General features: G+C 47.2%; 4 protein-coding genes across 16 annotated transcripts; 3 read left to right on the top strand and 1 right to left on the bottom strand.

Moving 5' to 3' along the window:
- Window positions 1–7,713: 7,713 nt before the first annotated feature.
- SEC22B (SEC22 homolog B, vesicle trafficking protein) lies at window positions 7,714–15,965 on the bottom strand. Its single transcript, XM_069862434.1, is given in 6 exon segments — window positions 7,714–9,696; window positions 10,082–10,228; window positions 10,519–10,679; window positions 15,280–15,389; window positions 15,800–15,899; window positions 15,901–15,965. Coding segments are annotated over 6 exon segments (723 nt in total). The 5' UTR covers window positions 15,951–15,965; the 3' UTR covers window positions 7,714–9,541.
- A 511-nt stretch (window positions 15,966–16,476) lies between these two features.
- Window positions 16,477–97,028, top strand: PACS2 (phosphofurin acidic cluster sorting protein 2). Of its 11 annotated transcripts, none has more exons than XM_069862436.1 (25): window positions 16,477–16,643; window positions 45,500–45,587; window positions 48,748–48,837; window positions 50,959–51,084; window positions 53,291–53,453; window positions 54,499–54,572; window positions 55,334–55,414; window positions 57,537–57,596; window positions 58,845–59,002; window positions 61,019–61,109; window positions 62,177–62,251; window positions 63,000–63,121; window positions 63,888–64,023; window positions 64,732–64,836; window positions 66,338–66,444; window positions 67,181–67,335; window positions 70,595–70,705; window positions 72,724–72,835; window positions 74,527–74,559; window positions 79,737–79,779; window positions 84,336–84,378; window positions 85,166–85,301; window positions 88,568–88,794; window positions 90,368–90,481; window positions 91,734–97,028. In XM_069862436.1, exons 1-25 carry the CDS (start codon window positions 16,516–16,518, stop codon window positions 91,850–91,852), a joined length of 2,697 nt encoding a protein of 898 aa, XP_069718537.1. In that variant the 5' UTR covers window positions 16,477–16,515; the 3' UTR covers window positions 91,853–97,028. The 11 variants fall into 11 exon arrangements, with proteins under 11 accessions (XP_069718537.1, XP_069718544.1, XP_069718545.1 ...); XM_069862435.1 differs by having other exon boundaries at window positions 16,479–16,643; window positions 62,174–62,251; window positions 72,727–72,835; XM_069862437.1 differs by having other exon boundaries at window positions 16,479–16,643; window positions 62,174–62,251; window positions 63,891–64,023; window positions 72,727–72,835.
- Window positions 97,029–97,680: 652 nt separating this feature from the next.
- MTA1 (metastasis associated 1) lies at window positions 97,681–179,582 on the top strand. 3 transcript variants are annotated; one of them, XM_069862459.1, is made up of 20 exons: window positions 97,681–97,825; window positions 115,645–115,712; window positions 118,120–118,213; window positions 126,049–126,175; window positions 126,347–126,410; window positions 131,550–131,667; window positions 133,163–133,265; window positions 136,011–136,110; window positions 137,347–137,535; window positions 138,648–138,722; window positions 145,825–145,883; window positions 152,879–152,994; window positions 153,814–153,965; window positions 155,604–155,793; window positions 156,175–156,264; window positions 158,090–158,242; window positions 159,265–159,300; window positions 171,089–171,120; window positions 173,410–173,561; window positions 177,890–179,582. In XM_069862459.1, the coding sequence occupies exons 1-20, from the start codon at window positions 97,798–97,800 to the stop codon at window positions 178,026–178,028; spliced, it is 2,085 nt and encodes a 694-aa protein (XP_069718560.1). In that variant the 5' UTR covers window positions 97,681–97,797; the 3' UTR covers window positions 178,029–179,582. The 3 variants fall into 3 exon arrangements, with proteins under 3 accessions (XP_069718560.1, XP_069718562.1, XP_069718561.1); XM_069862460.1 differs by lacking the exon at window positions 97,681–97,825 and adding an exon at window positions 115,512–115,554; XM_069862461.1 differs by lacking the exons at window positions 171,089–171,120; window positions 177,890–179,582.
- A 9,196-nt stretch (window positions 179,583–188,778) lies between these two features.
- CRIP2 (cysteine rich protein 2) lies at window positions 188,779–219,782 on the top strand. Its single transcript, XM_069862244.1, has 13 exons — window positions 188,779–188,898; window positions 198,568–198,662; window positions 200,484–200,541; window positions 201,011–201,151; window positions 201,327–201,395; window positions 201,807–201,901; window positions 202,179–202,236; window positions 202,391–202,451; window positions 215,695–215,900; window positions 218,644–218,738; window positions 218,843–218,900; window positions 219,031–219,078; window positions 219,435–219,782. The coding sequence occupies exons 1-12, from the start codon at window positions 188,856–188,858 to the stop codon at window positions 219,069–219,071; spliced, it is 1,020 nt and encodes a 339-aa protein (XP_069718345.1). The 5' UTR covers window positions 188,779–188,855; the 3' UTR covers window positions 219,072–219,078; window positions 219,435–219,782.
- Window positions 219,783–228,030: the final 8,248 nt, after the last annotated feature.

Consider the following 228,030-nt stretch of genomic DNA (forward strand, 5'->3'; position numbering starts at 1 on the left):
ATCTCATCATATAAATCTGTCTTAGACTAAGAGATAGCCTGTCTTAGGGCTGTGAGAATGTATCAATGTGCTCAGTGGCCTTGTAAGATGCAGCTGTTGTAGGAGATAACCTGAAGGGAGTCTCCGGACATGGCTGGATAATCAAAAAAAAATAATAATAATGAGCATTCTTTGAAGATTCTTTGAGTATAGTTGACAGTGAGGATAGTGCAATGGAGAGCAAGGACAGGAGATGTGGCCCCGTGGGTCGGGGGCCCCGGTGGGGACTGGGCTCAGCCGCCGGGGCAGCACAGAGGGGACGGGAAACTCCAAACGGCATCTGCTGGCAGGGGTTCACCCAGCGGGAAGGGGAACCTCTGGAGCAGTCCCACGGCTACAGGACCCCAGGAGGGGAGCCAAGTTCCCATAGAGTTGATATCAGGAGGGCAGTGGGGCTGGAAAGCTCATGAATTCAACCTGAAGGTCCCTCACAGTGCTCAACCATCATTCAAAGCGTTAAAAATCCTGCCCTGGCCCCAGCTCCCAGCAGACTGAGAGCCCTTTGTGTGCAGTGCTGACACAGCAGCCTGGCCCGAGTTGGGGGGAGAGAGGGGGCAATGAATAAACTTCACAGTTTATACTGCAGAATTCACCAGATCCTGGAGCTCCTCCCAAGCCTGGAGCTGGATGGCCAGTGCCCTGCCACCACACTGATTTTTTTCAGGTATGCCGGTGCAAGCAGTGCTACCTGGATGAAGAATTCCCCACTGTCCCACATAGCTGATGGAGCTTCCCATCGCAGCTCTGACAGCCGCTCACAGGCAGGTGATGGTGGTTTCTAGCTGTGGTGACTGTGCTCTGGCTCTGCTCCTGGCACATCTTCCTTCCCATGACTCCTCGCCTGCCAGGGTGGAGACCAGGCCCCCAGAGTGCCCAAAACTTTACACATATAAAATTATGGTTGGTAGTGACCAACAGTTAAGTTAAAACAATCATAAAGTCATGCTGGGATTTGAGGCAGGTGTTACTGGAACAAGGGGGGCTTGGGGATACTCTCCCTAATTCAGGAGGAATTCTGGTATTTCACCAAAAGCTCTCATTTCCAGCTCCCCACAGCGCTGAGCATTACTTGTTATCCCTGCCCTTGAAGCAGTCAGTCCTCCATTGTCTGCACTTTGCTTGGCCTGAGCACAAGCTACCGACCCTCAGCACAGTGACAGCATCCGGCAGGCACCCCAGCACAGCTCTCAGAATCTGCCATGAGGGCAACCAGTTTCCTGTGCAGAACTGACCAGTGGCCAGCACAGGAACTGGAGGGCTCTGGCAAGGTTTTCCCTCTTTTCCAGCCATTTTCCCTGTGCCTTGTCCCACTTTGCCCATGGTGTATCCTGCCTGGGTGTGGGAGCCTCCGGGGTGGCGAGGGGAGGTAGGCAGGATGACAGGCAGGGTGCCAGTGCCTGGCAAAGGGTTGGGAGTGCTCCGGCATCGGAAGCGATGCCAGATGAGGGATTAGAAGAGTTGAACAGAGTCCATATCCACAGTATCACTAAACAGCCCGGGCAATTAGGGAAATCCTGGCACTTTGGCTGACAAAGGCAGGGAGATCAAGCCTTTACAGCTCCATGTTAGGAGTCTCACCCCACAATGATTTCAGCTGCCTGCTCCACAGAGCACTCATTTCGATCTCTGCATATGCAGACCGTCGTCCAGCCCCAGCACTCATCAGGTTCTCTGATCCTCTGCTTCAAAGCCATCCCTGTCGCTGCTGGGGTCCCACTCCCCCTGTTCAGCAGGGCCACCCCAGGCAATGCTCAGTGGCCAAACTCTGCAGAGAGTGTGGCTGGCTGCAAAAGGGGTTGCTGGTGTCCTGCCTCCTTGTCTGTGCTTGCTCCACTCCAGGAAGAAGCCCACGAGGACAGCAGCTCCCCTCGTCCCATGTGGCTTGTCACTCCACAGCCACGGGGACACTGCTGAGAAGAGGTGCTGGGGTCTCTGTGCTCTCCCCAGCTCACCCTGCAGAAGGCGATGTGTGTTGGAACACTGATATACTTTTTGTGTGTCTGTACATGCTCAGCAAGCAGCATGGTGCTTCTCCTCTGTCCCTCACCTTGGAGGAGTAGAGTTTCACCAGCTTTGCATCAGCTCTTTTGGAATAAATTGTGTTTTCTTGCAATACCTTTTCAGTGATTTTGCTGGTGGTTCAGGCATTCAAACCTCAGCTCAGCCCACACCCAAACACCTGCCTTACATCCCAGCATTTTACACACACAAACAGATGTTGCCTCATTTTTACCTGCTCCTGGTCTGTGGGTCCTTAGGACGTGCTTGACATTTTTCTTTTCAAAACAGAAGAGCTGGAACTCCTCTAAAATGGAAGATGAGGGTACTTCATAGTTGTAAGATGTCAGCAGCCAAGAGGTTTAAGAAAAATGGGAGGGAGAGAGGCTTCCAACAAAATCCCCAGGGCTGGCAGCCTTACATTCAGGCCACAAAGAGCTTGTCCTTTGGCCCATCTGCTAACTCCTAACGTTCACATGACTTGGCTTTCACTGCGATTACCTTACCTGACAGCTAGTATTGTCTTAAAAAGTCCCAGAGAAGTGCAAAGACATTCCTGCCTCAAGCCTCGCAGGAATGCACTGGGATCCCTGAGCCACCTCCGCTGCCTTGCTTAATCGCCCTGGGAATTCATAGCCTCTGCCTTCCCTGTCGCAGCCCTCGTTCTCAGCAGCCCCTGAAGCGTTTACCTTGCAGGCAGCGCTGTGCAGCTTCATGCACACGGCTTTTACCAGTGCTGGCCTGACACATGGGGTAGCTGTCAAAGTCCCAATATGCTCCTGGTTCTGGGCATGGAGCAAGGATTCGCTGGTGTGTGGTTGTCCTCCAGGTAGCAGCCTGTGCTGGAATGACAGTGGTGGAGCACCTGGTGCTTTATGGATGGCTCCCTCCCACAATGTGGAACAACAGATGCAAGCAAAACTGATGAGAAAAAAAGGACTGACAATGAGTGCTCATTGCTCCAATGAGCCCCTGAGACGCAGCACAGCAGTCACCCATCAAGCTGGCTGGCACAGCAGTACTGCTCAGAGCTGTCCTTCGGTTGCTTTTGTTGATCTGTACCCAGGATTGGCTGTGTAGATGGAAGCCTGCAGCTCTCCCACTCAGTCAGCAGCTGCCAGGAAACTAAAGCTCTGATTTGCAGCAGGCAAGCACCCCATTCTGCTCCTTTCCCAGTGCACACATGGACCATGCAGGCCCCCCTTCTGGTCACCTGTCACTGTGGGCTGGCCTCCTGGGCATGGTTCCCACCACCTATGGTCCCTGTGCAGGCAGGGGCAAAGGAATGCAGAACAGAGCCTCCTTCCCACTTTTGTGGGACTCAGAGCCCAGACTCAGTCCTGGCTGTGCTGTTACATCTTTCCTGGCACTGAGTGGGAGCCTCTGCACAGCCTACTCCAGGCCCCTTTTCACCTTGATGGCCCCATCCCCTCTCGAGGATGCTGGGGGCAAGACGCTGTTGCAGCAGTGAGGGGATCATAGCCATACATGGGGGACATACAGCTGCAGGAAAGGTCCCACAGAGCCACGTGTACCCCAGGCTCTGTGAGTTCCAGCACCACATATATGCACCCACACAGGTCCTGGTGCAGAGGACTTCAGGTCCCTGTGACTTCAGCAAGCACATTTATTTCTGCTCTTCTATGCAAATCCTGTGTCTGGTGTCAATTCTGGGGTCTCTGCCAGCAGGTGCACTTTCTGCTCTGGGTGCTGTGCTGGGCCAGGGCCAGGCAGTCCCAGTTCCAGTGAGTGCAGATGGTATGCCAGGGTTGCGGAGGGAGCCAGGGCAGCTGGAGAGCCCCCACCGGGCCGGGGAGCTGCTGGCAAGAAGGGGGAAAAAAAGCAATGACAAAGGAAAGTGTGGCCAGCAGGTCAAGGGAGGTGATTCTTCCCCTCTATTCCTCTCTTGTGAGACCTCATCCGGAGTACTGTGTCCAGTTCTGGAATCCTCAACTTAAGAAGGATATGCAACTGTTGGAACGGGTCCAGGGGAGGGCTACAAAGATCAGAGGGCTGGAGCACCTTCCTTGTGAGGACAGGCTGAGAGAGTTGGGGTTGTTCGGCTTGGAGAAGAGAAGGCTCCAAGGAGATCTTATAGCAACATCCCGGTACCTGAAAGGGGCTGCAAGAAAGCTGGGGAAGGACTGTTAATAGAGGCTTGGAGACACAGGGGTATGGGTATAAACTGAAGAAGGGCAGATTTAGACTAGACATTAGGAAGAATTTCTTCACCCTGAGAGTGGTGAGGCACTGGAACAGGTTGCCCAGGGAAGTTGTGGATGCCCCATCCCTGGAGGTGTTCAAGGCCGGGTTGGATGGGGCTTGGGCAGCCTGAGCTAGTGGGATGTCCCTGCCCATGGCAGAGAGTGGGAACTAGATGATCTTTAAGGTCCCTTCCAACACTAACTATTCTATGATTCTATTGTTCTATGAAATGGGCTTATTATCTCTCTGCAGAGCACCGGGGTGCAGCCACGTGGGGTTTCTGAGCCATGATTCAAAACCACACTGGGACCTGCAGACATGAGCCTAGAGAAAGCCCCATGGTAGGGGCCTGGCAGCCCCATGGGGGTGGGCACAAGGCATGGGGACTCCCCAACTTCTTCTTTATGGGTTTGGTGGGTTTGTGAGCTCAGGACTGACAGCAGCCAGCCAGGAGCAGCCGCATGAGATGGTGCCAGGCTCAGTGCTGTGGGCATGGCTCCTGGCAAACCTTGGGGCACCCCTGCACCCACAGGGGAGCCAAATGGTGCCGAGGCTGGGGAGAAGGGGGGCGGGCTGGGGAAGAGGTGGCACAGCTGCCTCAGGGGAAGTGGAGCCTAGGACACGTGTGGGCACCTGGGTCATAGGCCAAGTAGGAAGCACAGCCAGAGCATCCATGGAGAAGATGTCGTACCCCACTCCTCCTCAGTGCTGGCTGCACGGGCTCAAGAGCAACCAGACCCCCAGGGACTCCCAAAAGGGCTCAGGTCTATGGTATGAGTAGGGATAGAGCAAGGAGGCTGCCAGGGGTCAGGTGGGTACCCAGCATCCTGCCCTGGGGCTTGCCAAGTGCTCGGGGCTAGGGACCAGCCCAGCTACGTCACCCAGACCAGGAGGGACAGGGTGATTCAGGGGTGTGCTGGGACGGGACGCGTTGCTGACCCAGGCGTGGGCAGGAGGGCTGGACCCAGCTGTCACTTGCCCATGGCCAGCTGCGAAACCCAGCTCCCTGACATCTGAAAAATCATAGTTTTCAGGCAGTAGAAAATCAATATTCTCCTTTCTGAAAGGTCATCTCGGCAGCAACACAGCAGAGCAAACCATGAGAGGGCAAATCCTTCCCTGGCTCCCATGAGACTGAGAGCTCCCCAGAGAGACAGAGCTACCACGGCCCCATATCAAAAGACATGGGAGGGAGGACAAGGACTAGGGCGCTCGAAGGCTGAATCCCAGCCCCTGCCACCCTGGCTGTTGCTGCCCAGGCAGTTATTGGGTTCCCTGGGCAGCCATTTGCTCTGCTGCAGGGACGCTGGCACAGCCCTCTGTGCTGCTGGGACGTTCTCTCACAGCAAAGCAGCTGCCAGAAACCACCCCAGGGGTCAAAATCCCCTAGAGCCTCAAAAGGAAGGATGCTGAATGTGTTTTATTTTTCTCAAAACCTGCACAAAAGAGGGGTTTGCATGTCCAAGAAGCTGGTTCAAAGTCGTGGAAGCAGCTGGTACCCATGTAAACATAGAAACCAAAACCCTGTAGCACCGGAGCGGCTGCTCCCCGGAATGGTGAAGTGCAGAGCATTGCCACAGCCCCTGCGAGGTGGGACCTGGCTCATAATTGACACTGCCAGCCTTCACCATCCTGCTGTGCTCTTCTTCTCCACAGTGTCATGCCCCACCCTTGGCAGGTTTGGTAATGCCCAGAAACCAGCTCTGCCTGTCTGCTCTCGCTGCCGTGCTTTTCAGATGCTCAGGGCAAAAAATACCTGCCACCCAGCACAGGCACATGCAGCAGTGTAAGCTACCCAAGTGCAGCCCTGTGACGGGTCAGGGTGGGCCCAGCCACGCATGGTCTCTCTAGCTGGTACCAACCCCACCAACATCACTGGCATCTGGCGTCTGGTGCCCAGACCTGAGCTGAACAGTGGCAGCAGCAAGCGCAGCCAAAATCAACAGCTTTTCTGGAACACCATTCCTGTGATGATGCTTGTCACCTCTATGTTCGTGCAATGAGCAGAGTAGCTCCCGGGGCACCTTACATCTCCTTTTCCTTTCTCTGCTCATACCCCATGTCAAGGATTTCCCAGTGGGAATAAGTATGCTGTGAGGTCAGGGAGAGCCCAGCTCCACCCCGCACACCCTCCAGGATAGGGAGCTCAGGCACTGCAGAGATGCCAGGACTTTGCACTGCTCAACATGTGCCTGGCATGGGAGAGAAACTCTTGGCCTCTTGACCAAGAAACTCTTGACCAAGCACAGGTACTAGGGGGGATGCAAAGGAACCCAGCAGGCAAAGGCTGCTCCAGAGGTACAGAGGGACAGCTCTGGTACAGAAATAAGATGGGTGTTGGGTTGGAGGCAACTCAGGCAAACACCCCGCTGGTAAATGCCAGCACCCAGTTCAGTCGCAGCAGCAGGATGAGGCCAGGCAGCACAGCCTTGCATGACACTGTCTGGCTGCCTTTGTGGGAAGATCCCCAACTTCACGGGGAGGCAGCAAGGCTGTGGGTCTTTGGGGGTGCCATCAGAAGGAGCCCACTCCACCTCCCCAGCTCCGGGCAATGCTCTGCAACGGGCACCAGCTCCAGGTAGGCACTGTCATCTGCAGGCAGTGGCTCTGGGCCAGGTCTAGGCCTCTGTCAGCACCAAGGGTGCAGCGCTGGGACCCTGACCGCTTCCAGCACTGACGCACAAGTCAGCAGCAACCAGCCACTACGATAACCCACACCGAGCAAAGAGGCACTCTGCGCCCACTGCTGGCTGTTGCACACTGGGGCAGAGAGCCAAGGTACAGAGCCTGCGGCTGCTTGCCCAGCCCAGCCTCAAACAAGCCGTCAGCTAACAGAGAGACCTGCCATGGTTTACCATCCCCTCTGCTCCATGCAGCAGGACAGAGCAGCTACCCTGCAGCCAGGCTGCTGAGAAGGTGCAGGCAAAATATCCCCAGCCTACCCTTCCCTTGCAGAGCATGAGTAGTTCCTCTGCTCTGTGCAAGGAAGGAAAAGGGGCTCTGCTTGTAAGGTGGTCCCTGGAGCCCCACAGTGGCCTACAGGAAAGGAGTCTTTCTTGCCTTCCTCTTTAGGCAATGGGATTTGCAGTTTCATGTCCTGTTATTAACATTCCACTCCTAATTTGTAGTACTTCATGTGTGCCCCACGAACAGCATTGCCCCAAAACCATCCCCACATAAATCTGCCCCCACACCTTCTGATATGTGATGAAGGATGCTGCCTGTCTGCATCAAACAGGCAGACACACACACCAGCCAGGAAAGAGAGCCCTGCATGACCAGCCCTGCATCGTCTCTCTGCCAGAAAAGGTCCAAGATCATGTTTTTCTACTAGCTTTGCCTCCAAAAAAAAGGAGATGTTATCCCAGGTGGCTTCAGCTGTGGAGCCTTTACACTCTTGTGTCCCTGGAGTGGAAAAAAGCAGTCTCAGAGATCAGCAAAATGAGACACAGGAAACTCCAGGCTGCAGAGGGGATTTTCCAGAAGCATTTATTTCACTGCTGGAGGCAACTGCTTGCCTAGCTGCCCCTCACTGCAGAAGTGTCAGTCCCCACAGTCCAAACAATCCACCTGTGGTCAGTGTCTGCTCACCTTTCAGCACCTACATCACACAGGCCCACATAACTGGGACATTCACCTGCTAGGGATAACACTTAAAAGGATCAAAAATAATGATAATCATAATGCTAAGGCAATCTACAAAGTAACACTTGGAGGCATCATGCAGACACCAGATGATTTTAGACTACCTGGTAAGTCAGATTTCCCAGGTGTATTGGTGGACGAGTACCTGCTACTTCCCTGCCCATCCAACACTGTGCAAAGCTGGGGGTGTTCCCAGACAGGACAACAGCTCTCTGTTTCCCATACAGTGTTGGGAAACACTTCCAGGTCAGTTTATACTTCCAGAACTACTCAAGGTTATGTGCTTGTAAAAGGTGCTGGGGAGTCCTGAAGCTTCCTTCTGTAACACTGGCTGCTTCCTACCAAGTGGCAGGCACTTGAATGCAGAAGAATGCTTGACCTGTGGGGTTTATTTTTTTCTCTTCTTTTGAATAAAAACAAAAGCTGACTGATAAAATGTTATTCTTAGCACAGGTGGACCAAAAAAAATTAAAATAAAATAATCACATTATAATGGAAATCTATAGATTGGCCCCTGAGAAAGAAGCCATACACTACTGCCCCATGATTCATTTTTCTTCACTTAGTTTCAGCTTCCCCAGTGAGGTAGGGAGAAGGTGACCACGGAAAAAAAGGTAGTGTTTCCAGAGGATATCCCTGCTTTAAAGTTATCCCTTTCAATCCTTCACATAAAGTTAAGGTGTTGTTTAAGGAAACGCTGCCTTTTCTTCACAACAACATTCATTTGGTTTTTTTGGTTACTTTTGGTGGGGGAAAGAGAAAGAAAACAAGCATCCCAGAGATGAAATGCTGGCAGTTTTAACACATTTTGGAAAGCAAGCTCAGTTATAAAAATGAAGGAAATAAAGTAGTGAATCTGCAGATAGAAGGGAAAACCAGAGTGCTGACACAGTTTGCACTGTGCCCGCTCTGACAGCACTTGAATTATCCACCCTGCTCACACAGAAACATACTGAGCCAGTCATACAGAGCTGTCAGGAGAGGGAAAGTGGACGCTTACAAACCTGTAGATCAATTTTGTAGGAATTGGTAACGTAGAAGCCTTTCAATGCCTCTCCTACTTCTAGACAGAATGTATTTTAAGGCATAATTTAACATCCATTTCTTCCTAAAGTAATTTAAAGTGTAACAAGCAAAGATGACAGACACAGAAAACAACAGCTATTCTAACAGAGGTGAAAGCTACTCTATGTACAGTGCAGTATTTGCCTTAAACAGGGGAGTCTTGTCTTTAAAAAAGAAAGAACTGCAGACCCAGATTCTAAAACAGCAGACATGGCCAACACAAGGAATGTTCATTAGAGTCCAGTTCCGACTAGAGCTACTCAACAGGAGGATGTACAAGGTGATTATGCTCAACTGTGACTGTTCCCAGAGTGTGTCCCCAGGAGGGGGGCAGGCCTGTGGGAGCCATACCCTGCAGTACCCTAGTGCAAACTACCTCCAAGGGAAAGCCTGTAGTCATCAAGGCTTCATGCCTATTGTTAGGCTTCACTGAGAGGTGTAGTAGTCAGGTGTCACCTAACAATGTCAGGACACTTCCATCAAGGTGGTGGTCCTGTGTGGATTCTAATGCACATCCCCCGTGAACAGTGTCCTGCACAAATACACCTGCCAGGCTACCGGCTTTCCCTCTTCTGTCACTGCAACTGGCTCACAGCCACCAGAATCTCACATAGACGATCAACATGATAAAGAACACAGCTACGGCTGCAAGTTTGGCATAAGTGGAACGCATGTTCAGATACTTCGCGTCCTGACGATACTTCTTGGACAAACTGGACAAGCTGTTGGCCTTGGAATCAAGAGCTGTTAAAGGGAAAAGGGAGAGAAGTTAATCAACATTACCTCAAATAGAAGTTCCCCAACCATGACATTAACTGCACAAGTTTCTCTGGAGCAGCTGTAAGCGCAGCAGTTTCACACACCCTGTACCTACCTACGGTGCTACAGCGCTGCTCCTGCCGGGATGAGAGCCACCCAAGCTGGTGAGATGCTGGTCTTGCTCAAAAAAAGCACCAGTACCTGCCAGGTGCTGCAGAATGCAACTGATCCAACTCAAACTGAGTCTGTTGTTTTTCTCAGGAAGCTCAGGGATCAACAAGCCTTTCCCTCCAGAATGCTGACCCAGGGACTCACCCAGCTGACTGAGGAGACAAGGAACTGTATGCCAAATATTGGCTATTCCCTCTACCTGAAAGTGCCTCTCCTCGCTGTAAGACTTCCTCGATGTTGGCCACCATGATCCTCTGCACATCTTGCAGCTCTGTGTTGATGGAGCCCAGGTTCCTCCTCGCACGGCTGTCAATGTACAGCTTCTTGGTTTTCTGGATGTAGGTGTCTGGAACAAGAGGGGCTTATCAGAGTGGGAGCACTGCCGAGACAGCCAGCAGACTGCACGCAAACACACACTGGAGAGAGGCCAAGAGACTTCAAGCAGGAAATCTGAATCAAAGAACATGTACCATTTCCCTACCCATCCTCTATTCTCTTGCTCAGAACAAATAGCTTCTCTGGTGCTAAGAAGAGGCTGAACTATCAATTCCAGAGGCTAACCTGGAAAGGATCCCTGTGTTGCTGCTCATCCTCAGCAAGAAGTTTCCTAACTAGCCACAAAGAGAGGGACCTCACCAAATTCAATGAAGGAATAGGGCCTGGAGACCGTTGGCACCTTCTTGCCATGCTGCTCATCAAACTCTGAATGCAAGTCTTCCAGGTATGCAAAAGCCAGCTTCTTGGGGAATGCAGCTTCACACAGGACCAGGTAACACACTCCTTTCTCAATGATGTAGCTGAAAGAACAGCAGAGAGAGGATTAATGAATCAATTTTGTACCTATCCTAGCAAGCACCACCCAGCATACCTTTATTGCTACGAGGCAATGAGAACTGCATACAGGTACTTCCACTTTGCTTTCCCTTGGAGGCAGTTTGCACTAGGGTAATGCAGTTTGTCAGGTGTAAACCTTCCTACAAAGTAATGACTCATTTTTATTTTACCTAAAATACATTTTCTTGTAGTCTCAGACCCTATACCTATGCCAACAGCCCTGAGCTTTAACGTCAATGGAACAAAGTTGGCCTGAGAGTAACATCAACTTAAAATACCAACAACAACATTATGATTTTGGAGTTAAAAAGGGAGGACACATGCCCTTCCTCCAGCAGTCCAAGGGAGAGAAACACAAGTAAGTTTGCCAGCAGACTAGAAGGGGAGGTTGCCAACACAGCTCTAAGACAACACAGCACAGCCAAGTACCTGAGGCCCACAAACGGGAAGCTCTGCCCTGAGATTAGGACACGCACAAGGATTTGGTCTCAGTGTGCTAAAAAGCCACCCAGTGACTGCAAACTTCCACTTTCTGTTTTGGAGGGCTGGGTATCCCCTCCCCTCCAACACCAGCCTGGTGGTGGGATGTTGTTATCCACATGGATGGCATCAAAGACAGCTGGGGTAAAATACTGGCGCAATCTGGGTTCTGGTGACTTTCCCTCCAGGTTTGCCATGGGTGGCCGTGCTACCAGCTGTTTGGCTCTGATGCCAGGAGCTCCAAAACGTGCGTTGAAGCAGGGGCTGCTCTTGTTGCACAGTGCTGCTTGGTCTGTTCCATACCTGAACACGTGGAGAGGTGCTCTCCTCCTCCCACCACCCCATTGCATCCAACTTGTACTGGGGTTCACAGAGGATCAGTGTTGCCCTTGCTCCAGCATGAGCTCCAGTGTGTCTGTCAGCACTGAAAACAGGGGACTTTCACTGTAATTCAGCCAAAAAGCCTACTGAAATAAGGGGTGAGATAGAATCAATCCTGAGATTATTAAGGTTATTTGGCTTTGCTACAACTTCCTGCTGCTGCACATTCCCAACTACTTTTTTCTCCTCATTTAGCCAAGAGAAAAATAAAGGCAACAATATATCCACCAAAACCAAGGGAGCAGAGACAGTAGATAACTCTGCATACACTTTTGAATGTTTATCTGTATTATTCAGGGTGGAAATTAAATGCTGCTTTGACGTTACCTTCCCTTGACTTTCCACATAATGCAATTATGTGGCAGTCTGGTTAGCATAAAGATTAGCAGCATAATAAAGAACTGACCCTGTCACGGGGGCACTGCTGTTAAATAAGTAGCTTAAAATTTGCTAATAGTTGCATCAGGCTCACAAAACAATAGCCCCTTCACACTCTTTTCCCAGACACCCCAGCAGGTCCAAAGCCTTCAAATTAACCACCCGTGGCTTGCTTCTAGGCTCAGGAGTACCCATTTCTCCTGCCTCTATATGGCCTGTGTGTGAAACCTGCCAGCCTTCAAACAACAACTGATACACCTGACTGGAAGCAAGAAACTCCAGTTACTATAATCCATTCTAAAAGTGTATCCCGATGAGACCATGCTTTTATTCCTTTTCATGACCCTCAGCTGGACTGCACTGGTATGTAAGGCTAATCCCAATCATGCCCCTGTTCTTCCTTTACCCTTGGAAACATGCTTGGCAGCTTGGAGTTGCTACAAATCACCCCCAGAGCTTGATTTATCCACTGTCATGGACAGCAATATTTGAAAAAGTCTTTTGAAATAAGCAATCTCCAGATGAGGGCAGTCTGGCCTGAGCAGCTGGTCCTGCCTGAGCTCCTCAGCCACGTTTCTCACTTGCTTTTCCCTTGATGTGGTATTTAATGTGTCAGATTTAGAGCTGATCTGTTAGCACCACAGGGAGCACACTCATCTCGCTGTCCCAGATTCAGGCAGTTCTGTTGACCCCAGCTCGACATCAGAGTATGGCTGGGCTTCTCGGCTTGACTTGTGGTGCACGCTTCCAAGCTTTATTACAGCACCGGATCATGCCGACTGCTCAGCAGCGCATGCGCACCAGGGGAAGGCAGTGCCATTTGCCACCACTGACTTGCATACTCCAGATTTCTGCACAAAGTATAGCCAAGAGGTTTCTTATCGTTCCCTTGGATCAATTTTGAGAGAGAAAAGCTTTATCCTGGTAACAGTGGCAAAGGCCAAGGGTTGTTTTCAACATGACAGGTAAGAGCCACTTCAGTCATTCGCCAGCCAAAGGTCAACTGCTGATGGGTGGCACAGCAGACTCCACTGGTTTCTATACCTGTACAGTCACGCACACCGAGAGCTGTAGCTGAAAGAGTGACACGGCTTTTGGAGCTCAAGTGTAAACATTTAAAATCGTTTCAGCAGTCGCAGTTTAAGCTTCACATTTCAGCAAGACTAGACTCTTCTCTGAATTGATCATGGCAAAAACGTTTAGCACCACCTCAGCAAGTTCAGCAGTATCCTTAGCCATGCTTGTAACCTGCACCACAAAGTGCTCTGTCCTAGTTTATGCTGCCCTCAGCAGCCAGGGCTCGGATTTGGCAGGAAAAAAAGATGTGCTGTATTAACTAACAGCACGGTCATCAATCAGCATCATTTTAGACTATATTTCTAACTCACCTGTTTCTTTTCCTTCCTGTGCGGTTATCACAGGAAGTTTTCTGACCTGAAAGTACCTTTTATATGGGTCCTGCCCTAATGTCCCACCTTAACAGGCAGCACTTGAGCGCTTTGCAGCAGCCAGTCCCCACGGAACTTGTCTAGGGACTAACTCAAGACAGAAGGAGAAACACTCCCTTCCTTGCCTGCCGGCCAGGTAACCTGGCTGTTCCCCTGACACAGGTGTCAAAACATAAGCTTGTCCAAGGCCTCCTGCCTTGTCAGAACCAGTGATATCACAGCCACTGCTAACAGGCTTCCATTTCCCGGGCATTGCAAGCAGCTCAGCCTTCCCAGACATTGCTCCACTTGCATCACAGCAGCAAGACAAGAAGAGATTTACTAGGATCTATCCAGACTCTTTCAGAAGGATTCACTGCCACTCAGAGCTACACTCCTGCAGTGCCAGGGAAATATTTAAAATTAGAGGTTTTGAATTCTAGGAAGTTTCAGCTCCTAGAAAGAGGACGATGCAGAGCAGGATTTTGCAGTTAACCCTGGCAACAACACCCAAACCTGCCAGGCGACAGGGACAGCCTGTCTATTCCAACCAGGGCCATTCTCTAACCATGAAAACTCCTGATCAAAGGCAACCAGAGGTCAACAGAAAAAAAAAGATTAAAAAAATTTTGCCACAGTCATCATGCATAAGCCAGCCACAACAGAAGGTGCTCTCAAAACCGCATGGCTTTTACCAAAGATATCCCTCCCCAAAAACTCCTCTTCCTGTCTTTTTGTGTCACTGAATCTCTGAAGAAAAGAACATGGCAGGAGATCTGCTCAGGGCCCTTGTTATAGAAGCAGAGACCCAAAGCCAGCCTTGCCTGCATTCAAAGGCCATCTCCCCTTCACCCAGCTGTAAACACGTAACCTGCTCACCAGGGCTGGGGAAGCAATAGGGATCCTGCTGCTTGCAACGTGGCACAAACGCTGCCGAGCATGGGAAATCTTGGTGCATTGCTGGTAAGACTTCACAACTCTGTCTTGGTGATCTCATGTGGCACCTGAACTCAGAGACCTCAAACACTTCTGCCAAGTAGCACCATTCTGATTCCCGACAAGATCCCAGGCCTGATTCGGTTCTCCAGCATTACCTGCTAGGTAATTACATGGCATGTAAAGAAGCACTTCCTTTCTCAATGCTTGCCCTCCTGCCCTTTATTGGCTGTCAGCTCTTTTTCCATTTACTTGCCTTTCCAGATCCCTGATGATCAGGGAGTCAGGATGTCTGACCTGCACTCCGCAAGTTTTCATTATTTTAAACTCCAGTTCCCTTGTTAGTGCGCTGCTGGAGAAATCCAAAAGTGCTTTCTAATAGAGAGTGTCCGAACAGTTTGGGAAATGAATTAAACGCTCTGAACACATTTGGCAACCATAAGACTGAATCTACGACGTGAGAGTAAAAAAGTTTGTCAGATATTAAAGAAATAACTAAAGAAGCTCAGAGATGCTCTGTGTGCTTTCTACACACAAAGGTAACACATGAAAAGGTACATTCCTACGGGACACACAGGGAGGAAAATCTTGTGCAAGAGCTGCTGCTTTTACCAAGGACACCTCTTTTTGAAAATGAAAAGGCACAGGAGGCACAGAAGACACACTTAGAGGGTAAGATGCCAATAAGCAGAAAAAGCTTAAAAGGAAGAGAATCCACATTGTTTTCAGCAACAGCAGAACTATGAACTTGGCTGAAACACCGAGTGTCAAGAAGGAACAACTCAGCTGCTCTCCCTGCTGAGCAGCTATTACACTTCAACCAGAAGGGCAAAGAGTGGAACAGCTCACCCTCTCTCAGGCAGCCCAATTTCTAAAAAGTCCTCACCCTGACCCAGAAGCAACTTCCTTTATTTCCATGGCAGCATTTGCCCATTTCCCTATGGCACCTACAGATACTCACTGGAAAGCCATGGCACCTGCTTCGAGAGTGCACCTCGTGGGGGACTGCTCGTTCAGCTTGCGGAAGAGCTGCTTCGCTTGACTCTGGTACTGTTGCAGGTCACGGCCTGACTGTGAAGGGAGGACAGGCTGTTGGGAATAGCTGCTACTGGAAAACACCACCTTCCCGCAATCAGGGGGGCTTAAAGGGGGGGATCCCGGGCTCAGCTCGAGGAGGAGGAGGAGCTCGCTCCTAGCAGCACAGAGACGGCTCTCCAGCCGGAAAGATCTCGCGGAAGAGCCATCTAGTTTATAAGAAGGGCTGACAGAGGCCGAGAGGAGGCTGCAAGGGACTCTCTGGGGCCGCGTGGGGGCTGAGAGGAGTCCCCCGAAGCTGCGAACGCGCTGAGAGGGGGGCGAGAGTGGCCTCGTGGGGCTGCAAGGGGACCCGTAAGGCTGTCAAAGGACTGAGAGTGATCCCGTGGGGCCGAAAAGTGCCGCGCGGCCTCCCCCGCGCCTCGGCCCCGCCCGCGCGGCCCCACCTGCTCGTCCTCCTGCATAGAGGCGGCGAGCGGCAGCCCGTCCGCCACGCGGGCGATCATAGTCAGCAGCACCATCTCCGCTCCCCGTTGCGGCCCGCCCGCCGCCGCCACCGCCTGCCACGGAGCCAGCCGGAAACGGCCTCGACGACATCCGGTGCCACGGCCTCGGCAGCACAGTCACTTCCGGCTCCGCGGATGGGGGCAGGCGGCAGCGCCACCCGGCTCTGGGAGCCGCCCCGCCCGGGACAGACCGCGCCCTCGATGTCACCGCGGCCCGGGCAGGTCAGGCCCCCTCATCACAAACCCCTCAAGGCGAAACACGCCCCGTCTGTCAAACCACACCCCCTCGTCACGAACGCCCTTAGCAGGCCACGCCCCCTCGCAACAACCACGCCCCTCGTGCGGTACCCTCCGGCGTAAGGACACACCCAGAGTACAGCTCCGCCCCCCGCGCGGGCGCGCCCACCCTGGCGCAGGCCGCGCCCATTAGCTGCCACGCCCGACTCAGGACACGTCCCTCGGCGCGGCCCCGCCCCTCAGACCGCGCCCACTCCGGAAGACACGCCCCTTTCAGACCACGCCCCCGCCCCGCGCGCGACGCCGTCCCGGCCTCAGTTAGCCCCGCCCCTTCGCCCCCGCCCCGTCACGTGACCCCCCGGCCGCCGGGGAGGGGCGGTGCGGCGGGTGCCGGTGGGCGCGCGGGAGGGGCGGCAGCGATGGCGGCGGCGGCGGAACGGAGCCGCCTCAGCTTCCCGGGCGGGGCCGGGGCCCTGGGGCGCCCCGTGCCTATGAACCTCTTCGCCACGTGGGAGATCGACGGTTCCAGCCCGAGCTGCGTCCCCAGGTAACGGGCGCACAGTCTCCTCTTCTCCCGAGGCCTCGCGGGTGGGCGAGGAACTCGGACCCGTGGGTCGAGAGTCCTTCGCCCACCCGCGAGGCCTCGGGGGGCTGCTTCCTCTGCTCTCCTTTCCCCTAGCTTTGCCGCCCTTTTCTCCATTTTAGGGTTCCCTCTGTTTTGGGGTGTCCTACCGCAGTGATGGGCAGGGGTCCCCTCCTCTTTCAGTGGATTTTGGGGGTGGGAAGGGGGCTACAGGGATCCTCTGACCCTATAAAGGAGGTGGGAGTGGCTGCTGCCTCTCTGCACCAGGTCTTTGAAGGGCTGCGCTGTGCCCTCCCCCGATGTGTTGGGGTACAGCCACCCCAAAAATCTAGTGTGTTGGTGGTAGGGATTGGGGTGTCTGGCTCCCCGTGCCCCATTGTCCCATGTTCTGTGTTCTGTTAACAGGGCATTAGCCCAGCGAGTGCCTCAGGCTGGGCATCTGTTCCTTTTTTGCTGCTCTTCCACCTGCTCCAGTCCCCAGTCTTTCCTTATCTCTGGTCTGTGTATATATATGCGGGTGTATCCCTGTCTGTGCTTCTTTTAGCCCACATGGGAGGAAAACCTTGTATGAAAGCCGTGCTTTTTAGGTCTGACTTTAGCAGAATGTCTCTGAGGATTTAAATGTGCCAAAGATGGATATTGGAAGCGCTCCTCTTTTTATTTTTTTTAAACGGGGACACAGCAAGTAAGCAAAACGGGAACAGAGTCATCATGCTGACCTCGCAGGAATGTAAAGCTTTGCAAGCTGTACAACCCCCCAAATCCCTCTGTCTTCTGTGCTGTCCAGATAGCAGGTTGGACTCACTGGCACTACCCTTCTCGTAGGGCTAGCTGCTTGCTCATGGGACTGGCAACTATCTTAGCTTAAATGTTAAACACAGTTGTAGTGCTGTGTAGCATTGCGGGCAGGAAGATAGCACAGGGTTGAGGAAAACTTGGGTCCTGCAACTGCAGATGATCTTGGTTTATAACAGCTTATCTGTGCTGACAGCACCTTGCGTTATCTGCCTGGCAGCAACTTTCTCTGCTTGTGTCTCGTTCAGCCTTTCTTATCTGCAGTTGAAGGTCTTGAAGGGGGCAAGCATCAAAGGGAATGTGCCCCTCTTCAAGGAGTCCCTATGCTGTGAAAGGAGATGCCTGTATGGGAGGGGCTGGAAGAGCAATTGGGGCACTTCTGATTTTTGTACTGGATTCCAGTGCAATTCATATTGATCCTGGTGGCCTGCAGAGGATGTGGAGGCCCTCTTGTAACCTGTTTTGAATCCTATTCTCTCCATTGCACCCTCAACTACACAAAGTTGGTTGGGTTTCCATCTCATCCAACCTCTTATCAGGGGCGGTTTAACTGAAATAAAAACCGAACTGTTTGTTGCTATCAAGGACTTTTAGTTCTGCATTATCGTTTATGCTGATAGCTGCAGATCTGAAAATCGGCTCACAACATAGTTTGCTTGTTTGCAAATCCATAGATGACCAGAAAATGCAGTGTAATGACCCTGGCCCTGCCTTGGTGTAGTAGAGGATTAGGGTGAGCCTACACAGAACTTGGCATTTCAGGTGGGTCCTGGGTGCTTGAATTATGTGGGCAACAGCAAATAGCTGGCAGCTGGTGGAAGTGCCTGGAGGAACCTGTGTGATGCATAGGGTGTGAGGGTATCTGGGCAGATGGTGTAGAACTGGGTTTTGATGGAGAAGCTATGGAGTCACTCAAGTAATCTGTGAAAGTGGGGCTGGTGAAAGTGCTCAGATTGTATGCCCTGAGGCCTGAGGCATTGATGGGAGAACTGGGGCAACTTGGGACCTTCTAGGATCATAGCTTTTGTACAAGGAGTTTGTGTGTAGTAGTGGGGCCGTCTGGTTTCAGCCCTGTTGTTTCAAACACCTTTGCTTGTTTTTCCTGAGTATCCTTTTCTCCTGCAGCCCGGGGGTAAGTGGGGATCCAGCTGCCACATCTGCTGCTGCTGGCTGAATGAGTAGGTCTTTCCACAGCCCTACGAAGGCTGTGTACAGGGTGCAGTGTATGGCAGGTCTGCAGCTGTGGGTGTCAAGTGGCTTTTGTTAATCTGAAATAGTCAGGAGCAGTGGAGGTTGCAGCTCCTGCAGCGATGTTAGTCTGATTGCATGGTGAGGTGTATGCTGCACTGCTTGTGCTGAGCAAAGAGTGTATCTGTAGTAGCAGCTGGGGTGCAGCACCTGGGCACTCAATTCTGCTGTTCCTCATCATTTAACATTGTGTCTTGTGATGCTACATAGGGTCCATGCTTTGCATTTCATTAGAGTCTTTGCAGCAAGCTTTTCTGTCAGAGCAGGCGGGAGTTAGTAAACCTTTAAGTTGCACTGCTGCCTCTCTATTTCAAGTTCATATAGTAAAGATTTTTCCTGTGGCACAGCAGCATTTAAAATTCTTTGTGTTAAAGTGAGCGGCTGGGATGAAAACTGTTCTGTGGGGCACGTGATATTCAAAACTAGTTGCTTGGTCAAACAGCTTTCTGTGGGGACCTGAATGGAGGATGCGGAGGAGAGTGGGCCTTAATCTCCTCTGAGATTTCCACCAGTTACAAGTTCCCCTTGGGGTTTCTGTTGACAGGATAGACCTTCCTAGCTAGGAAGAGGCTTGAACTTGGCACAAAGTCAGAGGATTTCTAGAAGAGGGGCATGTGTTTGGGAAGGCAGTGTTGCTTCCCTTCACTTTTAAATTAAATTAAATTTACATTAAATTAAATTTACATTAAATTAATTTACATTAAATCCTACCCCATTTCTAAACTATTTCTCCTACATTAAGTTGGAGCCAGAGGGGCTGGATAGAAGCAGCACCTGGAGTAGGCTGTGCCTGTGTGGTCCTGAGTTGTATGGGTGGACTACAGGGAAGAAGTGAGATTGTGCAGAGAAAAAATCAGGAGGGCTAAAGCTCAACTAGAGCTCAGCTTGGCCAAGTCAGTGAAAGATAACAAAAAATCTTCCTATAAATACATTAACAATAAAAGGAGGACCAGGGAGAATATTCAGTCCCCACTGGATGCAAATGGAACAACTGTGACAGGGGATGAGGACAAGGCTGAGGTACTTTAATGCCTTCTTTGCCTCAGTTTTTAATAGTAAGGAAAGTTGTTCCCTGTGTGCACATATGCAGGAGTTAGAGGAGCAGAACAAAGCTCCCGTAATCCAAGAGGAGGTGGTTAGAGACTTGCTTGCCCAGCTAGACACCCACAAGTCTATGGAGCCAGATGGGGTCCATCCAAGAGTATTGAGGGAGTTGGTCGACATGCTTGTCAAACCCCTTTCCATCATCTTCCAGCAGTTCTGGCTGACTGGGGAAGTTCCACCAGACTGGAGGCTGGCTGACGTTGTGCCCATCTACAAGAAGGGTCGCAGGGAGGATCCAGGGAACTACAGGCCTGTCAGTCTGACCTCAGTGCTGGGAAAAGTCATGGAACAGGTGATCTTGAGTGCTATCATGAAGCACAGGCAAGAGAACCGGGTGATCAGCCCCAGTCAACACGGGTTCATGAAAGGCAGGTCTTGCCAAACTAACCTGATCACCTTCTATGATAAAGTGACTCGGCTGCTGGACAAGGGAAAGGCTGTGGATGTATCTTCCTGGACTTCAGCCTTTGAAACAGTTTCTCGTAGCATTCTGCTTAGGGAACTGTCAGCCTCTGGCCTGGAGAGGCGCACACTCTCCTGGGTGGAAAACTGGTTGGATGGCCGGGCCCAGAGAGTGGTGGGAAATGGAGTTAACTCCAGCTGGAGGCCAGTTACAAGTAGTGTCCCCAGGGCTCAGAGCTGGGTCCAGCCCTGTTCAATGTCTTTATCAATGACCTGGATGGAGGCATTGAGTGCACCCTTAGCAAGTTTGCAGGTGACACTAAGCTGGGTGGAAGTTTTAATCTGCTGGAGGGTAGGGAGGCTCTTCAAAGGGCAGGCTGGACCGCTGGGCGGAGTCCAATGGCACGAGGTTTAACAAGGCCAAATGCCGGCTCCTGCACTTGGGGCACAGTAACGCTGTGCAGCTACAGACTAGGAGAAGTCTGGCTGGAAAGCTGCCTGGAGGAGAAGGACCTGGGGGTGTTGGTTGACAGGGACTGAACATGAGCCAGCAGTGTGCCCAGGTGGCCAAGAAGGCCAATGGCATCTTGGCTTGTATCAGAAATGGCGTGGCCAGCACATCACGGAGGTTGTTCTCCCTCTGTACTTGGCACTGGTGAGACCGCTCCTCGAATCCTGTGTTCGGTTCTGGGCCCCTTGTTACAAGAAGGATGTTGAGGCTCTGGAGCGAGTCCAGAGAAGAGCAACGAAGCCGGTGAAGGGGCTGGAGAACAACCTCCTCTTATGAGGAGCGGCTGAGAGAGCTGGGGTGTTTAGCCTGGAGAAGGGAAGGCTGAAGGGAGACCTTATTGGTCTCTACGAGTACCTGAAAGGAGGTTGTAGAGAGGAGGGAGCTGGCCTCTTCTCCCAAGTGACAGGGGACAGGACAAGAGGAAATGGCCTCGACCTGCTCCAGGGGTTTAAAAGATGGGTGGGTGAGGTGCTGAGGGGCATTTTTTACTGGTTGATAGGAATGATTGGACTCGATGATCCTGTGGGTCTTTTCCAACCTAGTGATTCTGTGCTGAAGTAGAGGACCTCATGTGGATGTGGATCTGCTTCTCAGATGGTGACCAAGAACTGGGCTGTGGGAGGAAGATCTCTAAAGCACTGCTCTCCAATGTGCTCTTTGCTGGGTGATTTACTTGAAAGTCCATTCAGCTGGAAGGCTGCCTTGGTGCATCCGTGGAGTTGCCCTGTGTGAAAGGGCTATGCCTAAACTGGCACCATAGTAGTGTTCTGCAACTTTGTTTTCAGTGAAACACAAGGCTACATGGTGTTTTGCACTTGTACTAGCCTCCCTTTCTCTCCTGCTGTTTGCAGAAATTCCTTCTTCAGCACATGTAGTACCTGGGGTTTTTTACCTTACCGACCATGGTCCTCCTGAAATGCAAGTACTTTCTTTCAGTCATCCCAGAAATGTGACTCAAACTATCTCCCTATCTGGGTGTAGCTGCTGCATACCAGAAGGGAGAGATGCTTACCTTTTTTAATTCTGCTTCTTTCTTCTGTGCATTGAAATATTTTCCTTTGCAGAAGGTTACATCATGTAAAATTCTTCCTGCCACCTGTAAAAACTGAGAGTGGTGGTCCTACTGTGTGACTGTGAGAGAATTGGAGCACTTCCCTTGGTTTCCTCACACTGTAAAGTAAGAATTTTTGGGGGGATGTTGGGTCTTTTCCTTCAGGTTCTTTCTAGTCTCTTGATGTAGCAGTGGGTGTGAATGGCAAAATGTAGTACCATACTATCTTGAAGGAGCCACAGGAGGAGGTGGCAGCCTGAGGAGGTTGTCTAGGGAAGGGTGGTTGTGGAGAGAAGCTTTGCTGGATAGGGGTCTGCTAGGGTAAGATAACTTGAGGGTCAGTGCTCCTGTTCAGAACAGGCTACTGCCTTCATTGTCACCTACTTGAAAGTTCCTGCTAAGCTTTGAATGGCGAAGTGGAGTGTATTGAGACTGAACTGCACATGGAGCAGATATGACCTGGCATCTGTTGGAGGTATGAGGGAAGCTGTGAAAGAAATCTGGGAAAAGATGATGCTGGGGATCAGAAATTGTTTACCAGGCACTGTCCAAGCATTTTTGTGTGCAGGCTCACCTCTGTAGCTTACCTGCTGGGTGAGGAAACAGGAAGGGCATCCACATGCATCCCTTGGACACGAACAGGAGGTTGCTGGTGCAATGATTTTGCTGCTCAGTGTTCTGTGATGGCCTTGCAGCATGTGAACTTTCACATCAACTCTGGTGCAGACATCCCCAGGGGCTATGGAAACTGACTGGGGTGAAGCAAAGGGTTCACAGCAGCTGAGTGGATCCTGACAGTTTACTCACACCTCAGGCTATGTCCTCCTTTCCCTGTGCCAGCTCCCATCTTCTGCTGATCTGTTCCCTGTGTTGGCTTCCTCTGTGTTAATGAGTTGCAGTGTTTGCAGAGGAGTCTATAAGCATGTGAAGGTAACAGCACCGATGTGTGACTGGGAGGGAAGGTGAGGACTGCTGAGCATGGAGCCACTCCAGCATTCTCCATGTTTGCATCTCTGTGTGGGGTTAATTCCTCCTCTCAGACAAGTGCTGAAGGTGTCGTGAACTGCATGAAGTCCATGGCTGGCTGTTAGTTGTGAGGATTTGCTGCAAATGCATTTGGAAGGGAGAGGCTTTGCCTCTTGTTAGGAAGGATAGGTGCCTTTGCTCAGCCAGTGAAAGCATGTTCCAGCCTGGCTTGAGCAAGGGCAGCTCCATGCTGTATGGGCAGAGAAAGATGGACAACTTGCTGGAGTAATAATCATGATCAAATAATGCTGCATGATTAAAAATGCTGATTAATTCAGGTGGGGAGAGATGTTAATTTAAATGTGTCTTGACTTCTTCATGGATTGGTATGTTAGCACTTAGCGGAGAACTGTTGTTTGTTAGGATAATTACTGGCACATTCTTTGGGAGCTGGCTGTAGGTTTTTGGTACGTTTGGAACTAGGAAAATGTCTAATTACTCAGATGACTAGGTAGATTTTACAAGGGCTTATATGGAGGCTTTGTTTTGACTTGGTTTGAATAACAGGGAATGCTTAACATTTTACAACCAAGGAAACTGAATAAATCACTAAGGTGATATTGAATGTTTGAGATACACAAGGAAAACACCCATGACTGGGGAGTGAGGATGAAACACTTAGGGTAAAGTGCAGTGGCCAAAACCAGCCCCTTTATTCTTAGGGACAGGAGATCCTATTTCTCCTCCTTAGTCTTCGTAGAAGAGATCAAGACCAAAATAACATTACTTTGGGCAATATCAAGGGATCGCTTAGTGCTCTCCATGTAAACCCTGTCACAGTGGTTGCCATGTTTGTCACTCTGTACAATACCACTGAGTGTAATTTGGACTTTGTGTTCAGGGGAAACACCATTCTCTGTAGAAGCTGGGTAGTTTGTTGGACCCAAACTTCCATTTAGACCTATTTTGAGTCTGCTTTTAGCTGACATGAGTTGAAGCTTGTGCATGTCAGGAACAGTTTAGAAAAGGTCCTAACATCTCAAAGCTGCTGGTGAAAGGTCTCTGGACAGGGCAGTACACAGATTTTGTCTGGATGCTGTGCACATGTCCAGTACAGAAGGGCATTGGCTGCTCTCTTGTAGGGCCTCTTTCCTTGTCTTCCAAGGGAGCTTTCCCTTCTGTTTCCTGGCCTGTGTTCCTGCAGACCTGTGTGACAGGAGACCCTGCAGCTGTTTGTCCAGGAAATAAAAGCTCTGTCAAATGAAACTGTTGATGCTCCACCTTCCATCAGCGTGCTGTGAGCTCTGTGGCAAGCTTATGGCTGTATCAGATTTGCTATGAAATGATTTGCATAATAGATTAATCAACCAGCAACAAAATGTCCCTTTTCTCTGCCAAGAAAAGAAAAGCAGCAACTCGGCTGTTACAAGAGGCCATTATGTTCCTTGCAACCCTTAATCTTTCTTTTTCCAAGAGCACTCCATGTTTTGGCCTCATGCAGGAAGCTGGCCTGCTCACTGCCTTTCTTTGCATCACATCTTGGTAGTTTTTTCTAATTCTTTTGGGCCAAATTTTGCCACCATTGTGGTGACCTTCTAGGGAGGGTATTTCCAATGGAGTTGGTGGCTGGTTGTCACACAGCTCTATACTGCCAGATCCTGCATTAGCCTTTGCCTTTCCATTGACTTACTAAAGAGAATGGTGACCTGAGCCGCTCATGCTCCTTCAGAGCTGTCCCATTTCCCTGGGAAGTTGGGGAGCAGGAGGACAAGGGGTGCAGGGGAGCCTCAGAGGATTTGTAACTGTGAGCGGGCAGGAACTGATCACTGTATTTTATTTTTCCCATGGTTCTGCCTCCCTGTAAGCCAGCTGTGTGGATTTCCTAACCTGTGGCTCCAGACATGTTGTCTGCGTGTCCCTGCTTGGTTGAAGAATGCCACCTCCCAAACAGTGTGGGGGAAATTCAGTCTGAATGGATCCTAGTGTGAAGTTGATAAGAGGCTTAACTGCCTAATTGAATGTGATAGCGTGAAGCTCCTCTCATGGTGAGGTTTAATTGGATTATGGTACTGTACAGTGATGCAGAGGCTTGCAGGGCATGCATCCAGCCTCACAGGGACAGAATGGATCCTTGCTAATCACTCATTTGTTTAAAACAATAGTTTGCCTAGAGAGCTCTGACAGGCATGATATGCAGCCGGTAGCCCTGGAGGAGGGGTTTCTCAAAAACTGCATGTGTAGACCTGTTCTCAAGTCAGAGCAGCTGTAGTAGGGGCTCTACAAATCTGCCTTAATGAGCCTGAGCTTGGGGAAGGAGGAGGAGATGTTATCTTTGTGTTTGGAGAAGTCAATGCATGGCCTCTTTTGTTGTTTGCCGGAGTTCAGAAATTGTTTCCTCCTCTAGAACACTTCAGCCTTTCCTGCAGTGCTTTGCACGGCTGTTTCTTCCTTCTGAGGTGGCCTGTTTGTTCCTTCGCATCCAGCAGCTGTGAGCCTGTGGGCCAGTCTGGCTTCAAGGACAGTTTCTTGCCAAGCAGTAACTATTTTTGATCAGGAGCTGAAATGCCAGTGCTGGAACTCCCCTGCTCCAGTGGGAAAACAATATAATTTTTAAAGCGTGCAGAAAAGTAGAAATGGGAGCAGCCTGTATGATATGAAGTTTGCTTGGTGGATGCCCTCATGCCTATAAGCTAGAGGTGGGGTCTGCAGGCCAGAAAGTGTGCTGTTGCTTGCCTGGCTCAGGGAGGTGCACAGGGATTGTGGCACCTTTGCAGCTCCTGTGGTTTGGGTGCAGCTCGGGATTTGCTTTTGGAAGCCACCTTCTGCCTGAACTGTAGAGTGGCCATTCTTGGGAGTGTGTTGTTCTGAAAATAAGTGTGTTTGGTTTACTGAGATTTCAAAAGAGCTTGAAATCTGTGTGGCTGCTTGGATGTTATTTCAGCAGGGTTGTCAAGGAGAATAGCATTTGTTCCCTTGTAAGCAGGCAGATTTGCATAAAATATCAACTTTGACACGTACGGTGTGCTCTTCATCCATAGCCTCTGTGCTGGTTTGGAGAGTTAACCATTTCTCTCTTAGACATCCGAATGTGCTGGGAAAGGATGGTGTGTGTCAGTTGGGCAGGGAGCAGCACCAGCACATTGGGAGATTTTGATCAGCTTGCCCCATTTCTTGCAGTGCCTCATCCAAACTGTATTAAAGATAAATAAATAAACATGATTGCTTTGCTGTTGCTGAGAAATGGTAGTTTAGCCACCTTTCCGCTCATGCTCCACAACATGTTGGAGCTCCCCACACCCCAAGTTCTAGTTTGGTCTAAAGAAAAATCAACTCCCTTCTACTGCTTCTTCACTTTTTTGGGCAGTCAGGTGCTCTGGGGGTTGTAGGAGGTGAGTGGAAGATAGTAGGGAGGAGAAAACACTGGTGTTTAACCAAAACCTGCATGGCTTGCTGGTCCTCCTGGGTGTTAGGAAGGTAGTTTCTGTTGTTCAGAAGAGAAAAAAATGAACAAACATGGTGATCCAGGATGTTGCTGGGGGTGGGAAGAGGTAGAGTTTTGAAGGTGTGAGACTCTAAAGACTGATCAAGTGGGTCCCTGTGTGCATGATGAAGGGAAACACCACTCAGCCAAGTACTTTATTTTGCTGTTAAAAATCTTCTGAAGAAAGCCACTGTCTCCTTCCATCAGATCCCTTTGCTATGTTAAGCTTGACTGTTCAAAATTCCTTCCCTCCTCTCTTTGTTTTTCTGGAAAGCCGCTGTAGTCTGAGGGCTTGGAGGTGTTCCTCGCTGCTGGTGAGTAAATGTGATGTGCAGGAGAGAAGTTTCCAAAGGGATCTTTGCTTCTACAAGGAAACGCATGGAAGGCTGCAGACAGAGTAATAGGAAAACCATGGAGCTCATACTTTGGTTCTGGCCTGTGTTTCAAGGGTTCTCATTAATGGCCAAAGTGAGCTGCAGTTTGCACTATGTGCAAACATACCAGCTTCTCTGATACGTTTTCCAGCAGGCATGAGGCCAGATCTGGATACAGAGCAGAGAATAACCCCCATCCAGAGATTCTTAGGAAGCCTTGTCTATATATAGTCTGTATCAGCCTGTATCCCCTTTCTGCTGAGAGGACAGTCTCTGCCTGGGGAATATGGTTAATGCAGATACACCCTAGCTTCTGAGAACCAGCCAAAGGTCCTCAAGTATCACATCTGCCGCATCCTGTGTGAGCCTTCCTCCTGCTGCGGTGTGGTGGAGAAGCCTCTGCCAAGGGCCGTAGCTGCACTGCTCTGTGCTGTGACTGTGCTGTTATAGCAGGCTGGTGACAGGCTCCTGTGGGAGCACAGCAGCTGCCGGTCAGGGCGAACAGCTGCAAAGGCTGAGGCACACTGTCCATGCATAGCAGGTGATGCCCCATCCTGTGGAGCACGTTGGTCTGTTGGGCGCTCTCATTAAAGCGGAGAGATCGTAGCTTACCAATGGCTTGCCATGAAAATGGCTTCTGTAAGATTTTTATGCCAGTGCAATTCCCTTCTTTGATACTTACTAGGGTGTACAATGAGGGGAACCTACACACACACTGCTGCTTCTGGAGTGAGAATGCAGTGCTCAGCCCACCTGCTGCATCCTGATGCAGCAAAGCAAAAGGCTAGCATGTGGCTTAGATCAGAGGTGGGCTCATGCAGCGAGGTGGACAAAGCTGCCCTTTCACTCAGCAGTGTCGTCTGTTACTGTGAGGGTGCAGTTTCACCGTTAGTATGTCTGATGCTATTCCAAGCCACCCTTCCTTTCTGTATAGCAGGTGATTTTTCCAGCTGGTACACCACCAGGTTTTGTAGCTGTCCTGGCAGCTGCTGAGGGCCAGCCATGGAGAAGCACAGCCTCCTGTTTGCTGCCCACCTAGCGTTTTTGTAGTGCATCCTGAAACAGAAGTGACAGTTTGGGGAGCTTTATACCGCCTTGAAGCGTTGATTTGTGAATAGCTCATGAGATTCTGTTGGTCCTGGTGGAGGTACGACTTGCCTTTCAATGCACTTGGCTCTGGGATTGTGGATCTAGGTCTGTCTTTTGAAAAGAACAACCCTGTTTTCTACAATGGAGAGGCTGAATCCTTTCTTGTGTCTTTTAAGGAACTGGACTGTCAGAGTAACTCTTAACCCTGTTCAGGCTGGAAGCTTGACAAGATGCGCTCTGCCTTTCCTAAGCCAATGAAAGTCATCAGGCTGTTGGAGGACATCTCCTCACACACGTTTTTACAAATATAGCAGGATCGTTTGAGGTCACTCAGTCTTGAGTTTCTTTGGGGAGAGCACACTGCAGTTGGCAGCTGTGCCAGAGCTAGATTTGACTGCCTCTGGAGGGGCTGTTCTGAAAACGGGTGTCTGTGTTGGGTTGTCTTGAGATTAGACCTGCGTTAAACTTCCCAGCTCATCAGATACACGTGCAAAGTCTTTATTTCACCTTGTCATCTGTGTCCTGATTTCATTTCTGCCTCAGCCCTGTACCAGCGGAGCAATTGTGGTGTCTGTTATCTGGCTGTGGGAGTTGGCATCAAGGCTCCTTACCTTGTTACTGTTCTGTTGATGCACTGGGTGGTTGTAGGTGTAAGATGTTAAGCATTTACGAGTCCTCTGCCTGTTGCAGCACAGCACCAGTAGCTCTCACTGAAGAGCCCTTTCTCAGATGTGGGTAGAGCTGTGTGTGCTGTCCTGACACCCTGCAGGTAAAGGTTTCTGCTGCCTCTTAGCAGCTCCTCTGAGGCCCATGTTTCTGATGGCTCTTCGTAACCCGCTCGGGCTGCTGCTTGCCAGTACCTTCTGCCTTGTGCCAGTGCGAGCATTTGAGAGTTCACACAGTAAAGCAGGGCCAGGGTAGGATTTGAGGGGTAGATGTGAGGAAGTGGATCAGTTCTCTGCTGTGTGCTACTGTGTGATGATCCAAATGGATGTGCACAGCATGGGGATGCGCACAGAGCTGATAACCCATGTAATCTAGTGCTGCTGCTGGAAAGGCTTCAAGTGGAGGCAGTGGGTTTCTGCATGCTCCCAATATATGCACCGCATTTCTGACTTAGCAGAGCTTCTCTTTAGGCTGGGGAAATGACTTCTAACGAGTGTGGGAGAAGTCCAGCCCCGTGTTCAGAAGTTTGTATTTTAGCTGTGTTCTAAAAACCCTGGGTGGTCCAAAGCCTTGTGTGTGTTCTCCAGCTTGGGGATGCTGTGGGGTGGGTCCAGGGGAAGAAGTGGTTGGGGTGGAGGTGGTCGTTCTTTCTTCTGGGCAGTAAGGGGAGGTCTCTGGTGCAAAGAAGGTTTTTGGGAGTTAGGCTGTTTGGCAGGAGGTTGTCAGGCAGGCACTTTCTAACTTGAATAATTGATGGTGTAACCAAAGCTACTGGAGATTGTTGGGGACGTAACTGAATCTTTCACACCGATTCTTATGCAAATTCAAACATGTGTTCCTGGTTTCTAATGGGACACCTGCAAATACAACTGCCTCCATTCAGAACTGAGCATCCATTTATTGGATCTTTAATTGCTAATGACTTTATATGTAGAGGGTGACTTGCAGAGCTGCTTTTGTAACAGTTTCTCAGTGCTGCTTTCACCTGTATGCATGAAGTTCCCCTGTGGAATTTTTACGCAAGTGAACTGTGGAGGTTCTGGCACGCGGTCTGGTGTGCTTGGTGCTGAAGCTTGTCCATTGCCATCCTGCTCTGGTTCAGTAGCAAAATGAGCTTGAACATTTCAGTGCTGTTTTCTTTGCTGATGTGTTGGGGCTTATTCAAGATTGAATTAAATGACCTTGATTTCTGTAGAAAATGATTTGGTGTATCTAACACTAAGTCCAAATAATCTCAAGTTTCTACCCAGTAAATCTATGACTGTGATTTGATGGCTGCATTTGACAAGTATTATTTTGGGCTCCTGGGGGAGATTGGTGCCTGCAGCTTCCTGGCATAGCTTCAAAATTAGGCTTGTTTTTCATAAATGTGCCACGTGGTAATGGAGTAGTTAGTCAAAGCCATGTGGGCTTAATTTCTTTAAAATATAAACAGCCTAGAAATGTTTGTGTGTGTACAGAACATCTAGCTAGTAACTGTAAGCATTTCCATGTTTCTACAAGAAATGAAGGTAATTATATAATAAAGATTCATGTGGCTTCACATGGTCTTCCATCTGGCTTTAGTTAAATCAGGGTTTTCATCTGCATGACCTCTTTGGGTGGGGAGGGATTATGAAAATGGAAGATATGGCTGAAAAAGACCTTCCTAGGTCATCTTCTAGTCCATGCAAAAGCTGGAGCAGCTCTGCTGAACACTGACACCTGCTTGGGGGAGCGGCTGTCTCCCCTCTGCCATGGCACGTGTTAGTGGGCAGGTACTGTAGGAGTTTTAAACCAGTTGGTTTTAGTTGACCGAGGAGTTGCCAGTTCTGTGTGCAGTCCTTCCTCGTGGTATAAATTTATATTCAGGCTAAGTAGATAAACGAAGAAAGAAGCTCTTCCTGCTGTAGAAGTGAGCTATTGTTGGAGACTCATCTCTAGTACTTCTCATCCCGCTCTCCTCCCGTAGCCCTTCCCACCCTTCCACCTGCCTGCTGACTTACAGTTTGTAGGGTCTGCTCCGAATTTCTTGGGGCTGTCCTGCAGCCTTCCCCTGTGGTCTCTTCCTCTCGGATGGGCAGTTTTCAGTGTCAAAAGGATCATTCCAAAACATTCCCTTTAATGAAAATATACCTGCTTGCTTTCTAACTGGTAGAAAGATGATATGCTGCTTTCCTGATCAAGTTGCACCCACTGCCGTAAAATGAAGGATTTGCAAGGAAAGCTGAGAACTGCAAGAACTGGATCATATATATTTCATGTTGCTAGTGGCTTGCTAGGGGCTGAACTCCCTTTTATTTGCCCTTCTACCTCTTCTCTATGCTGTGCCCGAGAGCATGCCAGAATTTAAGGTGCTCCGATTTCTTTCAGGATGGTGACATCTCTGTCTTCTTTCTGCCAGGATTCTGCTTTATTTTGCTTAATATATTTGAAGACCATTAATTTTGGCTTTGTCCTTGGTTAACAAACAGACTTTTGAGTGTCTCCAGGTACATGATAAGCTTTGCCTGCTTGTGTTCAGTCCCAGTGAAGATCTGAGACAGCTGCTTGCAGATGCCAAGGCAGATCAGAGGTTTTTTTCATCTCAACATGTAGCACTCAGCAGCTCAAGTGTAAAGGTAAAGGATTTAGACTGAAACAGGGGAGATTGAGATGAGATCTTAGGAAGAAATGTTTTCCTATGCACGTGGGGAGACACTGGCACAGGTTGCCCAGTGAAGCGGTGTCTGCCCGATTCCTGGAGGTGTTCAAAGCCGGGTTTGATGGGGCTTTGAGCAGCCTGATCCAGTGGGAGGTGTCCCTGCCCATGGCAGGGGGTTGGAACGGGATGGGCTTTGAATTCCTTCCAATCCAAACCATTCCATGATTCCATGAAAGCTACTCACAGAGACAAAACTCTGGTAGTTCTTTTTCCTTGGTGCATGGGGTTGTGCTTGAGGACCAGAAGCCTGACCAGTGCTTAGTTCAAGCAAGGCACTAGAGCTTTTTTCCCAGGGAGAAGGGATTTCAGAGGTGGATTATCTCAGTTCAGCCTTCAGTCAGCGTACTCCTGTTTTTCTGTCATTTAAATGGTGGGTCCTGCTAGGTGTCCTTAAAAGAACATTTATAATAAGCTTTTGCTGTTCATTCAATTGTTTCCTTGTTCCAAGATTATAACCTCAACATACACGCAGCCTGACAGTGCTTAAGCAGCTCTGTTTGTGTTCCTGCCGCATCTGTGTTCAAGGCCAGCTTTCTAGTGCCAGACCCTTGCCATGCATGTGTTGAGTGCCAAGTGCTCAGTTCTTCTTGAGGACCTGCGCAGATGTTGATGGTACTGTGTTTTGAAGACGTATCTGCCTTGTCTGTGTTTGGATATTTAGGTTTGCTCTCCTGAAGGTTGAGCAGCCTCCTCCTGGTGTTTCTGCCTTTGTACAATGCTAGCATTCAAGGGACTCTCTGGATGAAACGTGTTGCACCCAGGTGTTTGAGTACATGCTCTGGTACATAGCTGGGGTGTGAGCAGGTTTTCTCAATCTCATCAGCATCCCAGCTGTGTGCTGCCTCCTGTGTTCTTGTGGTAATGACTTCTCCTCTGGCTCCTCTCAGTGTTGCCACAGGCCACTGTGTTGTGGTTTTGAACTGTGAAACAGTCCCAGCGGACTCGATATCAGTGCACACTTCCCTGCAGAATGGGAAACAGTTCTTCACAGGGCTTGGGGGCGTGGGGAAAAGGTGTCTTATCTTGTGTGCTTTTAAGTGCTGTGTAAATGACTCTGCTCTGGCAGTAAAGCAAGCAACTGCACAAGAGTCCCGCTTAGCTTTGTGCTGCCTGGCAGCATGTGGGTACTGGGCATGTGTTTGTGAGAGGCTGCCACTGCACTGAGCTCTGAGTTTAGGACAACTGTAACATGATTTCACTCTGCTTTTCTTTGCTTTTAGTAGGTTGTTGTATTTCTCTCTGTTGGTGGTCAGATTTGCTGATGGTTCATATTTGAGCTAGGAAAAATGGCCCTTATTGCAATTCTGGTATGTCTGTATATAATAAAAGATGGAGTGGGCTGGGAATAGCTTCCAGCAAAGTTCTATCAGTTTTTTGGAGCTCTTTTGTTCAATAGAAATGCCGTTCTTTCCTCTCCCCCTTGCCCATCCCCCTGACAGCCCACCTTCTTTCTGCAAGGACATACCGAGGTGCAATTCACAGTCGTGTGACTGAAGTGAAATATGCACAGCTGCAAACACATGTTTTAATTAGACTTCATTGTTAATGCATCTTTCTGAACAGGTTTGCAGTTTCAGTAGCCAAGCATTCAGTGCAGTAACAAAGAGGGTTTTGTTGAAAACACTTGACTTAAGAGTTTTGTCAAACTCTGAGAATGCTCTGACCACTTGCTACTTTTGAGTGTAGACAGGAGTATCTGGAGCATGGTAGGTCCATGGTGGGGGAATACGTTGAATGTGTCCCTGAGAAAGGGGCATCTAGTTGAGTTTTCCTTTGCTCCCCTGCATTGCATTGCAGAAATCATATGACAGCTGGGGTACAATAAAGAACACATTAAGTAAGACTTTTATGGAAGTTAGAAGTATCAGAAATATCCAGCCTTGAATGCTGCAGCTCTCTTCTGCCTTCCCACTGAACGCAGAAGTTGTGCAACTCTTTCCTCTTTGGATCCATTATACCTGATGCTTTTGTTATTTCTTGCTTTTTATGGTGCCTAACAACCCCCAGCAGCTGGAAGCTGCGTTGTGTTGCAGCCTCTATAGCCCAGGGCTGAATGAATCACAGCCATACCAAAAGCCAGTGGCTGTTTACAGGTAACTTGAAATAGATTTATTGATTTACAGGATACCACAAAGCCTTGTAACAGTTTAAAGGCAGAATTTGGTGTAGCGCAGTATAATCAGTTCTCTGGAAATTCAACAGTTGTTCTTGTCTATTGAACAATTCCTGGCTCCTGAACAGTCAGTTCAAGCTGCTTCTTTAGCTTTTTCTTCTGTTTTCTGCCCTCTGCCAGTGGACTACTGCTGCTTCTGCTGACAGTCTCTGGAGCTGTCCTGGTTCCAAAATTATCACCAGGTTTTCCAAGCTGCTATGTGAGTAACTTTGGGGTTTTGTCCTGTGAGTGAATTCACACTCTCCACCGGCCCTCCTACTCTGAGTATAAGCTAATCTCTGTTTGAGACGGTACGCCTGCAAACAGAGAACCCTGCAATCAGTCGCAGGTGACTGACTGTGTCTGTAGGTGTTCTTGCTGATTTAGGTGTGAAAACAGAAATGACTCACTAATTTGTGAATATATGAACATATATATGAGAATTCTTACCATACATATATGTAATATATGAAAATCTCTTAGTGAAACAGTTGTAGTGTGCACTCTTCTTGGCTCCAGTGAGTCCCTTCAGCCAGTTTCAAGGTGGCTGCTGTGAGCTGAAGAGCTGACCTTTGCTTCACAGTGGTGGAAATGAAGGCTCAAAATCAGTACCTGGGTCATGGTAGCAAATCTATTGCCTGTCTGGGGAGCTTGGGCTCACCAGGATTGTGAGAGCCCCCAAAACACTGTTTTTGTTCTCTCTCTCTCTCTCTCTCTCTCTGTAGGGAAATACCGTTTCTTCTGAGACATGGATTTGACTGCCTTGGTGCTGACTATCATGGCAAACCATGGCCTGGGAGACTTCTTTAAAATTGGGTGCAAAATCTTAAAATGGGAGGCATTATTCTACCGATTGTTTGATGTGAAAATGTAGGGATGGACCCTCTCATCGTGGCTTCAGTGTAAGTAACCAGGCTGCAAATAAAGAGAGTGTTGAGGGATAGTGGATTTGTGACAGATAGGCACAGAGAAGCAGGTTTCGTGTTTCAGAGGTACCCCAGCAGAGAATTTTTCGCATCATCCTTTTAAATCTAGGCTCAGCTTGCCAGATGTGGAACATTTAGCAGCTTTAGAAAAATGTGGTGTTCAGTAGATCATTGATGAAAATTCTAAGCAGTCAGAAACATATAATGTACGTAAATGCATTTAATGTATGATGAGCCATAGGCCCTGATGTGAAGTTCGACATGCCTGGTGTTAGCTGTAGTCACATGGTGAGAATTAGAGGTTGGGTGTGGTCCTCTATGTGAAGAAGGCATAAAATTATGGCTATATCCTATCCTGATCATTGAATAGGTGTTGAGGTACTTGTTCCTGTCTCATCCTCAGTGGTGATCCTGAGCTCTTTTTCTGTGACAGAGGTGCTCTTTGGCAGCCTGAGTACATGTACCTGCTTTCAGGATGCTCCTTGCCTCATCCATAAACAGAAGCACTGACCACAAAACGATGCTGATATCTATTCCTTGCTTTTAGCGTCACTGCCACGTGAGTGTTGGCTGATTGCATCAGGCAAATGTAACAGAAGAAAACATTTTCAGGGAGCTGAGGCTTATGTGGCTGTAGAGTTTAGTCACCAGGAGCAATCCATGGTGTGATCCTGTTCACTAGTGGAGTAACTCTCTTAATGCTGGATAGGCTCCTCAGTAATCGTCCCAGCAGTGAACCTTGATAATCCTGCTGAGGGAGAGCTGCCTGGCATACAGCCTCTACTTGTTCATGCCTCATTTCCCCCCACCTGCTTATCCTGTACAGCATCTGCAGTTTATCATGGTAAACCTGGATTTAGTGGGAACTTGTAGGCCTGATGGAAAGGTTGTGGGGACTGAATGGGTTATGATTGTTACAAATCACTGTTTTATTGCTTATATTCGGCATTAAAAATCTTATGCGGTCTAAAATAACAAGATCTGAGCAGTGAAGACTGGCATCTCGGAGTACCTTGTGTCTATCACAGCTTGCTGGTTTGCTCGTTCGCACAGGTCACTCTTTATTTTAATAAATATTCTTTGCAAATTGAAGTAACAAGTTCAGGCATTTGGTTTGCTTTGCTGCTCCCTTATTGCTTTCAGGAATGAAGTATCACCAGCAACAGTGCTGAAAAGGTGCAATAATATTGAACCTCTGCTTGCCAGCTCAACTTTTGAGAGCTGCTGTTTGGAATATTAATCAAATGCAGATGTTTCTCCAGTGTGTATCCCTGCATTCTGTCTGCCACAGCAAGCTTTGGTGGGTCTTCTGAGCTCGTTTAGTAACAGTTTTGATTCCCTTTCCTGCATAAACCTAAAGGTGGTGTAAACTTTCAGAGAAGAGAGTAATCAAAATCTGAGCTGCCATGTTTTCTCCCTTTTCCATGAGAAATGCAGTGAAATCTCAGTCACCAGGGATTTTCACAGAAAAGAAGACAAATAGAAATAAAAAACCCCTTGTGCTATTTCCAAACAGCTGCTTTCTTTTTCAGTAGAGGCTCTTTAAAGTAGAGCATGCAGAGTATATTTAGATGTGAAGAGAAAGATTGCAGAGGGGGAAAGACATTTTTTAAGTATTGTTGAGAGACATTTTGAGATCATTTGGAGTCTGGGAGTTTCCCTAAAGGAAGTTGTTCTCTTTGAGAGGGGATGAGAAGTGCTCCAAAAACCAGAGCTCTTTGCTATCCCACTGCAAGGCCTGGAAAAGCATCTTCCCTGTTCCTCCCGGGCTGTAAGGACAGCCTGAGGATGCAGGTTTCTCCCGTGCAGGTATGTCCTCGGAGTGGCGGGAAGATGCTTGATGCAGTCATTGTCAATGCAAAATCTGTGCTGTAATGTAGCTGCCACAGGCAGCCTTACAGACTGCAAAAGATCCTAGTTTCTGTTCATTAGTGTGCTTTGGGTGGGTTCTGTAGTTTTCAAGGCCTTTGGTGGTGGAGAGCCTGAGTTGTTCCTGACAGCTGCTTGAGCAGCACACCCTCTTCGAGTGTGGCCAGTGCGTCTGGCTTAGGAAGTTAAGATAGAACTTCTGGTTCCTGCTGAAGTGTCTTCCCTGGCCGCACTGGTGGTAGTTCCACTTCAATTGTCTTGTTCTTCCATCAGTCTGTGTAAGGTAGCTAACTACTTGACTTTTAAAGCCCCACCAGATCCCTTTTTCCTGTTCTTAGGCAGTTTCCTTCCCAGGTTATATGTTCTCTGCTTGAGCCCTCCAGCAAGCGGTGTGCAAATGAACAGGTTTTGCCCAGAATGTTTGATGGGAGAAGTGCAAGGGATGGGTGCTGGAGCACAATGCAGCTTCAGCCAAAGTCATCAAGAGGCATTTCTGTCCTTGCAAGGAGTGCTGAATTCTTTTGCCTTTCACCTGTTTTGATCATTGTTATTGCAGAGCTCCTCTCAGTTTGCCCCTTCCTTTCTGGGGAGGCAAATCAGCAAAGGATAATACATTTCAACTGCTTTACCCTCAATATTTTGTTCCAGTTTGAGGAATATTAGCGTTAGTGGCATGATCTGGAATACTTTGTGTATTTTATTTAGTGCTTATGGAAGCTGCTTTGTCAGCTCTGTGTTGTTGCCTTGCAAAAACTGGCACCATTTAAATCTAAATGCCTCTGGGGAAGAGGAATCTTCCTTTTTTGACTATTTTAATGCGTCTGATTTGGAAACGTTCTCTGAGCTGTGGCCAGAGAGTGTGGAGATGAGCCAGTGCTGTGGGGCTCAGGGGCTCAGTGCTTGTGTGCCAGGGTGCCATCAGAGCAAACAGCTGAGGTGTGCTGCCAGCGTTACACAACGTGTTTGGTACAGCTGCAGGAACTGCTCTTCATTGAGCTGGTGATTCTCCTAACCTTCCTTCTGACCTGCTGTTGAGTACAGAGGAGTTTGGTGTTGCAGTTTACACTTTGCTGCTCCTTCCCTGTAAAATTCAGGTTATGAGTACTGTGTTCTTTGAACTTCTGCATACTGGAAAGAAATCATACTTCGGGTGCTAAATAGTTCTTCTGTGTTTGAGACACAGCGAGAATTGTACAAAAAATTATGTTTCTAAATTAGGTGATGAATTCTGATATCTCTTTGAGCGTCACCCTGTTTATCTCCAGAGTAGGGCAGGAGGGAGCCAGCATTAGACGTGAAATAAGTGAAGGAAGAGCATAGATTGGCTGTGAGATACTGGGGTGGCTGGCTGCATGTGTGCCTGTCTGGAAGAAGGCCAGAATGGCAGGCTTGGACTGCCTCGCTGCAATGGGAACAGCATTGGGATCTGTGAAGTGTTAGGAGAAGTCTGAAGACTTCTTCTGAAGACTAGGAGAGTCTGAAAGCCAGCCTGCCAGCGAGATGCTTTGCATATTTGATTGCTGTGCTGGCTGATACCAAATGTACCATCACAAATGTTTTTCACTGCTGTTGGCTGCTCTGCCTTTACCCTTACAGGGCATTTTGAGTTCTCAGTAAAGAAGCAAACAGGCGTTTGAGCTCTACATTACACTGATGTGGTTCTCTCACCTTGTTTATTTCAGGCCATACTGCAAACCTTGCAAACAACCCCCTCGATCATCTGGCACTTGGTGTGACTGGTTTGAATCAAGGTTACAGCATGACATCCTGTTAGGAATGACCTAGCCTGGCTTTACCAGATAGGGCAGCAAGGGAGAAACCACATTAAAAACCAAACAAAAAAAACCATCCCCAAAACCCCTTTAAAAATCTTTGACAACAGTTCTTAGTCTGTTTATTCATGGTGGTGCAATCTGATTGTCTTTCAGAGAAGCACTGAGTTTTAGGACCATCAGGGTCTTGGCTTTGGCTGGGAGGGCCACAGCTTGTGAACAGGACAACTTTCAGGGACAGCTGAGTGAGAAGTGATTTAATCTGACCCTTGGTGTGATCCTGTCTCTGGGGTGATGGGCTGCTCACCACACCTCTGCACGAGAAGGCATCGTTGGAGCAGTTTAAAGTGGAGAGAAATGAGGCAGAGAGGTGGCAAATTGTTCACGCCCTAAGAGCGAGGTCTAATCTGGGGACACCAAGAAGCCATCTGGTTTTCCTTGCCTGCTTTCTTAGCTGGAGGCTTTCTAGTCCTGATTTCTCATGATGAAGAGATCAGAATGACAGGTAACCCGAGCAGAACTGAGCTCTGTTACAAGCTCTGCTGAAATGGGGCCAATGTCAAGGCTCCTGTTGGCTTAGTTTTCCTCTCTTGATTGGGGCCTTTGATGACTGATTTACAGACAAAGGGGAAGATGGAGATGTTTCGGCCTGTCCTCTAATGGTTTGCAGGCCTTAGGACCATTAAGTGCCGTGGATGGGACTGCCATGTCTGCCCAGGTGCCGAGTAGCTAACAGGAGTGTCCAGAGAGCCGATCCCTCACCGTGGGCCGTTCAGCAGTGGGGCCAAAAAGCAGAATAGCACCTGGCATTTGGAAAGCAGTCAGAGACCTGTGTTTCCTATTGTCAAAAAGGAAATACTAAATACTAAACTAGAGTGGCCGGTGTTGGCCCTCCCCCTGAATCTGTCTGCATGCGGATAGATGCATGCTGGCTCCTCGCTGCCAAGGGATGGGACAAGGGAGCTGCTGGAGAAGTAGCTGTTTTTAAACAGAGTTCCTGACACAGTAGTGGAGGATTTGCCATCCAACTGTTCCAGCGGGGAGTGAGGAGGTACAAACAGGCTGTCAGAGGAGCTACTCTCATTCGTTGGGTGGTTGCAGGGGGCTGGTCATGTGCAGCTCTGACATCCCTAGTTGCTGTGGAGACTCAGAGCTCCCAACCTGATGCGGCTGCCACTGTGTTTGAGGCTGAGGCATGGATGTGGTGGAGGAGAGGACAAGGGAGAGAGTAAAGGTTATCGTTGGGGAAAGGCACATGCTGGAGAAAACATGTGCCTTGAGGCATTTTTTTTCAACCCTTTAATCTCACTGACTGGTGCCTGTAACAGCATTAGCTGCCTGTGGCAGCATCCACTGCAAGGATTTTCTCCCTTGGTGCCGTCTTTATTCTTGCAGCCGTTCTTGCAGCCAGCTGCAGCGCTGTCAGCCTCGGGGGGGATGATATGCTGCTCTGTGCTTTGGGGCAAGCTGTGAACAGATCAGGAAGTCTTTAGCTCTGGTCCTTCTCATCTGCTGGCTACTTTGTGCAGCTCCTGCAGGTCTCAGAGTGTTTAGGGGCAGATGGAACGGCTCCTGGCAGGCAGGGAGAGAGCATTCCCATAGCATGCCTGGAACAGCTGATCACAACGTCGAGCCTGCTTTGTGACAAGCATTGCTGTCTGGGCCTGGGGGCCAGTGAGGAGGGGAGAGCGGCGTAAGGGAGGAATGAGCCGGGGAGGGGAGAGCTGCTGAGCTGGTTCCAGCTGAAAGTCTCTCTCCTTCACTCCCTACCCCCAGTTTGGTTTTGCATTCCTATTCCCAGAGAGTCTTCTTTTGGTTTGGGGCGTGAGTCATTTTCTCGTTTGTGTGTATATGCTTTTGCACCAATCTGTAAGGCATGTGGTGGGGAGCTATCCTCCACCCTGGGTTGCTCCCATAAGCTTAGTGGGTTGAGCCTTTGTTTTGTTGCTGGCTAACTGCAAAGTGGAGCCCTATCTACAGAAGTGGCTTGACCGGCCCATCTCCTAAAGGCTCCCTGTGACACGTACTGCTTTGGCTGCAGCACTTGGGTGTCTTGCGCAGGCTTGTTAGACCCACAGCTACCACTGGCTTTTGGTCAGATGGATGTGGCTATGCCTGGTCTGTCTCAGTCTTGCTGCTTGTTCATTGGCAGCGGTGCCTCTAGTTATAACAGTTGCTGCTAAATTAGTGCAACAAATGCCAGATGTGTTTGTGTCATCTGTAATGTAGGAAATGTCATCTTGACAGTCTGTCACAGGAGCACCATGCACCAGCTTTTCACTGTTTGCTGACTTTAGTCTTTAAAGTTAATAAAACACCTTCCTGTTGCCTCAAAAATTCAAAAACATGGGGCAAACCATATCCATCAGTACTGTGGGCTCTTTCACTGATGCTCAGTTTGGTATTGGGATGCTGTACAGTCCTGGTGTTCTGGATGCTGGATTTGAAAGAGGCAAGCCAGGAGAGGTGTATTTAACTAGAGTTGTGTCTGTGCTTGGCTTTGCAGGCAGTGTAGTGTGAACAGGTAGTAAGTTTGTCTCATTCCTTTTTACTCCGTTGACTGCCTCAGAAACAGAACTAATCCCTGCTTTGCTCCTTAGAGTCGTACAGCAATATCTGAAAGGAGAAAACACACTAAAGGAAAGCACATCTCAGCATTTTCCAACTGGTATGTTGGATTAGGCTGTCTAAGCTTGGTTGCACTTTAATCCTTGGTCATATTAACTGCGCAAATGTGCCCATGCAGAATTCTAGAATTTTTCAAAATTATGCAGGTCTGCAAAATTTTTACATTCCCACCCCTTTTGCAGGCTTGGTTTGGAGCAGGTGTGTTTTTAATATATTTTAAGTGAGCAGGACAGTATTTCAGCTGTAGAAGGATGGTGTCTGGCTGTGCATGTGTGTCATTGTGAGGTCCTGGGTAGAGCCTGTTGTATAAGATAAGCTGCAATCCTCTCACTTATCTGAGCAAGACCTGCTTGTTACCATACTTCTATGGATCTTAGGCATAGAATCTTAAGAGCTTAATTCTCTATTTGTGCTGGGAAGAGGATTTCGGGATCCTTGAGAGCAAGGACAATGAAAATACTCACTCTATTATTGTTGCCTAGATTCTTAAGCTTACTTGAATGGGTCTATAGCCAAAACAGCTGATAGAAGTTGTGGTTTAACTCACTGGTGAGTGTGAAGGAATGAGTAAGCAGAGACCAATAGAGGGCCATTATGCTGCTTTGCAAGTTGCTCAGGTTATGTTTCTGGCATGACAGAAATTGCGGTGCCTGACCTCTGGTTCCTCATTGATTGTGTTCCTGCTTTGGAATTTACCTGAGATTAGATAATTTTGAGAGGATTAGCCTCCAAGCTTTGGAAAGTGAAGAAGCACTCTTCTGGTGGCTTCTGCCACTGATACCCTTTGCTGGAGGCCTCACTCTGATCCTTCAGAGATGTTGTAGGATGGCTCTTCTCCTGGTACTAGCTTTCCTAGGCCAGCATGGAGCCCTGCCCTCAGTGTATGAAGTGTATGCAGTGTATACAGAAACAAGTCCATCGTTCCTGGACATGGGCAAAGCAGGCCCAAGAAGGTGCTTGTGCAGTTGGTTGTTTGTGCGCTGCACATATTCATTAAGTAGCTGTCTCTGAAAAATGCTGTACAGGGTTTCTGGTTCCAGCCTCTCCTGCACAGATGTCCCTGTAGCTATGTGCAGATTGGTTCTATTTGCCCAGGCAAGTGTGTGTGTAGGCAGGTGTCTCCCTCCACTTATCCCTTAAGTGGCTTGCAATTTATTTTGGGGCTGACTTGACTGTAAAGTGTCAGCTTGGAGCAAAACATTCAAAGTGTATGTTGGAAGCATTGGGGTAGGAGGCTGCTTGCTGTCCTGAAATGCTGAAGTAACTTGGGTGAGGTGAAACCGTGTATTGGCCGAATGGAGACTAATTCCTTCCTTATAGCCATCGGCTGGTTGAGGCTTATAGAACTTGGAGGAGAGCACTCCTGGCATTGCTTTCTCTAGGAACAATATCTTCACAGTTTTTAATCTGGATGAAGGATAGCTGTGTAGTGAGCTAGAGTCTTCCTGCCTTGGCTGCTGTCTTGCATTTGGAGTCTCTTACAGCTGTGGATGCATCTGTTTTTATTCTCAACTTCTATGAGGCTTAATTAAAATACAGGTCTTCAATCTTTAATTTTTCCTTCCTGTTGATTTGACTGTCTCTGCATGTGCGAGGTCTCGGTGCAATTACTATGTTCCCTGGGGAGACACAGACATTTAATTCAGTGAGGCAGGCTCTTTCTTGGAGGGGGTTTATTTTCCTGATCTTCCTACTCAGAGGTATACAAAGGGAAAATATCCACTGAATATGAATGCGATGCTTTATCTGGTTGTTCAGGGCATGTTTGCTGGATCTTGGTTGCCAAAATGTTATGTTCTTTGCAGATAACTGCCTCCTGGAGCAGAGAGCTCCTGATGAAGCGGCTCTGCACAACTGGCATTAGCAAGAGGAGTTGAAACCATTGGATCAGAGCCAGGTTTCCTCTTTAAAATTGTGTCCTCGCAGCAGTGATGTAAAAAGATGAACAGTTTTATTCTTGTACAACACATTAAGCTATCTTGTGATTTGTTCACCTGTGAATGGGGTCAAGAAAGGGCTTCATGCCTCCTCACTATGAGGGGGACGTGTGGCCGGAGGGGATGCGAGCTCCAAGCAGGCACATCTACTATGAACCTGCAAAAAGATTGGAAATCTCAGCTCTCAGATTTTCCTTGCCCCTAATTAACACTGCTTTGGCTAACTTAGTGCTTCTGCTAGCTGAACACTCCACGTGCAACCATAGATCAGTGCTGAAACAAACATGCGAAGAAGGCGTTTGTCTGCCCCTCCTGTATCACTGTCCCAAGCTTTTGGTAGAGCACTCAAAATAATTCAGGGTCTTTCAGCTCCAGACTTAAGGCTTCCTCATTTCCCCTTGTGTGTCTGTGCTTATGGAGATCAAATGTGTATGTATGTGGAACTGCCTGATTAGCAGGCTCATTGATAGAAATGCTTTGTGAGACCGGTCCCCTTCCTGGTCGCTGAGATTTAGCAGGAGTACAGCCAAACCTAGGCAAAAGGTAAGTGTGTGGAACGAGGCGCTGCCGTTATCTGAGGCAGTGATGGCAGGCAAATCCTTGCTGTACGTGTGGGTGCTTCAGGATTCTTGTGTTGGTGGCAGGGGCACCATGCTGTCTCTGGATGCAGTGACATGCAGAAATATGACTTTTAATGATTATTTTACTAAGGTACATATCCTTTTCACTATGTATTCTGAAGGCTGTTTTGATTTGTAAGCTGCAGGCTTACATAGAAGGCCCAGAACAGTAAATGTATTGAGGGCAAGAGTGATTTGGTGGGATTTGAAGTCTGATTTTTAGCCCTCATTAGCTAAGGGAGAATATAAACATTTCATTGTTGTTTGTGTGAAGTGCCTTTTAGTACCAGCAGCCCAGCAATGGGGCATAAAGAAAGCAGATGCATCTCATGCCTTTTTTAACTGCTTTTGTTTTTCTGATCGCTCTAAAGGAGGCTTTTACTTTTTTAAATTATTTTTTTCCCAAGCAGCAAGTGCTCCACAGGCCTTGATCAAAGCTCACAAATGGGGGATTGAAGGAATGCCTAGTGGAGAACAGAACACCCTCCTTGTGCTCTTCTGTGCATGCTGAGAACACTATTGTTTCTTCCCATACCTTTTTCATCCCTGAGCTCCAGCCTTGAGAGAAAAGGCCTTTGTTCTTTGCCTGTCAGCTGAGACAATGCCAGTGTGTTGTCCTACCTCTGTTCTCAGCACTTGACCACCCGAGCTCTGTGGGTTTTGGCAAGCTGAGTGCAATTGTCCTCCAGCTACAGCATTACAAAGAAAACAAATGGCATCACAGCCTCCTTCCTCCAGATCCAGGCCTGGCTGCTTCACAGTAGGGAATGTGTTTTCCAGTGCTTGCTTTTTGTTTCAGGGTGCAGGGGGGAAGCTGGCAGCCTCTCCTGCACTCCAGGTTGAGGGATGCAGCTTCACCTGACTTCCAGAGCACAGAGACACATGTTTGCACATGAACGCACTGGCCTGTGCTTTCCTGATTCCGCAGGTGCCTGTTTTTCTCCAGGGAAGGCTCTGGCCTCAGTCTCCCCTGCGCCAGCCCAGCTGTTGTGCCTGCTCCTGCCCTCCCTCCACTGGCACTCAGCACATCCAGGTTTGCACGCTCCAGCACGTCTGTGTTGCTGACACTGTGCACGGCTGCTGGTGCTGTGACAGAAGGCAACGGAGGTCCAGGCAGACCCAGCCCTTCCACCTTCTGTGTAATTTCTATAGCATCTCTGTCTGTGCTGCCTTCTAGTGCAAAATCTGCAAAGTAGAGACCTTTTAGTTCTCTCTTTCTTGACTGGTGACAGGAACCAGTGCTCTGCAAATGGACGGGGAGAGCAGATAGCATGGGCTGGAGTGGAAAAGAAGCTGGCAAGGGCTGGTTTGGAGGGATGCTTGAGTGAAGATCATAAGAGCTAAGACTGGCTCTTCCTTGTTCCAAGCCCTGCATGCAAGGGCAGAGTTCAGGCACAGCCACCGGCATTTCTGGATGAGGCAGGCAGTGGTTACTTCAATGTTTGCCGCTGCTTCTGTTGGGAAGTGCCCTTAGTTGCATCCCTTCTGCAGTTTTATACCCAGGCTGATATATTTGCCTTCGGGCATTGCAACAAAGCCATGTTTCAGCTTCGCACTATGGTGAAGAAGATGGTGGAAGTGCAAGTCACCCTTGCAGTGGCGGCCTGTTTCCTGGCACCGGTGTGGAGTCCTGTAGTTCATGTGCAGGCAGTGGCACTTGAGCTACTGCTTGCCAGGGCATGCTCCAAAATCCAGCTTCAGCTCCTTTTCCCTTCCCATCTACTGCTGGTTTTGGCCCCTTCATGAACAGCCCTGATATTACACTTTACCTGGCACAAAAAGCTCTGCAGTGGGTTTCAGAGGAGCCCGTGCTGAGGCTTGCTAACATCTCATGACAGTAACAGCACCAATATTGTGGTCCTGTTACCTCAGAGCCTTAACTCAGCTTCATCTAGTCCAAGCCTTCTGCCCTCTCAAGCTCCCTGTGCTGGAAGGCAGAAGTGCAAACAGCTTTAACCAGAACAATGTAGCGTCGCCTGGGTGAAGAATGTGATTTACTTGCATATGCGTGGCGTGTGAAACCAGGACCAGAGACCAGCACTTGAGTCCTCTCCTTCATACGTTTTGTTGGGATTTTTTCCCCTTTCCTATTAGAGATGCCTGAGACACTTGCTAGCACTTTTGTTTGGGGGTGAGGAGAAGACTGTGTGGGTTGGCAGGAGGAGGTGGCAGTGAGATTTTTTGGGAGCCAGGAGTCTGAAACTGAAAAAGCCCATAATCTAGGAAAACTTTGTAGACTAGTTTAAAATTAGACTGACCCGATGCTTTTATGTTGCTGGAATTTTGCTCCTCTGACCCTAAAACATTTGGTCTGACTCAGAGCAAGAGTTCCCAGGCTGTGGTCAGTGGGATTCTGTGCTGTGAGGTGCTCTCATGTGGCTATGAGTCTGTATCAAAGAGATGTGCCTTATGTCCATGTCCTTGTCCTTGTGAAAGGCTGGAGAAATTCCACCTGAAAAGCCAGGGGAATCTCACAAGTTTCTGTTTTCTGCCACTGTATCAGTGTGTGGCTTGTGTAACTGTTTCTCTTCTGTTCCTGTTTGCAGGTTGTGCAGCTTGACATTAAAGAAACTGGTAGTCTTAAAGGAATTGGATAAGGAGCTTATTTCTGGGGTCATTGCTGTCAAAATGCAGGTAATTGTTGATCAGTTCTAAGAATTAAATGTGTTGTTTGGCTAAAAGTGCTGGCAGTTGCCTAAACTGAGATCACTTCTATGTGAGGGTCTGTTGCAGCAGCCACAGGCTTCTTCCCAAGTGCATAAGGGCACTCTGAATTTGTGGAGAGTCTCCTCTATTCCTTCCCCCATGTTCCTACTGCATTTCACTGTTGTAAGCAAAGAATCTTGTTTGCTGAGAGCTCAGCATGAGCTTGTCTCTGTGGAAATGCTCTTTACAGATCATATGCTCTCGCTTTTTCCTGAGGTGTCACTAAACACAAACCTCGTTCTCTCTTTAACGTGTTTCCGCTCACTGAATGGTGAACACCTTGTGTACTTGGTCCTGGTTTTGTGGAGTCTGGAGTCTGGGCCTTCCCCTGCTAATGGGCAGCTCTGCTGTCCAGTCTAAGTCATTTCTTAGCCATGTGCTTGCCAGTGTATTTGTAGTGTTCCTGTATATTTTAATTTGTTTTCATAAAACACAGCTGTCATCCTAGGTAAGTAACCCACTTCACAGCATATGTTTGTGCCATTTAATTAAGTGCCTACATGTAGGTCACCCTGCCTGGAGGCAGGCTAGGAAGGAAGGGGGCTCAGTTCCACAGTGCGTCATCAGTTCAGTTCACGTGCTCTCACCACTGCAAATGCTGGAATACATAATGAGTAAAAGCCTAGCAGACCTATAAGTAGAAAAATACCATTAACCATACTGAAAAGCAGCTACTTTTCAAATAAAGAACCAGGCAAATGGCTGCAGTGAGGTGATTGTGTCAAAGCACTCAAAACTGAGCTTGGAAGGTGAAAGCATGAGGGCTCTATGGTGCAAGAACATGCAGCTGAGGATTTAAGAGGCATCTCTAATTTCTGTGAGCTGTCCAGCTGGGGTAAACATGTGTCCCCTTTTGTTGGAGGGGGGTTCATGCACCCACGGCAGGGAGTAGCTACACACACCTGGATTCATGGGAACCTGAGAAGCAGCACAGCTGTGGGTGCCCTGGCTGTCAGATACTGCATATGGCTTTCCATATGTTTGCAGTCCTAGATAGTGGGTGCATCACTATAAGAGCCTGAGGCTTGCCAGTGAATGATCTTTGCGCAGAGCGTGTCAGACTTGGATTGTATGGTGCTATAGCTTTTACTTAAGAAAAACCTTTTCCTGACTGCTTACACTTGTTGTGGGTGAAAGCTTGCCACAGACCTGCGAGTCCAAAGAGACCTTCTTGTCTATTATAGGTGCATGTTGTGATCTGCCTTGCTGTGTTAATTCAGATGCTGGAACCTGAGCAGTTCTTCTGCAGAACTTTCTGCACCAGGGCAAATTATTGAAGAACTGTAAGGCAGAAAAACTTGCCCCGTTTGGGGCGCTCATCTGCCAAGTCCCAGGCTGCAACTCACACCGCCAGGCCATGCTTATTTTGCCCTTGATATGTCTATCCAGTTGGCCTAGTGGTGACAGTGGCTGGAATTACCAGTGTCCCAGCAAGCCTCACCTTGGGTGTCCCTCATGCTGGATCAGCACCCATAGTTCCTTGTGATGTGCTATTTGATGGTGGGTCAGTAGCACTGTAGCTGTCTCAGACCCAGTCAGATTTGATGCCCTGTTAATAAGTCCTTTTACAGCTTGCAGGTTATGATGCTGACAAGCTCTTTCAGGGACATTTAATTTGCCAGCATTCAGGTTTCTGATATGGCTGTTGTTTGAGGCGGATGATACTGGATCATCAAATATATGATCTCTGTCAAATGGCTCTGCCTTTGTATTACAAGAGAGATGTCAGACACTGGAGTCCTTCAGAAGGGGGTGACTGAATTCAGACCTAATGAGAGCAGCTTGTCTGCATTTCTCGTGTCTCCTTGCAGCCTCCTGAACAGTGATGTTCAAAGAGTTGTCGACTGTATTTCCTGAGCCATTTCTCTGTTTATCTGCGACAGTCTTTTAAAAGCAGCTATATTTGGTCTTTCATTAGATTTTGAGTTGCATAACAAGTAAAGTGAGATTGCTGCTATTAGGAGCTTTGCACCAGTGGAACAGATGCCGCTGTTGCCAGCAGCAAGGATAGCTGTGCTTTACTTGCACACGTGCTGCTTTTCCCACACTGCTTTGCTGTCTGCCTTCTGATCTGCTGGAGCTTAGGCACCTGGACTTTTCCACAGAACAGCAGGCACTGTGTTGTGCAGAAACTGAGGCACTGCTGCAAATCACAACATTCACTCTAGCTGCCCAAGCAACACATTTTGGGAGGAAGGGGTGCAAACGGATCTCTGCTTCTCTTTTGTCTCAGAATGTTATTTAGGGCTGATGTAGGCAGACCATGTTTTCCTTTGGATTCAGCTAGGAGGTGTTACCCCTTATTTTCTAGATGCTGTTTTTTTTGAGAGCTACAAGTCTGTGTTTCTGGGAGATTGGCCTGTCTGGACAAAGCCAGATCTGCAGCCTCAGCAGAACACTAAATCAGGGACCTCTGAAAGTTGCCACTGTGTTTGAACAGTGCAGAAGGATTTGCTAGGCAGCACTCTGTCATGCTCTCTTGCTAGTTTTCCCTGAAATTAAACGCTCATGCAGTAAATAGCCTGGTAACTCTGTTAGTGTACAGCAGCCCAAACACAATGTAGATTTGGAGTTGCCCTGTAACACTATCAGGCCTCCAGACTCCCCTTTTTTATAACCTCAACTACTTGCAGTTGTTTAAACAGGTTAAAATCCCCCTTTACTCAGGGAGGGTGCATGAACAGAAAGGAAAGACCAGGCAGTCGTGGCTAACGCTGGAGATTTAAGCATGATGCTGCAGCCTCCGGACTTAGGAGGTGGTGAACCTAGTATCTACTGGCTGAAGTGACAATACCAGACTTAAACTTGAGGGGTGGGAGTTGACTCATAGCTATTGAATGCTGGGGTTTAGCAGAACAAAAACCTGCTTTGTTGCAGTTGGGGATAGTGAATATGCCCAAATCTTTATAAGTCAAATATCTCCCTTTCATCTCATTAATATTTCACAGAAATGCAAGGTCAGACTCATCCATTCATGTTCTCTGTGGCAGTCCCTGACAGTGTTTCCTGGTTTCCAGTAAATAGGGCTGGGTGGGATGTAAGGGCTGGCTTCTGAGGAATTCACCCTGTGGATTTTGTTTCTGTACAGGGCTCCAAGCGCATCCTACGCTCTCATGAGATTGTATTGCCCCCGAGTGGACATGTGGAGACGGAGCTTGCACTGACCTTCTCACTGCAGGTAAGGTGGGATGTGGCCCTGGGGCATGTGTATTTGCAGGTGGAGATCCTGATAGGTCTACCAGAGATACTTGTTCTTAAGGCAGTCCCAGCCATTTCTGAGGAGCTGTTGGAATTCTTTTGGCTTGTCCTGTGGGCAGTCAGCTGTGGGGAATTTGAGCAAAAATAGCCCAGATTGTTCCAGGATCTGGAGTGAGGGAAAAATTTTCTTTGTAATGAAAATGGCTTGGCTTTCCTTCTAGACACCTTGGCTTCTAAAAGGAGTTGAGTGGACTGAGTCTATTGGTAACTTTCTTGTATCATCTCTCTGATTGCTCATCAGAGATGGCCAGGCACACACCTTTGAAAACCATAAACTTGCACATGTATGGACTTCAGCCGTCCAGTTTAATCCCTGAAAACTGTGCGTGTTGAAATCAGGCTGGCCTGGGACCAAGCATAACTTTGGACTTCAGCTACCAGCCCTACTTAAGCAGCCCTGGTGTGGCCCAAGTGCCTTGAGCTGTGATCAAGGAGTCTCTCTGCCCTGCTGCTTTTCCAACACATGGAAGGGTCACAGAGACAGGGAGATGGTAGATTTGAGTGCAGAAGGTGTCTCTGGCTTTTTGAGCTCCTCTTATCACTTCTTCCCAATAACTTTCTTCCATCCTTGTTTAGAGATGTTGCAGATCTGTGAAGTCACAGGTTCCATTTGTGTCTAGATGAAGGTGTGTTTTGAGGTTGTCTTTTAATTATGTGGGCTGCCACTCTCTCTTCTGCAGAGCTGTTTCATTGTGCAATCCACAGCAGATTTTGTCATTGCAGAGCAATCAGTTAATTAGTATTCTGCTTGTTTGTGTGGCCACTGCTCCTAGCTCTCTGGGTAGCAGTCAGGCTTGCTCTGGACTGAAAATTAATGTCTTTAGGGTCTCTGATGGTACTCAGCACTTGTTTATCAAATGTCTTGATCGGAAGTAACTTTCACAATGTCCCTAGGGCAGAAAAAAAGCAAAATATAGGTTTTGCCTGCTAAAGAAGCATCCTTTACTCAGGGATTTCCTGTTTGCGATCTCTGCAGTTAGGTTCTCCTGTCTGCAGGTTGCTTAGTGCTATGTATTTTGTCTACTTGGAGCATGTTTCCCATTCACCTCTCTTCTGAGTGTGGACTCACCTACCTGCTCAGGTGGCTGCTGTGTCTTTTCTTTAAGATAGCTCTTCCACTGCACAGCTGCCTCCTCGCACAGCTGTTGGAGCACTAGCAGTAAGTAGGGCCTGACTGCAGTAATGTGCTGCACAGATGAGCGGGGCAGGCTGCGATAGCATGGTCAGCCCCACTCTTTCCCTCATAGCCTCTGCTTGACCTCAGACCCTCTCTGTTCTTGGGAAGTTTTTTGGTAGGGATATAAACAGATCTGTTTTCTTGTATGGAGGAGGATTTATGTCTTTGCATCATAACCTGGCAGTAGGACAGGATTTTTCTTGACTTAACTAATTAAACTACAACCACTTTGAGCAATAGAAGTTTGAGCATGTTAATGCTGGAAGACATTGACAGTTGCAAGAGCTGTGTGCATGAAGGATATGATGTCATCCTGGAGAGAAACACTGCATGGCCGTGTAGGTCTTCGTGCTTTAGTGAAAGAGGCATTAGCATATCCTTGGCCTCTTCATGGCTGTGCCTCTCTCCACTTGCCATTCAGAGCATGATAGGCTCTTAAATGTATGCAGTAGAGGGTCAAACACTGAGAAGTGTCTGTACGCTGGAGGGAAGGCTGTGTCCTGCTGAGTATGAGGGGGTCTATGGCTGCCCTTGCTACTGCCCGCTGGTTGTGCAGGGAAAGTGCTCATCTTTCTGGAACTGGGCTTGGGCTCAATCTTTCCCAAACTGAACAGCTCCTCTGTGCCCCTAGGTTGTGCTTTGTGTGCTTGGCTGTGGAAGTGAAAGCCAAGAGGTGAGATGTTTGGGCAAAGATGAAGGCATCCTTGGGATAGTGAAGGATTGTTCACTGAGTGCAGGTTAGCTGTGAGCACTTGGAAAAGCCCTAGGTTAATCCGTAGGAATGGAGTTTACTTGAGAAGCAAGCAGCTTGGGAGATAATGTTGAGAGATGTAATAAACTTTTCCAATGTGTTTCCAACTGTAGTACCCTCACTTCTTGAAGAGAGAAGGCAACAAGCTTCAGATCATGCTACAGCGGCGGAAGCGGTACAAGAACCGAACCATTTTAGGCTACAAGACTCTGGCTGTGGGGTCTATAAACATGGCAGAGGTGAGCAATGTTTGGCATGATCTCTGTTTACAGAGGTGGACATTTTCCCTTTCCCTTCACTTTAAACCCAACATTTTCACTTTGCTCACTGAGAAGTACCTGGTGGTACTTCATATAGCTGTCTTAATAACTGCAATCAGTATTCACAGGGCAGTATTTTAAACAGATTTTACTACTGAGTAATAATCTTGTACATCTTCTGGATAAGATCTTGGGAGCTAAAGGTTTCATGGGGCTTATTGCCTTATGAGTGTTTTGATTATGTTGTTGGGTGGGTTTTTTTAAGAGTTAGAGGGTCCAGATCATTCACTTAAAAACAGCGCTGTCCCATTTGCCTTCAGGACACTTGAGCATAAGTTTAAAACTAGAATACCTTCTATGATGCCTCCTGAAAGGAACAGTAGAAGTTGCAGTGTGGTAGAACTAATGCATGCGTTCATTTCAGGTCTGTCTTAAATCCAGAATGTTTTGTTATTTCATGTGTACAAAGTTAGCCAGTGTGACTTGGGCAAGCCTTCCAAGCCTAAGAAATGTTCAAGTTAAAGCAAGGTTTACTGTGCTTCTCTGTTGCACTGTATGAGAGTTTAGGTTCAAGTAGTTTCTATCATTTTGCTTGAAATACCCTTTGAAATTCTTATTTCCTGGTTGGTAATTTAGGTGGAATTCTAATCATGAGTCTCAAATGATTAGATTTTGAGATTTATATGTGAAAATTAATGCTAGAATCAAGTACAGATGAATTATTCACTAAGGGTTTCTGAATGGCTTAGCTCCATGCTTCATTATTTCCTGCCCTGTTTAATCTCTGCGGTTTTTGTCTAAGTATTTAGAGATGGATTTAGCAGTAGCAAGTTCAGCTCAACATCAGTATTCTTCAGACTGCATTCTGTCAACAAACTATTTCCATCCAAAATAAGCTAGTGTGATGTGATATTACTGTATTAAATAATTCGTTATAAAGACCACTCCTTTTGTTTGAGTTCAGCTTCCCTTAGACAGGCAGTATATGGTGAACTCCCCATCTGAAATTGCCAGATCTCGATTTGTGGTATTGTGGCTGACATTTTTCCTGTACTGTGTTTGGTTTGCTTAAGAACTAGAAATTAAATAGTGCTGTAAGGCAGAAAATGTGAGCCCATTAATTAGACCCATCAGGGAACTTTTAAGCTTTGGGCATTTGCTGCTGCTGCCTGTGATTTCTCTTGCATCTTGTAATGTCAGCTGACTGAGGTTAGAAGATCAAACGTTCAGAGGTTCGCAGTGTTAGGAAGGAGATTCTCTCCAGCTCATCTGCGATATTTCTGAAATTGAAGACTAGGGAAAAAAAATCTGTACAACTTGCCTCCCTCCTCTTTGCAGTTTTCAGTACAATGACCTGTAAACAGCACTGATGTTTCTTAAAAAACTGTGTTCTCTTGGCTGTTGAAGTGAAGCAATGAATTGGAGCTGAGTCTAAGCAGAGTTAAAGAGCAGGGGGATGTTCCTCATTCAGCTCAGGTAAAGCCTTGTGAAGAGCTCCTGAAGCAGCCTGGTGTGTATAGAAAGCTGAGGTGCAGACATGGGGTGGTGCTTTCTGGATCCTGTGGGGCAAGAGAAGGTAAGTTATGTTCTGGGGAGAGCCCTGTGAGCTGCGAGTGGCAAAAGAAGGTGGAATCCACACCGGCATATCCCTCTGCCTCCACCGTTGTCTTGTTTTCTGTGACCCACAGCTTCATTATCTTGGGATGGCCAGCTTCTCTGAGATTCAGGTCCCAGCTCCCCACAGCAGGGATTTTTGTTTTAGGAAGCTCTTCATGTCTGTATCATACCAAGAATTTTTGCCTTTACTGGCTCTGCTGCTGGCCTGTAACACAAAATTGAGTTCCTGAGATAGGTGTTCAGAAGGTTGGCAATTTGATAATTCAGATCAGTACCATAGAAGCAAACATATAGTAATGAGATAACAAATTGCTGTGCTTCAAGGATGAGCTAATCAACTGTCAAGCTCAGAAGTCTTTCTTCCCTTCCATCCATCAGTTCCATTAGTAATCAAATTCTCAGCGAGTATTGTGTATTGCCTGCAAGTGGCTCCTGCAGGGTGTTGGCTTGCTTCTGTAGTTGGAAATGTGGAGTAACTTTGTGACCATAAATAACTCTTATAGTATGCAAATGTTGCAGGTTTAGATGCATTTAAATGCAAATTTGTACTGCTTAATTTCTGTCCTAGGTCATGCAGCACCCAACAGAAGGTGGCCAGGTCTTGAGCCTTTTCAGCAACATCAAAGAGGCTGCAGTGAAGGTGGCAGAAATCTGGATCTTCTCCTTGTCAAGTCAGCCAATTGACCACGAAGATAGCACTATGCAGGCCAGCCAGAAAATCAAGTCTACAGGTAAGAGTACAACCATGTCCTCTGAGGACCAATGTCTTCCTGAACTAGCTGGAGGGAACTCCCCCGGGCTTAGATACTTTCATGGGAAGAAGGCTAAGAATTGGTTTGCACAAGTTCTGTGTCTATAACTGATTAATGCAAAGAAAACTCACTTTGCAAACCTGTTGCTACACGAGCAGAGAGTGTGACAGGAGTGGAGGATTGAATTGTCAGAACTTCTCCTGCATATAACACCAGGCCTGAGTGAGCCATTCAGCAGGAATTAACTGTCCTCGACAATGCTCTTCCAGCATTGCTAGTGGGTGTGCTGAGAACCTGGAGCTTCTCGCCAGGCTAACAATGTTGTATTCAGGAGATTTGTGTTTAAGCTACTCTTCCAACTTCTTTTTCATTTGAGTATTCTGCAGTAAATCTCGGTAACCTAGACGGGACCTGCAAACCTACAGTATGTGTTGCGGTGGCATGGTTTAATGTTGGTAAATCAATGGAGTTGTGTGCCATATAGGGAAATCATTGAGTTTCTTCTTGTGACAATCTGTTTATGTGGTACCAGCCTTCTGCTCACTGCTAGAAGAGGCAAGTGTTGAAGGTAGTGCACACAGGTGCTTGTGTTGTTGCCTGAGGCCAGGCAGCTCACCTGAACTCATTTCAATAAAGGATTCAGACTCTCCTGTCATGTCTGTCTTGCTCCTTTAAGCCAGTTATGCCCACATTAGGGGAAAAAGTAATTTCCCTTATGGAGAAACCTCTTTACTTGTTTCTGTCTACTAGGTGGCTCCATCCAGGTTAAAAGGGGATGATATTTCAAGGAACCTTACTTGTGTGCCCATCCTTCCTTCTTGTTAGATGTGTTTCTCCTTGTTCCTTGCCTCCAGGCAAGGCTCTAGTTCTAGCACAGACAGGAAATAAACTAGCAGGCATCTCCTTCTATGCCTCTTTTCTGGATTTGTGACTGTTAGTTGGCCTTCTCTGCTCCTGAGATGAGACTTTCCACTCACCTTAAAGGAGTTTCACAGAATCTTTCCCCTCTTTCCTTCCCTTTCAGACAACTATTCCGAGGAAGAGTACGAGAGCTTCTCTTCTGAGCAGGAGGCCAGTGATGATGCCGTACAGGGCCAGGTACTGTTTAGGGCATGGCTTCTCCCTATGAGAGCTTCAGTAGTGCATGTAACACTCAGCTCATGCTTGAAACTGTTTCTTTAGCTGAGCCGTTACAGTGTGAGACTGTCACCAAGTGTTTAGCTGCAGTGGCAGAAGGCCCGCACACTAACCTATTTCTTCCACCATGCTGTGATTTATCTGTTCATGTATTTGAACTTGAGCTCCCTTTAAACGCTAAAACTTTAGCGTCCTTGTTTGTTTCTTTGCTTCGTAGTCAAGGCATCAATTGATTGCTTCTGTAATGCTGATTGGATTCAAAGAGCCCAACTAGATTCCCATATGTAATTAAAGAGCCACTGGGATCTAAGCAGTCTTTAGTCTTCAATACCTTCTGCAAAATAGGTCCTTACAGAGAACCGTGTGTGGCTAGATAGGTGATGCTGTTGAGTTTGGGTCCTGTTTGCCCTCAGATTCTAGCATCACCTGCCTTCCACCTCTTTGAGGGTACTGAGGGAGGAACCCACCAAAATGTGGGGCTGTGACTGTCCTTGTTCCTTGAATGTAGAACTAGGGCTGGTTTGCTTTTCCAGTCTGTTATTCCTGGCTCTCTGCAGACCTGGTTCACTTTCTTTTCCCTATGCTGTCATAATTGCACTTAAGACAAGTGCTGGAAGCCGGGAAGACAGAGCTCAGAGTTCACAGAGGGAACATATTTAGCACTTGAATGCTTACATGTCCCCAAATCACAAAGGTAACACAGGAATCCTCTTTCTGTTCAGGATTTGGATGATGATGAGTACGAGCTGGGGAAGCCCAAGAAGCAGCGGAGATCGATAGTAAGAACGACGTCCATAACCAGGGTCGGTGGAAATCAGTTTTACTAACACTGATGGGGTTTGGCCAGGATGCGCGCGGTGCATGTGGCTTACGGGAGTAGCAGTACTAGACATGCTGGCCCAGCAGAGAGCATGGGGGCATGGTGAGAGCACGTGAAGAGCTAGCAAAAGCAGCCAGTTCAGGGAGCTGTGTGTATGTGCAGTCTTGAGTGTCCTTTGGCTGCAGGGTTAAGGAGCTCTAAAAATCATGTAAGTGTATGAAATTCCACCCCCATGAGGAAGCCAGTGCAGCATCCATGCTCGTGTACATCCTGAAAGTAGTCTTAAGTGAAAGGAAGCTCTTCTGTTTGTTATGTCTGGGAGAGGCTAGTGGGTAGGTTTCAGAATGAAGTTCAGTAGCTTAGTCAGGGGCTGGAGCTTAACAGATAAACCTGAGGTGGTGCACGTGGTGCTGAGGCAAAAGTAGCTGGATATTGAAAGCTATGACAAGTTGCATGCAGCTATCCACTGTCTCACAGTAAGCATGCATATGCCTGCAAAGCTGCATTTCTTGGTGTAGCAGGCTCGTGCCTGACTGCACCATAATGCAGCTTTCTGCTTACGTGTTTGTGCACATCTGTGATGACAGTAACTGGGAATCAGCATGGGCTCTAATCAGCATGTGCTCTTTCTTTTGGGCTCTAAGTTTGGAGATCACTGTACCTCCTGTGAGGCCATTTCTGAAATCCCTGGTTTGATAAGGTCTGAAATAAACCCTACTTTGACCTGAACCTGTCACTAGAAAGATCCTCTCCCTGACACCAGCAGCATGTCAGTTCATATCCTTGGTTACTAAGCAAGCATCCTCCTCATAGTAAGAATGTCTTTCTAGCCCTGACCTCTAAACCGATGCTGAATGCCCAGTGTGTGGGACTGGTACAAAGCTGGGTTTGATACTGTCAGTTGAGTTAACCTCAGCCCAAGTTCAAACCAGGCCTCCTTCTGGCAACAGTTGAAGCATTTCAGCCAGCAGGTAGCTCTTGCCCTGTCACCGTTGCTAGTGCCTGCTGTGTCCTCCCTCCGGAGACTGCTGTGCTGCTTCAGGGTAGTCTGCCTCACAGACAGTCTTCCTTGGCATCCTGAGCCAGAGGACAGCTCTCACTGCTGTGAGAGCATCTCAGCCTCCCAAGTGCATTGGGGACAGAAATAGAGCATTATTTGGGGGGTCTTGTCTGAGCCCTGGTGGCTTTATTTCTCCTAAACTTCAGCTGTCTCAAAAGTGGTGCAGCCACATGATTTAGGTTCAGACGTAAAGGGCTAGATTTGGAGTGTGGGGCAGTGTGAAGTGTCTGAGGCCCGTGTGGGAGCAGGAAGCTGGACTTCTTAAGAGCTCATATGATACACAGGAGAGCCAGCAAATGAGCAACCTCTTCACCTAAGAATGACCTGGTACCAGCCATTTTGTCCTCCCTTTCCTCCTGATACAGGGATGCCACCTTAAATCTTCCTTTTCTTTGTAGTGTGTGTAGTTGGTCAGTGACAGATGGAGAAGGACTGGGCAGTATCACGCATCTCAGCTGTTTGGCCCTGCAAGAGAGAGATGGCTCTTGGAGCAAGTAAACTCATAGGCCAGTGCTAAGGACAAGCCCCATAGCTTTTCTTTAATGCTGCTGGTCAAATAATTGAGCCTTCCAGGATGGACTGCAAGCTCCTGGGAAGAACAGTGCTCTGTTGGTAGAAACCACCTTTGTACTTTGGGTCAGCGGGTAGGTGCCTGTGTGAGCTCACCCTTGTTAAGGACCAGAAAAGTTGCCTGTCAAGTGTTTGCCAGAAATACATCAAATGGGTACCGGAGGAGATCTTGCAGATAATTCAATATCTGCTGTGTGTCCAACCACAAGTGATGTGCCATCCATCAGGGGCAGAAGATCTAAAGTGCTTGGTGGAGTGGGACATCATTTGTTGAATGCAGAGAAGAAAGTATCATCGGTGTGGAAAAGCTAGTTTCAGCATAAGAACAAGAGAGACTTGGTTTGTCGTGCCAGGAGTTGTTTGGTTTGAAGCAGCAGCTAGAGCACCAGTGTCAGACATGTCTGGGCTTCTTGCAGACTGGGAGAAAACAGCTCACTTAATGCTTTACTTACGTAAAAGTGTTTTTGACTTGCAGCAACAAAACTTCAAACAGAAGGTTGTGGCATTGCTGAAGAGGTTTAAAGTGTCTGATGAGGTAAGTAATTCACTCTGTAAGCCTTCTGATCTTGTGCATTTCCCTCTGGAGCATCTCACTTTAGTTTTCAGAAACACTCTGCTGTTTTCCCTAGTTCCTTTAATTTTGTTTTCCAGTCTGCAGTGGCTGTGATTTTTCCTTATGCCCTGGCCTTGCTTGAAGGCTTGAGGGCCAACTTGAAAATCTTATCAGACATTTTCTAGATCGAATTTTATCAAAAGCAGATTTTGGCAACCGTGTGTGTACCTATTAGTTTTGCAGACCGTTTTGAAATTATCTTTGACTCCTTCAAAAGGCAAGTAGTCTACAGGGCATATTGCTTGTGAAGTTAAATCCCAACCTGTCTGATCATCTTATTAGAACAGCCAGGCAAGACGTGAAAAACTTGGATAGGGAACACAGATCCACAGGAGAATCAGCTGTCTGGTCAGAGCTGAAAGTTGAAGAGATCCAGAATCCAAGAAACTTGTGTAACGTTTTAAGTCTAGTATAAAACCAGTTAACATCTCAGTTGACTGAATGGCTGTGTGCTGGTTTTGTGGCTTGTGGGGTGAGTAACTCCTCATGCTGCCTTATGCTTCCAAACAATCCTGCTAGCTTTGCTATTCTTCCCAAGTTAGCTCAGCAGAGTCAGTACCCATAGCTAAGCTCTCAGCCAACTTAGCTGCTGCTTTTCTGCAGCTGCCATTCAAAAAGCAAGCTCTGAACTGCACTAGGCTGCCTGCTGTCTCTGGTGTAGATGTGAAGCAACCCATGGAAATTGTGTGAGAGATACCTGCTGTCTTTGGCTTTGCGTGTGGGTGGCAGCTGATCCTTTCCCAGGTTTCAGGCACCTTCTGTGGACATTTCTGCCTGCTTGGATGTTACTTTGGGAGGTGTCATGGCAACTTTTGTTGTTCTAAGAAAACTGGGACTATACTAGGGGCCTTTTTAAAGCTTTATTTGTAGAATGGGGTTGAGTAATGGACATAATCTGCAGTTAATAGCTTGTTCATGGATGCTTAGTCCAATAGGTAACTCCTGCTAACCTGACACTGAAAAACTTTACCTGAAACAAATACTTATGTGCTTCATGTTTCTGTTGGATATATCCTTGTATCCTTGTTCTGCTGGATATGTATCCTTGCACTAGGAACTGAGTCTTCCTGTGCAAACTCATGTGCTGCAGTCCTCAGGGGACCTCAGGTGGTGTGGGATCACTGTGACTCCTGGCAGAGTCATCAGTGCTGGCTTTTGTCCTGTGTGTAGGTTCTGGATTCAGAGCAGGACCCTGCAGAGCACGTTCCAGAGGTGGAGGAGGACTTGGATCTTCTCTATGACACACTGGATATAGAGAACCCCAGTGACAGTGGGCCAGAAATGGAGGATGATGACAGTGTCCTGAGCACTCCGAAGCCAAAGTTGAAGTAAGTGTGGGGTGGCTATGCTAAGCCAGAGAGACCATGTGCATTATCGCCACAGATTAAATGTTGTTTCTATTACCACCCCTCCATCCTGTTTTTTTCCCCTCTTAACCTGCTGTTGGAGCCCTAGTGCATATTGTTACAAGGTGAATGACTGCTTGTGAACTGGGGATAGTGAGGGGCATGATGTGTCTGATTCTTCTCCAGTCTTGTTTCTTCCTTGTTCCCTTCTCAGATATTCTGCCTGCCCTGCAGGCACAGGAGAACCGGAGTAAGAATGCTGACAGGCAGGCAGTAGAATTGCATTGTACATGGCTGTTTTGAAGAGATGGTAGAAACAGACAGGTAGAAACATCCTGTGCTAAGGCAGGAGATGTACTTGGAAGCTGCAGAAGTAAAGGCAGCGGATGGACAAGGCAGACTGTGTCTTTCTGGAAAAGCTGGTAACACTTTGTGTGGAGAGTCTTTGCAGGGATTAGAGAAGCAGAATTGCAGGTAACAAAGGTGTTGTTCAGGGCCTGAGAGGAGTGACTGCAGCACACATGGATACAAGCCTGTTCTGAACTGGCTCATATGGGCACGGACACATAGGCATTCACAGGGCTGGAGAGGTGAGCTGGGGATTGCTAGCTCAGGCTCTCGAGCAGATGCGGAAGCCTGAACTAACAGAGCTGTCATGTCCCTGCTGAATAATGGCGGAAAACATGAGGCTGTTTGAGCTGCACTCATGCTTCTGACTGGCATGTGGTTGCATGCTCAGGCCTTCAGTTTTGTAACAAGCAAAGTCTACCACTACAGTTGATCATTACAATGTCTGCTAAATGCCAGCAAATTACCAGGTGTAATATCCAAATTAATGTAGAATAACCTAGTTGGGCTAAGAAATTAGATTCTGAGTCTGGAGTGATTTGTTCCCTATCAGTGAGCCAGAAAATGTCAAGGATAGACTGGGGCAGCAGTGGTATGGGATGTGGCTTATAAAGGCATTTGGAGCTTGACCTAATCTATTGCTAGTTGGTAATATATGCCCTACCTTGAAGGGATTTGAAAGAAGATGTGTTGTAGTAAGCAGCTGTTTTGAAACAAGCCAAAATGTTCTACTGTACACACTGAGAGCCAAGGAGGAAACTGTTCTGGGCATTGTGATTGCTGGAATAAGAACTTATTCCAGTTCTGGGGAGACACTGTGTGCTGTGTCCAGTTCTTGTGTCTGAATCTTGAAAAGGATGTGATAAATGCTGATGCTTGTAGGTGGGTTTTTCCCACAACAAAAAACTAAATTCCTTAAATTGTAATTGAGTGTGGTAGCCTGCCTTTTTACGTGGAAACATAATCTGGTTGAATGCGTTACCTTATCTTATTGAGCAAATGTGTAATTGCATCCTAGGGCTGGCAGCCAGATACAGATATGCATGTTGGCACCAGGAATCACTTTCCCATGGGAGCAGAGCATTGATGGGGCCAGTAACTCTACTTGCTGCATTTCAGTCAAGAGCTAGACCCTGTCTGGAATGGCATGTAGCTCAGTCACCATTTGCAAAGCTGAAACAAGAATTGCAGAGTGAAACTTTGCACCTGGTGCTTGGTATAGTGTGGACACAACTGCTTGTGTGTGGTGAATGTGCATTCTGTTCTGCTAGGGGAAAATGCTGGACCCAAGTGTCCACCCTAGATTTTATGGAAACAAAAGCTGCTGTTTGTGTAGCGTGACTCTGTCTAGGCATTCCTAGCAAGGGCTTTATAGATCTAATGTGCTGTGTGACAGATGATTGTTGGATCCATTAGACAGAGGTTGATCACTCATCATCAGGGCTAAACAGGGGCCTCTGGACTTTCTGGCTTCTCTTGCTGTCCTGGCATCCTCCCCCTCCTTTCAAAAGTTGGCTATAGATTTACCAGAACCACTGAGGAGCCGGTAAGACATCCTGGGAACAGTCATGGTGCTTTGCTGTAAACCTGGTGGATTTTCTCCATTAATGTTTTTGATCATAAGAAGCTGTTTTTGCTTTCCTTGTTCAGACCTTATTTTGAAGGACTGTCACACTCCAGCTCTCAGACAGAAATTGGTAGCATCCACAGCATCAGGAGCCAGAGAGAGCCATCAAGTCCTGTAAGTCATGTTTTAAGAAAGTTATCTATCTGCGGGTAACATAGCAGCCTCAAGGTCTCCTCTGCCCATCTACATTCGCTTTGAAATTAAAGCACTTTGGCTATATGGTATTGGCCTGACATGTTTGGCCTTGACACTGCATGGTCTCTTTGTGTGTGTAAAAGTACTGTCTCTGACCTTCTCCAAAGACTTGGATGCAGAGTTATGGTTTTTCTGCTAAGATAACATTTACTAGCTTTTTAGGCAGGGAGAAGAGTGTTTGGTTTTTTTAAAGCAAATATAGGTTTAGCTCCAGGGGACATCTTCAGGCTCTGTACTGCATGCTCGCTAAGAGTGTGAATAGCTCCAATTCCCACGTATTTCCAATGACTTTGGAGAGGAGAGTGCTGGGCTCTTCTCCCAAGTGACAGGGGACAGGACAAGAGGAAATGGCCTCAAGCTCCGCCAGGGGAGGTTTAGGCTGAACATTAGGAAAAAATTTTTCACAGAAAGGGTCATTGGGCACTGGAACAGGCTGCCCAGGGAGGTGGTTGAGTCACCTTCCCTGGAGGTGTTTAAGGGACGGGTGGCTGAGGTGCTGGGGGGCATGGTTTAGTGTTTGATAGGAATGGTTGGACTCGATGATCCGGTGGGTCTCTTGCAACCTGATGATTCTATGACTGCCAGGGTGGGAGGTGTTGCCTGAGAATTTTAGGGGCTCCTTGGCACTGTTCGGTGGAAGCTTTACCTTACTGTTTTCATGGAGGCTGGGAGCGAATGCTTAGGGGCACCTTGCCTCCTTTTCCATCCCCCTGTGGATGGGCACATTAGGCACAGAGAGTATCAGCCCTATCTTGGGGCACTTCATTGCCTCTGCCATGTGTTGTGCATCAGCTGCTGCTTTGCCACATCCTACACTAATGCATTCAGTCCTAGCATGACCAGGAAGCACCTCCTGGTCATCCTGCATAGCTGTGCAATGTTTAAATGAAGAATTGTGTCTTTAGAGTAGCCTGATCCTAGAGACTGTGGCAGCAAACTGTGCTGGTACCATACTTCCTAATGAATTTTTTTTTCCCCTCAAGCAGGTGGAAGTGCCCGAAAAGACAAAGAATCTTGGAACCAAACATGCAGGCGACAGTATTTCTGACACTGTCTCTTACGTAAGTTGAAAATGCACTTGTTAATGTTCCTCCTGGCAGTTTGGGTGTCTACTGTGAACAGTCTTCTGTGGCGTGTGAATATCTGCCCATGTGGAACACAGGTTACATAGGTAATGTCAGTTGCAGTGAAGATACAGCTGAGCTCTCCTGACCTTAGTTGTTGGAGGTTCTTGTCTTTCAGCCTTTGAAATGAAAGGCTTTACGTGGCCTTCTGTTTAAACAGCCTTTCTCTTGGTTTGAGGAAAGCTGGCCGAAAGTGTGCATCTGTGCGCGTGTATCGTCCTGAAAAGTATTCTCAAGGCTGTTCCATTTTATCAGACAGAAGTACTACTTCAAACTGAATTGGCAGAAATCAAGCTGGTCCTTGGGTTAAAATCCCAAATCTGAAGTTGCTCTACACTGGGGGCATGCAGTTTGTAACATTTCTCCCACTTCTCTTTCCACTAGTTCATTTGGTAAGCTGAATGAATCTACATTCAGGAGGAGACATGTCCCTGGCTTTGAGCTGGGAGAGCGCCTGCTCCAAATACATGTCTGAGCACCTTTCCTGCCTCCAGCTCCCTCGTGAGACAGAGCTTGGAACTGGTAGCCCCAGATAGCCAGTGCTGGCAGTGAAAGCATGTCTGGGAGAGTCAGGCTGAATGTGCCTCAGCCAGAGCTGAGCTGGGGCGCCTCCTGCCAGCCCTTGTGGTAGTGAGACAGAGGGGAGGGTTTGTTCATGATGACTCTGTTCTCTGTGGTTTTGCAGGAGTCCACCCAGCAAGCCGAAGTCCCAGAAGCTGAACTTCCCACGCCAGATGTGTTTGTTGAGAAGCTCCCACCCAGTGGAAAGATCACTAAGACAGAGTCTCTCATCATCCCATCCACCAGGTAGAGTGGTGGCACAGCATTGCATCTGCTGTAGGGCTGCTCAGGAAGTCATGGACAGCTTGCTAGCATTTATTTAGGATGGCCTTAAGCCACTGACTCTAAGGAGACCCTCCTTGTGTTTTGACACTAAAGTGATGGGTCTTGAGCACTTGATAAATGCTCTGAACCCTGAAGCATTGCTCTGAGGTTGCTCCTGTCTCCTGTGCTGTACTTGCTCCATGTCCAAGGAAGTTTTTGTAAAACTCTGGAGCTGCTTGCTCAAAGATACTGTTGCGAAGTCAATTCCTCATGCAGATTTTGCCCTTAAGGGTGGTTGTCAAGTCTAACTTCTGTCCTGTTAAACCTTCCCAAACAGGGTAGTGAATGTGGGCTTCGGCAGCCCCACTGTATAGATTTCCGTTCTTTTGCAAGACATATGTGGTTTTTAGAAGAGGTATTTCTGTGCGACTTTTGGATGCATGTCTGCAGTTTACGTGGCTGGATCCTACTATGCTGGTGTAGCAATAGCAGGGTGGTGGTGCGGGTCTTAGCATGGACTGTGGAAGTCTGCCTGGGATTCTGGGGAATGTGCTCTGTAGCTGAACTGTGTGCTCCCTACTACCAGAAGCGTAATTAGCAGGTGAGGCGTCAAGCTCGCTCAGATCTGTGTGCACAGTTCCCTAGTGCCTTCATTCACATTGTCGCGGTTGCCGTATTGGATAATCTGGGATTTGTAGGATTCCTCTCAGATACAAGCCAGCTCTGGAATGCAACTACATCTCTCTAGTAGGTCTGAAGGGAAGCAGACAGGACGTCGGGGAAGGAGCACGTCTCTGAAGGAGAGGCAGCCGGTGAGGCCACAGAACGAGAGAGCCAACAGTCTGGACAACGAACGCTCTCCAGACACAAGGCACCACTTACAGGTGTGAAAAAGATTGCTATTTCTCCAGCTCTCCTAGTGTTTCCTCTTCTCGAACTGTCTTCTGTGGTCCATTTCCTTCTGGTCTAAATGCTATCCCTGCTAGAAAGGAGTTGGGCCCTGTGGCTTCAGGAAGGAGGAGTTTGTCTTGGCTGATATCTTCCATCCAGTCTGCTGGGGTTTGCCAGCTTGTTGCTTTGTCAGCCTGCCATAAGCTGAAAACACTGGAACGGATTGTGATGATGAGAAATGAATAGGAATGTGTTGAGGAATTACTCCTTTGAAATAAGGCAAATGGCTAGGGGTTGCCAAAGGGAACTGCCTATTGCAGAGTGTGTGTGCCAGGCTTTTGTTAGCCATGGAACACACTTGATTCCCTCTTTGAAAGGAGGTTGTTTCTGGCTTTTGCGAATCCAAAATTCCTTGGGCTGCTGTTGGTTGGTATGAAGTGATGTAAGTGAAAGTGCTTGGCAGGAGTAGTGGCTGACAAAACTAAGGTGGCTCATGTGTAAGAGCCTGCAGAATGCTGCAGTATTGAAGAAGCTGGTCCCGGCAGCCAGTGTGGCAGCTAGCACACCTTGGCTGCTGGAGTGACTGAGCACTGGCCAGCCATTCGCAGCCAGCTCTCAAGAACTGCAAGAGCTAAATCTGACGGTTTGACGATTAGAGCTGATATCTCCTCCTGTTCTCTTCTCTGTGTCTTTATTTCCAGATCCCCAGGAAAACGGTGTATGACCAGCTAAATCACATCCTGGTTTCTGATGACCAGCTGCCAGAAAACATTATTCTTGTCAATACTTCTGACTGGCAAGGCCAGGTAAAGGCAGGAAACGTTCCCCGAAGCACAGTTCTCCTTCACTGTTCCTCCTCAGGAATGGACAGGCCCTGAGCTCTACTGGTAACCAAGTAGGTTCTTCTGCTTGGTTGGAAGAACAGTGGTGGTGTGTGGGGGCCTGGCAGTATACTGAGTGTTCAGTGCCTACAAATTGGATTTTGTTTGACCAGGAGATGCTGTGGATCTCATAAAGCTTTGCCACCTGAGTCTTTCCACAGAGGTTTTTTCTCTTCAATGAAATGCCATCCCTTCTGGGTAGCAGCACATTGGGGATGGCTAGAGTCTTGCACTCGAGAGCCTACTTCTCAGCTGTGGTAGGCTGGAACAAAGGAAGCAAGGAGGACTGGCCTGTGGTTTGGGCTGACATTTCTAGGCACGGGTGATAAGCACAGGACAAAATATTTCAGGTCACCTCTGTTGCCTTGCACACATACTTGTGATTCCTTACTTGCAGGTATGTCACCCCATCTTTTCTGAGAGAGTGATAGGTGTGTTAAGGAGGTCACTGAGCAGTGCTTGCTTGTGGTGATGACATGGGGTGCTTTGTTAGGGGTTTGGAACAAATTTTGCTCCTTTGGGAACCTTAGTCTGAGAAAGCCATAAAATATATATGGAAGAGGACGAATGAACGTGCTGGCTGACTGTCACCTGTAGAACAGACTTGTTGTGTTGTCTGGTTTGGCTTTTGGCTTCTGGAAGAGCTAGGGTCTCGATGTCTGAGTGCAAAAATACCAGCTGAGCCACTGGTCCCAGTTTCTCTGTATTTGGAAGATGGAGAAATGCCTTCCAAAGACGGACAGAAAGCATTGTAGATTGTTTTCCAGTAGTTTTATCAGTATCAGAAGACAAAGATAGCACTAGCTGAGGTATATAGATTAGTGGTACAGAGTTTGAAAGTGAGAGGTGATTACTGAATCTCATCAATATTATGTCTGTGTGTACCAGAGGTGTGTGTTGGCTTGTTTCCTGTTAGCTGCATGGAGGGGAAGCAGTCCCTCATGAGGAGCATATGTGTTGGTAGCACCCTTCTCTTTTTTTAATTGCTTGACAGTGGGCAGAATATTGCATTTACTTAAGTCCTTTTGAAATCAGAGAGATGCAACTGCAGTTCCAGAAGCAGACAAGAAGACAGCATCTGCTCTTACCTGGTACTGTCTGCTAGGTGAATTGCGTTCTGCCACTGCCCTGCTTTCTATGGCCATAAAAACCCTGCTGTTCTAGAGCTGTCATTGCCATGTTTTTGCTCTAGTGTTGGTGTTTGTCAAGAAGGTGCAATGTTTCCATTTTTCTAGAAGAAGAGCTTTCCTTTGGCTGATGCACAAGGACAAAGTATTTGTAGAACAGCCATATTGCTTGCAACTCAGACATGCGGAGAATGCCCACGCTTTGTATGAGAATACCTGGGAGTCTGGGGAGGAAGGTTGTCTTCTTGTGACAAAGTGTACCAAAAAGGGGACTATAAAATGTTCTGTTCTCTCCTCAGTACCTGTCGGATGTCTTGCAAAAGCATACCTTGCCAGTGGTTTGCACATGCTCCTCGGCTGATATTCAGGCAGCTTTCAGCACTATTGTCTCCAGGATACAGAGATAGTAAGTTCTTACCTTGCTTGTGTTGTTTGTTGAGTCTCAGCCCTAAAAGCCCCTCAGCTCCTGTGCCCCAGTGCACAGGGAGTTTTCCATCCAATAGCTGAAAAATGCTTGTCCTTCCAATACTGCTCCATGATCTGCTCTCCTGAATTCAGAGAGCGAGTGGCTCTTCAGTACTCGCCAGCCAGGCAAAGTTGCTGCTGTTGCACCACGAAGTGGGGGTGGGGAGTGTTACAGGTCTCCTGTCATTGAGCTCAGTGACTTTAGAAGATTGTGCTTTGAAGGCTGTCTCATGAGTCAGATCTAATACCAAGTAAAGCATGCAAAACTAATAGGTAGGTTTTTAAATAGTTTTTGTTCACCACCCCAGGTAATTCCCAGATTAATTCCTCAGCTGCTCAAGGCATTCCTTTGATATACCTACTGAGGGCTGTGGGTACCTGAGTGTGCTCCCTGACACAGCGGTTAGTTGTAATATGTCCGAACTCCAAAAGTTGAGTCCAGCTGTTTAGATTATCAAAATGTGTGAAAGGAGGAGCAAGGAGACCATTTAAGAAAGTACTAAACAGTGTTGCAATTTATTGATAATATTTTGAGCTGCTGACAATCACTGTGATATTTCCTTGAGTACTGAATGAGCTCTCTTCTGCTGTGGGTGTTATTAACCATTTTTTTCAGTTGTTCTGAAGTAACCCATTGGAACCACAGTTATGAATATGTTTCCTCTTTTCCTGTCTAGCTGTAACTGCAATTCGCAGCCTCCAAACCCAATTAAAATTGCAGTGGCCGGAGCCCAGAATTACCTCAGTGCTGTTTTGAGGCTCTTTGTAGAGCAGCTGTCTCACAAAACCCCAGACTGGCTCGGCTACATGAGATTTTTGATCATCCCTCTAGGTAAATAAGGAACAATTTTTCTTCGTAGAAAAGTGAATGGGTTAAATGGAATGTATTCCCTCAGGGGAGGCCATCCTGGAAGCTTTGGCTGGGTGTATGGACGTTAAATGAGGCAAAGGTCATTCTGTTGTAGTATAGTGCAATGCTTGTGTTGCTGCTCCTGTGTGAATGAATGTTGGCTTTACACTCTTGATGCCAAAGTCTGCTTGTAAAGCTTTCATTTGAAGCGAGGGTTTGAGTACTCCTACCCCATACAGGGAGGCTCTTTAGATTTTTTTTTATTATTTTTTTTTATCATAGTGCAATGAATATATAGAATAATGTTCTGGAACCCTGGCTGAAATCTTAAATTTCCTGGGCACCATGTTTCCCAAAGCAATAACTGTTCTGGCCTTCCTGAGGCTGACACAGATGTTTATGGAGCAGGGGGGGGATTAAAATTTATTAAAGACTCTGAAACTGCTGAGTGTTTTAATTATTCAAATGATGTGTCTTTTTACCTTTCCTCAGTTCTTGTTGGGTCTTTCCCTCAGTTTTCCAGCACCCTATTGCTGCCTTTCCAGCATCTCAACAAGCCTGCCTGGCTGGAAGTTATGCAGCTTGGATGGCTTGTGTTGGGGGAAGTAGAGAGGACTAAGAATGTTGAGGGTGGTGATGTAGTCAGTAACTGGAGGAATGCTATTGCGGAGAAGACTGGGAAGTCCAGCAGTCACTGATGCTTGTTGGCAGGGGAACCTGGGCAATGTTAGTGTTGCAAAGGTGTGATGCCAGGATCCGATCCAGAACAAGTTTTGGCTTGTAGGCAACAGAAAACTACTTCTTGGTATTTGTGTGGTTTTCCAGGTTTGGGACCCACTGATGGCAGTTGCTGTAGGATTCAGAAGCTGCTGCCCAGCTCCATGAATAGTGGGGTGAAGCTGTCAGTTCAGTGATGGGGTTGCAGACTTCCAGTTAAAAAGGTGAAGGAAAAGAGCTGGATTGTCCTGTAAGGAAGGCATTTAGTTTCCAAAGCGGTTAGCAAGAAGAGTAGAGAGAGCCCTTAAGAGGGTAAAACCAAAAAAATTATTTCTTTAAGGTGAAATGTGCTTTGAATCAGAGTCTGTGTGACTGGGACTGGGTCCTCCCGTGCTGTCTCCTGGCCTCAAAAGAAGACTTTTCTGTCCTGCAGTCTTCATGATCTGAAAATATTCTCTCCCTGAAAGTGAAACAAAAGATTTAGCTGTTGTGGTTTTCAGTTGGCTTTTTAATCTTAATTTTTTTAAAAAAAAACCAAAAACACACAACAAAACTCAAACAAACAGTAAAGCACTGTGATAACAGAACTGCTTCAGAGCTGTGTATGCTTTTTTTAAATGTACTTTAAGTATAGAAACTTCTTAACAGGGTCTTTCTCAGAACTCTGCAGTATTTCCTGATCGGATCAAGTGCTTATTTCTGGCCAGCTTTCTGGCAGTTCATTAAAGTGATTGCGGAGCAACTTCTGTTTTCTGACAATAGAAGAAGCAAAGACGGGATAGTGACCGTGCCATAAATGTCTTTAGGGAAAAGACTATCTGCTGTTTGCAGCACCTTTGAAAGAGAAATGATGGAGTTTTTTCTAGGATGGTTTTACCTTAGGCCACAACTTCATACTACATTGACAGAAGAGTCAATGTACTGAGGTTTGAGAGATTCAGTCTTGCTTCATGCTCCTGATTCTATGGCTGAAAGACTACTTTGATGTCCAAACTTGTGTATAAACTGAAAAGGGGCAAATAAAATAGAAGAAAGGTTAGGGTTTATTTTGGCTATATGGAGTTTGTTAGTATTCTATTCGGCTCCTGTGCATAGACCTTCTTGGGAGACTTCACATTTAGTTTCAATTGCATTTGCCACGAGTGATGTGTTTTCACAGCATGCAGGAAGGTTTCTACAGTTCATGGTGCACAGCTGTTCCATGTGCGGTGTTTGAAACTCCACTGCAAAAGAAAAGATGAATCTGAAAGTAGCTGTGATCAGGAGTGTCCAGGAAGGAGGTTAGGCCTCAGTCTTTAATGTCACTGAGGGGAGCTCAGAGAGACCTTCTGCTGGAATTGCTCCTGGAAGTCAGGAAATTAACACTGTTTTGGAAGACTGAGAAAAGGCAGTGGGTTCTTTCCACCATGAGCCTTACTTGGAGTGTGGTGAGTACAGTTAGGCAGCTGGGGGCTTCTTGGAGAGAGTTGTCAGGTCACTGATTACCGGCTGATGACTCAACTGTTGCAGTCTCTGGAAGTGTGGCTTGATGTGAGAATTCGGTATGCAGGAAGAATAAAAATAAGCTGATTAAGAGGAAGTCCGAGGCCACTTCATGGTGAATTATAAATGTACAGGACTCATGCTGAGCATGACTGGCAAGTGTAGTTCTGGCACACCTCTTCTCCTGTTTTGAAAGACTGGAGAGGCAGTTGCAAGAGCAGGTTGTCTGGTTTGAGGACACATGTGGCCTAAAATGAAGCTGCCAAATTTTTGTCACCTCTCAGGACATAGTTTGTCACTTAAATGCCTTCCCTCTCCTGCTCAGTAGAAGTATGAAGTCGTATCTCCATCCAGGGCTGCAAGCTGGAGGCTGGACACACTAACTTCCTGCAAGGACATCTTCCTATCCTCATAAAGGGGCCATAAGGTTTAGCTAGAGGGAGCAGAAACCTGATGCATGTGCCAGCATTCGCTGGGGACTGAAATCCTTGGACTCTGCCTTCTGTCTTTAATTGTAGTCTATCTAGTGAACTTATAGCCTTTCTCCACCAATTCAACAAGCCTCCCTGGGTGTTTTCTCAGTATTACTAAACAGCTGTGGTGTGCAAACTGCATTTGGAGGAAAGGGTCCGGCTGCACAGCGGTGCAGCCTGTGGGCAGGAAGGGCTGCTGGGAAAGCTGCTTGCAAAACTGAGAGACCGAGATGGTGAGCCATAGAGCCTCTGTGTCTTCCAAATCATTTATTTCCTCAGCAGTTTCCTAGTCCTGTTTTCTTTGGCCTTTTAAAATTTCATTTGGCAGGGGACAAGGAGGAGGTGTTACTGAAAGCTATCTGTGGTATTGGAGCAGTCTCTCTGCTGGGAAGTCTATTTGCATGTTCTTGTAGAGATAAGCTGGACTAAATGACTTGGTTATGTTGACGAAATTTATTTTTGAGGTGTCTAGTGCAGTTTTGACTTTGGAATTTAATTCGTTACAGATAAAGGCACATTTGTGTTCAGTGCTTGGAAGAGAAACTATCATGTTTTCCTTTCTTTCTTAGGCTCTCATCCAGTGGCCAAGTATCTGGGATCTGTAGATTATAGATACAACAACTTCTTCCAAGATCTAGCCTGGAGAGATCTGTTCAACAAACTTGAAGCACAGACTGCTGGTAAGACCATGTGTCTGTCTGGCCTGTGTGGAATAAAAGGCTCAAATGAGTAATTTTAGCAAAGGTCAAGTAAATACAAGAGGAAGCAGACAAATGTTTTTGTTCCTCTTTTCCCCTCACTCCACCACATTCCCTTTTCAGATGCTGACCTTTGTATGTCCTCCGTGTGGTGGGTTGCAAACAGTTGTTGGCTCCCAGAGGCACTAGCTGCCTCTGAGTCATGCTGGTTTTACCTAGCACTCAGCTTGTTCCTTGGTGTAGAGGTCTCGCTAACAAGTTCAGTACATGGCTTTCTTTGGCCCTTCAAAAACTGTCCAGCCTAAAAGATTTGGAATGCTGGAAAACCTCAGAAGACTAACGTCTATTAGTTGTGTGTGACAATTACCTTGATGCTTCTGAAATCTGCTGGCAGGATCTTTCTCATTTAAAAAAGGGGTTTTTTCTTCACCAGTGTTGTATCATGTGGGAGCTGCTCCAGGTCAAATCAGCAAGTTCCTGTTCTGATCTAAGCTGGTTCTAGGCCTGGATAAAGCCTTATTGTGTGTTAAATTACTGATTTGCTTAAAATAATGCTTAGAGTTTTTTCCGTCTGTTCCTTCATTAATAGAAAGAAACAGGAGAAAGGAGGATTTGCATCTGACATTCGGGGCTACAGGAAGGCTTGAGACTTGACTGAGGAGTGATGCTTTCATGGCAGCATATTCCATACTGAAATTTCACAAGATGGAAAAAACTTTTGAGCACCATGAGGGTAGGAAGGTTGTAGTGTAGCTCTCCTGTTGGAATTGCAGAGCCTGCGGCTCCCAGCATGCTCCTGGAAGTCCTTTAGCTGTGAATGGAAGGGAGACCAAGCTCTTCACAGGTGATTGTTCAGAGCCTTTTCCAGCAGATAGGTGCTTGGCCTGACAAGGCTCTGGGCAGCCTGTTCTGAAGGTGAAGTTAGCCCTGCTTGGAGCAGGAGGCTGGACTGGAGATCTTCTTGTTTGCCACTCAACCTATGCTTTTCCTTGTTTCTAATCTCATGGAAGAACAAGTGTTTGAAACTGATTTCTTTTAATTTTTTTTGCTGCACTTGAGAATGCAGCCAAATGCCAATACCAACTTGGGTTTTGTGTCTGCATTAGGAATACTTCATTAGCTATAGAAGTCCAGCTCGACAGCCCTATCTGTTCTTTAGTTAGTTGTATGCTGCAGCCCTTATTTATTTGCCTACGTGCTATGAGGAAAATGCAGCCCCATTTTTGTGCAGTCCAGACCTCATAGATTCTCTTGTTTTATCTGGCAAAGGCTCATAGGTCTTCACAATTCACTGTTAAAATACTAAGAGTCAGTGTTAAAATGCCCGTTAGAGTATGGGAGTGCCTGGCAAAAGTCACTTGTGTTCCCTCAGTCTCACAGTTGAGGCTTTTTGCTTGAAACCAAAGAAATCTGGAAGGCATTTTGAACATGTCTTCCTGTCATCTTGAATCAGTGTCACAGATCTGAGGCATACTTGCTGCTACACATGTGATCTTTGTGCTCTTCGTACTCTCGTGTGGCTCTCTGTCTTTTCAGTTAACTCAGCATGGCCATGAGTTCCTTAAGAAATCGGGTAACTCAGATGCTGGTGTGAGCGGAGCAGCTTGCCAAGGCCCTGGAAGAGATGGCTAGGCATGCTCTTCAGCAGATTCCTACAGTCCAGGTGCAGAAAAGTTTAAAGCTGACACGGGGCAAGTTCACTTTTCCAAAGAAAAGCATTTTAACTAATCTAAAATAACTGTACTACTTCAGTCAGTAATGCTGTGTACACCTATCTGGATATCTAGTATGCCTTCCTAATGTTTTTACCTTGATGCTCTCATAGGATGTTTGGTTTTGGTCAAACAGCTTTACAGGGCACTGGAGGAGGCTGCAGAGCTTCCTTTGGAGTTCAAATGCATCTGTCTGGGTGCTGTCAGATGCTTGGCTGAGCAAATGAAGGACTGTGCTGGTGATTGTCTGAGAAGTCACGTAAACTGTTTTCTCTCTTTGTTCTACAGCAGTTCCAGAAGCGCCTGATGTTGTCTCCCGGATAACGCAATATATAGCAGGGGCAAACTGTGCACACCAGTTGCCCATTGCTGAAGCAATGCTGACATACAAGCAGAAGAGGTAAGTACCTAACGTAATACTGGTTTTACAGAGTCAGCATTAGGTTGAAGGCAAAGTACTTTTCTCATATTGTGTGCCAGCACTCTTAAAAATCACTAGGAACTGCAAACATCTTCGGAACCTTACTGTATACTGCCATCCAGTGATGGGTCCCAGTCATAGAATGGTTAATCTGTAACAGTGTGGTTCCTTTAAGGGCAGGGGTTTCTTTGAAGAAAGAAGAAGTAGGGGCTGGACAGATGATATTTGCTTAGATTTTGGAGGTCTCTTACCATGGAGTCTCTCTTTTACCACCGAGACCTTAGGTATGTAAGACTGGACTCCGGCATTCCCCCCACAAAGTATCTTCCATGAGACTTGGACTTTTAGCACCAGAGTTGAGGGAACTGAAACCCATTGGTTTTGGAGTGTAAATAGAAGAGTTTATTGCCTGGAAGTTGCAGCTACCAGAACTGCTGGGGAGGGCCGATATTCACCAGGTTTTATTTCAGCCTCTCTTAAGGGATAAGCAACCTGTAGGAGGCAGGACTGGAGTCCAAAAGCAGGATTCAGAAGTATGTAGAACCTTATGTGGCTGTGGTCTGGGAAGAAGTGTCTGTCAAGGTAGACATATGTTGTTTCTGAGGCACTGAGAACAATGGACTACAACTCTCGCATCCCAGTACTTTCTCAGAGCAGGACAAACACTCACCTCATTATTTTTCTCAGTTAGGGACTAGCAATCTCCTATGAGGCATGGATAATGTTAATTGTTTGTTACTACCCTTCCCACATTATATCCGATCTCTTGTTGGTCCATTAACATCCCTCATAGGTACCTCCCTTTATAAGAACTGGAAGGGATTAAAGTTGTGCGTGGAGTCAGAGTTTTTTTCCCTCTTTTTGGAAATGCTTATTGCGTTGCCTTGCTGTCCCTGTCTGCTCCATGTTACTTTGCAGAAATGAGTCAGTAAAATTTAGCCCATTCTTCATACTCTCCTAGGGAAAATATTTCCAGATAGACTATCCCATTAAAAGAGTGCACTCTCTTCGTGTATTTGTGAACTTCTGTAATGTTGACCTGACAAAGGTGAAGTCTGGAGAGCTGCAGGGTTCTTGACGCTCTTGGCTTCAATCATTTTTGTCATTAACACACATCTAATAATTTTGGGTTTCTAATGTACTCAGGAAAGTCAGTGTGTACTCTGGAAAACATCTGAATGATATTTCAGCAATATGTGTGCTTAGCCCTTCCAGCACTGTGCATGATCACTTTACCAAGCTGATCTGATCCATTTGGGTTTTAGAACCTTTATACTTGGTGGTGCCATGCCTGAGGCTGTTGGAAGTTTAGACTCTGCAGAAGATTACTTGGAAGAGAGATTGCCGAGACTTTTAGTCTGACTCATGGCATAGTCTGTAGTCTCTTTTCTCTGTTGTGTCTGCTTGAAAATAACTTCTACTTTCAGCTAAGTACCCCATGAGCAAACTGGAGAGTGTGTTTGAGGAACAAGCTCTCCTGTGGAGTGATGGGCAGTTACCTTCCCATGTGGCTTTGTTTAGAAATGAAGCACTCTGACACTGGCAGTGACAGGGAGTTGTGAAAAACAACACAGAAATGGTGTTTCTGTTAGCACTATCTAGGTGAATGCATCACTTTGTTGTAAGTATAATAACGTATTTATATTTTTCTTTGGTTGCTTTCTGAAAAGGAAAAAGAGCTTTCATTTTGATTTTGCAATAAGGTATTGGTTCCTTTTAGGTTCCCTCTCTCCATTCTCCTATATCTTTTTCCCTGATGAACTGGTCTTTTGTGCCTTGTTTAACAGTTGCTGCAGGTCTGGGATGCACAGTTTGTTAAATTCTCCTTGCTGCTTTGAAACTATGGCATCTGTAGGCAAAATGTATTGTTAAAAATGACTGCACTGCCTTTGGACCACACATAGGGGTTCCCAGGGTGTAGACTGAGTGGGAATTAAGGAGTTATTCAAAGAGTAGCTTTGAGCAGTAAAACACTGAGAAGGTAGGGTTTTTTCCTTCCCTACTTCCTAGCTTAATCTCTGCTGTTTGCTCACAGACACCAGAGGATATAGTGTAGCTCCAAAAGGATCAGGGTTGAGCAAAGGCATTTCAGTTCCTGTCTGTTGGAAGAAAGGTGCTGTAAATGGCACTTAATGGCTCAGGGTGGGATTTAGCTGTTTAGTGTCCAAGCGCAGACCAGCATATCTTTGTCTGGTTATCAAAAAATTGAGGACTAGTCTTTTACTGGCAGGCTATCCCACATGTCTGGGACCTCTCTGAGCCTAAGAAAGAGGAGACAGATATATGCTAGCAGGGAAGTTGACCTCACAAAGCTGCCTCCAAGACCCCCTTGCTCTGCAGGGTCTCCTGCTTTGAATCATGTGGTTATTGGACATTTTTCATTTTGTCCTTGGTTCACAAAGTTCCTGCAGCTTCACCTCCCTTGATGCCTGTGGTAAATAGCTTCTCCAAGGCAGACTTTTCAAGGCCGTGGTCTGTGTAGAAGCAGCAGCGCTACCCACAAATTCATTGCAAGACAAATCTCCCAGTATCCTAGCATCTGCTCTGTTAAACAAGCCCTAGCAGTCCAAAGAAAGCCAAGCCAGAAAGCCAGACTGTAGGACGTAGCTGTATGCAATAAGCTGCTTTATAACTTTATTGCTAGCTACCCCTGTTTTGACTTACCTCCACTCTCCTCCCTGTCCCCGTGTTCTGTTTGTCATGGCAATAGGTTGGTGCATGTTCTGCCTGTGATGGACTGCAGTGGTGCGAAAGCTTTGTCCCGTTCTTTTGGAGCATCTGCTGACCTTACCTGAAATCTGGGGGCCTGCCAACGAAGAAGGGGTTCAGGAAGGAAATTAATTGCCATTTCAACTCCTCTTCCTTATGCTGGGTGACTGGCTTTGTCTGTGAGCACTAGGGGAATTATGGTTACTGAATTGTCAAGAAACACTGCAGACCAGGCAACATCTGGAGAGCTGAAACCATGGTGGCAGAGGTGGGCCTCTCACTGGGAAGGGTGTGCCATCAATGTTGATACCTCTCTGCATTGCTTTCTTGAACGAAACCCTGCAGTATTTGAGGTCTAGGACTCAACAGACGCTCATTCCCAGTGTAGCAGGATTGCTGATCAGTTCTGTGAACCTGGGTTGGTATCAGATACTGTAATTCAGTGTCCAGCTCATGCCATGTGGCTTCTGGATAGCCCTTGCATGAATCTTGGAAGAAGCTTAACTGTTGGAATTGCTCACTTGTCAGGGCAAGGGTTGGGTAACTTCCTGCCTAAATACCCATTTACCGAAAGCTCTTCACTCTCTTGTGTTGTAGAGCTCTTCCCCAACTCTTGCTCCCTGGAGCACAAATGCCTTGGGTTGGAGGGTGTGAGCCAGTGTGGGTTCTTGGGCAAGAAGAAGCAGGGGTAATGCTATTCTGCCTGCTGCATGTCTGACTCCCTGCAGGGCAGTGGCCTGGTGGAGTCCAGGTCCTTTCTCAGTGCTGCTTCTAAAACACCCTGCAGCAGTTGCTTAACATGAACGCAGCTGGTGAAGATGAACCAGGCCCCTCTTCTGGTTCAGCTGTACTTGTGTCACCTGGCTGGTGGCTGCATGAACCTCCTTGTGAAGCCCGTGGAAATGTGTCAGGAGTTTACTTGCACCCCTCAGGCAGAGGAAAGTCAAGGCTCAAGAACTGTGCCAGATGTCTTGTTGAGTGTGCCCAGCGCACTATAGGAATGTGAAGGGTGCTGGATGAGAGAAGCAGAGAGGCAGCTCATCTAATGTGTTGTGGGGACCTGGAGTTGCTTTATCCATTTGTTTGGCTTGACTGCCAGATGCTTGGTGGAACAGGGATAGTGTTAGCCAGCAGAGAGCTACAGCAGAGAGCTATCCTGCCCAGTGGGAAGGATAGATGCGTCACACCAAAGATGAACCTTAGGGAGTTGCTGGTGGTGCCTGGCCTGAATTCACACAGGGGCCTGCTAGTCCTTCAGCCATAAAAGCTCCCTCTTTCCTGTTTGCCTCCTGCAGGACATGCTTGGAATAAGGGTAGTGCCTGAGAAGTCACAGGTGTATGGCTGCATTGGAATCTGGTTTAGGTTGCTTAAATTGTAAAAGAAATCTTATTAAAAGGCTAATAACCAGCATAACTTCTCCAAGTGATTACTCGTTCCCTGTTACTGTAATATCCAAGTGCTTTGCACCTTAGCTTGTTTTTTAACTTGGAAGTGAAAGAGATTATTTCTTACTTTTGTCAGCTGAGTGACTCCTAGTGATGTAGCTTCTTCACGTTTTCTAAGGGTTCTAAAGCATATAAATTTGGCTATATGACTTTGTTCCTTTGGACTTAATTTCTTGGGGTAGGGAGGGAGCCTACAATCTATTTCTGAACAGTTTGACTTGGAAGGACTGATTGCAGGTGGATGGATTTTGCCCATGCAAAAATAGTAAGTAGACAACTCCCTATTCCAGATGAAGTTTTCCTCTCTATGTAGTCTCTCTGCAGAAGTCTAGGGTTTGTGGTTCTTTGTTGGGTGTCCCAACCTCCCCAGAATTACAGAGGTGAAGTATCAGTAACGCTGTTAAAAATCACAAATGAGGATCAGGTCTGACTCTAAATTATAGCTGAGATAGCAGGGCTTTCAGAAGCCCTGTCAGTTAAAACCAGTGCCTTGGACATTGCTACAGGGGTAAAACCTCTGCAGCCTGGGAATTTGTGTAGCCCAGGTAATAAGCAGGAGCTGCCTTTCCCGGGACAAGTTATGTGGTAGTTGCAGAGCTTTGCACAGGAGTAGAAGAGGCCTTTGCCAAGGTGAGAGGATTTTGGATGAATAGGACCCAAGGGACAAGAATTAAGAGCGTGAAAGAGGGAGTGGAGAACAAGCACAGTCGTCTTATCACTCCTTCCATCCATGTGAAGAACAGCTGTTCTGATAAGCTGCATTTTTGGAGGCACACATGCAAGATTCAAGTTCCCAAGAGGACTTGTGACAAGGCTAGCCTAGCTGAGCTGAAATCTAGCTGGACTGCTTCAGGAATGGCCTGTGCATTCTTGTGAGTTTTGATAAATGGTGACTGAAGCAACTGATTTATTTCGGAACTGCCCCTGAGCTGCTCTCAGTGAAGAATCTGAGCTCCCAGGAGAAACAAGGATGAATTTTGTGCTGTGACTGGGCATGGTTTGTTTTTTGAGAGCTTGGAGCAAAGCCATCCAGTGGCTTCCCTCAGCTAGTCAGCAGGACTTCCTTCTGCCTGCTGAAAGCTGAACCTTTATCCTGTGCTTCTCCCAACAGCAGAGTTTCTTCCTTCCCTTTGCAAAACCAGAGCTGAAAATGTCATTTTTGAAGGAGTTTTATTTGCTGGGGACTGGCAGCCATGGTTGGGAAGATGTGACCTTTCTGGCCTCCAAGATAGAGTCAGGGAATCAGTAATTTTTTTTATGTTCTTTGGGGAAGAATGAAGCTGCAGTGCCTGCTTTGAGGTAGGAAGAAAGTGGAGCCTCTGGTTTTGCCTTAGAGCTGAGTAAGCAGAGCCAATCCTAGGCAAGAGGCTGTTCTTAGAAGCCCACTCTGCGCTGGACCAGGAGGGAACTCTGCCTGAGTCACGTTCACTGCAGCTCTGTGCCATTTCCAGAGGGCCCGTGCTAATCACACAGTCGTTGGCAGCCTTTATGCATCTGGTGCATTTCTGATCTGTGCTGAAAACAGCACAGACTACCTGCTTTCTGAAGTATTTGGGCTGTATCCACCTATACTCTGAATGAAGGCAATGCTGGATGTTTTTTTCTGAATACTGCAGTACTCTGAGTGCTGATGGATAGACAAAAAGAGAAACATGAGAATTCTCAGTGTTTGTCTGCTTCCTAGCTGGTTCCCATGCTTGGCCACTGAGAAACATATGCATTACCCGTGCAGTCACTTCTGGGAACTGGGATTCTTCTGAACACGTGGATGTGCTCTAGCTGTCCTCCCCTCACTCTGAGGGTCTGTCTTCATCTCCATCCCCCTCGAAGGGAGCAGTGGTTCTGCAGGTCCTCCCAGCCTGCCTTACGCCTCTCAGGCCACATCCCTCTTTTCTTTGTTGAGTCTTTCCCTAATTTCTGCCAGGTTTGACTGTAGCCTCCTTTGCTGCTCGTTCTCCATCCTTTGGCTTCTGAATCCCGGGCAGAGCCAGAGCAGGAGGGGCTGACACCATCCTGCTTTCACGCTGTGTGTAGTACTGTCTTCAGGTGTTTCTGGGATGTGCTGTGCTTTTTGTTCAGTTTGGCTTAGCAGTTTGCTGTTCCTGAGTTGGTGTTCTGCTCAACTTGGTGTACGCTGGTGCACAGCCTCTGTAGTGTGCCTGTCCAAGGAACTTGCAGGCTCCCCGTGGCAGGGAAGATGTCTCTGTGTGTGCGAGTGTGTGTGTGCATACTTGCTAGTGCTACACAAGTAATCCCGTGTCACGGCTTGTAACCCCGTGGCAGGCTAACTGCTTTAGCGATGCTGAGATGTGCAAGGTATGGCACATGACTCCAAAGGTGGGACGCGTGAAGGCCGTGTGTGCAGAGCGCTTCAGGGACTAGTAAGTAACGCACAGTTCTCCGTGTTGTTGTGGCACAGATACATTTCCTTGCAGTAGGAGGTCGTGTGTCTGTAATGACTGCCATGCCATTAAAGCATGTTTCTCTGTCAAGCTTGAAAGAAGGTGGAAGAGACCTTTTCCCCCCAAGAGGTGTGCCATAAGCTGTGTGCTCTTCCCCACCCATGCAGATTCTTAGCGTGCTGGCAGAGTGCCTTAAGAGGAGACACTGGACTGGCGCTTGCATACTGTCCGTCCCTGCTGCATGCTTGAATGCAACGTGTAAAGTGAGTATTGTGCCCACTGCAGAAGCAAGCTATTAACAACTCTTTTCTCTTTACCTTTAGCCCTGATGAAGAATCTTCGCAGAAGTTCATTCCCTTTGTTGGGGTGAGTGTTACCTTAGTTCCACTGTCTCCAGACAGCTGGAGTATGTCCACAAGCGTTAATTCAAACTTACCTGTTTTCTGGGGTAGAGCAGGAACCCTGGGTTCTCTAAGGTATAGTGTCAGCATGAGTGTCTGATGGTTGCATGCAACTGTCTGGCATGTAAGCAAACTTCAAAGATCCCTCAACAAACAGTTTGGTGTATTTTACTTTCCGAGCATCTGGCTCTGAACAGCTCCCTGCTGCATGCCTACTGGCACTGGAGCAGGCTCTCTAGACTTGGTTTTGCCTTGTGTTCAGTACAGAGAGCAAAAAACGTGAGGCTGAGGTGCTCTGATCCACAGCCTTTCTTTGCTCAGACCAAAGCACCTAGTTGGTGAAGAATAGTGCAGAGATCTGAGGGTTGCTGTGCCCAACGTTGCCTTGGGTGACTGATTTGGCCAGTGTCAGTCCTCTCTGTGCTTGTCCTGAACAGTCTCCAGTCCTCTTAATATCCTGTCCACTTCTGGGAAGTGGAGAGTACATCCCACCAGTGAGATCATTTATATCACTGTTACATTTGAGTCTGGGGCAGTAGCTATGTAACACATTTTATTATATGAATGTGTATTTGAGATAGTCATCCTTGGCTTTTCCTCCTGTCCTTATCTTTAAATATTCCCAACTTGGGTGGCCAAGAGGAGAGTATCTAGGCAGGGGTGTGTTTGTGCTTCTGTCAGTATCTTTTGTGTACTTTGCCTTTTCTAGCTTCCCTCTCCTCATTTGATTGTGCTGTTCAATTCATTAAGTTTTAAGTATGAAGTCGCTGACCTGTGGCTGAAAGGATACCCCTGACTGCTTTTCAGCTACTGGATGTCCTCTTCATGGGTTTGCTGCTCTCTTGTAGCTTCTCTTCCTTGCATGCTGGCTTCTTGTTCTACCTTCTCTGTGTTAAGCTGCCTTGTGTGCGCTCCCACTTATATCCCTGTCCATGTATGAGAGCTAGTCTGAAATCCCAAGCAAGAGCTTAGCCTCTCTTGCCTTCAGGCTAACCCTGCTTTCACTGTGGTGTCTCTTCAGAGCTGGAGTCTCTCTGCAGTGCTCCTGTTATGACAGTCCACTTCTGTTGAAGGAAAGATGTCTTCTGCTAAAGTGGAGGGATGCATCTTCCCAATTTGTTCCCTGCTGATGAGCTCTGCTGTGATCTTGTCCCTCCCATGAACTGTAATGGCTGGTGAAGAACCATTGTTAGGAAACAGCTGTTTCACATTTCCCAGTAATAGGAAGAGCCCAGAAGGGCTTGGAAGTGTCTAGACTCATCTTACTGAGGCTGCTAGGCTCTGCAAAGCTTTTCTTTGTAGAAGTTCCATCTGCAAGCAAATGGGGCTCAGTGTTTGCCCAGTTGCACTAAAATGATTGTCCTGACATTATCAGTGCTTTTCCAATCTGGATTTGATTGACTGGAAGTGGGAAGAGCAAACAACTCTGTGTGCATAACACTGCCAACCCCAAAAAATCTGCCTTGAAATCACCTCCTATGTCAGCTGGTTGCAAGGAAAAAATCAACGGTGCTCATTCTTGCTTCCGAAGTGTTCCTGACAGTATTTCCCCATAAGACACATCTGAAGAGACTCTGAAAGGCTCATTGCAGATGTCTCACTGTCTGAAACTGAACATGAACATGGAAGCTCTTACCCTCAGCTGCAGCTTTTGCTGTTGGAGCTGCTGGCCAAGGAGGGGAGGGAGCCAGTGATGTTTGAGTTGGCCAGTCCTGGTTGAGCTGGGCTCTTGGCTTTTACAGTGCAAAAACTGATGTCCTGCAGCTGAGTTGTGCACAGTCTTTGACCAGAAGCAAGCAGGGCAGTACCATGCTGCTTAGCTGGCTCTAAGTGATGGGAGCAACACCTTGTGAAGAGCCAGTTGGACATCACTGGCCTGGACAGGTGACCTCTCTTCTGGGTGGAAACCTGGTTCGATGGCTGGGCCCAAAGAGTTGTGGTGAATGGAGTTAACTCCAGTTGGGGACAGGTCACAAATGATGTCCCCCAGGACTTCAGTGCTGGGTCCAGTCCTGTTCAATATCTTTATCAGTAAGCTGGTGAAGGCATTGAATGTACCCTTGGCAAGTTTGCAGACGACACTAAGCTGGGAGGAAATATCAATCTGCTTAAGGGTAGGGAGGCTTTACAGAGGGATCTGAACAGGCTGGACCGCTGGGCTGAGACCAATGGCATGAGGTTTAACAAGGCCAAATGCCGGGTTCTGCACTTGGAGCACAACAACCCTGTGCAGTTACAGACTAGGAGAAGTCCAGCTGGAAAGCAGCCTGGAGGAGGAGGACCTGGGGGTGTTGGTTGACAGGGACTGAACATGAGCCAGCAGTGTGCCCAGGTGGCCAAGAAGGCCAATGATATCTTGGCTTGTATCAGAAATGGCGTGACCAGCAGGTCCAGGGAGGTTACTCTCCCTCTGTACTTGGCACTGGTGAGACCGCTCCTCGAATCCTGTGTTCGGTTCTGGGCCCCTTGTTACAAGAAGGATGTTGAGGCTCTGGAGCGCATCCAAAGAAGAGAAACAAAGCTGGTGAAGGGGCTGGAGAACAAGTCTTATGAAGAGGAGCTGAGGGAACTGGGATTGTTTAGCCTGGAGAAGAGGAGGCTGAGGGGAGACCTCATTGCTGTCTACAAGGACCTGAAAGTAGGTTGTAGAGAGGAGGGTGCTGGCCTCTTCTCCCAAGTGACAGGGGACAGGACAAGAGGGAATAGCTTCAAGCTGCTCCAGGGGAGGTTCAGACTAGATATCAGGAAAAAATTTTTCATGGAAAGGGTTATTGGGCACTGGCAGCAGCTGCCCAGGGAGGTGGTTGAGTCACCTTCCCTGGAGGTGTTTAAAAGATGAGTACATGAGGTGCTCAGGCATATGGTTTAGTGGCAGATAGGAATGGTTGGACTTGATCTAAAAGGTCCTTTCAGCCTAGTGTTTCATATGACGCAAAAGCCAGTGTTGTGTGGTGCGGCTTTGTGGTTGTCTGCCTACATTGTGCTACCAGCTGTTTGCCAGGAGGGTTAACAGGATGTATCTCCTTCCTGAAGGGAGAGGAGGCTGGCTGTTGCAGCATTCCTGGATGGAGGCATTGTTGGGACTTCAGCAGTCTCAGTCACCTCCCTGAGTTGAGGGAAAGGAAATCATTTAACCTTGTTTTCCTCCCATGGGTCTGAGCTTGAGCATCTTCAGTCAGCCAATAATGGGGAAAAGGCTAACAGATTTCCTGTCTGGCTTGCAGATCAGGCTGTGCCTGTAGGCAGCTTTCTGCATTGCTTGTTCTTCCCCTGACTCTTTCGCCTCACGTTCTCTTGCTCACAGCTAGTTACAGTCTGTGAAACATCCTTTTGGCCTTTAACGCATACAGCGCAAATGACTGCTGGGCTCCAGAGCCTGATTTGTTGCTGTTTGGATTAAGAGTGAGCAAACAGAGCTGCAGCCTCCTCTCCCAAGCCAGCACCTCCTTGGCTCCCTTGGGGGGCTTCTGCACACACTGCTGAATTCATGATGGCTTTTCCAAGATTGGAGCTAATGGAGAAGCCAATAGAGCAACAGCTCTCCAAGATCTAGTGTTGAGCATACAACACCCCCACATAAACTGTGCATAGCTTTTAATGATTAGATCCCGTAGCACAGAAATGTGCTTCCTAGAGATGTGATCCATACGTGGTCACGTATGAACTGAAGTCTTTGGTTTTCAAACTAATTAGACTGCATGGCATCACGTCTCATTCTAAAGCAGGTTTTATTGACTTGAGATCCCTTTGCAGCTCTTTTGTCAGTGTTTATATAGGGTAGATATTAGCCTTGGATGCAAGTTTCTTAAGGACCTTAAGAAGCGTCTGCACTCTGCAGTGTCAGGAGTGATAATCCCTGTGCACTGTTACAGAAGGTCACTGCTTTTATATCACCAAGAGTTTTATCTTTCTAGGCATAGTGTGTTCTCAGGAACTTGTGTTTGCAGCATGATCAATTCCCCAAATTATTGCCAGTGGCATTTACCATTAATCTACCTGTACAAGCTGGTGGGTGGCCATACCAGAAAACATTTTGTATCCTTGTTACAGTGTGATTTGGATCATTCTGATCTACCTGTGTGATGGTTTATCTATGTCTGTGCCTACAGGCTTTGCCTAGAAGTGGCTGCACTTGTGTGTGGGAGCAATGTGTCTGTAATTGGCAGGTGCATTGCAGCAATGCCGAAGGGATATTTATGTTCCTTTCTCCTCCTTGCCCTGTTCCCACAGGTTTCACAGACAGGCACTGTAGTTGCCGTAGCTTGGAACTGCCAGTGGGATGTTAGAGCTGTTCAGGTCTGTAACAGCTCGACAGGGTCTGTGCTGTCTTTTGTGTAAGTCAGGGAAGGATTGTGAGCTGGTACTGCTTGGCTCTTGGAAGACTCCATTTTTAAACATGCTTTTGCACTGCTGTGACTGCAGGGAAGTGCTGAGGAGGACATAGAGGTGAGCTTAGTTTGGGGGTTCCTGATGTTCAGGGGTTTCTTGTTTCATAGAGCTTTTCTGCTTTGCCTCCTCTAGGTGGTGAAGGTTGGAATAGTGGAACAATCTTCTGCAACGTCAGGTAACACACATGTGTGCTGTGTCATACAGGTGGTGAGGGCCTGACTTCACAGGCTGAACAGAATTGCTCGTTGCTGATGTCTTGGAAGTTTTGTAAGGTGAAATTGGGTTTTATTAGCTCCTGGTTCTGCTGGGACAGCCACCGGGAGCCACTGTTTGACTCCCAGTGGCTGTCCTCAGAAGAAGCCTCTCTTTGAAGAGACCCTTCTTGTTACTATATAGGGGACTTCAGGCAAGCTGAAATTTGCACACGGTCATCTAGGGAAGCTCCACTCGCATATGTGCAAACACTTGTTTTTCTTACATGTGTTCTCAGTTGGGTGGACTCAGTGCTGTGGTTAATTGAGACTCCTGCTCCAAACTGGAGAAGCATTTCATTGGAAGTCCATGCCTGTCTCCACACACTGGGCTCAGCTGTCTAATAACAGCGATCTCAAACATGTGCCTAATGCTGGGAACTCCAAGATAGGTAATGGGCTTGCCAATCTGTCAACAAATTTAGACCCAGTTGCTTTTAATGGAAGGAATGCAAAGCTGATTTACATGACACTGCCTGATGACACGCATGGACATGGAGTGGTGCTATTCTGTCAATGTGAACTAGTTTTCCTTCATAAGCACTGCTTAAGTGTGGAGGCAGTCAGAACTGATGAACTGACTGATCTCTGGATATAGTCTGAACAAAACCCGTGCAGCAGGAGCATGGGCAGGAGACTGAGCTATCCCAGCATGCATGTGCTGGCCTGTGAAATGAACCCAGACAAACAGTTTGACTTCTTTTTTGCAAGGTGACTCTGATGATGCAGCTCCCTCAAGCTCCAGCGTCCTTTCTTCTACCCCACCTTCTGTGTCTCCTGCTGTGAAGGAAGCCTCCCCCACACCACCTTCGTCACCGTCTGTCACAGGCAGCTTCTCATCCTCAAGGTAGTGTGTTTTGTCTCCTTACAGGTCCCTTGACTGTCTTCTCTGACACATATTTGAGAGAAGAAAACTGTGCTAAAGGGAAACCCATTCCTTTGCTTTCTTTCACCCTAGTGAACACTTGAAGGTATCACCTTTCCCCTTCACCTCTTTTGTCTCAGGAATGACCATGTCCTTGCTGGCCCACGAGGATCTGGGGAAGGCAGAGAGGATCTTCCACCCAGTGGGAGGGCTGCGTTTCTCAAGGTGGTTCAACCTTTGAACTAGAAGAGGTAGCCTAGTTTCAATAGTCTGGCAGAAACCCTGATTCTAATGAGCTGTTGTGGCAGGCTGTTTGGGAAGGTTTGTGTTCTCTATCTGCTGGTATTTTCCCTTTAAGACCGAATTCTCTTTGGGAGATACAAAGAAAATACCCACAGTAATACACGAGTGATAGCCTAATCCCTCATGATTCTTACCTTTTTGAGGACCTGAGCGAGTGTAAGGTCAGAGTGACTGTGTGGACAGAGCAGGCTTTTTCTCTGTGAGGGGAGAGCTGATAGTTGTAAGGTGGCATAGTGGAACCACAGTTCCCATTCATGCGTGTGCCTTAAAGCATATCAGAACAGCAAGGAGACAGCAACTGTGGGCAATGTGAATTTCTGTCTTAGCTGAAATTTTTAGGACTGAAGAGAGGAAAGTGTTAGAAAGCTGCCGCTATACAGTTGCCCTGTCCAGGACTCTAATTTGGTTGCTGTACAGAACATTGATGTACCTGCCTAACGCTTTGTATGTACCTCCCTAACACTTTCTGGTACCCAGAAGCACGTGGTGAAGTTAAAGGCTGAGGAGAGTTAAGAAGATCAAGGGGACAATCTTATGAGGGGAGACTAGAAGCACTTGGACTCTGTGGTTTGGGGGAGATGGGGAAACAGGTAGAAGCCACTCAAGTTTTGCAAAATTGTGGTGGTGGGTTTGTTGAATATTGAACTATTGTTACCAATTCTGTGGTATGAGACCTGGGGGCATGCAGTGGTACCAGCAAAAGGTCAAATAAAAAGGATTTCTGTGCACAGCAGGAATAGGATATTGGGACTATGTCTGCCTCTGTACTTCTGTGGCAGCAGGATCAGCAGATCAGCGAGGGGTTAGGCAAATTCATGGACAGCAGATCCATTAATGGATACTAAAGGATGATTCAGGGACATCTCCTCTAACATGCCTAATCCTGTAGGTTTTCAGTCTGAGGAAGTCAAAGGAAATGCTCTGCAGCTAGAGACTGAGCTCATGTGCTCTCCACAGTGTCTTCTGCTGTCCCTGTTGGAGACAGATGGAGACCTGTTTTCCCACCCCAGGGAGCCCTGTGGGCATTTTTAGCCTCTGATGACCTAAAATGCGTTGAGAGTTCCCTAGCAACAAAAGGAAATGGAGATGTGGAAGTCTCAGTTTATCAGGTGCTGGGCAGTTGGAAGGTGTTAGTGGCAATTAGCCTGTACCAGCAAGGTCCCTATGTCCGAGTCCCTCCTGTTGGTACCAATAGGGTCCTGTGCCCCAGGCCAGTCCTAGCAGCAGCTGCCGGGCAGTGCAGAGAGCTGGGGGCTGCACTCTGCAGAGCAGAGCTGACTTCTCATGTGTGAGCTCTGTGTGGGCTTTCCAAAGGTGAAAGTGGTTTGGGAACCTGTACCCACAAGAGCATAGGCTATTAAAGTTGCGAGTCATGGAAGCAATATATCTGAAGTTGACACCCTAGACTCAGAAATCCAGTCCTTTTTGGTTTCTTGCTGTGTGGCAAAATCATCAAGAAGTGAGGAAGTTTATGTTCAGCGTTGTTCCATCTCCACTGTTCTGTGTGTGACAGCACAGGGAGTGGAGGGTGACCCAGACTGAAAGATTAAGCCACATAGTTTAACTGGGCATGGAACAGAAAATCCTACCTGGTCATAGTGAATGTTAGGATGCTTTGTTGTTACAACTGATACAAGAAATGTGATGTGAAGGAGCCTTGAAATCCAAAGCTACATCTCTAAAAAATTGTCCTTAGAGAATCTCACTTCTGAAATTGCCCTGAGAACCCAAACCCTAACTTTGGTGATTAAAGATGAGCTCTGCTTTGTGGTCTGACTTTCAGCTGAATAAATAGCAAAGATAAGGAAATTATTTGCTGAGAGGACCTTAACAATGGGCTGTCCTTGTTTTATTTTGGTAGTCTTTTATTAGAGAGGCAGTGTGGAGGGAGGCATGTTTCATTCAAGATCACAGATTTATCTTCCTTAACAATTGCCGTTTCTCAGGCAGGGGACACAGACTGGTAGATAAACTAAGTTAGTTTTTCCATCTAGTACTAGCACAATATTCAGCGTTCTGTCATTATGTAGGAAGAAGTACAGGCTGTCAGCTGTAGGTCTGCTGAATTATAAACCCCGGCTCCACTAGGGGTCAGCTGGCAGGAGGCAAGGGCAGGCAAGGGGTAAGATTTCCCAGACTGCTCCATCTTCCCTTTTCTGGCTCAGGAAAGGCCAGCAGTGTGTTTTGGTGATGCACATCTGTTACTGCACAATGTGCAGGAGTTTTCAATTGCAAGTCAAGTTCTGAAATCTGCTGTTGTTTAGCAAACATCACAGGGCTAGCAGAACAATTTCCCGCCACTGAAATTCTCCAGCACACAGCAGGGCTGCAGGCCAAATTGCTCTATGCCAACTCCATTTCGGGGACCTGGGGAGAGCAGAGATCCTGCCTGACCTAGTGAAATATCTGGACAGGAAGGGAAGCATCTGGTGACAGGAAGAGCTTATGAACATAGGAGATGGAAGCAAATCAAGGAGACTCAGAACTGAGTGCCTAATGTCTGAGGGCCCACGAGCTATTTGTTCCCTCCTCCATTCAGAGTTGATTTTGGCAGTGCTGTGCCTGGCTACAGGCATTCATCCATCAGTGCTCAGGAGGCAGCAGCAAGGTGCTTATGGCCTCTCTTCCCCACTCAGACTGGAAGTGATCTGGGCCACTTCAGGGGGCTGCTTTTGCTGGCTGGGTCATGGAACTCGGCACTGAGTTAGGAAACTGCTTGTCTGCTTTCCTTCCTCTTGCTTGTCCCTGTGGCAGCGCTGCAGTTCAGCCCATTGCAGTTCTGTGCTGCGGGTCTCAGTATGAAATGTTGCTGCCTGATCTCCCAAAGAGCCCATTGCTTTTCCTCTGGCTAGCTAGTGAGAAACAGCAGCCACTCTGAAGAACAGCGGATGGAGGGAACTCCACTGAGTGTTGCACAGAAATTACCTTTTTCTCTTCTTTTCCAGCCAGAGCCTTGGTGCTGAGTTGATGGGCCTGCAAGTGGATTACTGGATTGCAGCTCCACCTGTGGACAGAAAGAGAGATCCAGAGAAGAAGGACCCCTCCACTACCAAAAACACACTGAAATGCACTTTCCGGTCCCTCCAGGTCAGCAGGTTACCTGCCAGTGGTGAGATTGCCACCACTCCGACCATGTCCATGACCGTCGTGACAAAAGAGAAGAATAAGAAAGGTAAAGTGGACACACATACTGTTGCCAAAGGCCAGGAAAGCAATGTCACTCTCCCTCTTCTCCAGGGCTGCCTGACTTGTCAGTCCTGCGTTACAGCACCCCAAAATTTTAGTCTGTCTGTAGATGAGGAGTGACTGCCTAAGGTGGTAGAGTTTGAAAGGCTGGTTCCTCTTTTTACTGTAAAAAGGGGACATGCACACCCAGCTCTGAGCTCTGGTCTCTCCTCTGCCACAGGATATAGGTGCAGACAAGAGGCGGGGCACATGTGTTTCCCATCACATTGCAGCATGTGGCAACAGCCCCAGCAGAGACATTTTGCTGGATTTGACGTGGTGTCTTTATGTTTAAGTACCACCATCACAGCCGGACACATGCGCCAGCCAGACCTGGTGTTGCTCAGAGCAGGGTTGCAGCAGTGTAACCTCTTCTGCAGCTCTTGTGTTCTTGTGCAGAGTGTTTTGAGGGACAGAAGGAGGTAAAAAAGATGCTTTCAGTGAAAAGCCTAACTTTTTTCTTATTTAATCTTCTGCTCTTAAACTCATAGTTTTGAGTTTCTTTCTCTTTTAAAAAGGCATTTTAAATGCCACTAAGTGCTGTGGACAGGAGCAAATTATACGAAACACACCAGACAGTGAGAAAAGCTCTGCGGAGAGGTGTTTTCAAAGAAGCAGCAATACAGTTCTGTACTTGCATTTGACTGCCAGTAGCTGTCCTTCACCACATCTGCCTACCCATGGGCCTGGGAGTCATTCCTGGTGGAGGCAGGGGTTCTGGAGGCTCCGAGAAGCCAGCAGAGCCTCCTGGAGCCATGGCTGCAGACGTGGGTGCATAACACTGCAGGTCACTGCTGGGCTAGCACAGCTATAGCACTGCTGATAGCAGAGCTTCCACTACTTTTTAAGTGTTGTGCCTATGGGGGAACTAATCCTGAGACTCAAAATGGTCGTTAGCGGGGTAGTCCAGCTAGTGTTCAACACGTCCAAATTTCATGGAGGCAGTTTGTATGTCTTTGTGCATTTGGACATTTCTTGGGGAACTGGAACCTTTTCAGCTCTTGTAATATCCTCCCTCTGCACCAGCTGCCCACAGCCTGCAGTTCCCCCTGCTCTCTTGGTGTCTGTGCAGCCCAGCTCATGTTGGCTGCTGTTACTGCTGCAAACCGGCCTGTAGCTACAAGGGAGGCTGGAGTGTGATGCTGGCCATCAGCCGTGTGCAGTGTGTAAGGCTCTTCTTAGGTTTATCTGGTGGATCCCATCAGCCCAGCACCGGGTGCAAGCTGGGGACCGCTACAAATGCAGCTAGTGTCCAGGCAGAGCGGCAAGAGTTACCCTAAAGGTGCCTTTTGGGGTCCGATTGTGATCTGGGAACGTTTCATGTACAGACACTTAGGCCTGAAACGTCTGTGTGCATAGGTGTCGGTGCCAAGCACTGACACAGTGAAACTCCAGCTAAACAGGGATAACTTCAGGAGTTAGAATTCTCAGATGTGAATGTTTAAGTGCATAACCTCAAACAGGTCTTGGTGAGGCTCTTGTGAATGGCAGAGGTTCACTGTGTGCTGATTTCCTTCCAGTGATGTTTTTGCCCAAGAAAACAAAAGACAAGGAAGTTGAGTCGAAGAGCCAGTGTATCGAAGGAATCAGCAGGTTGATTTGCACAGCGAAACATCAGCAGAACATGCTGCGTGGTAAGTGCAGCACTTGCATCCTGTTGGGCCCTGGGGTGAGGCTTAGCTGCTAGTGTTGCTCTCCAGGGAACGGGCTGACCTGGTGTCGTGCCCTGTAGCCAGCGTAATGGGAGTGCGGGCTTGGCTGTGTCCAGCATGGGGGAATGCTTTAACAGAATCATAGAACAGTTTGGGTTGGAAAGGGACCTTAAAGCCCATCCAGTTCCAGCCCTCCTGCGATGGGCAGGGACAACTCCTGCTAGGTCAGGCTTCCCAAGGCCCATCCAACCTGGCTTCAAACACTTCCAGGGATGGGGCAGCCACAACTTCCCTTGGCAACCTGTTCCAGTGCCTCACCACCCTCATTGTGAAGGAATTCCTCCTTATGTCTAGTCTAAATCTGCCCCTCTCCAATTTATAGCCATTTCCCCTAGTCCTATCACTACGTGCCCTTGTAAAAAGTCCCTCACTGGTAGGTCTGGGATTGGGAAAATCCTGCCTTACCTAGAAACTTCTCTGAACCCAGAATGAAGATAAGGGCTGGGCTCCATTCCTCTCCCTGTCATTCCAGATTCCCTTGCACATATGGAATGTGTTGGTGGAGAGTGCTGAGAGTGTGGTTGCTTCTCTAGACAGGACCCTGGCACAAAGACGTGGCACAGCAGGAGCTGCATTTTGCAGGCCCTAAAGTGGCTGCCAGCAGAGCTTGCATCTAGTGTCAGAAACAGCTGTGTAGCCTGTTCAGTTGATAATCCCCACCACTGTACACAGAAAGGGATCATCTGCTTCGCTCACCTTCATCCTGGCCCAATCCCTGTGAGACTGGTGGGTGTGAGGGGGGTGGTCCCAGAGTGTCTGTCACCTCCTTAGAAGATGTGGATATCCTGGTTAAGAGCGAGGAGAGTCTGGTGTCCATCTCTAAGGGTGCATTTGTCAAAAAAAGAAAGTGGAATATGTTTAGGAAATTTGAGAAATCTGATCAAGTGAGGCTGAAATCAGCAGTCTGAGGAGCTCCAGTGTCAGTGAGTAATGCTGAAACAACCATCTGAGCTGTTCTTTCTGAACCGGTATGCTCTCGAGCCTTTCCCCTGTGTTTGTAGCTGTTGACCGTGGTGGGGTGGCCAGGCACAGAGTAGCATGTATCCTGAGCGCTGAACATGGCCAGGCCTCCCTCTGCTGAGCTGCAGGGAGGTTTCTAGCAACGCTGTTTTGGTCTGGCCACTTCCACTTGGTATTTTCTAACTCTCCTCTCTTCTTTTGCCCTTCCTTGCAGTCCTGATCGATGGGGTGGAGTGGAATGATGTCAAGTTCTTTCAGCTGGCAGCACAGTGGTCTTCTCATGTCAAGCACTTTCCTATCTGCATATTTGGACACTCCAAATCTAACTTCTAGCCATGCTCGGCAGAGGGACCTTCTGTCCGTCCCGGAGACTGCACACCAGGAGCCAGGAATTGCGTGCCAACTACGACTCGCATTGCTCTGCCCTCTCCTGCAGAATTAATTACAGATGTGCTTGGATTCCTTTTTTCTATTAACTCTTAGGTTTACTACAATGGAAGGAAACCCCTTTAAACAAAGGCAAAAAACCCAGTCTTAAAAATAGATGTGCTGACATGAAGTCTTGGGGGGGTTGGCAGGAGTAGGCAGCCTGCCCAAGAACACCTCCCACTTACGAGCAGATAGCTGAATAACTGCACTGCTTATTAACCTGAGACCTCATTAGTGTGAGTGGGCTGGGGAGCCATCTTGAACAAATTTTGTGGAACAATGTGTGTGTTACAATGCATTTGATCCCCTCCCTCTGTATTTCTAGAGAAGAAAAAGTAGGCCATGCTTTCTTCCTGCTGCCAAAGGATGAGAGATCAGTGAGTCTGGAGGGAGTTAACTGTCTGGTTTGGAAAACAAACCACTTGTGTATCTAGAGGGGTCTGGAGAGGGCCCCCCTTGGAGTGTGGAGTCTGCCATGGTGACAGGCAGGGTTTGTGCTAAAGTGATGCCTGAGGAATGTTGGGCAGGAGTGGAAATGAGGGAAACACTAAGTGTAAGGGAACTCCAGTGTCTCAGGTCTGTGACAATGACCAAACACAGCCAGTCATGATGTCCCTGCAGCGCTGCTGAGGGATGCTGCGTCAGTGGGGTTGCTGCTATTTACATACAGCAGTTATTTACCTATCAATAAAACCTCGTCCGGCCTCCAAAGGGAAAGGATTTTTTTAAAAGCTGCAGATTTTTTTTAATGCTTTCTTAAAAAAAAAAAAAAAAAAAAAAGAAAGAGAGAAAATAAAAAATAAGAGCTAAAGAAAAACTAAGTTGCCAAAAAAACCAACCCAGGGAGCTGAGCCATTGTCTGTGAAGTGATACATCACTGTAGTGGCTGGACTGGGAGACAGCCAGCACTCTGTGTCCAGCTGCCTTCCTGTCCATCTATCAAACCGCACACTGGAGGTCGCGCAGGCTGCTTTATCTGCTTTGCCTTTGTCCTGCCCTGACCGCGATGTGCTCCCCAGAGCCTGCCACAGCCTCTCTCGGGCACCTCCCTGGTCTGGGTGCAGACCACCTGGCCTTGGGGCTGCTGCCAGAATGCACTTTTGCCGTGCGTTGAGCACTCTGGAACCTCTTCTTATAGGGGCTGAGAGGCCACAATAGAAACGAAAGGCACTGGGAGTTGGCAACCTCCTCTGGGCTGCTCTGGCTGTTGTCCTTACCTTCTGCTTTCTGCGTGTTCCTCCCCACAGGCATTTCTCTTGGGCAGTGCATCCCATTCCCAGCAGGATATGCTTTTGTCCTGGCACAGAATTGCCTGCAGGTTAGAGATTTGCTGGGGATTTCAGTGGTGCTGGAACTTGAGAGAGGGTGTTCTCCTGAGGCAGCAAGGTGACCCAGGAGATGGAAGATTTGGAATCTTGAGTATCTCGCACTGCTGGCTTGGCTCTGGCTGTGCTTGTATTGACTTTGAACATCCTGCTGCTGCCAGGGGCACCTGGGCTACCCCAATAAAGAGGATACTTTCCCAAGGAGACAGCCTGGCAAGCTGCAGGTCTGGGCAGCTCCAGGTGTTGCTCTCTGGACTTCGCAGTCTGTGCCCAGGAGGGACAGGGAGCATGTGGTGCAGAGGCTTTGAGGAGCTGGACACGCTTGCTGTGTGGAGGAGCAGATACCTCTGGCATTTCAGGGGACTGAAGTTTTTGGTGGGATCTTTGTGGCCAGGCTCTGTGGGCGTTTCTAGAAGGCACTTTCCAAGGGCAGTGATGCATTTGAAACTTTACTGGTGTCTGCTGGGCAATACTTTTTCCTTTTTTTTCCTATATTTTCTGGTTTGTGTGGGTTTGGTTTTTTTTTTTTTTGTCCAATCGCTTACCTGTGGGTTTTGAAGGCTTGGGGAAGCCACCCTGCCCTGCTTGGCAGGTCCTGCTCTGTGCAGGGACCACCCGGGCTGTCAGCCAGGCAGTGGGATGGGATGTGTTCTCTTAGGCTTGCTGCAGGTTGGGAGTGAGAGGTTGTTGGGCAAGAGCATAGTCCCTGCTGGATCCATTGCCTGTTGCAGCTCACAGCAGGGGCTACATCACCAACTGATTTCGTAAAACCCTTTCCCAGCACAAGTTCAACCTGCTTGGCCAGGGACTGGGTATTCCCTTCAAGCCCCACAAGGGAGGAAGACATGGTCCCATGCCTTGTGGCACACTGCTAGGCAGGCCGTATTGTTATTTCTTCCTGCAGGCAAGTCTGTCGACCGTGGGCTCTTGGCTGTGGCAAAGCTCAGCCCCAGCTTGAACATCATCGTGTCCATCAGTTTGTGTATCTTCGGTTGACCTGAGTTGATGCTCTGGGGCTGTTATCGTGTTGCCTAGCAGCAGTAGCATGGGAGATAGTGTATAAGCACATCACTTTCTTTATTAAGGCTGTTACAAAACAAACAAACAAAAAAAAAATAGTGCTTTTTAAAGGAAATTAGTTGGCGTATGACTTCTTTGAGTCTCACTCTGGTGTGACAGGAGTGCTTGGGCTGGGCTGCAGTGTCAGGAGCCACACACAGCCTGGGCAGCTCTTGGAGCCGGAGTGTTAATGCTGCAGAGGTGGGGGACTGACCGACTGCAATAACTTTGTTTACCGGGGGTGAGGTGGGGGGAACCATCACTGTGCTCCTCTTTGTGTTTCAACTTACTGTAAAGAAACAAACAGTAGCTAGGACAGGTTTTCCAGGGTTGTGCCTATCAAGGGTATGTTGCCCTGCTCTACTCTGTATATGTGTGTGTGTGTATGTGCAAGAGAAACACTTCTGCTCCTTGCTTTTCATGTTGTTTTGTGTTTTGTTCAAACTTTATACGAGTGAATTCTTTGGGAAACTCACTGTGGGCCTGAGACCTGGGGGCATGTGTCTCCCTGGGGTTTCTCCCTGTAAAACGCTGTGATTGGTCTGGAATGCCACTCCTATGCAGGAAACATCCTGGCCTCTCAGCCTCATCCTCCCAGAGTCTGCCAGCGGCAGGCTGGGCCTGCCTGCAGCAGCGCTGCACCAGGGGGGCTGTGGCCTTGAAGACAAGGGCTGGCACGTGATCTTGATGGTGCTGCTCCAGTCAGGGTGTCGTGCCTCTTGTTTTTCTTGTATTGCATGGAGCCACTTCATGCAGTTCTTTGTCCCTGACTGGAGAAGAAACAGCATCCTGTCACTATGGAAAATGAGTGTTGAAGCATTCATGTGGCTCAGGCCAGTTTGGGTATGGGCTTTGCAACTGCTGACACGTACAAGTGACTGATCTCTGGTCTCCCAACCTCCCCAACAGTTTTCCTCTGGCAAGCATGCCCTGCAGGCTGGGGCGATCCCTGCTGTGGAGCCTGGGAGAGCTGCCAGGCAGGGATGGGCTGGTGCTTGTGCCAGCCTAGTGAGGTTGGGTGGTGGTGTTACAGGAGCATGTCTTAGAACAGAGACAGCACTGCTCTGCACTTGGCTCTTGAGGGTTTTGGTGTAGAAGGTCCTACTCAAACAAATGCAGTGGCTTTCTCTCACTCACCTGTATTAGATAGTGTGGCTCCACAGCAAGTCCTATCTGACAGCAAGGGCAGGAACTGGAGGAGACAGCGTCCCAGTTGATCCCTGGCCAGAAAGCGCTTAGAAGGTGGTGCCCCCAGGGCTCCTTGTCCCTTTGTGTCCTATGGCTCGCTCCCTGTGGAGCCCATCTCTCCCACTCCCCTGGCTGTGGTTTGTCAAAGCAGCCAGTTTCTTTTCCAGCCACTCTTGGGCAAAGTGGTCCCTGCCTCACTTGGAGATGAGGTCTCAGGAACGGGCTCGATGATGTGCTGGGCTGTGCAATGCTGACCTAGTTTAGCAGTGCCGATGAGAAGATGAAAGGTGGAAGGGTTTTGTGGTATCGTATTTCTCCTTGAATGCTTCCTGGTCCTTGGGGTTGAGTTTCCTGGAGACAAAAGGCCCAGTGTTAGATCAGCTGCTGGATCTCCTGGGGCGGGGGCCACTTTGCGGGCATCTTGGGCAGCTGTTTTAGCTCAGTGCCACAGTTTTCATCCAGTTCAATTGTTACAATTTACACCTCGGCAGTAACTGCAGAGTACTCCTTAACTGCACATGAGTTTAGGGAGAGCCACTCTCTCTTTGGCTGTGTTTTGCTGCTGTGGCTTTATCCTGCAGAGAGGGCACTGCTAGGTGGCTGGGAGGTTTCTGGGGCTGGAAGAGATGGACGTTTGTTTTCCATCATCAGACTCAGGTGAGAATGACACTGCTCTGCTTAACCTGTGATTGCAGCAAAGGCTCTGTTGTGTTTCTCGCCAGCAGCGCGTGCTGGAGGGAGCACTGGAGAGTCGGGTCAGGGACATCGTGCCTGGCAGCTCCACGCTGAGAAGAAAATACTGGCGAGAGGCAGCAGAGCCGGTGGCCTTCTACTCCTTGATGTGCTGGGGATTGGGAAGACTGGGATTAGGGCAGTACTGTCATTTAGTGGAAGAGAGCTGGGGGCCCTGGAATGCCAAGCTTTTGTCACCTTTGTTCAGGGGTCTTAGTCTTGATGGATAAGCTGTGTGGTGGCATTTAGTGACACTCCCTCTGGGCTTATCTGGCAAGAATACCAGAAATGAGCAGCAGCATTTCCCATATGTTTCCTGGAGCCTCGTCAGTGGGGTTCTTGCAGGAGATGCTCCTGGCAGGGTTGGCTCCTGCAGGGTCCCCTGCCTGCTTTGGGCCAGACTGGGTGAGAAGGGGCTCTGCTGGCTTAGAAAGCAGCAGGTTGCTGGCTTCTTTAACGAAGAACACTGCGCCTTGGCTGAAGAGTTGCTGGAGCGCTGCCTGTGTATGTGCCGAAGCACCTTGTGAGCGTGGGTGCTGCCAGCCTTGTCCAGATCACAGTGCGTGAGGGGACATTACCACTTTGTAGATTCCCAAGTTGCCCTTATGTTTCATTGTTGTATTGTTTGGGTTCTACGTTTTTTTTTTATGAAGACAAATTTAAATGTAAAATAGCCTTTTTTTTTTTTTTTGGAACAAACTGCAATGTGCTTGACCTCGTCAACTATTTTATGGTACTAATGCAACACTAATAAAACTGGACATGATGAAAGCACACACCCATCCCTTGAGTCGTCTCTCAACAGGAGCTGCTTTGGCACGGCTGGGGCGCTCATCTCTGACAGGAGACATTGCGCGCTGGTGCAGAGGGGCCATCACTCACGTTATTTATCCAGCTGCCCAGCAGCACCTGCATGGCAGAGCTTTTGGATCTGTACGTCCTCCCGGCACCGAGCCCTTCTCTGGTTCCTGCAGCCCCGCTCCCCTCTTCCTTGCCCTCATGTCTCCTCTCCTGCAGCCCTCGCTGGCCCCGGCCCCACGCCCCTCGCAGCACTGAGGGGACCAGGCTGGTGCCCGTTTCGGGTCTGGGGGCCGCGTGGGGCAGACAGAGCGGTGTTCGGGGGCCGGGGGGGTACGGCAGGTGAAGAGCCGCGCTGCGGCGTCCTAAAGCCGCGCGTGCTTCTAGAGAGCGGGAGAGGGATGGGGGTGCGGTGTGACGAGCGCTCGGGCTCAGGGCGAGAGGAGGAAGGAGAAGAGCTGAGGCGCTGTCGTGAGGCGCGAAGGCGCTTCAGGCGCGGGGCCCGCGCGGGGCCGGGCTGCGCCGCCTCAGGGCCCGGGCGCGCGCGGAGCCGCCGCGTCTGTCCCGGCGCTGCCCCCGCCGCTGGCGCCGCCCTCTCCGCGCCGCCGGCTCGCGCTCGGTCCCCGCTGCCGGCGCGGCGCCTTTAATTCCGCGCTCCCCTCCCCCGCCGGCCGCTCCAGCCTCCATTTTCCAGCGGCTCCGGCACCCGGAGGCGGCGGCGGGAGCGCCCGCGGGGCCCGGGCGGGCATGGCCGCCAACATGTACCGGGTGGGAGGTGAGCGGGGCCGCGGGGCGGGCGCGGCGGGGCGGGATGGGCCGCGGCGGGGCCGGGGCGATGCGAGCGAGGAGCGCGGGGCCGGGCAGGGGCGGCCGCTGGCGCGGGGGCTGCGGGAGCTCGTCCTGCGCGCCCGGGCCTCCCCGCCGGCCCTCGGGGCTGCGCTCCTGCCCCGCCGTCCTTTGTTGTGACTCACGGGAAGAGAAAGGACAGCCAGCGGGGTTTGGGATTGCACTTTATGGAATACGAACTGAGGGTGGTCTGGCGTGAATTTGTGTTCGGCCATTTTCCTTCATAAAAGCTGTTCTGTGGAGCTTCCTTCTCCCCGAGACCGTAGGACGTGTGGGAAGATGGTTTTTTGGGTGATCCCTGCTTTTCAAAATGACCCGGTGCTTCTGGAGTTCTGAAAAACCAGAGTCAAGTAAACAAGGGAAAAAATACAGCGAAGGTGGCCAAGCCATCCTGCCTGGCTGCTCTCCATCAACAGCTACTTTCTGCTCTTTCTGCTTTTCTGGCCTACCCTTACTTTGTGCTCTAAAACATGTCACTCCTTTTGTCACGTTGTTTCATTTTTTCTGGTGGTACTTGGTTTCATGGGTGGATGAAGTGTGCCTCCTGGCTGTCCCGGCTTTGTTGCTTGGGTTGGTACAAGGTGATAGTTCACATGTGGCATTATGTTGGTTTGGAGACGACAAGAGCAGAAAGATGGAGGGCAAGATGAGTTGTGAAAATACAGAGCTCCGTTCCTCCTGTGATTTGTGAAGGGAGTTCTTTTCTTGAAATTATTCTTTGATATTTAATGTTACAGGTGCCAGTTCTGTATAGAGAGGCATTGCTAGCATTTTGTACAACAGAATCTGTACTGTACACCCTGTGGGTGTGGTGGGAAAAGGCCTCTGGAGACCTGGTAGAGCAGGGTACTCAGGGCTTCATCCAGTCCGGATCTGAGCCACTGTAAGGATGGCAGTGCCACCCTTACTTTGGGCCCTGTGCAGTGTTTGACCATGTATACAGCAAATATTTTTTTCCATGTGCCTGGTTAGATTTTTCTTGTGTTCTAGCTAGTTTCACTTGCCCCTCACCCCTTGTCCTACTCCTGCCTGTCTCTGAGAAGAGCCTGGCCCTGTCTGCACACCACCTCGTACTCAATAGCTCTAGACAGCAGTACTGTCTGCCCTGAGCCTTCTTCCCAGGCTGACGTGACCTGCCTCTCTGGCTTTCTTTGCACATCCCATGCCCCAGCACTGACTACCTTGGTGGTTCCTGCAGGACTCGCTCATGTATGTCCCTTGTGCTAGGGAGCCCACGTTGGCCCCAGTTCTCCAAATGGTCTTAGGAATGCTGAGCAGAGGGGCAGGATCCATCCCCTCACCCTGCCAGTGGCATTCCTGGTGACAGGGATGTTGGCTGCCTTTGTTGGCACTTTGTTGTTTCCCCAAGTGCCTTTCTACAGGGATGCTTGGCCAACAGCCCCTACCACTGTGGGGAGTTATCCTACCCTGGACGTCAGGCTTTACTATAGATGTAGTTGAACTTCTCAAGGTTCTTGTCAACCCATTTCCCAGCTTGTTGAAGTCCCTCTGAGTAGCAAGGTTGTCCTCTACCCCAGACTTCTAGAGACTGTACTTTAGTCTCTATCCAGGTTATTGTGACACTTATAAGCAGAGCTGGCCCCAGTGTTGATCCTCAAGGGATGCTGTTAGTAGCAGGCACCCAGGTGAAGGTTGTACTTCTGATCGCAGTCCTTTGAGCCTGGTGTTCCAGCCAGATTTCTCCTGCCTTTCTTGTCTGGTTATCCAGACAAGTTTAAAGGATGCTGTGGGAGACATAGTGTGGCCTTGGACGTGAAGTCAAGTTGTCTAGCACCCACCATTGCTCTCAACCTCAGCACCAGTCTTTTCATCCCAAAGGGGAGTCATGTTAGTCTGGCATCTTTTGTCTTTTATATATTCATTTTGGATGGTCTCAGTCGCCATCTTGCCTTTCCTGTACTTGGAAGTAGTGTCCTGTACTTGCTTTGTAACCTTTGTGGGCAGAGGGCAATGCGACTGGCTGATAGCCAAGGTTACAGTGCTCTGTTGTTGTCCATGTAGATGAAGTCTTGATTTGACGTACTACCAAGATCAACATGTGGATGGATGCAGCTGTTTCTGTACGAGTGCTCTATTCAGCCTAAGCTGGAGGATTTTATGTTACTGAAATGTTCTTGACCTCTGGTGCTGTTATCTCCCATTGATGGTTTTGTGCACTGAAGTTATGTGATGAACTCCAGGGCAGGATTAAATCTTGAATGGGATTTGGGCATAGTCAGTTTGTATACTTCCCATTGGTAGACAAACATTCGACAGGTAATCTGTTTTTATTCTTGTGGCTACCAAATGGGGTTGTGTGAACTCTAGACCTAACAGCTGCCTAAAGCAATTTGTTTTCTATAGATCAATAATGCTCCTTGAAGTGCAGCTTGACTCAGAAAGGGTGGTCATCACTTTTTCCCTTATTGTGAAACATGGTGAATTTTTGCTTTCAGAAACCAAGTGGTTTGCACTTGCTTGATAAAGACTGATTTTAAACACGTGCTTGATATCTCTTCCAGGGAACACGAGGGGTTTTGCTGCTGCTTTTCGGTGTTGATGTGCAGTAGTTCCTTTGCAGGGGAGCTGAGAAGCCTGCACTGTGGAGGCCGAAAGTGGCGTGCAAGTCTTGTCCTTAGTGTTGTGTAGCAGGGTGAACATGCTGAGGGTGCTGAGGTCTGGCACTAGCATGGCTGTAAGACTGAGTAAGCTGACTGGCAATGTGGAGTTGCTTAGAGAAAGAAACTTTCTCCTGGTTCCTGTCGAGTTTCTGCTGGTACATCTCTGATGGAGAGTGGTCAGTTGCCAGTACAAGTGGGACTCTCTTAAGCTGGCATGGTTCATGAGGGTTGTGTAACTTTTTAAATGGATCGGGGAGACACCAGAGTAAAATGAAATCTAGGAACATGCTAGTTGTCCAGAAGAAAATCTTGGAATCGCCTGCCTCCAGTGCAGCAGAAGTGAAAATTTTTCCTAACAGCTGCCAAACTGTTAGTTTAGCCAGGAGAAAGGTTAGCCAGGAGAAGAAGAGGCTGAGGGGAGTCCTTCTTGCTCTCTACAACTACCTGAAAGGAGGTTGTGGAGAGGAGAAAACTGGGCTCTTCTCCCAATTGACAGGGGACAGGACAAGAGGGAATGGCCTCAAGCTCTGCCAGAGGAGGTTCAGGCTGGACATCAGAAAAAAATATTTCACGGAAAGGGTCATTGGGCACTAGAACAGGCTGCCCAGGGAGTGGGTGGAGTCCCCTTCCCTGGAGGTGTTTAAGGGACGGGTGGATGAGGTGCTGAGGGGCATGGGTTAGTGATTGATAGGAATGGTTGGACTCGATGAGCCAGTGGGTCCTTTCCAACCTAGTGATTCTATGATTCTATGATTCAAATGGCCGTGAAGTAAATGGCAGCATGATGAGAGTGGGCTGCTTTTGCTTGGGAGGAATAATGGTGGGCTGGCCTCCCACTTCATGGAGCAGACTGGCAGTCTGCACAGTCACTGACCGTATGGAAATGTTGGATAAACGCAAGGTCTGAGAAGCTTGGGATCTTTGAGTTGGAATCTGGGGCCTCTGATGAAAAAAAATGCATGTGGGAGAGAGATGCTCATTGTTCTAGCTCGTGCCAGGCTCCGCTTTCAAGGAGAGTGCTGTGTCAGCTGCCTGGAAGAGAACAGGTCATCTTGGTATCAAGAGACTTCCCAGCAGCTATTCTGTCTCCACCTTCTCCAGGAAAGCTTGACTGTAGTGCAACAAGTATTTCTTTGGTGGCAGTAATCAATTGAGCCCCACTGCAGGTTTATGCCCTTGTGGTATTGCCTTGGTGCAGCAAAAGAGTGATTTTTGCATTTCTGTCTTGCACTGATTTGAGGAACTTAATTTTTTTCATCTCCTCACCTTTTGTTTTTTCCTGGATTATTTTTAATCTGCATCAGCTACTCGATCTGGTTCACTGTGGGACTGTGTGAACAGCTGAATGGGCTCAGTGGGAGGGCTGGGAACAAGGAGATGGGGAAAGAAAGGAGAAGAAGGATGGAGGAAGAGCTATTTTGCTGAGACAAATGTCAGTTCATGCTTTTAGATGTAAAGCCTTTTATGTTCTTGACTTTTGAGAGTTACCCTCTTGTTCAGGAGTGTACTAGGTGTCAAAATTATCACTGCTTTTGAGTTTGTGGTACATTTATGGTGTTTTTAAATGGCATTGGAAGAGATGATGACAGGTTGGTGCTGGCTGTATCTTCTACATTTGAAGTAAGTGAAATTATGACATTTCCCCAGTGCCTAGCACGGGCACCTAAGATTCCCAGCAGCTTTATTCCAGTGTGCTGGAGACTGAAGCTCCACAATTTACTTGGTGCTGTTTTGTTGCTTTAGATTAGACCTGGTAGTGATGTGCCTGCCCGTTCTGCAGTCTTCTCATTTCAGCATAGCGATCTCCAAATTTTTTAATAATGGCGGCATGACATAATCTCTCTGTTATTGTAAGGTGTTGTTGATGTGTGGCTGGGGACCATGGTTTGACCTGCCCCCATCCTGTTACATACCCCCATTTGGCATCTGGACTTTCTGGTAGTGTACGACTCCTGAGATCCATACTGCTGCTGGAGAGCTGCGAGCAGATGGCTGCATTGGTCCTGGTGACATCACAGTGAAGTCAATAATAATTTTCTATGTTTTTTCTGGTAAAGAGCTGAGAAAAGAGACGAGGTACAGAACTAATACAGAAGCTTGCACAGAAATACACTGAATCTGTACTTGGAGCATGTATTTCAGGTAATTTAACTCCAGGTGCCTGTATAAATCCTCTTGCTGTCTTATTAGTGCATAATCTAGTTTGGGTTGCAGGAGTGGGTACTGTGGGTTGTTTGGGTTTGTGGGGTTTTTTTCTCTTTATTAACTTTTAGCTGAAGAGCAGTGTTTGAAGGTAACTTGAGCTGAGAGTGGGTTTAGTGGACCAAGGTATTAAATAACCAGTAATGATAATAAAAAATAAGAGTTCATTCTTGGAACTTACTAATAGGTTTCTGTGGTCATTGGTCCTAGCTGCTTCTTGCTTATCACCTTCCAACCACAGGCAGGCAGTGGTTTCTTCATCTTTTCCTTTCATTGTTCCTAGTTATACAAGATTATCTTCTTGTGTTTTACAGTCTTCCTTCCTTTCACTCTTTCCCCTGTATCGGACGGCTTTGGTGTTCATCAGCCTTCAGTTCAGGTGTGTTTAGGGGCTGGACCTGTAACAGTTGTGTCCATATGTGCTTCATGGGTTTGTAATAACTGTAAAGCTGTTTACAGCAGACAGAATAGAGCAAAAGCACTAAGCTTGCTTCTGCCAAAGAGGGAGATCTGGCTTCCTCCCTCCTTGTCCTCAGCAAGGCTGTGGTCACCCATAGCCTCGTCTCGTGTTCTGGGTTGGCTTTTTGGCCAGGTTGGTGTGACTGGCCCCTTAGAAACACAGCAAGGGAGATGGTTTTCCGTCAGGTTAGTACGTCTGAACAATTTCTGGGCTGGAGGCTGGTGCCTGCCAGGAGGGCTAGCACCTGCTGGGAGGGCTAGCATGGGTAGAGGGCCCTGGCCTGCCCATGCTTGGGACTGGCAGTGCTGCAGTGGGCAGCCCGCCCATGCCTCTGTAGTACCTGCATGCTCTTTGGCTCCTTGGGAGCCCTCAGAGACCATCGGTCTTGCCTGTTTTGCCTTCAGTGAGGGTGAATGAAAGATGCTCAATAAGAAATTGTGGAAAAGGGACTTTTAAACAATTTAAGCACTTGCTTTTGTTTAACTAGTGAGATTTTGGGGCAGTATAAAAGATTTTCCTTTTATGTGCATCTAGTTTTAGTTTTTCAAGCAACTTTTGATGTTTAAACAAGAATACTTAATCTCTTCCTGGTAGGACAAGAAGAGAATGAGGCAGTTGATGTTACAGTTTTTACTTTGATTTACAAAGTACTCCTCAGCAGTTTTGGGTCACTTCGAAGTGTGGGTATAAAGTGGTGGAGGTCACCTCCTTGTAGTTCTGCACGCTTCTGGCAACAAGTCATCTGTTAGGTCAGTGTTAACTTCTACACCAAGTAAGGAGCTTTTACACTTTATCACTTTGCACGATGGTTATTTTAAATCCCCAAACAGGTAACTGACCGACCGCTTCAGCTGCCTTACCCGAGTTTCTGGAGAAGTTTAGGTAACTAGAACTGTCAGGAAAGGTGCTCTTGTAAGATATTACGGTTCTAGGACTTCATTATCTTGGAGCTTACGGCTGTAGATCCGGTATACAAAGAGGCCCTGCTTCAAACTGTTTCTCAGAGTCTGGTATGATTCTTCCTTTCCTCTTTACTTGTAAAACCAAATTTAGTCTGTTGGACTGTGTTGTTAACAAGGACTAATGAGTTCTGCTATAATTTTTTGATGCGTAAGAAAGCATTTCAGTAGGGAAAGACATTGAGGAATGCTGCACATTAAAATGACACAAATGTCTTTCATAAGGAGCTTCGTTACACCACAGTTCAAAGGGGGTTGAACCTTGGTGCTTAGACAAATAATTAGACTTATTCTTCATTGCAGATGGCAAGCTTCTCATGTCCAGTAGGATATGATATACATCTGTTTCTGGAGGTTAATATGTTGTGAGGTCATCAGATTTGGTGCTGGATATCCAAACATAACAAAATGTAAGCTTTAAATAAAACCTTTTTATATTAATATATTTCACAGATTGTCTTTAAATATTTAAATATACAGTAAACCCTAAGATGAGTTTAAGGAAGAAAGTGTTCTTTTTGGAAGCTTCAGGAAATGCCCTGTCTTGTCCCTTGTCCTGCCGCTGCACTTCTTGCACACCAGTCTTTTTTTGGAAGATTCTGAGTGGATTAAACACTAGCTGATCCCTCAAAACACATGGAAACCGTTCTTATCTCAGGAAAGGATTTGGCCCATAAAGACAGTAGCCTGCATACTTATAATTTACTTGTTTGCTTCACAGAAAAAGCTTGAATTTCAGTTTGACCTGCATGAAAAGTGTTTAGGTTTGCTTATAAGCTCTGATGGTTGGATGAGACCTAGGCCTGCCTGAGTGGAGGATTCCCTTGGGCAAAGCTGTCTCCTGGTGGTCAGTTTGCTGCCAGTGTGGAGACCTGTCCCTTATGTACGTCTCCATTGCCTGGGGAATTTAAGCATGAGTAGTTTCTCTAGTGGAAATGTGAAAACTTCCTCACTTTGTTATTCTTCCCTTGAGCAGTAACTGAGGACTTAGGTCTTGAAGAATGAGATTTTCTTCATTGTATGTTTTGGGTTATGTGTATTGCTGCTATCCAAACCTCAGTTTCTGCTGCCTGAAGCAGATGAGGAAGCAGATGAGTCGCCTTCAGGGGAAGGACTTTGTGAAGCACCTGTGGAGCTTTCAGGCTGTGTAGCTGTGCCCAGAAGCATGCACGGGTACTGTTTTTCCAGCTTTTTGGCTGGATCATCTTTAGAAAGGAGGAGTGTTCTGAGATATTTTTCACTTGATGTTGATCAATGAAGTAAAGCAAAGAAGTTAGTTGGCAGCTTTAAAGTGAGTTTGCAAGAGAAAGAAAAATTATAGGCTTTTCCAGTCTTACATGTGTGTAACTTGCAAGCTGTTTAGTCTTTGTGGTGCCTGGGATTTCACAGCTCTGTTTCCAGTGTGTTGCCAGATCACCAGTCCCGATCAGTGTCTAATGTAACGTTTCTGTTAGGTTGAGCATGATGTGCTGTCGTTCATTCAGAGACTTTATGCTTTTAGACGAAACATAGGAGGACTTGACCAAGCATAAAGTTGGTGTGGTATGAGCATGATTCCTGATTTAGCACTGAGATTGTCCTTACAGACTTAAGTTGTCAATGTCTGAGCAAATTTAGGACAGTTTCAGTGAATATTTCTGCTGGTAGTGCTGTTGATTTAAGCCAGGGCTGCTTGTAGACACTTGTTACTGTCCTCACGTTGCTTCCTTAGCTGGGCTTGCACAGCTCCATGGGGCTGTGCAGTGAATCAGATCAGGGAATTGGTTTGATTGGAGATGTGTTTTTTGTGCCGGGTGAGTTCCTGATCATGTTTACCACGTGGGTGCCTGCCTGCCTCCTCCCATCCGGCTAAAAGCTTGACAACTTCAGGGGGTGGTTTGAGAGGGCGGGGGATGAATCAGCTGCACTGGCACTTCTTGTTTGTAGAAACATCTGCAAAACTATTACAGGAGTTTATAGCTTCATGATGTTTTACATTGTGAAGCCATGATGGTTTTGATCTGGCACTGAAACCCATACTCCTATACTTAATATACTGTCATACCATGGCCTAAGCAGTTAATTCACCTGACTAACAGAAGTCAAACATGGCTGTTGAACAAACCAGTCAAGCCAAAAAAAACCACAACTTTTTTGTTGTTTTTGTTGGTTTCTTGAGGGTGATACCAAATCTGGTGTCTGAGTATTTCAGAGGTTCTTGTTGGATACTTGGAGGGAACATGAAGCTGATTTCTTGTCATCCTCTGTGCTGCCTAAGCATCTTTTGGAAAATAATGTTTTTCTTATCTGTCCTTACCAATGAGAGCTAGAGTGGAACAGGCCATTCTCTTGGCTGGTGAAGAATATATTGTTAGGCTGCAGCCCCATACTCCTAATGATTTATGGAGTTCTTTCTTACTGGCTTCACCATTTGCTCAAGTGTTTCTCTGACACTTCTGTAAACTAGGCCATCCTGGTATTCCCTTACAACCCACCTTTAGGGAAGTTTTTTTTGTTTTTTGAAGCCTGGACTGTTTCCATGAGCTGGTTTGTGGTGTTGCCCCACAGGACTTCCACTGGTGCAGCTGAAACTCCATAGGCTCACAAATTAACTACTGCAGAAAATGTTTGGTATAGCCGCATCCTTGGAACTGAAGTGGCAGAAGAGGTAATACAGAACAGCCTTTGTATCCAGATGACTTTGAATCATGCTTAAATATCTGATGTAAAACAGAAGAAAAAGTGGTTCTCCAGGCACATTTAGTGTATGCTTGTTCTGCAGTAAGCAGGAGGGAGCTGACTTAGTGAACCTGAAGGGTCAGTGGTGCAAGCGAATGTGCCTTGGTTATAGCTAGGATATTGGGAGTGGTTTGATTGAAATAGGTTTCCTTGTACTGCTGTATGATTGATTTCTACAAGCAGAATTGCTTCTTTATCCTCAGTAGTTTGAAAGCTTAGCTTTATTTCCAGGCTTCTCACAGATTTTCTTTTCAAGACTTGTTTGTCTTGCTTGTACACAACCTCCCTACCTTACCTTTAAGCTGGCACCCCTAGCAGCAGGTATTTCAGTGTGACACACTTTTGACCTAAGAAGAGTGACCTGCAAGATACTACTCAGGCCTGTAACCTTTTTCACTAGCACCAGCAGATTGCTTTCGTTTGTTTTTTTCCACAAAAATTCTGCACACTGAAAACGGCCAACAATTCTGTCAGGACTAGAAATAACAACATTGGCTTTATCTAAAATTTGTGCTCTTCCTTCTCGGGGTGGTCCTTCCTCTCTACTCACACTCCTTCGTATTTGCACTTCTGTTGGGAAAGGTACCGCATAAACTCTGTGCCTTGCCTACAGCCATGATCTTGAGTCTCTCATTGTTTCTGGTAAGCAGAATGGCTGCCACCTTCCCCAGTGGAGAGGGTCAGTGTTTGGGAATGCGCGTAGTCATGATGGATCAAATCAGACAGTAATTGAGCCTAGGACCTGCCTGGAGCAGTGGTGGCAGTAGTGGTTCTGGGAGGTGTGTCAGAAAGCAAGCACTTCTCATAATTCCCAAACACAGGAACCTCCAGTGATTTGCTTTAAAATCTCATCTATTAGTTGTTTCTGAAATGGGAACCATTTCATATCTCTGATTGTCTTTCTTTCTCACTTTCTCCTGTTGGTTTAGTATCTCCGTGTTCAAGATAGGGAACAGTGATCAGAACTTAATTATGTTTGAGAATTTTGTCCCTCTGTGAGATGTTTTAAATCAAACAAAGGATTCGGGAGTTAATAGGGAGGAACTAATGTGTGGATAATGGAGTTGCATAAACCTTGTTTCACTAAGAATCAGACAAAAAAATGGTATGAGGTGGCTGGACAGGAGTTTTTCTTCCCCCCTTGGACAGGATAGAAAACAAAGATAGAAGATGTTTGGAAAGTTCCAGGTGGGTCAGATTTCAAACTGGATCAACAACCATCAGTTTTACCAAGCAAGTTGTATGTTATTTATTTCTAGGGGGGCGTTTGGCTTCAAAAAGGTAGAGAATATTTCTTGGCTTGAATAGAGTTGTGTATGGCAGATGAGAGTTTTTATTTGTAACTGTTACAGGTCCTTCAGAGATTTGGCTTTGGGTTGGTTTGTGGTTTTTTTTATTGTAGTATCTCCTACTAAGAGAAGAGCTTGTACTGATTAAAGCTTGTATCAGCTTTTTTATCCATCTCCATAATCCATAGTCTTGTTACATGGACCTTGCCATGAATTGCTTCTATTTAGGGTTACAGTTTAGGAAATATTGAACCTGGATTTTTGGAGGCAAGTTAGGAAAACTAATATGTGGGGTTTAATCTCAAACAAGCCAAGTTATCCTGACTGTCCCTTTCTAGATAAGAGTTCTGCACATTTGGAAGAAAATTTAATGTGGAACAATTTGTTTACCACACAAATGCATAGATAATCCGTGTTTCTTGGGCTTTTTACAGCTTGGCGATTTTTAAGGTGAGGTGATAAAAGCTTGTTCGTTCTTCTTGATGTTCATGGCTTTGATGATCTTCTTCAGGGTAACCCACCTTTAGATATAGGAGTTTAGCCATTAGAAAAAGATGCTAAACAAAAACGACTACCTAACTCTGAGTTAAAGTAACATAAAGTAAGGTATTGATATTTGCACTGATGATAACTTTACTCGTTTTCATGTAGGTGTGTGTTTCATGGGGACTTGGCAAAAAGTATTGCTCGTGGATTCCTCACTTGTGTATCTACAAATTTGTCATTTTTTTCCCCTTCTCTCTTCTGGGGGCTGGAATGGCTTCTTGTTCTGTGTTTTATTGAAAATAAGAGTCGAAGCTGGTATGGAACTGAGAACATAGACTTCTGCCATGCATTTTGAATATGTGAGGCTGAACTTCCTCTAGTACAAAGAAATCTTGAGCAGTGCTTCTGCACGTATATGTGTGCAGATGCATACTTGGAATTTGATTGTCGTTATGGAGGCTTTAGTTGATTAAATGAAACTGAGTCGTCTTTTACTTGTACATATCTAGACTCTTCACAGCATTCTTTTAAGTCACGTTGTTTTTTCTTGGAGAAGGGATGGAAGGGGGAAGTTAAGGTGAACTTACTGCATATCCTTGTATACGTACTTATGTAGCTTCATTTTTTTCAGGTTTTGTGACCTGATGAATCTGGAGAGGGCTATATGCTTGCTCACCACTAAAGTCCTTGGCATATGGGTGTTACGATTATGTATTTGCTGTTCAGTATTTATGCCTTCCTGGTACTTCTCTATAGGCTCAGGATTGCACAGGCACCCTTGTTACACTGTCTACACAACCTCCAGGAGGGTAAAAGTGGTCTCCTAGGAGAAAGAAACATTTTACATAGTTTGCAGTGCTGTCTTGTGATTAATCTTTTGTATGCATCTACTTTCAGTGTGTATTTAACTAGACATAACTACTATGTTGGAGGGAGCGTGCTCATATAACTCCCTGCATAGGCCAGCTCTCAAAGCCTTGTGAACCTGGAGAGCTCTGGGAGCTAGCAGAGGAGTCCTGCTGTAGAAACTCCCAAGTGAAGACTGTTAAGTGCCAAGCTGAAGTGGGAAGTGGTAAAGGGAAGGGTAGGACTGCAGCAGTCCCTTTAGGAGTGTTTTCTGGCTCTAGTCTGAGAAAGCTGCAAGTACATCAGGAGAATATGTCTGTGGATTGCTTTGCTTGTGCATGGAGCCATCCCAGCGCAATGTCTGTAGACTTGATGGTGACCTAAAACACTTGACTGACTGCCAGAGCCTGCTGGGTCCTGTGGCTGGTAGTTCTTGAGAATGGCAGCCTTCCTTGCTGAAGATAACCCTGTCTGTTTTCACCTAACCTGGGACTGCTTTCACTGCATGATTAGCGACAGGATGTTCTGGTTGGTTGTGCACACCAAGTTGACCTGTCGTTGCTAGTTTGTATCTAGGAAGTTTACTGCAGGCTTTGGGCTTAAGGAAGTGTTGCAGTGGTGTGTTAGTCTTGATTCCTTGGTGAAAACCAGGTTTTCTGCTTTAGCAATGGGACCTTGTCACTTAGGTAGTTTTCCCCTGTTTTGTTGCAGCTAAGCATTTTTATTGCGACCAGGCAGCTAATCCTGGGAGTCTGTCATGTGAGCAGTGGATTATTCTCATGAGCATGGTCCCTTTCAAGACACGTATCTTAGTTAAAGATTTGAGTCAAGGGTTACTTAAGATTTGACCTCTGTCCTCATAAGCCTTCTGACTTGGTCACTTTGCTCGGGAGAGCAAGGGTAGCTTGATTTAACTTTGGTGCCTTGACCTAAATTGGGTGATGGTTTGCTGTTAACTGTTTGGAGCAGAGATTTCTGTGGAAGATGGTGCTTTATTTGCATGTCCCATACTAAATGATTATAGGTATTTCAGATGTTTGTGTGCTTGGGTTGTTGCTCCATTTCCACTCCTTTTTGAAGGAGCTGGAGGTAGAAGTGGTGTTGCCCATAGCCTGTATCCTATGTGTGCAGTAGCCACAAATACTGCTGTCCAGTAATTATGAACTGAACTAGTGCTGACAGTATCTCTTTAATACTTTTGTTCTTCTGTGAAAGACATAATTGTAAGTACCTCGTTCGTGTATACTGCAAGGTATACTGCAAGGACCTCAGTTCTTTTCACAACAGAAACAACTGTTTCAGTTTTGCTTTTCTGATGATGAAAATGTTGTGCGTGTAAAGCTGTTTCTGTTGAAACTCTTATCTATTCTGTAACTGAACATTTAATCTGTGACAGCTGCTGTTAGTGATGTTGGTTTTTGAACAGCCGGAAGGCAATGGGACTTGGGCTCTGCCAGGTGAAATTGCTCAACTTGTAGGCTAAAAGCAGCATTAGCTTCTCCAGTCTCCTCTTTCAGGGCAGTGTAGACCAGGAGGGATTGTATTATTCAAAATGCGAAGTGACTGACAGTTTCAGGACCAAGCTGCTGAATAATTTGGAAACTGAAGCTCACTGAAAGAAATTGGCTGCAAATTGGATTGGAAATCCAGAGTCTGAGGTGGCATATATTTATTTCCCTTAAGATAAGTCATAAAGTAAGCAGGTCAGCATAAGTTTATGAACTCACTTGATGCTCATCTTTAATTCAGGGCAGCAGCTTTGTGGATTGGGCAGGAGAAATATTTGCAACTGTGAGGGTACTTCTTTATCAAATGTATGGAAATGCACATTGTACCCAACAGTGGTAATGAATGCAGGAAGAGGAAGGCTTCAGCCTCCCTCATTTCAGTACTCCCTCGTTTCAGTACATCCAGTACATTGCTAAGCTACTGTCCTATGCAGTATGTAAGAATTTCTGGAGGGAGTGTCCCACGAGGTCAATGCTCAGAAAGCACTTGTAGCTTTGAAAGGCAAATGTTAAGCTGGGGAGGATAAAAATACTTCTGAGCATTTTTGCAACTTGATCGCCTAAAAGCTCATAAGGTTGTTAGGTAGCTCAGACATAGCTAATCTGATAAATATATGGCTATAGATAATGTGTGTTCTTTCTTTTGTAGTACCCCCTCCTGGTTTACTTTTCCATGGGCTAATGTACATTTAGTCAACAGCTGACATGGAGAAGGCAGAGGGGGAAACAATTTTGCAAGAAATCTTGAAAGCATGTGAGAGCAAAAAGAAGGTCTGTTATGTTTATTGCTAATTGAAAACAATTATTTTACTGCCTTTGTGGAAAACTTCTGTCTTCTGTGGCCTGTAGGCTGTCAATCTAGTTTTAGCTGCTGTATTGTTGCAGGTATGCTCATCTCCCCGTGTTCTAGCAGTTCAGTACACAGGTAATACAGCATTGCTATCTAGCAAGCTGTGTACTCTCAACTTCAGGAAGAAATCTCATAGAGTAGAAAGGCTTTGGGGTAGATTTACAGATGCGTGTGCTACTGCTCTATAGCAGCGTGGGCAAGAGGAAGAAATAAATGTTGAGTTTGTGTCAGAAGGTGGTGATAATGTGTGATGGTCCTCACTGTCTTGTGGCATTGCCACACTCCTCAGTCCTTATTTTAGTTTCATCACACATAATTCTGTACTATGCATGAGTGATGCTCTTAATTACAATCATGATGTGGATGCATGGCTGATTAATTTGGAGACCACGAGTTTAAGCTGCAAGCTGTTTTGAAGGCATAGGACTGAGTGTCTAAGCTTTGTTCAGGCTGTAGCATGGTAAGGGGTGAGCTTTGTGTGTTTATGGTTGTTTCTGTTTGTAATGCTGTGTGCGGTGCTTATGGGGTGCAGAGTAGATAGGCTAGTCCTTCAGTCTTTCAGTAGGAAAGACAATAAATTAGCAAGGGTAGACAGTCTGTTATACTTGAAGGTCTGATTTGTTTTGCTTGCTATCAGGCTCTGCTTTTTTGTCCCTAGACTGTAATTTTTGTTTTACTGTAATTTCTCCTTCCTGTTCTGCGGTAGGAGCAGAATCTTCCTGTTGTTTAGAGGTTGGTTAATTTTGTTGCTTTCCCCATCCTTTCTTTTGGCTCCAGGCACAGAGGTTCTGGCAGTTGTGCACATACAGAATGTCTCCCATGGACAACCAGCTTGTCAGGAACCTTGTTGGGTTTCTATTATTTGATGTGTGAATGTGAGCGCATAGGTGCAGTTGTAGCTACTGTCCTGAAAGCAAACTGGGAATATTATTAGCTGGGTAGACAGTATGGGAAGGGTGCATGGTGTGGGAGGAACCTGGAGATGAAGGGGTAGTGATGCTGAAAGGGAAGGGAGGCATTTTGGAGTATAGAGGTCATGGAGCACAGCACTGTACCTCATATAAACCTGGTGTGCATGAAACCAGCCTTCACTGGTTTTGCTGTTTAGGGAACAATTTAAGAGGAGTACTCTCACCTGCTCAGGCATCAGTTGGGAGAGGAGTTTGTTGAACTTAAAATTTTCATTGCATGTGTGGAGCAGCGTGAGCATTTCTCTATTCAGGACAGCGTTTTAATTTTAGTTGAAGTATATAAAATCTCTATGAAAAATGCAAATCACTCCCCTCTGATGTGCTCACATTCTGTTTTATGGGATTTCAACATGCTCTGCATTACTTGCAGAGAGAAAGAAACCATTTTCCAGGTAATTTGAGCAGTGGGAAATAGGTCTCCATTAGTTGCATAGCTGCTAGTGAAATGTTTAACACAGTAGTGAGATTATTCTAAAACGAGGGTGAGATATACATTTGTGGCGTGATTAAGTCATCAAGCACTGCTCTTGAGTGCACACCTGCACACTGCCGTGGATCAGCTCTTCAGGAGTCCCACAGGACAGCTTTGGTTCTGCCTGCCTGCAGCATGTAGTTGGCTGTTTTGTGTGAGGTTCATTTGTAGTTACTGATCACGGAGTGTGGGTTTGGGGATGTTCCTGCTGCTGAACCAAATATTTTGGGAGTTTTGTTATTCAAAACTGTTGGATACCACCATGAGCTGTTCTTTGATAAACAATTCGTCTGTGATAAACTTCCTTTAAATCTGTGCCAGATTTTACAGTTAATACCTGCAGTTACAGGACAAATTGAGTTAATGTTCATTTGAGGTAGAAAACATGTTTGTGAGAATATACGCATGTATATATGTGCACAAAAAGCAATTAGAAAAATGATATAAACTAGGGAGATCTTTAACAGTCACCTGAAACCCATGGAATTAAAGACAAAGCTATATTTTCAAGGCAGACATTTCCTTTAGTTTCATTTTTCGTTTTCATTCCTGGTATTCACAAATGTAAGATTTTTGCATTGGCCTTGGCCAAAGTACCTGAAGTGAGGGATAGTTGGTAGTTGGTTGTATTGGGAGTAATGGGAGGGGTGGAAGGAAAGATCTTATCCTTTCTTCAGGTGTTGAAGCCTTTAGGTGAGAAGTGGCCAGTGAGCTTGGAGGCGTCTCGAAGCTTCCCTGTCTCCCACTGCAGCACTCTCGTAGGGCATTATTGGTTCTGCTGTGAGAGGAAGGATTTCTCTTTACTCTGCTTATCTATAAATTGCTTTTACCTGTCATTGTTATTTGGGTCAGCAGTTGTTATTACTGAAGCTGCCAAATATGTTTGATTTTATGACTTTTGATCAATTTGGTCACTGTAATGTTTTGGTGTGCAGCACTGAGCAGGTGATTGGGAGTGGAAGTTTAGGATCTGTTTACTTGGGTGTTTTAACCATTTGTGGAATCTTTGTGTTTCTGCAAACCACATGTCCAATCTGAATGTCTTAGGTGAGACCATTCTTCAATCTGAAACCTGCAGAGAAGTGACGTTTAAGAGGAACCATCTCTTGCAGTCAGGAAGAAACTTATGGAGTCGCTTAGATGCATGTTAGTGTGTGAAGATAGATGATGATAAGCCTGAGTGGTCTGAAGCACAGCATGCACCGTAAGATAAAACACTGGGTGCAGTATTTCTGTGCTCAGTTAGCCCTGGTTACACTGTGTGTGATTAGGTAACCCGGGTTGAGTATCAGCAGCAGAACCTTATCATTCATCTCTTCAAGCACCACCTTGTTGTGACTTGGTTGTCAAGATGTCTTTGTGACTCACAGCATAGGACCCATTTTTGGGGAAGACAGCTTTTTTTTATTATTATTGACAATTTCCACTTGGGATTATAGCCTCTGGGACTCTTGGTCTGTGCCTGCTCTCCTAGGACAGCCCAGCCCTGCTGAAGGGGGACAGGAAGGCACTTGAGCTCCTTGCAGGCAGTGCAGGTCCTTGGTAATGTTTACCCAGCAACTGGCTGGGCCTGTTTGCTCGAGGGAGACCTGTGGATAACTGAGCTGTATGCAGCGCTCTGAGAACATCAGTGCCTGGAGCATACAGGAAAAAGGAATGTTTCAGCTTGGAGCTCACAAATACCACATTATTTACATGTCACTCCTGGATGATGCTTTGATAATTTTTTTTTAAGATGCTACCTTGGGTAAAGGACTCTTTTTCCTGTAACTTAAATGTTTGTCCAGCTTGGAAATACCAGCTTCAATGACTACTTGGCTTATTATATGGAGTTTTGTTGAAGGTATTCTAGGATACTATAGGCTTAAAATACCAGGAAGTAGAGTAAAACATAAGAGAGAAAGAAGACTGGAGCTATTTGTATTCTGAGTAAATGGGTAGTACCTTGAAGCTGAGCTGCAGGGAAAGAGGAAGGATGATGGCCTGTTGGCTGGGAGAAGTGGCTGGATTGTGATAAGAAAGAGGAAGCAAGTAAAGAAACCAATGTGATCAAGTGGAAATAATGTGATCAGAGAGAGAGAAGGATGATAGTATGCTTTGCTTTCCAGGCTGTCACTAGAACTCCATTTTGGGTTTTTTTTGGAAAGTGAGTTTATGACCCCCAGATTGCACCAATAGATGTTCTTTATACTAGCATGGATTTTGCATTTCCTCCCTTAAAATCCTGGCTTTAGTAGGAGCGTTCAAAATGCTGCTTGTGCCAAGAAATGCATTTGGTATGCTGTCTTTGGCAGGTATACCTGTGAGGTTTGGATTCAATTTTTAGCAGTTCATGTTTTAAAGAGTCTTTTTTTTCTTTTTGTCAGATTATGTCTACTTCGAAAATTCTTCAAGTAACCCATATTTGATACGAAGAATAGAAGAGCTCAATAAGGTAAACGAATTTTTCCATCAAGTCTTTGAAGTTAATTGAATTTATGATCTGCTAGATGTGATTAAAATGAAAACAATTCCTTAGCAGTTCTCTGATAGTTAGAAGCGTAAAAATTCTTTTGTTCTGATAATTTTCTGGAATGCTTTGAGAGGGCACGATTGTTCTCCATTGGTATGAAAGGAAGGTGTGTCAGTCCTAGGTCGTTCTCAAGGTGATTATGCCCACCTGTAGAGCAGGGGATTTCTGCAGTTGGCAGTTGGCACTGCATTTCTGCAGTTGCAGTTGGCACCTCATCCTGGCAGGATGAGGTGATCTGGAGATAACAGAGGATGGAGAGCTTTGTAATGTGATCGTTCTGTGGGGGGAACTCCTGCTCAGCCGGAAGGTTTGGAGCTACCGTCTGATCTGCTTTCTCAGACTTTGCCTTTGCTGGTTGTCCTTTGGGCCGGTGTATTGTTTCATCTGCCAGCTTTCCCTCTCATTGGATATGAAAGAGAGGCATGATAGCTTGTATGGGGGAAGCCGGCTGAAGTCCTTGCTGCTGCACTTTTACCCTGGCGGAGAAGGGAAGGCTGTTCTGAAGCTGCCTGGCTGTGTCCTGACCGTGCCATTTCCTCTGATTTAATACCAGGATGTCCATTTTAGCCCATACAGAAGGGATGTAACATTGCTGTTTCAGATTTGAATTTCAATTAATGGCTTATAATGAGGTCTTTTCATCAGTGATGGAATAACACATCTTTCTAAAATAGTTACTTGGAAGAGAAAATTCATCAATATGACAAATAAAAAATCTGGAGGCTAGGACATCCTTGTAACACCTCTTATTAGTGGAGGTGTTTTGCGGAAATACTTTGTCTCTCATCCTTCAAGGAAACAAGAAAGAGTTCTTAAAATACTCCCATGGGGTCCATAACCATGAGGTACAGTAGCTATATTCCATCAGGTACAGGGTGCAGATTTGTCAATTACTTTCTAGGAAAGTCTTGATTTTCCCTCTTCCTTCTCTATTCTTTCCCCCTTTTGGAAAAAGAACTTTCAGCCTGGACCTCTCGTCTTAGTGAACTCTTGCTGGAGCTGTCATTTCTCTGACCTGCTCTGTAAAATGAGTATTTCAGGTTGAGATGAATCATATATCTTGTGTTGTCTTTTTCCACAAGGTGTGAATGAAGCCTGGGCAACTGAATGAGGTAGATGAGTCTACATTGTAGCTGTCTGACTTTTAACAAGATGATTTCTGCGTTTGTATTTTAGTTCCTCAAAATTTAAAAGTTCAGAAAAGGATAGGAATTCTGCAGACTGTGTACAGAAAATTGGAGGCTGTTAGGGGAAATATCCATGCTTGTATGTATTGCCGGAATTTTTTTTTTTCCTCTGTTTTAGGAAGACTGGTATTAGATGAAAATTTTCTTCCACTCGCATCTTAACAACAAGCCTGTATAGCAGTTTATATTTTGTTTCCCTGTGGACAGATTGCTGGTCCACTACCTTTTTTGCAGACTTCCTGGAGGGGAATTTGTATCTTAGTTTTCCATTTTCTGAAACTGTGTGCCATCATTTGGTTTTCAAGTACTCTTCAGTAGCAATACATGACTCCCTTCAGTTACATTTTCATTATTAGTTGAATTATTTCAGAGAGAGCACATTGGCTGGGGCTGTTACAAGGCACTAGGTGTATTTCTTCTAGAGTCTGTCTAAATACAGTTTCATAATTTGGCAGATGGCATCTTAAAAGAGGTTCATCACCACCTCATTTTAAGAGTTTTAAGCAAAAAATCCCAAACCTTTCAAAAATTCACTTTGTTTTATGTTATCCCTGATCTAGCACTTCTTGCCTCATGCAACTTCCTTGGTTCTCCTTTGGAATGATATGCTATGCGTTAGTCATTGTTTAGCTCACCAGTGCTGTCAGAGAAAGAAAACCTATGTGATATCTTTTGTGAAAGTAATAGTAGCTGGATTCTCTCTTGCTTTCCCTGTCCTGCAGAGTTTGGAGAACAGCATAAACCTGAATTATGTTGTTGTATTTTGCAGTTATTTTTATTAGGATTTCAAAGATGGTTTTGAGCTCTACTAAACGTAGGCATTGCATGAGAAGTAGCTGAGTGGCTTTTTAATATGTTGTAAGTGCAGGTGTGTTTTTTCACTCCATCAAATATCTCTAACTGCTGAAAATGGTTATCCTGCAGAAATAATGAGGAGGGAAGGGTTAAACTCTGGTTCCCCACCCTGGAATGGGTGACACCAGATTTTGTGTATAGATTAGGTGTGTGCAGCTGAAGGGTGCTATAAGGTGATACTGTATACGTCTTTTGCAAAATTCAACCTACTTACTAAGTTTTCTGGTTCTGTGCATACAGGTCAGTTCTTGATTTGTGCTCTTATTTTTCTTTTTGTCCTGTTTCAGACTGCCAATGGAAATGTGGAAGCGAAGGTAGTGTGTTTCTACAGAAGAAGAGACATATCGAGTACCCTTATTGTATTGGCAGACAAGCATGCAAGTAGGTTTTTTTGTGTTCAAATTGCTTCTACACAGAATTGCCAAACTTGGATAGAACTTTGATAATGCAGTTACAACTATCAGTATTATTGTTTTTAAATGTCCTTTTCCTGTACTCATCTTTGTCAAAATACATTGCTTGTTTGGCTGACTTTTCTCTCTTTCTTTCTCTTGCTCACCCCTTAAACCTTAAACTTTTGAAACCTCAAATGGCACATGGTTTGATTATCGTGGTAGGGACAGGACAGGATTTTTCAGTTAAGGCTGAACAAAGACATATTATCTGCTACACGGAAGTTAATTTCTTAATTTTTGGGACATGGGGAAGTGTTTCCCCTCTATCAGCTATTACTTCTCAGGAATTATTCTGTTTGGTTAGCAGATTACAAAAAAACCCTCTAACTTTCTTTATGAGTAAATCAAATAGTCTGCTTATAAGAAATTGACTTGAAATGTGGTCAGTTTGAAACCTGGCCAACAGGAATTCTCTTCATGTCTCAGTATTAGTGATATTTTTTTAGTGATGTAGCTTTTGTCTGAACATGCTCAGTAAATACATTATAAAAGCATTGAGATTTAAGACATCCTATTGCTATTTTGAATACTTAATGTCCTTTTGTTAGGAAAAAGTAATGTCCAGACTGAGAGGAGACTTTAAAACTGTAACTTTTCTTTTGAGTACTATGCTTTCCTACTCTAAAAAATATACATGAAGCTAAACTATCATAAAGCTTAGAGGGTTGTTCATGCTACCGTACTTTGTCCTCCTCTGTATGTTTATGTTGCATAACTAATTTCTTGGTTTTTATTATTCTACGAAATGTTGTACGAACTTTTGTTGGCGTGAGCTCCTCTGACAGGAAGGTCAGAGGCATATGAGACCCCTGGCTGAGGGGAGATGGAAGCTTATCTCTAAACAAAAATTTAGTGTTACAATTCTCTTTCAGTTATACGTACAGTTTTAAAATTCTAAAAAGTGTATGCAAAAAGTAGTTATGTGTCGGTATAGATGAGATGTTTCCCTGTATAAATCCATAAGGCAGGGTACTGCAAAAAAAATTGATAGCTTCTAAAAAAAAACAAACCACACAAGATAGCCGACAAGCTACTATAGGTCTGCGCGTTTTGAACTTGGAAAGGGGTGAGCATGGTGCACTGGCTGGTTCTCCAAGAGAGATATAGTGCAGGGTAGTACATGTCATTGGGCCCTTTATCTAGGGTGCTTCCAATCTGTTTGACTCCATTCTGGTTGCCACTAAGGATTGGGTTCAGATTCATTACACCTTCCTCAGCATCCCTCTCACCTCATCCTTGCAAGGTGACGGATGCAGTACTAACAAAGTAGGCCATTACCAAAACAGACACATTGAGAAGGGGATAGAGTAAGCATGTGGAGTTACTAAACTGTTTTTACTTGTAAACAATGTGTGAGATACAGATGTTAAGATTGCTTATAATTTAGCAAAAACCATGGACAGCTGCATCAATTCTTGTAATTTAAGGCTTTCCTGTAGACACATACATAAATAAAAAAGAAGTAGTCAGACCTGGTCATGTTGAAATTATAACTTAGCTGCTGAGCATCGTTGTCTTTTGACATGGTTCTTGGTGTATGTATGCACAGCCTGATGCATGTGTAATACAAATGGATGTAGTTGTACTGCTTGGGCATTGATTAGATCAGATATTCACTTTTAAGTATAAATGTAGTGTCTTGCCATGTTCTCAGTGCTGTGATGCCATTGGGGAAAACACAGAGCAGAACTAGCCCCTTATTGATAAATCTGAATATTTTCTGTTGTAGATTGAAGCCCAAATGAGTCTCTCCTTTGTGACCATACCTTGGAAAAAAAGCGCTGCGACATTGATATGAGGTTGTGGTGTTCTGGCCATTTGCAGAATTGTGGTAGCAGGCAATTCTTTCTTGGTATCTCCTCAGTGCAGCAGTATGCATTTTAGACAAAAATACTGAGGCTTAATAGGAACTTCGCCATAAACAACGTGACTATTGATTCCTTCCTCTGTGTGTCACTTTACTAGTTTTAGCAAAGCCAGGTAGGAATGATCTGAAGGTACATCTCTGGAAGGCTGAAAGTGAAAAATAATTCACCCCATGCAAACGCTCTTTGAAGCTGCAGAAGCGGATTTCTTTTTGGGATAAGACATTTAAGATTTTTTTTTTTCTAGTGCAAACAAATTATTCATTGTTCATTTTCCTGTGCTTAGGAGAAAGGAAACTTCTTCTGTTGGCACAATCCTGTTAACAGAGCCACCTGAGACAACTGAGGCTGTCTCATGGTGTAAATTTCATCGGTAGCTAACATCTCTTCCAGTTTATTTCTTTCTGGTGCGAAATAAAATTGCTGCTAAACGACTTTGATTTATTTAGATAGTTTGCTGTTGTGTGGCTTCCATTCTTTTTAAGGAGGGAGAAGAGAATAAAATTAAGCTTTTGGACCGTTGTTAGTTCTTTACTGTGGAAACAATATCATCTGCATTCTGCATGTTATAATGGAATTAAATTTAGTGGATTTTAAGATTCTGGTACAGATACACAACATGGTCACTGGCTTTGAGTTCATTTCCATAAAGTCTCTTGTTGCCTCATTTTGAGGTATTTGCAGTAGATGTACATATCTGCATTGTTGATCTTTTAACTGCCTTTGTTCAGCTGATTAATGGAGCTTTCTGACTGCGGACGTTTCTGGATTCACACAGCCTTCTGTTTGAGATGCCTTTATTTTAGACCTACTGTTGGGATCCGTGCAGTGAGAGAACCAAATAATGGGAAGGTATGGCCAGAATGTGAATAGAAGACACATAGCTATATCTTGTGATATTTTTTCTCTTCCAATAAAGGAAGGAAAATACGTGTTTGTGAAATGAATGTTGCAAAGGGTTGGTTTTTTTTAAAAAAAAGTGCTTATGATTTAGTTTATATAATCCATCAGCTAATCCGTCAGCTATCTGAAACTGGCAGGTCTGAGATATGTTGTCTTTTTTCATAACCCTGTATAAAGAAAAATGAGTTGGAAGCAACTTGTTGTGTAGTTGGTGACTGTAAATTAGCACCTGATGTATGCAGACTGATTCTTGGATTTGGTCTGTGATCTAGCTGTTTTTATCATATGACATAAAGCTTGCCTGGGCTGTCCTATAACTCTTTCAACCTTATAATGGTTTCTATACATTGTTAGCATTTCTTATGCATGAGCCTCTTTAATCATCTCACAAATTATTAAAGGGAATTTCTCCACCTGTTTCTGAAATGAACCTGATTTGCTAGTAGAAGAGTATATAGTGTTCTTGCCCAGAGACTTTGTAGTGGGTTAAGGTAGAATATTGTATGCAAACAAGTTTGCAGACAGAACTTGATGGAAGAGAGCAAGAAGGTTAATTTACTCCTCAAGTTGCTGTTGGATGCCATGACCATTTTCTACCAATATAGTTTCTATTTAATGTCTTGTATAGTTTCTTCTGCAATTAAGTAAATATTTCCAACAGCAGGGATACAACCTCCAGTTCCCCCTTCTGACTACCCACTTCAGCCACCTCTGGTTATTTGTGGTCTATCTTATGACCTCGGTTTTTGCTTCCTTAAAAACATTTACCTTGATTTGTAAGGCAAAGTGTGACTGTTGGTAGTGGCTGGAGAACTGTGCAGTTAGTGCTGGCCTGTTTGGCTGGCTTATGGTTAACTTTCAGCAGCAGATATTTGGTAAACATGGCAGCATAGTTTTGCAAGTGTCAAGGTTTCTAAGAATAAATATCTTGCAGCAGTGTGATGCCGTTACTCCGTTAGTCCATGAGTTGCACGAGACCTGTGTGCCTGAACAGGTAGGGGGACTATTAAGCTTGGGGTTTTTTAAATATTAGGTTAACACTAGGCTAAATGTAGTCTGACAATAGGTTCACAAATTAGTTCTTTTTGTTTTTATTTCTTTCTTCCATTTTATTCCCTTTCTCTTCCATTCTCTCTCAACACCACACATGCAGGTTCAAGAGGAGTCAAATTAATTAATCCACTAATGACACTTATGGTTCTATTGTTAACTGAGAGGAGGAAACTGATTTTTTTTTTTTCTTCTCTTCTGAGGGTGTTGCAGAGAGGAAAGATAAATGTCCAAAATAGTGGCTGTCTGCTACCTATAATAGTGGCCATGGCTGAAAAAGATGATCACAAGTTTTGGAAGGGATCCTAGTGGAATGTTGTGATAACATGGCAAACTCCTCCTCAAGTGTCAAGATATAAGGATTTCTATTTGTTAAAAATGTCACCATATTGTCTACAGCTATGAATCAAGATCTAGGTTTGGGTAGAGAGAAAATTAAGAAGGCTGAGGCTTAATACACGCCATTTGAAAGTAGACCAGGGAGAAGAAATGTGGTCATTTGTTCAGATGCAAGAATTCAGTGATGTCCTTCAAGGCTGCTTAATCAAGCTGTTAAGTACCAAGAGTTTAAGCTTCCTTTACTGCCGAAGGAGCTGTTGTGCAGGTCAGCATCAGTGGCTTTACTGTGTTTCTCAGTGTTTTGACCCCATCTTTTCCTACATTTTATTGTTAGTGATCAGTGCTACCTGATTCTTCTGCTTCCGCAGACTGTCACCCAAGCTGGACGCCCTCAGGTGCTCTCTAGACCTCATTTCTGCATCTTGTTTGCCTTTGGGCATTTTGTGATTCTCCCATGTAGCTCCTTGTATGGCACACAGAATGCAGAGGGAGGGCTGGTGCTTTCTGCCTCTGACGTTGTAGAGACCCCAATCTGATTTATATCAAATTACTATTCTTTCTAGTGTCTAGCAAATATTGATGTTTAATTTTGCATCTCACAAACCTCTACTTCATTAATTACAATTACTGCCTCTTGGGCTTCTCCTGCCAACTCAAAGTTTACTCTTTTTAATTATTTTTCCGCACATGTGTTAGCTTTCACATGGGTTTATGGTTTGTATCCAACCTGCCTGTCTCTTGTTTCCTATATAAGTTGTCTTCAGGCCCTGTTAGTGGTATTAATGACTGTCATCAAATATCAAATGATACTTAATCTAATACACTTCTTGCAGCATTCCACTGGCTACTTCTGCATAGCTGATGTATGACTGTATTAAGGCTAAATGTTTAGTTTTAGCTCTGCATGAGCACATCTGTCAAGCTGAGAGATTAGTTTTAAAGTAAGGCTTTATGAGAGCACTGCAGTCCTAATACACTGCACCTCCTGTGTTCCCACACCACTTACTCTGCAGTACTGTGAAAAATGCAGGCAAGTCTTTCTGAAAAGGTTTCTTATATAATTACATATTTTTAAAACTCTGGACCTTATTTCTCAGGGGGTAACATTCTTGAGGATGGAGTGTGCCTTGCTTAGAGACTGAGTGCTTGAGCTGGATGAGGGTGCAGCGCAGATGTCAGGCAGGCTTGTCCTGGAAGCAGAGGCTGGGCCAGCTCTGGTTGTGGTTTATTGTCTGGGTTAAGCCTTTGCCTTCTGCACAGAGATGGTGTGGTGGGATTAGTTACCGGTGTTGTCAAAGCCACATTTGCATGACTTCAGGGATCCGGAGAGGTTCTTGTGCTGTGTTCTGTCATCCTTCTCTTGGTTCAGAAAGCCTTTGTCAGGTTCATTCTCTCCAGTGCTAAGTCATGGTTGTGGAGCAGGAGGGAAGATGCTTCTTTAGATTTGTCTGTTTGTTATTTCTTGGAATATTCTTACCTCTGTCTTCAGAAAGTATGACGGTTTTGTGGGGGAGTTGTTTGTTACCTGTAGAAATGTCTTTTTGAAAAAAACTCATTAGTTCTTACTTTGAAAGGGTGTGCATTGCAACGCTGATGTAAGATGAAAATATGTGCTTCCCACCTTCCTTGTTTTATTACAAAAGCATATAAAACACTAGCTTGCAAGATGAGCCTGGCTGAAGGGATGCGGTTCCCGAGATTAGCTTGGTTGTGCTGAGTGGCTTCATGATTTTTGTAGGTTTGCTTGGCACATAGTGGTTAATATATATATATTTTTAAGTTTTTTAAAGTGCCAGGCTATTAAATACACTTAAGATATTAAGTATTTTAGCTTGCTTCTTTTAGGATTTTCCCTACATTACACAGGGCTTTGTGCTTAGTCTCCAAAACCTGTCATAAGTGCAGGCACTAACGCCTTCTCATTTGCGCATCCTTTGGTTTCTAGGCAAGCTGGCTTGGAACTTACTGGCTTGTTTGTGGATTGCTGTTGGTGTATTTGTAGTGTAGATCAACAGACACAATATTAATTTTCAATTAAATCAGAATCCACTTCAGCGAATAAACTGCAGAACTATGAAACTGTGTCACAAATGTAAATTTGGAGTTGTAGTTCCTAGGACAATACTACAATGTCAATGCATGCTTCTACGTGCTGAACTGCTCATGTGGCATAAGAGCTGTTGGATGGTACAGTCTGCTTAAATTACACTGCTGTTTTTTGACTGCCCTGCTGGAGCAGCTTACCTGAGGGGCATGTAAACCACAAGAGTTTTTCCAGGACAGTAGAGCAGTGACAGATTTTGGGGAACCTGAAGGGTACATGATTTTTCTGTCATCCCCTTTGGCATAATGGTGGCCTATTTAAAACAAAATGCAGTTTCAGTGTTTTATAAAATGGAGATCCTTCCTATGTGTTGGCTTTCATTTGAGATAACTGTGAGGATTATAGTTAAGTAATCTTGAGGGGATATCAATCATAACTGTGCTTGTGTGTGTTTCCGACTAGAATTGTTTCTTGGCAACAGCAGTTGAATTAAGCTGCAGGCATAAAGCTGCTTAAAAGAGTATTGCTGCTGTAAAATTAGAGTTTTGCTGTTCATGTGTGAGGCTTTAGAGCTCATTCTTATATAGTCTGGGAAACCTGTCTTGTGCTTTCAGAAAATACAGTAACTGCCTTAATTTCATAGGGAAGGAAAGAGTGTGATGTTTTCTTTGTGGTCATTCATCATGGAGAAGCTTTGCAGCTTTCTTGGAGTATTTTTCTTTCTAGAGGTTTATCTTGCATAACGGACAGAATGCTTGCTAATGAGCACAAAACATACTAATAATGTATTTCGTACAAGAAAGATGGCTAGAAATGTTTTGGGTCAGTTGTGCGTTGGTGTGGTTATGATTTCTTGTATTTACTTTGACATTCAGCTCAAAACTGGATGAATGGAGATGGGTTGGCTCAAAGCCAGAGATGATGGGTCCTGACTGCAGGAGCACCAGCAGTATTGCTGACAGTCAAATGTGTTTGGTGTGGTAAGGTAGGGCTGGTTAGAAGACAGGCCTTAGGCATTCTGTTACGTTCCAGTTAATCTTGTGACTGTGATCTATTGGCCGTGGTCAGGGTGAAGAGAATGAATAAATTTACACTTTCAGTGGGCATTTCCTGCAGAAGCTGTTGAAGTCGGGATTGCCTGGAAGATGAGTAGGGTCCAAGATAGCTGATGGCTTGTGAAGAGGAGACTTTGCTTTTATAGCCTCACGCTTCTTCCCAATGAAGCTAATGGTGCAGTGATGGTCTGCAAGGGCAGCTCTCTCCATGGCTTCTCTGTTGGTAGCAGATTTGTGTGACTCAGCTTGGTGATCCAGCATGACCTGTGTGTACTTGGCATGCTTTGATTCCAGCAGTGAATAAATAACAGTTCTTTACAGGCAGCATTTAAAGGATCTAAACTAATTATCTAATTGCTCAGTTGGCTGAAATGTGAGGATTCAGATGAAGTTAGATTTAATCTAAATAATGTGTATTATTTAGCAAAGATTTTAGAGCGGCTTATCCTTATAGGCCCAGAGTCAATACTTGCACTGCTCTTGATGATGACTTTTGTCTCTTTAGGAGAAATGGAAGAGGAAATGGAAAATCCCGAAATGGTTGATTTACCAGAAAAACAGAAGCATCAGCTACGGCATCGTGAGTTGTTTCTCTCACGACAGCTGGAATCTCTGCCAGCCACACACATTAGGTAATGACTCTTTTCTTGCAGGGCTTTTTGTTCAAAATCCAAATGGCATTGTTTTTATTCTCATGTTCTTCAACGTAAGATTAAATTCCACGTACAACCTCAGTAATTCCATCTTGTGAGCCACGTGAGCGTTTAGAGTGTTTTTTCATAAAATGTGCTTCTCTTTTTCAGAGGCAAATGCAGCGTTACTCTCTTAAATGAGACAGAATCCCTTAAATCATATCTGGAACGGGAGGTATGAACCCATTTTGTGAATTGTGAAGCTTGAACACTTTATTTTGGTACAATTTAGGACTGGTGGCTTTTTACAAGCTCTCTAAAAAGAGGGTGGTTCTTTCGTTTCTGCAAGTACTGTGTGGGCATTGACAGTGAGGAACTTCAGGTTCTGTACAGTTTTCATTCTCATGTAAAACCTCATGGATCCAGAGGCCAGAGCTGCTGCTTACATCCTTGTGACAGTGAGCTGCCTCTGCCTTAGTAAAGAAAGCCCTTCTTGCTCATCAGCCTGGCAGTCTGAAAGTTCAGACCTGAAGGCTCATGCCCTGGGCAAGTCAGTGTGGAGAGGGAGGAAGCCAGCAACCTGTATTTCTGTGTATTTGCTTCGTCCTGAAATCTTACAGATTTATGTTGATATGGTATAGGCTTGATATCACCTCAGGTCTCTGAGGAGCTTAGTTCCTTGTTTATTGAGTTTACTGTTGTTTACCTGTAGTCTTCATATGCCCCCATGGATACTTACCTCCTTGCAAAACTGCTTGTCAGTTAACTTCCGAGTCCTGCAGAGGTTTTCACAATCAGGCTATTTAAAGGTACCTCAGAATGAACATTTGAAATGTTGTATTGCACAACTAATCACTTCAGAATATAAAGCTTGGGGCTTACTTTTTCAGGTATCTGTGAATCACAATTGTAGTTCTTTTAGATGTATTTATGTGCCTTTAATTGTGGCTAGACCTGTGGCTGCCAGCAAGGTTAGTCAGTCTTGGAAGCTGACAGTGTGGGAGTTTTACTTGGGGAGATTGGCTAACAATTTCAGTGTATTATTATTTTAATACTTTCAAATGCAAATGTAATGCTTGCAGATGTATTCAAGTGTTATATGAGAGGAAATCTTGTATTTAAACGTAGTAGGGTAATGGTCATTCCTGATCTTTCAGAAGCAAGGAGAAAACAGGTAATGTCTTGCAAGGAGCATACAATGTCTGTCTCATAGTTGTGCCTTCTTTTAACAATGCTTTTTTAAACTTTTTTTTAGTGTTTATTTAAGCATAAGATTAATTTTAATCTGATAGTCTAGTTTAAGAGAATTTTAAACAAAGCACAGGGATTAAATAGTTGGGTTTCTCTTTGGAATGTGAAACTAAAAGCACGTCAAGTCTGATCAGAGCTGCCAAATGGCAACACATCAAACAAGGGCTGTTGTGTTCAGAAATACTTGTTACCAGCTCACAGCCTAGGGTATGCCAGCTTGAAAGCAAAAGTTAAACTGAAAGTAGTTTTGATTTAGTAGTAGCCAACTTTTTAGTAGTATTTGTTCCTGATTGCTCCCAATATGTTTATTATCACTGGCATTACATGTAGGTACACAGAGATAGAGCAGGGAACTTGGAGATTTCCCTGAATGTATCCTGTCACTCAGCACGGTATTTTGCTGTGTTGCAAACTAACTCGGGCAGATGGTAAAGAAATTAAAACCTCAGGAACACAAATGTGCTTGGGTGGAGGGTAAAGAGATAAAGGGAAGGAGATAGTTTTTCCTGGGGAATTCATAGCACTGAATGGTATTGTTTTGAACTCTTTTGTCTTCCCCCACCCCACCCCTGTTCTTAATCTGCTCTTTGATTTCAAAATGTTATGTTTTGTTTTGTTTTAACATGGCTTCTGTCAGTAAAGCCTAAGCAGTTCTAGGGATTCTGTCATTTCATTTTTTTGTGTTCTTATAACCACTACAAGTAGTTTTTTTTAGCCCAACACTGTCTGCCTCAAAGCAGGTCAGAAATTTTTAGGGAGATTGTAAACAGAGCAAGATTACATTTCTGTTATCTCTGTTTTCCTCCTTTCACTGTCTCACTGTCATTGTCCACAGGAAGACAGCTCTGTTCTTCTTGAAGAGGGAGCTGAATCAGACCAGCAGTGACTTTTTTACTGTGTCTGCAAAACTGAGTTTGTAGCAGGAACAAGGAATAGGAGGAAAATAAAAATAAGCTAATTTCCTGTACGTTCTAAGTTCCCAGGGAGATCAAGAGAAGGGCATAGCCAGATATGGCAAAAACATTAGATATCCAAAGCCTCGTGTCAATTTTGCCTGCTGGGTAGATGTCTTGCATTTTGGTACCTTTTGGTACCCTTTTAAAAGTAAAATACTATATAGTTAAAATATATTCCACTCCTTGATCTGAGCTGAGATCATGAAAGTAAGTTTGCAAGTTGTAATGAACTAACCACTGTTTCTGACCTGTACTTTTGCTTTGAGCCTGTTTTCTTTTTCCAGTTCTTCTGCAGTTTCTTAATGGATTTGGTTCTTGGCTGTAGCTCTGGACAGCTGAGGGGCTTGGGCAGGGCAGCTCTCAGCATGTACGTCTGTATAACATTTTGGAGACCCAGCAAGTCATGCTAATTTTAACTCTTGGGAGGTCATTTTAATTTCCAAACACATTGGGTGTTTTCTGGGATCTGAAATTGAAAGAGAAAACCCATTTTCTTCTCTGCTGCTAACTCCATGTACAGAGTTTTGACAGCTAAAAAGAGCTTGGAGGATTTTGAAGAGCTGTATTATTTTGTTGTGAATACCAGTCTTGTGAAACCCTTCTGAAAAATCATTATCACCTAGTGGTGATCAAGAATTCCCAGGCACTTTGGAGTATTGTGGGAGCTACTATATGCCTTAGACTGTAGTTTGCATTGGCAGTAAACTGGCATTTATTAGTGTTTTCAGAAACCTCACCCAGTTTGCACGAGATTAATTTCATGTTTCTATGGACAAAGGTGGTAGTGGTATCACATTATATCGGGATTACAGTCTATGTTGTATCTTCCATTGAAGCTGCTTGATCTCAGCCAAAATTGGACAAGATGTAAAAAGCTGGCCTGAGAGTGGCAAAGAAGGATGTAGTTTACATTGTAGAGACAATTCATAGCGTTTATCTGTAAAAGAGAAGCAACAGAGCATCTAACAATCAAATACTATGGGAGAAAATCCTTCCACACTCAGCGACTTTCCCTGGCCAAGAAAGACTGTGTTAAGAAATCACCTGTAAAACTTACCTTCCTTGGGCCTGCCGTGTTAGTGTGCTACGGAGTTTGCTTTGCCTGTTTGCTGGGCAATGTGCTTGATAAGCATTAATGTTCCACTGTGTATGCTTTGTCTTACAGTTAGGTGTTTTGGAGCTGGAACAAATAAAATGCTATATTTACGACACAGAAGCATGCAAGACGAATGTTTATCCTATGTTTTATTTATGCAACAATACATCCTCAAAATATTGTGATGTCTCGAACTTTGTGTATGTCAGGGAGCAAGAGATGCAGGTATCTTTACACAGCTATAATACAAACGAGCTTTCATATGCTCTGAAGCTCCCTTCTGTTGATGGCTTGATGCAAATGACCCTGGTGCCCATGGGAGTAGGAGTCAATTCTATCAAATGTCATTCAGTGAGGATGCAACCAAATCCTCCCACCCCAAACCCACCCACAGACAGCCTTTGCAGCTGACTTACCTGGGTGCTGGAGCAGCATCTTGCCAAGTGCTAGCTATGACTTTTATCCTGTTATCGTGACATACCATGAGATTGTTCCTGCCTGCGGGGTTCATGCTTTCACAGCAGGGAAATGGCATGTCTTCCGCTGGAGGAGAGCGGTGTGAGTCCTGTCTTGTCTCTTATGCTTTCCTATACAGGTGATGCCTTTTTGTGCAGTAGCTTTCTTGGGTAGCAAAGCAGGTTTGGCTGACTTGTTTGTCTGTTTTCTGGCTTTTTTTCCTCCCTTTTGTAGATGTTGATATCTTCCCAGAAAAATGCTATTCTTTATTAAAACTGGAGTAGAAAATGTAGAGTTACCAAGTTCAACACACTTAAATTCTGTAATTGGATGCTGAATGTGTTACACGTGTAAATAAAACGTGCGAGTCCATAACTCTGGCATCAGTGTATGTGTAATGCTCAGGGCTGGGGAACAGAACTGATACATACTGTTGAAGCCCTGGCACACTGAGTTTCTGCCATGTTAATGGGGAAACTTACAGCGATTCTTCGATTTTGGGGCTTTGTATGACAGATGAGGAGACTTTTTTTTCCCTTGCTGCCTCTTCATGAGGATGAACAGGGTTTGAAACTGATGCTGGTTTTGTCCTAATTTTTGTTGCGTTTTGTTGCTAAATAAGGTTAGCATGAAGTGAGACGTATTTAAACAGAGTGTTTGCTGTTGACACTGAAATATTGTGAAAGGGAGAATGAGCCAGAAACGTTAGATGTCAAAAATGACGCATCACACATCCTGTGTTTCTGTTCAGAAACTGTTCTGTGTCTTAGTGGCAGAAGTGCTGTGGACAGAGGTTACTAAAGATCTGTTCTTTCATGCCCTAGCAGAACTCTTGCCCCATAGCCCACATTCTGCTTTGGAGCATACCTAGTCAGTGAAGTGTCAGTCAGTAGCTACAGCCAAGTTCTTAGCTATGGAAAAAAGTTTGATTATATTGGGCAGTTTTGAGTAGCTAAAATTGTGGCTATTTTCTTTCTCCACACTGGTAGGACATGCTAATTCTGGTAGGAATTTTACGAATTCTTGCTTTACTTTTAAATCCGCTCAGCGGATCATTGGTAAGACCACTTCCTAAGTGCTGTGTCCATGTTTGGGCCTCCCAGCGTGAGGGGCACATTGATGTACTGGAGTGCAGCAAGCCTGGTGGAGACCACAGAGGTTGCTCGTTATGGGGTGTTTTGTTGGCGGAGCTGTAATGCACTGAAGTTATGCTTTAATTTGTACCAGTATTTTTGTGCTGACAAGTCACTAGCATCTAGTTACTGCTCTTTGGGTGTATGGGAAAGTGCAATTTATGTTCTGAAATGGCTGAACTGAGAATTATCTCTTGGCCCATCCGAGCCCTATTTCTGTAACGGAAACTGTTCCCTTAAGCTGCAAAGACTGCGTATCCAGGGAATGGATGATTTTAAGGAGAGCCCTTACACATACAGAAGAAAGTGGCATTATTTAGCATAGCGGTTTAAAACTGGTGGTTCGTGTTTATTTGTTCACCCGATTTTAAAATCTATATATGCGTAGTAAACCAAAACTTAAAATGTGAAAGCTTGCTAGTACGTATGCAAAGCTGAAAGTGAAATCTAATAAATACTGCTTGCTCTTGTTTTATTTCTAGGATTTCTTCTTTTATTCGCTAGTATACGATCCTCAACAAAAGACTCTACTTGCTGATAAAGGAGAGATTCGAGTTGGAAACAGATACCAGGCAGATATAACAGACTTATTAAAAGAGGGTAATTTCCATAATTTGTTTAAATTGCCAAAAGGTAATGTCAAATGTGGCCACCTTTAAGTGCAAGGCCTAACAGGTGTGGGATATGGAGGTTTCTGCTGACGGGTCATGCATACAATGATTGCCTGGTTTGTTGGTAGCCAAAGCTGTTGCTCACTGAACACTGCTAGTCGTGTCTCAAAGCAGTCTTTAAATGGGCATTTCTCCAAATCATAAAAGTTGTTGAAACAAATTGAATTAATTGGCTCTCTTGGAGCTTGCACTCTTTTTACGAAGACATTTCAGCATTTCCACAGGAAACAAATTTCCATCGTGTCTGTAAAGCCCTTTGTGTTTTTAATCAAACCTCACTTCCCTAGAAGAACCCCTCCCGAATTACTGCCAATTAGATGCTGTCTCCCCTCATCAATTTGCCCATTATTGCCGGGTGCCATTTTGTCGGAGCCCTCTCCCTGTCCGAATTGCTGTCTGCAGACTGGACCGCTCACCTGCAGAACATGTTGTGAGACCTCATCCTGCCCCCACTGTGTCACTGAGCACTAGGACCTGGAGGACCCTGACGCAAAGGAAAAGGGAGGAGCTGCAGTAACCAGTGCTAGTTACTAAATAACAGCTAACTTTAGATGTGCTTTGCACTGTCCTGCAAATCCTGAAGTGGGTGGAAAAACTAAGAGGGATGGGAACCGTGGAATCCAATTGCTCCTTTCCAAGACCCATGAAATAAACAGGGGAAGATCTGTCGCTCCTCCTGGGAGAGTGGGGTTTGTGACTCATGTTGGAGGCGTTTTCACCAGATTGCATGGGCAGACGTTTGAGAGCAGTGAGGTGATTCTGTCTTTGCCAAGAGCTTTGCTGATACTGTGAGTCTGTCAGGCAGACAAATTGTTTAGGACCTTTGTTTAGTTCATCTGTGAAACTGGTAACTTCATCAGCTGGGCAAGCCTCCTAAGTGAGGATTAACTACTTTCCTCAGCAGGCCAATGCTGGGCTTCAGAGAAGGATGTTTTCTAGGTGTTTTACAGGGAGCAGAAAAAAATTAAAAAAAAACCCAAAGATTTTTCAGTAGGTCCTGTATTTTGGGTTGCGTTGGATGCCATGATTTCCCCCTTAGAAAGCAACTGATGCAAGTCAAACCAGCTGCTCTTTGCTTGGTCAGAGCAGCTGGGAGTGTGTCTGTTTTCCTCAAGTGCTGCAAGTTAAAGGAGAGAGAAGGGCAAGGTGGGGATAGGGTCTGAAGAGAGAGACCGTGTAGCTGTGAGAGGCTGTTTCCCATTGAAACCAGTTCTTCCAAACCTAATTGCCCAGTTTGGACGTGCTGCGTTGCCTTGTGTGTCAAGCTGGAATTGTCACAGGCATATGGTTGAATTACATTTTCACAGTGGCCTGCTAGAGTAACTGAGATGTTTAGCAGTTAAATTATGGTGGGATAAAATAAAAAATCTGGAATGGTCTTTTATTTAAAAATGCCCATACTGAACATGACTAATTTTTTTCAGGTGAGGATGATGGGAGAGATCAGTCAAAACTTGAAACAAAAGTTTGGGAAGCCTTTAACCCACTAGTCGACAAGCAGATAGACCAGTTCCTGGTGGTAGCACGGTAAGAGCTGTTTACCTCTCCTTTGAATAAATAAATATTAATGATTCTGCCAAGCACTTTCGGTGTTCTTTTTCCTTACTAGTATGGATGCTGGTTTTGTTTGCCTGAAACATTTGCTCAATTTGGAAATGATGGACATTTTCGTGCCTTCCTGGGCAGTGCGTGACTTTTGTGAATTCAAGTAGCTGTTCCTACTTACAGTTAAGCACTTTCATAAAGGAGAAGCAAATGCCATGTAAAAACTATCCTGTAGTTCACGAGGCTTTTCAGATACTTTGGCTAGCATTTGGGAGGCTTGGTGAGCTAAACTCTTGACAGTTCAATATTCTGTCTGTTTTCTCCCTATTTCAAATCCAGTGATATTTTAACACCTGGTTGGTAGTTTGCTAAGAAGTCTGGTAAAGGGTTTTGATGGAGCAGGATAAGCATGATGAAGTAAAATCCTGCAAATCTGTACAAATGGTGCTGTGCTTTTGTTTAAGCCCAAAGCAATCTTTGATCAACTTTTGCTTTTTAATATATTGAAGTTTTTCACTGATACACATTTCTATGAACAGAAGCTTGTACCCAGTGTTAGGCTGTCATAGTAACTGGTGACTGAGTATTCTAAAAAAAAAATAAAGGAAAAAAGCAGTACTTTCCCAATGCTGTGTCTTTCAGGTAAGTTTGTATGAAAGCGTGGAAGGAAGGTGATGTGAGTAAAGGGACAGTTGGACCAGTTGATGTTTTTAGTCAGTAGAGGAAGTTATCATTTGATATGGGTGGGGAGGGAGTGTGATTTATGACCTGCTAATAGTATTAGGTTTGATAACCTTGAGAGTTCTGCACATTGGCCATGGAACTTCATAGACATGGCCTCTGACTTGCCGGGCAGCCTGCTTCAGCTGAAGCAGACCTAGAAAACCGAGTTAGGCCTACGTTTCAGATAGTCTGTTAAATTGGGTCCTGGTTCTTGTTTTTTCCCCTCTTGAGTTACTATGCTTTGAATTCCCTCCTGAACTTTCCCAAGTATACCAGTGCTGTTCCTCTTATGAGGTAAGTTCACAGGATGCTCTCCAGAGAGGCAGCGCTAGAGCTTGGGTGTAGGAACCTGCACAGACAGGGCCCTCCAGTTCTGATTGAGGATGGATCCCTTCTGATCATCTGGATGATGCTATGAAGGTCTGGTTTTATGAAACAGCGGTAAATATGTTCTGTGTTGAATGATAGAAGCTCAGGGAAATACAAGGTGGGGAGCAGGGAGTGATAAAAGAATTTAGGTAAATGAAGGAGATGGTGAGATGTAGCACTGTAAATATTCAGTATGAGAAGTGTGCATATTTAGAAATACATATCCAAGTTGATTTTTCTATGTATTTTGAAGATAAAACTCTATTATGAACTTTGGCTAAAATTTTTTAAATGGCTAATCTGCACTGCAGCCTTTAGAAGCCTCTGTGTGGCTATTGCTGGACTTGCCCACAAGGCCCAAACAGGGAGCTAGAAGTGAAACTAGGTTGGTTAAGATTAAAAATTATAACTGCAATCCAGATTGAAGAAAATCTTGCAGTTCAGAATCCATTAATACATTTTTGTCTTTGGTTAAACTATGCATTTCGTGGTACAGACTTCTTTAAAGTTCATGAAACTCGTAGTGTTCTGGCTACACTGAGGGATTCCCATAAGTTGTAGGCTCTTCACAGCACTGCTTATGCAATGTATTGCTGTTTCCTTTGACTGGTGCCGAAAGTGAATCAAACTGGCTGAATTAAGTGACTTATGTGCAACAGATTAATTCTACTTGATGGGATGGACATAGAGGAATGGCTGAAACTGGGGAGCGTGCTGTCTCCACCAGTGATGTAGAACAAACAGATGAAGGAGTGGTGGGGAGAGCTAGGATATCTGCAGCAAAGGGTATTCCTGCTTCTTAAGAGACCCTTCTTGACAAGGCTGTGGTTTCACATTTGTTTCTAATGAAGTGAAGTACAGCACACCTTTGAAAAACTAAGAACTTCGTTTTCTGGGTTAGTTTTCAGCAGAGCGGATTCACATGGCCAGCCAACCACACAATGCTCTGGTGTCAGCATCATGAAGAAGCAGCAGGAAGGGAGTGGGTAGAAGTGCCCTGTCAGACGGGGTTTGCATGAGGTTGACTTAGAGTGACTGTAGAACTGCATTTTGATGGCAGTTTCTACCTTTTGTAGGCTTTTGGTGGCAAAGCTGGTTTTAGTAATGCTTTCTGGCAGTTCAGTGCTGCCCACTAGTTTTGCTGATACAGCTGCTCAAAGGTATATGCTGTAATGAGAATCACTGAAAAGATCTATGTAAAAATCATTTCTGTCTGGAGTTGGCAAAGCGATCCAGTTTAGAATTGGATACCACACACGCAAGTATCAGTTCAGCTAAAACTGGGGACGGGGGTGTTGTGGAGCTGGGATGAAGCAATGACTGGGAAACTGAGCAATGTGTGAATTGCCACAGAAACCTGGGTGCAGGAGGCTGGTTTGGACTTATGCCAAAATTAGGTATTTGATGACAGCTGATGCTTAAGCATTTACCTTTCCTGCTCCTGCGCTGCTTGGCACTATTTTTTTTTCTGTGCGGCCAACTAGTTTGGGGCAGTGATCTGAGTGGAGGAAAAAAGCCATCTGATCTGATCTTGGTACTGAGAAATAGTCTGCTGGTATCAAAATGTGTTGGTCAGATGTTTATATTTATGCTTATTTTGCATGCAAAGTCAATGCTCTGTTTAATTTTTTTCAGGTCTGTTGGTACATTTGCCCGAGCACTAGACTGCAGTAGTTCTGTCAGACAGCCAAGTTTGCACATGAGTGCTGCGGCAGCCTCGAGGGACATCACGCTGGTAAGTATTTTAAGAGGACTTTTTGAGTAAGTTTTTGAGAGATGCAAAATATTCACCTTGGCACTAACAGTTGGCAGAGAGAGGGGCAGATGAGTTGTAATTGTGGCTTGCTGTGAAGGAGATCCTGCCTTTGTGAAGGATCCCTTTATTTACATATGATGTGAAGTTTTCTGACCTTGTGCCTCCTGCAATCCGTCATGGATAACTCTGATATATTTTTTATTTCGTATTATTAAAATGTTTTGATCACTTCCTTCAGCAGCCCAGTAGCTATCTAAAAGACTGCAAATGATTACCTGCCTGTCTGCAGTGTTCTAATGGCCGAATGCCACTCTTCATCACTTCCCCAACACCAGGCTGTCGCTGGTGTCCTTCAGCAAGGTTGTCTGGGGGAAAAGCTTGTGGTCAAATAAGAAATTTCAGTTGATCCAGTTCTTCTCTTTGAGAAGGTTCTTTTTAGAGTACCTGTGGAGTAGTGATGCCATTAGTAATCATAAATGATTCTGAGGAGACAGAGGAAAGAGAAACCTTGAACTTCTATGTTCACATATTTTAATGAAAATTGGAATAAAATCTATGAAATCTCCAGAGAACGGTTATCAGTGCCTCACCTCTTACTGGAATTATGTGATGTCATATATAGAACAAATTCTAGTACTGGACACTGTGGCTTAATTATGCAGGTGCACAAAACTGGTATGATGAAAGGCAAATAACATCCTGATCAAAAGTACAGAAGCCAAGAAATAAACCCAAGCTTTAATTTAGTAACACCAATTCCTCCCTCATGACGTGTTCTCAGCTCTGGTAAATCACAAGTTGCAGACGCTCGTAGCTCAGCTTTCTGAGGATAATTGCTCTTGGGAGTAATTCCTTTTTCCTGCTCAGCTATGATATGTGACTTGACTTGGAACTCTTTGGGATTTGTGGACTTGAGAGGGATTCTGTGTGTGTGTTGCTGCTCTTAAATATTTTTCTTATGTGCTATTTCTGTGGGTTATTTTACAAAGCAAGTGCATGGCTAAGTTTGTTGGAAAATGTGCCCTCGTGCCTTTGCCTTCATGCCCCACCTGTGAATGGTACCTAACAGGACTGCTCAGTCCTGGGGTGGATGGGGCTCTATCATGTGAATTTTCTTAACTGTAGTGCTACCCTACTGGTGCTGCTGAGTAGATTAAGTTTTGTACCCCTTGTTGTTTGTCCTGACATGTATCTTTCTCTTTTGCAACCATGTAGTTCCATGCTATGGACACTTTGCACAAAAATGTCTATGACATTTCCAAGGCAATCTCTGCGCTTGTGCCGCAAGGAGGGCCAGTCCTGTGCAGAGATGAGATGGAGGAGTGGTCTGCTTCAGAGGCAAACCTCTTCGAGGAAGCACTAGAAAAATATGGAAAAGATTTCACTGACATTCAGCAAGATTTTGTAAGTATATAAATGAGGGCCCACACGGTGACCAGTTCCTATCAGTGACAGAGCTTGTTTACAGCTTGTCTGTAGCGTAGTGTTTTATTTTTTATTTAGACGAGGGCTTTGAACTGGAGCACATTTCTTGCTGTAAACTGGGGAAGGGCAGACCTCGTACTGATGACAGCCTGCTGTACAGTCAGAATTTCAAATCACAGATGATATTTTCCTTTAGAGATGTTAATTTAAAATCATTTCCTTCACTACAGCTGAGGGAGGATTTAGGAGGGCACTGTGGCAGCCTGGCTGCCATAGTTTGTGTTAGAAGAAGTAGTACTGGGCCTTCTGACATATGAAGATGTGGTCACTTTTATAATGGTGTTTCAGAAAGAGTCCTTTAGAAGATTTAAAAAGGCATCTTGGGTATGCAAAGGAAGTGTCCTGTAGTCTGGCCAAAGCTCCACTCTGGGTGCTGAGCCTGCAGATTGAATGGAGCACTTTATGGAGAGCCAAGTTTCACTCTGTTGCTGTTCGAGTCCTCTGGAACAAAACAAGTAGTTTCGGTGTTGCTTGTCCTTTGGTCTGATTTTTTTAGACAGAAGGACTTAGAAACAGCACCATGCTGTCTGTGGTCAGGAGGGCATTAAAGGTCCTACTGGAATCCTTGTGCTTCTTGCACAGAGAAGGTTGCTGGCATGGCACATTTCTGTTAGTAGTTACTACTATTTTGTTTTTCCTGGGCCAGCTCTGTAGAAGCTGAGCAAATCAGAACTGTGGTGCCATAATTGTAGCCCTTGCTTGAAGCTTTGCTGCTCAAGCAGAGAGAGGCTGAGCCGGTGGGCTTCCTTCCACATTGCACTTCTCTTGAGTGGCTTACTGTGGAGCCAGTGTGGTATAAAGATTTACCTGTAGCCTGCTCTGCTTCTACCCTGAATGCATTTTTGTAAGGGTTTTCAATTTAACATGGGTCCCATATGCAACGAACACCCTTAGGAGATTCAGACACGGACTGTCTTTTTTTGTTAGGCGGGTTAGCAGTTGCAAGACTCCACTATGAACTGTCAAAGGGATCCAGTGATTTCAGTTCCACCAGCTCCCTGCAATGATTGTTGCTTATTCTTTGTCCCTAGCTCCCGTGGAAGTCCTTAACAAGCATCATAGAATATTACTATATGTGGAAAACTACAGACAGATATGTTCAGCAGGTAAGAGTCATAATCACCTCTTTCATTCTAACAGAAGATGGTCTTGACTTTGAAACCAAGTATTGCTGCTTTAGTCTCCCTCTTGGGGTTCAGCCTTTCTAGTAGGTGGGTTCCGTAATATGAAGCAATGAACAATCTCATCACTGTACTCATCAGCCATTCCATAGATACAAGCATGTATCATTGGTATTTGTGCTTTCTTCTCATATTTGCTGCTACTTTATTTGTTTGGAGCTTTCAAATGTCTCTTTTGGAAGTCAGCAGTTTGAGAAAAGGAATGCAGTTAATTTCTGCCTGTGGAGTTCAAGGTCAGCAGTCACTTCGGTGGTAATGGTTCCTGGCAAGTAGGTAGTTGCTGTACAACAGGTGCCTGTGCTAACTCTCCACCTCTGCCTGCCCTTGGGTTTGACTGCAGATGCATGGAATCTGCCCCGTGTAAGTCCTGCCAGTAACACATGCGTTTGGGAAGTGCTGATGGCTCACATTCTCAGACTCGTTATACTTGAGGATCAACTTTGAGTAATGTTTGCAATCATTTCTGTCTCTCACTTCTTGAGTAACAAAGGCTGCTTGGTCCCTTAAATAAAGGGAGTATAATGCGAGCAGAATTCAGAATGTTGCAGAGAATCAGATGCTGAAAACTACTTGTAATATTTAATGGGAAGATGATTTAAAAGAAGAGAGATCTATATAACGGATTTTTCCTTATAATTACGGTTTAGTGGTTGATAGGAATGATTGGACTCAATGATCCTGGAGGTCTTTTCCAACCTAGTGATTCTGTGATTATCAGTATTATGTTTAGCCATCTATTTAAAGTATTAGAAAGATTAGAGTTATAAAGATGTCCTGCCTTAACTTGCTCCGTTGGGAATTCAGCCTGGGACAAAGCTTGATGCCTGAGACAGTGACCAATATTTGGCATGTGCTATATTTGGGCACCTTGGTTTATAGTATGATTTTTACTATTTTCCACTGTTTAAATTACAGAGGGATCCTGAGGGCAAATGAGAGCTCTATTGTGCATCAGTTCTGTTTACTTTTTTAAAAATACTGACTGTGTCCTCATGCTACTATTTCTGCATGTTTATTCTTTGATTGAAACTTTTCCTTCTAGTAAGAAATGAGTAGTAGGAAGGTGGGGTGGTGGTGGGTAGAAGCTGGTAGGATGGGGAAAAATGGTGCTGGAGAAATGAGGTTGTGGTAACTTCTTCACCCACTGGACCGTCTCTGTCATTGATACTGTGAGTGCTGTATAGTGACTTACAGCTATTCAGGAGACGATAGCTGAGTGTACTCAGCTTGTACTGTGCTCAATAATTCCACTTAGAAGTATCCATTTATCTTCTCCCCTGCATCTTCCTTTAGTGGTAAAAATCCGTCTAGCAATATGGTAGGTATTAGAAAAAGTGAGGAAGGTTATTTTATCAGTCAGGGAAAATTAGAATCTTAGGCTGCTGCTTGAAAATATCACACCTGTGCAGTCAGAACAGCAAACGAGTAGGAGTTCTTGGGAGAGATTAGAACAAAAAGGATCTCTCTGTTGCTCAGGATGCCCACGTTACAATTGCAGTAGTGAAGCTCTGTTTCTGCCCACTTTAAGGTGTGTGGTGATGGTGGGAGTATGGGGTATGCAGCAGTTTCTTTGGTATTCAGTCTTGGATACCGTAGGAGGCAGGCATGTACTTCCAGGCCTGTGTGCTGGGAAGGAAAAACAACTGGAAAAAGTGTGCCTTGATTAGGAAGCGGTTAAATTCTTTTGCTTTTTCCACTTTCTTGAACTTTCTTATTGTGTAGACAAAATCACAGATGGGAGAGTTGCATGGAAGACTTTAATTATTTGTTCTTACAGCAATTGAAACTCCAATAAACCTGCAGTTCTCATAGTGTTTTGCTGTGTTCCCATGCAGTGGGGTTTTGTCATGATTATGCTGTACTTTATCTGTGCTGCCCAGCAGTGTTTCAGGGATTGGGATCTGGGGAAGATTTCCAATTATAGGTTCTGCACAGTGTGAGTGTAAACTGAGCAGGTAGAAAATGCAGTACAGAGTTATCACATTGGTTAAGTCTGAACTGAGCTGAAGAGCTCTTCTCTAATTCCCAGCTTGTACAGGCAAATAATACTATTAAACATTAATAAAAAGCCTGGGAGAGCTATCTATATATAACCACAAAGAAAGCGTAGGAGGTTGCATTTGAAATAATGATGTATTATATTTATATTTTACTTGATGTGTGCAAAAGTATTTTGACAAAGCACATCCCTCACCACTTTTCCCATCTGTTTCTTCACAGTACTTTATCTGTGTTGATTCTTTAGTCTAATTCCACGAAATGGTCATGGGGTTAACAACGTTTCTGTACATGAGATACTGAAAATGACCTAAGTAAGGCTATGACAAGTGCGTATCCTGAGTTGCTTCACTGTCATTTGTTTGCCTCCTAGGAAGACAAGTACATTATAACCCAAGGCTGTATGTTGTTGTCTTTGAAAAAAGTTGTCTTTAAAAAAAGACTCATTCTTGTAGAGTCTCTGGCTCAATGAGCTTAAAACAATCTGTTTAAATGGTCCATTCCTGTGAGTTAGAAAACATAGTAAAGAATTTCGTGGTCATCAGCCAATTGCCTGTTTCGGTGAAAACCAGTTAGTGGAGAATCGTTTGCCTCCTCTATTTCCTTAAAGATTTTCTTGAGCAAGAAAGCACTGTCATAGTCCTGAAGCAGAATCTTTCTTTTTCTTGCCATTGAGGAAGCGAAATTTTGAATTGACTTCAGGAGAAGACCGTTTCTCAGAGCTGAAGATCACCAGAAGCACTGAGTTCTACGTAAACTTAAAACTACAGCTGCAGTAGTCAGAAAATTCTGCAAATAAGTAGCACAAGGTGTTCCTTTTGAAAGCGTGTGAGGGAAGGACATAATGCATGATACGCCTAGGACTGGAAGGCTGAACACAGCACTTCCTTGTCTTGTGAGTAGGATGGTGACCGAGATACAGGCAAATGGACTTGTTTTGGAGCATACACTTGGATTTTTTATCCAGTAATTTTTATTTGGCTTCAGCTGTACCACATTGTTGAAGGTTACCAGCATAATTCGGAGTTCAATCATTACAATAGAATGATTGAGCCTACAGGAACAGAACCGCTAGAAGAAGTAATTCTCCTGCTGCAACATTGACACAGAATTTGTGGTCTGACATAGGCTTCTCAATGTCTGTCTAAAGCAATCCCAAGAGTTGTCCTGTCAAAGGCACCCTTTCAGAGTTGTCCTGAAGAAAATGGAGATGCATTCCAAATTGAGTATCCCAATGTCTCCTTTGGATACTTTCTCTTTTTTGAGACAGATTTCCCATCAGTTCGCAAGAACATCTGTTTCAGATTCAGAAAGGTTTGAAATGGTGTCCACTAAGTAGCTGCTGTTGGGTCCGGCTTCCCCTGGTGACTGGAAAGCTCATCAGGTGTTTCAGGAGTTGATATGATGTTTCAATATGCCTACATTTTCATTCAAAGTGAAGGTTGAATTCTTATGTGGTTGTGAATTCTAGGATGCTTTGTTTAGCTCTTTAAATGCTTCTGCTGTTTTGCATATCACGAGGGGAAGTCTTGAAAGCTTTTAACTATTAAGACTTTCCAACTGCTGAGGTGCAGTTGAGAAGAGTTCAGGACATGGCAGTGGCAGATGACTGATTTAGTCACATTTTCTGAAAATTTAAGTTTTCAATTTACTTTTTGCATTGCAACTTCAAAAGGAAGATCAAATGAAATCTACTGTTCCTGTTTGTTCTGTGGAAGTGCCATTACAGAAGTGTAGGAGGAAGAGAAAGAGCAAATCGGTTCTAACATATGCATAGTGTTGAGAAGATAGAGAGAAGGTGGCAGTGCCGCTATATTTGACTGTATGAGGTAGGGAGCATAAAGGAGGGAGCTCTGGATAAATTTTTATGTAGATAAAACTGCATCTTTATTAAGAAAAGCAAACCTCCTTTGTGCCTAGCCAAGAGCTGAGTGATGTTTTAATGTACTAGACTTCATAAAGTACTGTGTGCTAGCAAAGCAGAAATAACATCAAAGAAATGTTTTCCCGCATATATAGGATGTTTTATCCCGGAACGCCTCCTGTTTTGCCTCTGGTAACATGATCTATGGCAGCTTTGGCAAGCAAGTGACAGAGACTGTAGGTACCTCACATCAGTGCTGCGGTGTGTTACTGGAGCACTAGCAGCTGGAAGCACTTCTTCAAATGCACCATGAACTGGTTGCCTTTTCTGCCCCATCTCCCTGCCTCTGAGCAGCACTTGTGTGTTCAGAGGCTTAGTGGACAGAATGAAAGATGTTAAATCTAGGGAGAGGATATATAAAGGACAGATGTTTGCACCAACTCAAATGTACAGTGCTTAGTATTTTAATCCCTTTCTCCCTCTGGGACAGAAAGTTGGTAATATCTCCCTTTTATAGATTGGGAAATGTGATGAGCTAAATAAGAGGCTGTACTCAAGATGTGCATGTACAGATAACTCTAAGGCTAAAGACTGCATTTAGGCCAAACTGCTAGGAAAAGTTAAAAAAGTTCAAGGAGTTTTGTGGATGAGGACATTTGTAACTAAATCAGACAACATTAAGAATTTATGGCATATATATGCTTCAAGCACAGATCAACTAATAACTGGCAAAAGCCCTAGCAAAGCGCTTACTCTGTGGCAACATCATTCTGAAATTGTGCATGGCTGCATTTCAAGCACCTTTCTTTTGTACCTTCTAGTATCGGGCACTGTCAGAGAATAGGAACCTCATCATATCTGATCTCTTGATTGTCCACAGCCACAAGTACTTAGTGCAAAACCAGCCTTTCTCTTATTCTACATTACGGTACCTTCTGAAACTGTAACTTACAACAGGTGCTAGCTCAGAGCTTGCACCATTGTCATCAGTCACAGGGAAACCCCGTGGTGCAAGATTAATATTCATCATCCATTTTTTAAAATGTTGTTTAAGACTCTTTTTCCAAGGCAAATAACTTTACATTGTGGATAGCATAACGTTTCAGCTGCTGGTAATACTTCGTGCTTGCATGAAGCTTTTCCGTTCAAACATTTCCAAACCTGTCATAATACAATGACTCCAGATAGTCCCCTTGGGAGCTTTTGTCAAGAAAACTGCAGCTTCCCCCCCCAGCAAGTCTAGAAATCTAGCGGAAATTAATAAAAAAACCAGTTCTCTACCAGCAGAAGTTCCCTGAATTTACTGCTTTGGTTTCAAGGAAATAAGATTCTTGTACAAGCTTCACCAAGCAGTATTTTAAGCAGTATCTGGTGTTGGAACTGTAATTCCTGGGGTGGGGGGAGTATGACCTCTGTGAGTGTCCATCTGCTAACACACCTGCCCGTGGTACTCTGCCTGGAGAAAGATGATCTGTTTTCAGTCTAGGCTGTGGGTGGAACAGCCTCCAGTTCATGAGCAAAAATGCACCTGAGAGTGTGTGTTTCAAAGGATGTTTTTTTGGTGTAGCCTCTCTCTGGAGTGTAGAGGAGTACATTCAGATGGAGAACCTCTTAGTTCCATCACTGACTGCCAGTACAATGCGTGTTATTGATTCTTCCAAGTGTATGGGATTGATAAGATTGTCTCCACAAAGTCTTCATTTCTTCATTGGGGTTTTCTTGAGGACACTTTTCAGGTAGCTGCCCTTGTTTGTCCTAGGTGAGATTTAACAGAAGCAGTATGGGGAACTTGCCTACAGCAGCAGAAAGGAGTTGGTCTCTGGATGCAGCTTTCTGATAGAGAGTCTCTGGATAACTTTGAGAAGTTCCATTTCTGTTCTTGGTCCTTGTTCTCTTGTCTGTCAGCGTCATTCTTTGATTTCTACGATAGTTTGTCTTTTATTTGCAGGAAAAGGGAAGAGGGGAGCTCTTTAGGAGACTAGAGAGGTTTGTTGAGAAGCTGTCAGACTGTCAAATGGAAGGCTGCTGCTTCTTAAGACTTTCCCTTTGATCAAAACAAGCTTTGTGCTTATGGGAAACTTTTACTTCATTGTTTCTGTGTGTCTCCATCCTTTCCCTGTAAAAGTGGTTTTTATGTTCATCCACTTCCTCAGTGGCACACTTTTCAATTTTTTGGGCCTCCCTGTGCCTATGGAGATACTGATCTAGCTTTACAATTATTTTCCTAGGCCGTGCCCTGAGGCTACTGCAGAGAAAATGTTAAGCTAATCTGTTTGTCTAAAATATCACCGTTTTGCTAGTTTGTCTGGAAAACTTTGTCATGGCTTTGTGCAGCTTGCTGTTACTGGCATGGATGTTGGCATGTGCCCAGCTTTGAGCAGCAGGTTGGACGAGAGACTCTGGAGGTTCACCCTAAATTAATTTAGCCTATGTAATAAAGTGAAAACTTAAACCTCAGAATGTCCTTTGCCTTTGAAATAGTGTAAAGGTTTGCATTATAAAAGGGATTCTTGGCCCCTTAGGAAAGGAATTGCAAATGTTACAGGATGCTCATGGTTGATGCTTAGTCAGAAGTGTTGACATTCCATAATTAAAGTCTGGTGGATAATTTTTCATCAGCTTTGAGTGGAGCTCTTGGCCTTTGTAACTTTTAAAGAAAATCTCTTGTGTCAATCTTCAAAAGTGAAGACTCAACAAAAAAAGTCTTCGTTCAAAACCTTGGAATTGGTGCAGCTGTTGAGGAAATATAGAGGAGAGGGTGCATTCCCTTACTTGTTCTTCTGCAGTTGGTGGATGTTATCATGGAGAACAAACACAGACTGATATGCAATATCTTCCTCTGAAGGAAAGAAAAAAGGGCTGTGGGAGCAGCAGTGCACAAATTTGTACTGAAGTGAATGGGAATGAAAAGTTTGTCCTTATAAAGGGCAGCTTGTCCTCTTTTTGACGCTTGTCAAAAGCCGTGTACATGGTCATCTGGTGCCCGCAATTGTTTTCAGTGGATGTTTTCCTGTTGGAAAAGGTTTTTGTGGTAAATGCTCAGTGATAGAGAAATGTTGTTGTTAATTAATAGTGCTGAACTTTTTACAGGTGTGTTACTTGACTCCCAGGTAAGATAGTTCTTGGGGGTTTTTTATTCTAACTTTCTTTTTTTTCTTTCTAAAGAAAAGATTGAAAGCGGCAGAAGCAGAGAGCAAGCTAAAACAAGTGTATATACCCAACTAGTAAGTATCTTTTTGTATTGTTTTGTTTTCTGTTCATTGTAGAGGGTCTGGTGTAGCAGTTTCCATGGCCTGCCAGCGTTACATGTTTGCTTAAATTACATAATGAGAGACATAGCTGAACGAACACATCAGAGAACTATGAAATTAGGTTGCCAGTATAATGAACCTTCTGCTGATGCTTCAGTAGGCTGGAATTCCTTTTTATTTTAGCTGAGTTAATGCTACCCACCCTGATGCAGGCAAACAACTAGCTACCCTGTGGAAGGAAACATGATAGCTTAGGTATTTCTGAGCTGGCTAGAAGAAAGCAGCACTCCTCCCAGTGTGCTTATGCTGCTGCTTATGAGTGTGTAAGAGACAAAGCTTCTCCCAGATGCTGGAGACAAGGAACAGGGCATATTTCCTCTGTGGGCAGCTGAGGACTTTTCCTTTGGGACTTTCCTCATTAGGATGCTATTCTGTCATGTTGTTCGTTTCCTTCATCCTGTACAACATTCCCATCCTGGAGTTGACCATTGTTTATCTTCTCCTTTTTATTTTTGTGTGAGCTAGCAGCTGGGTACTTCCTAGCAGGTCAGCATGGTTGTGAACAAAAGAGCGGCTAATTAACTGCTCGATAATATATATGCTTTTCTTAATTTTTGGGTTACTGGTGCATGTTTGTTTCCTAATGTAATTTACATGTATGAAAAGTTATATATACAAATGTATTACAATTATTATATAATGATATATAAACATATATATATATAAATTCTTAGTAAAATGAGTTTCTTGCATTCCTTCTGCATAACCCAGTCAACTATTATTATTTGTGGGACTTGATATCTCCCTTGTTCTTTCTTTTTTCAGCTTTCACTCCCAGATACATCCCCATGTGTATTCTCCCCAATAACTGCTTTACTTTTATGCTATTTTCTTTCAAATATTTCTGAACTTCTACCAAGTGTTGTGTTACTTAAGGCAAAACTAAGTTTTAGGTATTCAGCACACATGAGAGTCCCTTGTTGTGAAAATAGAGAATCCTTGGTTTCTTTTTTTGCTTTGAAATATGTTGATACTTCTCAGGTGAATTTACTAAAAATTAGGCTTAATATTCAAAGTGAAGCCAAACAGATTCCTTGTCATGCAGTTTTTCAGCAGTATTGGTCTTGTGAATTGTGTTACTTTCCAGGGAGATGCTAGACATCGAATTAGATATGAGTTCACAATGTGATAAGCTTGTAAAGCAAAAGCCAATGTAATTTAGGCTGCAGAGGTAAAAGGGTATTGCAGATAAGAGAGCCTGGCAGTCTTGCTGTAGCTTTTCAATCATAACATTTGCTGGTAGGTCTGTGTATTTGAGAGGTTATAGAGCTCATTTGATAACAGCTGTCTGGAGTGGTATCTTATTCCTCAGCATTGTATCTTGGCAAGATAATTCTTTTTTCTGTCTAGAGAATATAATCAAATCAGCAGCTTACCTCTGCTTCAGGAAAAGCCTGCTGTGCCTACACATGTGGGTGCTATTTCTGTCTCTGGCTTTCATTTCCAGTCATGGTTGATTTTGTGAGTGTTACACCTTAACTTACATATTGTTTAATTGATAAAACGGGTGTCAAATTTTCTTCCTCCTTCAGTATCCTTTCACGTCTATCAGGAAAAGCAGCAATTGCGTTCATTACTTCTTTAATCCCACGTGAATGCTTCTGCTGCGTTTTTGCTATTAATACCTTCCAGTGCAGCAACAACTACATATTTCTAAGGGTTTTGGATTGTTTCTACTGGAGTTTCAGTAGAAGGTCTGACACACAGGGAATGCATTACCTCTACATTATCTTGCGACCTAGAAGATGATTATATTCTTGGCTTGTAATAGCAATACACGGTGCAGGGATCTCAATACCAGTCTTATTGATTTTGTCCTTATCGTGTCACTGAGCCCATTCCTGTTTTCAGGCTGGAACCATAGTGATGCGCTTGTCAACTTAAAAATAAATTTCCTGATGTAGGATGTCACAAGACCTATGCAGAAATGTATGGACTGGTTGGGTGAAACTGATTTTAACAATAACTAGTGTCAGCTTGTTTGCAGACACAGGAGGGTATCTGACTCAAAGAGATTCTTTTTTTCGTTCCACTGATGGGACTCTTCTTTGTTCCTGTGGTGTTGGTAGGAAAATCATGGGAGAGGGGAGGAAAATAATAAGGAAAACAATAGAAGCAGTCGTCAAAGATTATAAATCATGTCACATACATATTTTACGATGAGAACCAGCAGCTCTTTGTGTAGATTTATAGTTGATGTTTTTTTAACCTGAGAGTGTGCCCCAGATTTATATAGTGGGGAGCTGAAGCATGGAGAGACTAGTTACTCCATGCGGGGTCATGTGGGTAATTGATGTGAAGTTATGAGGTCCTAAACCAGCATCCTAGATACTGGAAAAACATTTCTGTCCTAGATATTGGATGGACATTTCTGTGCTTCTTCCAAGAAGAAACCCTGGTTTTGAGCCAGACATCTGTAGTTGATGTGATTGAACCCAGTATTCGTAGGCATGGCTTTGTAATGCATCCTCTAGGTTGAAAGGCATGGATGTGCTTTCCTGTTGAAAGGAGGGAGTATAAAAGCAGTTGAATTCTTTATTCAGGAAATGTAGAAAAATGTCTTTTAGTTGTTCTCTGTAGCAATTCTCTGTCAGGGGGATCAGTGTTTAATAAAGCAGCAGCAGAGTCCCGAATGCACAGAGCAATTCCATGTTCTTACATGCTTCAGCCTGGCATCCACCAGCGTGAATGTGGTTCTTGCAGACCTTTCCTGTTACAGATGTAGACTGAGTCTCTGTCCGGTGGGTACCCAAACATTTTCTGCAACAACCTGAAGAGTTTTTGTTCCAGTTTTGCTGATCTCACGGGCATCGTATGTACTAGTTAGCTCCTTCTTTTTGAGGGAGGAGGTCTGGTTGTGTAGCTGGTGCTTTTTGGGACTGGGACATCTGCAAGTCACAAAGGCTGAGACATAGAATACTTTGTGGCTTTTCTCTCTTTTGCTTTAATCTAAGTGATATCAGAAAGGGAAAGAACAGAAAGGGAAGAATGAAGTGCTCTGTACAATTCCCAGTGTTCACAATGTTTTGATGTAAAATGTAGATTTTGAATTTACATCTGTGAGTGTGAATTAATACGTTCTGCTTAAAAGTGTCTTATCTGAGAGTCTCAAAGCACTTTGACAGCCTGCAAACATGGCCTTCACACACTTGTGAAGGAGGGAGGTATTATTCTCCCCACTCTGCCTCTTTTCTTTAAGCTAATAGGGAAACAAGGAATAGATCAAAGCTTTAGATGACTAAAAGAGGCAACTGCTTAACAAGCTGAAGATAGTTCCTTTATCTGTTTCCTGATTGTCTTCTGCCTGAGGAGCAAGGCTTTTTCCCTTCCCTGTTGAACTGTGCAGAGATCAATTTCAGCCTTGTGTAATGCAGTTCTCTCTTTTGTAGCTGTGCTACTTAACATGGCCATCTTCAACTTTTTGTTGGGGAAAGCTTCTCCTTTTCAAAAGCATTGTTTAGCTATCATGACCTGTTTTCAGAGGTGGATGTTTACAGTAGTCTGGAGAGTTGTGATTTGAGCTCACTTCTTTCTTGTCTGGATAAGGAATCCAGACACCTGAGTTAGATGCCTCCAGGAAGGTGGCAGAAATGTTCCTTTCAAAGGATTAAAAATTGTTCTTGCTGCTGAAGCTTTATTTCTTAATTGCGCTGTTGGATCTGGCACCGTCATGGTTTCCTGAATAACAGGAAACATAAGAGATTTTGGCGTTCTGCGGGCTCAAGGTTATCTTCAGGCTGTGTTTTTTGGGGCAGGGGCTTCACTGCCTGTTGACTGGCTTCCAGTGCCACCTTTCTGCATGTGCTTTATCACCTTATTCGCTTCAGCTGGGGTGGATCTCTGGCAGAATATAGCCCAGAAATTCACACTTCCTGTCCCCTGTGCTATTGTAACTGACTACTCCAGTGCAATGGAAACCCATTTAAAAGACTTACATTCCTGGTGTGATAACTGGAAACGATAATTTACCACACCATCAGTATTCTCACTACGTTATTTGCATCTTTGACTTCAGCTTCATTAATTGCCTAATGATTCATCCAATTATTCATCTAATTCTCTTGTTAATAGCTGTAGCAGGCTTTGGTGATATCAAACAAATTTAATTAACATATCATCAACAATTAAGAGCTTTTTGCTTCTTGTATGATGAAGACATTAGCTGCCTCAGTTGTGTTGTTATCGCCCTACTGGAAGGACACCTTGCCTCTGGAGCAGCATGCTCACTGATCCTGTGTTGATGGTAGTTTCACAATCCTGAAGTCAAGTTGTTACTGTAACCACACTGTGACAGTTCTGTGCTCAGTGTGATTTGGTGATCTGCGCTCACCAATGTGTCCATTTCACTTGTGTTTGAAATACAAGTTTGGTAAGGCTTGTAGAGAGGACAGTGGAGTCAGGCTGTTACCCTCCTTTCTGCACACGATCTTGATACTTGGGTTGTGCATGCCAGTGTGTGCAGGCTTGTTCTTAACCAGCTGTTCACAAACAGACAGATCAGGGCTCTCCAGCATGCTGCTCAAAACCCATAAACCTTTGTGTGCTTTACTGATGAGTTTTGGACTCTTTACGGCCTTTTCCAGAGGATAAAACAAGGCCTTGAAGGGAAGTAATACACTTGAAGTGGATCTGTAAGACCTGGAGCGGAGGTGTGCTTTCCTTACTTCAGTGTTTTTCTCCAGCTCTTGAGCCGTGCTGCTGTTGGGCTATGAGGGCTGTTTGTTTTACAGCATCTTGGTAATGTTTGCTCATGGAGTTACTAGTGAATCATTGGCAAAAGTTCTTTAGCAGCAGGTTACTATAGTGACGTCCCAGAGCAAAATGCTGGGTAGCATGAATGCACCCTCTTTCAGCTTACCCTTTGTTAAATGTGTCTGCAGATCTCCTGCCATCTGTGGTGTCAGAACTTTGTGCTGTTCTGATAAACACCCTGAAATGCTTTAGTCCTTGTAAGAACTTAGCAAATTAATAAGCAGAAGGGGAAGAAAATCTGATCAGGCTTGTTAATCTCAATGCCTTTATTTTTTTCTCTCCTTTGCTTCTTTTGGGCTCTGTACAGGCTGCTCACTGTACTGATGGAACAAATGATTCACAGCATTTCTGTGCTACATAGTTTCCTAAGCTTTGTCTTCTGCAGCAAGGTCCAGAACTTTGCAGTGAGGGACACCATCAAGAGTGCTGTCTGAAGTTTTTCTGAGACTGAGCACATGCTCTCTTACCTCCTTATGCAACATGTTTGTGGTCCTTGTATGTTGTTCACAGCCAAATATATTTTGTCTCTATAGAAGTGGAGCTTTAGTGAGCTCTGTATCTCCTGATAAGATATTTTCAGATGAGAAGGATGACCTTCTGGCTTCCAGGGTAGTGTAAGCTTTCCAGTGGTGTTTGGGTTCGTTCTGGAGCTGGGAGGGACAGTTGTCTTCAGAGTTCAGTCACTTGTAACTCCTTTCTTTCAGGGCTCATTGCTGATACTGTGAAACCTAATATTTATGCTCCATTAGAAAGAAATTATTTTGGATGTGTTCCCACAATGCTGGTTTTGTAGCAGTAGCCAGGGTGAAAAGTATTAAGAATTCTGGGTTACTGAAATCACTGTGACTCCTGTGTCAGTGGTCAGTTAATGTGTAAGAAAATGTGTTTTCAGAAAATCATTTTAAGATCTTTCTGATTGAATAAGTGTATTCCAAATCATGGGTTTATTAGTTAGCAATACAAGGGATATGCCCACTCCCTTCAGCCTTTAGGTAACAGAATATGAAGGAAATGTGACCAGCACTGTAATTCAGAACTTGTGTTTAGAAGCTGGCACCAAAGGCTGCCTGCTTTCTGTTGCTTCTATAAGCTGAGCTCCCAGCAGCACCTGGGAGTCCTTTCCTGCTTTATAAGCTCCCTGTGTATTCTTGTCTGAAACTTCTTGTGTGCCTTCTCCCACCTTCCTCTGTTCCCTAGAAGTCCTGTCCCTGTAATATCAATTCTCTGTCCTTCTTATTCCCTCCCATGCCAAGGATTTTTTGAATGCTTTGTTTTCTCTTCAGACACTCTACCTCTGCAGAGGTTTTGTACTGTTACATGCTCTGCCAAGGTTTTGTTTGCTGTTCCATTCTTACCTCCTGCCAGTAACCTTTCTTTTGTCCTTCCTAGGAGAGTCTAGTGCTGAGCTGAGGTGATTGAGGTGGTGTTAAGTGAGAATGTGTCAGTGACAGCCGTCAATGCATTTCTTACTCTATGGATGTTAGGCTTTCAGAAATTTTCTATTTGGTAGAAACCTGAATGCTTTCTATTAGAAGCCTAGACCATAGCTTAAGATCTGTCAGAAGGCTCATACTCGTGTATGTGTTCTGTCTGAAGACTTTGTCTTGTGCGAATTGTCTTTGGGCTTGTGCGAATTGTGCCTACATGGTGCAACCCTCTGCAGTAAGACAACATGGAAATATTTGTGTCTGCAGTATAGAGTTACTTTTCCGTGAATAAGGCAGGGGTTGCACTTTTTTTGCCTACCTCTCCTGCTGTGACCTTCAGCCTTCATTTTGGAGATTTAAGTAAAATGTCCCTCAGACGTTACCTGAGGGAGATGTCTAGGTAAGATGTTTTTGTCACCTAGTTTGGAACATCTGGGATAGTGAGTAAGTTACCTGGCCTCCCTGCTTTATTGTTTTTAAATGGGTTTGGGCTCTTGAAAATGGCATCAAACTATTATTATAGTTATGTTTATTATAGATGTTATTTACATACTGTTGAAGACAATGTGTTCATGGAAGTTAGATTGCTGGTAAGTACAACTTGTTCTGGTACCTCCACAATGAATAAAATGTAAATCTTCAAAAGTTTTGGGCCATGCTTTTGAAAATCAAACAGGAAACTGCATGCATCAGTTAACCTTTGTCCTCCTTTTTGCTTTGTGTTTTAAGTAACAAGCCAAACCCCAACCAGATCAATGTAAATAATGTCAAACCAGGAGTGGTAAATGGTACTGGAGCGCAGGCACAGAACGCAGGAGCAGGACGGGCCTGTGAAAGCTGTTACAGTAAGTAACATGCTACACACTAGCGTGGCAGTGGCGCACAAGAGAGTGTGGCTGCTGTGTGACAAGCAGTAAGATAAAAGCTGTGTTGTGGTGAAGAGTGGGAGAGAAGGCTTCAGAATGGTGAGCAGACAGAACTAGACACAGCAGCATTTAAGCAAAGTTTTTTTGTGTTGCTGGTGTTACATGTGTACATACAATTATGAAGCACAAAAGAGGGAGTTCGTACATGTCCTGTGTAATTGCAGGTCACCGTTGAGCAAAGACTTAAATCACCTGGAGTGAACATTGTTCAGCAGATCTCTGAAAATGTAATATTGCATTTGGTCTGCTGCCTGATATTGGTATGCTGAATTCTAATGATTGTGCTCCTTCATGGGGTGCCTTTAGAGATGCTGGAATGTAGGACTATATAAGAAGTCAAGTCACAGATTTCTTATGCTCTATAGTGGTAAACCTAATGTCTGGAAATTTCCTGAAGACAATCTCCTGTCTCTTTTCCTGTGCTCTGCAGAAGTTGTTGTCTACCAGTCCTGCAAAATAAGAGCTTTCAGCTTCATCAGCAGGAAATTTTCCTATCCTACTAGTTATTTTTTCTGTTCATGTTTTAAAAGGGATTGATATGTGTGATTAATTCTGCTGAAATCACAAGTATATTTAACAGTGATGATGACAGTGAAGCCACCATCAGGCTTTTAAGGTCTGTTTAAGCCTTGCACTGTATTTGTGGGGGTTTTCTTTTGTGATGGTTCTAAAGAGAATAAGCTCTGAAAAGTGATCCTGTTTAAGGACATATATAATTTCCACCTTTGTTATCTCTAGCCACACAGTCTTACCAGTGGTATTCTTGGGGTCCCCCTAACATGCAGTGTCGCCTGTGTGCATCCTGTTGGACCTACTGGAAGAAATACGGTGGCTTGAAAATGCCAACACGGTTAGATGGGGAGAGACCAGGACCAAACCGCAATAATTTGGTAGGTATCTGCAAAACGGACTAATTGCTGCTCTTGCCTGAGAGCAGTGCCACAATGCCTGACTAATTGTTCACTGTTCTTAAATATTTAACAACAGAAAGAATGCCTTCAGCCTCCATTGTTGTCCTTTTGTTTGGTATGTGTCTTACAAAAGCTGGCACATTTACTTCAGCTCTAACTCATTTGTTGCCAAATACTGCCCTGAGAAAAAACAATCATTAGTTTAGCAAACTAGCCATCAGATGCATTCAGTAGCTTAATGGAAAAGACTGAAGTGCCAGACAGTGCTTCTGGTATTCAGTTTCCATTATTGTTGCTGTTGGGGGAAGAGAACTTTTATTTTTGCATAAAGGAATTTGTTATTTCTTGAAACCTGTTCCCTTTCCCAAGGCACATTCAGTTTACGATGCCCCAAATAGCTGGTGGCATTTTAGAGATCCCTGATCTTGGTTTTCTGCTTCATCCATTTTTTTTTTAATTAATCTTCCTTCATTTTGGATAGGTTTGTGTAAGCACTGTATGAGCTGCTTCTGTTTAGTTTTTCCATTTTTATTTAAAACCCAGAATTCTCAGAATTTTTCTGAATGTGGTGGAAGTTCTGCCTGGAAGCATCATACATTGGGCTGACTGGAAAAATTAGCTGCATTGCATGGGCAGAAGGATAGTGCGTGCTGAGGTCTGGTCTTAGGTTATTTTTTTTCCCCTCTCCTAGTCTTTGCTATCACTCCCGTCGACTTCTCTTGTGTAACCTCTGTCCTTTCCAGGCTTCTGTTTGCCATCTGAAGCTACCTAGTTGCTGAGGTAACTGCCAGGTTTTATCAGCCTTCTACTTCTTCTTTGTTAATTAAAAAGGATGTAAATAGTCAGAGGAGAAAAAACCTCCTTCTCCCCAAACTGACATTTCCCTCTATTTTCCAACCGTAAGCAGGGTTTAGTTAATAAGGTGCAGCTTTCGCTATTTGATTGGTTGATTTAGTTGCTTTTCGTGAAGAAGATACTGCTTTTGTTCTCTGTAGTCGATAAATGCCTTTCAGTGTTATTCTTTATTACATGCAGTGAATATTTGACAACTCTGTAAAACCTACTCAATGAGTTCAGTAAATTTGTGCAACTGTGAGACAAAAACGTTCTTGCATGCTGTAAGTTTGCTCTGTGAAGTGAGTTTGCCATGTATGTTTTAGCCTTACAGCTGTTCCTGTCCCTCTTACAAATGATTTTTAAAGGAGTTTACGTTGTATACCCAGAGTAACTCCAGGCGCCCAAAGTTCGAGAATGCTTCTGTTGGCTCTGTACACACCAAATCATGACACAGCACCAGGTGACTTCTTTAGGTCTGGCTTTTGGATCCCTACTTTAAAACTTGGGAGAGCACAGAAATAAGTATTTCTCTGTGAAGAAAAAAAGTTTGCCTTCATTTTATCCTTTGAGGTGCTTCAGAAGAAAAGTCCCCAGTATTAATGGGTAAGATTTGGGAAATGGGTAATAGCTAGACTGAAAGTACTTTCATTACTGTTTCTGAGTTTTTTATGTCTGTGAATCAGTAGTGGAAAGTGATTTTATATGATATTCTTCCTCCTCTTTGAATACTGTCTAATAATTAGTTTTTAAGAAACCGTATTTATTTTATTTTCTTCCTAGAGTCCTCATGGTGTGCCAGTACGAAACAGCGGGAGTCCCAAGTTTGCTATGAAGACACGACAAGCTTTCTATCTCCACACAACCAAACTTACAAGAATTGCCAGGCGTTTATGTCGAGATATCTTGCGCCCATGGCATGCTGCAAGACATCCCTATCTGCCTATTAACAGTGCAGCAATCAAAGCAGAGTGTGAGTAGTGGTGCATCTGGGACCTACTTTCAGAGGAGCCCTTTGAGATCCCTTTTCTGTAAAGTCTGAGTTGCACCTCGTTGAGATGCTCTCTTGCAAGTGGCTAGTGATTTCAACAAATCTGACTGTACCTGCAGAGCATTCTAACGGATTGTAGGCTAGACAAATAACTTGGAAAATTTATGAGCTGATTGTTTTAAAATATTCATGTTTGCTATTACATTTAGCATTCTGCATTTATGTCCTATGACTAGGACATGCTGGCAACTTGTAGAATTCCTTTTGATTGGAAAGCTCTTTCAGGGCACTTGAGTTAGTCATTTAGTTTTGCTTTACTATCTAGATGTCTTTACCCTCTAATTATGTTTCTTTATTTTACAGGCACAGCACGTTTACCCGAGGCATCAGAAAACCCATTGCTATTAAAACAAGTGGTTCGAAAGCCTTTAGAAGCAGTACTCCGGTATTTAGGTATTAAAAAACCCAAACAACAGCAAACAAAAAACCCCCAATCAAACAACAAACACTACTCACTAATTCTGCTAACCATTTATTTTTCCATTTTATTCTGGATTTAGGTCTTGGTTCTGGATTAAGAAACAAAATGTGAAGACCTTCCCATGAACTTGTCCTTTTTCCCTACTTAGTTTGACAGACCTATTGGCTCAGAGTCCACTCTGGGCTTGCGAGCTGCATCAGAAATTTTTTCAAGTGAAGGGAGGGATGTGTTTGCTGTAGCTTCTGACATGTTGGGGACAAGTTACTGTCTGCTGATGGAGGCATGAGCATAATGGTTTGGGAACAATTGGTTTCCAGTTTTGGGGCTGTCTGGAGACAGTTCCTACGGTTGAGTCTTCCAAGAAGCCTCTAGAGTTTAGGGCAGCACTGTGTCCCACTGCTTGTGGATCAGTTGCTGGCTGTTCTGTGCTGGAGGTAGGCAAGGGGAGTCTTATTTCATTCTTCAGTTTCTTCTCTATTTTTGTTTGTTGGGGGTTTTTTTATATTTTTCTTGGGGTCTTGGGCCTCATCAGCTGACCTGTTGAGGGGCAGAGCAGCTCTGTCCAGCAGCTTGGTGTAAGTTATAGGTGCTGGAAGTATCTAAAATGACACTATGAGACGTGCCAGCTCTGACTACAACTGAATGCAAAATCTTTTTCCGTAGTGTTGCTGTTGCTAGGGATACCCTGAAGACACGTCTAAGGTCATTACAGCAGCCTAACATGATTCTATGATTCTATGAAAACTAGCTTGGATACTGGTACTTCAAAGGCCTCCAGATCAACAAGGAAATCAGTTGCCTTCTTTCTCTGATGAGAAACACCAGAAATGACTTCATATTTCTTTGAACATTTTTGTTGGTGAAATATTGGAAGGCTCAGGGTTCATTAAATATTTACCAGTTCTCTGAGTTTTGTACTTCTTCTATGTACTAATGCGGTACAGATTGAGAAGCCTTTGGATTTATATAGTGCAACCAAAGAAAACCAATAAAGGGAGAAGTTTTAATGTTGGACAAAATCCTACTTTTATCAGTTGTACAGAATGTAGCAGTAGATTTGAGATTTTGTTAGCGCCTTGTTGTGTTCTAATTTGAGCTGGAAGAAGGGAGGGAAGGAAATAGAGTGGGGCTGAGGGACTGGCAAGAACATGTTTTTGGAGGTGTCATGCTCAAGTGTGCTTTACGTTCTGTGTGCTTTGTGTTACTTGGCTGTCAGGGCTGCTACAACTTGATTGTAGCTCCCATTTGCTGTTGCATGTAACTTCCTCAAAATTTTCCTAGTTGAACAGTGTGTGCTTGATCTCTGTGTTGACCAGAAGTTTGAATTCAGACTCCGTGTGGGTTTTTGTGGTCTTTTTTGTGGTGGTGCTTTACATCCTCATTTGTTTGGCCAGTTTGGAAATTGTATTTTTTACAAATCTTGCGAAACTGGCAAAGGTGTGATCTCCACTGAATCTAGGGGTGTTGCCTCACTGCCTAAAGATGGCTTTTAATAGAGAGCATCCCCAAAATGATCCCAAGAGCGTTGGGGAAGAGTGTTCTGGAAATAGGTACAAAGTGCTTTTGTTATCAACTCTTGGTTTAGGATAATATAATGACATTGATTTTAACATTTTCAGGAGAGGGAAATTCCTAAGTGTATTTAAAATGCTTTATATAAATAGCAATTTCCAGTGAAAATTATTGTCTGAGGGAGTTTGTATAAAAGGGAAGGTGTACTTGTCACCTTGAAGTGTGCAGGTTGTTTTCGGATTTATAATTCTTCACTAATAAAAAATCCTTACTGTTTTACCACAGAATCTCATCCATGTCCTCCAAAACCAGATCCTGCAAAGAGCTTGTCCAGTTCTCTCAACAATCTGACTCCTGCTAAGTTTACACCTGTCATTAACAATGGGTCCCCAACAATCCTAGGAAAAAGGAGTTACGAACAACACAATGGAATGGATGGTAAATGTTTTTCTGAAAAATGTATATTGTCTGTGTAGGCTTTTTCTCCGTCCCTTCAGTATACAAGGATATTGTTTGAATTTAGAGAAAGGGCGATAGTTTTAAAGTTTCTTACTCTTGGGGGCGGGTAATTTTTTCACTTGCCCCATTTCTCCTCTGCATGTGACACGTGCGCATGCTGGTGGCGCACACACAGGAAGCTGCTCTGTGAATGGATCTCTGCCTGCCTGTCTCAAGCAACCTTGCAGGTGGATCAGGGAAGGGGAAACTTCCCATCAGTTTTTAAATGAGTAATACGGAGAAAACCTCAGTAGTTTTTCCCAGTGATGTTCTGTTTTGCTGTTGAGTTTTGCAGCTTTTTTAACCTCTAGGTAGCAGTTCTACAGTTCCCAGGTGGCTTTATAATGTGTAGATCACCTGGCTGTCGGCAAAGCTTACAGAGGCTGTGTGCCACTGAGAGAGGCAGGCTGCTGCTTAGCTAGGAGAGGCAGACATGCCAGGTCTGGCGTTGCATAAACCCGGTCCTGCCTTGTGCATAACCAGCATTTGCTTTTGTTGGCCCTGTCACCAAGCTCCACTGTGAGTTGGCTTCATCTCCTCAAGAATGGAAGGCAAAGGGAAGATGTTTGAAGTAGGAGACAGAGACAGGATGCTCCTGGCACAGACACCAGGGCTCTGTTCTGAAGAGTTGCTCTGTCCTGAGATTGCTGGGGAAGAGAAGGTGTAGTCTTTTTCTCACATGAGGATAAAAGGGTCTGTTCGAATGGTCTCAACAGGAGTGAGAACACGAAGGGTAGCTCTCCTTAACAAACGAAAGGAACAGTTGGTTTAAGGGTGACCCTGCACAGGGAACCTCATTTTTTACCTTTAATTTTAACTTTATATGTGGCTTCTCTAAAATACAGTTACAAACATATGGTATCTTATTGTTTGTGTTTTAACATGAAGAACTTTTTAAACTGCTGCTGTTCAGGTTGCTGATGTGATGTTTTTCTCTTTTCTGTTCACTTGTGCTCTGTCAGGCAACATGAAGAAGCGCCTGTTGATGCCTAGCAGGGGTAAGACCTTGAAGCTGTGCTCAGCTTATGCTAGGAGAGTGATTTCTAGCTTCATCTGCTGGCTTGTCTGTGCTTTGTGGCTATGAGTCTGTGTGCACCTTCTATGTTGATGTCTCAGTGTTCCTTGGGTAACCATTTCCACCCATGGTTATGCTGCCCACCTTCCAGGCTTTTCCCACGTGGATGACTACACAGCCATTCTGAAGACATGAGATGCTCATTTCAGGATTGATCACTAATGCCTCAAACTGGCAGAACAGTTTTCTAGCAGTTTTGTGAAACTGCTGAAAGCTGTGGTGGTTGGTTTGGACCTAGATGTTGTTTCAGTGTTTAACTTCTAAGAAATCAAAGTTTCATCCATCCTGAACTACTTCAAATTCACATTGAGCAAAAAAAATAGAAGACAGTATTCATGTCGAGTCCCAAGTTCAAGCCTTTGTATTTTCCACTGTGAGTGGGCATTCTCACCAATGAGAGACTGTCTGCATGTTTTCTGCTTGCAGTAGAAGTGTTTTTTAAAATTTCCACAGGTTAAAAAATTAATCTGTTCTGACTACTGGAGATACCTCAGAAGCTATAGTTTGTGATAATGCAGGAAATGTACACACACTGTCACTTGACCAAATTCAATAGAACAGAGAAGTTTTGAATAGTTAGGATATACTGATGTGATTGTGAGACAGGCAAAACCCAAAGCTTAAGTTTCTGTTTTCCCATGAAATGGCCCAACACTGCATGCCCTGATGTTAAGCTTTGTGTTTGATGGCTGTAACAATGGATGACTTGTCAACCTTGACATGCATGCCTGTGGAAGTGCATGTGGAGAATACAGTGGGGACAGTGGTCTTTCTACTGTCTTACTCTCTTTGGGAATTTATACCTTAGTATTGTCTTGCTGAGGTTTTGATGTGCTTTTAAACTTTTGTGTTTTGGGAAGAATACAAAACTCTGCTGCCTCAGCCAGTTTATCTTCCTTGGAAACGTTGTCTAGTAAGGAGGGATGTAGATGTAGAGTAGCTCACAGAATTTCCCGGCTCTAGTGACTGCTTGCTTATGGGCGTGGGGCTTGCCTGCTGCTCCTGCTAAGTGTCCTCATCAGCAAGGGGACTGCCAAGTCACTCAGCAGATGACACACTCCTGAAGCACTGAGATGTTATGGCCCAAAGGAGGGAAGTGGAAGAACTACTGACCCTCCCCAGAGGCTCCCTCTGCATAGAGCACTGGATTTGATAACCTGAGACCATTTACATACTGGAAATGGAGGATTCCTGTTCTACTGTCTTAAACATCTGTCTGCCGGTACACCTGTTGGGTTGAAGCACTTCAGTCATAACTGTTGCTGCAGCAGTTTGCAAAAAGAAGATTTCAGTGCAATACCTGCTGAGGCTGCTCAGAGGATGTGTTTCTGTGAAGTGTATGTGCATAGTTGTGTGGGGCCAGCTTTCACTAAGCACCTGCTGCTTTATCAGCTCAGTCTGTTCTCAGCCAGCCACCAAAATACTTGTAGCAGTGTTTGTTCCTATAACTGATAAGTAGCGGGGTACAATTCAGTCCCAGAATCTGCTTACCTGCTGGGGTAGTGAGCGTTGACTGGACATTCTTGTATGTGATTCAGCTTAAACTTTTTGGATGGGATTTATTTGTGAATGGAAAATGTTTGTCATGCTGCAATTTTGACAGCTGGCAGATTTTCTGACCCCGAATTGCTGGAAGCTTTGCTAAGACAAGGAAGGAAGGGAATCCCATGCAAGGAAACAACGTTTAAAAAACTTGGATCAGGATCTTCTGGGCACAGGGAAACAGATGATGGAGGTTTGGTGGATCTGTTTCTGGCCTCAAGCCAGTTTATGTGCCACTTAGCACTGGTGCCAATTGCCTTGTGTGTCAGCTGGTAAGCTTTGTCGGCTGTTGGCATGGCTAATGCCCTTTCCTAGTACTGTGCCAGTACTGGGAATGTGGTGCTTGGACATATTGGGTGTGGATGGAGACATACAAGTTTATGATTTTTGGAGGCTGCTAGTGGGAAGGGAAAGGAGTAGGTCAGAGGAGAGGAAGAGCACAAGTTGAAACTGTTGTGAAGAAGTGGTGAAAGGCAATGGAAGTGATGCAGCCTTGTGACTAGAGTTTAGGAGCCCAGTGCATTAATGTAAAAGGACTGAAATAAACCCATCTATCCTGAATGACTGATATTCGAAATATAACTGACATAAATAGAACAAAAAGATTAATGAGAGTAAAACTGAATTTTTATAACCGGTCAGATCCCTCATTTACGTAGCTTCTATGGATACTACAGGAAAGCGGAAGTGTAGGTGTGTGTTTATGTTTTTCCTTCCCCATTAGTGACACAGGGCACAGTGGCTGGTTTAGGTAGAAGTGTACTGCAAAGAAAAGCTGGGGTGAAGGTGACTGCATGGAGGGCCTGAAAATATTTGTGCACAGATTTAAGTGCAGGAAGACGCTTTATCCACCTATGTTGAAGTAGTTTTCAAGGAGATGATGACCTGCTGCAGTGCTGTATGTATTGTTGGAGGCGTTTCTGCTTCCTGCTGATGAGCCGTGTTGGTGGCACCTGGAAGATCTCTTACGGTTTAGACAGGTCGCTGCGTCAAAGTGTCTGGCATATGACAACAGGCAGCTGTTATGGTGGGCTTCAGCTGAAGTCTCTGCTGATAAAAGCTTTTTGGTACTGGGTTGTTCCTTCCAAAGCCATGAGTAAAGGATGTATACTGTAAATTCTGATTGCGTGTGGTAAGTTTGTTACGCTTTCCCCGTGGCCAGATTGTAAAGCAGTGTAAAATCCAGAGGTTGCTTTGCAGGGACTGAGCCAAGTGTGGCTTGCATTTTTGCTTTGTGTAAAGCACTAAGATCCATATTTATGTTGGTGACCAGGTTTCTAAGACATTTAAATTCCCATGGCACCTGCTGCCTTCATTTAGAATTAGGCTGTTCAACATTGCTGAAAGCGGAACTGTTCATGTAGGTTCTGGGGTGTTCCTTCTGGCAACACTGCTGGAAGAATTTCATCTGAAGTTTTACCACCTCTTGGTGTTTAGGACAACGGGTGGTGGGTGGCTGGAATTCAGCCCTCAGAAAGGTTAGGCAGTGAAGTGCCTTGATTAACACTCCTGCGCAAATGGAAACACCATACCTAAATGTGTCTGAACAACGGCTGTGGGTGGAGGGGTTGGATGTGGAATCACAGAATCACCAGGCTGGAAAAGACGTTTGAGATAATCAAGTCCACTCATACCTGTCCACCACCAAATCACATCCCTAAGCACTTCGTCTAACCGTCTTTTAAATATCTCCAGGGATGATGACTTAACCACCTCCCTGGGCAGCCTCTGCCAGTGCCTGATAAGCCTTTCAGTGAACATGTTTTTCACAATGTCCGATCTGAAACCTCCCCTGGCACAGTTTGAGGCCATTCACTCTCATCCTATCACCTATCACTTGGGCGAAGAGACCAACAGTCACCTCTCTACAACCTCATTTCAGGTAGTTGTAGACAGTGATAAAGTCTCCCCTCAGCCTCCTTTTCTCCAGGCTAAACAACCCCAGTTCCCTCAGCCGCTACTCATAAGAGTTGTTCTCCAGCCCCTTCACCAGCTTCATTTCTCTTCTCTGGACTCGCTCCAGGACCTCAACATCTTTTTTGTAGTGAGGGGCCCAAAACTGAACACAGTATTTGGAGTGCGGCCTTACCAGTGCTGAGTACAGGGGCAGAATCACTTCCCTGGTTCTGCTATCCGTGCTGTTTCTGATACAAGCTAAGATGCTATTGGCCTTCTTGGCCACCTGAGCACACTGCTGGCTCTGCTGGTTGGTGTGTGGGTGCGGGCTGGTTAGGTTGAACTTGTTGTAAAGGGAATAAGAGTAAGTGATGAGAGGTCAAAAAGGAAACAAAAAGGAGACTGTTAGTGGGCTGTGGCCAGAACTAATTAAAGCTAGGTATGGAAATGCTGGAAATTGCTGAACTTCAGAGTACTTCAGATTTTTCCTTTGTAATTCTGTTGTTTTTTCTCTTGCTACTCTTAACTTCAGCTAAGTATCTGTAACTTTTGTCTCTCTGACTGATCTCTGCTTTACTCTAGAGACCTGGACTTTTTCAAGCATTGAATAGGATTTGTCTGGCCAGGCATCTGCAGTTTCAGCAGGTGCTTGAATTCTGAGAAAAGGAATTCTTAATGTCATCTCTCTTCACTATCTCCGCTCTATTTCATAAGAAGGGTGTAGTCCTTTCATCTATTTTGGTTTCCTCCTCTTTAAGTTACACCCTTCCAACTCTCCTTCAACATTACATTAACATGGACAAATTGTTGCAGAATCCTGGTTTTGGAGCATGAAAAGTTGATGGAGTCTCGTAAGTCTCAAATACAGTGAGAAGTTAAAAAATTAGTACTTTATTGCTTTTTAATTGATATTTTGGAGCTTGACTAGCAATATCTGCCTTGAAACTTCCTCTAGAGAGATAGAGAGGGTGTTTGATGTTCTGGATCCTGTTTGCTCTTCCCCTTGCAGCTGTGCTGTTTGGCATTCATGTGATACTTGTCCATGCAGATTTCTACTGGGAAAGGGAGGGAGCATCGTTAGATTGCCTGTTAACTTCCATCTAATCAAATTTATTTTCAGGGTCATCACATGCACTCTAAAATTGGCAGAAAGAGTGAGACTAAGAATGAGCAGCTAAAATAATGGGAAGGCTTTTCCCAGCAATAAACTTGCATTGATAAAATGGTAGCAGATCGAATGCTGAAAATTGGAGAGGGTTTATAAAAGAGCCATGAAAAAGGTGAAAGGACTGGAAAACACACTGTATAATGGAAAATGCTTTTATCAAAGTGGAAGTTGTAGATGTTTGTCTCTGCTGACAGAAGCAGCAGAAGTGTAATAATAGAGAGCATTTTAGCGTAGCCAGGAATAGAATAATGAGCTGCAGCAGCCAGAAGGTGCAGTAGAAAAAATTTGGCTGGAAACAAGCTGCAAATTTCTGAGTGAGGTTAATTAACTGTTGGAATACCTTCCTTCTGTTACTGGGGATTTCTAAACCAAAATGGAATGTCAGTCTAATTTCATGTGTTCTGGTTCATTGTTTCTCACCTCCTTCTGGGAAATGTGACTGAACTAGAGCTAGAAGCATTCATCAGCCTAGCATGTCATTAGTTTTTGAAAAGATGAGCATGAAAGTGAAAATACCGTTCTTGATCACAAACAGCTGTTGTGGTGGGAATATAAGGAAGTTCTGTAGCATTACCTATATAGGTAGCCAGACTTAACCTCAAACTATTTTTCAGGCTGACTGAGACCTTTCACAAAATTTGGTCATAATCTGTCTGAGTATGTTTAAGTTGCATTAAAATTCTGCCTTTATCAGCAGTGGCCCTGGCTGCCCTTCCAGAGTTGAGGATAACCAGCCAAAGGAAATCTGCCCATCCAGGACTGACTGTAAACGGCAGGGAGTGTATTGAATGAATAATGGAATGCATAGAGTACTGGGGAAAAGCTTTAGCTGTTGATGTCCAGACCAGAGCGATGCTGACTAGTGTCAAGAGAGCAAATCCTCAGTGCTTCTTAAAAGAATGACTGTTTCTTGCCAGCAGTAGCACAGCTGGGAAGAATGAGAAGTTGACTGAAATGCTTCTTGGAGCCCGCAGGAACTGTGTGCCTATACAACTTTCTTGCTTTAGATAATACGCTAAGAGTACAGAGTGTTTTTGAGAATTGTGCTTAGGGTTTTGTATTCAAATGTTAAGTGAAGCTTTTTTCACTTCCCTTTTAGCTTAGCCATGAGACTGGGATTACTTTATAGAGAAGGATCTGGAAATGAAATCAGAAGATGGACATTTCATTATGCTCTGTGAATCAGCTAGTGAGGCCCTTTTCATTTAGGAGGGATGGTATGGAGTAAGGTGCCAGTTTCGACTGAGAGGAGGGTGCATATCCCAAGGCAGTGGTGGGGAGCAGATGTAATTAATATGAGAGTGAATTAATGTACAGTGATTTAAGGGCAGAATTGCAAATGTCCCTGATAGTGCACAGCCTGAGCTTGTAATTAAGTGGAATCTACGTTTGTGATGTGTATCATATATACATACACACACATGTACATATGCATATGGTGTGTAATAGTCCCAATTCTAAGAACAGTGAATGATTTGATGGTTTCTAGTTTGCATGGCTTGGACCAGCAAATCCTAAGGTAGTGAGGTGCAGGGGTTTGTTGCCTTTTTTTTTAACCACTTAGTATGTTACAGGCAGACCAGAGTATAGTGTATAGTGTGATGCTCTTTTTGGACTGTTGAGTGGATAGCATTGATTGACTTAGCACCAAGATCGTTAACGGCTCTCCACTCTCAATGTACTTGTCCGGGAGTAACTACTGACACTTTGCCCAGAAAGTATTAATTGGGTCCTTGCAGTACTCTTAGCAGAAGGTGCGGCTTTGCATGGACAAACACATCATCTGTGAGGTGCTGGGAAGCAAAGGATGTGAACTGGTAGACCAAGCATTTTAAGGCATACTGTTCAAGCCCAACAAGGTTAATGTGCAGGGGTTGTGGAAGGAGGTGGGTAATGAACCACTATTTGCTCATCCAAAATTAAATCTCGTCGTTGTGGAATCTCTCATTTGGAGTTACTCTTTGTTTCACGTTGTCTTGGGTCTGTCTGTCCAACAGAGAACTGTTATCATTTCTGTATGTCATTACAACCAAAGCAGTCTGTGTTTCTTTGTTGCATGGGGCTGGGCTGCTCTGTCCTGAACTATGTAAATATTTTCCTTTTTTTAACCTTAAGTCTCTTTTTTTCCTTTTCCTTTGCCAATCTTGGTAGGAACTTACTTAGGTAAGTAGATTGCAATTTTAACATCGTTTTTATGTACCACAGAATTTTAAGAAAATATCAGAGTAGGTGGTATTTGGTGCAATTCATACTCTGTTCTGCTTGTTGCACTTATGTTCCTGAAAGTTTATAGCCTTTGACTGTTAAAAGGTGGACACTTAATCTGCTCACAGCAGTATTGCTCTAGGCAGTTTAAGAAAGAGATGGGTGCTAAAGCACTTTGTAAGCCTTCAAAAAGTGTGTGTGTGTGTATGTCAATACGCAGAGTGAAACAGTAACTTGGAAGTTAAATCCTTGTTCAGCAAGCCTCATTCATGCGTGAATTTGGGGTTTTTTTCTAGTTTTCTTACAAGCAGTGTAGCATTGATGTTTTTGTTACTGCTGGGAAGGATGGAATCCCAGGAGGAGGATTACTTCTGGAAAAGGAGAATGCTTATGAGGAGTATATGGATATTTGAAAGCAATGTATTTTAGTAAACTGAACTTGCTTGTTGTGAAAGTTGCTGCTTAATTCTTTGCCTTCATTGTTACTGAAGATGTGCGTATAAATGTTATTGCGTATTGCATGTTCTGCATGATACTTCTCTTTGGTAAACAGAAGTTAAAACCAAAATGCCATCTGTGACTTAATTGCTTGGTGTCCTGATTTGGTTAAAAAAAAAGAAGAAAAGGAAAGATGAATTATGACGTGAAGGACTCATATTTGTTTGTGTGGTGGATATGCTGAAGGTTTGAGTTAGTAAGTGTGAGTAAATACAAATTTAACAGCTCCGGGTTATATCCAGGGGCTGGAAAGCTGGTCTGCTCTTCCTCCTTGGTACCAGGGGCAGCTCTGTACAGACTTCTTGTGCCAAACTATGAAAAGGTCTGTAAACATGCAGACAGCAGTGTGTATGTTCAGGCATGGAAACACACTGCAAGGTTTCTACCCAAGCAAAAAAGTGGCCATGGTTGGTGCTTATTCTGCTGCTCCTTGATGCTTGCTGTACTTACTTTGTGGAAATATCCCTGCACTCCAGTTTGCATTGGGCACCCTGCTGAGGGTTTAGGCTCTCCTGCTGCTCGGAATAGCAGTTGTGTGTTGCGTGGAGCTGGCAAAAAACCAGGCTGAATTTGAGCGGTGGGAGTAAATTTCTGAAAGCTGCTGTTCAGGTGCTGAGGTCCTTGCTGGATTGCAGGGGATAGGACTGAAGCAGCCAAGGGTGTCCATGTCTACTCTCGATTCTTCCAGTGGACCTGATGTGCTGGATTGCTTCCATCAGGAAACTGGATTCCCTCCCTGCACTCTGTTGTCAGGTGCCAGCTATTCCCTACTCCCGCAGCATGCTCTTGGGTGGTGCTCTGGTTGCTGCAAGACATTTGGGTTTCTCTCACTTTAAGTTTAGCAAATCTGAGAACGTTAGATTCAAATGATACGGGATTGTTGGAAAAGGAACAGATTGTTTGACTGAGAGGTGGTTCTCCCATCCCCAAAAGATAAAGCTGCAAAGTAACTGGTGTCACAGAGCTGCATTTGTTGATTGTGATAGTCCTTCCCCACCTGCCCTTCTTTGGGGCCAAAACATATTCATCTGCAGCTTTGGCACTCGACGAATGAGAAGATCATTGGGGCGCAGTAACCTGCCGTGCCTGGTTTGGAGCCAAAATCACCGTGATTGTACCTATGCTTAAGAAAAGTCCCGAGATCTTTGTCAGTCAGTTGTGAGGAGCGGGGACATGCTTTGTGGGTGTCAGTTGATGTACGTGCTGTGGTTAGCTGGTTCGTAGGATTGCCTGTGCTGAAGGATGGCTGTGCTTATCTGCAGATATGCCTTCAGTGCACCTGGTGTACGTTTTGTCCTCTGGGACTACCTCTTTGTTTCAGTGTAGAGAGGAGACTGGCAGGAGGAGTTGAATGGGGAAGATTTTGACAGGCTTTGAGTTTTTCAATGCTATGGAGGAAGACATTTATTCTTGAGTTTTCAGAATATATTTCAACTTCTCTGGATGCAGACAAGTGGAAGATCTGCTCAGATTCATCGTTGTAGACCTTTACACCTTTGTGGTTCTAAAGGTTTGATCAATCATGGAAACACCTTTTTTTGTTTGTTGGCATTTTTTTTCTTTATTTGGAGGAGTTTCTGATGTGGAGCTGTTTAAATCCAGGCAACCGGACCATAGACATTGTTGAAAAGAACATTCACACTTTCTACCCTGTGGCTTTTCATCCCCAATGGTTTCTTTCCTGTAGAGGAGCTGCCAGAACCCTGTTGGATTTTGCTCCTGGTTTGTTTTCATACACTGTCCTACTTTTTTACCCTGCTTGTTGATGCATGTGTGTGAGAAGTCTCTCAAACCTTAATCTGTGAAAATGGAGCAAACGCCTCAGCGAGGATTGTGCTTATGCAGTGATCTACCTGTCTCTGCCACTGCTCATCCAGATCTGTTTAGTTCTTAGAGGTGCTGTCTCACAGACCTAACTTCCAGCACAGAAACCACCAAAGGCTTTGGCGTGAGAATCCATTGTTTTCAGTACAGATGCAGCCTGTTGATTTGAGAGCTGCTCTGCAGTAGGTTACAGATGTTACACTGTCTTTCTGCATCTCTGGTGACCATTGCGGGTACTTAATTTCGTAGCAGTGCCTCGGCTGCATATCCTTCTAGTGTGATTTTTTATTATTGCAAACTGAAGCAGGTCTTTTTACTGTCTGTTTATATATTTATTCTTTCAGATTCCAGTTATTGAAGTGTGACTAAATGAAATATTCACAGATAGCTAACATTAGTGTGCTAATTGATACCTTATCACTGTAATAGCAGGAGTATGAATTGTATTGAAACTGTACCTTTGGTTTGTGTCTTATTTTACTGGAGCAAAAAGTTGTCGTGAGCTGCTTTATCCTAGAAGTTGCAGCTTATGTAGTGAAGTGTCCCTGTTGTAACCACTGTTGCTTTGCTGTTTGAGGGCTCAGAGTAAGTAGTGGTTTTGCTCAACCCTTGCTCAGTTTGTGTCAGTCTTTTGCCGTGGGATATTCTGGGTTAATCCCAGTGCTTAGGAATTGCTGTTTGCTCTGTGTTTTACATCCAGCTACAGTCATCACAGCAGCCACGTTGTCAGCTGCTCCTGTAGGCCAGTCTTGTCTGGCATCAAGGATGCTCTTAGCGCAAGAAAAGAGCTGACATGGAGTGTGGTTAAAAATGAAACATGTAGCTTTCATCCAGGGACTAGCATCACTCAATTTACATCCCTTGGAGCTCCTGTGAATGGAGAAAATGTTATCTTTCACTTATGGAAGGGGGAAGAAAAAACAAGTGCTGGAGCTTAGCTCTGAAGCCAACAGATTCAGATTGCATCCTGCTGGCTGTGCTGTTTCCCAGCATCCGTGGAGCTATTTGTCCATCTCAGACAGCTGCTCACAGCTGTGTTTTGGATGCAGTTGCAGCTCCCGTGTCAAAAGGGGTGATTATCTGGCGCCTACATTGCCATTGTCAGCATCCAAAGTTCGTTGCTGGTCTTGTAGCTTGGTGCCTGGTACAAATGTTCTGCAGAGTCGGTGGAAATCTTTCTGGCAGCTATCTCATCATCTCTGTGGATACTTAAACACAAAAATGCTGCAAAACCTGAAACAGCGTGTCTTTATGTTTGAAGTTGCTGACAAGCATACATCTGCACAGAATGGAAAATACTCTTGGTGTAACTATTGGTTTCAATGTGGTGTTGTGGTAATGCTCAGAAATGTCCCCCGTTCGTTCCGCCTTGTACACTTGCTCTTAGTATATTGCGTTTGGTTTTACCAAGGGCAATCCTAAGGAATCGGTTGCAGTACAGACCATGAGCTGTAAAAGTTCATTTTTGCTGGATTCTTCAAAAAGCTTTGCTGTTTCATCACAGATTAACTTGCTAGCAACGGGAGGTTTCAGAAGCCAAGCTGGGAACCTGAGAAGCTTGCTGTAGACATGAAAGCAGAATTCATACTGTTTACCTCTGCAGCCAGCAACAACATTTTCTAGTGCCTGTCCTGCAGGATCTGTTGGATTTCCTGTACTGATGTTTTGTCTCTCAGCCAGAAGGGGCTGAGAAGGATGGTTTGGTGCACTGATGTTAATGAAATGGTGTCTTCTGGGAGCATGCATCTTAGAAAACTAAACAGTGCTAACAAAATGGTTTTTTCCCAGTCCATTCCATGCCATATATTGCTGCCTTATAGTAACACATGATTCCCTTCTATCCTACAACCCTTGTGTATCCTGCAGGATCTCTTGTACATACTGTTCAGTTAGTAAGCCATGGCAATGTGATAAGATAGTGGATCGCATAGCAAATAAGCTGGTGAAATCACACCATTGTACCCTGTGATTTGTGGTGTTTGTGTTCCTGAGGAAGGGCTTTATGTGATAGCTGGGATTTTGGTGCTCTATGACAGATGGAGCTACACCTGTGGAAGTCCTTGTGGTAGGTTCAGCAGATGCGATCTGTTTGGTAACAATTTGTAGCTAATCTCTGAGCTGAAGTGTTCCCTCGGCATCCAAGGATGATAGGAAAGACTCTTTGTTGCTGTCTTGACAGTGTCTTATACCTTCTGCTTTCTCCTTGTTGGTGTCAGTAAATTCCTCCAAAACTCAAACAGAACACCATATTTTTCCCAAGATCTGAGAAGAACCTCAGATGTGCACGAGGAGGTGGACTTTTAATAGTAGTTTGAAGAAAGGCATGAGTAAATAGGGAAAAGACTGAGCAAATGGAACGTGATTTTAGCCTGGGTGCTCTGCTTTTCAAACCATGCTGTTGAGGAAGTTCTTTTCTCAGTTGCATTTGAAGGAGGGGAGAAGTTAGTTTGGTAGACAACTCCTGTTTTAGCAAAACAACACAGTTGCAATCATAGCTGCGTGTGTTTTGATTTTGTACTTTTTTCTGTCTTGGAAAAGCAATGGTCTTACCAGCTCTATTCTCTTTCCTGTTTGTTAGGTCTGCCTAACCACGGACAAACCAGACAAATGGTAAGAGAATGTTCGTTTAACCAAAACAGGGAAAAGAAGAATTATTAACCCACGCTAGGTAGAACACTCCATTAAACCTCAGTGTTTTGCTTCAGTCTTTGCTGTTTGCAGCTGGTCATACTTCCCAATTAATTGAAAATTTTAAAAAATCATAATTGCTTTGGGGAATATGAAACGTTGAAGTGGTTGAATACAATTTAAACCTCAAATGCATTGATATATAAATGAGATTCTTTTTTGAATGGAACAGTTTGTTTCTGCTCATACAGAAACTGAGTGGCTGTTTATAGCAAAGATCTGAGATGTGTTTCTAGGTGGGATGTGTTTTACTGAAGGAGGAAGGTTTAAATGATGGCAGGGTTTGTTTGGAAAACAATTTTTTTATTTTTTTCTATGAAGTTGGTCCACAAGTTGTCTGCTGAGAATGCTTGGGGTTTATGTTCTTTTTCAGCGGGTGGGTAAAAATGATTCCTAGCCTTTCACCCATTATGCTGAGTTTTATCAAAGGACAGAAGCAAATAGCCAGTCTGATGTGTCTCGGGCAAAGTGCTTTCTCATGAAATTCACCTCGGTGTGAAGGGACCAGCGCTAGGGCTGTACATCAGTTTTCCCCCTTACGCATGTCTTATGGGAAACTCATGGAAGAGAACTCCAAGAATAAATTTCTTTTCCCCAAATATGGTCTTCTGGTGTCGATAGTGGAGCTTGCCTCTTGAGGTGGGCTGCCATGCTGTCTTAGTGTCATCTGAGTCGCTTTGAAATGGATCAGTCGGCAGTGGGTATGACTGATAATCACTGAATGGTGACTATGAGCATTGTTAAATCTAATAATGCTCTTGGATGGCATGCAGAGTTATGAGGGTAGGCGATACCTTAAGCATGGTAGTCTGCTTGTAATAACGAAGCATTCATTTGGTTTGTTACTTGAGCATTTAATATGAAGCAGTAAATTGTATCCCTCCTTGAATGCAGCTTCATTTTTTGTCACTGAGGAGACTGGCTACTTGTTTGTGTCTGTTGTATAAACCAGCTCTGTGCAGTGAGAGAAACCCGTGATGACCTAAGACTCTTCAGGTGTGTTAGGGTGATATCTCCTCAGATAAAAATGAGATAGATGCAGGGCTTTGTTGGGTTTTCTTCTTGGCTGACAGACTTAAGTCTTCACTTTCTAAGTCAAAGTGTTAAAATTTGGTTGAGCTTTTGCCATAATCTGACTCTTAAGGACTTGAGTACCTCGTGTCCCCACCTTTCCTTTTGAGGTGGATCTCCCAGGCCAGATGTACCTCATGTACACACACAGTTTCCCCTTTTGTGGGCAAAAGGGGAAGCCTGGGTGCTTCTGGGGAGATGGTCTGACCTTGGAGGATGGCCTAGGAAATACCAGAACTAAATTTCTGCTGGGGTGTTTGCTGACCAGCTCTAATTTATTCATAGGAAATTTTCTGGGCCCTTAGTTTCAATCTTTCTTGACTTCTCCAGGGGTACTGGCTGCAGTGGAATTTCTCAATGTGTTAATCAGTAGGAAGAGGGACAGCAGAACTGAACTTCAAATTATACAGGACAGCTGCACTTGAGAAGCTTAATCCTTTGCTCCTTTACATCTGCACCTCTCTTAATAACAGCTCATGTTTTCCCAGTTGAGTGAAAAGGGGGCTGCTGTGGGTCTGGAAAATTACACCTGTGTTGATTCACAGAGCAAATGTATTGTATATGGGAAATCGGTGGTGTTAAATGCTAAAAGGGTTTTATGATGAAAGCTGCTAAGCTTTGTAGTTCTAGATTTGTTTTCCACTACTTATTAAATATATCATTGAACATTAACCTTCCCAGAACGAGAAGGATATGGGTAAGTTTGGAAGCTCAGTATAACTGGAAATGTTAGGTTTTGTATTTTATTTGCTCTGTAGCTAGATTTCCTTCCCTGAAATCAGTAGAGTTGCTCTAGATTTATGGCAGTAGCTGAAATCTAAGTCTTATGCTTAATCTTTCAATCTTGATGTCATCTTTCAGACACAAGCAACGGATTATTGTTAGTGCCTTCTGTTTATTATCTGTCCTGTCACTGGAGTGCTGCTCTTCTATTGTATATTGAAGGTGCCTGACTTCTGCTTGTGGGCAGTTGATTTTACATGAATTCTGTGTTCAGCCATGGGCCAGAGCAGATATGTTTACCAGAAACTAGGAACAAATGTTATGAAAACTTTAGTTCTCTCTCCCTTTGAATGTTTATCACGTGCTACCATGGGTTTGTTGCAGTTGATAATTTTACTTTTTTATGTATCACGTTAGGGACCAAGCCGAAACTTGCTGCTCAATGGGAAATCATACCCAACAAAAGTCCGATTAATTCGTGGTGGATCCATGCCTCCAGTGAAAAGGAGGAGGATGAACTGGATTGATGCACCGGACGATGTTTTTTACATGGCCACTGAAGAAACCAGGTAGGAAACTTGGGTCTTTTCAGAGGATTTAAGGGGAGGCCCTTTGGTTTGTGTTCCTTGTGAGTGCTGCAGCCGATTTTGTGGTTAGGCAAGGATCTCTTCAGTGGAACTGTTGCTGCAAACTGAATGCAGGCCCCACTGCTGGTGTTCCAGATGGCTAAAAGCTGTGATATACCTAGTCGTGTCTGATGTGCCTAATCATGCACTTGTATTCCAGAGAAAGCAGATGATTCTTCTTCCAGAGCAGTTCTTGTAAGAGATGGGCAGTAACAGGAAGAGGACTGAAGTGGGGAGTTCACATGGTTCAGACCTGTAAATGCCTTTGGAGACAGCACTGCAGTGGCACATGGGTAATGCCACGTGGAACAGAACATGGAACAGAGGAACAGAACCTCATATACAGAGCACTCTGCATGCCCTCTTGCATGCTGAAGTCTTTTGTGTTGCCTCTCAGAGCATCTCCTCATGTGTCTGAGTATTGAAACCTGCAATTGACACACAAGGTTTCCGTGGCCTGAGTTGCCTCTTTTCTTTGGTGGTTTATATTTAGTACCAGTAGCAGTGAGATATAGCCCTGTAATACCCATCTTCCTCCTTTGGTTGTACTGCTTCTGGTAGTCTTTCTCATTAGTCTGCCCATGGCATAAAAATAGTAAAAGAAATTTTCTTTGCCTGAGTTTCACTTAAAACAGGCTGCTGACAGAGCAATAGAATCTGTGTGGCCTGATAACTAAGGCAGAGCTTTTCTGTCTGTGTTCTTAGCATTGTGTTCCTAGGAAGGAGGATCACTCCTGAGCGTGGTCAGGAAGGTAGAGACATACACTTGTGTGGTTTCCTCTCAACAATGTAGTGCCTCACTCCTGGGTAACTTGAAGAAGGTCAGGGGAAAGCCACAGCCCTGCTTCTAAGCCCTCTCTGCTAGCAGAGGTGTTCCTTGGCTTTTGTCTGTGTCTGAAGCCTTGTTATCAACACTTTCAGTATCAGTGCTCCAACAGGCAGAGGAGCACTTGGCCGTCCCTGCAGTACCTAGCAGAGATGGGCATGGGAATTACTGGATGTCTGAGTCCTTACAAGAGACCAAGGAGGCCAGGAGTTCTAAATACTTTGTTGCTTCTGGTACTACTAAATTCAGTGCTTCTCTGAGTATTCGTTTGTTCAGCAAGAAGTACATGGTCAAGAGTCCTGACGTTCCCAGCCTCCTCAGCCTATAAAGCATTTCAAGTGTCAGGTGACTATTCTGTGGGCCCAGTACCAAAGCTGGGCTTCATAGGCAAGCTGGGACTGGTAACGTTCACATTGCTCACCACTGATCTATTGAATCATCAGATTCCAGTGCAGGAAACCTCCCAGTTAGAACTCAGAAGAAACATGAAATTAATTTCCTTGTCAGACTTGTTCCTATGGACACCTTTACTGCAAATGTGTATTTCACACTGGCATAAGCCAGTCTTTTCCTTGTTATTCCCTTCTCCTTTTACCTTCCTGCGAGATGCTGTGAAAGTAAGCTGTGGGATCCCTCATATAATTTAATCTAAAGTGAGAGAAGTGTTTAGTTTTCAAGAGAAGTGGTAAAGAGGTACTGAGGTCCTGTTACAGACCTTCAGCTCTGGCAGATTCATGGGGGAATGAAGGTATACAGGCTCCAATTCAGCCCTTAGATGCTCAAGGCTTATTTCATAATCCTGCATTTACCAAACACTCAATATCTTTATTGTCCAACCCCCAGAACTACTGCAGATCCCTGGTAGCAATGTCTCAGTGCTGCTACAAGGTCCAATCCTTTGACCCATAGAGAACAGTAAGAATATTTATTCAGTGTGATGTTGTTGGTCGTGAGAACAACTTAGTGTAGGGGCTCAGAATTGTTTGCTCGTACAGAACCAGTGACCAAGCCAGGAGGGATCGGTCCCACAGCAACCAGCACATCTCTAATGCAGAGATCATAGCACAGTGATAGACATCAGCTCAATGAGACCGCATCTCTTCCTCTTTACAAAGAAGAAAGAACAGGCTTCTTTGTCTGACAGCCTTGCTGCTTAGCTGACCGATGAGTGCTGAAAAGAGATGCTTGGCAGCCTGCTGAAAAGCAGGGAAGCCTGAGTGATGTAGCATTGTAAGCGGCACGGGTTTTCTGTCGGGCATTTCACCTCTAACTTCCTCCTGAACCATCTGCTGCATTCCAGTGTTGAGAACGTAAGACTTTTTTGTGAGTTCTGAAACAATTTGTGCTTTGTGTTGGCTGTGTAGCAATCAGTCTAGCAGCAATATCTGCAGATCATCTTCCAGCTGAGGGTTAGGCTGTGTTTTCAGCCACAGAAGGAGGTTTTCCTAAAGTCTTACAGCCCCTCTCCTCCCCCTTTTGTGTGGCACTGTTGAGAACAGTGCTAGAAAACTGGATGTCTTTGAGGGGGCAGTTTGAAAAGTTGATTGATTGAAATGGATAAGTTTCTGAATTCAAGCCCTGCAGTAAGGAACGTGGCATTTATAATTTATGCGAGCAGAGGCAGTGAGTGACCTGATCAGAATCTAGAACTGCCCCAAGATGTGTTCCTGATGACGGCATGTATAACTGAGCATACACTCTGAGCATACTGTAAGAAGCTCTGCTCAACTTCAGTTGAGTGAGTCTTGGAAAAATCATCACCTTAAGATTTTTTTTTCCCCACAACTCTTTTTCACCCTGTTCTTTCCTCTCCCCACCCTGTGCCCTTTAAAAGACACTGGATAAATGAGGACACTGAGTGAACATATTACCTGTCTCTGTGCTTGTGAACTCCATGCAGCAGGCTTGTTCCGCTCAGTGGGCAAAAAAAGCAAGTGAAGAGACAGACAAATCTCACCTGAGCCAATTCAAAATTGGCTGAAGCTGTTGATTTCCCAGTGCTGGGAATAAATTTTAGTGGAGGGAAGTGTGTTGACCAGTTTCTTTAGCAACCAGCACGTCTCAAGTACAGTAAGCATAGCACAGTGATAGCCCTCAGCTCAGTCAAACTCTATCTCTTCCATTTTTTAAAAACGGGGCTTCTATGAATGTGTGGGGGTATTTTTGACTCTTTTTTTTAATGAAAAGTTTGGCCCCAACAGTGCTGAGTAACCAAAACCACAAAGGTTATCTTTGGGGGCTAGACTGTTGAATTGTGTATTGTGAAGCCATGTGGCTACCCTTGCCCTGCTGCAGCATTGAGTCTCTCGTGCTAGGTTAGAAATCGTTAGGGCAGGAGCCTGTCACAGTGGGCAATGCTTCCTTATCAGGCCTGCCATGCTGTTCTGGTTCCTGAGCCAACAGCCTGGTGTAGTGGGTACTGGTGCGCTACTCCTGTGAGTGTTTAACCATTTTCTTTTCTAATCTCTATATGCCTTTGACCGCTGCAACATGTTTTGAAGACAAATACCTCATTTTCATTACATGCCACAATTTTCAGTGTTGTTGGTTTTTGGGGGGTCATTCTTTATTGTCTCTTTCTACCTTTTTTTGCCAATTTTAAGACTTTGGTGTGCCACCTCTCAGTTCTTTCTCTTTTCCTTTCTCCCTGTAAGAAAACTGCTTCTTGCAACTGATAAAACTTGTTACTCGTCTTTTAACATGTAGGGGAGCTTTTAACAACTGCAAGGCATGAATACTACCCGTTTCTAGGTTGGGGGGCACGCAGTATGGAGAAGATAGGAGGAGGAGACACACTGTTGGTATTCCCAGGGCAGGGGAAAAGTTCCAGTACTGGATCACGGGTTGGTGGTTGTCAGGGAGCTCCTTCTGTGGCAGCTCAGCCTTGAGGTGTAGCTCTATGGGAAACCCAGTGTTGGTGGTTTGTGCTGTGATGGATTTCTTGTGAAGAGGCAGCCGAGTGCCTCTCCCTGGAGCCAGGGAGTGTTGGAGCACTCTGTGAGAGAGATGAACAGGGGCAAAGTGACCAGCACTGCCAGAAGAGGTTTGATTGTAATATAGATTGGTAAACTCCCACCAAGCCGCCTGCAGTGGGTCCAAACAGTATGTCTGTGTGCATCAAAATAAATCCGTGTTATAACTGTTTCACGTGTTCTGTTGACAGCAGCAGATCCTGGTTGAATTCAGCTGGACCAGGATGCCTTCTGCTCTGCAGCGGAAGGATTCTGGAACAGAGAATGCAATTTCCCCTTTATTGGTTTGTTTATAAATCGGAAAGCAAAAGTTCCCTGGGGAAGACATTGCTGAAATAAACAGCATCAGCCCATCCCATTGGCGAGTAGCCTCTGCCTGCGCAGGCGTGATTTCACTTGGAGAAATCAAGAAGCTGACAGTGCCTTAGTGTCTGGTCTCTGTAATCAGTTCGTTTCTTCCTTACTGTCTGCAGGAAAATCCGCAAGCTACTTTCCTCCTCTGAAGCCAAGCGAGCTGCCAGACGCCCTTACAAGCCTATTATCCTCCGGCCCATCCAGGCAGTGCAGCTACGCCAGCCTATGAATGATGAACCCATAATCATTGAGGATTAACACATGCTGAGCGGCTTTCTGGATGACGGTGGATCTGCCTGGATCTCTCCTCTTGCATATATACCTGAGTTTCTTTGGCTACAGCATTGAACTGACTGCTGAAGAGAGGGAACTTCTGAGAAACCCTTTGGCATCTTTTAAACCTTTAAAAGGAACTCAGCCTGCTCTGAGCCTCTGACCACAGACTGCTCTCTCTCACGCGCTCTCTCCTTCTCTCTCCTATCTTTTTTTTCCCTTTTCTTGTTTTTTATTTGTTTGGTTTTTGATTTATTTTTTTTTTTAATTTTTGGTAGCCTCTCTCTCCTTTGCTCCTATCCTTTTTATAGATGGGGGAGGGAAAGTCAGTTTAAGTTATTAAGAGACTGTGGACTAGTACTTTTTAGCTTTGTTTCCTCTTCTGATGTACAGAGAGTTAGAACCCTTCATTTTGTGACTGAGCTGTCATTGCAAAGCCGTTTTTATGAGACTGTGTTGTAAGATTTTTCTTTTTTTTTTTTTAATTTCGTGGATGGTGCCATTTTTTATTTCATTTATATTCTCTCTTTTGTAGATAAATTTCCAACCTTTAACTGATATTTGGAAATATGAGCTAAAAGCCCATCCCCAGGTTCAGCCAGTTTTCTTTGTTCCTGTCCCTTAAGTTTTTTGGATCATTTTGCACAGCCAGTTGTGCTCATGCACAAGACAGAAACAACTCAGGCTGAGAAAGGAGTGAGCTAAGAACTGAAGAACTTTGCAGAACATTACACTAACATTGTGGGCAGTGGAGGCCGAGCTACCAGAATTAGGTGTCCTTACTCTGGTCAATCCCTGGGAGCTCTGGCCCATGGCATTTTTCCCAGTAACCAGCAGTTTGCATTCTGCCTTCTCACTGACATCTGGAATCCTATGTGCTGTTATGCCACCAAGACCCAGCAGTAGGCCCAGCAGTCCAGCAAGTGTAATGAATTGCTTTGCTCTGGCTCCAAGAGTCAAGTACACCAATGCCCAGGGACATTTTGCTTAGAACTCTGAACCTGTTTGTGCATCAGTGTTTTTGGACACATCTCTCCCAGGATGAGACCTGGTTTTTCCTTAATTGCGTCACTGTATGTTTCCCATTTTGAAGGGAATTTAAATTACAGCTGGCTTTTCATTTGAACACATTGTGTCTGAAGTTAAGTGTTTAATTCCCCCCTTGACATTTCTTGTGTTTGAGGTTTCTTGCATCTCTTGAACTTCTTATGTATTTGCAAGTCTGTATAATTTCTTTCTCATGTGTCTTCTCATTGCAGTGCATTTGTTGAATGCCCTGCCCTGTTCTGAAAGGTTGTAAACTATCATTTGCAACTTGTGCTGATCTGTACATGTACCTGCCGCGAGCAGACACAGCATGTAATAACCCCCGAGTCATTCCGTATGTGTCAGCGGTGAGATGAGCCAAAGTTGTATTTGGGTTATCACAGTCCAACCGTGATTCTGTGCAACTCTGCTAACCCACCGGGTTAGACGGAAAGGAATCCCCACAACATGAAAACAGTTCAGTTAACTTTACTTAATAAACCTGGAAAGTGAGCTTTTGTGAAACATCTGCTTTTTGTCTCTTCTGAAACATCTGCCCAGACCCTTGCTCTGTGTGCCCTCTGGCTGGCACGCACGCACACCACTGCTGCCTTCCTTCCCACCTCAGTGCTGTCTTCTGTTCTCAAGTGTTTGTGTAACTGCAGTGCTGCAAGCACCCTTATGTTGTACAGGGCAAGAGTCATTTTTAGTTTGATTCCCCATGTATGCAGTTTAAACTTTTTGAGCACTTCAGACTGTGACTCCCTCCCTCCTCCTTTTAAACGCAGCAGCAGCAGATGCAGCACCGCAGCTCTGAAAGGGCCTTTTGTTTGTGGTGGCTCATGCATCTTGCTGATTCATGGTGTGACTGGCATGTGGCAGAGTGAAATCCCTGGTGGTCAGCAATCGAACCGCCTCTTCATTTCTGTTTTCACTCCTTACTGGGATAAGCAAAGTGGGCTCAGCGTTTGGTTTCACTTGCTGCTTGGCAGTGGTCAGGTTTGCTCCAGGGCTGTGCAACTTAGCAGATGTTCTACGTGTATCCTGTAGTGCTAGTCACATTTTCCTAGCCATGACTTGAAAGCAGGAGGGGACAGCCATCCTGAAGGATATGCTCTGTATGAAGGACACAAAGCTTACCAGAAAGAGAGACTCTAGGCTGCCTGCAACAGTGCAGGACTACACCAAAGACCCTTGGCAGTTTTATTTTCCCTCCGTCAACTGTAGGATTAACCCTATGTACCTGAGAAATGCTACTGACTGCAGGAAGGTGCTGTCAGATGATTTTTCTGTGAGAGAAGGGTCTCAGAGGGGTTCGTTCCTTCCTGTTGCAAAATGAAATCTGAAGAGACCGCTTTGAAAATTGCTATGTCTGAATCAGCTTTGACCCCACTCTGGTGGGATCTAGAGCTCATGCCTCAGCTGTAGCAGAGGGTATACTTCTGCCGCGGTGCTGGGGCGGCTCCAGGATCCCTGCTGCTGGGGGAGATGCTGATGTGACTTAGAGAAGCTGTTTGGGCTGCCCAAGGAGCTCAGAATAACCACGGGGGGGTGCCAGCCCTGCAGTTTCCAGAAACTTAAAAGCTTTCTTGGAGCAGTTCCAGGGATTACTCTGCCAATGAATCCAGGCAAGTAGAGAGAAAATCCTGTGCTGCCCTGACTTTGAAGGATCCCTTGCATGTCCTTTAATATCGATGACTGTTTTTGGAGTGCAGTAGCAGACCACTCCCTTGTGTTTCCCTGGATTATGTTTGTACCAGCCTGGGACAAGGGCTTGGAAGATACCTTTGACAGCCAAAGACAGATAACCAACTCTTGGGAAGTGCAGAGAGAATGGTGGGTCCCACTACTCATCTGTCTAAGCCAGAGCTGTCACTCTTAAGTCAGCTGCTGTTGCTAAACCTCTCCTATACCAACCTCTCTGCTGTGTTCGCATTCGTGCACTGATGTGTTGCTGCAGGGATTGCTGTTTATTCCTTCTCCCACTGCTGAAACTTATAAAACAATAAAAGGTTCACACAGCTGGGGCAGCATCCCATTTTCAGTGTCCCTTCCAGCCGCTGCTTCTACCTCAAGAGCCCCTGAGACTGCAGGGGCCAAATTCTGATGGGAGTTGCGGTGAAAGATGGGCTGACTTACCTGCCCAGAGCTGCTCGTTTCTACCACATACATCTCCAGTCCATAGTAAGTCTTGCCACCTGCATGTGGATATTTTCCCTTAGTTGGGTGTCCCCAGCATCCCCATCCTTCTCTTGCTTCCTTGCAGGCCTGGAAGCAGGTGCATCGTGGGCTCAGCTCTGGTCCGCTGGAGAAGGCTGTGCTTTACACTGAAGTGGATGGAGCGCACTGGCCTCCAGACTCGTTACCATGCTTCTAGTTTTACAGGCTTAAATGTAGCAGGGAGCTGGACAGGAAAATCTTTTAAAACAAAACAAAACAGGCATCCAGACATTCCTGGTTTTGTTACAGTTGTGCTTTTTTTTTTTTTAACTTTGTAGTTCTTTTGAGGGGAGGCATTTACTTTTTTTGTTCGCTATGAGTTTTGCATTTTAGCAGCTTATCGGCAGCAGCTCCCTGTGATCCCTGCTTTTGGTGCTGTCACATGAAGACAGCGCTGTCTGCAGCAGCACTGTTGAAAGTCTGGAAGAAGGCAAAACATGGCCGAAACTAACAGTTCTGAAAGTCGCATTCCTGCTGGGGGAGGTGGGCTGCCCCTGGGAAGCTACTGTAGAGTTGGAAAGCAAAATACACGCTGAAATTTCTTTTGAAATGGAAATTTGGAGCTGGTGCCAGCTCTGCTGCAGGCTCTGGCTCTTGGTGCAAGTGTTACACAAGCCAGACCTTGGGAAGCAGACAGGCTATTTTGGATGGTCAGCTTGCATCACCATTGGAGCCGCTTTCCACTGCCGGGACAGGAGGTAGGGCTGTTGAGGAGAAGAGAGCAGTGAACCTGCTCAGATGGTGGCATGGGCACTGCTATGCTGGCATGCCAAGTAGTGGCATGGGAGGTGTGCAAGCCTGAGGGATTTAAGAGGAGACCAACAATAAAACCCAGAAGATTTTGACTGGCGGGAGGAGGAGGGAGATTGATACAGCTATAGAAAGTTGACCCTGTGTCTCTTCTGATTTTCTTGATCCATCAAGAGAGCACAAGCTTAAAAACACCTTTTAACTTAAAATAAGCATTGGCAGCAGTGTTAGAGGGAAGTGAGAGACCAGTGCAGAAAGGCAAGCCAGGGCATGACAGACCTCTCTAGCCAGCTTGCAACAGCTCCATTTATTTGGGATATTTCCCCCTGTAAATGTGATTTTTACTCAAGACCCTTCTATGAGGGCCAGCAGTGATTGGATCTGCCGTGATCTCCATCTGCAGGATGTGAACCTGACTGGAACATAAGTGGTCTTTGCTGCCAGACCTGAGGAAGGAGGCTGGGGTGTCCCCTGCATCCCCACCCCTTTCCAGGGGCTGCCCAGAAGAGTTTTGCCCTGCTTGACCAGATGTGAAACCTGGTGAAAGGCTCTGATGATCACATTTCATCTGTGCAGGCTCTTAGGAGGAGGAAGCCATCGCAAGAAAATGCACACAGTAAATTCAGAAGGGCTGTGGGGCCAGGGGCCTGTCCTCATCTCTTCTGCCTGGAAGAAAGCCAGGTATGGTCAGCACCGAAGCACACTTGATTCCTGCCCTGGGCTTTCTGAGTTCATTCACCACATTCCTGAATGTAAATTCAGCGTTGTTCTGCAGACAGCTTCCTTCCCTCCTGCCTGCAAGCAGACTCTCCACCTGGATGCAGGGCTCCATGGGATGCTGGCAGCACCACAGCAAGCAGATTTACACGTCCTTGCCAGAGGGTTTCAGCCAGGGCCTGCTTGTTTGGAGATTTTCCATCTGAGTGGTTCCAGCAGGAGTGGGTTTGTTCCCCCACTGCCTGCATCTTGGCTGCCCCTGTGCAGGACATGTGTGAGCGGAGCATGTGGATGCAAAGCTGGACGTGGCATGTTTGCATGCTCGTTTCCCTGCTTCCTGGAAAGATGTATGTGGTATCTGGTGAAGGCCAAGGGCAAATGCGTCCTCAAGATGGGTCTTCCCCAGCCTGTGCTGCCAAAGGAGAAAGTGATGGATGCTGTAGCAACTACGAGGTGCTGGGTTATATGTGTCCAGCTGTGACCCTACCCCAGGAGCTCACAGAGGTCTTTGTCTTGGAGGTGGTGGTGTGCGTGTGGAACACAAAGAAAACTGGACAGCCACCACAAATGCTCATCCTGCCACCCTGCAAAACCATGTTGCACCATGGCTGGCCTGACCTCCGGCTGCAAGATGTCTAGGAGGGGCCATGGGATGGGGAAAGCTCAAAGACAAACCACCTAGTGGTGCCTCACATGGCCAGGAGCTGAACCTTGCCACCAAAGCCCAGCTCTGAACACAGCCTACCTGCAGCGACAGCCTTTCCTTCCTCTGGAAAAGCCAGTGGAGGGCAGCTGATGCCAGCCGCCCCTTCGCACCGCCGCCCTCTCCTGGGCCTCCCTGCTGCAGCCAGGGCTGGCTGTGCTGCTGGGCTCTGCTGGGGGTTCAAGAGCCATGCTTGGTCTTTCCAGCTGGTTTGCTGACTTTTTGGGGTTAGACCACTGCTTTTCAGGAGCCTGCATCCCACCTCACAGAGGTGTCACATCTGCTAGGTGGAGGTTCATGTGCTCCACATCAAGTATCTGCATGCTTGGTATCCGTATGCAGCCTGCTCACCGGCTCTGGGTGGGCTGGTAGTTACAGCTTCTTGGGAAGGGAACACAGGGGTGATGGGGACATCCATTCCTGCTTGCAAGGACAAGTGGGATGTCCATAAACCTGTTTATCACAGGCATGATGATGCTGTCTACCCTGCCCGATAACAGCAGGGGCTGGGATGCCTTTTAAAGGAGAGAAGAAACAAGTGGATAGTTTGAGCTCCAGATAGTGGGTGCCGGGGCCAGGTGGTGACATGCTGAGCTCTCGCCAGTGGCATGTGCTGCCTGACAAGAGCCAGCTCCTGCCAGCCCCTCAGCATGCTCTTTCTCTTATCCTTCATCTTCCCATCTCTTGTTCCCTAAGCCCCTAGGCTCCCCTTTCTGAGCTGGGTGCTTCTCCCGCGGCTGCACTTTGGTAGCAAGGCTGGGTACCCAGTATGTGTGGGCTGGAGCTGCCTCCCTGTCCCAGAGAGCCTGGGGGCTCCCGTGCTGGGGAGCAGGTTTCCCCGCACAGCCTGGCCTCAGGTGCCCACAGGGGTGTGGGGTGTCTGGATCTGGACTGGCAGGCATGACACATCCAAGAGGGCCACGCAGAAAAAAGAAAAGGTGGGAAAAAAAAGAAAATTTTGCCTGGTTTTGTGAATGGATTGTCTACTGTATCCCTGAGCACCCACTGGGAACCACTCCCAGGCCATGGATGGACTGCAGCTGGTTTTGTGATGAAGCTCCTGCCCAACGGCAGGGACCGAGGCAGAACGTGGGCAGGGCTGGGGCGGCCGGTGGTCCGTGGCTCTCACTTGCCACAGCCCGGTACATACAATAAGCCAGCCAAGGGGCTGCAGGGCCGTACACAGAAGACCCCTCTCTGGGCTAACCCAGCCAGCAGTAGGGTTTTGTTCCTTAACTTTTTTTTATTGGATACTCCCCTAGAATAGGAGCCAGAAAATGTGAGATGCAAAAGCAGAGTTGAGTAGAGGAAAGCTTTCCAGATTGAGTGTTTGTGGTATTTGCATCTGAGAGGAGTGAGCGAGGGAAGTCAGCACAGGGAGGGGTAGAGGTGAGCCAGAGGTGAGGCAGCCTGGGGAAAGTAATTCCCTATTTATTCCTTGTTTTCCCTCAATCTCTTGCAAACCTCTCTGATTGACCTGCCCTAGGATGAGATCCCAAACAGCATCATGCCTCGAAGGCTCCTGCTGGAGACGATCCCTGGGCCAGCCCAGTAGGGTCTGCAGAACGCCCCCATCACATCTCACAGCCCCCCTTGGGCCCAGAGCCAGCTGCTGCTGCCCAGGGGACAGCCAGGCATGCTGGCATCAGCTTTAAGATCTAGGTTTGCTTTGGTCTCAGTCCTGCCCGTGAAAGCGGATGCTACAGGGATGTGGCTCCTGCTCCACTCTGGGCAGCAATCCTGTGGGAACAGACTGGGCTAAAAAAAACCCCTATTTTATCATGGAGGGGGATGCTGGTCTGCCAGGCACTTGCCATAGACCCATGTCCCCTAAGTGGGTAATTACTGGTATGGCCAGATGAGCAAAGATCAAACAGTGCCCAGCAATGTGATGTGGAGTGCATCACTCTGCCTGGAAACATCTCCTGGGTGCTGAAATGCAGCTTTGGCACCCACTGCCAGGGAAGCCCTGGTTCAGCCATTGGATAGGAATGGAGCCCCAAATTTTTGGTGTAAAATGCATCATTTGCTGACAGTGGTCCCCAGCCTGCTCCTCCTGGTCTCTGTGCAGTGGCAGATGTGTCCTGGGTCTGGGCATTAATGCAACTGTCCAGGAAAGCAGCACAGTGGGGTCAGGGATGTCCCCCGTGTGCCACCGCATGCACCAAGTGAACCAGCTGGCAGTGGGTCCCACAGGCTCCTGTGCCTGGGACCGGGCATGCTGGCCTCAGAGAAGCTGTGCCACCCTTGCTTGCTCAACCATTGCCACCTGATTCACCCATCCTGCTGTCCTCGAGGCCCTGGGACAGCCCAGCCCTCAGTGTGGGCGCATGCCAAGTCTAAACCCAGGCAGATTAAGACACAATCAGTTCAAGCCACTTTGCTCCTGAACGAGCATATCCGCTTGGGATTTAGCACATTTGCAGGCACGGATTCACACCTTTAGGTGATTTGTTTTAATTCCCCCCAGCCTCTGTGTATGAAAAGCAAGAGCCCAGCTGGGAGCTGGTTCTGCAGCACAGCTGAAACCTGTGTTTCTTCCATGGCCACTCCACACATGCTGTCAGATGGACACAGCCTCCTCCTCCTCCTGCCCCTCAGCCCCCAGGGCTGGGTCACCAGCTAAAATTTCCTACGGATCCAAAGGATTTAAACAGCAAACCTTTAGGTATTTGTCCTTTTGGAGGAACCGCTGCAGACACAGGGACAACGCAGTTGGTCCCATGCTGGCACTTGCCTGCTGCCATGGGGCACTTTAGGGCAGCAGACACTGGGTGTTGCAGGGGGACCCACATGAACACCCAGGGAGCTGGCTGCAGCTGGCCTCCCTGAAACCAATAACTCCACGAATCCCCAGTTCTTGCCTTGCCCTGGCAGCTGCTGGTGCTGGGGAGAGCTGCTGGGTAGCCTGGGTGCGCCGGCTCCGTCCTGGGGCCCACAGGGCTGGGGCGTCCCACGGGCACCAGCACCAGCTGCCTCTGCGTGGGGACCCCGCCGGCCACAAAGCCCCTCATTGTTGTGACAGCAGATGGACGCAGAGTGACAGGGATGCCTGGATCCTTCTGAACTGGTGGGGCTTGTGGTTGGTGGAAAAACTTGCTGTCAAGCATCCCCCTCCCATCTGGCCTTGGGCACTTGTGGGACAGGGTTACCTCGTCCCATCCCAGAGCCCTCGGTTTCCTTCCTGCTGCTGTTTCTGTGACTGGGGCTGGTAGGTGCTTGGCAGCCACACCAGCCTCCAGCAGAGAAAGGAGGAATTGGATGACAATGAGGACGGAGGAGAGCGAGGCTGCTGGCTGATGAATAATGCAAGACCTCGCTTTCGGAGCAGCAGATTTCCTGTTTACCAACACTCAGCCTGCAGGGTGGTGGTGCAGGGGTGTAGCCCCTGGAGCATCTGAGTCGAGGGTCCTCCGACTGCTCACTTTCCCTGAATACCCTCCTCCCGTGTACCCACTGCCCCCCGCAGCCCTGTGGTGCAGGATTTAGCCATCTTGGCACAGAGGGGCTTCTCCTGACACACGGGGTCTAACACCCCACCATGGGGCATGTTTTAGAGCGGGTGAAGCTGACGCTCCCACCTCAGCATCGCTTCATGGCTTCCCAAGCATCACTGCTGTGGTGGCAGCCTCGAGGGATTTTTTACATGGCTGTTTCCATGGCAACAGAGCAAAACGGCACTGGGAATCAGAGCTCTGCTGGTTGCTGTGGGAAAGCAGCCTGCACTGCTGGAGCAGAGTTATGGTAGGGAAGGGCTGAGCACGCCAAGGCAGCGAGCGCATCTGCTCACCCTGCAGATGGGATGGGAGAAGCCCCTCTGCTAGGTTAGCCCCAGGACCTTCAAATCATGCTACCAGCCATGGTGTACGTGTGACAGGCATTGCTGCCCCGTGATGCCTTGCTGTGCCATGCACGCCACGCAAGCAAGGCCACCAGGACACACATCGCCTCCCTCCCCTCGCCCAGCTGCCGCACATCACTGCTATCTCTGTTTCCCCAGGGCCTCTTGCCCTCACCCACCCACCAAGGTCTCCCATATCAGGCCTGTCATCCCAGCTACTTAATCTGGGTTTCTCGGTTACCCCATCTGGAAAAAATGTGTCTCATTATATACCCAGAATACCCAGTGCCTCCACAGCGCTTCCTGGGGGCAGGGGCTGGTACCCACCCTCTCTCTGCGCACCAGCAGCCGCTGTGCCCCCCGCCCCACCTGGCACCGTCCCACCAAGCCAGCTCCTGCGCAGCCCAGCCGTTTGTACCCAGTGCTGGGGCCAGGCTCTCCGAAGGCAGCTGCTATCAGGATGCAGCTGGTGGTCTCTTGGCCAGTGCTTTTAGAATCATAGAACAGAATCATACAATCATAGAATCACCAGGTTGGAAAAGATCCATCGGATCATTGAGTCCAACCATTCCTATCAAACACTAACCCATGCCCCTTAGCACCTCGTCCATCCATCCCTTAAACACCTCCAGGGAAGGTGACTCAATCACCTCCCTGGGCAGCCTCTGCCAGTGCCCAATGACCCTTTCTGTGAAAAATCTTCTCCTAATGTTCAGCCTAAACCTCCCCTGGTGGAGCTTGAGGCCATTCCCTCTCATCCCGTCCCCTGTCACTTGGGAGAAGAGCCCAGCTCCCTCCTCTCCACAACCTCCTTTCAGGTAGTTGTAGAGAGCAATGAGGTCTCCCCTCAGCCTCCTCTTCTCCAGGCTGTTTGGTGCTGGGTTTCCTCAGTCTGTAACCCCCAAGGGCCGCTCTGCCTGCCCAGAGCATCCCTCCCAGCAGCCGCATCGAGCAGCGCTGTGCGGGTGCCGAGTGTGGGAGCATCCCCCGCGGTGTTCCCGGCCTTGAGAGAGGGGCAGGAGGGCTCTGCGCTGGCTCCGCTCCTCTCGCGGGCTCTGGGCTCGGCGGTCGCGGCCCCTCGCTGGTCCGCAGGGTGCGGGCCGGGCCCGGGGGCAGCCGGGGAGGCGCCGCTGCTCGGGCGCCGGCGGGAGGGGAGCGGCGCGGAGCTGCTCAAACCCCACAAGTCACGTCGCTTAATTATAACCTCTTTAGGGTTTTTTTTTCCCAGGGCAGGGGGAACGCCGAGCGCTTGCATCCTTTGGGTTGTCGGAGACGGGGAACGGGGCAGGGGAGGCTGAGGTTCGCCGCCGGCGGGGGCTCCGCTGCCCGGGGCCGCGCACCTGCCGCGCTCGGGGCCGCGCCGAGCCGGGCAGAAACCGCGCTCAGCAGCGCCGGGCCGGGCCGGGCAGACGCTCCGCGGGCGGCCCCGCCCCGGCCCCCCCGGGCGGAGGGACCAGGGGGCGGGGGCCGGGCGGAGCGGGGCGGCTCGGCTCGGCTCGGCTCGGCTCGGCACAGCACAGTGCGGCTCGGCTCGGCTCGGCTCGGCTCTCCCGCCATGGCATCCAAGTGCCCCAAGTGCGAGAAGACCGTGTACTTCGGTGAGCGCATCCTCGGGACCCCCCTCTGCCCCCGCTCCCCAGCCCGGCGCCCCTCCCCTCCTCCGCCTTCCCCGGGGCATCCCCGGCTCCTCTGCTCCTGCCCGGCGCCTCGCCGGGGCCGCGGCTCCTCCGCTCTGTCCCCGCGAACCCCATCCCTGGGGCGCCCGGGGCATCCTGCCCTGCTCCCTGGGCTGGGGAGAGGAGGCGGCGAGGAGCGCTGGGCGGTCTGTGCGCCCGCGGCCTCTCTCGGTGCCGGGGTCCCTCGCCGCCCTGTGTCCCCGCGGGTGGCGCTGGGCAGGGGCTGCTGGAGCCAGAGCGGCTCTCGGAGCGGAGGAGCGGGCGGTGGCAGGTGCAAACAAAACCTTCTCTCAGCCCATCTGGTCACGTTCTGTGCAAACTGGCCTCTTCTCCCAAGTGACAGGGCACAGGACGACAGGGAATGGCCTCAAGCTCCGCCAGGGGAGGTTCAGGCTGGACATCAGGAAAGAATATTTCATGGAAAGGGTCATTGGGCACTGGAACAGGCTGCCCAGGGAGGGGAGTGAGTCCCCTTCCCTGGAGGTGTTTAAGGGATGGATGGACGAGGTGCTGAGGGGCATGGGTTAGTGTTTGATAGGAATGGTTGGACTCGATGATCCGATGGGTCCTTTCCAACCTGGTGATTCTATGATTCTATGAAACCTGGCTTCAGGTGTGCTGTTCACTCCTCCCTAACCTCGCCTCTCACCCAGCCCTCTGCGGGCTGCTCCCGGCTTGGATTAATGCGTGGTTTGGGGTTTCCACGGGAATTTTTCAAAGGTGCTGTCTGGGCTCAGATGTCCATCTTGGCACCTCCAGGCTGGGTTGGGGCAGCAGCGAGTCCCTGCAGGTCTCTGAAGGCCCCGCTTGAGCCCACAGCTGACTGAGATCTCAGGGAACTGGGGCTGGGGTGTTTCCTTCAGGCACCCCGGGGTGAGCGGCAGAAAATGCCATGGGCAGAGGGTGGGATCCAGGGCCTAGAGCCTCCCGGGCAGCGACCTGAGCCCCTGGCCTCAGGTGGGCATCCTCGGGGATGCAGGCTCAGGGCGCCTCTGGGGCCGGATCGGGCAGTCCAGCTGTGTCCTGGGTCCTGCTGGTGATGGGATTCAGCTGGTCTGATCCAGCACTGCCCGTCCGCACCCCTCCCTGCCCGCACCCCTCCCTGCCCACCTCCCTCCACTCCCCCACGGTCCAGCCTCTGCTGCCTCAGCGTGTCTGTTCGGTGGAGAAATACCAAATGGTCCTAGTGGTGCTTGAGCATTTGAGGCATTGATGCTTTCATTCCTTTCTGGCCATCTCCAAGTAAACACAGAGAAACAGGAATTTGCTGTCTTCCTCCTTTAAATAAATCTATTTGTGTGGGGATGGGAAGGGCTCAGCCCCTTGGATGTCTCTCCTTGTGTGAATCTTTTCCTTTTTAAGCAGAAAATAGTGTCTCTGTCCAGCCAGCTGGGCACTGGCCCGGGGTCAGAGTCCCTCCTCTCACTCTGGGCACGAGCCTCTCCTGCATGGGGACGGGCAGGGCTGAGCTCAGGGACACGCACCTCGCTGCCAGAGGGGGCCAGGTTGTGCCAAGAGGCGAAGGGCCAGACCCCCAGCAGCCCCTGCATCCTTTCTCTATGTGTGCAAGGAGACTTGTGGGTCTCTCAGGGATCTGAGTTCTAGAGGCACGGGTCTGTACCCCGTGTCTCAGGCTGCATACCAGCGCTCTCTAGCCAGGATAGTTTCTGTAGGTGCAGGGGGCCATGTCCAGGTCTCTGCTGCTCCTGGGCTTCCCCCGTGGGGGGACACCTTGCCCTGCAGGCAGGGAGGAGTCAGGAGCCTGGCAGTCGGGGAGCAGCCCCCATCACCCATCTCCCCACAGAGACCCGAGATGGGGCAAGTCAAAACAGGAGCGAGCCAAAATCTTGGTGCTTGGAGCTGAGATACGCTGGAGCTTGTACTTGCTGACGCCTTGAGCTTTTCCTTGAGGAACTGCCCGGGCTCCATCAGAATAAGCCTGTTTCATTTAATGCATAGAAACTGGACACAACCTCTGAGCTCCCTTTCTGCGATGTGGCTCCTGGAGTTTCCTCCTGATGGACTGTGTAGACTGGTGGGAAGATGATGGGAGTGCTGTGCCCAGTGTTTGGTAGTGTTTGTGGATTCTTTGGCTGGCCTGAAGCTTAACGGGGAGGTGATTAATAAAGCCCCGCTTGTTCGGGAGTGCTCCTCACATATGCTGAATGAACACTGGCAACTATAACTTCTCAAATGCCTGGGATTGCTGCTGTGGACCATGTGTGAGAAATGCCACTGTGTCCCGTTCCCGGCCCCGTGCGATGCCTGAGTGGCTGACCAACGCCAACAGTTGTGGGCACTGATGGAAAACTCATTTCCAGCCGGCCTGTTGCTTCATGCTCCCTGGAAAAATCCAGTGGGCTCCTCCCTGTACAGTCAGGAGGATGTGGGCGTTTCCTGAGCTACAGAATGAGCTTTTTTTCCTTTGAAAAGTACAGGGAAATATAAAAATAGTTTTCTGGCTTTTTTTTTTTTTTAAAGTAGACTGACATCTGTGACATTGTTTCCAGAGGTGGCTGGAGATAACTTTCCTGCTTTGGGGAGGCTGAATATGTGAAGTGAATGTTTAACTGGAGAAGCAGCATTGTGGAGGCTGTGGGGGCCGATTCCCATCCCGCTCTGGCAGGTGGTGGCGGGTTGGGGTTGGGTTATCTCTTCTTGCAGGAAGCTCTGGAGGGACCAGAGTCCCCTGAAGCCAAACAGCCACACATTTCCCCAGATCCCTTTTGCATCACTAGCCTTAAATGAGATTTGCAGGGTTGCTGGCCAAGCCTTTATGCCTTCCATCTTCTCTACCCCGGGAACTGCGGGGGATTGTGGTGGTGGTGGGTTTCCTGTTTTTCCATCCTAAGCACAAGGCAGGCGAAATCCCCAGGGATGCACCAAGAACACATGCAGCGGAGTCCACTGGCAGGTGGCTTTCGGGGAGCTCTCTGCATGTGCTGGGGCGCATGAGTGCCAGAAGGGGCACCTTAAAAGCACATGAGAGTCACCCAGTAGTCCTAGGGCTTGACCTGGCTGTGTCTGCAGCTGGAGCAGTGCAGATGCTCTCTGGGGACGGGTTGCTGGTGGGGTGCCAGAGGGGGGCTATGGCCATGGACACATCCATCTGGGAAGCAAGAAGGGTCCAAGCCTAAGAACATGTGCACATCCAGCTGAAACCAGGGGGGTCCAAGCCTAGCATGTTCAGAGGGTCCTGCAGCAGATGTCTAACCCTGCTGTCACACTGATGTCCCCAGTGTGCTGGAGGAGAGGGATGCAGCCAGATGTGGGGTGCAGCAGGGTGCTTTTCCTGCAAAGCACTGCTGCAGCAGGTCAGCCCTGCAGAAATTCAAGCTACAGAAGCTGCTCTGCATTGAATAAGTAACTGCTGCTCTTGGCTCCGGGCACTGGCTGTTCAGGGGCTGGGCAGGAGAGGCAGGAGGGCTTTATTTTCATTACAGCCATTGCTAACAAAGGAGGCGGCTTAAGCCCCGGCGTAGCAGTGAACATCAGCGTCAGCAGGCCCCTGGCTTGCCTGCAGGAAGGCTACCTGGGCTCCTTGGGTAACTGCCTGCTCTGTCTCGAAGCGTCTGCTCTCAGAGCGTGTGTGGACCTTGCAGAGTGGTAACTAAGGATGCACCAGTTCCCTGCTCCCCAGGCAGGGCCCTACCAGGGCAGGGATCCCTCTGTGGGAAGCTGAAAGACAGGCTGATTAGCATCAGCTTTTCCCTCGGGAAAACAGCGTGAGATATAGAAAATTATCTGTGGGAGGGCGGGACGGGGTGAGGTCTCGACCCCTTGCTCTCACACACTGTGAAGTGCACACTTTGCTGGAGCTTCTGGGGCTCCTGCACTCTGCGGTGCTCGCATCTCATGTGCGTGTTTGCAGGCAGTTGCCTACTTTGCAGGGAGCTGGGGCGCAGCTAAGGGACACAGGGATCGGCGTGGATGTGCCTGCAGAGGTTGTGCTGGCTGGCCTTGGGTGCCCTGCTCACCCTATGCTGCCAGCCCGCGTGTACTGGTGCGGCTCCCCAGGCCGTGGGGGCTGGAGACTGGGGGCTGGCAGGCAGCTCTCTGCAAGCTCAGCTGCTCCTGAGTGACTCCGTATGGGGTCTGGTTTGTGGCGCTCTGCATCCAACGTCTAAGGTCTTGGGCAGAGCTCCTTGTGTTCTGGTCCTCCCTCCCTGTCCCTGGCAGGAGCACAGGGATGGGGAGAAGTGAGGCTTTGGGACTGGAAAAGAAGGGCAAGAAAAGGCGGAGTAGGAACACCCAAGCAAGAGGTAATGGAAAATCTGGTATTGCAATGTTGCAATCAAGCAGGGAGCCTGGAGTGAGTGTCCTGGTGCCACTTTTGGCTGAGATCGGTGGTGGTGCCCATCACTCCTGCCAATGGACTGGGAGGCTCTGAAGCAACCAGGGAGGTGATGGTGCGTGACACATCCTGGCATGTGGGTGGAGAGTGCTCTTCCACCAGGCTATTTTGATAGGAATGGTTGGACTCGATGATCTGATGGGTCTTTTCCAACTTGGTGATTCTATGATTCTATGCTGCACCCTTACTGCCCCCAGGAAGGTCCTGAGCATGCTCTCCCATTGCCTTTCCGTTCACACTGTGTTGCCCACTGGCCTGGGTCAAAAGCTACTTGGACCTGGCTGTACCCTGTGGCTGCAGAGAGGAGCAGAAAGGGGACACGAGGAGCTGTGGGGATGGAGGGATTCTTAGACAGGCCTGAGTATCCACTCGAGTCCTGCTCTTGCTGACACAGGCCAGGAAACTCTCATCCTCCCAGCGCTGGCTGCCAGAGATAACATCTCGGTGTGCAGGAGGAACACTGTGCCCTGGACCAACAACTACCCAGGGAGGGGTTTTTATTGTGCGCCTGCCTGTGTCCCAGCTCTCCCCTGGCTGGCTGCACAATCCCTCGCCATGCGGCAGGATGGGAGAAGGGCTGCAGGCTGCCTGGATACCTGCAACACCTCACATGTGGGTCTGCGCCACAGCAACAAAGCAGCTGATTTCTTAGGCTTAGCCCTACTGAACCCAGTGCCTGGCAAGAAACACTGCTGATCCTCTCCCAGCACAGCCATGGTCAAGTTGCCTGGTCTCAGAGCTGGAAGGGTGCATGCCATGAAGATGCTGCTTGACGGAGTACAGCAGCCCCACAGAAAATGGAGAGGGATTTCTTGGAGGCTGCCCTGGCCCTGTCAACCAAGGTGGGATGTTTGAGGCTCACAGCCAGGAAAGTGCCTGCAGTAGGTGAGGTTTTGTCGACAGGGAGAGGTGGGGTGGATGGGAGCTGGGCCATGCACTAGGAAATGCAGCTGGAAATGAAACAACCCTCCCTCGCACCCAAGTGGCTCAGCTGCACAGGGGCTCGGGTCCTGGGGAAGATCTTGCCTCTCCATTTGGCTGGATGGGAGGGCTTGGGAAGTGGGACCCCCTACTTGGGCTGTTTCTCGTTCCCTCTTCGGTGACGCTGTACTGAGCTGGCTTTATTGCACACTTGGAAGGAGCCCAGCAAGTAAGTTGCTTGGGGCCAGCGGGCTTGCCTTGCCTTGCCTTGCCTTGCTGCGGAGGAGCTAAATATATATGTCGTGGCCACGAAATCACAGTGTGGCATAGCTGTCGGTGCAGGCTGTGAGATGGGGAGAGGAGCTGTCTGGCCATGCCTGAGGAGGGCAGAAGGGGATGCGGTGCAGGAATGTAGGAAGGTAGTACTGACCCTCCCCAGGGGACCAGCAGGACACCATGGCTGGTGGCCCAGCCCGGCATGGCAGGAAAACCTCGAGTCATACCTCTGCCTTTTCCATCTCCTGGCCATGCTATGAGGGGCTGGGGAGGGAGTGAGGCTTCTACTGTCTGAGCTCTCAGCTTTGTTTCCAGCCATTTTACCAGGCTCCTTACCCTGTGGTCTTCTCTTTTATGCATTCCTTTGTGCCTGTGACTGCTTTGAAGCACATCTGCCGTCTGCCTGACAGCATCCAAGGATGCCTGTCACTAGGTCCCCGTGGGGATTTGGCATCTTTATCGCTAGACTGGGCTTTGTCAGCCCCTCCCCACATCCTCCCAGGGCTGGATGGGGCACAGCCCAGCACTTTGCAGAGACGGAGCTGCACCTATGGTTGCTTTTTCTGAATAAGCCTCCAGCTGAGAGCAGCATTGACATCAGGCTGTGGAAACACCTGTGCGAGGGCCTGAAACTGGCTTGGCACAGCCCCTGGTGCTGAGGCTGGGAAAGGAGTGCTCCCTTCCCACTCTAAAAACATACACCCATCTCTGGCCTGTGCCAGCTGCCTTGCCTGGGCATGGTGGGTAATTAAGAGATAAACCAGGTTGTCTCCAGGGTGTGGCTGCTGTAGAGCCAGGGGGAGCAGACTGCCTTAGCAGCCCCCTCGAGTACTTTCCTGCTCCTGGCCTTTGTTTTTCCCCCAGCTCTGGTGATGGTGTGGGCTGCACCCCCTGCATGGTGCAAATGCACCTCATGACTATGTCCTGCAGCTCGTCATGTACCTGGCCTGCCTTCGCTTTTCCTCAGCAGGGGCATTTCCTCCAGATGTTTATTATTGATGGGCACTCGGTGCCCACCCACATGAGGCAGGTAACGCAGAGCAGGCAAACCTAGAGTCACGTGCCTTTGGCAGAGGGCAGATTCCTGCTGCTAAGTGCCCTTAACTGCCCTTCCCGAGGTGTGCTGCACAGCTGGGTTAAAGTTGGTGGGCTCGAGGGGAACATCTTGCAATGGGCTCAGTGCATACGGGCAGGATCCAGGGCAGGTTGTGTGTGTGCTCGGTGTGATGCTGAGAGGGTGCAAGTGCTGTCCCGTCCCTTCCCCACATGGCTCAGTGTGGAACATTGCGTTTGGTGGTGGAGGCTGGGTGCGGTGTGACCTCTGACCAGAGCGTGGGCCCTGCTTTGCCCCAGGCTGCTGATGGTGGGTGCCCCCGGAGTCGAGGGATGTGGAGCGGTGCTCCTTTCAGCAGCTGTGCAGTGGTCTCTGCTGTGGCAAGAGGACACGGCCAGGGGCTTCTCCTCCAGAACTGATGCAGTGGTGCAGCAGATGTGGCCGGGTGACAGGAAACCTGGACACTGGTGCTTTCCCTTTGCAGTGATTTACGGAGCAGCGTGGCAATGGGTGGGATCCCGCTGCCCTGGAAATTAGCTGGGGTGGCTCCAAGCTACTTCCTCTACTTGGCGTGAACAATGCTGCCTGTAAAGTTGTCCTGGCTGTGCTAGCCCCGGCTGTGTCCCCTGGGAGGAATTGTTTGTAGCCAGAGGATGCCTGACCAGCCTCTGCGTGCCATTTCATCTGGGGGCAAGGGGCAGTACTCGTGGTTCCTGGGCTGTCCCCATGCCCTGAGAGCAGGACAGTGCAGCAGACCACTTCCACCCTCCTGCCCCATCCCCTCCCAGGGGCTGTGGGTGCCAGCAAGGTCCCTCTTGCTCTGCGTGGCCTTGGTTGGGGCTGCATTCATCAAGGAGCAGCAGGGATTTTCAGCTGTCTGAAATATTACGGAGGGGGGGTATATCCCCTTGTGGGGACAGGAAGGAGCTGATGTGGGCTCTGACTGGCTGTAATTTCAATGGCTTCTGGAAAACATCCGCCGGGAGTTTCCTTCTTGCTTTGTACCCGGAGCTGTGACAGTGCTGGGGCTGGCGGGGGGAGCCGAGGGTGACGCAGCCAAAGCACAGCCTGACCTGGCTGCGCATCCACTGTGACAAAGCCGACTGGCTCTTTGGCCCCAAGCCCCTGGCTCAGCTTTCAGCCCATCACATTCCATTTCCCTCCCTGGTCACCGCAGGGAGGCTCCTGTTCCTGCTGGGTAGGGCTAGGGGATGAAGGGCTCCTACAACAGCCCCCCAGCACCTCTGTGTACCCCTCACTTTTGGGGAGTGTTTGTGGGTTGGGGGCTGTGTGCCCTGGGTCTGGTCCTCTGCCCCCACGGGTGGCCAAGGGCTGCAGAGGAAAGGGAACGCAGGGTTCTGCCCTGGCCCCTTCCCTGTGTGATGCCTGGTGCAAGGGGCTGGGGAAGCATGAGCCTGCCTGAGCTCCCAGGCTTGGGGCCAGCGGGGATTTGCCCTGGTAGCTTTGAGCAGGCAGGAACAGAGCCCCAGCTGTGGTGGGGCATCCCTGCCATCCAGTCACACCTGGGGTTTGTTCCAACAGCCTAGACTCACGTGTGGGATCTGGGATCACTAGGAAGTCTTCCGAGAGCTGCTTCCAGGTGATGCTGGTGCCCCAAGCCTGTCCTTCATGTGCTTGAATGGGGTTGCTCTTGGGGCTCTCTGCTGCACCCCAATGTGATGGCTCCAGATCTGACCCCTCATGGTGTCCTCCTCTGCCACTTTGCACTAGGGCTGATTTTTTTGGGTGGTGATGGCAATTGTTTCACCTTATCTTGGCCCTGTGGCATGCCCCGGGCACAGCTGTTTGCCTTGGGAGGAGTGTGGCTCTGGAAGCCAGGACCTGCCCTTGGGAAGCTCTTGACCCCCATCTTGACCTGATGTAAACAGGTGACATATGCTGAGGTCCTGGGGGAAAGAAGGGCTGGGAAACCCACCATTGCAGGGGAGGTCTTCTTGTAGAGCAGGGCTGAGCTCTGGTTGCACTTTTATTTGCTTGTTAAATATTTTATTTGGCTCTTCTGATTTAGTTTTACAGTGACTTTAACGGGATCATGCTGTTTTTCAGCTATCTCTGCACATGTCTCGGGTAGAGGGAGCGTGAACAGGAATCGTCAGGGGGCATAAGGCAGTGCCGGAACCCTGGAAGCTGGGAAGGAGTGGGCTAGTGTGAGGCCAGGGATGTGGGGTGAGGAATGGAGACATACAGCTAGGGGACAGCTGGAGGAGATACATTCATGTAACCGACCTCAAAGCATTTTCCTTCCCTGGATTTGCCCACGGATGCTTTGAAGCATTTTTCAGTGCTGGCCATGAGTTGCTCTGCAGGTTCTTTGTGCTCTGGGGCAATGCAAGGACTGTGCCCACATACGGATCCACAAGTCACGCCCGCTCCCAGTCTAGGGGCGAGGGAGAAGCACCGCACATGCAAGAGATGGGTGTTTGCCACGGCCAAATATCCATCCTTGGTGGCACTGAAGGCTCTCTACCATCCCGTCCTCCTGACTACAGGCAGGCAGGTGTCCTGGGTTGAGGGTTGGAGCTGTGATCGAGGCTCCCTGGGGAGCCCGAGAGGCTGGGTGTGCACTGGGAAGGCGTGACTAAATGGGTGGGGTGGGCATGGTAACACCAAATATTTGAATGGGAGCAGGGTCACTCTGGGTAATGTGGTGGATAAAAATAGACACAGAGAGTAGGAAGGCAAATGCTACCGTTGCTGGACTGATGTGTGGGAAAGGCAGACTGTGCAACGGCACAGCCCTTGCTGGGGGGAGCGGTGGCAGGGGGTTGTGTGTCCATGGCCTGAACAGCCCCCAGGGACCCTGCAGGCTGCAGCAGAGTGGTCCCTGCAGCATGGCTGATTTGCACAGCGCATGGATGAGCAGCCCCTCTCAACTGCAGCCCCCTGCTGTGCTTGGAGCCTGGCTTCCCCAGGGGCTTTAACAGATGCCAGGCAGCCACTCACCCCTCATTTGTGTATTTTGCAGCTGAGAAGGTGTCCTCCCTGGGCAAGGACTGGCACAAGTTCTGCCTCAAGTGTGAGCGCTGCAACAAGACCCTGACCCCAGGTGGGCACGCTGAGGTAAGAGCTGCTGGGGTGGATGGGGCTGGGGAGCTGTGCTGCCATGCAGGGGTTGCCTGATGGGCTCTCCAGGGCTCTCCAGCACCCCAGGAGTGGGGAGTCCTAGGAACTGGGCTGGGGCATGAAAGCCCAGGAGTGTAGATTGTGGCTTCAAATGCAGCTGCTCAAGAGCTGTTGTGCACAGTGCTGAGCAAACCACAGAGTGGTGCTGGCAGCCCATGTGGTGCCCCATCTGGGCTCCCAGGCAGCCTGTGGCAGGGCTTGGCACGCCCTGGCAAGCAGTTGAAGCTGCTCCATGCACGGAGAAGCTTGTTTGGCCATTGTACTGGCTTCAAAGGTGTGCAGGTGCCAAAAGACTGGACCAGAATCTTGGTTAAAAGCACCAAAACAGGGGGATGCACAGGTTGCCATGGCAATGCTAACTTGGCACTGGTGCTTTTGGTGTCCTTGGGCTTGTGCTGGAGTGCGATACAGCTGCAGCTGCTCAGTACTTGGGCACACGAGGGTGCTGTGCTGGGGCCTTGGAGCAACTGTGTTTTTCTTGTGCGATGCCCCAGCGTGACACGCGGTGCTTTGGGTTTTGCACAGTGCTTGTCATACCCGAGTGTCACTAACTCTTTAGCTCAGTTTCAGCACATGGCACAGCTGGGGAGCAGGCGGTGGCCTTGGAGGAGTGAAGGCTGGTCCTTCTGGGAAGGATGGGGCTGTGTGGGTGGATCTGTGCTTCAGGCTGGGTTAACCCTGGGGGATTTGCTACTTCTCCATATAAGGCCAGATTCTGCTCCCTGGGGAAAGGCAGCCAAACCTCCACTGACTGCACTGAGAGCAGGATTTGGCCCTTCTCTGCTTTTTCTCCCTCCTTTCAAGCTAGTATGTCCAGCCAGGTTGGAAAAGTGTTGAAGGGAGGGAGACCAGCTAAACGTTTACCCTCCCTTCCGGCATGGTAATGCTGGGATCATGCTGATATTTATGCCTTGCCATATTTTGCAGCTGCCTGCGCACTCCCCCAGCCTTGTTCCCAGCCACCCCTGACCCTTGCCTTTGGCACAACCCCACCTGGAGAGGACAGAGAAGGGGCAATGCTCCTGCTAAGATACCACTCTGCCTCTTCTGGGGAAGGCATCCTTGCTTTTCAGCAGAGGGGATGGAGGGCAGGAGCACTGGGTGTGAAGCTGGGCTGGGATGCTGAATGGAGCAAAACAGGGGTGGGTTCGTGCCTGAGGACAGGGTCCTGGTGGGCGTGGCCATCCTGCCGGCCTCCAGGCCTAGCCGTAGATGCTCTTTCTTTTCTCTTGGACTTAGCCTGTGAGAAATGGCTGTGGGATCTCTGATGCCCATCGCCTGCTTCATGCCTTCCTGCGATAATTGCCCCCAGCTGATAGAGGGGCTGATAGCAGCTGGCCCAGGGCCAGCACCCACACGGGGCCTCTGATCTTAGGCCAAGGCAAGGGGTGAGGTGAAGCTCAGTGGAAGCCACGGTGCTGAATAACAGCCTCTGCTTAACAGGCAAAGTGATGCCTTACTGAGTCCTGGTGGCACACCACAGACTGGGATTCGGAGGTACCTCTTGGTAGAGCTGCTGCAGGGTACTGGTTCTCCAGCCCCACAGTACAGCATGTGCAGAATAGCCAGAGTGTCTGATGCAGGAAAAATCTTTGAATGCTCATGTCAAATTAGGCTGTTGCTGGCAGACAAACAGGCTTGGTGCATTTTGGGATGTAGGCATGGCTGTGGTGATCTCTGAAAACCTGTGGGGATGGAATCAATCCTGAGGGATCTGTGGTCACCACTCAGCATGCTAATACTCCCCTCTCTCCCCAGCATGATGGGAAGCCCTTCTGCCACAAGCCCTGCTACGCCACACTCTTCGGCCCCAAAGGTACGTGTGCATCCCCCCTGTGCAGCTGTACTCAGGGCTGCAGGAGGGCCAGGTCCCCCCATCCCAGTAGGTGGGGAGCCGTGGCCCTGAAAGCACCCTAGAAGCCAGGCTAGCATGGGCTGAGCGTGAAACCAGCACCTTGCAGTCCCACTGGGGCCATCCCCTTCTGCAGAGGGAGACGAGAGCTGCTGGAGGGAGGGATCCGGCCTGACAACTGTCTTTTTTTTTTTTATATATATATATATATATATTTAAAAGATGAATTCCCATTCAAACAGAAGGTGGAGTTGCTCTCCTGTCCTAGACATGGCTGGAGAAAGCCTGGGTCAGGAGAAAGCAAGCCAGGGCTGAGGTGCATCTGTAGCCTGGTAGTTCATCAGGGCTGCAGGAGGTGGGACAGGGGGCTGGGAGGAGGATGGAGAATCTGAGTGCTCCCAGGCCACCAAAGCCTCTCTTTGCCCCACTGCAGGGGTGAACATTGGTGGTGCTGGGTCCTACATCTATGACAAGCCGCAGATCGAAGGGCAGACTGCCCTGGGACCCATTGAGCACCCAGTGAAGGTAGAGGAGAAGAAGGGGAATGCGGCACCTCCAAAGGGACCCAGCAAAGGTGAGTGGCAGGGCAGGATGGGTAGCTAGGACCCTGCCGTGGTGGTCAGCTGGTCCAGAGCTGCCATGTTTGGTGATGGTGTGGGGTGCAGCATGTGTGCAGGGGATCCTGTGCACCCATGTGTCTCATCTGAGATGTGTGCCACTTCCCATGCCCATGTCCTCTTTCTTTCCAGCCTCCAGTGTCACCACCTTCACCGGGGAGCCCAACATGTGTCCACGCTGTGGCAAGAGAGTCTACTTTGGTAAGGTGGTGAGGAGTGGCCCCATGGTGCTGGGGTTTTGTACAGGACCCTAGTGACACACAGAGGGGCTGGGTGGAAGGTTTGGCTCAGAAATGGGGTTGGAGCACAGATGGATCTGCCTGAAGAGTTTGCAGGGATGGGTCTTCTTGGAGGAGCTCCTAGGTGCAGGGGTTCATCTGCATCGTATCCCTGCTGTCACTTCCCAGGTGGGTGGCATGGGCTTAATAGCTGTCTTTGGCCAAACTCTGTCACCTGTGAGGCAGCAGAGGGGTGGGAGAGATGTGGGAGGCTGGGGTGCACAGGGCTGTCCTGGGCTTTTGTCAGCAGAGTTGATGTCCCCATGGCGTGTGCTCCCCCTCAGCATGTATGCATGGGAGCTGGAGTGAACCTCCCTCCTTGTCCCCACTCTAGCTGAAAAAGTGACTTCGCTGGGGAAGGACTGGCACCGTCCCTGTCTACGCTGTGAGCGCTGCAGCAAGACACTGACCCCAGGAGGACATGCTGAGGTATGGATGTCCTTACCCCAATATTCCCAGGCGGCGTGCATAGGGGACGCCAGGTGGGGCTGTGCTGTGTTGCACTGGTTGGGCAGCCCTTACCTTTGGAAGAGGACAGATCTGGTAGGAACCGCTCCTACAGCTTCCAAGGGGTGGGTGCAGGTGTCTGGAGGGGATGACCAAAGCAGGAGAGGAGCCCAGGGAGAGGAGCCCAGTGACGGGGGTGCCTTTCCCCAGCCACCCCTCCCTGCCCCAAGTGACCTACTTCTCTCTCCACCCTGCACAGCATGATGGGCAGCCGTACTGCCACAAGCCCTGCTACGGGATCCTCTTTGGGCCAAAGGGTGAGTGTCTTGGGGTGCATTGGGTGGGCAGCTGGTCCAGGGGTATGCGCTGTGCCTGGGCTGCTGCTGTCAGTGCTTATGCCACTGCCCACAGAGGACCTGGAACCCCTTCTTACCCAGGTTCTCATTCTCCTGCATCTCCCCTCCCATGCAGGTGTCAACACCGGAGCTGTGGGAAGCTACATCTACGACAAAGACCCCGAGGCAAAGAACCAGCCCTAGACAGCATCCCCCTGCCTACCTGCTCTGTGCCCCCATACTAACCTCCTGCTCGCAGTGGGAGCAGACCCTCACCAGGCTGGCCACGGAGCTGTGCTCTCTTTACTGTCTCTACTCCACGGAGGACACCCCTGTCCCCTCCAGTTATATATCATAGGTTATAATGTAAGTTTCAGTGTTCAAAGGCAAAGGTAGAATGTGTCTCTGTTGGTTCCCAATGCGCTCTGCCCTTTCCAGCCCTCCTGCCAGCTCCCTAAGTACAGGAGGCTGCGTGGTGGGTGTGCTGAAAGCCCGGGAAGGGTGGTGGCAGGAGACCCCACCACACGAGGGAGTTCCCTGCTGTCCCCTACACGGTGGTCAGAGTGCCCAGCCATGTTCTTCCTCAGCTGCTGGGATCATACTGGTCCCCTGAGGGCTCTCATCCATCTAGTAGCACTGCCCTTCTTCTGGCTCTTGCTCTCCTCAGGGCTCACAGCTGACGCCAGCTGCAATTGGGGTTGCAAGGTCTGGCACCTTTGTGTATCCCCATCCTTGTGACCCAAGAGCAGCCCTGAACGTGCACCTGGGCAGGTGCCCAATGTGCTCTTCTGTCTGGTTCGGGCTGGTGGTCCTGTGGCAGCAGAGCCCGTGCCGGGGGGGGCGCACTCGACAGCTGCAGTCCTGGGGCAGGGTGCTGCTCCTTTGGAGGGCAGAGCACATTGGGCTGGTAGCTCAGCGGTGGGATGCCCACCTCCTTCCCAGAGCCAGAGGTTTCTCGTTGTTTATTTATAAGCAGTTGTAAATGTGCCCCTCGCTTTGGAGAATGACACGTGCCTCCCAGACTCACCCATCCCCTCCCCCCCACGCACTGCCAGCTCCGCTGCTGCCCAGGAGGCTGGGAAGGCGGCTGGTGCAGGGGACCTGCTGCGGCAGCCAGCCCTGTGGTGCCAGCACACAGCTCTTTCCAGACTCTCTGCACTGTGGTGGAGCTGACTTTTGTTACTTGCTGACAATAAAGGTTTTGAAAGATGCGTTGGGTGGTTCAGCTCTGTGTGCTCTATGCACAGCATCCCCGTGGTCCTGGGATGGTCCAGGCACCGCGCTGCTGTGGTTCTGCCCCGGCTTTCAGACAGAGCAGCCTAACCCCAGCTGGGCCTGAGCTTTCTGTGCAGCACAAGGCATGGCTGCTCCTGGAGCTTGTAGGAGGCTGTGCTGCTGGCCCTGCAGCTGGGATGGGGTGCGATCCTCTCTGGTTTGCAAGGTGGAAAACTAATGGAGGGATGTAGTGCAGCAAGGAACGCTGTTGTGCTCAGCCTGGGCTCATGAGCAGGCACGGTGTCTGAGCAGGGCTGCTGGTTGGTAAGCCCAGCCCTGCAGCAGCAAGGCAGGAATGCAACATGCCCCCAACCTCTGGGAACTGCCACATCCCTGGCCAGATACCAGCCCTGCTTCCAGGCCTGGTTTTAGACATCCAGCTAATTCCCCCTAGGAGCTCAGTGTCTGGAAAGCAAGGCACAGAGGCTGGGGCTGCCAAGGCAAACACCAGCTCTGGGAAACCACTGCTCTGGCTTGTCCCCTCCGGCAGGTTCTTGCAAGAGTCCTGTTGGGCTGCTGGCTGGCTCTGCCTCCCCAGGGAGGCAAGAACACTACTGGCCCTGTTTGCTGGGGAAAAGGGGGACCTGGTGTCCCTTGCAATGTCTTGCATCCTTGCAGCAGCGTCAGCCCAGGAGCTACTCTGTCACTATGCAGGAGAAGGGTGAGTGAGTGCCGACCACAGTCCCCGACTTTGCTCTTTGCCCATGTATGGCTGGGGAATACAGTGGGCACTGCAGAACAGGAACACTGGCTCTGCCTGTGTATTGGACCTGCGGGGAGCATTCGGATGCAGTGGCATCCCCCAGGCTCAGGCAGCTGGCAGAGCAGTGGTTGCCGGAGCCGCTGGTTCTCCCTCTCCCAGCAGCCTTTTCCCAGGCACAAAGGGCTTGGCAGCACGGTTTCTGGTCTGGGGAACAGGCTGTATGTGTTCGTATTTTGGCAGGGTTTCTATAGAAACCTGACCCCTCTGATGCTGTAGGGGACAAGGCTGCTGTGTAAATCAGCGTGGTGTCCCTGCTGGCTCCTTCCCGGACATGCAGCAGAGTGCTGGGCTTTCGCAGCAGCGGTGCTGGGGTTCGGGGTCCCCATCACCCACCTGGAACCCAGTGTAGCTGTCAGTGAAGACCTCAGCACAAATCCAGCTCTCATTGCAAGCACTACTTACCATTATTAATTAACCAGCTTAATATGCCAGGCTTTTTGCCAGCCTGTAACAATTCCCTGCAGCAGGGAGTCTCCCCAGTGGATTATGCAGGCTGACTTTCCTTCCCACCTGCAGCCAGGCTCCCTCCCCACTGCCTCCAGGTGGGACGCTTACTGCAGGGGGGCCTCACCTGAGAGTGGTGGGCTGGAAATCTGAAGGATGTAGCAGAATTTTGGGATCTCATGTGTTATCCATGTGCATGCTGGGGCGTCAGGCGTCTTCACACACTGTCAGGCTGGTGTGGAGACCAGGATACCAATACAGCAGAGGCACTTTGCTTGAGCAGAGAAGGCAGCTCCGGCCTCTAATCCTGGTGCATTTTTGTATTTATTTTTGGGAGGCCTATGTGAACTGAAAATGCCCCTTGAGGCTTGGAAAATGTCCTTCCTCTTGGGGATGTCAAATATTTTATTTTGTTTTCAGTTCAGGCTTGCTAGTGGGATAAAAAAAGTTGGAGGACTCTGGTGATTACAGGCATGCTCTCTGGGGTATGGAGGAAAACAGACAACAAAGTTGATGCAGCTTTGCTTGGAGATGCCCCAAGCCCCGTGAACTTGTCCTGGGCAATTACCCTTGCAGGCTCCCAGAAAAGCAGGGAGCCGTGCATCGCTGTTCCTCTCTGGGCACAGGACAGGGATACTGCCGGCTGACGTGATGCACCAGTGGTCAACCTGTTTTGAGACGCTTTGGGTAAATGGGTGCCAGCCTGGGTATCCCTGAGCTGTGGGAGGAGCGGGATTGTACCTACTGGTGTTTCTCAACAGAAGGCTGAGGGAACCCGTTGTATTGACCTTGATGACATGAGAAGCCAGACTCAATAATCAATGCAAATTTGATTATTAAATAAGGTGCCCTTTAATGCAATGTTGGGCATGCAGAGATAGCTCCACCTAATGTCTGAGCAACTTCCAGCACATATTGTTGCAAGTAAGAATTCCCTAGCTAATTTAGAGCTTCTCCTTTATACCTCGTCTGATATGGTCTCCTATATAAAATTTCAAAAGGACTCATATTCTCTTTTATCCTTGGCTTCACATGCAGCCTAGGTAAGCCTGGGTAGAGCCTGATACCATTATAAATTTTCTTCTTGACATATTTTATCTATTTGCTGTTTTATGAACTGAATAATTTTCTCTACTTGCCCACTTGCCTGGGGTTTATATGGAGTGTGCAACTGCTAATCGATCCCTAATGTTTTCACAAAAATGAGTGCTTTTATTTGATGAAATAATCATGGGTACTCTGAATCAGGTTATTTCATTCAACAAAATCTTTGTCACTTCCTTTGCCTTACTTGTCCCGCAAGGAAAAGCCTCTGGCCATCCAGAAAAAATATTGTAAATATGAACAAGTATCTATACCCTCTTTTTCTTGGGAATTCAGAAAATTCAATTTGCCAACACTCTCCAGACATGTTTCATTTCCTAATTATTCCTAACTGTATCCCATGTCCTGTGTTGGGATTATTCTTTAAACGTATTTTACATTGTTGAATCATTTGCTGAACCATGGTAGATAAATTCCTCCCTATCTATTTCTGACTTAAGAACTTATATAGGGAGTCTGGTCCCTTTTGACAAGTTCCCAGACCAAGCTGATAGGTACAATAGTTCTGCCGTCTTTCAATTGTGCCCACCCCTGGGAAGGAATACCCCAACTTCTTGTATTAATTCCTGATCAGATTTGGAGGATTTACTACCTTCCTGATTTTCCAAGTTTTCTCTCTATTATCTGGCATTAGAGCTAAAATTTGCTCTTGCATTCTTTCTGCCACCTGTTTGGTCTTATTATCAGCCTACTACCTGTTTCCTGGTAGGTGCTACCTCTTGGGTGCCCTTGACAGTGCGTGATGGTGACTTTAGTTGGTAATTGTACTGCCTCCAATAGGCAAATTATTTCTTCAGCATGTTTAATCTGTTCTCTTTGTGCTGTCAATAACCCTCATTCCTTCCAGATCACTCCGTGAGCATGAACAACTCCAAAGGCATATTTAGAATCTGTCCAAATATTTATCTTTTTTCCTTTCACCAGTTCCAAGGCTCTGTTCAGGAAAATAATTTCAGCCTTTTGAGCCAAAGTCCCAGCAGGCAATGGTTGAGGTTCAAATAGCTTGTTCCTTGTTACAAATCAAAGATAGAACTTACAAATATCACTAAGATTGGAATTTCTTCTCAAATTTGATTGCATTATCTTAGATCAAATAATGTTCATGGGATGACAGTATATTCATATTGATACCACACCAGTATTTGCTAAAATCCCATTCACTACTGTCTGTGCCAGAGCCCAGCAGTTGCTAATCTGGTAAGGGGCACTGGAATGCAGAGTACTACTAAATCGATTCGCTGTAAAAGGGAAGGTTTTTTTCTTGTAACTTCACACTTCTATTTTAAAAAAACTTTCTCAAAATATTCAGGTATTTTCTCCAGGTTAGGGTGAACCAAAGAGTCCTCCCACTCAAACACATGCAGACTGTTGAACAATGAACTATCTTCGTTGAATCTCTTGAAAAATAAACAAGGCGTTAATTTTATAGTTCTCATCAGTGCTTGGATGGCTCGAGCTAGAAAATAAACAATCAAAGCAATCAAATCTCCAGAGAAACAGTTAGAAAATTTATTGCAGCTGGATACTAGTCAGTTGCATCTCAGTAATGTTCTAAGATGATCAGAGTTCTAAAAGTTTACAAATCAGAGGCACTTGCTTTTGTTGCTTAAACCTTTTATACACATCCAATGACCACTGCTACTTAAACCTTTCCTCTCTCTCCTTCTCTTCACATAAGTTTTATATCTTTCTTCTCTCTCCTTCTCTTTATGTACCTTTTCCACCAGTGATCACACTTTCTATTAAATTACATCAAGTTTTGTCTCTGCAAGTTAGGCAAGTGTTCAACATTTCTTACATTATTGATACACATAATAGACACACACACACACACACTAAACCTGTGTGTATTGTTCCCCAATTACACACACACAACAACAAAACTGCCTGCAGAATAGTCACACAACCAATTTTGGATAAATTGATAGCTGGTGGTCCATTAAAAATTTTAAGGGTAATTTCCCTCGTATTTTAATAAAACCTGTTTAAGAATCCCAAATAATCATGAGGGTGCTCATTATTTTTATCCAAATAAAATTGCTATTTTTTCTTTTACGCTAGGTAAACCTACCTGTTTGCTGGCTTAGTGGACAATTGAGATGAAAGGTTTCAGAGATCTATTTCTAAGATTTCATCTCCGCTAAACCCTGAATGCTGAGTGTCTCTCAAACCCTGTACCAAAACCAAGACAATGGGGACTCAAACCAAGACAGTGGGGGCACAAACTGAAAGAAGAGATCCCTGTCAAAAAAACAAGATAAGTAGGGGCTCAGACCCAAGACAGCAGTGGCTCAAGCCCCTGCGTCAAAATCCAGGCTTCCCCAGGATTCCAGGTACAACTGTACCTACCACAGGAAAAGTGGACTGCAACCAGTCGTACAGTCCCCTGCATAGGACGCGTTCTCACAACTTATGGGTCTTCTCCATTACTTGTCCCCTTGGCACACACGCTCTGCCCTCTGTGGGTCTTCTTCAGGGGTCTCTGGATGAAGGCCGTAGATCTTCCTCACAGCTGAACTTTTCAACTCTCCTTCTTGCGTGTGCTCTTAGACTCCTTGGGCACCTCTTCAAGGTTGCATCTGGTCCTAGCTGGTTCTTTTTTTTTCTTATCATTGTACTAGTCCTTGTTATCTGGCTTAATTAGATACAGTCACATTCTTTCCCGTTCTTTCTGACTGCAGCCTTGTTAAAATTCCTTATGTAAGTGTAAGTATTCAGGCACAGGCTAAAAGTTATTATTCAAGCTAATCTTATATTTTAGTTCTAAAATCACAAAATCTATATATAACATTCAAATATATAATAGGTTCGTAATTTATAACAAATAATCTCTTCCTTCACCCAGCCTGGCATGAGTTGAATGGCTCAAAGCAGCTGATTGCCCCCAGCATCAGTGGCAAGGCTGGAAGTGCTGGAGACCATTTCTGGACTTGTCTAGGGAGGAGGGACTTGCCTGAGCCTGTTACCTGCCCTCCCCACCTGATCAGGCCAGGGGCGGGGACAGAGTTTAAAAATCCTCACGGAAGCCTGCAATCTCTCTGTTTTCTCCCTCTCTGTTTTGTCTTGTCTCTCTGTTGTTTTACCTGTTTTATCTGTTTGTCCCTCTGGGTTTGTCTTGTCTTGTGTTGTGTGTGGACATCCACCATCTTCTGGATCCGCCAGACAAAGAAACACCTGCTGCTACACGTGGAGCTCCTAAGGTGGTGCCTATCTTTCCTATTTCTCTTGCAACCCTTTTATCCTTTCCTATCTTTTCTCCCTTTCTTCTTTTCTCCATTTACCTTCTTTGCAACACACGCAGCTGCAGTGGGTGGTTTTGGTTTGATTTCGGGTTTGATGCCAGGAAACATTAGGGCTCTCTGTGCTGTTGCGGCTCGGTTAAGCAGATTGGTACAGTGCTGCAAAGTGATGCTGACTGAGGGCTGTTCCAGTAACTTTCACAGCTGCAGCTTTTCTTGTCTGTGCTCTGTCCCCTCCTGGTTGTTTGATCTTTTCAATTCAGTGGTTTAAGGTCATGCATCGTATTTAGTAAAAGATATAGTGTACACCTCTACCTCTGAATGATTCTGAATTGCTCTGTTGCCCGTGCCAGGAAAAAGAACTCACTTTCTTTTAAAGTGGGATGTGACACGTGGTGCCAGTAGAAATAGGGCTGCATCACTCATGGAAAAGGGATGAGCGAGTGTTCAAAGGCCGGGCTGCATGCATGACAAACACCAGGGAAGGACTTGGTAGGGGTAGGAATCCTGTGCAAGAACGTCTGAGCTGGTCTGTGCAAGGGAGGGAGATGCAATCATCGTGGTATGGAGGGGTTCCTAAATGCAGGCAATTGGCAAGACAGCATGGCTCTGATGTGCTGGGGGCTAGAGCAGCACAGCTGGGAAGTGAAGCAAGACAGATTTAGAATCATAGAATTACTAGGTTGGAAAAGACCTCTTAGATCATCAAGTCCAACCATTCCTATCTGCCACTAAGCCATATCCCTGAGCACCTCGTCTACCCATCTTTTAAACACCCTGTCCCAGTGCCCAATGACCCTTTCTGTGAAAAATTTTTTCCTGATAGCCAGTCTGAACCTCCCTTGGAGCAGCTTGAGGCTATTTCCCCTTGCCCTGTCCCCTGTCAAGCACACACCTCTCTACAACATCCTTTCAGGTACTTGTAGAGACCAATAAGGTCTCCCCTCAGCCTCCTCTTCTCAAGGCTAAACAATTCCAGTTCCCTCAGCTGCTCTTCATAAGACTTGTTCTCCAGCCCCTTCACCAGCTTCATTGCTCTTCTCTGGACTCGCTCCAGAGCCTCAATATCTTTCTTGTGGTGAGGGGCCCAGAAATGAAGACAGTTCAAGGTGCAGTCTCATCAGTGCCGAGTACAGAGGGAGAATAACCTCCCCGGACCTGCTGGTCCCATCATTTCTGATACAAGCCAAGATGCCATTGGCCTTCTTGGCCACCTGGGCACACTGCTGGCTCATTTTCAGTCCCTGTCAACCAACACCCCCAGGTCCTTCTCCCCCGGGCAGCTTTCTAGCCAGACTTCTCCTAGTCTGTAGCTGCACAGGGTTGTTGTGCCCCAAGTGCAGGACCCGGCATTTGGCCTTGTTAAACCTCATGCCATTGGTCTCAGCCCAGCGGTCCAGCCTGTTCAGATCCCTTTGGAGCCTCTCTACCCTTCAGCAGATCAACACTCCTCCCAGCTTAGTGTCGTCTACGAACTTGCCAAGGGTACATTCAATGCCTTTATTCAGGTCATTGATAAAGATATTGAACAGGGCTGGACCCAGCACTGAGCCCTAGGGGACACCACTTGTGACCTGTCCCCAACTGGAGTTAACTCCATTTAAAGCATTTGCTGGGAAGTCAATAAATAGGATCCAAAAGGGATGAAATGCTAGAAGATGTGATTCAAGGTGGGATATTAAAAGCGATCCAGTAAGCACAACTTGCTCCCTCAACAGCCGAGGACTGGCTCTGATACTCCCTGAAGTCAGCGGTACGGGTCTCCCTGGCTTTGGCTCTGTCCCAGGGGGAGGTTAAAGTACTAGGTGTAATTTATTGGAGAGGGTTTAGGAAAACAGGCAGGGATGAAGGAGGAGGAATGGTGTGACAACCACGGAGAGGAAGATAAGAGCTATAAATACTCCTGCCAGTGCAGTGCACTGGGTTATTGCACAGGGAGAGCTACTGGTGCAGGCTCTGGCCAGAGCACTGGTGAGGAAGGTGGTGGCTTGGGCACTCAGTGGTTATTTGGTTTGCTGCTGCCTGGGAGCATCCACGAAAGAATATGCAAACTTCTGGCTTCTCCTCTCACTCTGCCCTCTGTTCTTCTGTCCATCTTGCTTGGGTAAGGCAAGGCAGAGAGCTATATTCCTCCACCCTACCCTGTGCTGCCACTGTGGCATGACCATGCTGAGCAGCGTGCTGACAGGAACAGCAAACACCTCTGCACCCCTGCCCCTTCGCCTCCTCCAGTGAATTTTTAACCAGGAATGAAAGGTGTGATGTCAATAGCCTGGGCCCAGCCCAGGGCAAACAACACCACTAGGTGAATGCTCTGTGTCAGGGCAAGGTTGAGATAAGGTCCCTGCGAGCAGCCCCTGAGTGGTGCCCATGCTTCCCACCAGTGCCCAGCATGGCTATGCATCTACCCAGCAGGCAGAGGAGATGCCTCATGGATGCTGAGCAGCTTCCCAAAGCAGCAGGCATTGCTTCCTCCACGATGCTGGCTGGATTTGATAGCCACAACAGAAACAGCCCGGGCTGTGCCAGGAAAATGTATCAAATGCTCCCACTGTAGGATTTAGCCAGGTGGTTTCCTTGGGCTGCCAGTAATGGAAAGCTTGCAGAAAAGAGCAGATGGTAGTGGAGATTCTGGCCAGACTGTATGCAGGGAGGCCAGGGGCGTGGTGCCTGGATGAGATGGGAGGAAATCTTCTGTGAAGCTGGAATCTGGAGGGGTTGGAGAGGTGGGTGAGAACTACTGCACTCTTCTGTCTCACAGATGAAATCCCAAATGCATCCTCAGCATGGCCTTGCACGGGCAGCAGGGCTTGCTCTGTCCTCACTGAGTCCCTCTGCCACATGGCAGCACCTTGCTGGGCTGGGAGCCAGTCCTGTGGCTCCCATGTTTGTTATTGCTCTCACAGTGTAATATTAACCGTGTGATAATAATTCACGCCCTGGCGCTTGAGGTTGAGGACTGTCCTGACAAGGGACTGCTGCAGGTAGCCACCTACCTTAACTGTGATGGAAATGTTTTCACAGTTTCTGCTAGAAACAGCCATGTGATTGCACATGCCCACAGCAGGACATGTCCACAGCACCATGTCCAGGAGGGCAGTGAACACAGACTTTGGTGTGGCAGCTGTTCACAGACTCAAACCATCCAGGGCTTTACAGTGCCAGTGGCAGCATGCTGGTGGGTGTGCTGAGCTCCCTGGCCAGCATCCCCCCGAGTGGCTCTTTCTAAACCCCTTCCCCAAGCCCCTTCCTCCCACTCTGACTTTTCTGCAGCTGTCCTGTTCTCTATTACTCCCAGCCGTTGGCTGCCTGTTAGCTTTACGCAGATATACCCCAGAGTTTTTCCTTAGGGTGTAATTTGCCCAGACACCTGTCTTTGTGCTGTTGTTTTCCCAGCCAACCGGTAATGGGATTAGCCATGTGCAAATCCGGAGGAGATGGAAGGCGAGTGGGTGTGTGCGCAGTGTGCCAGCCCCCTGCCATGGGGTAACCTGTGCCACTTTGCAGCACTGCAGTGCTGGCATATTGCAGGTTTTTTGAAGGGATCATGTGTCTGGCAGCTTCCCCCCAGCCTTTGCTGGGCTTTTTGTAAGCTGCCCTATAATTTTCCTGTCAAATTAGAGTCCCATGCTGAGCTGGGTAGGGCGTATTTTACAACAATTCATCTTGGCTCAGCGAGCCCTTGACTTGCACATGTGTGGGCTGAAATATGGCCAGGGAGGGAGATTTTGCACCACTCATAGTTGTGCGAATGCTGGGAAACCACCAGAGCGGGGTGCCACGAGCCTTCAGGTCAAGCCTTCACTGGTGCATCATCTTCCCGAGGTGAAAACCCTCCGGGGGCTGTGACGTGAAAAGCGTGGGAGCTCCTGTCTTGCCTCAGTGAGCAGGGACAGGAAGGCAGCTGGGAGCTGTTACCCCGGCAAATGGGCTGGTTTGCTACATAGAAATAGCTGTTTGTTCTTGCTGTGTTAGCAAAACAAACCCAAATCAGCTATGTTACCCACCCTGCCTGCTAAAATGCTTTTGACTTTTCCAGTTTTTTTCACTGGTAATTAACAGGAGCCAAATGGCTGGAGGGGCATATTTGCGCAGGCAGTGTATGCCCATAGCTCTGACGTGCCCAGGAGCTCTCACCTTGCAACCCTGCTGAAGAGCTTGAGAAACTCTCGGGGCTGTGAGGACCTTGCACAAAATACACTGCAGATGGACCTCGTCATGGCTCTTGGCAACACTTGGCAAGGAACTGGGAGGGGACCCTGTCCATAACAACAGCACCCAAACAAACATATGGGACAGCCCAGGTTTTTCTGAGGACAATTGCTAAGCCACTGAGGCGCACTGGCGCCTGATGCTCCAGGATGGAGCCTCACCCACAGATTCCTGTCAGAGGGCACAGACAGTTAAGTCATGATCTGCTCTAATGGTTAAATTAGCTGGAACAAGGTCTCCAGATAAGATAATGCTATGGTTTTCTGAGGAGGCTGCTCTCCCTTGGTGTTGGCTAGGTTGTTTCCCTGGCAGGCTGTGAACCTTGCTCTGAAGTGGTGTGTAGGCTGGGACTTAGCTTTGCTGAAGACACTGCTCCTGCCTCTCTCCTGCTGCTCCTTGGAGGCGTCTCTGCCCAACACCAGAACTTGCTCGCTGCTTGCCCTTGGCTGTGTCTGTGGTCACTGTCCCACTACAGAGGGATGAGCTGCCTGCTGCTCACTTCCACTCTGAAATGGCCCACAGATGTTTGCAGCATGGTTTTGGCTTCTGGGGTGGGGGTTTGAATGGCAGAAGTATTGAAGGGGTGCATAGCCTCGCAGCAGGGCTGCCCAGGCTAAACCAGGGTGATGGGAGGTTGCTGCCAGGCATACAGCCCCGTGCGGGCAGGGCTGGCAGAGAGCAGTGTCCTTGGAACGTGCTTTGTGAAAGCTGCAACCGAGTTTGTGCCCACTCTGTTGTGTGAACAGTCTCCAGTAAGTGCAGGGGAACTGAGGGGAGGGGGTGGCTGGGCTCTGATTCAGCCTGGTCAGTCAGTGGCAGCATTCCTGCCACCGGAGGGGCCAGGCTCAGTGGTCTGTAGGGACTGGCCACAGGGCTCAGCCAGCTAGAGGAGACCTGTGAGAGGCCAGTTTTCCACTGCCTGCTGGCACAAAACCTGCCTTAACAGGGAGCACAGCTGAAGACAGCTGTCCTGGCTGGGCAGTGGCCTCAAGGCAGCCTGGCACTATATATGAAGGGAAGCAGGGCCACCCGAGAGGGGAGAGGACATGCCCCATCCCCTGTATTTCATCAGGGTGCCAGCTGCACCCAGCATGGTGCAGGGAGGATGTCCCAGCCTGAGCAATGCGGTTGGGTTCTTTGCAGGGCATTTTGGTTTGGTGCAGGGGGACATGGCGTGGCTGAAATACGGTGCTTGCACATGTGTGGGGCCTCAGGGCAGGAAGGACAGGGAGGAAGCAGGGTGCAGGCAGCAGCCCTTGCAGGGCAGCTCTTTCCACCCATGCTGTAAAACACTGCCTCAGCATGACTCACGCCTTAGCTGGGATCAGGGTTCCCAGCGATGTCCTTGCCAGCACAGGCCGCTGACCGCCCTGCTGAGCGCAGCAGAGCCCTTGCGGTAGCGTGCCAGAGGCGCTCTCCAGTCTGCAGAGGGGCTGCTAGCAGACAGGATGAGCCTGAGAGCACTGACAGCAGTGGGAAGCATCAGCAGGATGAGGGCTTCTGCTGGGAAGGGAGGCTGGAGCCAGGCTGAATCATAAAGCCATCCCAGATGAACCATGAACTTCTCTTCTAAACACAGCTTGCTGCCTCTCCTCCTGCACCCATGGGTAGGCTACAGTGTCAACAGGGCCCTGTTTGTGCAGGCAAGGGTTGCCCTACATTTTGGAGGCAGACATCAGATGTCCTGGCACTGGGTTTCACAAGCCGTCGTGACCTTTGCAGCACACGCCCTGGGGAGGATTGTTTCGTACAAAACAGTTCTTTGGATAGGCTTTTCATTTCCTTCACAACCAAGCTCGAAGGAACTGCAGTCTTTGTTCCTAAGAAAATAACAACAGTCAGTGCTGTGGCTCGGCTGGCTCTCTGCAGCGAGTGGAGCCGTGTTCTGCACACACGCCTTTCACAAGCTCGTGCTTCGTGTTCTACAGGAAACTTCACTGCAGATGAGAGATGCTGTCTGAGGGCCAGATTTTACACTGCCTTGGGAAAAAACAGCTCTGTGCTCAGAAGGGATGAGCCCTGGTCGTCAGCGCCCAGTAAATCTTTATCTGGGAGGGGGGTTCATTGATAGATGCCAGTCACACCTCCAGCCCGGCTTGGAGCAGGACTCTTGGGTACTTGTGCAGCACAGGTGTGGGCAGGGAGCAGGCAAGGAGCCAAGGCGCAAGGCAGCAGAGTGTAGGGTGTGCAGAGAATACGGGGCATAGGGATGCTGAGGGTATAGGAGTGCAAGGTGTGTAGGGTGCAAGGGATGTATGTCTGCAAGATGCAAAGACCGTGGGGGCGCAAAGTGTGAAAAGGGTGCAGGATGCAAGGGGTGCAGGGTATGCAAGTGGAGGGATTGCGGGGGGTGAGGAGTGCAAGGGTGCAGGTGGAGGGATTACAAGGGTTGTCGGGTTGTAGGGCTGCAAGGGGTGCAGGACCCGGCCTGGGAGCCCCTACAGGGCTGTGCCCCGGGCGGGCGCCTCCAGCTGCGGGCGGGGCCGCACATCTGGGCGGGGCAGGCGCGGTGACTCCGGCGGGGCCGGCGCGGAGCATCCCAGAGCCGGAGGAGCGGCGAGCCGAGAGCATGCCCAAGTGCCCCCGCTGCCAGAAGGAGGTCTACTTCGGTAAGGGCTTCCCGCAGGGCTGCTGGGGTGCTTAAGCTGGGATGTCCCGGTGCTGCGGCTCCCCTGGAGCTTAGAGGTCCCTGTGCAACCCAGCGCTGCGGATCCTGGGTGTCCCATTGTCGTGTGTCCTAGCATTACAAACTCTTGGAGTGCCCAAAAGTTGTGCACTCCTGCTGCTGGGGTCCCCTGGAGGGGGTGGCCCTCTAAATCCACTTAAGGAGAAGTTGCCTTGGTGCATGGTGTAGGAAGCAGTGGGTACCCACAGAATGCGGATAGGGGCGCGGCACAGCATGGGGGCCTAACCCCGCTTCCTTCTCAGCCATCGCCTGCAACCCCGGAGCTGAGGCAGGCAGCTGGACCAGCCTTGAGAACTCTCAGTTTGGAGCCCAAAGGCCTGGAAATTGTAGCCTGCTGCTCTGAAAGCCTTGGCGGGTGAGCCAGCAGCTTCCCAAGGGCAAATCCTGCCCTCGGATATCTTCTTGAGGCAGTGGCTTGCCCAGATGTTGTCCTGTGTGGTGTAGCAGTGATATGACGGCCCTGGGGTGTTGTTTTTAAGCCATTGTTGCAGGCTAGTTGTGAACCTTGTTGGGCTTCTGGCTGCTGCTGGGCTTCAGGCAGACATCCTTCCTCTGAACTGGGGCCCTGAAGCTCCAGGCTCCTGTGAGCTCCATGTCATGGCCCCGTTCTTCTGCCTGAAGGTATTTGGGGCGTTTGAGCCTCTCAGCCTGCCAGTAGCAGCTGCTGGAACAGGTAGGCTCCGTCTGCCGGACCTCTCCTCTTCCCTTGTTTAGCTGAACTTGAGGAGGTTTGCTAGGAGCTGCTTATGCACAATCCCTGTTTTTTAATTACTGAGGATGAGGGATCTGCAAGCCAGGTACTGTCGCTGACTTTTCCACTCTCTGCCCTATTTCTGCTCTGCTTGTGCCCAGCTTCTACTTCTGCTCTGTCAAAGAATTTGGAGGCTTAAACACGGGGGCTACTCTCCCTACCAAACAGTCGTGTCCGTTAGTGATGCCTACCCTGGTGGTTGTGCTGGGACTGGCATGGGCACTGCCTGGAGGGCTGCTGGGGATGGAGCTCCTGAGGTTGGGGATGTCTCTGCCAGAACTTGAACTCACTTCTTGCAGCCAGGTTTGGAGGTTGGGTTTTGGCACAATACAGTCTGTGGTGCCTTCCCACAACCGAGGGTCCCGGGGCAGCTCATTTGTGAGTGTGGCTTGATACCAAGGTGATTATGTCAATATCTGCATTTCCCTGTGGATCTGCTTCAATCCTAGCTGGCTGAGTTGGGTTTGCCATGCCTGCAGGTGCAGCCACAGCCCAGCGCTTATCGGTCTGTTCTTACGAAACATCTCTGTTGATGCAGAGGCTGACGAGGGTCCGAAAGCTGCTGGAGGACCAAGTTGCCTGATTTCTGTGCCTGGAGATAACGGGTGCTGGCAGAGCAAGCCCTACTCCTGCATGCCCTGGGTCTTTTGGAATCCTGCATGGATGTGCCTTGGTCTGCTTTTTGGCCAAATCGTGTCTGTGGGAAGTAGGGGTGAGGAAGAAATGGCACAGAGGGGCCTGGAGAATGCATTTCCAGGGCCACTACCAGCTTTCCAAGGGAATCTTGCTGGCATAGCTGAGAGCTGTGGGGGCAAGCAAGCAGCAAGCCTTGGCAAGAACTCCTGCCTGAGTGTTGGTGTAAATGCTTGTTTGAGAGCTGGGGAGGCTGAGCTCCCTCCAAAGGCTCTGTGATGGGAGGACCCCGCCACAGGCCAGGATCAGGCTCCTGGGGCTGCTGGGGGAGGACACTGATGCACAAAGGAGGTTCTTTGCGCCACTGTGGCATGGCAGCAGGGCTGCCTTATGACATTTAGGCACTGCCTCCACTCCCACCTCTGCAGTGGCTAGCTTGCTCCTTGCATAAGCTATTGTGGGTATATTTGGACTCCAAAGTAGAGGTGCTTCAGGCTGCCAAGGGTCCCTCTGGCACACGCTGACAGCAGTACCTCAGTCCCACTGCTTAACTTCCTTTTGCAGGCATGGCAAGAGTGCTCAGATCTGGCTCTGACAGTATTCCTGTGGAAAACTCTGCTTTATCACTTATTAAATCACCAGGAATGCAGCTGCCAATATGAAGAGCACATGCATCTGCAGAAAATACCTTTCTTCCTATCCTGTGCTGCAATTAAAAGCCACCCTATTCTCCATAAACATGTCCTGGCCCCAGCAAACAGCATGTTGTCCCCTCCATGGCTGCCTGAACCCTAGCCAAGCTCCAGCTCCGCTCTCGTTTGCCATGGTGTGTGCAAAATTGGAGCACTGGTGGCTGGTGGGGACTGGTTTGTGTTGGGGCAGGCACGGAGATGGCTTTGCCTCCTTGGTCACCACTAGCATCCCTCCTTATTCCCTACTAGCTCTAGTGATTGCTTGGGCTTCAGCTGGCCAGGGAGAAATACGTCCCCCTTATAGACTGATGTTGGAAGAGGGGAGGTCCCCAAAAACTTTGGAAGATGTGTAGAAGTTGGTCCATTCACATAGATGTGGTGGCGTTCACTCTGGGCTGTTCCAGTCCAGGTGCCTGGATGTGCACAGCGAGTGCTTAGGTTTGAAATACAGTGCCCAGTGTTGTGGACAAATGGTCTTGAGAAAATGCCCCAAAATATCCTTCCTAGGGTGGGTGACAGGGAAGTCAGCCTTCCAAAACCGACTTGTTGTACCCATTCAGTACCTCAACTAATCCTCTTTTCCATGGCAGCTGAGAAGGTGACTTCTCTGGGGAAGGACTGGCACCGGCCCTGCTTGAGATGTGAGAAGTGTAACAAGACCCTGACGTCTGGGGGCCATGCGGAGGTGAGGTTTACTGTCCCCTTCAGCTAGGGGCTGCAGGAGGGGTGGACTGGGCAGAGGTGGAGCTGAAGGGCAAGTGGGCTGATGCTCTTCCTTTCTCCCTGCAGCATGATGGCAAGCCGTACTGCAACCACCCCTGCTATGCCGCCTTGTTTGGGCCCAAAGGTAGGGTCATTGTGGCTGGGATTGTGGAAGGGAGGAGAAGGGGGCTTAGAGCTCCCATTCTCGGTGAGGTGCATCCCTCAGTGTGCTTGCTCTCTGCGGCAATGCTGACCCTATTCTGGCTCTCTTCCAGGGTTCGGCCGGGGAGGAGCTGAGAGCCACACGTTCAAGTAAACTTCAGGTTGGTGTCTACCCTTACTGTTCCCTTCCTGCCCCTGGCTGGGTGGGCTGGCTGGGGTTGTCTTCTGCCAGGCTAGTGGGGAAGGCAGGTGTGCCATGGCATCTCTCTGGGCTGGCTGTGACTCCCAGCCCTCGTGTCAGTGCTTGGGAACAATCTGCTAGGTGCAAACTCTTCCTCTCCGCCAGCCCCAAGCAACTATCAACATCTGCTTAGCTCCAGCAGCAGATGCCAAAGGCTTTTGCTTTGTGGCCTGTACACAAAGACAAGAGTCTGTCCTGAAGCACCTTTTTCCCTGGGATGTCTCTGCTCTCAGCCCAGCCTGACTTCATCCGCCTCTCTCTTCCATCCCTCTCCAGGTCTGACGGCCAGGGTTACCAGCACAGCCCGAAGACAGCACAAACGCGCTGCCACAGACATGCATTTTAGTTTTTAATTCACTTTGTACTAGACTAGCACATTAAAAGCAATAAGTAAATGAGGCTGGGGCTGATGCGTAGACAGGCTCTGCTCCAGATAGAGTGCTGCAGGGTGGAGGTGCAGAGACACCCTGTGGGATAGGAAATTTTGGCCAATACCACTGAAGGCTGCCTGGAGAGGAGACCGCACCCTTCGAGCCAAAACCCAGCCCTGCTTCTGGCATCCAGCTCTCACGTCTGGGCCCACAGTTGTATTCTCAGTCTTTAATAAATCCAAAATATGCTTCCCCCATGTAGCAACTGTGCTCTCTGTAACTGGGCCCCCATGCAACTTGTTTGCGAAGCACTTTCTCCTTGCTTAAGGATCCCATGTGGTCTCTGGATTGAGCCACACACTATGTGATTATGTGCTGGCTCCATGTGCTTTTGCTCCTGGTGTGTGTTGGGTCCTGCTTGTAGCTGCCCAACCCAGGGGCTGCCTGGGCCTTGTGGGACAAGAGCAGCCCCCAGGTGCTGCAAGCACACCTGTGGGAATGGGGTGGTGGGTGTCATGGTGTTTTCCTGGGAACTTGTTTTTTCTGCGCTCAGGGGAAGGTCCTACCCCACCTATGGCCTCGCTGGGTCCATGTCATGACATTTGCAGAAGCCTGGAGCACGGTGGCCTCTGCCAGTCTGAGTCTGCTGACCCACGACCTCTCCAGCATTCAGCAGCCTCCTGGCAGGGCCTGCTGGAGAGTCATGCCTGTGGGCAATCTCTAGCTCTTTGCTCTTGGATCTGAGATGGCACTCTGCAGCCCTCAGCTGGGACAGGGAGGTGTCTGGCTCAGAGATGGCTGAGTGTCATATCAAGAAAACCTGATGTTTGCTGCTTTTGCTCTGAGCAGCCTTATGAAAAGGCCAAACAAGGCAGAGGTTACCTCTCTTGGCAGGGAAAGCAAAGGTGCAGTATTACAAAGTGAGAGCTGACTCACAAGCACTTCACTCTTTCATGTTTCAACCCCTTTGACTCACTGGAAGAACGGAGCTGACAGATGTAAAAGATGTTGACTTGAAGGATGTTTCTGAAATGATTTCTTAAAAATGTCTTTTCCTTGCCTAAGCCACCTCATTTACATACTCAGAGATACTTTAAGACATACTGAGATATTTTTGTCTACAGTTCATACATGCATTTCCTTAGAGACTGCTCTGTGTCTTACTGTCACACCAGCCTTCCTGGGGTTCAGCCAAACTCCCCGGTGGTCATAGGTACAGGTCTAATGTCAAAATCTTTGGTGCAAAAGCAGCCCGAACTGATAAATATCTTAAAACTTCCCATATGCTTGATGCCAAAAGGCTCTGCTTCAGTTGGTCAAACTCACCAGCTGGAACTGCCTTCCTTCCCACCCGGTTAATACAATAAAAGCAGGCAGCTGGGTCAAAGGCAAACCCCGACTATTCCTGTTTGGCTACTGCTAAGACTCCCAGCCAGCCGGGACTCAATGGGACCCTGACCTTCAACACCCACCGCTGCCATAGCCAGCAGTCTCCCAGGGATGCCAGCACCTGTGGCTCCCAGCCACTGAGACAGGCACTGGGACCTGGCATCAGGCACTGGGAATGGCCGCTGCTGGCAGCCAGCCTGCCCCTGGGGCAATGGGGACATAGCTTTCCTCTGAAAACCAAGCTTCAAAGCAAACTAGTGATATAATCTCATATGCCCTGAGGATGCCAATGAGATAGTGTTTACACTTAGCATTAAAAATAATGGCAAACACAAGACTTGTCATCTTCTGGTCTTGCATAAGTGTGTCCAGCTGGAAAAAGGGACCTGTGAATTGGGCTCCTAGTCTTTCCCAACAGGACCCTGCAACAAAACTTTTCAGGAGCAGCTAATTCCAGGTGCAAGGAGCCAGACTAGAAAGGATGAGCAGGGAACTAATGGGAGGTATGGAAAAACAAGTGCTGCTTGGGGAGAGGCTGAGGGGATCCAGCCCTCCAGCTGAAAGCTCTGCGGGCAGTGGCTGCAGCTGTGGCAGGCAGTGTGTTGCCTTTTACAGGGACCTGCCCAGGGCTGCTGTTTGCATCAGTCCCTACCACTGATTTGCAGTATAGTGGTGGTAGCTGAGCATGGCTCTCCGTCACCTGGGTACATGGAGGGATGTAGGAACTATGCAAGGTCTGTGCACCCTCGGGAAACCTGCGAAGAAGCTAAACCTGATCTTGCAAGCTGCCTCACTCTGTGCTGTCTGTGGCAGGGGTTAAAAACTGGAGGTCTCCTCAAGCAAGTTCTGGGGACAAGCTTTTGAGTATTGATTCCCAAAAGGCTTTGTCTGAGTGCCCTGTTTCTCTGCCTGCCCTGCAACAGGCACTCCCACCGAGATGGTGTTTGGCCCCAGGACTTGCTGTCAGAATACTCCCCTTTGAGTGCTGTGCTTGTACAAGTCACGCTCTCTACCTTCTCTGTCAGGTTGAGCCGTTCAGGACTGGGTCACATCCGCAAGGAGTCTTGGTCAATAAAATTACATAAAACGATTTTGTAAAATTCGCTTCGGTCTTTGGAGAGGAAGTAGAAACAGCTGTATTGCACTTGAATAGAAAATCTGTGGCCGGGCCAGGCACTCCCTTCCAGTGTGCAGTGAGGCTCAGCAGTGTCCAGCATGCTGCGGAGGCAGGCTGTCAGCAGACACAATCTTTCTCTATTGAACAGTAAATCTCCATCTGGAGTGTGAGCTGTGCAGACAAGCAGCACGGTGGCTTCCAGCACAGCTTGCCTGTGATGCTTGTGGCTCTGAGCCCCAGAGGGAGCTGGGGGTGAGCAGGGATTGTCTATTTCCTTTCAGTGGGGTGATGCCTGGCTGTACTGTTCCTGCAACAGGGGACACAGAAGGAGGGAGCAGCAGAGGGATGCTAGCTCAGTGTGGCCTACTAGGTGCTCTCACTCCTGAGGCAGAGAGCAGACCCTCAGGAGGTGGCTGAAATTCCGCATGTCTTGCCAGGTCAGCAGCCACAGGGATGTTGCTGACATTGCAGTTGGGGTCAAGTCATGGCCTGAGCACTGAGGTGTCCATCTAGGACAGCAAAAGGTCTTGGGTGATCTCCAGCCTGGAGATGCCCAGCGCAAAGGTGCTGCACTTTATTGACCTGAAACACCGCTGTTGCTGACCCCAGAGGAAGTGGCTTTGCCATCATTTCAGAAGCTGAGATCAGTGAAGTTTGTGGACTGCAGAGTGATGGTTGCTATAAACACTTCATGACTATGACAAAATAAAAACAAACATCAGTTCCTCTGGCAGCTGGGTGTGGGTGAGCCCCAACGCCTTGTGGAGGGAAGCAGAAGAGGTTTTGGCAAGGGACAGGAAACAAGATGGGTTCAGAAACTAAACTGCTGCTGTTGCTCGCCCTGGCTCTGCGGCTTCCTGGACAGAATTAAAAAGGAGAGGGGAGGGCAAAAAGACGGCTGGGAGGTCCTTCAGCTGATCTGTAAGAAGTGGGAGTGTTGATTCAGTCCCCAGTGGAGGGAGGGTGTGGGTTGCCTGGCCCCACATCTTGCTCCCAGCACAGATGGGACAGATCTTAATCCGAGGCAGGGGACAGATGTGTCCCTGAGCCCGCAGCTGGCAAGGAGGACGGCTTAGGCTGGAAGTCTTGCAGCAGGGTCACCTCAGCATCACTCCCTAGTGCTGTCCCTAGTGAAAGAAGCAGCCTGGGGACAGGGTTGAGTCTTGCCAGCGTGGCTGTGGAAGCGTGCTGCAGATCACATCTGAGCTGACATGCTGTGGAACTGGGGGTTCTGGTTCAATGCTGCCTTGCTTGCTGAGATACTGATGGGGCCACCGACCCTCCCCAGCTAGCTCTGATGGACACTGACATGACACTCTGGCATGGTGATTTTGGGTCTCATCTGTGCAGGCTCCAGCCCCTTGGGGAGGCAGTAGTCCTTGTGGCATGGATGGGGCCAGGCACCTGCCATGAGCGGTTTGCTTCCGTGCTGATGTGTTTCTGCAAATACAGCTGTGTCCCTTTCAGGGAAAAGCATGGTGCATGCAGGACCAGGGGAGTGTGGCATGGGAGCTGTGGCTGCAGCAGTTACTGCTCAAAGAAACTTACACTTAACAGTTTAATTTAACCAGTAAGGCAGGTACACCTTATTCAGCACTGGAGAAGACTCGGGATTTGTCCTCAGAGTGCTTCTGCTGATCAGTGATTTCAGAGAACTTTATATACACAGAATTGTTTCCATATCCATATTTTCCCCGAGATGACAAGCACACTTCATTCCTGGAACCTCATTGCACATCCATGGCGAGATGAGATCAAACCCACCCAGAGTCCTTATGGTGTGGCCATATCCGAGTGGTCAATCTCAACGACTCTGGCAGACAAGAAGGTAAGGGTCGTTATCATTATTTTAGTTGTTAATCTTGTTTCTAACACATTGCAGTTGACATTCCATCCCACTGTTTACAAATCACCATTTCAGCTGCGTGGGGCTCCTGAGGATGAAGCTGGTCTGTAACTGAGTAGTACCAAGCTCACCACTGCTTTAGTCAATTTCAAGGCTGATTTCTGTTAAGTTCAAAGCACTCTGATATCTTTTAGGTCAGGGAAGTGTCCATATCCTAATGCCTCAGAAATCTGCCTTCTTATCCAGGCAATGGTAAGAGGGACTGTGCAGCTGATGGGGGGCAAGCAGGAGCTCTGAAAGCTCATGTGGTAAACTAGGACTTCCTGGCCCAGCTCTACAAAGCAGCAGTTTGGGGAAGCCCTATCCCGCCTGTGGAAACAGCTTTGCAAAGAGAGGATCAAACCTCTTCCCTGATGGGAAACAACATCCACAGCAAATACTGAAGCAGCTGAAGATACCGAAGGCAGAGAGGCTCTGTGTAAGGCCAGGGGTGTAACAAGAAGTGAACAAGACCACAAATCTTGGCACTGGAGACTGAGGTCTAATCACGGAGGAAGGAGAGGAGGCTATTCCACTGTCACCCTGTTCTTGGTGCTGATGATCCAGTGATGGAGAGGAGCAGGGTGTGAAGAGCCTTAGGGACGTTTGCCAGGTTCTGGGTGGCTTTCCCCAGCAAGGATCCCGAGAAGAAAAGTTGGCATCCAGCACTAGAGCTGCATTTTACTTCCACTCCTCTTGTGTTATTTGCAAGGAAACAGTGAGTGTTTCCAAGGGGAAGGTAGAAGAGCTTCACATCAAAGCCTCTGTCTTCCCTTGGTAAGTCTTGGGTTAAAGACCTAGGGGGAACAAGAGCAGAAGGAGTTTCACTCTGTGCAGAGGAACATCAACTTGGTTATGTAAGTAAAAAGGAAAGAGTGAAGCTCCTGAGATCAGAGAATGGTGAGATCTCAGATCTGTTTTTTTCTAATCCTTCCCAATTCATTTACCATACTGAAAGTGCAGACCCAGCATCAAAGGGCCTGAAATGCCAGTGCCTATCTTAAGCATCAAACTGCTGGGAGCTGACCTTGAATTTTGGTGTTACAGCCCCACACAGGCCTATTGCAGAGGAATTCAGTATGTCCTGGAAAACCTGCACTAGCGTATTCAATTCAGTGATCTTGTTATGTGGGTGTGACTCCACATACTAAACATGGCTGGCCATGCCAGCAATATAAGCACCCCTTGCACCCACTGGTAAGGACGGTGCCAGGAAACAGATCATTGCTTTCTGGCAAGTAGATCGTATTTGTGACCTGATGTGGCTGCTCTGAGTGTGCTGATGGCTAGACCCCCAACAGCAGAGATCCCAGCATGCCTAGTCTGGAAGGCGCCATCCTCCCCTCAGCCAGGGAGGGCTGCTCGGCTGACAGAGATGTGAGCCTTGGTCAGCAGCAGCAGATGGTGGGGATGCTCTTTGCCTGGATGGAATTGTGATCCCTGATCTTTGCCCAGGCAGTGTGGGGCTGAGTCTCACTGCAGGCCTGCCCTGCTATGCAAGAGCACAGCCTCTGTGCTGCTCTGCTCCTTCCTGCCAGCATGAGGCCATCCCTGCCTGCCAGGCTGTGCCTTTTCCCACTTGGCTTAACCCAGCATCCCAGCGAGGGGAGAGAGTGTATGTATAAAAGAACCAGGACCAGGGGGGCATTGGGATGGAACTGGAAATGTTTGTGCTAGGAAGCAGTGTGGCTTGCCTAATCTGCTCCAGGTGTGAAATGCTATAGCCTCCAAAAGCCTCCCTTGCACAGGCAAGGAGAGCAGCTGCTTTCTTCTCTGATATCTGCTCAGCTGCCGCTGCTGCTGTGAGGAGAGCAGTGAGAAGAGGAGCTCTGGCTATACTGAGCTGGCAGAGGAGTGTGGGAAGCACTGATGCACAGCCCAGGGGCCTGGCCAGGAGACAGACTGGCTCCCGCCTGTGCCTTCATGGGAATAAAAACATTAAAAAAAAAAAAAGCAACGGTGAGCTCACACCTTCCCCTTGGCAGGGCTCAGCTTAGGTGCCATCAGGAAGCCATGCTGCTGCTGGAGTGAGCAGAGATTGCCGTTATCACATACAACCTGCATGAGGCAATGAGATGTGTCTGACATTTCTGGCAACGGCCACAAACAGTGGGGCTGTCTGTGGTGGCGGGTTGCCATGGTATGGGTGCAAACAGGCCCCCTTGTCCCCAGCTGAGTCACCCAGGGCGGAAATGACCTCAGCTGACACGTTGTGCTGAAAACAGACAGCTGCATGGCTGTACGATATCACATGAAAGCAGCAAACTGAGGCAGCATGAAGCACTGTAACCTCCTGTCATGGTCCACTACTATGTGGATCCTGTCACACGTCCGCTTATAAGTGGACTGTGACACCTCCCCAGGAGGAGGATTGGCTGTGGTGCCTCTCATTATCCCCTCAGACCTTCTCTTCCCATTGTGGTCCCTATGGCTGCTCCCACTGCTGGGCAACCCTCAGCTCAGCTCCTCCTGAAACTGCCTTGGTTCTGGAGTAGAGCTGGGGAGCATGAAGGGGCAGGTTGAGCTGGGCTCTTGGAGGCTTCCGACAGTCTCCTCTGACTTTACAGGTGCAGACAGCGACATCTGAGTTGTGGTGATGTCAGCCTGTCATCACTTGTTTGCAACTGTCAGTCCCCGTGGGTCCAGGGCTTGGGACAGGGGAGGCAAGGGTGGCTGGGATGCAGTGGGGCAGTGGCTCTGTTCCTATGGGTAGCATTACCATCCGTACTGGGACAGCATGCCAGGTCTGTCACATCATCATCTCCTTTGTTTGTCCACAGCACACAGTCCATCTCTGCAGCAGGAAACTGTCGCCTCCTCAGCAGCTTCTCCCACCCTGGGAGTTTTCCCAGGGCCAGGTAGCCAGCACAGCAGGTAAGCGGGGCCTTGGTTGCTGGGACTGGGCCCCCGCTGCACCATGCTGCACCAGTGAGGCTGGGATTTGCTGTCCGGCGTCTGACTTGCCTGTGGCTGGGTGCCAACCTTCCACAGCACCAGGCATCTTGTGTCAGCTGCGCCTACAGGGCTGCATGCCTGGGGAGCTGTGGGACTGGAGACCAGGGGCAGCTGGCTGAGAGGGCAGCCAGCTCCAGGGCGCCACAGGGCTGCTCTAGCCAGTGTGACAGAGAGGGAATGGGAGCTCTCAGTGTGCTGGGATGGTGTGCATCCCAGCTGGTGGTCCCACACCAGGTTATGATCTCACTGGCTGAGGGGTTGGTGCGTTTGCTGGAGTAAGGAGGGTGATGGGCAGGACCATCCACTGCTGCGTGCACTGGGTGCTGTAGGAGAGCCCTTTTCTTGGCAGCAGCAAAACAGGCAGCCGCCCTAGGGAGGAATAGGCCTAGACAGAGGAATGTGCGTGGGGATAGAGATGGCTTTCAGCAGGGTTTATGGAGTGGTCAGGAAAACACAGGAAATTGGCCCCAGCTGAAGGTCCTCCTGCCTGGAGACTGCAGTGGGGATGGGAAAATAGATATATCACAGAGGGACCAGACAGCAGCCGATAGCAGCAAGGTATGGAAGGCTGAGAAGGGTGCCAAAGACAGCAGAGGATTATCTGGGTCCGATAAGGCTCTGGGCTAAAAAAAAAAGGACTTTGTGGCTTTTGGGAACCAAAGGCAAGGAACCTTATGGAGATGCCAAATCTGTTAGGAAGGAGAGCAAAGAAGTTGATACAGATTGCTGAGGTAGAGCTAGGCAAGGGATAAGGAAAATGCTTTCCAGACCACTAGGAACGAAGTAGGATGTGAGAAAACAGCTGCTAGAGAAGATATTTTAAAAATACTTAAGCCTGGATAACTCACAATCGGGGTCCATTTAGGGCTGGCTGGTGCAGCAGCCAGGATCCGTGGGATGGGGAAAGCAGTAATGTAGTGCTCAGCATCAGAAAGGGCTGCACTCCCCGGCCCAGGGGTGGGAAGGAGAGGCAGCAACCAGAGGGAAAGAGTGCAAATGCAGTTCATGTTAGCAAGCAGGCTTTTTCTAAGGTCTCATTGGATCAGTGCAATTTCTCTCCTCACTGTGAACAGCCGCTTCGCTGCCAGAGACCATTCCATAGCTGGAAAAAGTGTCCTGTGTCATTGCATGGTGTTTGTTGGGGGGTGGAAAGGG

The sequence above is a fragment of the Phaenicophaeus curvirostris genome, chromosome 8, assembly GCF_032191515.1.
Source record: "Phaenicophaeus curvirostris isolate KB17595 chromosome 8, BPBGC_Pcur_1.0, whole genome shotgun sequence".
NCBI classification, from domain to species: Eukaryota; Metazoa; Chordata; class Aves; order Cuculiformes; family Cuculidae; genus Phaenicophaeus; species Phaenicophaeus curvirostris.

Coding starts and splice junctions, on each gene's coding strand:
- PACS2 (XM_069862436.1), top strand. CDS start 16,516: ATGGCGGCGGCGGCGGAACGGAGCCGCCTCAGCTTCCCGGGCGGGGCC. Junction 67,336..70,594: donor ATTTTTGATCATCCCTCTAG/GTAAATAAGGAA, acceptor TTTCTTTCTTAG/GCTCTCATCCAGTGGCCAAG. Junction 84,379..85,165: donor ACAATCTTCTGCAACGTCAG/GTAACACACATG, acceptor CTTTTTTGCAAG/GTGACTCTGATGATGCAGCT.
- CRIP2 (XM_069862244.1), top strand. CDS start 188,856: ATGGCATCCAAGTGCCCCAAGTGCGAGAAGACCGTGTACTTCG. Junction 188,899..198,567: donor CGAGAAGACCGTGTACTTCG/GTGAGCGCATCC, acceptor TGTATTTTGCAG/CTGAGAAGGTGTCCTCCCTG. Junction 198,663..200,483: donor CCCCAGGTGGGCACGCTGAG/GTAAGAGCTGCT, acceptor CTCTCTCCCCAG/CATGATGGGAAGCCCTTCTG.
- MTA1 (XM_069862459.1), top strand. CDS start 97,798: ATGGCCGCCAACATGTACCGGGTGGGAG. Junction 97,826..115,644: donor CAACATGTACCGGGTGGGAG/GTGAGCGGGGCC, acceptor TCTTTTTGTCAG/ATTATGTCTACTTCGAAAAT. Junction 173,562..177,889: donor ATGGCCACTGAAGAAACCAG/GTAGGAAACTTG, acceptor TACTGTCTGCAG/GAAAATCCGCAAGCTACTTT.